The 273,695-nt window shown below is 38.4% G+C and overlaps 3 protein-coding genes across 4 annotated transcripts; 2 read left to right on the forward strand and 1 right to left on the reverse strand.

Moving 5' to 3' along the window:
- Positions 1 to 29,266: 29,266 nt before the first annotated feature.
- Positions 29,267 to 182,500, reverse strand: nbas (NBAS subunit of NRZ tethering complex). Of its 2 annotated transcripts, none has more exons than XM_039692017.2 (52): positions 182,237 to 182,500; positions 181,791 to 181,842; positions 181,058 to 181,094; positions 180,542 to 180,619; positions 178,815 to 178,862; positions 178,049 to 178,092; positions 174,917 to 175,050; positions 174,066 to 174,199; positions 170,343 to 170,441; positions 169,774 to 169,912; positions 166,034 to 166,099; positions 165,757 to 165,885; positions 164,932 to 164,995; positions 164,348 to 164,541; positions 162,628 to 162,888; positions 160,069 to 160,194; positions 159,754 to 159,905; positions 159,543 to 159,680; positions 154,423 to 154,501; positions 151,974 to 152,078; positions 151,511 to 151,647; positions 147,882 to 147,968; positions 147,662 to 147,815; positions 145,731 to 145,916; positions 144,955 to 145,128; positions 142,891 to 143,024; positions 139,672 to 139,734; positions 133,766 to 133,888; positions 133,577 to 133,679; positions 130,720 to 130,949; positions 126,645 to 126,757; positions 123,079 to 123,192; positions 119,574 to 119,687; positions 116,675 to 116,832; positions 115,983 to 116,054; positions 110,780 to 110,950; positions 110,172 to 110,285; positions 108,301 to 108,424; positions 104,340 to 104,416; positions 102,048 to 102,185; positions 93,120 to 93,349; positions 91,157 to 91,267; positions 86,014 to 86,267; positions 83,975 to 84,309; positions 81,755 to 81,964; positions 80,004 to 80,206; positions 75,320 to 75,409; positions 73,782 to 73,977; positions 48,666 to 48,805; positions 45,329 to 45,473; positions 45,069 to 45,197; positions 29,267 to 30,175 (listed from the first exon to the last, which is right to left on the reverse strand). In XM_039692017.2, the coding sequence occupies exons 1-52, from the start codon at positions 182,327 to 182,329 to the stop codon at positions 29,909 to 29,911; spliced, it is 7,068 nt and encodes a 2,355-aa protein (XP_039547951.2). In that variant the 5' UTR covers positions 182,330 to 182,500; the 3' UTR covers positions 29,267 to 29,908. The 2 variants fall into 2 exon arrangements, with proteins under 2 accessions (XP_039547951.2, XP_039547950.2); XM_039692016.2 differs by having other exon boundaries at positions 110,780 to 110,953; positions 182,237 to 182,492.
- Positions 182,501 to 182,525: 25 nt separating this feature from the next.
- ddx1 (DEAD-box helicase 1) lies at positions 182,526 to 189,847 on the forward strand. The gene is made up of 26 exons (XM_039692018.2): positions 182,526 to 182,665; positions 182,751 to 182,802; positions 182,934 to 182,997; positions 183,096 to 183,125; positions 183,275 to 183,371; positions 183,622 to 183,669; positions 183,767 to 183,850; positions 183,934 to 184,017; positions 184,111 to 184,187; positions 184,261 to 184,333; positions 184,989 to 185,065; positions 185,171 to 185,285; positions 185,377 to 185,515; positions 185,593 to 185,653; positions 186,335 to 186,433; positions 186,684 to 186,773; positions 186,859 to 187,047; positions 187,133 to 187,184; positions 187,312 to 187,458; positions 187,541 to 187,632; positions 187,725 to 187,797; positions 188,768 to 188,840; positions 188,925 to 188,967; positions 189,063 to 189,158; positions 189,237 to 189,357; positions 189,447 to 189,847. The coding sequence occupies exons 1-26, from the start codon at positions 182,650 to 182,652 to the stop codon at positions 189,575 to 189,577; spliced, it is 2,223 nt and encodes a 740-aa protein (XP_039547952.2). The 5' UTR covers positions 182,526 to 182,649; the 3' UTR covers positions 189,578 to 189,847.
- Positions 189,848 to 245,932: 56,085 nt separating this feature from the next.
- On the forward strand, positions 245,933 to 249,870 carry mycn (MYCN proto-oncogene, bHLH transcription factor). Its single transcript, XM_039693496.2, has 3 exons — positions 245,933 to 246,028; positions 246,687 to 247,346; positions 249,033 to 249,870. The coding sequence occupies exons 2-3, from the start codon at positions 246,692 to 246,694 to the stop codon at positions 249,749 to 249,751; spliced, it is 1,374 nt and encodes a 457-aa protein (XP_039549430.2). The 5' UTR covers positions 245,933 to 246,028; positions 246,687 to 246,691; the 3' UTR covers positions 249,752 to 249,870.
- The last annotated feature ends 23,825 nt before the right edge of the window (positions 249,871 to 273,695 follow it).

The raw sequence follows: 273,695 nt of genomic DNA on the forward strand, positions 1-273,695 counted from the left end.
AAACTCAAAAATTCGGCCCGAAAAAAAAAACGACAGTGGTACCCCTTACGGTTTTTTTTTTGGGCGAAAAATTAAGTTTCTCCAATCTTCCCAAAACTCTGGATTCTGATAGAGGGTCATGAGACTTAGACCTGAGTGCAAAAATGGAGGCTCTAGCCCCTTCCAGAGCTGAGATATCGAAACTCAAAAATTCGGCCCGAAAAAAAAACGACAGTGGTACCCCTTACGTTTTTTTTTTTTTGGGCGAAAAATTAAGTTTCTCCAATCTTCCCAAAACTCTGGATTCTGATAGAGGGCCATGAGACTTAGACCTGAGTGCAAAAATGGAGGCTCTAGCCCCTTCCAGAGCTGAGATATCGAAACTCAAAAATTCGGCACAAAAAAAAAACGACAGTGGTACCCCTTACGTTTTTTTTTTTCGGGTGAAAAATTAAGTTTCTCCAATCTTCCCAAAGCTCTGGATTCTGATAGAGGGCCATGAGACTTAGACCTGAGTGCAAAAATGGAGGCTCTAGCCCCTTCCAGAGCTGAGATATCGAAACTCAAAAATTCGGCCCGAAAAAAAAAACGACAGTGGTACCCCTTACGTTTTTTTTTTTGGGCGAAAAATTAAGTTTCTCCAATCTTCCCAAAACTCTGGATTCTGATAGAGGGCCATGAGACTTAGACCTGAGTGCAAAAATGGAGGCTCTAGCCCCTTCCAGAGCTGAGATATCGAAACTCAAAAATTCGGCCCGAAAAAAAAACGACAGTGGTACCCCTTACGTTTTTTTTTTTGGGGCGAAAAATTAAGTTTCTCCAATCTTCCCAAAACTCTGGATTCTGATAGAGGGTCATGAGACTTAGACCTGAGTGCAAAAATGGAGGCTCTAGCCCCTTCCAGAGCTGAGATATCGAAACTCAAAAATTCGGCCCGAAAAAAAAACGACAGTGGTACCCCTTACGTTTTTTTTTTTGGGCGAAAAATTAAGTTTCTCCAATCTTCCCAAAACTCTGGATTCTGATAGAGGGCCATGAGACTTAGATCTGAGCGCAAAAATGGAGGCTCTAGCCCCTTCCAGAGCTGAGATATCGAAACTCAAAAATTCGGCCCGAAAAAAAAAAACGACAGTGGTACCCCTTACGTTTTTTTTTTTGGGCGAAAAATTAAGTTTCTCCAATCTTCCCAAAACTCTGGATTCTGATAGAGGGCCATGAGACTTAGACCTGAGTGCAAAAATGGAGGCTCTAGCCCCTTCCAGAGCTGAGATATTGAAACTCAAAAATTCGGCCCGAAAAAAAAACGACAGTGGTACCCCTTACGTTTTTTTTTTTGGGCGAAAAATTAAGTTTCTCCAATCTTCCCAAAACTCTGGATTCTGATAGAGGGCCATGAGACTTAGACCTGAGTGCAAAAATGGAGGCTCTAGCCCCTTCCAGAGCTGAGATATCGAAACTCAAAAATTCGGCCCGAAAAAAAAAACGACAGTGGTACCCCTTACGGTTTTTTTTTTGGGCGAAAAATTAAGTTTCTCCAATCTTCCCAAAACTCTGGATTCTGATAGAGGGTCATGAGACTTAGACCTGAGTGCAAAAATGGAGGCTCTAGCCCCTTCCAGAGCTGAGATATCGAAACTCAAAAATTCGGCCCGAAAAAAAAACGACAGTGGTACCCCTTACGTTTTTTTTTTTTGGGCGAAAAATTAAGTTTCTCCAATCTTCCCAAAACTCTGGATTCTGATAGAGGGCCATGAGACTTAGACCTGAGTGCAAAAATGGAGGCTCTAGCCCCTTCCAGAGCTGAGATATCGAAACTCAAAAATTCGGCACAAAAAAAAAACGACAGTGGTACCCCTTACGTTTTTTTTTTTCGGGTGAAAAATTAAGTTTCTCCAATCTTCCCAAAGCTCTGGATTCTGATAGAGGGCCATGAGACTTAGACCTGAGTGCAAAAATGGAGGCTCTAGCCCCTTCCAGAGCTGAGATATCGAAACTCAAAAATTCGGCCCGAAAAAAAAAACGACAGTGGTACCCCTTACGTTTTTTTTTTTGGGCGAAAAATTAAGTTTCTCCAATCTTCCCAAAACTCTGGATTCTGATAGAGGGCCATGAGACTTAGACCTGAGTGCAAAAATGGAGGCTCTAGCCCCTTCCAGAGCTGAGATATCGAAACTCAAAAATTCGGCCCGAAAAAAAAACGACAGTGGTACCCCTTACGTTTTTTTTTTTTGGGCGAAAAATTAAGTTTCTCCAATCTTCCCAAAACTCTGGATTCTGATAGAGGGTCATGAGACTTAGACCTGAGTGCAAAAATGGAGGCTCTAGCCCCTTCCAGAGCTGAGATATCGAAACTCAAAAATTCGGCCCGAAAAAAAAACGACAGTGGTACCCCTTACGTTTTTTTTTTTGGGCGAAAAATTAAGTTTCTCCAATCTTCCCAAAACTCTGGATTCTGATAGAGGGCCATGAGACTTAGATCTGAGCGCAAAAATGGAGGCTCTAGCCCCTTCCAGAGCTGAGATATCGAAACTCAAAAATTCGGCCCGAAAAAAAAAACGACAGTGGTACCCCTTACGTTTTTTTTTTTTGGGGGGAAATAAAGTTTCTCCAATCTTCCCAAAACTCTGGATTCTGATAGAGGGCCATGAGACTTAGACCTGAGTGCAAAAATGGAGGCTCTAGCCCCTTCCAGAGCTGAGATATCGAAACTCAAAAATTCGGCACAAAAAAAAAACGACAGTGGTACCCCTTACGTTTTTTTTTTTCGGGTGAAAAATTAAGTTTCTCCAATCTTCCCAAAGCTCTGGATTCTGATAGAGGGCCATGAGACTTAGACCTGAGTGCAAAAATGGAGGCTCTAGCCCCTTCCAGAGCTGAGATATCGAAACTCAAAAATTCGGCCCGAAAAAAAAACGACAGTGGTACCCCTTACGTTTTTTTTTTTGGGCGAAAAATTAAGTTTCTCCAATCTTCCCAAAACTCTGGATTCTGATAGAGGGCCATGAGACTTAGACCTGAGTGCAAAAATGGAGGCTCTAGCCCCTTCCAGAGCTGAGATATCGAAACTCAAAAATTCGGCCCGAAAAAAAAACGACAGTGGTACCCCTTACGTTTTTTTTTTTGGGGCGAAAAATTAAGTTTCTCCAATCTTCCCAAAACTCTGGATTCTGATAGAGGGCCATGAGACTTAGACCTGAGTGCAAAAATGGAGGCTCTAGCCCCTTCCAGAGCTGAGATATCGAAACTCAAAAATTCGGCACAAAAAAAAAACCACAGTGGTACCCCTTACGTTTTTTTTTTTCGGGTGAAAAATTAAGTTTCTCCAATCTTCCCAAAGCTCTGGATTCTGATAGAGGGCCATGAGACTTAGACCTGAGTGCAAAAATGGAGGCTCTAGCCCCTTCCAGAGCTGAGATATCGAAACTCAAAAATTCGGCCCGAAAAAAAAAACGACAGTGGTACCCCTTACGTTTTTTTTTTTGGGCGAAAAATTAAGTTTCTCCAATCTTCCCAAAACTCTGGATTCTGATAGAGGGCCATGAGACTTAGACCTGAGTGCAAAAATGGAGGCTCTAGCCCCTTCCAGAGCTGAGATATCGAAACTCAAAAATTCGGCCCGAAAAAAAAACGACAGTGGTACCCCTTACGTTTTTTTTTTTGGGGCGAAAAATTAAGTTTCTCCAATCTTCCCAAAACTCTGGATTCTGATAGAGGGTCATGAGACTTAGACCTGAGTGCAAAAATGGAGGCTCTAGCCCCTTCCAGAGCTGAGATATCGAAACTCAAAAATTCGGCCCGAAAAAAAAACGACAGTGGTACCCCTTACGTTTTTTTTTTTTGGGCGAAAAATTAAGTTTCTCCAATCTTCCCAAAACTCTGGATTCTGATAGAGGGTCATGAGACTTAGACCTGAGTGCAAAAATGGAGGCTCTAGCCCCTTCCAGAGCTGAGATATCGAAACTCAAAAATTCGGCCCGAAAAAAAAAACGACAGTGGTACCCCTTACGTTTTTTTTTTTTGGGCGAAAAATTAAGTTTCTCCAATCTTCCCAAAACTCTGGATTCTGATAGAGGGTCATGAGACTTAGACCTGAGTGCAAAAATGGAGGCTCTAGCCCCTTCCAGAGCTGAGATATCGAAACTCAAAAATTCGGCCCGAAAAAAAAAACGACAGTGGTACCCCTTACGTTTTTTTTTTTTGGGCGAAAAATTAAGTTTCTCCAATCTTCCCAAAACTCTGGATTCTGATAGAGGGCCATGAGACTTAGACCTGAGTGCAAAAATGGAGGCTCTAGCCCCTTCCAGAGCTGAGATATCGAAACTCAAAAATTCGGCACAAAAAAAAAACGACAGTGGTACCCCTTACGTTTTTTTTTTTCGGGTGAAAAATTAAGTTTCTCCAATCTTCCCAAAGCTCTGGATTCTGATAGAGGGCCATGAGACTTAGACCTGAGTGCAAAAATGGAGGCTCTAGCCCCTTCCAGAGCTGAGATATCGAAACTCAAAAATTCGGCCCGAAAAAAAAACGACAGTGGTACCCCTTACGTTTTTTTTTTTGGGCGAAAAATTAAGTTTCTCCAATCTTCCCAAAACTCTGGATTCTGATAGAGGGCCATGAGACTTAGACCTGAGTGCAAAAATGGAGGCTCTAGCCCCTTCCAGAGCTGAGATATCGAAACTCAAAAATTCGGCCCGAAAAAAAAACGACAGTGGTACCCCTTACGTTTTTTTTTTGGGGGCGAAAAATTAAGTTTCTCCAATCTTCCCAAAACTCTGGATTCTGATAGAGGGCCATGAGACTTAGACCTGAGTGCAAAAATGGAGGCTCTAGCCCCTTCCAGAGCTGAGATATCGAAACTCAAAAATTCGGCACAAAAAAAAAACGACAGTGGTACCCCTTACGTTTTTTTTTTTCGGGTGAAAAATTAAGTTTCTCCAATCTTCCCAAAGCTCTGGATTCTGATAGAGGGCCATGAGACTTAGACCTGAGTGCAAAAATGGAGGCTCTAGCCCCTTCCAGAGCTGAGATATCGAAACTCAAAAATTCGGCCCGAAAAAAAAAACGACAGTGGTACCCCTTACGTTTTTTTTTTTGGGCGAAAAATTAAGTTTCTCCAATCTTCCCAAAACTCTGGATTCTGATAGAGGGCCATGAGACTTAGACCTGAGTGCAAAAATGGAGGCTCTAGCCCCTTCCAGAGCTGAGATATCGAAACTCAAAAATTCGGCCCGAAAAAAAAACGACAGTGGTACCCCTTACGTTTTTTTTTTTGGGGCGAAAAATTAAGTTTCTCCAATCTTCCCAAAACTCTGGATTCTGATAGAGGGTCATGAGACTTAGACCTGAGTGCAAAAATGGAGGCTCTAGCCCCTTCCAGAGCTGAGATATCGAAACTCAAAAATTCGGCCCGAAAAAAAAACGACAGTGGTACCCCTTACGTTTTTTTTTTTTGGGCGAAAAATTAAGTTTCTCCAATCTTCCCAAAACTCTGGATTCTGATAGAGGGCCATGAGACTTAGATCTGAGCGCAAAAATGGAGGCTCTAGCCCCTTCCAGAGCTGAGATATCGAAACTCAAAAATTCGGCCCGAAAAAAAAAAACGACAGTGGTACCCCTTACGTTTTTTTTTTTTGGGGGAAATAAAGTTTCTCCAATCTTCCCAAAACTCTGGATTCTGATAGAGGGCCATGAGACTTAGATCTGAGCGCAAAAATGGAGGCTCTAGCCCCTTCCAGAGCTGAGATATCGAAACTCAAAAATTCGGCCCGAAAAAAAAACGACAGTGGTACCCCTTACGTTTTTTTTTTGGGGCGAAAAATTAAGTTTCTCCAATCTACCCAAAACTCTGGATTCTGATAGAGGGCCATGAGACTTGGATCTGAGCGCAAAAATGGAGGCTCTAGCCCCTTCCAGAGCTGAGATATCGAAACTCAAAAATTCGGCCCGAAAAAAAAAAACGACAGTGGTACCCCTTACGTTTTTTTTGGGGGGGGAAAAATTAAGTTTCTCCAATCTTCCCAAAACTCTGGATTCTTTTAGAGGGCCATGAGACTTAGACCTGAGTGCAAAAATGGAGGCTCTAGCCCCTTCCAGAGCTGAGATATCGAAACTCAAAAATTCGGCCCGAAAAAAAAACGACAGTGGTACCCCTTACGTTTTTTTTTTTTGGGCGAAAAATTAAGTTTCCCCAATCTTCCCAAAACTCTGGATTCTGATAGAGGGCCATGAGACTTAGACCTGAGTGCAAAAATGGAGGCTCTAGCCCCTTCCAGAGCTGAGATATCGAAACTCAAAAATTCGTCCCGAAAAAAAAACGACAGTGGTACCCCTTACGTTTTTTTTTTTTGGGCGAAAAATTAAGTTTCTCCAATCTTCCCAAAACTCTGGATTCTGATAGAGGGCCATGAGACTTAGACCTGAGTGCAAAAATGGAGGCTCTAGCCCCTTCCAGAGCTGAGATATCGAAACTCAAAAATTCGGCCCGAAAAAAAAAACGACAGTGGTACCCCTTACGTTTTTTTTTTTGGGCGAAAAATTAAGTTTCTCCAATCTTCCCAAAACTCTGGATTCTGATAGAGGGCCATGAGACTTAGACCTGAGTGCAAAAATGGAGGCTCTAGCCCCTTCCAGAGCTGATATATCGAAACTCAAAAATTCGGCCCGAAAAAAAAACGACAGTGGTACCCCTTACGTTTTTTTTTTTTGGGCGAAAAATTAAGTTTCTCCAATCTTCCCAAAACTCTGGATTCTGAGAGAGGGCCATGAGACTTAGACCTGAGTGCAAAAATGGAGGCTCTAGCCCCTTCCAGAGCTGAGATATTGAAACTCAAAAATTCGGCCCGAAAAAAAAACGACAGTGGTACCCCTTACGTTTTTTTTTTTGGGCGAAAAATTAAGTTTCTCCAATCTTCCCAAAACTCTGGATTCTGATAGAGGGCCATGAGACTTAGACCTGAGTGCAAAAATGGAGGCTCTAGCCCCTTCCAGAGCTGAGATATCGAAACTCAAAAATTCGGCCCGAAAAAAAAACGACAGTGGTACCCCTTACGTTTTTTTTTTTTTGGGCGAAAAATTAAGTTTCTCCAATCTTCCCAAAACTCTGGATTCTGATAGAGGGTCATGAGACTTAGACCTGAGTGCAAAAATGGAGGCTCTAGCCCCTTCCAGAGCTGAGATATCGAAACTCAAAAATTCGGCCCGAAAAAAAAACGACAGTGGTACCCCTTACGTTTTTTTTTTTTGGGCGAAAAATTAAGTTTCTCCAATCTTCCCAAAACTCTGGATTCTGATAGAGGGCCATGAGACTTAGACCTGAGTGCAAAAATGGAGGCTCTAGCCCCTTCCAGAGCTGAGATATCGAAACTCAAAAATTCGGCACAAAAAAAAAACGACAGTGGTACCCCTTACGTTTTTTTTTTTCGGGTGAAAAATTAAGTTTCTCCAATCTTCCCAAAGCTCTGGATTCTGATAGAGGGCCATGAGACTTAGACCTGAGTGCAAAAATGGAGGCTCTAGCCCCTTCCAGAGCTGAGATATCGAAACTCAAAAATTCGGCCCGAAAAAAAAACGACAGTGGTACCCCTTACGTTTTTTTTTTTTGGGCGAAAAATTAAGTTTCTCCAATCTTCCCAAAACTCTGGATTCTGATAGAGGGCCATGAGACTTAGACCTGAGTGCAAAAATGGAGGCTCTAGCCCCTTCCAGAGCTGAGATATCGAAACTCAAAAATTCGGCCCGAAAAAAAAACGACAGTGGTACCCCTTACGTTTTTTTTTTTGGGGCGAAAAATTAAGTTTCTCCAATCTTCCCAAAACTCTGGATTCTGATAGAGGGCCATGAGACTTAGACCTGAGTGCAAAAATGGAGGCTCTAGCCCCTTCCAGAGCTGAGATATCGAAACTCAAAAATTCGGCCCGAAAAAAAAACGACAGTGGTACCCCTTACGTTTTTTTTTTGGGCGAAAAATTAAGTTTCTCCAATCTTCCCAAAACTCTGGATTCTGATAGAGGGCCATGAGACTTAGATCTGAGCGCAAAAATGGAGGCTCTAGCCCCTTCCAGAGCTGAGATATCGAAACTCAAAAATTCGGCCCGAAAAAAAAAAACGACAGTGGTACCCCTTACGTTTTTTTTTTTGGGGGGGAAATAAAGTTTCTCCAATCTTCCCAAAACTCTGGATTCTGATAGAGGGCCATGAGACTTAGATCTGAGCGCAAAAATGGAGGCTCTAGCCCCTTCCAGAGCTGAGATATCGAAACTCAAAAATTCGGCCCGAAAAAAAAACGACAGTGGTACCCCTTACGTTTTTTTTTTGGGGCGAAAAATTAAGTTTCTCCAATCTTCCCAAAACTCTGGATTCTGATAGAGGGTCATGAGACTTAGACCTGAGTGCAAAAATGGAGGCTCTAGAAAATTCGGCCCGAAAAAAAAACGACAGTGGTACCCCTTACGTTTTTTTTTTTGGGGGGGAAATTAAGTTTCTCCAATCTTCCCCAAACTCTGGATTCTGATAGAGGGCCATGAGACTTAGACCTGAGTGCAAAAATGGAGGCTCTAGCCCCTTCCAGAGCTGAGATATCGAAACTCAAAAATTCGGCCCGAAAAAAAAACGACAGTGGTACCCCTTACGTTTTTTTTTTGGGGCGAAAAATTAAGTTTCTCCAATCTACCCAAAACTCTGGATTCTGATAGAGGGCCATGAGACTTAGATCTGAGCGCAAAAATGGAGGCTCTAGCCCCTTCCAGAGCTGAAATAAACTCAAAAATTCGGCCCGAAAAAAAAAAACGACAGTGGTACCCCTTACGTTTTTTTTTGGGGGGAAAAATTAAGTTTCTCCAATCTTCCCAAAACTCTGGATTCTGATAGAGGGCCATGAGACTTAGACCTGAGTGCAAAAATGGAGGCTCTAGCCCCTTCCAGAGCTGAGATATCGAAACTCAAAAATTCGGCCCGAAAAAAAAAACGACAGTGGTAACCCTTACGTTTTTTTTTTTTGGGCGAAAAATTAAGTTTCCCCAATCTTCCCAAAACTCTGGATTCTGATAGAGGGCCATGAGACTTAGACCTGAGTGCAAAAATGGAGGCTCTAGCCCCTTCCAGAGCTGAGATATCGAAACTCAAAAATTCGGCCCGAAAAAAAAAACGACAGTGTTACCCCTTACGGTTTTTTTTTGGGGCGAAAAATTAAGTTTCTCCAATCTTCCCAAAACTCTGGATTCTGATAGAGGGCCATGAGACTTAGACCTGAGTGCAAAAATGGAGGCTGTAGCCCCTTCCAGAGCTGAGATATCGAAACTCAAAAATTGGGCCCGAAAAAAAAAACGACAGTGGTACCCCTTACGTTTTTTTTTTTTGGGCGAAAAATTACGTTTCTCCAATCTTCCCAAAACTCTGGATTCTGATAGAGGGCCATGAGACTTAGATCTGAGCGCAAAAATGGAGGCTCTAGCCCCTTCCAGAGCTGAGATATCGAAACTCAAAAATTCGGCCCGAAAAAAAAACGACAGTGGTACCCCTTACGTTTTTTTTTTTTGGGCGAAAAATTAAGTTTCTCCAATCTTCCCAAAACTCTGGATTCTGATAGAGGGCCATGAGACTTAGACCTGAGTGCAAAAATGGAAGCTCTAGCCCCTTCCAGAGCTGAGATATCGAAACTCAAAAATTCGGCCCGAAAAAAAAACGACAGTGGTACCCCTTACGTTTTTTTTTTTTGGGCGAAAAATTAAGTTTCTCCAATCTTCCCAAAACTCTGGATTCTGATAGAGGGTCATGAGACTTAGACCTGAGTGCAAAAATGGAGGCTCTAGCCCCTTCCAGAGCTGAGATATCGAAACTCAAAAATTCGGCCCGAAAAAAAAACGACAGTGGTACCCCTTACGTTTTTTTTTTTTGGGCGAAAAATTAAGTTTCTCCAATCTTCTCAAAACTCTGGATTCTGATAGAGGGCCATGAGACTTAGACCTGAGTGCAAAAATGGAGGCTCTAGCCCCTTCCAGAGCTGAGATATCGAAACTCAAAAATTCGGCACAAAAAAAAAACGACAGTGGTACCCCTTACGTTTTTTTTTTCGGGTGAAAAATTAAGTTTCTCCAATCTTCCCAAAGCTCTGGATTCTGATAGAGGGCCATGAGACTTAGACCTGAGTGCAAAAATGGAGGCTCTAGCCCCTTCCAGAGCTGAGATATCGAAACTCAAAAATTCGGCCCGAAAAAAAAAACGACAGTGGTACCCCTTACGTTTTTTTTTTTGGGCGAAAAATTAAGTTTCTCCAATCTTCCCAAAACTCTGGATTCTGATAGAGGGCCATGAGACTTAGACCTGAGTGCAAAAATGGAGGCTCTAACCCCTTCCAGAGCTGAGATATCGAAACTCAAAAATTCGGCCCGAAAAAAAAACGACAGTGGTACCCCTTACGTTTTTTTTTTGGGGCGAAAAATTAAGTTTCTCCAATCTTCCCAAAACTCTGGATTCTGATAGAGGGCCATGAGACTTAGACCTGAGTGCAAAAATGGAGGCTCTAGCCCCTTCCAGAGCTGAGCTATCGAAACTCAAAAATTCGGCCCGAAAAAAAAACGACAGTGGTACCCCTTACGTTTTTTTAAGGGGCGACAGTGGTACGTACCCCTTACGTTTTTTTTTTTCGGGGGAAAAATTAAGTTTCTCCAATCTTCCCAAAACTCTGGATTCTGATAGAGGGCCATGAGACTTAGACCTGAGCGCAAAAATGGAGGCTGTAGCCCCTTCCAGAGCTGAGATATCGAAACTCAAAAATTCGGCCCGAAAAAAAAACGACAGTGGTACCCCTTACGTTTTTTTTTTGGGGCGAAAAATTAAGTTTCTCCAATCTTCCCAAAACTCTGGATTCTGATAGAGGGCCATGAGACTTAGACCTGAGTGTAAAAAATGGAGGCTCTAGCCCCTTCCAGAGCTGATATATCGAAACTCAAAAATTCGGCCCGAAAAAAAAACGACAGTGGTACCCCTTACGTTTTTTTTTGGGGCGAAAAATTAAGTTTCTCCAATCTTCCCAAAGCTCTGGATTCTGATAGAGGGCCATGAGACTTAGACCTGAGTGCAAAAATGGAGGCTCTAGCCCCTTCCAGAGCTGAGATATCGAAACTCAAAAATTCGGCCCGAAAAAAAAACGACAGTGGTACGTACCCCTTACGTTTTTTTTTTCGGGGGAAAAATTAAGTTTCTCCAATCTTCCCAAAACTCTGGATTCTGATAGAGGGCCATGAGACTTAGACCTGAGTGCAAAAATGGAGGCTCTAGCCCCTTCCAGAGCTGAGATATCGAAACTCAAAAATTCGGCACAAAAAAAAACGACAGTGGTACCCCTTACGTTTTTTTTTTCGGGTGAAATATTAAGTTTCTCCAATCTTCCCAAAACTCTGGATTCTGATAGAGGGCCATGAGACTTAGACCTGAGTGCAAAAATGGAGGCTCTAGCCCCTTCCAGAGCTGAGATATCGAAACTCAAAAATTCGGCCCGAAAAAAAAACGACAGTGGTACCCCTTACGTTTTTTTTTTGGGGCGAAAAATTAAGTTTCTCCAATCTTCCCAAAACTCTGGATTCTGATAGAGGGCCATGAGACTTAGACCTGAGTGCAAAAATGGAGGCTCTAGCCCCTTCCAGAGCTGAGATATCGAAACTCAAAAATTCGGCCCGAAAAAAAAACGACAGTGGTACCCCTTACGTTTTTTTTTTTTGGGCGAAAAATTACGTTTCTCCAATCTTCCCAAAACTCTGGATTCTGATAGAGGGCCATGAGACTTAGACCTGAGTGCAAAAATGGAGGCTCTAGCCCCTTCCAGAGCTGAGATATCGAAACTCAAAAATTCGTCCCGAAAAAAAAATGACAGTGGTACCCCTTACGTTTTTTTTTTTCGGGTGAAAAATTAAGTTTCTCCAATCTTCCCAAAACTCTGGATTCTGATAGAGGGCCATGAGACTTAGACCTGAGTGCAAAAATGGAGGCTCTAGCCCCTTCCAGAGCTGAGATATCGAAACTCAAAAATTCGTCCCGAAAAAAAAACGACAGTGGTACCCCTTACGTTTTTTTTTTTGGGCGAAAAATTAAGTTTCTCCAATCTTCCCAAAACTCTGGATTCTGATAGAGGGCCATGAGACTTAGACCTGAGTGCAAAAATGGAGGCTGTAGCCCCTTCCAGAGCCGAGATATCGAAACTCAAAAATTCGGCCCGAAAAAAAAAACGACAGTGGTACCCTTACGTTTTTTTTTTCGGGGGAAAAATTAAGTTTCTCCAATCTTCCCAAAACCCTGGATTCTGATAGAGGGCCATGAGACTTAGACCTGAGTGCAAAAATGGAGGCTCTAGCCCCTTCCAGAGCTGAGATATCGAAACTCAAAAATTCGGCCCGAAAAAAAAACGACAGTGGTACCCCTTACGTTTTTTTTTTTTGGGCGAAAAATTAAGTTTCTCCAATCTTCCCAAAACTCTGGATTCTGATAGAGGGCCATGAGACTTAGACCTGAGTGCAAAAATGGAGGCTGTAGCCCCTTCCAGAGCTGAGATATCGAAACTCAAAAATTCGGCCCGAAAAAAAAACGACAGTGGTACCCCTTCCTTTTTTTTTTTTTCGGGGAAAAATTAAGTTTCTCCAATCTTCCCAAAACTCTGGATTCTGATAGAGGGCCATGAGACTTAGACCTGAGTGCAAAAATGGAGGCTCTAGCCCCTTCCAGAGCTGAGATATCGAAACTCAAAAATTCGGCACAAAAAAAAACGACAGTGGTACCCCTTACGTTTTTTTTTTCGGGTGAAAAATTAAGTTTCTCCAATCTTCCCAAAACTCTGGATTCTGATAGAGGGCCATGAGACTTAAGACCTGAGTGCAAAAATGGAGGCTCTAGCCCCTTCCAGAGCTGAGATATCGAAACTCAAAAATTCGTCCCGAAAAAAAAATGACAGTGGTACCCCTTACGTTTTTTTTTTTCGGGTGAAAAATTAAGTTTCTCCAATCTTCCCAAAACTCTGGATTCTGATAGAGGGCCATGAGACTTAGACCTGAGTGCAAAAATGGAGGCTCTAGCCCCTTCCAGAGCTGAGATATCGAAACTCAAAAATTCGTCCCGAAAAAAAAACGACAGTGGTACCCCTTACGTTTTTTTTTTTTGGGCGAAAAATTAAGTTTCTCCAATCTTCCCAAAACTCTGGATTCTGATAGAGGGCCATGAGACTTAGACCTGAGTGCAAAAATGGAGGCTCTAGCCCCTTCCAGAGCTGAGATATCGAAACTCAAAAATTCGGCCCGAAAAAAAAAACGACAGTGGTACCCCTTACGTTTTTTTTTATGGGCGAAAAATTAAGTTTCTCCAATCTTCCCAAAACTCTGGATTCTGATAGAGGGCCATGAGACTTAGACCTGAGTGCAAAAATGGAGGCTGTAGCCCCTTCCAGAGCCGAGATATCGAAACTCAAAAATTCGGCCCGAAAAAAAAAACGACAGTGGTACCCTTACGTTTTTTTTTTCGGGGGAAAAATTAAGTTTCTCCAATCTTCCCAAAACCCTGGATTCTGATAGAGGGCCATGAGACTTAGACCTGAGTGCAAAAATGGAGGCTCTAGCCCCTTCCAGAGCTGAGATATCGAAACTCAAAAATTCGTCCCGAAAAAAAAAACGACAGTGGTACCCCTTACGTTTTTTTTTTCGGGGGAAAAATTAAGTTTCTCCAATCTTCCCAAAACTCTGGATTCTGATAGAGGGCCATGAGACTTAGACCTGAGTGCAAAAATGGAGGCTCTAGCCCCTTCCAGAGCTGAGATATCGAAACTCAAAAATTCGTCCCGAAAAAAAAACGACAGTGGTACCCCTTACGTTTTTTTTTTCGGGTGAAAAATTAAGTTTCTCCAATCTTCCCAAAACTCTGGATTCTGATAGAGGGCCATGAGACTTAGACCTGAGTGCAAAAATGGAGGCTCTAGCCCCTTCCAGAGCTGAAATATCGAAACTCAAAAATTCGTCCCGAAAAAAAAACGACAGTGGTACCCCTTACGTTTTTTTTTTTTGGGCGAAAAATTAAGTTTCTCCAATCTTCCCAAAACTCTGGATTCTGATAGAGGGCCATGAGACTTAGACCTGAGTGCAAAAATGGAGGCTCTAGCCCCTTCCAGAGCTGAGATATCGAAACTCAAAAATTCGTCCCGAAAAAAAAATGACAGTGGTACCCCTTACGTTTTTTTTTTTCGGGTGAAAAATTAAGTTTCTCCAATCTTCCCAAAACTCTGGATTCTGATAGAGGGCCATGAGACTTAGACCTGAGTGCAAAAATGGAGGCTCTAGCCCCTTCCAGAGCTGAGATATCGAAACTCAAAAATTCGTCCCGAAAAAAAAACGACAGTGGTACCCCTTACGTTTTTTTTTTCGGGTGAAAAATTAAGTTTCTCCAATCTTCCCAAAACTCTGGATTCTGATAGAGGGCCATGAGACTTAGACCTGAGTGCAAAAATGGAGGCTCTAGCCCCTTCCAGAGCTGAAATATCGAAACTCAAAAATTCGTCCCGAAAAAAAAACGACAGTGGTACCCCTTACGTTTTTTTTTTTTGGGCGAAAAATTACGTTTCTCCAATCTTCCCAAAACTCTGGATTCTGATAGAGGGCCATGAGACTTAGACCTGAGTGCAAAAATGGAGGCTCTAGCCCCTTCCAGAGCTGAGATATCGAAACTCAAAAATTCGTCCCAAAAAAAAAATGACAGTGGTACCCCTTACGTTTTTTTTTTCGGGTGAAAAATTAAGTTTCTCCAATCTTCCCAAAACTCTGGATTCTGATAGAGGGCCATGAGACTTAGACCTGAGTGCAAAAATGGAGGCTCTAGCCCCTTCCAGAGCTGAGATATCGAAACTCAAAAATTCGTCCCGAAAAAAAAACGACAGTGGTACCCCTTACGTTTTTTTTTTTGGGCGAAAAATTAAGTTTCTCCAATCTTCCCAAAACTCTGGATTCTGATAGAGGGCCATGAGACTTAGACCTGAGTGCAAAAATGGAGGCTCTAGCCCCTTCCAGAGCTGAGATATCGAAACTCAAAAATTCGTCCCGAAAAAAAAACGACAGTGGTACCCCTTACGTTTTTTTTTTTCGGGTGAAAAATTAAGTTTCTCCAATCTTCCCAAAACTCTGGATTCTGATAGAGGGCCATGAGACTTAGACCTGAGTGCAAAAATGGAGGCTCTAGCCCCTTCCAGAGCTGAAATATCGAAACTCAAAAATTCGTCCCGAAAAAAAAACGACAGTGGTACCCCTTACGTTTTTTTTTTTTGGGCGAAAAATTAAGTTTCTCCAATCTTCCCAAAACTCTGGATTCTGATAGAGGGCCATGAGACTTAGACCTGAGTGCAAAAATGGAGGCTCTAGCCCCTTCCAGAGCTGAGATATCGAAACTCAAAAATTCGTCCCGAAAAAAAAATGACAGTGGTACCCCTTACGTTTTTTTTTTTCGGGTGAAAAATTAAGTTTCTCCAATCTTCCCAAAACTCTGGATTCTGATAGAGGGCCATGAGACTTAGACCTGAGTGCAAAAATGGAGGCTCTAGCCCCTTCCAGAGCTGAGATATCGAAACTCAAAAATTCGTCCCGAAAAAAAAACGACAGTGGTACCCCTTACGTTTTTTTTTTCGGGTGAAAAATTAAGTTTCTCCAATCTTCCCAAAACTCTGGATTCTGATAGAGGGCCATGAGACTTAGACCTGAGTGCAAAAATGGAGGCTCTAGCCCCTTCCAGAGCTGAAATATCGAAACTCAAAAATTCGTCCCGAAAAAAAAACGACAGTGGTACCCCTTACGTTTTTTTTTTTTGGGCGAAAAATTACGTTTCTCCAATCTTCCCAAAACTCTGGATTCTGATAGAGGGCCATGAGACTTAGACCTGAGTGCAAAAATGGAGGCTCTAGCCCCTTCCAGAGCTGAGATATCGAAACTCAAAAATTCGTCCCGAAAAAAAAATGACAGTGGTACCCCTTACGTTTTTTTTTTCGGGTGAAAAATTAAGTTTCTCCAATCTTCCCAAAACTCTGGATTCTGATAGAGGGCCATGAGACTTAGACCTGAGTGCAAAAATGGAGGCTCTAGCCCCTTCCAGAGCTGAGATATCGAAACTCAAAAATTCGTCCCGAAAAAAAAACGACAGTGGTACCCCTTACGTTTTTTTTTTTGGGCGAAAAATTAAGTTTCTCCAATCTTCCCAAAACTCTGGATTCTGATAGAGGGCCATGAGACTTAGACCTGAGTGCAAAAATGGAGGCTCTAGCCCCTTCCAGAGCTGAGATATCGAAACTCAAAAATTCGTCCCGAAAAAAAAACGACAGTGGTACCCCTTACGTTTTTTTTTTTGGGCGAAAAATTAAGTTTCTCCAATCTTCCCAAAACTCTGGATTCTGATAGAGGGCCATGAGACTTAGACCTGAGTGCAAAAATGGAGGCTGTAGCCCCTTCCAGAGCCGAGATATCGAAACTCAAAAATTCGGCCCGAAAAAAAAACGACAGTGGTACCCTTACGTTTTTTTTTTCGGGGGAAAAATTAAGTTTCTCCAATCTTCCCAAAACCCTGGATTCTGATAGAGGGCCATGAGACTTAGACCTGAGTGCAAAAATGGAGGCTCTAGCCCCTTCCAGAGCTGAGATATCGAAACTCAAAAATTCGGCCCGAAAAAAAAACGACAGTGGTACCCCTTACGTTTTTTTTTTTTGGGCGAAAAATTAAGTTTCTCCAATCTTCCCAAAACTCTGGATTCTGATAGAGGGCCATGAGACTTAGACCTGAGTGCAAAAATGGAGGCTGTAGCCCCTTCCAGAGCTGAGATATCGAAACTCAAAAATTCGGCCCGAAAAAAAAACGACAGTGGTACCCCTTCCTTTTTTTTTTTTCGGGGAAAAATTAAGTTTCTCCAATCTTCCCAAAACTCTGGATTCTGATAGAGGGCCATGAGACTTAGACCTGAGTGCAAAAATGGAGGCTCTAGCCCCTTCCAGAGCTGAGATATCGAAACTCAAAAATTCGGCACAAAAAAAAACGACAGTGGTACCCCTTACGTTTTTTTTTTCGGGTGAAAAATTACGTTTCTCCAATCTTCCCAAAACTCTGGATTCTGATAGAGGGCCATGAGACTTAAGACCTGAGTGCAAAAATGGAGGCTCTAGCCCCTTCCAGAGCTGAGATATCGAAACTCAAAAATTCGTCCCGAAAAAAAAATGACAGTGGTACCCCTTACGTTTTTTTTTTTCGGGTGAAAAATTAAGTTTCTCCAATCTTCCCAAAACTCTGGATTCTGATAGAGGGCCATGAGACTTAGACCTGAGTGCAAAAATGGAGGCTCTAGCCCCTTCCAGAGCTGAGATATCGAAACTCAAAAATTCGTCCCGAAAAAAAAACGACAGTGGTACCCCTTACGTTTTTTTTTTTTGGGCGAAAAATTAAGTTTCTCCAATCTTCCCAAAACTCTGGATTCTGATAGAGGGCCATGAGACTTAGACCTGAGTGCAAAAATGGAGGCTCTAGCCCCTTCCAGAGCTGAGATATCGAAACTCAAAAATTCGGCCCGAAAAAAAAAACGACAGTGGTACCCCTTACGTTTTTTTTTATGGGCGAAAAATTAAGTTTCTCCAATCTTCCCAAAACTCTGGATTCTGATAGAGGGCCATGAGACTTAGACCTGAGTGCAAAAATGGAGGCTGTAGCCCCTTCCAGAGCCGAGATATCGAAACTCAAAAATTCGGCCCGAAAAAAAAAACGACAGTGGTACCCTTACGTTTTTTTTTTCGGGGGAAAAATTAAGTTTCTCCAATCTTCCCAAAACCCTGGATTCTGATAGAGGGCCATGAGACTTAGACCTGAGTGCAAAAATGGAGGCTCTAGCCCCTTCCAGAGCTGAGATATCGAAACTCAAAAATTCGTCCCGAAAAAAAAAACGACAGTGGTACCCCTTACGTTTTTTTTTTCGGGGGAAAAATTAAGTTTCTCCAATCTTCCCAAAACTCTGGATTCTGATAGAGGGCCATGAGACTTAGACCTGAGTGCAAAAATGGAGGCTCTAGCCCCTTCCAGAGCTGAGATATCGAAACTCAAAAATTCGTCCCGAAAAAAAAACGACAGTGGTACCCCTTACGTTTTTTTTTTCGGGTGAAAAATTAAGTTTCTCCAATCTTCCCAAAACTCTGGATTCTGATAGAGGGCCATGAGACTTAGACCTGAGTGCAAAAATGGAGGCTCTAGCCCCTTCCAGAGCTGAAATATCGAAACTCAAAAATTCGTCCCGAAAAAAAAACGACAGTGGTACCCCTTACGTTTTTTTTTTTTGGGCGAAAAATTAAGTTTCTCCAATCTTCCCAAAACTCTGGATTCTGATAGAGGGCCATGAGACTTAGACCTGAGTGCAAAAATGGAGGCTCTAGCCCCTTCCAGAGCTGAGATATCGAAACTCAAAAATTCGTCCCGAAAAAAAAATGACAGTGGTACCCCTTACGTTTTTTTTTTTCGTGTGAAAAATTAAGTTTCTCCAATCTTCCCAAAACTCTGGATTCTGATAGAGGGCCATGAGACTTAGACCTGAGTGCAAAAATGGAGGCTCTAGCCCCTTCCAGAGCTGAGATATCGAAACTCAAAAATTCGTCCCGAAAAAAAAACGACAGTGGTACCCCTTACGTTTTTTTTTTCGGGTGAAAAATTAAGTTTCTCCAATCTTCCCAAAACTCTGGATTCTGATAGAGGGCCATGAGACTTAGACCTGAGTGCAAAAATGGAGGCTCTAGCCCCTTCCAGAGCTGAAATATCGAAACTCAAAAATTCGTCCCGAAAAAAAAACGACAGTGGTACCCCTTACGTTTTTTTTTTTTGGGCGAAAAATTACGTTTCTCCAATCTTCCCAAAACTCTGGATTCTGATAGAGGGCCATGAGACTTAGACCTGAGTGCAAAAATGGAGGCTCTAGCCCCTTCCAGAGCTGAGATATCGAAACTCAAAAATTCGTCCCGAAAAAAAAATGACAGTGGTACCCCTTACGTTTTTTTTTTCGGGTGAAAAATTAAGTTTCTCCAATCTTCCCAAAACTCTGGATTCTGATAGAGGGCCATGAGACTTAGACCTGAGTGCAAAAATGGAGGCTCTAGCCCCTTCCAGAGCTGAGATATCGAAACTCAAAAATTCGTCCCGAAAAAAAAACGACAGTGGTACCCCTTACGTTTTTTTTTTTGGGCGAAAAATTAAGTTTCTCCAATCTTCCCAAAACTCTGGATTCTGATAGAGGGCCATGAGACTTAGACCTGAGTGCAAAAATGGAGGCTCTAGCCCCTTCCAGAGCTGAGATATCGAAACTCAAAAATTCGTCCCGAAAAAAAAACGACAGTGGTACCCCTTACGTTTTTTTTTTTCGGGTGAAAAATTAAGTTTCTCCAATCTTCCCAAAACTCTGGATTCTGATAGAGGGCCATGAGACTTAGACCTGAGTGCAAAAATGGAGGCTCTAGCCCCTTCCAGAGCTGAAATATCGAAACTCAAAAATTCGTCCCGAAAAAAAAACGACAGTGGTACCCCTTACGTTTTTTTTTTTTGGGCGAAAAATTAAGTTTCTCCAATCTTCCCAAAACTCTGGATTCTGATAGAGGGCCATGAGACTTAGACCTGAGTGCAAAAATGGAGGCTCTAGCCCCTTCCAGAGCTGAGATATCGAAACTCAAAAATTCGTCCCGAAAAAAAAATGACAGTGGTACCCCTTACGTTTTTTTTTTTCGGGTGAAAAATTAAGTTTCTCCAATCTTCCCAAAACTCTGGATTCTGATAGAGGGCCATGAGACTTAGACCTGAGTGCAAAAATGGAGGCTCTAGCCCCTTCCAGAGCTGAGATATCGAAACTCAAAAATTCGTCCCGAAAAAAAAACGACAGTGGTACCCCTTACGTTTTTTTTTTCGGGTGAAAAATTAAGTTTCTCCAATCTTCCCAAAACTCTGGATTCTGATAGAGGGCCATGAGACTTAGACCTGAGTGCAAAAATGGAGGCTCTAGCCCCTTCCAGAGCTGAAATATCGAAACTCAAAAATTCGTCCCGAAAAAAAAACGACAGTGGTACCCCTTACGTTTTTTTTTTTTGGGCGAAAAATTACGTTTCTCCAATCTTCCCAAAACTCTGGATTCTGATAGAGGGCCATGAGACTTAGACCTGAGTGCAAAAATGGAGGCTCTAGCCCCTTCCAGAGCTGAGATATCGAAACTCAAAAATTCGTCCCGAAAAAAAAATGACAGTGGTACCCCTTACGTTTTTTTTTTCGGGTGAAAAATTAAGTTTCTCCAATCTTCCCAAAACTCTGGATTCTGATAGAGGGCCATGAGACTTAGACCTGAGTGCAAAAATGGAGGCTCTAGCCCCTTCCAGAGCTGAGATATCGAAACTCAAAAATTCGTCCCGAAAAAAAAACGACAGTGGTACCCCTTACGTTTTTTTTTTTGGGCGAAAAATTAAGTTTCTCCAATCTTCCCAAAACTCTGGATTCTGATAGAGGGCCATGAGACTTAGACCTGAGTGCAAAAATGGAGGCTCTAGCCCCTTCCAGAGCTGAGATATCGAAACTCAAAAATTCGGCCCGAAAAAAAAAACGACAGTGGTACCCCTTACGTTTTTTTTTTTGGGCGAAAAATTAAGTTTCTCCAATCTTCCCAAAACTCTGGATTCTGATAGAGGGCCATGAGACTTAGACCTGAGTGCAAAAATGGAGGCTGTAGCCCCTTCCAGAGCCGAGATATCGAAACTCAAAAATTCGGCCCGAAAAAAAAACGACAGTGGTACCCTTACGTTGTTTTTTTCGGGGGAAAAATTAAGTTTCTCCAATCTTCCCAAAACCCTGGATTCTGATAGAGGGCCATGAGACTTAGACCTGAGTGCAAAAATGGAGGCTCTAGCCCCTTCCAGAGCTGAGATATCGAAACTCAAAAATTCGGCCCGAAAAAAAAACGACAGTGGTACCCCTTACGTTTTTTTTTTTTGGGCGAAAAATTAAGTTTCTCCAATCTTCCCAAAACTCTGGATTCTGATAGAGGGCCATGAGACTTAGACCTGAGTGCAAAAATGGAGGCTGTAGCCCCTTCCAGAGCTGAGATATCGAAACTCAAAAATTCGGCCCGAAAAAAAAACGACAGTGGTACCCCTTCCTTTTTTTTTTTTCGGGGAAAAATTAAGTTTCTCCAATCTTCCCAAAACTCTGGATTCTGATAGAGGGCCATGAGACTTAGACCTGAGTGCAAAAATGGAGGCTCTAGCCCCTTCCAGAGCTGAGATATCGAAACTCAAAAATTCGGCACAAAAAAAAACGACAGTGGTACCCCTTACGTTTTTTTTTTCGGGTGAAAAATTAAGTTTCTCCAATCTTCCCAAAACTCTGGATTCTGATAGAGGGCCATGAGACTTAGACCTGAGTGCAAAAATGGAGGCTCTAGCCCCTTCCAGAGCTGAGATATCGAAACTCAAAAATTCGTCCCGAAAAAAAAATGACAGTGGTACCCCTTACGTTTTTTTTTTTCGGGTGAAAAATTAAGTTTCTCCAATCTTCCCAAAACTCTGGATTCTGATAGAGGGCCATGAGACTTAGACCTGAGTGCAAAAATGGAGGCTCTAGCCCCTTCCAGAGCTGAGATATCGAAACTCAAAAATTCGTCCCGAAAAAAAAACGACAGTGGTACCCCTTACGTTTTTTTTTTTTGGGCGAAAAATTAAGTTTCTCCAATCTTCCCAAAACTCTGGATTCTGATAGAGGGCCATGAGACTTAGACCTGAGTGCAAAAATGGAGGCTCTAGCCCCTTCCAGAGCTGAGATATCGAAACTCAAAAATTCGGCCCGAAAAAAAAAACGACAGTGGTACCCCTTACGTTTTTTTTTTTGGGCGAAAAATTAAGTTTCTCCAATCTTCCCAAAACTCTGGATTCTGATAGAGGGCCATGAGACTTAGACCTGAGTGCAAAAATGGAGGCTGTAGCCCCTTCCAGAGCCGAGATATCGAAACTCAAAAATTCGGCCCGAAAAAAAAACGACAGTGGTACCCCTTACGTTTTTTTTTTCGGGGGAAAAATTAAGTTTCTCCAATCTTCCCAAAACTCTGGATTCTGATAGAGGGCCATGAGACTTAGACCTGAGTGCAAAAATGGAGGCTCTAGCCCCTTCCAGAGCTGAGATATCGAAACTCAAAAATTCGTCCCGAAAAAAAAACGACAGTGGTACCCCTTACGTTTTTTTTTTTCGGGTGAAAAATTAAGTTTCTCCAATCTTCCCAAAACTCTGGATTCTGATAGAGGGCCATGAGACTTAGACCTGAGTGCAAAAATGGAGGCTCTAGCCCCTTCCAGAGCTGAAATATCGAAACTCAAAAATTCGTCCCGAAAAAAAAACGACAGTGGTACCCCTTACGTTTTTTTTTTTTGGGCGAAAAATTAAGTTTCTCCAATCTTCCCAAAACTCTGGATTCTGATAGAGGGCCATGAGACTTAGACCTGAGTGCAAAAATGGAGGCTCTAGCCCCTTCCAGAGCTGAGATATCGAAACTCAAAAATTCGTCCCGAAAAAAAAATGACAGTGGTACCCCTTACGTTTTTTTTTTTCGGGTGAAAAATTAAGTTTCTCCAATCTTCCCAAAACTCTGGATTCTGATAGAGGGCCATGAGACTTAGACCTGAGTGCAAAAATGGAGGCTCTAGCCCCTTCCAGAGCTGAGATATCGAAACTCAAAAATTCGTCCCGAAAAAAAAACGACAGTGGTACCCCTTACGTTTTTTTTTTCGGGTGAAAAATTAAGTTTCTCCAATCTTCCCAAAACTCTGGATTCTGATAGAGGGCCATGAGACTTAGACCTGAGTGCAAAAATGGAGGCTCTAGCCCCTTCCAGAGCTGAAATATCGAAACTCAAAAATTCGTCCCGAAAAAAAAACGACAGTGGTACCCCTTACGTTTTTTTTTTTTGGGCGAAAAATTACGTTTCTCCAATCTTCCCAAAACTCTGGATTCTGATAGAGGGCCATGAGACTTAGACCTGAGTGCAAAAATGGAGGCTCTAGCCCCTTCCAGAGCTGAGATATCGAAACTCAAAAATTCGTCCCGAAAAAAAAATGACAGTGGTACCCCTTACGTTTTTTTTTTCGGGTGAAAAATTAAGTTTCTCCAATCTTCCCAAAACTCTGGATTCTGATAGAGGGCCATGAGACTTAGACCTGAGTGCAAAAATGGAGGCTCTAGCCCCTTCCAGAGCTGAGATATCGAAACTCAAAAATTCGTCCCGAAAAAAAAACGACAGTGGTACCCCTTACGTTTTTTTTTTTGGGCGAAAAATTAAGTTTCTCCAATCTTCCCAAAACTCTGGATTCTGATAGAGGGCCATGAGACTTAGACCTGAGTGCAAAAATGGAGGCTCTAGCCCCTTCCAGAGCTGAGATATCGAAACTCAAAAATTCGTCCCGAAAAAAAAACGACAGTGGTACCCCTTACGTTTTTTTTTTTCGGGTGAAAAATTAAGTTTCTCCAATCTTCCCAAAACTCTGGATTCTGATAGAGGGCCATGAGACTTAGACCTGAGTGCAAAAATGGAGGCTCTAGCCCCTTCCAGAGCTGAAATATCGAAACTCAAAAATTCGTCCCGAAAAAAAAACGACAGTGGTACCCCTTACGTTTTTTTTTTTTGGGCGAAAAATTAAGTTTCTCCAATCTTCCCAAAACTCTGGATTCTGATAGAGGGCCATGAGACTTAGACCTGAGTGCAAAAATGGAGGCTCTAGCCCCTTCCAGAGCTGAGATATCGAAACTCAAAAATTCGTCCCGAAAAAAAAATGACAGTGGTACCCCTTACGTTTTTTTTTTTCGGGTGAAAAATTAAGTTTCTCCAATCTTCCCAAAACTCTGGATTCTGATAGAGGGCCATGAGACTTAGACCTGAGTGCAAAAATGGAGGCTCTAGCCCCTTCCAGAGCTGAGATATCGAAACTCAAAAATTCGTCCCGAAAAAAAAACGACAGTGGTACCCCTTACGTTTTTTTTTTCGGGTGAAAAATTAAGTTTCTCCAATCTTCCCAAAACTCTGGATTCTGATAGAGGGCCATGAGACTTAGACCTGAGTGCAAAAATGGAGGCTCTAGCCCCTTCCAGAGCTGAAATATCGAAACTCAAAAATTCGTCCCGAAAAAAAAACGACAGTGGTACCCCTTACGTTTTTTTTTTTTGGGCGAAAAATTACGTTTCTCCAATCTTCCCAAAACTCTGGATTCTGATAGAGGGCCATGAGACTTAGACCTGAGTGCAAAAATGGAGGCTCTAGCCCCTTCCAGAGCTGAGATATCGAAACTCAAAAATTCGTCCCGAAAAAAAAATGACAGTGGTACCCCTTACGTTTTTTTTTTCGGGTGAAAAATTAAGTTTCTCCAATCTTCCCAAAACTCTGGATTCTGATAGAGGGCCATGAGACTTAGACCTGAGTGCAAAAATGGAGGCTCTAGCCCCTTCCAGAGCTGAGATATCGAAACTCAAAAATTCGTCCCGAAAAAAAAACGACAGTGGTACCCCTTACGTTTTTTTTTTTGGGCGAAAAATTAAGTTTCTCCAATCTTCCCAAAACTCTGGATTCTGATAGAGGGCCATGAGACTTAGACCTGAGTGCAAAAATGGAGGCTCTAGCCCCTTCCAGAGCTGAGATATCGAAACTCAAAAATTCGGCCCGAAAAAAAAAACGACAGTGGTACCCCTTACGTTTTTTTTTTTGGGCGAAAAATTAAGTTTCTCCAATCTTCCCAAAACTCTGGATTCTGATAGAGGGCCATGAGACTTAGACCTGAGTGCAAAAATGGAGGCTGTAGCCCCTTCCAGAGCCGAGATATCGAAACTCAAAAATTCGGCCCGAAAAAAAAACGACAGTGGTACCCTTACGTTGTTTTTTTCGGGGGAAAAATTAAGTTTCTCCAATCTTCCCAAAACCCTGGATTCTGATAGAGGGCCATGAGACTTAGACCTGAGTGCAAAAATGGAGGCTCTAGCCCCTTCCAGAGCTGAGATATCGAAACTCAAAAATTCGGCCCGAAAAAAAAACGACAGTGGTACCCCTTACGTTTTTTTTTTTTGGGCGAAAAATTAAGTTTCTCCAATCTTCCCAAAACTCTGGATTCTGATAGAGGGCCATGAGACTTAGACCTGAGTGCAAAAATGGAGGCTGTAGCCCCTTCCAGAGCTGAGATATCGAAACTCAAAAATTCGGCCCGAAAAAAAAACGACAGTGGTACCCCTTCCTTTTTTTTTTTTCGGGGAAAAATTAAGTTTCTCCAATCTTCCCAAAACTCTGGATTCTGATAGAGGGCCATGAGACTTAGACCTGAGTGCAAAAATGGAGGCTCTAGCCCCTTCCAGAGCTGAGATATCGAAACTCAAAAATTCGGCACAAAAAAAAACGACAGTGGTACCCCTTACGTTTTTTTTTTCGGGTGAAAAATTAAGTTTCTCCAATCTTCCCAAAACTCTGGATTCTGATAGAGGGCCATGAGACTTAGACCTGAGTGCAAAAATGGAGGCTCTAGCCCCTTCCAGAGCTGAGATATCGAAACTCAAAAATTCGTCCCGAAAAAAAAATGACAGTGGTACCCCTTACGTTTTTTTTTTTCGGGTGAAAAATTAAGTTTCTCCAATCTTCCCAAAACTCTGGATTCTGATAGAGGGCCATGAGACTTAGACCTGAGTGCAAAAATGGAGGCTCTAGCCCCTTCCAGAGCTGAGATATCGAAACTCAAAAATTCGTCCCGAAAAAAAAACGACAGTGGTACCCCTTACGTTTTTTTTTTTTGGGCGAAAAATTAAGTTTCTCCAATCTTCCCAAAACTCTGGATTCTGATAGAGGGCCATGAGACTTAGACCTGAGTGCAAAAATGGAGGCTCTAGCCCCTTCCAGAGCTGAGATATCGAAACTCAAAAATTCGGCCCGAAAAAAAAAACGACAGTGGTACCCCTTACGTTTTTTTTTTTGGGCGAAAAATTAAGTTTCTCCAATCTTCCCAAAACTCTGGATTCTGATAGAGGGCCATGAGACTTAGACCTGAGTGCAAAAATGGAGGCTGTAGCCCCTTCCAGAGCCGAGATATCGAAACTCAAAAATTCGGCCCGAAAAAAAAACGACAGTGGTACCCTTACGTTTTTTTTTTCGGGGGAAAAATTAAGTTTCTCCAATCTTCCCAAAACCCTGGATTCTGATAGAGGGCCATGAGACTTAGACCTGAGTGCAAAAATGGAGGCTCTAGCCCCTTCCAGAGCTGAGATATCGAAACTCAAAAATTCGTCCCGAAAAAAAAAACGACAGTGGTACCCCTTACGTTTTTTTTTTCGGGGGAAAAATTAAGTTTCTCCAATCTTCCCAAAACTCTGGATTCTGATAGAGGGCCATGAGACTTAGACCTGAGTGCAAAAATGGAGGCTCTAGCCCCTTCCAGAGCTGAGATATCGAAACTCAAAAATTCGTCCCGAAAAAAAAACGACAGTGGTACCCCTTACGTTTTTTTTTTCGGGTGAAAAATTAAGTTTCTCCAATCTTCCCAAAACTCTGGATTCTGATAGAGGGCCATGAGACTTAGACCTGAGTGCAAAAATGGAGGCTCTAGCCCCTTCCAGAGCTGAAATATCGAAACTCAAAAATTCGTCCCGAAAAAAAAACGACAGTGGTACCCCTTACGTTTTTTTTTTTTGGGCGAAAAATTACGTTTCTCCAATCTTCCCAAAACTCTGGATTCTGATAGAGGGCCATGAGACTTAGACCTGAGTGCAAAAATGGAGGCTCTAGCCCCTTCCAGAGCTGAGATATCGAAACTCAAAAATTCGTCCCGAAAAAAAAATGACAGTGGTACCCCTTACGTTTTTTTTTTTCGGGTGAAAAATTAAGTTTCTCCAATCTTCCCAAAACTCTGGATTCTGATAGAGGGCCATGAGACTTAGACCTGAGTGCAAAAATGGAGGCTCTAGCCCCTTCCAGAGCTGAGATATCGAAACTCAAAAATTCGTCCCGAAAAAAAAACGACAGTGGTACCCCTTACGTTTTTTTTTTCGGGTGAAAAATTAAGTTTCTCCAATCTTCCCAAAACTCTGGATTCTGATAGAGGGCCATGAGACTTAGACCTGAGTGCAAAAATGGAGGCTCTAGCCCCTTCCAGAGCTGAAATATCGAAACTCAAAAATTCGTCCCGAAAAAAAAACGACAGTGGTACCCCTTACGTTTTTTTTTTTTGGGCGAAAAATTACGTTTCTCCAATCTTCCCAAAACTCTGGATTCTGATAGAGGGCCATGAGACTTAGACCTGAGTGCAAAAATGGAGGCTCTAGCCCCTTCCAGAGCTGAGATATCGAAACTCAAAAATTCGTCCCGAAAAAAAAACGACAGTGGTACCCCTTACGTTTTTTTTTTGGGCGAAAAATTAAGTTTCTCCAATCTTCCCAAAACTCTGGATTCTGATAGAGGGCCATGAGACTTAGACCTGAGTGCAAAAATGGAGGCTCTAGCCCCTTCCAGAGCTGAGATATCGAAACTCAAAAATTCGGCCCGAAAAAAAAAACGACAGTGGTACCCCTTACGTTTTTTTTTTTGGGCGAAAAATTAAGTTTCTCCAATCTTCCCAAAACTCTGGATTCTGATAGAGGGCCATGAGACTTAGACCTGAGTGCAAAAATGGAGGCTGTAGCCCCTTCCAGAGCCGAGATATCGAAACTCAAAAATTCGGCCCGAAAAAAAAACGACAGTGGTACCCCTTACGTTTTTTTTTTCAGGAAAATTAAGTTTCTCCAATCTTCCCAAAACCCTGGATTCTGATAGAGGGCCATGAGACTTAGACCTGAGTGCAAAAATGGAGGCTGTAGCCCCTTCCAGAGCCGAGATATCGAAACTCAAAAATTCGGCCCGAAAAAAAAACGACAGTGGTACCCTTACGTTTTTTTTTTCAGGAAAATTAAGTTTCTCCAATCTTCCCAAAACCCTGGATTCTGATAGAGGGCCATGAGACTTAGACCTGAGTGCAAAAATGGAGGCTCTAGCCCCTTCCAGAGCTGAGATATCGAAACTCAAAAAAAACGACAGTGGTACCCCTCACGTTTTTTTTTTCGGGGGAAAAATTAAGTTTCTCCAATCTTCCCAAAACTCTGGATTCTGATAGAGGGCCATGAGACTTAGACCTGAGTGCAAAAATGGAGGCTCTAGCCCCTTCCAGAGCTGAGATATCGAAACTCAAAAATTCGTCCCGAAAAAAAAACGACAGTGGTACCCCTTACGGTTTTTTTTTTCGGGGGAAAAATTAAGTTTCTCCAATCTTCCCAAAACTCTGGATTCTGATAGAGGGCCATGAGACTTAGACCTGAGTGCAAAAATGGAGGCTCTAGCCCCTTCCAGAGGGGTGTCTGTTTTATCCGTTTTTGTGACTAACGTTTCATTAGTATAACCAATGGAGTATAAAATTCAATATAAATTCTCGGTATTGCATTGGACTCTATGATCGGCTGAAGTTATCGAGCATCCTTAAACCTTCACCAGAAAAATACCGCCGTGCATAGAGCCCATTTCAAATTATGTGATTTAAATTCAGTTTTTCAATGCAATTATTCAAGTTTAGCCATTCAAATATAAATGGTTCAAATTCAGTTTCTGGTGGCACATATTTCAGCCCATAGTACACGCCGTCAAATGTCCGAGCGAAACGAAGCAAAATGTAGATCTACATCTGGGAAGCTATCTTTTTTTTTTCCCTAGGATGGTAAGGAAACAGTCATAAATGCCATTAACCCCAGTGACGGGTAGGTTTAGGTAAGTCATATATATATACAGTAATAACGTTAAGTCAACGGCGTTCATAAACACGCTGAAAAGTGATTATGCATGTTGATAGCACGCCAAAAATGGAAATAAGAATTGGCGTGTCATACACACGCTACTTCATGAGATCAGTCTGAATATTTTATGTTGTAGAATAAAATGTTACTCAACTCGTGATTTTTTTAACCGCAAAGCTGTTACGTGTCTTGAAAAAGGTGGTGGCTAACAATTGGCTTAATGGGATGCTTATATTTGCTTATTATGCCTCATTATGCTTATAATTGTGCTCTTATAAACGATTCTAGCTCAAACATTCAGGGAAAATGTTTTTAGATAAAAACTGAAAGAGTTGTCGGAAGCTTAGTGATGGTGACGTGGTCTAGTTCATTTATAGCCTACCATCAGCTTTTTCTACGGGCAATGCTTCAAAATGAATATAAGTTGTGTTCATCTGTGATACACCAAACTTGTTATATAAAAAAACAGGTTTTGTGAGATAAAGCAAAATGTTCTTTTATTGAGCACTGCTGATACATTTGCTTAAAATCCACATATTTTCCAACACATGTTGCAGTACGTTCGTGCGTGCGCGTTAAAACAATCACACGGAGAGAGTGTGCCTGAAGGCCTAATCAGTTTTCTTCAAAAATAATTAATAACCCTACAAAAGAAAAGAGCAAAAAGTTGTGTGAGAAAACTATCAACTGTGAAGCCGCACATACATCCTTGTTCAAAACACTCTGTCAGCACACATGCGACGTTTTCAATTCAGACTCCGGGCTGTAATGATTATTAGTGCAGGCTAGCGTGACCAAACAGCCAAAGTAATGTAATTACACCCGTGTCACCGAGCTTCACTCAGGAGAGAGAAACCGACAGCGAGAGTGAAATAGGGAAGGTGATTTGAGTCTTTAGCCAACGGGAAGGAATCCTAAACCAACAATGTCTGAATAGGCTAATTATAACTGATATTTGTGATCTGGATTTGGTGACAATGTTCCTTTAATATTCCATTTTATTCAGATTGACAACTTTAATTTGTTGACTGATTTGTCTCCAAAACACAGACGGACACACATGACCCCCTCCGTGTCAGTCCGTACCCACACATACTCCTCAAAGCCATTTTTTAATAACAGCGAGGGCGGTATTGAAGGTCAACTGTCCTGGGTGTGATCCTCGGTAGGACAGGAGCAAGGACCCGGCCTGAGCACTGTGGCCGGCCTGTTGGAGGTCACGGGCGGCCTTCTCCACATCCCAAACTCCCTGAGCCAGCATGTGAGAGACCAGTGAAGAATACAGAGCTGTGTCCACACAACTGATCAACATCCCAGCATTCAACAGCAAAGACAGGAGCTCAGAGTCACACACCTCCTCAGTCACCTACAGAGATAGAGAGACAGACAGAAATATAAGACAAAGAGATAGAAAGAGCAGAGAGAGAAACAAGCCAGAAGAGGGTGGGGGAAAAAAAAATCAATTTCAATAAACACTTTAGTGAGACAAACAATCTGTGTGCGAGCAAACCTCCCACTTCACACAAACACCACACAAAATATTGGATTTTCCACCATATATAAACAAGTAATTGTTATATTCTTTACTTTTTCCAAGTGGTAATATGGACATTTTCCCAACACAACAAAAGTCCTGTTACTTTATTACTGCTAATTTGTTTTCACCCGTTTTTAAAACGTTCTCTTGCTGAATTGGAAAATACATACATTTCAAATTATGCATTATATATATATATATATATATATATATATATATATAGGATCATGTGACACTGAAGATTGGAGTAATGATGCTGAAAATTCCGCTTTGCCTTTACAGTAATAAATTACAAATGAAAATATATGTTATTTTCAGCTATGATAATATTTCACAATATTTTTGATAAAATAAATAAATGCAGCGCATGTTTAACGCGACTGACTGAACAAAGGGCGCCAATGTAAGTGTGCACAGTGAACTCTTGCATAGGCAGTAACGTTAAGCACTGATACCATAAACCAGGTAATTGACTATGTCAGGGTATGTGAAAGGTGGTAGTGCAGTGCTTCAGGTCTTTCGTCCATTCTGTAGCAGGTCGTATGGGTCAATATGTTGTTGATGTCAAGTAGTTTCTCTAATCAACACTTTTTGGTGTTATTATTTAGTCTTTCCCAATTAGAGCCTCTTTCCGTTTACTTCCCCCTTCTTCATTTATTCCCAAGAAACTGTACCTTATCGCAAAAATGCAAACAAATATCAAGCTGCTCTCTTTCTCTGTTGCTATTGCTCTCAGTCTCACTGCCGAAGTAACCATGACAACTGATAGCATATCCTACCAAGATGGCGACGCCTTCCCACAATGCAACTTGCATGACGTCACATTCTCATTCTCAATTGTCAGGGAATGAATTTGCATGTTCACTCGCTCAGCGTCAGCAAAAATCACTTGGGTGTTGCAACACGTTGGAAAACACTGGCGAATAACGCACGCAGATATTCATCCCGGTGTGTGCCCCTTTAGCGAGCACAAAAATGCTTCTTTCAAAAATATCACACAATCTAATCGACTGCGTCAACCCTGTTACTAGATATTTTACTAATTTATGTCAAACTATTCTATGAAATCTTAAAATGTCAACCATGTAAGCACAATGTATTGATGATTCAAATGTGGATAATTGTAGAAATAGGAGCATTAATTTCTTTTTGTTATAAAATCGAATTTGAGCACGAAGCTTTGGATTTTCGATTAAACTGTAAAACTCTTTACAGTTTGAGTTCTAAAAGCATCATTATATTCCAATGTATATCACATTTCCATGATTAATTAATTAAACAAACCTACTCTATTATGTACACATCTGAGACAATATTACAAAAAAACACTGTAAAAAAAAAAAAAAAAATCACCATATCAAACCAATAACCCTGTAGTAAAGTTGTTCGACTAATAAACGGACTAAATCTTTCCACCTCAGATTAGAGCTCATAGACTCACGCCTTGCCTTCCGGCTGGGAACACCACTGTATATTCTCTTTATCTGTGTTATCTAGTGGCCATGTTGCACTTGCATGTCTGAAGGAGGTCGCATGCGATATAAATGAGCTCAGAGAGAGAGATGTCCCACCCCTTCTGCGACCCCCAGCCTGCTCAGAGAGTCCAGGAGCACCTCTCTCGTCTTTTCAGCATAAATTATTCAACTGCCGGCTTTAGAGGTGGAGAACACAGAGGAGCGGTACTGTAAGAGTCAGCACCCTGGAAAATCAATTATGTGCTAAATTTGATTAAAGGCAAGCGCCAGTCAAGAGATATGATGCCCTTTGACTGCGTGCGTGCATGCGTCCTCATATTAAAGGTGACGTGACGTTAATAGTGGATATAAAATGCAGTTTAAATGTACTGTTCTGACCTCACACAAAGATTTCTAATGCCTATGGAAAGAGTTAAGGTTGACACAGATGCACATACATACACAGGCGGATGTAACTACATTTATCACAAACGTGCTGGATACCTTCTATCTGTCGTTTAGGTCTATAAATGAAAGGGAAGAGTGGAGTAACCGAGAGAGAAAGAGAGAAGGTAGGTAATCAGAGCTGTTGAAGGGATATGGACACCACAATTACACACAATATATTTTAACCATTCACACCTTGTTATCATCTGTGTGCGTTTCTGTGAGAAACCATTCCACTTTCATTATTAACTATGGGATACATGAAGCACATTACACTGATCAGATATTTAAAAGCTGGTTTTAATCATTCATGTGTGTGTGATGGATGATTCATGAGGCATGGGTGATTGACCCTGTTCAAAATGATCTACAACTGTCCTCGTATCACTCCAGTGTGTTTGAGTCTAAGTGAAGACCCAGAGTAGTGACTCAGGCCCCGTCCACACTACTGCGTTTTCGTTTAAAAAACGGAGAATTAAAACGAATACGATCTTCGTCCACACCAGCGTTTTATCTGCGTATTAGAATTGATCTCCGTCCATTAGAACGACTGAAGACGCGGATCACGGCATGCGCGTGCCGGTGTAAACAGTGGCTGACGAATCAGGGAAGGACACGTCATGACTGATTACACCCAATCATAGAGCCGAGCGTGAGCCTCCGTGTCAGCGTTTCTAAAGTCCTCCGTTTTGTCCCGTCTTCACTAAAACGTCCTCCGGAAATTCAAAGCGCAAAACGGAGCTGCAGCGTTTCTCCGCTTTCGTCTGGACGGGAGGTGCAAACGTAGCGAAAGGTCTCCGTTTTTAAACGAAAACGCAGTAGTGTGGACGGGGCCTCAGAGTCAGGGTCCACATGCTCCCAATTCCAAGACAAGACCAACACCATGAAAGCACCATTTCCATGGTTATAGTCTTGACCCTCTTCTGGTCTCTCGTCAATTATAATAAAATAATTTCAAATCAAATCAATGTTTCAGGTCTCTATTTATTTACTGGCTTTGCTGTTGCTTTAATTTTTGACAATGACTGATTATTCATATCCCTTACCTATATTTTATAGCATTAGAAAGATGTGTGACTCCCTCATAAACACAATTTTCAGAAAAAAAAAACAAACTATTCAGAATGGATATAGTAATATTTTGAGGTTAATACAGATTTTACATCTGAAAGTAAAACCGCTTTTTTAGGGTGCCATACTTGAGCTATTATTACTGGTCCTTTTATTAGCACAAGTAAATAAGTTTGAAATGAGCATCCTCTGGAGAGAGTAAATTACACAGACATGGTTAACGTTGGTAATCAAGCTTCTCGGAACAGTCTGTAAGACCTCTGCCGTACAAAGGATCTGCACTGGTTTATCATCCATAACACACAAGCAATAGAGCTGCAAGAGAACTCGTATGGTTCACTCAATTCAGACTCAAAGGGGCATTTTACCAAGAGTGCAACATGTTGAGACCACAGCAATGAAAACAACCTTCTAATGCATAATCAGCTAGAGTTTGACAATTTATCCTTTTCTTTTTTTAAATATTTAGTCTTATTTTGACTCCTTTTTGTTGTGTGTGTGAGGGTGAATTTCTCCACCACCCCCTCAACGCCTCATGCAGTTTTTCACTTATTTCTTCTTTCCAGCCATGATGCCTGTGGAGAGCCGTCAGAGACAGCACAGACGGAGCTAAAAGGTCGAAGAACAGCAAGTGCAGTGAGTGTGAGAGAGGGAGAGAGAGAGTGCAAAACAGAGAGAGAGAGAGTGTGTTGGAGAAATTGAGAGAGGAAGAAAGGAGGAGGAGGGAGGGAGGAAAATAAGAGGATGAAGGGAAAAAAAGAAGAGCATGGAGAGAGTTGGAGCTAAAATGTCGAGCGCTGAACTGTGAAGAAAGATCGGCCAGCTGTAGAAACCACTTCATAAAGAGGGAGAGAAACAAAGAGAAAAAGAAAAACAGCATGACGGAGGAGAGAAAGAGAGAGAGAGAGAGCTGGCACAGGGTTCGCTATAATGTTTCAAATGCATGCTGATGATAAAAATGATGTGGCTTGTGAAAAATCATTACAATTTTTCATCATTCGAAAAGAATGAAGACGTGAATATGAAAGAGCAGTAATGTGCTGTTAAGATATTCTACTCATCACCTCCTTCCAACAGATAGACGAGAGCAATCCCTCGTTCTCCTTGATTGGAACTCCATTTCTGATCATTGCAAGGTGACAAATGAGAGAGAGAGAGTCTTTCTCTCCATATTTAAAGGCTCATAAACCGTATTTTCAAGATGTCAAAATTCCATTGAAAAAAAAACAAAACAAAAAAAAAAACGGTTAAGTTGTAAAATACCAGTAAATAAAACAAAACGTTTACAAATATTCTCAGTATACATGTATTTTAGTTGCCCTCACTACAAAAAAACAAAAAACAAAACAAACATTTAAATTTAATCATACACAGAACAAGAATGAAAACTGCAAATTGCATTCTTCATAAGCAACATTAATTATAAACAACAAGCCAAAATGAATTTTAACTACCCGGAGTGCTGTAAATGTGCACTACAAATAAAGTTGATATTTTGCAGAAAAAGTACTTAATGTTTTAAAATTGAATGTGAGGAGAGATAAAACCCGAAACAAACAAGATAAAACATTTATATATACGAACACACAGACCAGTCATGAGCAATTTTCCAATGTTGACAATATTTTCCATAGTTTACCAAATTCAAAAACAAAGATAATTAATGATCTCTGTTGTTTTGACAAGTAAAAATATATTTGATCTGCAGTTTTCTACTTTAGGAGGAAGGAATGAAGTGACAAAAGAATAAATTAATTAAAGGAGGATGTAAGGAAAGAATAAGGGATGGATGGATCAATGCATGTAGGATGAATGGATAGATGACAGAATACAGGCCAGTCAGGAGTTTTTGGTATAAGTGAGAATGAAGACAGCAGATCTGTGAAATTCCTCTCATCAGGACAGACAAATGAACAGAACGAGGAGACAACATACAGATTACATCACAGCGTATACTATATTCAGCTACAGGTGTCAGAGCAGACATGTATCTCCACCTTTTTTCGTGGCAATTCTTCAAATATTTGGTGTTGCATTATTAATATATACTTCATGAGCAGTGCTTATTGAACTACTACAGCTGGAAACAATACAGCATTATATGGAACAAACTATTTTTTTTTTTGCTGTAGCACTTTCTTCAGTCGCCCCCCTGCACTAAGAGCATGAGGTCCATCTGAACAAATGCTATCTTGTCACTGCCATACACTGCTACAGTGCAGATTTCCTCTGGAGACCCTTCTCTTTGTGCTATATTAATAAATAAAATATTAATTATTATTATATTAAATCTAATACAAATTCATTAAAGACTGAAGAATAACAGAATAACTATCATCATCTTCTTAATAATTATATAATTTATTTTAGCATATATTTTATCTTACATTTTTACTAAAGAATGACAAATATCCGAATAATATCCATACTTTTTTAATTATTATTAATAATGATAATAATAACGTGTATTTTATTTAAACGTACAGTATGTAATTTTTGGCCACCAGGGGTCGCTAATCTTCATCATGCGGAATTCTGGATCTTGTAGTCAAGCTGATGAATTTTTTTTTGGATGAGTGAATACAGTGATATTTTTAACATGACTGTGGTGTGAAGCAGGGCGCGATTGCTAATGAGACAGATCTAGCGCCACACGCAACGCGAAAAGCAGCCGTGTTTCACTTGTTCTAACAGTTACACTATCACATTAAACGGCATTTGAGTGTATTTAATGTTGTTAGGTTGTTAGTTGGCTATATGAGACTAACAGTAAGCTAGATCAACATTAGAATAACATACAGATCATATTTTAACATTTCATCATATTGAACTGAATAACATTGATTAGTTTTATGTACATTTGTTCACCTGTTTAATAAAGTACTTGCAACACTCGCGTCTCTGTCAAGTCGAAGTTAGTCGCGGACATGAAGCTCTCGGCATTTCGAAAGATTTTGATCTTCGTTCTAGTCCTCTTTTTGTCTCAAAGTCTGCTTGCCATGGTCCAGAATGTTTGAACCAAACAACAACAGCGTGAGCGTCCTGCATAAGCATAACCCAGTTGTCCACGTCTGTCGCCATGGTTACTATGGCAGTACGAGCGGAAACCGAGGGTAACGTGGATATGGCACCGTTGACTGGCGACTCCTCACCCCTGCTCACACGTCCCATTTCCTTGGTCAAAATAGCAATTTTTTCACAATTTACAAATAGTTGGAAACATTGGGGATATTGTAAGTAATCAACTAAACAAAAAATTATAAGATTGGCTTAGGGGTTTTTGGATATTTTACAGCAAAAATCCTACATATTGTACTTTAAATAGAAGAAGAAAAGTGTAATGATATAATCATCATCATTTTATTAATAAAAATATTTTTATTTTAGAATATATTTTTATCTAAAAATGGTATTAAAAAGAATAACAAAGAAAATGATAACACTATTTTAAAAATATTATTAATAATAATTTAGTGTAAATTGTAAATAATTAATACTAATTAATTAATACGCAATAGTGAAAATTATTTATATTATTTATTTATTCACCCTCAAGTCATTCCAAATCTGTAAGGCGTTTTCTCTTTATCAGAACACATATCAAGATAGAAGAGAAAAGAAAAAAAAATGTATTAAAGTCAATGGGATCCAATGCTGTTTGGACACTCTGTTTTTAAATTCTTCAAAATATCTCTTTCTATATATTTTCTGCAGAAGAAAGGAAGCCAAGAAAGCGCAAGTAAACTTAAAGTAAACTCTGCCTTTGAAAATGCCAAAAGTGAACTTGTCAAGCTGAACAAACAATATTTGATTGAGACTGAATATATTGCTGCACAACAATCAGTGGTCAAACATCAATTGCTGCCAACAAATGAAAATGAAATGTTTTGATATTTGTTATGGGGAAATGTCCTTTAAAGGTGCCAGCGGTGAGGTTAATGAAGCGACTTTGATCACACTGGAAGCCAGAAACACATGCGCGCACACACACAGCCATAAATATTTCAGACCATAATCGTATAAAATCCCAGATAAAGGTAAACCAATCGATCCAGAATAAAATGCCTGTGCTCTCTAGGGGTGTCTGTCGTTTACATCCGTGTGTATGTGCCAATCTGGTTGCATGTGTGTTTTTGAGACTGTATCTGAGCGAGATTAACATGTTTGTTTTTCAATCATGCTACTGTTTTTATATTGATCAAATGATATTTTCTATTAACTTTAATTAAGACATTATTTATTTAGTTGTTTAGTAAGTTAGTTACCCCAAAAATGAAAATTATGCCATTAATGACTCACCCTCATGTCGTTCCAAGCCCGTAAGACCTCAGTTCACCTTCAGAACACAGTTTAAGATATTTTAGATTGAGTCCGAGAGTTTTCTGTCCCTCCATTGAAAATATGTTCGGTATACTTTCCTTGTCCAGAAAGGAAATAAAAACATCATCAAAGTAGTCCATGTGATACCAGTGGGTTAGTTAGAATGTTTTGAAGCATTGAAAATACGTTTTGGTTAAAAAAAAAAAAACTATGACTTTATTCAGCATTGTATTCTCTTCCGGTTCTGTTGTCAATCCGTATTCAGTGATGCTGCTCACGTAAGATGAAGGTCTTACGGGCTCGGAACGACATGAGGGTGAGTCATTAACGACATAATTTTCATTTTGGGGTTAACTAACCCTTTAAGGCATTTGTTGTGGTGACTGTTGGTAAGTGATTTCAGACTTGTTTGGACATTTGGTTCACACACAAATAAAAAAAAGCACATTAGCACAGTCTATTTACAAATCTGCATAATGTTCACTAATATCTGCTAATGCACACATGGAATGGGGGAAGAGCTTGTTGAAAATGGATGTTTTTTTTCTTTTTGTGCTGGTTCTCAGTTGCAGTGCAGTTTTAATTTGAATAACGGAGGGTGTTTGCCATCTCATAAATGATGCATGCTTGGCTTTTCTTTTATCATTTAAATCATAAAGCTGGTTTGCATCAGGACAGAGTGGAACGAGGAGCAGGTCCAAAACACCGCTGCATCTCTGAAGTTTCCAGTCTCAGAGCGGCCCTCCTGAATACACCAAGTGGTTTTATTTTTTACAGAGGTGGTGGAGGAGAAATATATAACCACACACTATTACCCACATATTGGAGTTCAGCAACAATCTAATAAGATGTAAATCAGAAAACGTAAAACTGAGTGGAGGTAGAAAAGAGATTCACACTCAGAGACTGAAAGATCACCCTACTAGAATCAGTGTATTTATGGAGATGGTCCTTACTGCAGAACACGAAATCCAGGGGGAGGAGATGGATCTGAATCCAACTCCTCCCCCTGGATTTCATGTTTTAGACACATATACCTAAAACCCAACCATCTCCGCCCCCTGATCTCTAACCCTACCCCCAATCCTACCTATCTCCATCCCTGGTCCCTAAGCCCTCCCCCAATCCTACCCATTTCCACCCCTGATCTCTAACCCCGTCCCCAATCCTATCCATATTATACGTGCATCACATGATATTTTAATTGGACATTAATCTTACAGGAACATTATGTAGCAAAAGCTTTTTTTTAGTCCTGCCAAGCACTGAGTTGCAGTCTCTTGGACTTGCTCTCTGTGAATTACCAAGCATCAGTCATTTAACAGCAATTATTAAACTAGAATGTTTATTTCTATAAACTCTAATACAATGTATTAGCATCTGTTGATGTATTATGAACAAACATGGATTCACAATGAACTGTTTCATGAATATCATGAAAAAGGTATTGTTTATAGTTAATGATACCTAATGCATTAACTAAATTTAAACAAATTTCTATTTATTATTTCTTATTTACTTCTAATTCCTATTAAAATCTCGTTACAATGGTAATGTTGCTGAAGTAAATATACGTACTACCATTCAAAATGTTGGGGTCTGTAACATTTTATAATGTTTTTTAAAAGTCCCATATGCTTTCCAAGGCTGCATTTATTTGATCAAAAATACAGTAAAAACTGCAATATTCTGAAATATTATTACAATATTCTTTTTCATTACATTAGGAAAACCAGAATTTTCAGTATCATTTCTCAATACTTCCGTCACATGATCCTTCACAAATCATTCTGATATGCTGATTTAGTGCTCAATTTTTATTATCAAAGTCATGCTGCTTTGTATATTTGTGGAAACCTTGATACGTTTTTTTTTTATAATTCTTTGATGAAACCAACCATGATATATTTTTTGATGAATAGAATGTTGAAAAGAACAGCATTTATTTGAAATAAAACATCTTTCATAATAATATATGTCTTTACTGTTACTTTTTGTGCAGTAATTTATCACCTAGCAGAATAAAAAGAATAATTAATTTTCAAAAAATAATCTTACCTAACCTACCCCAAATTTTCGAATGGTTGTGTATATACCTTAAAAGGATAAATCTTCATTTTTAAATCTTTTAAATTTGTCAAATATGGTAAAATCCTATAAATGATAGAACAATGTATGGTCTATAGGCAACCTGAGAATAGATAGATACCACAAGATATCTAAATAATAGGCTACCCTTATACCTGTGCTGAGTCGACAGAATTTTCCTAAATCAATAATGACAAAAACACAGTTTTTTAGTCACAAATTGTTCTAAAGTAGGGGAAATGGACTGAAAACTAAAGAAATATAAAGGTGCAAGTGTTGAAGCGCCTACAATTTTCTAGCAAAATAGCTGCTGAGAGATTTTGCTGAATGTTGGCATGCCCGGAGATTGAAAGAAGAAAAGAATGACCACTTTAAAAATATCACCTATACCGAAGTCATTCGGCAGTACTGTCGACTACTTTCCCTTTCTTTCATGTCCTCTTACTTCACATTACAGCCCATTCATTCACATTTCCTGAACTGTGATTTCTTGAAAAGACCAGGTCTATCTACACAATGGAGCGAGCCAACTCCTGCAGAGAAGAAAATGAAGGAGTGATTGTCTTAATAGTGGACTCCTTACAGCTATAGGGTCAAACCTTCACAGTCTGACCAGTTCTGATATCCGCACTGTTGATGCTAGAGCCATGCCAATTCACAACTCGCTTTGAGGCCAGCACAGAAGGTGCATAGAAACAGATTATATATGTTAGTATTCTTCTGCCTTTTTTTCTTCTTCTCGCATTCAAGTCTATGGACATTGAGAACATTAACCATAGCAAATTTGGAGCCTCTTACATATGCTCTCTCTCTGACTATCCAAGGTAGCACTTAAGTTTATGCTAATAACTTTTAAACTAATTTTTCATCATGACATTTTTTCCAACTTTTTCGAACTCAAAGTCCTATTATCACCAATATTGGCTCAGATCATTTGCAGACCGTGCTGGAAAATAGTTTTTGAAAGCTTTTTGATAAAGCCAACCAAAGCCAAATGCCAGAACGGATTTGAAAAAGAGCATGTCAAGATGGATTCAAGGCTATATCTCGACAACGCTTTAGCATATTGAGACACATCTTGGTACATGTCATCACAAGCATGACCTAAAACTCAGGCACTCAGATATGAAAAATGTATTATCTGAGTTAAAACTTGCAGCATAACGAGTCAAATGAAATTAAATAATGAAAGAATTTTGTCATATAAAAATACGAACACATTAGCGCATCGTCACGAAACTCGGAATGTGTCAGCCCCACTTTGTGGTCAAAGATTATAATGAAATTTTTTAAAAAAGGCTAACAGCCTATCGTACCAATTATGCCATAATTGGTCGAAATTGCTGTCATACATTTTGAATTTCTTTGAAAACCAATTTTTTTTTTAAACTCATTCGAAACATCTGGTCCAAATATGATTATTTTTTCACAAAAAACGGCTCAGATCATTTTCCGCCTATGTTGGCAAAACCCAAAAATATATTAAAAGATTGTTGATCGTACAAACCGTTCTCGAGTAACGCATCAATGAAATTGATGGCATGATGCCAAGCTGTTTCTGAGGCTATATCTCTGCAACGCCTTGGCACATTGAGATCAAACTTTGAGTGTCATTGCCACCTCACACTGACCCCATGACATCAATCTGTCCACCTATTGGTCAAAGGTAATAAGCAATTAAATCACATTTCAAGTGATTCTATTTATGATTTTCACCCATTTTGGCTAAAACGTTCTAAAAATGTTCAATTATGTATTGTTGAAGTTGGTCTAATGCTCCCAGCTATTCTTGCCTAACTTATTTTTTGTGCTTTTTGTCCCTTAGTTATTACTTGCAGCTATATTTGAAGCTTTTGTTTTGTCCGTTAAACGGCGCTATCTGTGCGAATGCTTTACAAGATATTTCAATGACATGACTGACATTGTCACATAAACAAATAGATACATGCAGCACATGACTAGCAAAATTAATAACGGACCCCTCAATTATTGAAGAAAAATTATATAATAAAACAACACAATAACCTACATAATCACTTCATAATTTCCCTCTTATTTTTGACTGTTGTTCTTAATTAAACAAAATAATCTCCATAAAAAAACAACCTCATCACAGGGAATAATAAAAGCCATGCTTATTCAACATGATTTATATTCTGGAGCAATAAGTCCATTATAAAACACACGCTTATTACGAGCAGGAACAATGCACATCAGATCGTCCAATACAAACAAAGACAGAGCGGGCGGTATGTAATTGCTCTCGGTACAGAAAGCCAATTGAATGGCACTGATGAGTCTATTCAGAAATAATTGGTGAGGAAAAAGGAATAACCGGTGGTGAGGTGTGCCCAAAGACGCCTGCAGAAGACTGAGCTGGAGGAGTCAAAGATGAATGATACTTGATTACTTTTGTGAAGATGACACATGCTGCCACTTGTTCCTGTGTAATGACACCACTGGCTGGAGGTCCTTGCTCAAACACGCAAAGCAACACAATCGGAAAAAGGGTTGAGAAGAATTAAGATTTTGTCTGAATTAATTATTCAGTTAAGTTAATGTGGTTGAACATCGGCAGTGGTTTTAAGCTTGCCAGAACATAACGACAGCTGGAACTGATCTTCCGAGAATGCGGCAAAATGTCAAGCATTCATAAGCAACAGTTTGGAAGGGGAAACGAGGACACAGTGTGTGTCCGTGTCCGTGTGTGTGTGTACACAGTGTGTGGATGTTGGAGTATGGCAGAAGGGTTACTAAATAAATCAATGTCTTGAGCGTTCAGAGGGGACTGCCCATGTGAAGCAAACTCTCTCCGACTGAATCCGAAAAAAAGATTGAGTTGATGGATTACAACATGATATACTTACTGGTTAAAATACAGACACAAGAAATACAAATGAGATTTAGTTTGATTAATTAATTGTCATACAAATGTCATTAATGGTACATCTATCAAATATTACAAAAAAAAAATTGTATAATAAATAAGGATTTGCAAACTAATAATGCTCAAAATAGAATGATAAACAATATTTTATATAAAAAACAGTTTGGTCCTTATAATATCTTTAATTCTTTGCATACATATTTTTAATATTTCTTTTGGGGGACCCCTTTGGTCTTAGTAAAACTTTAAGTAATATTTTTTCCTATCTATAAACATTAAAAATATTTTTTTGGGAGTCTACTTTAGTATTATCAATATTTAAAACAAAAAAGGTAAAAGTAATATTTTAAATATTAACAAATGCTTCAAATATTTCTATAGGGCCCACTTTAATCTTAGTCTTTCCATTCATACTATTGTTTGTTGGGAGCCAGAAAACCTGAATATTATATTATAGTAAAACATCATTGTCGCAAAACATTATGTACTAGTAATATATATCTGTCCCAAATTCTTCACTTTGGTTTATTATATTAAGGCAGTCCATACTATAGCAGTCAAATAATACTAAATCGTATATACACATAAATAAATAAATAAATGGCAAAAAAGTGAAACCTTGAGTGCTATTGATTACTTCATAATGCACCACTGCACTGTAAAGAAACATAAAAAAAAATGCTAATTTCATTGCATTTGCAAAAAAAAAAAAAAAAATCCTAAGAATATAACTGCACAATAATTGCTAACAACCACAATAACAAACACACACCTTGTTGCCAAAAAAAAAAAAAAAAAAGCCGACAACATACCCAAATCCACATATTCCTTTCTTTCTGGCTTTTCACCATCTCTCTGCCAGGTTTGTAGATGAAAGAACATCACCCCTGCCCCAGCCCCCGAGAGAAGGAGATTACCCTCATTTTAAGTGAGCTTCTCTCAGTTTCATGGCTTTATCTGATCTAGAGTCAGTGAGAATGCAAGCTCTAATTGATCCTTCTGAGACCCAGCTTATCCAGTCAGTTCCCTAGTCAGTTTTTGGGTTCTGATGAATTTTTAGGTGAACCCTAACAGCATTGCGGTGAGCTGTGGTGGTAGCATAGCAGTTCAAGCTGTGCTCTATGATCAGGCTATGATAAGGGAGATTGTTAAAAACAAACTTCCATCACTCATTCTGATCAGTGAGATCCTTCCGAGAGATATGCAAGTGCACACAGCCAAGTTTTGGTAGAATTTCGCTTATTTTCTGTAAATTCCATTCATTGAAGTTATAATTTTTTAAACATTCAAAATGTATTTTTCGTCCAAAAGTTACCAAAGAGCATCAAAGGGTTAAATGCAATAGTAACTGAGCTGGCATGGTCCTCATCGTTACACGGTGACTTGGTGGGTCAATTTGCTGAATACATCATACTTCTAATAAAATGTCATTTTTGGTAATATTTGATTTCTAATAATATCACCCAGAATAAATGTAAAAAAAAAAGCATTATTTTTGGTTCGTTTGATAATGGTTTCAGTTAAAGAGTGTAGTACTCTCAGCACTTTTATCATGTTTAATTCAGCAGATTTTTTACATAAGCGAAGACTAAGAAAGGTATGCAGATTCAGTGTTGAGATTTCCCACCATTGTGCAGCTGAGCAAAGCATTTAACCCTTGGCTGATACCAGGGAATTGCTGAAATTAGTGTGGAGTAAGTTGCTTTAGATTAAAAGCGTGTACAAAATGCAAATTAATCAAATCGGGTTTTCGAAGGTCTTTGGAAAGAGTCTACGTGTTTGGTTTTAATGTGTAGCCATTGCTTATCTGTCCCTCTAGCAGACCTGAGAGGACAGATGAAGTAATAGTGCTGTGAGGGTTTGGCTTTTATCTGACCTGCAGTCAGTGAGAGATAGAGGTTATGGTCAGATGCAAGCTTGCTCTGATCGCTCCTATCTGATTCACAGTCACTTCTAGTGTCAACTCTCAGTTTAGGTTAATTGAACCCACATTACTAGTGACACCAGTGGCTGGCTGACAAGAATACACCCTTGACCGTTAGATTCGTCCTGCAACGGGTCCTGAATGATCTTCTTTTTTCATTATTGCTATTAACACAGGAATAGTTAAATCATTGTCACCTTTAGAAAATGCAGTGTGACCATGGACCAATGAATTAAAATGTCCTGGTCTGACTTTAAAAGACTCTCCAATCTGTGAACTTCTCAACTATGTTCACATCACTAAAACCTTTTATAATTAAATCTGATTAATGTATTGATTCATTCTATTTAAAATAGATTTACACCAAACTGCAAGTGAATCATGTGGCTACATCGCTCTCGTTATAATCGATACATCAGTGTTATTGTTAATTGAAACTAAAAAAAAAAAAAATTGTTATGGCGACAACCTGAACATCTACAACATTGTAGGGGCTACGAGAGAGAGAACACAGTTCAGAATGAGACTTACATCAGTGATGTTTTTGATCTGATCCTGGGTCAGTTTGCGCAGATGCTCATCCTCGCTCTCTGTCATCAACTTCAGAGCAGGCAGCTTTAGACCGGCATCCAACAGCAGAGCGCAAATGTTCCCAATGCACTAAAAGAGAATAAAAGTGAAGTGTGAATGTCACGCCTCAACATAGCAGAGCCAAACTCACTAACACTGACAGGAAAATCACATGCCGTCAATGTTTGGTGATGATGAGGACACCCACACCTGTGTCTTACCTGTGGGTTAAGTTTGTGTTTTGTCGGGTATAGAGAGCGGCACATAGTTAGAACCTCATTCCCGACGTTGATTTGGAAAAAGCTGGAGGAGTGTGTAAGCAGGGCGGACGTGAGACACACCCAGGGGTTCTGCTCTGTCTCAAGCCTGTGTAGAGAGAGACACATGTGTTCAGAAGACCACACACACACACACACACAAACAATGACATGAAAAGCGAATCATGAAAGTTCATGAAGTACCGTGAAACTTTTAATAGAAAAGGATCTGTATAATGAAAAAGAAATCCAATCATAATTATCATGGTATATTACATGCGTGCCGCTATAAAACAGCGCATATGCTTATCTCCTGACTTTTTATGAGAGATGAGAGGAGCTTTCTAACAAACTCCACTGCTGACTGAGATAAACACACATAATCATAATCAATCACACACACACTAATTCATCTTCTAATTGAAGTTGGCCTTCCATACACAGAATGCTTTTAATAACAAAATCCACAGTTACAGTGACAATGAAGAACCTGGAAACCTAAATTACATCCATTACAGTAGTTACCGGATACATGGATTGGTCATGAAATTACTTCCTTAAATGAACATTTCATTAAAAAAATGCAAAATTTCCATTTTGTTTTTAAACCCAAATACTGCCATTTTTCCCTGAGTAACACAAAAGGAGAATTTGGAAGAATCCTCACATAGATTTTCTCTATAAAACAATGATTTTAACCATAAAAGCACAATAAGGCCGGATTCACATATAGCGCCTAAAAACGCGTAGAAAACGCTGGGCGCGCCGCATTCTCCATTTTGCAAAGCGCCAGAGCGGTTGCGCTTCACTTGGTTCTTGTCACATGACCTATTGTGTGCGTATGGTGCGCTTGCGGTATTCTGAAAAGTTGAGATGTTTTTATCTCGACGCGGCGCGGACGCGCATGGAAAAAACGAGCGCGCCGCACCGCTTCCATTATGAGCGCGCATACCATGCGCCTACATTTGAAATAACGAACTTGAGCGCGCAAAAGACGCGATATGTGAACCGGCCCTAAAAGGTCTTATGCAGTGTATTCCAAGTCTTCTCAAGCCATAAACCGAAATGATCTGTCAAAGCTCTCAAATCTCACATGGCACTGGCGGATGTGGTTTTTGGTTACAAGAAATTCAAAAAGCCAATGTATGAAATTAGTGAAATCCAATCTGTTGACATAACCATATTTGATTTTGATGACTTAAAATCACACAAAATATTGTATGACTTTGATTTGAAGATTTGGATCATATCATATGAGTCATATGGACCACCTTTTTGTATTTTTTTTTTTAACTCAACAGCTTGTGGTCACTGTAAAAAAAGAAATTAGATTAAATGGGAACGATATTAGTGTGATTGAATAATGACATAACTTTCAGATTTTACTGTCTTCTACGGATAATACATGAATATAGATGCAATCAGAACTTCAATTTCAGTTCTTGTTAAGAGAATAATTAAATGAAAAAAAAAATATTAATGTATGAAGTTTTCTTTTAACAGAACATTTTCTTGCATTCTTAAAAGGATAGTTCAGCAAAAAATAAAAATTCTGTTATGTGCACTCATCCTTGTTTCTTTTTTTTAAACCTGTATGATCTTCTGCGGAACACAAAAAAATATATTTTGAAGATTTTTGATAACCAAACAGTTTTGGTGAGCACTGATTTCCATTGTATGAACTAAAAAAAGAATCTTCTTCCGTATTTCACAGAAAAAAAAATCATACAGGGTTGAAACAACATGAGAGTGAGTAAATGATGATATAATTTGTATTTTTTGGTGAACTATCCCTTTAAGACTTTGCAAGCAATGGTTCTGCTAAATGAAAACCTCAGAGGGAAAAAAAAAAACTCTAAAACATTAGAGGTGAGGGTATCATGTTCCCAGAGCCAGATTAAGGCCAGATTTAGATGAGAGACAAAACCATGGACGAAACAGTGGATGAGGACGCAGCAGGTCCATGCCGTGAATTTGCCAACTTTTCTGAAATTTTCTTAAATGTTAAATAAAGCAGCATGGTAAAAGATGAAAATGACTTGATTTTACTTTCAATTCCTTTTACATTCTCCAAGGTATTATTTTCATAACTCCATGTAGGACGTTTCAAGTACATAAATGTAAGCACTGTGGCAGTAGTAATGCAATATTTAGAAAATGTACTCTGTGCTGTGTACTCTGTCCGCCTCTGCATGTTACCATGTTATCATCAGGTATCATGTCTCCTCTAAGAAAGAGCTGCCACCCAGAGCTCAGTAGTGTGTCGATTTAAATTGATTTCCATTACGATGGCCTTTTCTGGGACTTACTAAATCAAGACAGAATAAGGAGCGACAACACAGGTGTTCAGGAGACAGAAAATGTGCGAATCTTAAGTGAAGATACACACCCGGTACACTGTGTGATCACAAACGGCACACGTGGTCACACGTGAATGTCTGTGAAGCGTGAACAAATGAATGCATAGTCAAACTCTCCTTTATCCATTCTACATTTGGCCTTTATACCACTCACATTTTGTTTAAATGCCAAAGAGCATAATGACAAACACGCACAGATAACACACAGACAAACTGTTTATTCTTCTGTGAGAATGTTAATTCAAAACTCTTCATGAAAACAAAAAGCCTCAAGCTATTTGAAAGTGTGGGACAATGCATAATCAGCCAGCTTATATTCTGTTTCTGTCTATTGATCCGGATCCGGAACGGCTCTCTGATCATCAGCACACATTCTGGCAGCCTCGACTAACCTCAAAAACTCATTCAGTTATATAATATACAACAATTTACCTCAATCAAACCTGCAATCACACTTAATGGTCTAAAAACAGACCAATTCAAAGACGTCTAATGAGAAAACAGCTTGCTTTAAATACCTGTATACATTTATATTGAAGGGGGAAAAAATGTGATGAAAGATTTAAAGGTTTAAAAAGCGTATAATTTAAATGGAAAAAAGTGTGGTAAACTGATTTTTGAGTACAGGTCTCTTTAAAACATGTATATCTGATTGGTCAAACATGGCATTCTGTGGTCAGATATTTAGTATAATGACCGCTAAACTGTATATCTGACAGCTGTCCCTGGCAACCAATCTCTTACATGTTTTTCTTATCACTCTGCAGTCTTTTTCTCAGATAATAAAACATTTCAACTCATCAATTAGTAGGATAATGCACACTGCTGCAGAATAATACAATTTCTAATCTTGTCCTGATCATCCTGTTAGGGTTTATTTTGCGAAAATGACCGGCTTATCCCTCAAGTGAAAATGTAAATTGAAAATTGAGAAGTCTCACCTGCTCTTGTCAGTCATTGGTGGCCATGCCTGTAGCAGGAGAATAAGGTGTTGAAACTCCTCCCATTTATTGCTGGACTCCAACAGCTCCAGAAACAAGGAGTTTCGCTTTTCTTCATTCTCGACATCTTTCATCTCACACTGAGAAAAGGGAGGGAAGGAGAGAGAGAGAGAGATATGTCTTTTGTAAGAGAGAGACAGAGAGCACTTCAGTTGAATGCTCTTGATTGCAGATTGTTCATTCCGCACAGCATACGTGTCATTTGGATTAAAACCAAATTGTATATGGAAGTAAAAAGAACTGTTGCATGATTATGTATAACGAATGGTTCCCAACATTATTATAGGACTTTTGCAGGTCAATAAGTTTCATTAACGCACCATTCGAAGTACGCACCTCCCGAACACCACATGTCAGACAGCGCGCAATAACAGAGTTCTCTTGCGTTAGAATGGACGAATCCACACAAACGCCTGTCTTGGCGAGTATCTAGTATATTCATATTGGATCTGTGCATTCGGTCTTAAAGGGACAGCAGCCTAATAAACCTGATGCTGTGATTTAAATGTTAATTAAACAATTGACAAAGGAATCAAACTCTGCTCTTGACTGAATAAGTTTTGTAACTTTATAAATATCCATCTATATTTAATGCAGTGTTATTTCACACGGATTATTCAAATTTCTGTACCTGAAAAAAAGAATCATATTTTGGTTTCTCTACCCAATATGCTTAAAAATTACAAATACAGTGAAAATACAGGTATAGTACCAAAGTACCAGCAAGTACCAAAAAGGAATGTATCGGTATTGGCCTTGAAAAAGTGGTATCGGTGCATCCCAAGTATATACTTCAGAGATATTTTACTTGAAAGCACTCATTCTCTCCTCGATTTTTAGGACTGCAAACAGCTATTTACCAAGTGCAACTTTGAAATGCATGATCATACAGTAAATATGCAAATATTTGAGACTGAAGGCAGAAGATAAAGTATTTGGCTTATCAGCTAATCGTAAGCGAAGACTAAATCTGTGTGAGAAGCAGAACATCTTTCAGGCTAGAGCACTAAAAGACATCATGTTTACAGATGGAGAGAGCTGGCAAAAGAATGCACGGATAGCAGAAGGACTAAACATGAAAAGACAAAGCAAGCGAGATGGGAGGGGAAAGAGAGAGGGCTTGAAATGGCTAGACTGGCACTCACACACATACTGTATAGAATGGAAAGACTTCAATGGCAAAAGGAGTGAATTGTCCCCTGTGGAGACTCTTATGTTCTCCTCCAAAAGAGGGAGGCGGGGAGAGAAAGTAATTAATTTCCCTTCAGTGCAAGGGGTGAACAATTTAACAGCTGAGAAAATGTCTGATTTCTGAGGGGAAAACAAAAAAAAAGTCAAAGATCCATTCCATGGCATGGTACCAGCATGCTCCAAGAAATGACAGAAAATAGCTAAAAACTCAAGGGGGCAAAACACACATCGAAATGACTGAGAAGGAAAAAAATATGGCTACGGATTTGGTTTGCCATTGTGATAGAAGGTCATAAAACACACAGTATGTGTCCATATAATCTCATACCTATATATATATATATATATATATATACACACACACACACACACACACACACACACACACCACGTGTATGGAATGAATGAACAGACTGCAACAATTTCATCATATTGGCATGAATCTCTCTAATTCCCACACTTCCTTTCACTCTTTCGTTGTCTCCTGTTTCACCGTTATCCACTGATGTGAAAATCAATTAAGCTGACACTTCGGCCTAAGTATTTTCAACACCATAATTCCATTCACCCACCATCCTACACATTCAGACGATTAATAACCTGCCTAATAAACTCATTACAGCCAATCATGTTTGACCTACATTTATTATGATCTGAGAATACCCATTGAGACAACACCTAAACGGAGCCTGTTTTCCTGAGACCCATCAGTCTCTCTTCTAATTGGATAAAATGAGTTGGCAAACCGAGGCCCTTCAGTTCATGAGCCTCCGAGGTTCCTCAGTTCCCTATTGAAAAGTTTTGGTTGGAAAACAAAAACGAACACATACTAACTAAAGCTGTATGATATTGGGAAAAAAACTGACATTGTGATATTTTGTTTTTCTGCGATATACATTGCGAAATGAAAACAGCTTCACTAGATTGAATTTGGAAAGAATGAATCCTTCTAGAATGATTGGGGTGATTTAGTAGGGACTCTAATTTAGTAGGGAAAATAAAAAAAATATATTAAAAGCATAGATAAATACAATAGAACAAAGATACAAATGAAATAGACAGTGCAGCCTATGCTTCTCAGGTAAGTAACAGTATTTATGTACATAAATTAAATTATAAAATTAATTAAATGATGTCTTCACTGTATAAGTTTAGAATAATTCATCTTTGTAAAAGCTACAAAAGTATTTTTTTAGAGCTAATGCATGGATGTAAAATAAAGATACACATCTGTTTTCTTTCTCAATTAGACTTTGAATGGACACATACACTAAAAATGATGTCAAACACAAATCGATGAGAAAGAGAACAGAATTTGGTGTCAGAAACGTTGGGGCGGGCTTTACACGATGACGACAGCACAGCGACGGTGAAGCAGATTTTGTACATTTACAAAGATGGATTCCACCGTGGAACTAGGGGTGTGATTGATATACAGTAGTTGAACACCATCATTAAAAGTCTATAACTGAAAACCATGTTATTACATTTTTTTTAATTTTTTAGAATGTTTAAATACTAAAATATGAGCTTACGAGGGAAACGGCGGAGTTAGTGGTGCTTCGGAGGCTGCTACTGCTGGAGATGATTCGGGAGAGGTCTGTGCACCCCCTCCCAAGAAGAGAAATCTTGGAGATCTTCTTATTAAATGGAGGTCTGAAATCTCCGCCCCTTTACTGATCAGAGCGCGCGCTGACACGGAGTAAAGCCTGCCTTGTTTATACTCGACGCGTCTACACGATCGCGAATGTGTGCGTGACAAAAATGACGTGTTCGGTGCACAAGACCGGCAAGACCCTATTTCGCTTGGCTGTGATGGCCTGTTTTGCAAAGGCGTGCGTGGCGCCGCGTCCGGGGATGACCGACTTCAACCCGAATCTGCCAGAGCACATACATCTCACCGCACCGGCACCCAGTTTGCGCGTCTAAATTGCTTAAGAACGTTAAAACGTTATGTTTACAGTATGATTTATTTAATGGAAAGCACATTAACTTCTAGTTGTCTTGCGGTCACTTTTAAATAAACGTAGAGCAGGTAGCTGATCAGTGTCTGCTCGTTTATTCAAACTAAGTTGATCTATAACAGATGAACGTCGCTCTGCATACGTCGTCTTCATCGTTCTGATTGGTTTTAGGTCTATCCAATTGCGCCCAGAGACATTTGAGCCTCATCCGTTGGAAATGATTTGTCTATGAAGCAGACCGTATCCCAGTTACAACTGAGAATGGTCTGGTTTTAACCAGGCAAGTAAATGCCTAATACTATGCCAAACTACGTTGATGTCCTTGACAAAGTTCTCAGTGTAAATGGTGGGTTAAAACCAGTCGCAACTTATATGTCTACAAAATTGATTTCAAGCATTTATGCATTAGCCCTTATTTCAATTAACTATATTTATTTACTGTAAGTTGGAAATAAATGAAAAGTATTTGGACCCTCTCTGGAGAGCATGATATTTCAGTGGAGAAAGCAGGATGGAGAATTTTGCAGTTCTCTGAGGTGTTACTTCAAATGCCCAATCCCCTGCCAAGCTTCATCGATGTCCTTAACAACGTTCTCAGGTGTGAATGGCGGGTCGAAAAACTCATAAGCTAATCAGTGACAAAGTGGAAGGATTCCTGTGGCCATTTTCACCTTCCAAATGCAAAATGCCCCTAGAGACATTAGTCAGTACACACTTAGTAGAATATATGCTTAAACCAGAAACAATGACAGCTTGTGCTAAAAGCAAAGCCAGACAGATCCACACTCTAATCACCCACACACACTTCTGAGAGAAAGAACGAGAGAGACAGGGAGGTTAGAAGAGGACAAAACGTGGACTAAAGCGGGTCTGTTTCACTGAAATACGTCCACGCACATCAGCGCCAGGGCAGGAGGGAAAGATGAGAATAAAATAAAATGACATCCTCCGCCCTCCTGTATCCCATCATCCTTTAAAACAGACCCCAGGGGAGAGGAAGAGATCCAGCACTGGTGCAACCATTCTCCCTGCTTCAGAGCATCTGCCCACGCTGCCAAAAGACAATCTGTGTGTGTGTGTGTGTGTGTGCGGAGGGGGAGCCTTAGACAAATTGAATGAGTTTGCGGCGATGCCATCAAACTACGCCACACTTCAAGGCGTCCTCCCACTCCAACTCTCCCCCACCTGCAGGAAATCTCCCTGCCACACACAGACACACAACAGCTGTACATTTAAGGGTGAGTTCAGCGTGTGCTTCTGTGCATCTACGCTCGTGTCTGTCAGTGTGTAAATTCTCGTACACAATGATTTGTGGTGCTGGTGCAAGTTACTCCTTTAAACTCGGCTGGGCTCCATCTCAGCCTGTGACCGTTAATTGTTGCCTACCCACACACGCAAACATACCACTCAAACTGTGGGGTGCTTTTAGTTAAATACAACCAAATAGTAAAAGACTGCCAGAGGAAAGAAAGAACAGATTGAAGGAAATATAAAGGGCTGCTTCAGCTGTTTTACCTCATGTGTCTAAATGCAAAAAAAAGCAGACAGTTAGCATGGACAGTTGCTGTAAACACCGGAGATGGTTGGCTGGTAATTACCCGCCTCAAACTGGACAGAACAAGAGTGGGTCCCTTTTGTCTAACGGCACGCTTGTACTTCAAAGGCTGCAAAGCTTCTAATGTGTCAAGCACTGGGAAGGAGACAGGATGTAGTTTTGCCAAGGAGCAGATGGATCTCTATTAATCAATGTAGTATTTAGACACAATGAGTACACAGTAACAAGCCAAATCTGCCATTTCTATATAGACATAGCTAGTCCAAGTGTGCATGTAGGCTCATGAATAGGTCTACACATCAACGCATAAACAGAGAATCGGACATGCTCGTGAACACACATTCACAAATTGTTTAAGCTACCATGTTGCTGAGAGGCAAATTGATCTGAGAGGCAACAGACAGCCACTCATCAGGGGGAGGAGAGAAAATAGAAGAAAAAAGGTGGGCGAAAAAAGAAAAAAAAAACTTCCCGGGCATTAACATCAACTCCTTTTTCTGAAAGGAAGAGTTCAGAGCAGATATCTCAGTCAAAGAGAAAACAGCTGAAGACGGGCAGCTGCACATAACTCCCACGTTAACCTTTGCCGGTTCACAGTTTACAGATCCTGGGTGCTGATTGGTCAATAGAGTATTCTAGTGATGCTAAAAAGACACAATAAAGACTGGTGAGTTGAACAACTATGAACAATTGAAATGATAGATGTAACAATGGATGAACAGAATGATAGACAGATAGATTGATTGATAAATAGAACAATAGATTGAGATATAGATTGACAAATGGACCAATAGACAGAAATGACAGACAGACAGACAGAACAACAGATAGATAGGCAGGACAGAATGATAAAGAGAGCAATAGACATACAGTCAGACAAAACGATAGACAGAATGACAAACAGAACTACAGATAGGTCGAACAATAGATAGAGAGAAAAACAGATGATATAATGACAGAGTAACAGACAGAGACAGTTAATACAATAAACAGAATGACAGACAGAACTACAGATAAATTGGAAGAACATTAGTAAACTGAACGATAGAGAGAATAAATAAAAGAATGAAATAGATAAACAGATTGATTGACAGAACAACAAATAGAGATACAGACTAACAAACAAAACAATAGATAGAATGACAGACCAACAGACACACAGAAAGACAAATACAACAATAGATAGAACGACATAGGACACAGAGAGACAGAAATATAGATAGGTAGATGGATAGATAGACAGATTCTTTCATCATTTACTCACCCTCATGTCATTACAAAAGAGAATAACTTACTTTCTTCTTTGGAACACAAACAATTTTTTTGACACTAACAACAGGACTAACAAGAACAACATTGGACCCAACCATTTTTGGGAGAACTATCCCATTAAGTTCTCTCTCATTCAGCTTCTGTTTCTTGCTGGTTCACTGCTGCAGTTCCACATGTCTGGACCATGTGCACTAACCACTTCAGTGTATTTTTGTTATACAGAATCTCAGAGAAACCCGCATATGCAAATCATCAGCATACCCATATTATGTTGTATTTAGGCAGCTTACATTGGTAAAATACAGGCCGACCCTGGGATTGGATCATAAGTCTTTTTGAGGCACAACTACAGATGTACAGCACCTCTGGCCTCCAACCTGGCCAAAGTCAATTACAACGCTCAGCAAATTTCTGAGAGTGATCTCCGGTATTTTTTTTCCCTGCGGGCAAAAACCAGCAGAGAAAGAAAGAGAGAAAAGATATAATAACGCAAAGAGCTTGACCAAACCAGCCAGACGTGGCTCAGATAAAAAAAAAAAAAAAAAAGACATTTCATCTCTCTCTGATTTCCTCTCCATAACACCGCTCTGAAGAGTATGTGCAGACAGAATACCAGAAAATGAATAATAAATAGCTTATGCATAATGAATAAATTAAGGCCATCCTGAGCTCAAAGCAGGGAGGAGATGCAGGAAAGGCAGAAGATGAGCCCTTAAAAGAGATTACTCCATAATTGAAATCTTGTTTTTCTATTTATCAAACGAAAGGGATTCATGGTGGAACTGTAAAACTCAAACACCGCCGGGTCATGGTCTGAGGGTGAAACATTCAGGACTCAGTTGGGCCTGAAAATCAGACTTCAAACTCATCATATAACTTCAGTTTGAGGTCTAGAACCATTTTCAGCCAAAAACAGAAATACTAATGCACATTTCAAGGGTTCTTCTAACTACTAAATGTGTTCTGCATCACAACTGTGAATAACCTGCATTACTGAATTACCTCTTAGACCAGCATGAATTTACACTGGTTTGTGCTGGTCAGGTGCAGATCTAACTTTTGGACCAGTATAGATATGGTTTACAAAAGCAAGGCTGGTTAAGATAGTCATGCATCCTGAAGGGAACATTATGACAAAAGAATCCTGGGGTCCAGCATTCAAAACTACAGAGGTACACTAAATATGATGCTACTTTAGTTAATATGTTTTTAAATTATTTAGGAATTATTTGTTAAAGCTAACCAATTGTTTTATTAATAATAATAATAATAATGAAAGGAATATTATTATATATTACAGTTTATTGAAAAAAATAAAAACATACATTCCTCTTAATAGTATATAAATATTTGATATTAAGGTCCTTGCACAGAGTTCAAAAATTTCTTATGCTTTTTTCGTATTTGTCATTCGGTGGCTCTGAATTGGCAAACACCTCTGAAAATTCTAGCTACTGTGGCCAAAATTGCAGAAAATCAGATTTTGGAGGCAGCATGTAAACGTGATTGAAACAATGTGAGGTCGTATTTATTTTTTTTAATTTCTGATGAGAATTTTTGACTGCAAGGACCTTTACTGTTTACTTAAAAATATATTGATTTCATTATTTATAAATTTTAATTCATATAAATAACTATTTATGATGTATGATTTTCACTTTTTCTAGCTATTTTCATGTAAAAAAACAAAACAAAATAATTTTATATTTATTCATTATATTATTAAATATTTTAAAGGTGGCTAAAATTGTATAATAATAATAATAATAATAAATACTTGGGTTGTCTGCTGATAAGAGTGTCAGAGCTTTTTCTGAGTGAAAAGCACTATTTTATGCATTGTGGCCTCAAGTGGCCTATAAGGTCAATGTTGAGTACAACTCATTCCTTTCATTCACTGAAGATGGAGTGATGTCACAGGAGGGATTGAAAGACAGTGTAGAAAAGGTGAACAGAAGGAGAGAGAGAAAGAAAGAGGACTGGGAGAGGGGGGATGAAGTGTCGTGCCTGGCCTTTAGAAGGAGTGTAAAATGTCTTATTAATATTCATTGACCTACTGCCTAACTTCCACCATTTCCCCTGCGCCCTGCACAGAAGTGATAGAGGTCGTTCAGTTTAAAAAGACAGGAGAGGAAGGAATGGGGAGGACAGAGGAAGGAAAGAATCAAAAGACATACGAGTAGGAGCCAATCACCAAAACCGGTGCATACAAGTGAACCTCTGTCTCCATAAGAGGGTGTTTTTCAGGTAAGGCTGACACACACCCACACAAACCAAATCCTTTTAGCTCTGTACAAAGACGACTGCTCCGGGCTGGAGGGCCCTTGAGTTTCCAAAGAATGATACTCCAGGGAGCAATCTCCGTACCTCTTCAGCGGCCTGTGATGTGTGCTCTAGCATGGCGCTGCATGCTCATGTCAGACAATGCATGATGTGTTTGTTGGTGCAGAAGTGTGTGTCAGCATGACTGCGCGTAAAAGCCGAAGGGATCTGATGTCTGTGAATCTGTTATGAGTTTTGGTATAAAGAAGGTCTGGCAGCTGTAATCTATGGGCTGGATCTGGTTATAGACCAAATACAGTGCTTTTACAAAAAAAAAAAAAAAAAAATATATATATATTTGAATGAAGACACTATGGAATGCAGATTGCAATTGCTATTTGTTTTGGATATTGATATTGCCATTTACCCGTTTCAAAGAAATGTTATTTTGCTTCCCACAAAGGTTAACAAGATAATACACAGAAGTGAAGAGAAGGTTTTAAAATCACACGCGGAGATAAGAATGAAAAAGACTACAGTAAGGAAGGAGAAGAGTGCAAGACAAACCACAAATAGCGTAGGAGAAGGCGTAAGGACATCTGACTATTGGACATGAGTCAAAGAGATTGATGTGGAAAAGGAATTCCCCAAAAAGAAGTATAAAAAGACTGAGGAGTAAAGCTCCCCTCAGATAGTGCTTGCATTAAGCATGAAGGACACCTTTTTGCATTAACAGCTTTGTATTGTAACCAATAAAATAAATGTTATTATTTTTATTATTATTACCTCCTGTAATTTACGGTTTAGGCTATATTTGACTATCCTTACCCTACCTGAATAATCATAGGTTTAAAAGTTGCAAAACGCAGCTTTTCGCCCCCTGTTGCAACAGGCGAAACTGCAACCAGAGGTGTGCGCGCTCATGGATCACAAACACACACACACACGTACGTTTGCACGACGAGCTATTCATAACCAAAGGGGCATCAGCCACACACATCTTTTGTTACAGTCATAATGAGGTAATAAAGTTATAAATCTGCAAGTCATTTAAAATATATGAAAGGAAAGGCATTTGAGTAAATTACACACTTGTGTGTGTGTGTGTGTGTGAGGGGGAAACGGGGGTGGTAGAAAACGTCGGTTTTTGCTTCCACCTGTCTCCATGTTGAACTGTTTTATGTGCTTACTGTATCCACTTATGATTGTATCATTATGAAAACACGTTCATGAACAATATAAGTTATTATTTTGTATAGGATCCGTTTGAGCCCTAGAGCAGACCGGAGATCTCTCCATTTGTTGGAAGTCATCGGAATCTTATTCCGATGACTGGCACTAGACAGAAGTTATTTTCTTTGTCTTACGTGGAGTTTGAGTTGGGGTTTGAAATGAACTACAAGCCGGTCTCTTTGAATCCATCTTCTACTTTTGTCGAAAGTTGTCTTCTCTAATAAGGAGAATGGTGGCGAATACACAAACCTGCCAGACATAGCTAGGCAAGCATGAACGCACATGACGTCATGCCCAGTCTCAAATTCAAGCCCGAACCCCTTATTTATTTTACTGAACAGCCCATCAGGCAATTGTTAAAGCATGTATGGGTTAGAAAAACTGCTATTTTTAACATGAAAAATGTTGCATAATGCACCTTTAAAGGTGTAAGATAAAAAGACACACCAAGTATTTTGATACAAATATACTTGGCTTGTATATTTATGCCCATATTTAAGACAAAAATTCTGTCAAAAAAGAAATATAGGGTAATATTACAATTTAAAACAACTCCATTTTTAAAATAAAAATGTTATTTACTTCTTTGAAGATAAAGCTACATTTTCAGCAGCCATTATGCCAGTCTTCAATGTAACAAGATCCTTCAAAAATTATTCTAATAAGTTGTATTTTGCGATAACTGTGTAAGTGCTACCAACACAGACAAAAAAACACCTCAAATATTGATCCTGTAACATACAAAACAATGGCAACACATCTACCTACAAGTGTTAACCCGAAAGTATTCTTGTAAAGGCTCAGGAGGGACTGTATCCAATAATACAAAATCTGTCTGTCTCTCACCTGAAGGAAAAGGGAAAATAAAACATCCATGTACACTGTAGCTATAATTTGAAACATGAATATCCATATCACACTGCGAGAATGCAAGAATTTGAAACTACACTTTTACCCTTGTAAGATATAGAGAAATGCTAGCTTCACTCCAGAGTATTCTTGACATGCTCCCACCTGGAAAACATGCATAATGGCATTTAACATTTCAATATTTGAATAATAAACGCCATTTGTGTTGAGATTTCCGTCTCTTCCACATATTTAATTACTTATGCATGCATATGGGAGGGGTTCATGAATATTCAGAGGAGAGGGGCTGAGAAGTCATAAAAGGTTGAGTGTTTCTGTAAAAAAACTATTTGGTTTTCAGCAAACCAACAGTCATTACGTCACCAATAAACAGAGCAGGGTGACAATCGACACGGCTGTGATGAGAGTTTTTTATTCCCAGAACAACCTGGATCTTTGGTTAAAAAAAAAATGAATAATTATAATTCAACAAGGATCCGGAAACATTCTCACACTGTGTTGTTTCTATTTTTGTGCCATCAAGCCAGCTGAAACTCTCCAAAATCCCTTTCCAGATAACTATTAAAAATGGTTTGATTGTTCCACGTCAAAAATTCACTTTCAGTATGGACAAACAAATGGCTTTCAGACATCATGCCTGATTAGGACAATGTAACAGATCCTGGTCCATACTGAGATGATGTCAGCATGCATTTCTAGACATGTATTTCTGAATATGTGCGCTAGTCTTGAAAGTAGACATTAGAAGATTGGGAATTAAATGATAAAATGCATAATGAACAACAATGAACTATTCCCAACACCATTACACCACCAACAATCACTGAAACAAGATAGGATGAATCCATGAATTCATGTTGCATACACTACACCAGGGTTCACCAATCTCGGTCCTGGAGGGCCACTGTCCCTGCAGAGTTTAGCTCCAACCCTGATCAAACACGCCTACCTGTGAGTTTCTACTGATCCTGAAGACCAGGTGTTTGATCAGGGTTGGAGCTAAACTCTGCAGGGACAGTGGTCCTCCAGGACCGAGATTGGTGAACCCTGTACTACACTCTGACTGCACCATCTTTATGTCAGAGCAGAAATTGAGATTTGTCAGAACAGGAAGTGTTTTTAGTGAGTGCCCAGTGTTGCCCGTGAAAGGAGCTGAACCTGCTGTGGTCTACCTCTGCTGCTGCGGAGCAGGCCGATGTATTCAGAGATGCTGCTATTGATGGCACTGTCGTAACGGCTGGCTGTTTTCCAGGTACCGCAGAGCTGCCAATGTTTTTGTTTTTCACACCATTGTCTGTAAACTCTAGAGACCGTAGTGAACGAAAATCCACAGAGATTAGCAGGTTCTGAGACACTCAACTACCCCAGGGAAAAGAGGCGGAAATGAAATCTGGAAAATGATGCGATTCAGACTAAAACACACATCGACTTGGAGCGTGTTTAAGGGGTGATGAACAAAGAAATCAAATTTTCCTTGAGCTTTTGACATCTAAGAGGTCATCATATTATAATAATATCCTGTAAGTTTCAGAACTGAAAACGTCCTGGTTAGTCCAATAAAAGCTTTTATTGACACCATCCTCAGCAAACGACCCGTTTTTCAAAGTGGGGAACTATGACGTCAAAGAGGATAAAACACCACCCCCGCAGAAGAAGATCAACGCCTACTTCAACACGGCCGATTTAGCCCCGCCCACCGATTGGCGCATTACACGCATAGCTAAATAACATACCTACCTCGTGATGACAAACCGGATCGAGCTACCGAGCAATACAAAATATTGGTCGTGGAAGCTGCATAAGCTTCCTATGGTTTCCAATAGGACTGCATGGATAAAATTTATTTTTAAAAATGACGTTCCAGCTGATGAGGTAACATTGTCCGTCTGTTCGCTTCATTTCACTGAGGATTGTTTTGTAAACAAGACTGGATTTGCAGACCGATTAAAAGTAAAGAACGGTGGTGCTGTACCGTCTATATTGGATCTGACAGGAATTGTGCTACACACGGACTCTGGGTCGAACATGTATGGGTGAATCATTCCGGGTGCCATTTTACAGCATTGGACGTTTTCAAAACAATTTCCCCTAAGTGCATCGACGGGTGAGTTGAAACTCATTATAATATGCAAAACTATTACTATTGGCGTTTACTTCCAAGTCTTCAGTGCGAGACGCCCATAAAAACCGAACATTTTTCAGCTAGGCTTAAAACTAGGGTACAAAATAGCCAAAAACTTATTCATTTTGATGTTTTTGAATGCAAAAACCAAGCGAACGTCATAAGTTGACCTCAGACAATAATATAATAAAATTTAAAAAGCCAGTTCATGACCCCTTTAAATAATCTCCAACAATCTTTAGAAATTTACATACACACATCTATCCAGCTGTCTACTGTTTGCTTGTCAATTGTCACCGTCACGCGGAAACCTAGTATCTCCATATTTCATTTTTTTTTTTTTTTTTTGGTTTGCCTATACATTTGATAGTGGCTTTGGTTGCTCATCTCCTGTTGGCAATTGGCAATATATAATATGTATTTGATGAATAGACAAGTGCCTGAGTCTCAGTATTTGTTGTTAAATAATATCCATAGCCAATACAGTTTTAAATAGCCTGCGGGAAGCACTTCGTCTTTCATAACTTGAGAATTTGGCCAAATGATCAAAATAGTACCTTACCTCGTAATTTTTACATTTATATTTAACATTAAAAAAAAAACTGATTAGCATGACTTGACAGAAGATGATCGTGAAAGAAAATGGAGAAACACCACTTGTTCTCTTTCTCAGCATCTCTTTAGAGCGCCTGCATTTCAGCTCAGTGAAGCAGATTATGGCAATTAAGCAGAGATTAAAATAATTCAAATGCTCTTCAGGGATGGTGAGGAATGTATCATTGCTTCATAGTTTCCTTTCAACAAATAATAAAAAAGACAGACAAGAGTGATTAGCAAAGCATTGATTTAAGACAGAATATTGAAAACATTGTCAGAGTTCTCACTTCAATTTATGTAGGTTTCAGCTTCCGTCCAATTTAGGACTAATGCACGGTACGGCTCAGTGGAGTGAAAAACTATTCTGCAATGTTGTTAAAAACCATCCTCAAATGTTATTAAGAGCAGTCAAACAGTCATTCACGCACTGCTGGAACATATTGACGGAAACTCATTGTGCTCACCCTCAAGGCAACAAAGGTCATTGAGACGGTGGCAGTGAGTTAGAGAGGTGAAAAGTGCCTTGATCACACACCAAGAACAATAGACTCAATATAGAACCATTGCAGTGCTTTGAAATCAACAAATACTGTACACACACATGCACAAATTCCTCACACACACACTTTCCCAATGGACTAGAGACAGATCAATGTTCTAAACCGCCTACTACGTTTTTCCATCAGAAAAAAATGCTGTGAAATTTTAAGTCTCAGAGTCAATGCTTGCGAGAAGACGAGAGCCAAATTAAAAGCAAACACCCGTTTCATCACATCCAGTGCATTGCCATCCTCTTTGTTTCTTGCTTTTTTCCCTTTTTCTTGTCGAGTAGACAGATTAGACTCTTGACCCTTATTTGCTATGCACCAGTTAGCTAGAAAATTATACATTGGAAAGCCCATAAGACTATATGAAAGGAAGAGAGAATAAGAGAGCTTGACCTAATCAGAAAACGAACGACCTCTTTTACATATGCTCTACATAAGAATGACTTACAGAAACATTCAACAGCTGTTCACTTCTTCACCTTCCCTAGGCACACCTGTTTGTTTTTACACTGCATTCTTTTTTCACCTTTTAATAGGATCAATTATGTACAACAATTATATGTAAGTTTAAAATCAGCAGATTATTTTGAGTCTCTTTTGCACTGATAAGAAAAAAAAAAGTGAGCTCATCATGCCGGCGTGATTGCCGACCCAAGAGGGTTAAGTGTCTTTTTTTTTTATTTAGTCAATATTTTGACTACAATGACATTGACATTCCAGACTTTTTGGTCCTGTTTATTGCTATGGTTATCACTATGACAATCAAACAATTTTGGATTTAATCCCACATTTAAATACGGTTGTCACTCCTGAAACCTGGACGGGTGTTAAAGCAGTAAAATAAAACTGTTTAAATTGTGAGTGGGTTATATACAGACAGCAAACAAAGAGTGCTCCCTTTATAATCACTGAACCTGTCAATCACTTCAGTTCAGAGCTCGCTCTATGAGTTCTGCACTCTTGTGAAAACTCCCATTATAATCAATTAAGCTGGCTACACTGCACAAAGAATCTCTTCTATATAGATCGTGTTGGCTATAATGAAAGGATTCGCGAGCGTGAAGAACTGAAAAATCTCTAGCGTTTTGAGTGCTATTGAGCAGATTCTGACTAACTCAAATGCCCCTCAATTCGCTACAATACTAAATGCTGAAAAAACACATCGTAAATGGAAACATTTCATGCTCTTCACAGAGAGTTCAGAGAGAATAAGACTGGTTATTGCAAAATGTATACATTTTCAGTAACGAATTGGCAATGAACTTGTTGTACAGACCCTGAGCTTACCGTATCCAAATAATTTGTTAGCAAGTTACTGAACTAATGCTAACAAGATTAGGCAGCTTCTTACCAGTTGACATTCACTGCAAACATTTGAGTAGTTAATCACAAGCCTTCTACTGAAAGGGGCAACACAAGACTAAATGTCATCATTAAAAAAGCTTCTGTCACATGTCAAAGCTCAATGCCCCTGAACATAGCACTTTCTACTAGTAACATTTATTGTTTTATGGAGTGAGAAACTCTTCATTCTCAGGTAGAGGGAAATACGAACATTTTTAAAAATAATTTTCCAGGACAACAAGATTTTCCTTGTTGTTTTCCAGGACTGGAAAATTGGTCATCAATTTACCAGGTGTAATGTATGGTGAACTCCAAAACAAGGGAGATGAGAATCCATTCGCAGTGAGTTTATTAACAAAATAAACTTAAAGGAGTAGTTCACTTTTCAAAAAAATTTTGCTGATAATTTACTCACCCCCATGTCATCCAAGATATCCATGTCATTCTTTCTTCAGTCGAACAATAATTTAAGGTTTTTGATGAAAACATTCCAGGATTTTTCCCCATATAATGCACTTCAGTGGGAATCAAACGGTTCAAGGTCAAAAAGACAGTTTCAGTGCAAACTGTTCAAAGGGCTTTAAACAATTCCAGACGATGAATAAGGGTCTTATCAAGCAAAACGATCACTCATTTAAAAAAAAAAGTTTTATAAGATCAAATGCCTGCCTTGCTCTGTTCTGTGACGCACGTTTGTGACTCTCCTGTTCGAACAAAATGAAAATGAACGATTTTTTTTCAAAGTCAATTCTTTCTTTTCGTTCGTTGAATGAACCAAATGACTCGTTCATTTTGATGAATGAGTTCGAACAGGAGAGTCACAAACGTGTGGACAAGACTCACCAACGAACACAAGAAACACTGGGGTATAAATATTAGAGAGGTACTAGGCAAAATAGACACACCTAGGAATTAAATAAAAACTAGAAAAACTACAAAAGACTACAAAAAGGCACAAAGGACAGGAAATAGGAACAGAAACAGGGTCAAATGCAAACTAAAAGTCCAAAAAACAAAACACATGAAACACAAAGCCAGGGAATACTTAACACCAGGTTTTCAGGACGCGCTGGAACCCTATCAACATGTACATTCAAATAAATGTGCACACAAAGAAGGTTCAGTTTACCGGTGTTTAGCTTTTTCAAATGTTCAATCTTCAACATACTATAATAGTGTCATTTTTTTCTTGTATAATATAATAGAATATAATATAATAATAATATATTTTTCATTGTCAAGCTTAAAGCATGAAAGAGGCACTGCACTTCTAAAGCATTGACATACATGATCCCATACTGTCATTTTTTTTTGTCACATACGAGTAGTTAAGAGCACATGTATCCTGTCATTGGACAAACCGCACCACCTACATCAGCACCACAGCTCCAACAAACCCAGTGCATATGCACCAACAGCTGCACCACAGCTCCAACAAGACTCCACACCTGTTCATATCCAGAGATGTTGAATTTTGTTCATTTCTTTTTTTAATGAAACACCACTTGACTCTGGTAAGCTGGGAGACCTCACTGCTGTTAGCATGATTGTATGTGATTAGCTGTTCAGGCAGTCCCTTACAAAAGGCAGAATGTGCTCCTCTTAGCTTCAGAGAAAAAGAGAGAGAAAGAGATGAAGAACACCGGCAGAAGTACCTGGAGCATAATTAAATATTAAGTCGGATCTTTGATTTATGCAGAGCCAGAAGTCAGAGATTACCCTGTGCTCTCAATCTACAGCTGATCCAAATCTCAGCACTGGGGGACTGCGGGATGGGCAACACAGAAGTTTGATATTCTAATCCTGTCTTAAAAGAACAGACGTTCAGATGAAGGAGGACTTTGCAGAGAGGAACGTACTCACAGTTACAGCATAGGAGAAAATGGAGATCTACCTTGATCAAAGGAGGTAGAAAACCAAATGATCTGTCTAGTCTTGTCTAGAGTCACTGAGTGAAGTTGTAAACTCAACTTAGACATAGTAGTAATTTTGCCTTGCTTTTTCACATGATTAGCTCTCCAAACTAAAATCTACTTAAAATGTAAAATACAGTGAGCAAAACATTAGCTTCAAGTGTACAAAAAAGTAACTATTCCTAGAAGATAAGACGATTTTGACATATTCTTTAAGCAGTGTTTATCAGGCACATAAATCAGGTTTTCCCAAAGTGTAATTGTAAAAGATCTGCAAGTGGTTCATGAGTTGATGGAAAGCTAATAATTAAATAAATCCTATATTTTTAAAATACAATTAAACTAAATTTTTCAATAAATAAGTGCAAGGACTCAGACTCATTTAAATGAATAGTCTAAACAAGATAATTGACTAAAATGATTCAGTATTCCAAATGAATCTTTTGGAACAAACTGATTCATAAGAGAGCTTGATTGAGAAAGCCGACAGAGTTTATTGATTACTAAGTCTCCAGATGTGTTCACATTCATCGCATTTCCGCTAAATTCGCAGTCCAAAATGGGCCATTTCAATTGGAATATGTGCGATCAGGATTTTTGCCGTGAAAGACTTCCCTATGCAGATGCTGCACCAGGTTCAAGTTTGTCATACAAATTTGACACGATGACCAACAGAAAGCTCTAATTTCTCTAATTTTTTTCTACCTTCAATGCATATTGATTTCGCAGCGTGTTTTCATAAATCTTGCACTGGGGGAGTTTTGAACAGTATGGCATAGGACATTGAATATTCTTTCAAAAGATTAATAAAAATTATGATTTTCCATGATATGCATACTACCACCTTGAAATCACTATTGTTTAAATAAAAAGAATCAACTGAACAGCAGGATTTCAGAAATGGAGTTATGAAATAATGAATCACCCCTATGAATGTTGGTGGAGTAACATTGTGACTCTTGCCTCTCTCTCTTGCCATCACATACAGTATGAGCACATGCTAATGGAGCTCCAGGCCAAGGACAGAAGTCTTTGATGGATCACGGCTGTCTGTATGTGATGAGGTGCACGTAAAACCCACTGTATCTTCTCAGCGCTGGCATAAATCTGCCGCAGGTAAAACCGTTTCCATATATAGCCCAGGTTCAGTGTGCTCTCTATTCCTGAGAACATTACGTCAAAGCTGAGTCACCTTTAAGACACTGAACACCTGAACTCAAACCTCTGGAAACCTGACCTCAGGCCTGCTTAATGTCATTTACAAAAGTAGGACGTGCTCCAGGATCAAAAGCCTTTGTTGGTCCTGGAACAACATTCTTATTAACCAACCAGTGCTCTATGATATTAAGAGAAAGGTAAGAGACTGCAACAACATTGTTCCCAGTCCAAGATGCCCTCAAACCTTGTGCACTTTTGGTGATGCAATGCTGCATAGACCGTTGGGAGAAAGACTGCACTAGTACAGACTTGGCAAAGGGTGGAATTGACAAATAGCATATCCCATGGTCTTGTGAACCAACTGGTTGACAGCAATGTTGTTGCAGGACCTACCTAATCTCGTTTTGCCTCTCAGGAAAGCTTCTTGTGTAACCCTTTTCCACTCCCTGAAATTGCTTCAATCACACTTTCTTCAACACCCTCCTCTGAACCCTAACCTATCCACATGATAGCACTTTCCTTTCTAGCAGTTTTGTTTCTAGCAATTCACTTTCACAATGCTATGGCTAAATTCAGAATTGAATACTAACATAATGCTCTTCGCCACAGCTTAATATGGCAGAAGTAGCACACAAATGTAAGCCGATGTTTTTATCTTAGAAATACATCTGGGGAATAATAAGGTACACAGGTAGGCTATATCTTCTTATATTTGGGGTCTAGAATTTTACGTCAATAATAATACACCAACAACAAGTGGCACCAAATATGTGTAAAATGAGTGTGCCAAGAAATACGCTGTGTCAGAGTGAAATGTTAGAAGATCTCGAGTGCAAAAAGAACGGTCTAAGAAAAGCTAACCCTCTAACAGCCGGGTGAATGTCATGTGTGTGTACCTACTGTAGCTAACGGGACCACATTTCCAACGTACGTGATTTTAAAATGTAAGACGGTACAATAATTTGGTAGGCTCCATGGTTTTCACTATGAGATGGATAGCCTAATTGTTATTGTTATACAAATCAGATGAGCTACAGGTTATTTTTAAGCTATGCCAAAAAAAAATATGAAAAATTATGAAAATTCTGAAAATTTGAAAAATTAAATAAATGTGAAAATTGTTAAAGTATTTTCTTAATAAATAAAAAAAAAAAAAGATTTAGTACACCTTGGAAAAGTAGGGGGCATCTTATAATCAGGATTCTTATATTTGGAACAATACAGGATGAAGGTTCACTCGTATTACTTTAAATGGGAGAAACTGCAGCATGCAATATATCAGAATAAATTCCGCCTTCTAAATAACAGCCAATCGCAAATTGGTGAAGTCATTGCATCACTGCTGACTCCAATAGAAACTCTGGTTCTCATAGAAACAGATAGTGTCTTGAGACACTCTTTGGACTACTCATACACATTGGCTGGACAAAAAATGTTCCGTTTTATTGCTGATTTGAAATATGTTTTTTTAAATGTGAATTTGACAAGCAGTTGTTGAGATTTCAGAATTAATTTACCTATTCAAGTAGACAGTAGTACTGTAGGTCTTTCATCCCCAAAATAGCTGCCCGGAGGCACTGCAAATATGGCTGATGAGTGAACTGACATTCATGAAAGTGACTTTGATACAATGTCATGAAAAAAAAAAAAAAAGATTAGTTGAAACTAGAGGAATGTCAAGGAATCAGAAGTGGAGAAACTCTCACTAAGACCTTGGGAAGTTAATGCAACAAAAGTACAGCAAGTGAAACTTACTGACACTTGAAGCCTGTGAAGCGGGAGATGATGTAAGCGTGGCCCCGGGCTGTGCCAGGGAGGCGGGGCTAATGACAGAAGAGAGTGACACGTGTGAAAGACAAGAGTGCTTGTGACAGACCGAAGCTGACACACTGCCAGTGGGTCTGATGTCACATCACGCTGACATTTTTAAGACACATAAATGTGTGTGTGTGATATTTCTGTAGAGTCAGAAAATCTCACCACACTAAAATGGTACAGGATACAAACACATTTACATGAATAAAAAAATCCAAACTGAAAATAAGCACATAAAAAAAGACATCTTTCACAAACATTATATAATATAGAATAAATAATAATAATATTATTATATAACAAAATCGGCAACCTCACTGACTAGTAATTGATAAGAAGGCTTCAATTTGGTGCATTTTGCTCTTCCTCTGTAATCAACAAGCACACACACACCCCTCTGGATAAAGAGATTCAAATGGCACTGCTAAGCATAGGCATATTAAAGCATGCACTCCAGGGAAAATGAAGACCTTGTTTTAATGACCACATTAACCCTAGTCATTAAGTAGATCTGCGGTTAAACACAAGCACACACACACACACCCTTCTGTTTAACCTAAACACTGACAGCTTCTAAACATGACAGATGAGTCCAGTTAATCAAGTCAAAGGACCATGGCAACGATAACACCTCATGCCTGATCCCAAAAACACACACGCACAACAACGTACTAATATTAATTTGCACTCATTACATCAATAACTACTTCAGAAACCAAGTAAACAAGGGAGTCTGGGATATGGAAAGCTGCCAAATAAAGATTCTCAATTCAGACAGACAAAGCTGCTGTCCTCAGGCAAACAAACAGTAAAGGCTCACAGGGACCGTGACATTTTGTGTTCGTTAGGCTAAAACGAATGGCTACAATTAAGACACAAATATCCACGGCCAAAAACCATCCGGATGAGGATCTGAACAAGTCATTGCGATGCAAAAGGGGTAGAGATTGTTTTCAAAACACAGGCAGAAATTGAGAGATAGTGAAGGTTATTTCAATCATATTTCTTTTGGAAAATATTTTGGTGAAAAACTATTTTGAAATTTTTTTCTTTTGAAATATCTCTTATTGATATACTTTGTCTATATCAATAACAGAATTTGCGACATCACGTTAGTTTGGACAAGTTCAAAACTATTCAAACTATGCATCATATAAATAGCAGATTATTAGACACAAATCACTAACATCACTTAAGCACTTGCCAATGTAATAAGTATCGATGAGTTTACATATTAAGCATCTTAAACTAACAACATTTTTTTTTAATTTTTTTTTTTTACATGATGTAATAATTTTGGTTAAATGTTAATGATAACATTGGTCACAAGGAATGGGCTAAAGGCCCGTTCACACCAAGCACAATAACTGTAAAGATAACTTAAAAGATATAATTCTAAAAATCGTTCTCCATATTAAAGAATAACAGTTCACACCACAACTATAACGATAAAGATACAAGGAACGATATCGTTGGGAACACTTTCAGAACAATTTTTTTCCAGCTGTCCAACGATAAAACACTGACAACCAATCAAAATCCATTCTAATTTAAATGTCTCATGTATTTAAAACGGCAGATGACATCACATTGCAGAGAAGTTAATCGTCGAGGTACCTAAAAAATCCTCCACTGTTTGACAAGTCAAGGTTACGTTAAAAAAGACGGATATGGAAAGCAATCGGTCGTATCCGGGAATAAACGGTGAGAAGTATTCACAATGAGATATTATGCAGATTAGGCTCCAGCGCTAGTTGACAACAATGCTGAAGTTGCAGTGAAAAAAAGCGTTGTATGCATCAAGGTGTTGACTAGGCAATGTTTTTATCCCATCACTGACTTTGTCAGCTAAATTCACTGTTAGATATTACACTAGACTTGCTAGATTCACTGTTTAGATGCGCTCTCAACTCCTCTCGTCTTTAAGGATATTGTGTACGTTTTGTCAAGAAAAATCACGTGATAAAACGAACCGAAAATGACGCGAAACAGTACGCACGCCAATACCCAGCGAAGAATACCGACCTCAACCCATGCCTTGCTTTGATTGGCTGTAGCTCATGACATCACGTGAGGTAGAGTCGTGCGACAGCTCTGGATATCTAGCATGCTAGATATTTTTATGGGCGGGGCGTCTGCAAGCGTCTTTGATGCGTTGTTGGCTCTTTCATACTAACAGATTGACGAACTTTCAACGCCCGCTAATCCCCCGCGATTTGCACGAGATAACACCCTGACACGGCGGCAAGCTTAAATCGGGCTTAAAATCATGTATTGTGAACTACACATACACAATTACACATTTTGCAGCAGGTCATTACAGCAAAAGGGTGTTCTACTAAGTACTAAAGACGCTTACCATGAAGGTGTTGAATAATATTGACACTGCAAAACTCATTAATAGTTGCATTTTTTAGTTTAATTGGGTGTAACCACTCAAAACATTTGTTGTGTTGAGGTATTTTAATTACTTTTTTATTGGTTCATTACAAACAGCTGAAAGTCTGCAAATTTTGTCAATAAACCTGACTTGAAATGGAGGTTTAATAATTTCGATTACAACTGTATATCAAAAAATATGCTTTAATTCGGCACAGTGTAAACAGTAGCAGCAGTTTTAAGGGCGCCAAGTTTACATTTCCATCTGGATCATGTTGCTTACTTGTTTTTTGGGCTTGCTAATATATAGGTCTAGCCTACACCTATAAAAATTTAGCTTGGAGGAAAAAAAAGTTATTCACATTTATAAATACAGAAAATCTATACCTGCATTTTTCCAAAGTTGAGTCTCGATCTAGCAGTTCACTGGAATATACTCCAAATGCCCTATATATAGGAGTGACCTGTTTTGAGTTTAGGTGGGGAGTTGACTGTCAAGACAATTTGTGAAAAAGGAAAAAGTGCAACCTCAACAAAGCAGCAACCAAACACACAGCTCTACAGAATTCCCTTACAGCTACGGTGATTTCTGTCATTTTAGAGGGAATCACATCAGCAATTAAACCCGTTGAAAGCAACTAAGAGAGTTATCAAATTGCACTGACAGTAAGTGAATGAGACAAAAAGTCCAACCACTCTCATTCTGTCTGTGATCAAAAGCATTTCCTTAATCAGACAACCATGTAATAACCGCTTTCCATTGCTCACACACGCTTCTCCCTCTGTCTATGAGCTTTGACGTTTCCTCTTTGTGAATTTGAAACGATGGCCCCAATTCGGCTTTGATAAAATTCAACAGTACTACCTCATACATCAGGGAGATAAACACCACTGCAACACAGCAAAAGTCAACAACAACAGAGAAACATACAGCTCAGCAAAACATGCAACAGAACAAACAGATGCGAGACCTGAAACGCAGCTCCTGTTTGGCAGCAGTGAAGTCATGGTTGCTATGGTGCTGGGCAAGATGGGCCGGTGCGCGAGTTAGGAGATGATTAGTTTGGGATACAGGGGGTAGAACTGTTATATTAACAGACACACGCACAATCCTCTGGGCATGACCGAGCACACTACAAAAATAGAGAAAAGCAAAAATACCCATGTTCCGGTATAAATACAGACACACGTACACCTGGGGCAACCAGTTGATAACCAGACTCTGTGGCTCATGATATAAAGCAGTATCCGCACCTCGGCAGGCAGACACACGTCGGCAGCGTTCCGTGGACTGATGCCCACCGCTCAGGGTGCACAGGCCCGGCTCAGCACTCCCAATCGGGAGAATGTGGCCTCCGTTCGAGGACTCCACGCCTCAGTGAAAAGGAGCCAATCCCCTTTCCATTACCGCAATCCGTTCATTTTAATTACTCCTCCTCCTTCAGGGCATGACTTCTTATTACAACTCCCCTCATTTCCCTTCCTTTTTCAGATCACAATAAAGACACAAATTATTCATTTTGTTGAGGAAAACAAAGCTATTGCCAACACTGGAGTTGTACAACATTGTAGGGATACGGCCAAGCAATGGTGGAAGGCACAATTGAGGTAATTTCAAAGTGAAGTGATAATCTATGAATTGAAGGTTAGACTCCATCCTAAATGTTCGACATCCTCTAAACTAGTCAAATCTGCCAGAAATGGCTCTTTTCAACCATAAGCTTGATACGCTGTTGTTTACCATTGAAGAAAAGCTAATCAAGGGCTGATTTGAAACTGGAACTATAACGCCAATCTTGAGGGGCTCTTTTACTTTAAACCCCTGAAGACTGAAAGTTGCATTTAATTATTCTATTAAACAATTGGCAGAGTAATCCTCTTAAAGTGAAACCAAACATCTGATAGCGTCTGCTTATATAAATATTCATTTGCATGATTAAAGTTTAGTGAAAGAATGGATTATGTGATTTGGTGGAAAATGGATTAACCGCATGTGTATTTTTGTGCTGCGGGTTGAGTGAGATGAGGTGACTTTGTATCTCAGAAAAAAACAAACTAAAAAATTATTAAGGAGGTACCGTCATTGATTCTTTCATTAATACACTTCTATAAACCACCAGTCATTTGTCTGTCTAATCATCCATCCAAAGATAGATTTTTTTACACAAATAAAGTCTCATTTCTTCTTTTAAACACTAAGGAAATCAGTTTTAATCATCTGTTAATCGTTTTTAATTTCGAATTTTGGAAAGTGTACAAACAAGCTCCCACAATTGTAGGCAGATTAAAAATTGCATTAAAAACTAGAATTCAATTATGTTCAGCTACACTTATCTGATGTCTTTGACTTCTGTAAGCCAAAAGTTTAGACAGAAAACCCAGAAGGTGATTCAACTGAGAAAACATTGACAGACTTGGACAGAAGATTTTCATAGTTCTTCTATCAACTCTTGAATTCACTCAGCTGCTCTGGTACATATTGCCTGACACAAAATACCACATACAGTACAATGGCAGAATGACATGCTCGCATCCCAAAAGCAACATGAGGTGAGGCCAAAGAGCATGGCTAAGCAGGCAATCAGTAATCCCTGGACCAAATACATCTCACTCCTTCCCACACACACTACTAAATGCATGAGAATAGTCAAGCAATTCCCATAAGCACATGCTAACTCGCAAAGGGCTGTGCTGTAAAATGAGATTACATTCACAGTGCCTCACAGAGGAAATAAGCTAATACTGAGTCACAGATGTGGGAATGTAATAATATTTATGTGTGAAGTGTAAATCACGTTTTGTGCCAGTGTGGGTATATGCATTTTTTTTTCACCTTTCTGTTTGGCCAGCAGACTTTCAGAACGGCTTGGCTCCTGAAGAACACCAGTAGGTGGATGTCTTGGTCGCTGAGGCTGAATGAATGTTCTAGGATCTGCAGGACCTCAATTCGGGGTCGGACGGGTTTAGCATCGTCCCCACAAAAAGGACGTAACCATGCCAGCATGTCCTCTGATGTCACCATATTTCCACTAAAATAAATGAATGTAAAATAGTCTTAACACTACATAAAATCAGAAAATCTGCATTTTGCTTTCTTTATGTACAGATGCAGTATAGTACAGCTCATGCATGCAATACAATTAAAACATCTAGGACAAGACTGAAAGAAATGAATATATTTCAGAAAGGATGCATTAAATGGATAGTAAATATAATATATAATAGTAAACGTTTACATTTCAAATAAATTATGTTGTTTGTACTTTCTAGTCAATGAAGAATCATTGAAAAATATGTATCATGGTTATCTTAAAAATATTTGCTGATAGCTGATTTTAATAAGAAACGTTTATTAAACACCATAATGAAATGATTTCTGATGGATCATGTGACCTTGATTTTATTATTTTTTCACAATATTACTGTATGTTATAAATGCAGCCCTGGTAAACATAAGAGACTTTGCTTTAAAAACATGGATAGTGTATATTCAAATGTAAATGTAAGAGTACATGTAAATATTACTAAATACTGTTTTTACGAGCCAAGCCAGAGTACAAATTGTACAAAAGTACATTTGATTATTGACCAAGAAATAGTTCCCAAATATTAAACATTTCATAATGTTACTTTGTTTTACATTTTTTTTTAAAAATGTACAAAATTGGCTAAAAATCTGACAGGAGGAACCATGTTTGAACAATAAAAAGGTGGTATCCACATGTGATCGTGCATCAATTTTATTATGTTAATTAGGCTAATGATTTTTCATTTGTCAAAATAATTATTTACTGGGATAAATATTAATAAGTGTAATTATTTTCCGAACATTGGTTTCTTGTATAATGTTATTACCGCTTCTGCTTCACGTCACACCAAATAATCCCGATGGGATGGATGGATGGATGGATGGATGGATGGATGGATGGATGCACGCACTTTTTAGGGCTTCAAAATCTATGGATCCCCATAATAAAGCTTGGAATAGCCAGGATATTTTTGAATATAACTCAAAAATTCAACAGTTTGGCTGAAAAAAGTAATTTACACCTAGGATGGCTTGAAGGTGAGTAAATTATGGGATAATTTTTGGGTGAACTTACCCTTAAATTGCAGAAACATCCCTGTAACCCACAGCAACTAAACAATATATATATATATATATATATATATATATATATATATATATGTGTGTGTGTGTGTGTGTGTTTATATATATATATATATATATATATATATACACACACACTAAAGAATGTCCTTATACAGCTTTGACTAACATCCTATCCCTTTCTCTGAGGTCAAATGGACAACATTGTGTTTCAATAATAGTAAATGGGATATGAACATTGCAACAAAGGATACACCTACCCGCTTTGTACATTAGTGTGCACTGCTGCAACAATTCCTTCCAGTACCTTCAAGGGGTCTGCATAATCTTTCAAGGCTTCCTTGTCACCACTGAAACACACACACACACACACACACACACACACACACAGACAGACACACAAACACACAGCTTGAGTTTTGATTCAATGTCTTGAGGCTTTTAAGTGTCTCTATGGCTGCAAATGGTATGTGTGTGTGTGTGTGCGAATCGAAGGAAGGAATTTTCACACTGAGCAATCTTAATGCTCTTCTGCTGATGTTCTAGCTGCAGGGCTCCTCCCTTCTCTTCTGGCCTTTTCCGTCTCCCTCCATTAAAGGTGTTTGTGTTATGCTTTCATGGATGAGGCTGCACCACCTAATTATGTTTCTATTAATAATTGCTTTGTATTTTTATGCCAACGTTCTCTTATTTCATTCCGACTGCTGCAGAAAACACTTTGTTAGTCTGGCGTTAAATAATCTTTGGCCTCCAGAGACCGTTCTTCAGAGCTGCTGACCTCTTCTCCATGATGTCAACAAAAGCTCAGTTTTGCGGTTCCCTTCAGTGCTGTCGTATGTCAGACCTTACCATATCTCTTTGGTTAAGAGATATCACAAGTCAATAAAACATGAGCGATGCTTCGGGAGGGATGACAATTTTCACCATGTTGTTTTCAACATCCTCTGTATAATATATATTATTTACTTCAGTTGTATTCCCTCAACTGTTTTAAATCTCACTCAGTGGATGTGCTTTATAAAACAATAAGTGATTTATTTTCTCCAGACTTTAACCAGCAGAACGCTAGTTGGGACACATTTTTCAGCTTTGGCCTTGCTGTAATCTGCACAGCAGCACGTTTTATTGCTACAGCATCATTAAAATGTTCATGTAATGTTAAATCCAAAGAAATGCTCTGACATCCCTCTGGTACTCTGGTTATGAGAAGTTTGAAGGATTTATTTTGAATTCCCACATGAATTAATTATCTTTTAATTGCTTTTAATTGTCTTTTAATTATCTTTTATATCCTAAAACATTACATTATGATTGTAATACTAATATAATAAATCATACAAAGATTACAAAGTTGTCAATGACTTTTCTATGACAATATTACTTATATTTTTGGTTTGGAGTCAGTAAGATTTTATTCTTAAAGAAATTAATAGCTTTTTTTTTTTTTCCCCCAATTTAAAGCAACCGTCCCTAGTTGATAATTAATCAATTTCAAATAAATGCAGATCTTTTGAACTTTCTTCTCTATACTATCCTGAAAACATGTATTATGGTTTTTATGTATTATGTATTACAGCTCTTATAAAAATGTATAGTAATAATAAACATTTTCTAAACACCAAATCATCATACTACAATGATTTCTGAAAGATCATGTGACACTGAAGACTGGACTAATGGCAACTGAAACTTCAGCTTAACCATCACAAATGACACTTTAAAATATGTTAAAATAGATAACGGCAATGTGACATTTTAATAATATTTCATGACATTACTTACATGCGTCTGCATTTTTGATCAAATAAATGCAGCCACAGTGAGCATAAAATACTTAGTTCAAAAATATTTTAAAAATCTTACCAGGCGCAAACTTTTGAACTGTTGTGTATACAAGCCACTCAATCTTGAAACAGATTTAAACATCAATAAATCAGATATCAACCGCAAGCCAGGATTTAGAAGAAGCATTTAAATATTTCAGGATCCCCTCAGTATTTAAGAATTTTAGCATCATCAATTTTACGATGCAAGGAGCAAAATCTTAAAACCTTGCTTTAAACTTCACTGCACCACTGAACGCAACTACACAGTAAATACACCGGTGTCCTTCAATGAAGCAACACTGTGATGCTAAAGGATTATTTATACATGAAACGCAACCGTTATCTTTTACTCCGCAGATATAAACATCAATCATGAGCAGCTTGGTAGACCACAGATTCACACGTCCTTTCAAAGAGACTTTCCATTTCGTTAAAACCAGGGCACAAGAAAGCTGAGTACATCAGAGAATACAGTTGGATGAAATAAACTTTACAAAATATTCTGACAATTCCCTGCCCCCAAATCATTTCATTGTTAACGATTCATTTGCCCACCTCTACAAACCAGTAATTAGCAGCAGAAGACAGGAACATGCTTTTGTTTTAAGCAATTACCTAGAATATGAATCACTCCAGGAGAGAGAAGAGGGGGAGGCTGCATCTGAAGAAAAGCAACTGTAATCAATCTTAATTTTCTGACCCTCATTTTCTCTGATTCAAGGGACCTTCACTAATCCTGCTTGATTACAGATTGAGCTGAAACGTCTGATCAACACAGACTCACAAAGCAGAATGACTAAAAAGGAGGTGCAGAATGACGATTCCCACACTTTGATGGTCTTGGAAAGAAAAAAAAAGAAAAAAAAAACTTTCAAAAGTATTTGGAATTGAAAAGGTCTATTCACAGCACATGCAAAATGAAAACAAGAAACAAATCACTAATAAAAAGCAGGGATGTGTTGATAAAATTCTGTTTGATTCTGATAACAATTTTTATGGCATATCTGACAATATTAAACTTTTAGACGATATCTAAATAAACAGTTTTGAATGCTACTGTTAATTTAGGCACCACAACAATTTACAATATATAAAAAAGGATATTCATATAAAAAAAATTGTTAAAAATTACATTTAACAGTGTTATTTTAAATATTAGTTTTACAGACTGATCTCATGAAGTAGCGTGTATGACATGCCAATTCGTATTTCCATTTTTGGCGTGCTATCAAGACGCATAATCGCCTTTCAGCGTGTTTATGAACGCCGTTGACTTACCGTTATATAAATATGACTTACCTCAACCCCGTCCCTAAACCTAACCGTCACTGGGGTTAATGGCATTTATGACTGTTCCCTTACCATCCTAGGGAAAAAAAAGATATGACTTACCTCAACCCCATCCCTAAACTTAACTGTCACTGGGGTTAATGGCATTTATGACTGGAGATTTGACTGCGTGTTCAGATACGCGGAATGACGCGGACGTTAATGGCGTAGACATATCCGCATACACGCGGACACACGCGGATAGCACAAAATGCGTGGAGATAACACGCCACCTGACTCGAAAGTGGCGTTTATGTTTACGCAAAAGTCATGATGTCATGTTGAGTTTTAAATGCCTAGACAATTTGTTTGTAAAGTTTCACTTTAAGTAACTACAGTGCAAAATGCTTGAAATAAGCATGATAAGTTGGGGTGATTGGCTATAAATTCACACACAGTTCTCATAACCATAGTGTGGGATGCAGGAGAAATGGGCAGGAATAAAGATCTGAGCGACTTTAACAAAGGCCAAATTGTTATCAAAATTGTTAACAAAAAAGGCTTGTGGGTTTTTCGGGATCAGCAGCATTGAGAATTCAGAAAAAAAACAATGGTCCGAGGAGGTACAAACCATTGACAAGGTGTTGGGCGGCCAAGGCTCATCGATGCACGAGGGGCAGCAAAAGCTATCCAGTCTGGTCTGAGCCAACAGTGTGGCACAAGTCACACAGCATTTTAATGACGGTTATGGGAGGAATGTGTAAACGCACAGTGCATCGGACCTGGACCTTGGAGAAGAGGAAGAAGGTCATCTGGTCCGATAAGTCCCGTTTTCTTTTACATCACGTGGACAGCCGTGTACGTGTGCGCCATTTACCTCGGGAGGTGATGGCACCAGTGGAGGGAGTGTGATGCTCTGGGAAATGTTCTGCTGGGAAACCCATGGCCATTCATGTGGATGTAAATTTGACACGTACCACCCACCTAAATATTGTTGCAGACCAGGTACACCCCTTCATGACAATGGTGTTTCCTGGTGGAAGTGGCCTATTTTAACAGGATAATGCGCCCTGCCATTGCACACATTGTTCAGAAATGGTTTGAGGAACATGATGAAGAGATCAAGGTGTTACCCTCGCTTCCAAATTCCCCAAACCAATTGAGCATCTGTGGGACGTACTGGACCAACAAGTTCCACGGCACTGATTCATCATCTATCCCTGATAAAAGTTTTTTCTTTTTCACAAATAAAAAGGAATCCTTTGAAAGGTTTTTGGCTGTATGTCTGCAAGATTCAGTACATGAAATCTGCTGAATGGGACATAATCTACCACCGAGGCAAATTATTAAAATCACAGTAACAGTCTTTCCAGACTTTTTGGAATCTTAAATGTTGGTTTGAAACCTTGGACAAATAGGTTCACAACATCCTGCCTTTTATATTTGAAAAATAAGAAATTGGTTCAGAAATCTACACTGGCTCTACCCTACTCTCTGAACTGATTACTAAGGATAGTGTTATTAAGAACCAGCCAGCATGGAAGGTGGTGACCTCCAAAAAGGAGGAGATGAAAGGTAAGAGAAAGAGCGAAAGTAAGCTGTAAAGGAGAGAGAGATGAGAGTCCAGGGCAGAGGCCAACATTGTGTTTAACTCAATCAAGCAAAAACACATTCAGCCTGACACAGGTTAATAGAGGGATAGGCCATAAAGACACAGAAAGAGAGAAGGAAAAAGAGAGAAAGAGAAGGCATTACGAGAAATGAGCGAGGGTATATAACAGACAGGGGGGAAATTAGGGTGATATTCAGAAAACAACATTGGTGGGGATAAATGGACAGATCACTGTACCTGAGAGCAGTTACGATCAGCTCCACTGCATCCTGGACGATGCTTTTCGGCGATAGGTTACTCGTTCCCACGGCGACTGCGAGCAGCTGCTCGATTCTTTCGAGGGGCTGTCCGTCCATGGCCATTGTGACAGCAAGTTGGCGAACCTTAGATCGCTCGGACCTAGACAGGTCATAAATGCTACTGTACTTTCGCAAGCTCTCCTAAAACAAGAGAGGAATACAAAGACATAAACACTCATGTTTAGACGACATTGGCCTTACTATGTTCATTTTGAGACGTCTAGTTGAAAAATATACCCGAAGAAAAGTATGAAACAGAACAATTTGTTTGTTCACTAAGAACTATGAGGAACAAGCTTGTCACACACACACACAGCTTCAAAACCAGGGAAGCCTTTTCAGGTGTCATAAGCAGTTCTGGCACAAAGGCTATAATTATGCTTCCCAGCATCCTATGCATACACTTCCATTTAAAATTTGGGATCAGTGCATTGTTAGTTTGTTTAAAAAGTGATTTCATTCATCAAGGATGCATTAAATAGATCAGAAGTTGCCATAAAGACTTTATAATGTTACAAAAACATTGCAAAACGCAAAAAAAAAAATCCTAAAAAAAAAGAAAGTATTATGGGGAACCAAATCAGCATATTGGAATGATTTTTGAAGAATTGGTGTCTTTGTTTCCACAGTATTTTCAATTTTGATATTTTTAGGTCAAACCATTTTTGTCTTTTAGTCATAATGGAGGTTTATGGGGTCCAGCTCAAAGAGCATGCACAGAGAAGTCCAAATTAAACATGATTTAATGACCGAAGCATCCACGCCCTCAGATCACTTAGACGTGGCTGTGGTTACATGAGGTAAAAACGATATAAATACTGTTCATTTTCTCACACAAACCACTTGTTTAGTGTCTTAGGCCATCAATGTGTACTTACATTTACGAGTCTTGGACTTGGTATTATGGTGGACCCCATATACCTCCATTATATGACTGACAGACAAAAACGGTTTGACCTAAAAATATCAAAATTGAAAATACTGTGGAAAAAAAAAAGACACCTACATCTTGGATGCCCTTGAGGTAAGCTGAAACATATCAGAAATGAATTTCAAAGTGAACTATCCCTTTAAGCAAAATGCCCACATCTCAATAATCAATGAATAAAACCAAGTTCTGCCCTGCAGTATTTCTTTTCTAATTTGTTACTCTTGTATGTACATTAAAATAAGAAAGAAAAAAAATCTGTCTATACTTATACTGATTTCACGTTGTGACTAAGTTAGTAACTCTCCTAACACAAGCAGGTTGCAGGCAGCAAGGCAACTCCAACAGAGAATTAAACTGCAGTCTCCAAGATCATGCAGATCCCTATGGGAGCATGTTGTGGGCCACGGTGAAGGGGTGCCGGTAATGAGATGCGGCAGTATCTGCCCAACAAGTGTGCTCTGTAAAAATGAATCCATATATTTCCATATACAAATGGCTCAATGTGTGCATTAAAGAAACTACAGGCTGACATGGACTGCCTGCTACTATCCTGCAGTCAGGACACCAGCTACAAACCTGCCAATCAATCACAGACACTGTTCACAGAAATTGTGGAGGAGGAGGAAATGAGCAAGTCGCTTGAATTCTTGCATAACATTTAAGACTCTGTTTACAGTACAGTTAGCATCTGTCTTGGATGATAAAGTGACAAGAGGACAGTACATTTTTGTGAATTTTATGTGTGTATTGAAGATTACCTCTTGACTTGTCTTCAGTGACACAGTGAAGGAGTGGCTCAGAGTCTCTAGATGAGCGAGAGACTGCTGCACATGAGTGAGGGCGGAGTCAAAGTTGGAGGCGGAGTTTTCACTTCTGTCATCATTACCCTTTTTCCTACTCTTGTCGCTAATGCCTTTCAGAGCCTTCTGTGCACGCTTGGTGATCTCCAGCCTGGCCTCTACAGAGAGCTGAACACATACAGAAATATGTTAAAAAAATGATGATTCCCTAGCGAAGAAGCCCTTCCTAAAATATAAATCCTTTTTATTTTCGTTTACATTAGGATATATGAAAATAATATTAGTATACATCAAATAATATATACACAATTCAAATGTTTGGGGTCAATATGTTTTTAAAAGAAGTCATAAAGATTGCATTCATTTGATAGAAAATACAATAAAATAGTAATACGGATTTTTTTTTTTACAATTTGAAATAACTGTTTTAAAAAAAGAATTTTAACAATTTATTCCTGTGATGGCAAGGCTGAATTTACAGCATCATTACAAGCAAACATAAGAATAGTGAACAAAATTAAATTCTATCAATAGTAGTCACCCACAGGTGACCCCATAGAGTGGAAGTTACCCAAAATTTGAAATGAAATGTTCTACTAACGCTCAGTCAGCAATGGGCCATTAATTATTCTGCAGCACATCTACTATTATAATCCACAGTAGTAATGATGTCGCATAATTCAGCCTCATTCCATTTCTCATCTAGTTTAATCTCAGTGAGAACACTCCACACGCCTGGGTTCATCTTATACCTCCAACACTTCCCTCCCACGCTCATCTGCTATCACTTACACAAACGTACATAAAATGTATTTACTCACAGTTCGCACATAATCTACAGCAGAGGCATGGCAGATGTCATTGGCTGCTTCTCCCTGTGGCATTCTTGAGTACCAAATCAATGCCACTCTTACCTTAATGGTGGGAGTGGGCGTTTGTTTATAGGAATGAGAGTTTGTAACTTGCTTTCAACAAACTCTTATTACATTATATCAACATAACAATCATTGCAATAACATCATTTGAACACCCCAGGGGCCAACGAGCATTAGCGATTAGCCTTTTGATTACAGAGGCTCATTTAGGATGTTTGCCACAGGGCTGAGTGCGTGCGTGACTTTTCTGTATACACGTGTGCATGCTCGACTTACAGGCAGAAAAAAATAGAAAACAAAGCCTTCTATAAAAGTATGGAAGAGATGAAAGGTGCAAAAAAAAAATCGCATAGTACTTAGTGTGCATGAAGATGTCCATAGAAGTCGGTGAACGCACCACAGAGTTATAGCATATACATGTGTATGTGTTGATTTTAATGATTCTTTTTAATTGCAACAGGCTTTAAACATGTCAGTATGACCACTGTGCTTCGCTAGGAATCTATGCGATCATTTGCACTGGACAAAGTATCTGATTTGATCTGCTCTGTGGGCAGCAGGGCTTTTCTTCATGTACCAGGCTTCTCTGTATTATCATGGAGGACTGGGAATCAACGTATTAAAAATCACATTTCCTCCTTAATTTATGGTTTTAAAATGCAGTTAAATGTACACACACAGAATGATTAATGTATTATTTCTAGGGCTATCAAACGATTAATCGCGATTAATTGCATCCAAAATAAAAGTTTGTGTTTACATAATATATGTGGGTGCACTGTGTATAATTATTTTATATATATATATATATATATATATATAAATACACACACATGCTTGTGTATATTTAAGAAATATTTTCATGTATATACTGTATAAAGATTTATATATAATTTATATTATGTACAAATATAAATATTTTATACAGAAATAATATTTTTTCTTAACTATACATGCATGTGTGTGTATTTATATATACATACAAAATAATTATACACAGTGCACCCACATATATTATGTAAACACAAACTTTTATTTTGGATGCAACTAATCGCGATTAATCGTTTGACGGCCCTAATTATTTAATATAGTTGTATTTAAGTAACATTTTAAACATGAATCAAATATTCATACACTTTCAATACCTTAAAAAAACATTTATTGATTTGTCAATCCTTGCACTCAACGGTATTTGCAAATATGGTAACAGTAAAGCTCTTAGATTAGCCAATTATTATTATTTTTTGTTAAATTTTATTGTTTTGTTGCAGTTTGACCCACCCCTTTTCTGCATTAGACTCACCTTATTGGCTGCTTCAGGCGAAAAGGTGATGGAATCCAAGAAGTTAACAAAATCTAAGGGCAGCAGTCGGTCAAAATATTTGGCACAGATGTCATAGGCATGAAGGAAGTCGTGATCGCTCTGGGTTTTTTTTTTCAGTAGATGCTGATCCCCTTCCCAGAGCAGTTTATGAAGCCAGGTGGCATGTACAGCGCTAGAGGTAAGCGGTTCTCCTCCCTTCTGGGGGATTCGTGGGGCCAGTTTGGAGATTGACAGGACATTCTGGCTAGTCAATATCGGCTCCAGAGCTTTCAAAGGATCTGAATCCTCGTCTGTCAGCTTCTTATAGTCCAGACCTACGGAGCAAAACATTATGATTTCAGCATCATACAGAACATACACAAGGAGTAGTTGTCACATTTTTTTAATGTAGTGAATATTTCTCAGGTTGAAAATCAATATCTGTATAGGCACTTCATTTAAGTCTTAGCCACAAAAACATATGTATTTATGTACTGTATATGAAGAGTTCAGATGCAAAAGCCTCTAAGTGCCATTTGAAATTTTCTTCTAGAATGATCATTTTTATCAAGCTTGTATATTTAAGTTCAGTGATTTCACTTAAATGGCAATGATAATTACCTATTAATTGTTATTTAAGTAAAATTACTGAACTTTAATGATGATTTTTACAAGTTTGATAAAAATCATCATTAAAGAAGAAAATTTCAAATGGCATTTAGAGGCTTTTGCATCTGAACTTCATATATATATATATATATATATTGTACATTTCTCCTGTTACACTAAAGGGACAAGGACAATGGAATCCACTATTAGAAGAGAATACAGAATTTGAAAATAATCAATCTCAATCTCATATTAATCTGAAATATGGGACATTTTTTGCAGTTTCACGCTTCGATATGGTTTCTATTTATGTCAATCAATGTGAATAGCTGTAGACTTGACATGCCTCCAGGATATATCAAGTCAGACAACATTACACTGACACACAAAGCCTCATCAGGGCATTAAATATTGAAACACCTGCCCCTGAGAATGGGCCCTTTTCACGACAGGGGCCAGGAGGGCATTCAACACACATAGACACTCAAACAGACAGAGATGTGGAAAAGAAGGTGCCTTCTCTGTCCCTTGGGTCATGGCAGAAACTAAGAACAGTCTTTACAGGAGTGTGTCAGGGAGCATGTATGTGACAGAGTGCGTTTTCAGTGCCTACTAAGTGTGAAGGGATCAGTTGAGACAGAAGAGAGTATGGTGCAAAAACTCCCTCCTGACCTTTCAATACACTCACTCCGAGACTACCAAGTTGAAAAATTATTCATTAATCATTAGTTCTAGCTCCTTTCAGCATGATATAAGCAGTGGCATAGTTTTCAGAACCACAATATTTGAGTACAAGTCAATGAATAATAGATTTGCTGTAATAAATAATAGATATGCTGTTCAAAGGTTTAGTGTTTGCAAGACATTTATTGGATCAAAAATACAATAAAAACCTTTCTATGGTTATGTTATTACTAACTGCAAGCAAGAAATGATGATATGAATGATATTTATTACGTTTGCATTACCACATGCACTGCCCTCAATGCTGGGAAGAGAGAGATATGTACGGAGCTAATGAACTCGTTTAAACCCCACTCCACGTTTTGTGTGCATTATAATAATCTCTCTTATCAGAAAAGAACAAAAATGTATTGTGTACAGGCTAATTAACATTCCTCTATTACTTTCATTGGCACCCTCTTTGCTCAGCGACCCATTTCCTGTCATCTCAGCTGGAGAGAGATGTGTTATTACACGGGAAATTTCTGGTTATGGTGTTGATTGACATGCTTGCAAGCAGGAGCTGATTTCCCGCTTCATTTGAGTTTCCAGGTCGGCTATTTATCGATTGAATCTTCCTTTCTTCAAAACGATTTTTACAGTCATTTCAATCCCTGCAGCAACCAGCGTTTTTGTTCACACTATACAAAACACTGATTTGGTTTTCAAACCTGGATACTATTTTGGACGTGATGGCTGTTACTCACCGACAGCGACCGCTTTGAGCTTCTTCAGCAGTTTGATGTGCGTGTCGGGCTTCATAGCAGATTGAGGGAAGTAGTTAGCGCAGCCGCAGTTCTCCAGAAGAGTGAAGTAGAAGAGTATTCGGAGCTGGTCGGTTCCGGCTATACTGGGATACACGTATTTAGTCATGTGTGTGTAGAATGACTCAGGGTCACTCTTTAGAGTCTCGAACAGGCCCAGAGCCTTCATCCGGTCCTCGATGTTGTTGGTGGAGAGGCTGAAGAAAGAAAGAAATGAGAGACGGATGGAGATGAAAGACTGGAAGGTGACCGAAACAAGACAATGAGTAGTTGTAACCAAGGTCTGTTAAAGCATTGATCACTCAACCTTTGCAAATTGCTTGTAGTGAATCAATTAAGGCAATGCACAGCCATTCCACCCCCCCACAAACCACAATTGTCCCCTCCAACCAAATGAAGTACATTAAGGTCGAGTTAATATGCTGCGACGGCCCACTTGTGCAAGAGAATTGATTTTGTTTAATCTAAAAGAACTTTTTCAAAGTCCATTAAACTTTATTCACTGCAGTTTGACCACTTCCAGGACCAAAATTATTATTATTTTTTTTAAGCAGTGAATTATAGCCCATGGTGAGCAGTTACTGACCCACCATAAATCTGATGTCAGATTCGGATTCTATGGGTGTCATGTTTTATGTGAGCGCTGCCCTGATTTCCATAATTTATCTCCACGGTGACTTCATAAGCAGGCGTGTGGACTGGCCCTCCACCTCGTTCTAATTGAATGGCTTTTCAGTAAAGATAAACAGCTTTACTGCACCAGAGAAATATCCCATAGCAATTCTGATGCATGGAAATGTTTTATAGAGTTGGGTTATCAATAAATTACTATGTGAACCTTCAATGACTGCCAAGTCCATTTATCCAGCAGGTCTGCTGATGCTGTACGTGAGGGTGGACGTGTGGCAAGGAAAGGGGTTGGAGAAAGAGTCGTACACAGTAATAAAAAGAAAATACATAAAAAGCATGCTGCCTCACAAACAGGACAGGGAATAAATGATGAAGTAAGATAAGCGGGTTGTGTGAACCTCCACAGGACCAGATGAAAAAGGCCAATTTAAAATTGCCTCGGAATTTCTGAGTTTGCACATTTTTTAAATATTGCTATTGTCAGTTTTTGATTGTTTTGGACAATAAAAGACAATGATCTGAAACAAGGCAGTCTATTACAAAACGGTTGAAAAACAAGAACATTCAAGTTTTCGAATGGCACAGTAGTGCTCGCATCAACTCAAATGTGAGAAATGTTTGGTTGCAGTAATTGCTGCTAATAACCACTTAAAGACTTTATAGATTTTTTTTTAAATAAATAGATGAAAAAAAAACCATCTTGTGTTTTTGTTGCATATGTTCTCAATGAAGATGTAAATGACATTCAGTATACAAATATGCAAAAAAAAAAATAATAAAATATATATATATATATATATATATATATATATATCAAGAGGCAATAGCTTATAAATACTTATTTTCTACATTTTGAGGACACCGTAATATATTTTCTCAGTATTCTTTGATGAATTTAAAGTTCAAAAGAACTTTAATGCATCCTTGCTGAATAAAACTAATTTCTTAAATGAAAATACTTGGTATATCACTTTATTTTGATGGTCACTTTTGAACATTCTGTTGACTGTAGGTAACTTGATGTCAGCTAACTCTCATTAGAGTATTAGTAGACTATCTGCTCACTCTTTATTGTAATGCTCCTCCAACAGACAATCTACTGACTATAAGTAACTTTGCAACTACATGTCAACTTATTCTAACCCTAACAGTCTACTAATACTCTACTTACACTCTAGTGAAAGTTAGTGGAGATGTAGGTGCAAAGTTACTTTATAGTCAACTGAATGTGACCATCCAAATAAAGCGAAACCAAATAATTACCCAAAACTTATGAACGACGATATTATTTAACAAAAAGTTGTCTTTCACAATGTTGGCTGATCGCAGTTTAGATCCTCTAGACTGGTCCAATGCTTATTCCAATAAAAATAACTGTTCTTTTGTTTTTATGACCACAAGAGCACTTTTAGATTTCAGAATTAACAAGTTTGAGCCCCTGCTGCATCCCTATTTGGACGCCATTGTGCAAGACACAACCTACAGTATATAGAACAACACGGGTCTCAACATTTATGTGCACTCAGCATGTGCACATTGTGTTACAGCTAATCATATTCAATGTTAATACAACAAAATGAGCAAGCTCCAGGCTGCATGTGGCCATTTGGACCGAGCCCAGCACCTATCCATTGTCCACAGAGTGTAACCCCTATGGACATGTTTAATGGAAATCACTATACTGGCTGGAGGCACGATGTCCCGGGGCCAAAAACAGACACCGAAAGAGCAATGCAGAGAGAAGAATGCAAGAAGAAGACAACAGAGACAAAACAAGACAGAAATTACAGGAAGGGAAGGCAGCAGGGAGAGATAAAGAGTGGGAAAGAGGAGCCTCTGACTGCAGTCTGCATATTAACACAGAATAACTGCTTTTAACAGGATCAATACTTCACTAAACACAGCAGCCATTAATCCCGTCTCCTACTGCAATTACAATGCCAAGAATGGATAAAGGGTGTGTATGTGTGAGACACAGGCTGAATTCTTCACTCAAGAGTAGACTGAAAAACCATCACTGAACCTCTTCGATATATTTGTTATTAGTTCCAGTCCTGTAATATGATTGGTCATACGGCATTCCAAGGGTGCTGACAGAGTCCAGCAGCACTGGGACATTCCAGACTAGAGTATGCGAGCAGTGCCGAGCAAAGTTGTGTGTGTGTTTTAAGAGTGAATGTGGACCTAGATTGGATAGATGACCCAATTCTTTTAATGAGAATGGGAAAATTGCCTTTTCTCCTCTTAGCAGACATACTTCCTAATGCATGCTGCCAAGTAATACTCAGATCAACTTGTCTGATGTAAAACAATGATGCTGTGGCTTCTTTTGGAACTATTTTTGATGGAGGAAAAAAGTAAACAAACTAACTGGTCAATGTTTGTCTGAAAAGTTGTCGTGTTTCATGTTTGTAGACGTACTGTAAAATAAATATCACACTGCAATCATGCTGTTGGTAGGAATATTACCACCGGGTTCATTATTTATCCCAGTTTCCCATTTGGTAAATCAAAATTAAACATGTCCAAAACTACATACAGCGTGCGACACTTCGGGTTTACTTGGGAATGCCTTTTACCCCATTGTACCCTATATTTGGTTGAATGTTTGTGAAAACATCAGCTTAATGAATAACCTGAAAAAGAAAGCAAAAAAAGGACATTTAATGCCAACAAAATGTCAGACCAATTTGAAATAGCACTTAAAATCTGTCTCGAAATACATTCAGCTATAGAAGCTAATGCATTATAATGGCAGTGCAGTGTGAGGTCTTATACTGAATCATGAATTTGAAAATTGGAATAAAAACCCATTTGAAGCCATTCATGAGTTTTGAAAGAGTATCCTCTGGGTATATAATACACCTAACAAAGCATGCTGCCAAAAAGCCAAAACCCTACAGCGTATTAATCTGAATTGAAAAAAGAACCAATGGAAACATCTAAAAATAAGAGACCTTACCTGCCATTTTCAGTCCCTTATAAACCATAAAATGAACTCTGAAAATAACCAATTCATTCAGCTGGTCAAAAGACATGACTAATGTGACTGATTTGACTAAAAGGAATCTAGCTAAGCCAAATGATCAATACAACAAAAAATACACGCATACAAACAGAACTACTGTATGGAGCTAAATAGAGATGAACTGAACTATTTATTTGAACTAACTGAAGTAAGAATGGAATGAAACTGAATTAAATGAAAAAAGCTTAATTTGAAGCAATGCCAATTTGAGTGATTTCAATCGAATGGAAAACCAAAGCAATCATGGCAAAATGAGCAATCATTTCTACGTAGCCCAATTAAACTGAGCTTCAAAGCTCACATTTTACATAAAAGTGTAACCATTTCAAATGACAAGAGAGTATGTATCAATAAATCTGCACTAAAAAGTGGGGTTGATGCTTACTATGCTTACTAAAACAACAAAAAAAACTCCCCAAAGAACTGGCCCCTTTCAAAGCCTTTGAAAACGGATTATATAACCACATCCTACGCAAATCACATAAACTGAATAAATAGCATAAACGATGCAAAATATGTTTACAAGTCCTCATCAGTCAGAAAAGCCCATTTGCTGACAAATTAGCAAACGGCAATACAATAAAACTTTTAAGTAATTGCCAAAGTTGTTCAAACTCCCTCTGGTGCCATTCTCCTTTGATAACTCCTTTGAATGGAGAGGGGATATTTTTTTTTTTTATATATATATATTTTAAGAGATTTCATTTTCTACACAGAGATAAAAAATAAATAAATAATAATAATAAAAAAACAACAACAACAGAAGCCTTGAGTATGGTAATGACTCTCACAAGTGAAAACATGGAGAGAAAAAAAAAAATCACATTCACAGTAAATCAGTTTTGCCCAAGCAATCTGTACTAAATAAGCAAAGTCAAATGAGTGCCTGTTTATGTAGAGAGAGAGAGAGAGAGAGAGAGAGAGAGAGAGAGAGAGAGAGATATTCGGGGTGATTAAATCCGGTGAGAGATGGAGGAGGAGTTGATTAGACCAGGCTTTGAACAATGATTCTGCAACAAATTTACCATGCAGGGAGCTCAGAAGGGAAGGCACATTGTTTGTATGTGGATTTTCACAGCCCAATAAAAACTGACTGCAAAGCCATTTCAAAAAACTAAGAGCTTCTTGCTTCCGCTACTAAACGAAGTCAGGCAAATCACACAGACCGATCGACTGGAAGCCATTCACTGCGATCGATCCATGAGATCTTCTGCTTGCATCTCCAGAGCACAGGGTTGCAGGGTTTTGACCCTCGTGTCGAGGAAATGAAAACTGTTAGTTGTGGAAGCTGCAGACATTGCTTCTAACTAAGGTTTTGCAGGCTCATTCCTCTGGAAAAAGTGTTGTGCGTGCAGTAAATCTGTTTTCAGTGTGAGGGCTGCTAATGTCTGCTGTGTGTGTGTGTGTGAGAGAGAGAGAGAGTCTTACCCGCTATCAGTGAACAGAAACTCAAGGTGCGTCATATGTACTTCCCAGAGAGGAATGCTGTACCGATGAGCCAAAGAACGAGAGATCCCATACACGCTCTCATCCAATGTCCTAGATAGAATGATAGATAGATAGGCCTTTTTAGTGTAGGCTGTGTTATGAATCCTGATTGACTTCATGATTAGTTATCGCCACAGAGTTAACAATTTCAGACTGTCTCGTTCACTTCATGTCTGTGGGCGTTACGCACAGCTTAGTGTGCCGCTCCGATTTACCTTAATTGACAGAATTACTAGAAAAATATTTAGCTACCTAAAAGTTAAAGATTTTTAATAAAACTCAATAGATGGTGGATGTGTGAAATTTTATGATTTATGAGTGACGTTAGTCTAGTAGAATTTTCTAAAAAAAAATATTTTGCTAACTAAAAGTTAAAGATTTTTTGTGTCACGGATGCATGTATATTTCCCATATATTAAATATAACATGCAGGTGGACTGATATTTTTCCAATGTATGGACTCCTTTATTAACGGAGTAGATAAACAGACGTTTCGATATGCTGGTATTAAATGCATTTTCTGAGAATTTATTTTTCAAGTTTTTACTGCAAATGTCGAAATGTGCACTCTCTGGTCCATCAGTGCATGTGTCAACATATATCGGAAAACATTTAGAATGGGTCAGACATAATTCTGACCACTTAAGTTTCGTGAATTTCGTTTTGTATAAATTGTATCTTTATTTTAATCAATGTTTTCATCAACAAATTGACTGGATCAATTAACGAGAAGCAAATATAATAGGCAATATAATTAGGAAACGGAGGCCCCCGCGTGTGAACTGGAGCGAGCGCTTCTCATAAATCAACCCGATCACACTAGATGTGTCTCTATAGCCAATTTATACACGAAAATGAGTTTTTACATGCATATGATACACATGGGTTGGTTGGGTAGGTTTGGTAGGGGTGTGGGGTGCGTGTGTATTATACGTTTGGGTAGAATTAGTGTTGTGGGGTGCGTGTGTTTTACATGCAAATGAACTGCGTATCAAATGCACGCGAAAACTGTGTATCACATACACGTAAAAAATCATTTTCGCATATAAATTGCACGATAATACACAATGCGTGCTAATGCATAATCCTTATGTTAATTTAGGGGGCTGCCGGGGGGGACGTGTTTCAACATCATTGGAGAGATGGTAAATAAAAGACAAAAAGTAAAAGGAACAAAAATGTATATATATATATGAATGTGTATATATATATATATATGAACAATATATATATGTGTGTGTGTGTATATATATTTCAGAAAATTTCAATTAAATCTTTAATGAAACATTTTTTAAAACATTCAAGCATAATTAGGTAAATTCAGTGTCTTGTTATTTCTAATCTTGACCAAAATGGCTGCCCATCAAAGTCCAGGTGTAACATATACGTAAAAATCCTGATCTTTCTTGTTCTAAAAGAATGATTTGATCCCTTTTCTGGCAGCTCTTGCAATTCAGATCTGCCCTGAGCTGCTGGAACTTCATTTTGCAACCCCTACAGTAATCATTGGACGTTTCACCAAATCTTGCTAGACCTTAGTCACCCCAGACCTGTGATTCCAGTCCTTATAAAACTGTCTCTCAGGCTCCATAAAGCCAGGGCTATGATATGGATCAAAAGATAAATCCTGAAAAATGAGCTTCTCTTCTGGAGAGTCATATTCAGAGGACAGACAGATTAAAAGATGTAGGAGATGTGTCATTCTTTTTCAACTCTGCACACATTCTTTGTGAATGTCAAGAGTGTGCTAAATTGTAATCTGGGCAAAAGGTCACTTCATAATTTCCATTCCTGTTATTGGAGTGTATGACTTTACCATTATTCAAAAATATGTAACATATATATATATATATATAGCATTCATATGTTTTTGAAGTAGTACACACGGGCACACAATACTTACTCAGCCAGGCCCAGAATAGTCTCTTTCTTGTACTGGTTGTCGCTGGTAAACCTCTGGACATCGACTCCACGGCCGAGTCCCTGTAGCACCTGAGCCTGAGTAAAGTCTGTCAATCTTTCACTGTATAGTTGCAACTGACCAATCAGGGCCTGCAGTTCTTCATCCCAATTGCATCCAGCATGGTCTGTTACATGCTTGGTCACAAGACGTATCAGCACTCTTGGATCAGCCTACATAGAAACAAGACACGTAAGACTACAACTACAAGGAACAGGAATAATAATACGAATAATCAAAGGAATTCAAGAATATTTCTATACGATTCTCCAGTCTGATTTGAGAATGATCCAAATAGCATATTGAGCTTCAACAGAAGAAAATATCTCTTAACAAATTTAGTAACCTACTAGTAGTAGGAAAAAAAATAGCAGTGGCTTAATTACATGTCAGCATTGAAGGCCATTCATTGCAAGAACAAGGTGGTATATGTCAATCTTAATCATAAAATAAATAAAAATACATAATCTTAAATTAAAATAAAACATTTTTCAAAGGTACTTTTGAAAATGGTTAAAACTGTGATGATGATAAACTCATTCTGCAAATAACTGTTGGAATAAAACTCCTGCTTGATGACATTAATAGCATAACAGTTCCATTGAATATAATAATCTTTCTTTTTTATTTCTAGTCTTAAACTAAATTCTGAATATCAGATTTATAATGTGGTCTCACACTTCTAAACCCGTATATTGTCTCCAGTCCTGTGGTCTACGGTACATCATTGCAATTGTTATGCTAAGTAAGAATTTGAATTCAGTGTAATTCAGTCTGCCACGAAGAGAAATGAACAGGTTAAGAGCCTTGACAGAAGAACAGAAAATAGAATGATTACACACTAATCTATATGGAAATTATTACAACGACATGTCCTGAGTGCGATAACAGAATCTGATAATGGGACGCTGTGTGGGATTGTGTATTATTGAACTCTGACCAAACGGCGCCTGTTCTGAGCTGACAATGCGGCAAGTAAAAAAAGACAGTAAAAAGAGAGCAAGAGGTGAAGAACAAGCCACAAGAAAATAAAAACGCTAAAACAATGCAGCACAACATGACAGACGTGTGTTAACGTAGATAAAGACCACAGCAGGATAGAGGGATGAGAGACAGATGGATTAAGAATTTTTAGTTTTAATGGACAATAACACCACTGGTTTATCCTCATAGCATGTCCTAGTCGGTCATCATTTCATTTACCCAATTGGCATCTTCAACTCTGCCAACTTCTACCAACCGACACATGAATCTAGGTCCACTTTTATGGTTAGCTGCATTTAAAATAGTTTTTCCACCACTGTCCGTGACCAGAACAGACCTTCAACTCATTTTTAGGTCACCGGTTGTGAACCACTGATCTGTGGGATACAGAAAAGAGACATGATGGATGGATATGGCGAGCATTTGAACCCCCTCTCAGAGACAAGCTCTTTCATGATGAAATATCTTTATCCAGCTATTCCCTTTCTCTCTCATACTGTGTCTTTAGAGAGTGACAATCCAACCACAAGCAAGATTCAGCCTGTGGCTTATCCGTCAATTCCTATCCATCTTTTTCTCTTCCTGTAGTTCACACCTGCCCTGTGTTTTGTGCGCAAGCAATCAGGCTTGTGAACTATAATAACCGACCCTGCGGCGCACGCGCCCGAGAATTCAGGCGGGTTTTAGACCGTAATTACCTATAATGGTGTTAAAAGACCTTTTCGGGTGGGTTAATGTGCGAGGTTCACTGCATATTTGCATGTTTGTAGTCTTCAGTGCAGTAAAATAACAGGCCATTTCGCATTTATGCTAAACGTCCACAGGTGTGTACGAGAGTGCAGAGGTAATCGGGTTGGTGCCTTCCTGAAAGGCCTAAAAAAAAAAAAAAAAAAAAAATCGAATGCTTGATCATTCACACTTTGAGATTAGAATTTTTTTCAATCGCAAATCAAAATAATGATAACTGCGGCATCTAAAAACACTCAAAAGGTTTGGGCTGAAAAAAATGATGTGCTTTGCTTACAAACACCTATTTAAATATAATGAGCGCATAGGTGGGCTGAATATATTTGCTGCAGGCTATGATGAACAGTTGTGTTCTCTGTGGTTTGGCTATCTTGCTCTCACTCTGACAATTATGCTAAACAGCGTTTTGATTCCCTTCTCAAAGACAGAACGACACACACCGAGCATCTCGACTGCAACCAACAAAGATATGGCTGGATGGGGCTTTATTATAAAAAGGAGTTTGTTTAAAAGGATTAATGCTTCGCCTACTGATGGCTAATGCACACACACACACACACACATGCACACACACGCACACACACACACACACACACACACACACACAAAAGCACATGGTGTGTTAAAAGGAACATCCATCAACATCAAATAAAAAGCTGATAACTAATCACTGCATCCTCGCTGGTACTCAGACTGCAATATTAAATTACAAGCTTGCGCTGTGCACGACAGACGCTGCACCGGCTGTAAATGCGTCAATCGTTAATAATGTGTTTATCAAGCAACAATGTCTCGGTAAGTAGATTTCAAAGACCAAAGGTAGTCTTTTAGCTGTCTTGCCACATTATAATCTTACTGGAGGTCTGTCTGTTATTCCACATCAGGGAATGGATGCGTTGTATATAGATCTGGGCTGGTAATCGATGGTTTGGCAATTCAAGCCCTACAGGGGACGATTCAGCTAATCAGCACCCTCAGAGCGAGGGATTTAACCCCAGAATCATTTAATAAACAACATCATCAAGGGAGATTAGAATAAGCAATAGCTACAGATGGGACGATAATTCAGAAATGCAAATAAGCGCTTTTAATTCACAACTTATTGATGAAGTACTGTAAAGCAACAATCCTATGTGACAAGATTAGGAAATTAAATGTTATATACTATATGTATTATGGTACTGTAATAATATCTGTAGTAAATACATTAAAACTGGATCTAGTTGGATTATTTTCTATTAAAAAAATATTTTAACTATAATAATTGATTATAATATCTAAATAATTGATAAGAACATATATTTTTCTTTTAATAAAGTAACAGCAATATTGCATTAGATTGATCAAAAGTGACAGAAAAGACATTTAAAATGTTACAAAAGATTTCCATTTTAAATAAATTCTGTTCTTTTAAACTTTGTATGAAAAATCCTGACATTTTTTTATCGGTTTCTGTTTTTGCTAAGAAGTTATTCTTGAGCACAAAAACGGCATATTAAAATAATTTATGAAGACACATGTGAAACTGAAGACTATACTGTATAAAAATAGATTAGAAGTTATTTCCCTGTTGTAAATTAAAAAAAAAAGCCAAATCACACACGGAGAACGTTGTTCTGAACAAAGTCAAACCAAGAGTTTTATCTTTACACTCTCTGACATTTATGTTGCAAGTGGGTAAAAAAATTACATTCAAAATAACATTTAATATGAAATGTCTATGTACAGTATAGCATAGGCTTTGTCAAAACTTCCAAATCTCAAAAACACAAAATGTATCTTGTTCATATTTATGTATTTTTGAAAGTTTAAATTTGGATTGATTTTAACGGGACGAAACCATGTAGAGTAGAATTTTTAACACTACGCTATACAAAAGACTAAAGACTTGGATCTTTGTGATTACACTAAACTGAAGTAATTCAAAAGATCACAGCTCTTTCCCTTAGGCAAATAAAAGTAGAAAGCATGCTTTTCCAGGGATGCACCTCTCCCATTTAAAGCACAGGCGGCTTTCCGTTTCGACAGAATCGGGAAGAGAAAACAACACCGGTTGCGGGAGAAAACACTTGCTCACTGTTAGTAGGGCGTCACAGTACAACAGGATCACGGTCTCATTCCTACACAGAGAACATAATTATGCACTTAGATTTGAAAGAAACATCTTGTTGGGCTTAATTTGCAATGCAAAGGCAGTGCGCCGTTTCAGATGTAGCCGAATTCATCCAGAGGCCCGACTGCACGCTCCTACAGACCTACTTGCTTTCAATAACAACACGTACATGTGCTGCCTGTGATAGTGATGATGTCTGAGGGGGATCTGCTTAGGGAAAAAAAACAGAGAGAAGGCAAAGGAAAGCGCGGGAATGATGTGTGACGGCCTAGAGAGATAAACTGTGTGTTGTGTGCGAGAGAATGAGGAGGTTTAAATTAAGAGAAAAGGAAGGATAAATGGATTACCATGAAAGAAATGAGTGGAGAGGCAGAGGGAGCGAGAAAAGGCAAATGAAGAGACAAATGGATTAGCAAACCCAACGCGAAATGTCACTTGTCACTTGAAAGAGAACAGGTGGAAATGAAACGCACAGAATATCATATTCTTTCTCTTTCCATCAGCGGTAATGGATTTTTCTCTAGCATTTAACCAACGCCACACAGAGGAACATTACAATCCATTAAGAAGAGTGTGTTCGTGCAGATGTGCCAATCGCTATACGGTGCACACTAAACGCTAGCCCCTTATTACCCCAGCTTTCCTTGGAAAACATAATCACTCTGAGTGCACCTGTGGGCAGTGTTTGGCCGTGAATCCAGCGAACTGTAACCTTGAAAAGAATCAACAAACAATCATTTCCATCCATGACCTTCTTTATTGCTCGTTAAAAGGGAAGGCCATTCAAAATTGCAGTTCCGACTTGAAAGAAACAGGCTTGGCTAAGTAACTTAAGGGTCTGTCATTAATTTTCCTGCCGAGGCGCAATCGGAACAATGCTAAAAGCACATAAAATGAAAACAAATGATAGACTTGTGGCATGCCTTACGTGAGTGTGCTTTTTCAGCGGATGTTCTATTTATTGTGCACTCCTGGCAGGAACCTGGAGCGGCCCTGGGATTAACTGGTGCGCTCAAGGGCGAAACGCCAAAACGAGATCTCACAGTTCACGGTTTCTTCAGTTACTTCAGTGTTTCAGTTATCTGTCCAGAAATGTTTAATGCTACAGAAGATTTCCATTTCATACAAACGTTGTTCTTTTGAACTTTCTGTTCATTAAAGAGAATTCAAAAAAAGGATTCAACATCGATAATAATAAATGTTTTTGAGCACTAAATCAGCATATTAGAATGATTTCCGAAAGATTGTGTGACACTGAAGACTGAAGTAGTAGAGTGCAACTCCATTCATTTAACCTTCAACAATAACTTTTTAGGATGCCATCGATTAAGGCTGTTAATCGATGGCATCTTCTATTCAAGTCGTCAGGCCGTTACTAAAGCCGTTAAAGGGATACTCCACTTTTTTTTTGGAAATAGGCTCATTTTACAACTCCCCCAGAGTTAAACAGTCGAGTTTTACCGTTTTCAAATGCATTCAGCCGATTTTCTGATAGAATATAGGTAGAATATCAGTAATCAGAGAGTTTCTGGTCCCATTGACTTCCATAGTATATTTTTTTCCTACTATGGAAGTCAATGAGACCAGAAACTGTCTGGTTACTGATATTCTTCTAAATATCAGAAAATTGGCTGTATGGATTTGAAAATGCTAAAACCCAAATGTTTAACCCTGAGGTAGTTGTAAAATGAGCCTATTTCCAAAAAAAGTGCAGTATCCCTTTAAGTACACAGTCGTGTACCTTTGCATTTTTTGTCCGATTTCAATACGTTTGAGCTTCAAATCAAAGTTTGTAAGTTTATGATTCATTTTGTTGCTGGTTGGCTTGGTTCATGGTTTATAAAGGTGTAACTGAGGCTTTAAAATCCCTACGAGAGAAATGAATGGAAAAAATACTTCCGGAACCAAAGTCGCTTAAAACGTTGGCAGGCTCTGTTGCACTTAGTGACTGCTGAAAATTCAGCTTTACCATCACAGGAATGCACTACATTTTAAAATAATAATTCTCTCAAAACATATTGATACTGAAATAACTGAGACGCATCCAATACTCATTTTCCGCTGAATAGATACAAGATACCAGCTGACCTTTTAGTGAATAATTTCACATAATTACTGTTTTACTGTATTTTAGATTAAATAATTGCAGCCTTGGTGAGCATAAGAAACTTACTGACCCCAAACTTTGAACATTACTGTAATTATGGACCAAATAATTATAATAATTATCGACCAAATGACATGTACTGTAAATCGAAAAATCACAGTTTGTTTTTGTTTTTATGCGTCATTTAGAGGAAGGGCTATCTGAAATGGACAATAGAAAAGAAAAAAAAAAGTAAAATAGCTTGACTTTAAAAGAACAGTTTTTTCAAAAACGCAAGTTCTAAAATCATTTGCACATCAAGTCAGTATGAATTTCTTTCTTCGGACACAAAAGAAGATATTTTGAAACACAATAATAAACATCAAAGAGGTCCAGTGTTGTTTGGAACACACTGTTCTTGGCAATAACCTTTTAATTTTTTATTTATTTTTTTGGTAAAAAAGAAAGTCATACAGGTTTGGAACAACATGACAGAATTTTCATTTTTAATTAAATAAATAAATAATAATAATAAAATGCCACTTTACAAGTACTTCTTCATCTTCCTGGAAACTGTGACTTTGTATCTGTGCTCTTTGTAAACGCATGAAAGAGCCACAGTGCTGGTTTATGTTTTTCACACTGCAATATAATTACAAGAACGTTTCCTTGTGTTGTTTTGTATTAAAACCTGTTCAGCCAGTAGCTAAGGAGAGAGCTGATAACTAAGTGACAGCTCTCAGAAATGAGCTGTGTAAAGACTCTTACACAAACACAGATGGTTTCAAGCTAACAAGAGCAAAAAGTTGGAGGACTTGAGTTCACAGAATTAGCTTCAGGTCTAGTTCATTAAAACTAAATGTCTTCAAACTGCCAATCATGTGTCAGCAGAAGACAAGTGCTCACAGAAACTTTGTGCAAATATTAAAATGTATGCTTCCAACTCATAATTTTCTTTCCTTGTTTGTCTCCTTTTCTAAGCCATATTTTAGAAAACATGAGAGCGTAAAATCTCTTCAATTTTGTGTACATATTGAAATGGATTCACCATTTATATATACGGTCTATTCCAATTATACACAATGTTAAAATGTAAATGAAAAAAAAGAGAAGCTGTGACAGTATTTGTATTTAAAGTTTGATTCAACATTCGCAGGCAACAATCACCATCCAATAAAACTTGTAAAAGGTGTGCACTTCTATGCTTTCCTTCTGAATTCAGTGCAGGCTCTACACTCACATCTTTCAGTAGTCAAAGTTTCAAAAATTTAGGGGTACAGTCAAAGTTCACTTTTATTATGACTATAACATTACAGTAGTTTTACAAGCAGACCAGAAGTTGCCCTTCGATTTCATGATCTTTTTAAGATGAATCCAAACTTTCAATCAGAGAAGAAGTTTTTACTCAGACATCGCACTTTCCACAAATACAATAAACTAGGTTGTCAGTTTAGTTTCTTTAAAGGATCAAAAGGCACAAGCACAAAGGTACTAAAAGGTACTTTTTTTAGGGTTAAATTCTTTTAACTTGCCTATACGCTTGCATATTACTAGGATACTGGCTGTTTATTAGTACTCATATCAATGCCTTATTCTGCATCTCTAATCCTATCCAATAGCTAAACTTAAACGCTACAAAAACTACCTTACTAACTATTATGCAGGACATGAGATCCACAGGGAGGAGTCAGATAAAGATCCAAGGGGTGGAGATGGGTAGGATTAGGGTTGGGTTTAGGGATCAGTTGGGTATGTAAGGTGGGAGGAGTTGGATCTGGATCCGACTCCTCCCCGTGGATTTCATGTTCTGAGAACCATCTCATTTTATCCCCAGAAATTGGCATCTGTGATACTGGCCTTCATTCACGGTACAAAAATGCCAATAAACAAATATTTAAAATATATGGTCTTTGTTGTTTCTACATTCATTTAGAGATGAAAAATCATAAAAAGAAAATTTATATTACAGATTTTGATGTTATGTGCGATTAATTACATAAAAAAATTTGACAGCACTAATTTAGATGTACCATGTTCCAAATTTTATATAAAATAACATATTTAGTTTGACATCCTGACAGTTGCCGATCAACATTTTCTGAAGGTTAAACGCTTCTTTGTTCAAAATATTTGTAGAAAATTACAAAAAGAAATACTTAATCAACAATCATTACTCGCATTACCATCATCACTTTGACCATTCCTGTGAGAAACCTTGAAGACTTGGCTCATGATCGTTTAAAGATTTTATGAAGTTTTAGCTGACTAGCACATAAACGCTGACCTTCATGATGAGGATTATTAGAGCTCATCGCAATGATGAGGTGTTTTGGTGATTCCTGTGGTCAGGAAAAACATGGTGTGAAGGGAGAAGACCTAGACAGAGTTCCTTCCTCGTTAACTAACGACTCTCAAAGTGAACTGAGAGGAGCATCATTATAACACACCCAGAGAGAGAGAGAGAGAGACAGAGATGTGACGAGACTTACGAGGAGAATAAGAGAGAGAGATGCTGAGGTGCAACTGAGGGTGAAAATGAAAGATGGAATTATGATAATGGAACGGAGGGAAAGAGTAACAGGAAAATGAGAAAAGAGGCGTGCAGAGAGAGGATGCAAAAATTTGCAGAGAAGCGGTAAAGCGCTGTCATGTGTAATGCAGATAAACCTGAAATATTACAAGAAAAGAGGAAAAGAACGACATTATACAAGACGTGCAAAACAGGCAGAGGTGGAATGTGCAGAGAAATGGGCAAAACAAAGAGAGCGAAAAAGCTGATACTGTTCTATCGGCCCGTTTCAAGGTGAGAACTTTTATTGTATCGCAAATGAATTCTGTTCTTGACTCGTGTAAGTGTTTGGAAACTTGCTATAGTGCCAGATAAAGAATAATGGCTGTGGAATGGAGGGTGACAGAGAGAAAAGTGTATGTGCACGCTTACCCGGTAAAGCGGGCTGCACTTGTCTTTAAAGCAGGGTGCGAGGCAGGAGTAGATCTGAAGAGAGTAGTAATATGCAGCTAACTGCAGTGACAGTGCCGATGGGGGCTGCTTCTCAAAACACGCATTAGCATCCAAAACCTGAAACCGAAAAAACACAGAGGCGTGTTCACACTGTACACTCATCTTACTTGGCTTTCAATAAGGGGTGCACCAATACCACACTTGTTCCAGAACGAGGTCGATATGATACGATACCTATTTTCACTGCATTTCACATTTTTAAATGCATTAGGTAGAAACCAAAAGATTGTGAATCTTATTAATGCCTGTAAACACCATTGTATTTTGTGAACCAAAGACAGTCTCAACAACTTTGGGTGTTTCTGACGTCACAAACTACTTTGTAACCAATCACGTCAACGAGTGGATCTCTGAGCTGGTGTGAGTGAGTGGAGGAGGTTAATTTGCATATTCATAGAACCGACACTAAATGAGGAAAGGGAGTAGAGTTACATTCAAGCTATTTTAAGACTCCTTTAAAAAAAAAAAAGAAAAAAAAAATTAAATATGTAATTTTGGTGATCAGAGATGAGTTTTAAGGGATACAATGATTGACTACAGGGGGACTTTAATAACACAGTGCATATTTAAACCTGCTTCAGCAGGGCTCAATGCGAAAGATATTTTCTATTGGCCTGGTTGGGTCAGTTCAAATGTTTAGATACCAGTAAAATATCACAATTATCTATTACAATTTTGATACTAGAGCAAAAACTGCAAGCCTAATTAATGTAAATTATTATTCAAGAGAAGTAAACAGTCAGTAATAAAATAAGAACAAATAATCCAATTACGAATAGGACAAATAATTGTAGAACAGCACTGCATAGTCTTCGCTGTATAAATTAAGTATAGATAAATCTTTATTAAAGTTGCAAAAGCCTTTCAGTCAAGGGCAGTGAGTTATATTCAGTTCAATGGCATATTGAGTTTCAATGGCAACACTTTCAATGCAGAAATAAATCTGCTGCAGTCAGGTGGTACAGGTCAGTGCTTTTTAAGTTGTTTATGTTCATTATTATTGTAACGTTATGTGCTTTGAGACATGAGGTACGCCTTCTCTCATCTCGTGACGTTCTGGAGAGCTGTGAAGGGAGGGTGGGATATTATGCTTTCAAAGCTAGCTAGCCGCAAATTGCCTACCCTTCCTTTAAGACTTTTTGCATATATACAGTACTGTGTCCAAAACCGCTGATTTGGCATTCATATGTATTTTATAGTGTGAATTTGCATTTATATGTGGAAAGAGTGAGCAAAAACAAGTGTGTTTAGACACATTGAGACAATCTGTGTACTGTGTTTGCCATGAAATTCTTATTAACAAAAAAGATAAATAAAATAAGGAAAAACTGACTTAATTTAAATTAAAAATGGCCTCAAATTAATTTTAGTTCTGAAAAGTATATTCTAAAGCTTTATACATGAACTTCATTAAACATGAAAATACTAAAATGAAAACTTTTTATCTATTCTAAATTGAAATGAAAAAATTCTAAAACAATAATAACACCGGCATGAAGTTACAAACATGATATGTCAAAAAAGAAATAAAATAAGAAACTTCTCATTCTAAATTGAACATGTTTGTTGTTTTCAGTTCAGACCACAAAAATGTAATCAGATTTTTGTTGTTGTTGATCCCTGTCTTAAGTAAAACCTTAGAGATAAAATGACAAAAAGGAGTGGGACAAAAAGGAGTGGGACAATGGGACGCTTGACACTTGCAGTAATGTCCATAATAAGCAGGATAAGTGACCGAATGTGTCACGAACTCGACCCATGAGGACCATCGAGGCTAAAGCAGTAGAGGACAATGGCCACACTAACACCACATCAATTTCAACCCAACTTCACCTGATAATGAACAGAGGAATCACTGGGGACATGCTATCAATTTTAAGCACATAAAGATGTTTTTGTTTTTTTACATGATTTTATTAGAGCATGAACCAATTAGCAATCTAGATCAGAAAAATGTAATAATACTTTCAAATGGAGGCCCCTGATGCAACAGGAGTCAGGACAGAGGCTAATACTGTAAGCATTAGACATGATATTAGATTTACAGAGAATCTTAAAATGCTTTATCTTTCAATACGACACAATTTTGACTACAGTGAAAGAAACAGTTATGAAAAACTATAATCTAAGGCACAAACACAGTCACTCAAAATAAGGGAGAGAGAGAGAGAGAGGGAGAGAGAGATCTGCAAATAGAGCAGTCAAACTCACCTGAGGTAGAGCCAGTAAATAGGCTAGAGCGAGTGTCATATCTTTGGGAAAAGCATCACTGGCCAGCTGAAGGAGCACTATGAAATGACACAGGGGATGGAGAGAAAAAAAAGAAGGAAGAATATTTCAGAGTTATTCCTTCAGAGCACCTCGCTGTACTGTAAAATGACGTGACAGAAGAAAGAGAGGGAGGGATGAAAATGAGATGAAAATCTCATTGGCAGTGCATAAAACTGAAATGTGACAGTAACAGTAATATTGAGACTATGACACTCAGATTCAGGTGCAGGACCAAAATATAATTTAAAAAAGCAGAACAATTAGTTGTTTGTTTGGTTTCTATTTGTGAGACAGACACATCCACAGCAAAAATTGTTTTGCAGCCAGTGTGGTCTAGCAACTCTCCGTTGGCTTTCGAAGTAGAGAAACCCAACTCTGGTCAATCTCATTGTGTATAGCCGTTGGTGGATGGGCTTAACACAATGACGGCAGAGTTGTGACTGTTCTGCCCCGTGATTTTATATAGGTGATTTCCCTGTTACTTGAACACAAACAAGATGCTGCTGGCGAACAGCGGTCTTTCGAATCAGCTTTGGCCGCAACTCTGGAAGACTTGGAGTTAAGAGAACGTCACTTAAGTCATTCTTAAAAAAGGAAGATATGTTCGGAGTTTCGATGACCGGATATGGAAAAAGTTTAATATATCAACTAGCTCCGCTGGTGCGAAAACACATGGGACTCACTTCGCCACAGCCATTCATTGCTCTGGTTGGTTGTAGCGCTAACCTACAGTATTGCATGCAGAGGGATATTGAAAGACAACCATTTATCCCGCCCCTCTGACTGAGGTATGCCAATTGTGAGTTCCCAGACCTAACATCTTGATGTAGGTCTGGCTTGCCAGGCTAGACATATGCAGCACCAGACTCTCAAATACGATCAGTGGGTGAGGCAAGTAATTTTTTCAGCAGCCCATCAGTTCCCATTTTTACAGAACTGCAGACAGTGTTAGGTTTTATTCTGCTATTGTCTGCACGACAATGTTATCAAAAACAGCGGGAGTTGAGAGAGTCTCGTGTGTGCTGAAATAAAGGTGTTAGCGTTCCTAACAGTAAATGTTTTAGTGTTTTCAGCTGTTCTGACAGATTCTTCTAACACATCTTTCCTCAAAGTCCCTTTAACATCGAAAACTGATCATAGAAAGAGGCTGTCATTATACTTAAAAACTTGTGCTCTGCTCTATTCTAGAGTGTGTATGTGTGTGAGTGTTTTCTAAAAGAACACGAGAGAGACCAAAAAGATAGACGCACTTTAAGGAAAAAGAACCTTCCAATCTTCACGTGCGACACTGACAGGATATATATATATAAATAAATTAATTAATAAATAAATAAATAAATATATATATATATATATATTTTTTTTTTTTTTTTTTTACAAAAAAACAACAACAGACTTTGTCTAATGCCACTGGGTATGTTAGATGAGGTCGATGTATTCATAGGACAGTTAGGGGGCAATGACAATGACAGCAGTCTGAGCTGTGCACTCTCTGGCCGCGCTGCTTGTATCATCTCACTCATGATCTGTACCGTGGCGAGTGAGCTTTTGAACTAAACAGGTCTTGTCTACTTGTGTTTGTATGTCATGTGCCCCATACATGGAATCAGAGTGCCTACTGTACTTCATGTAATAAATGGAAAATCTCTACAGCAAAGGCCAACTGCTACATGCATTCGGTTTGTTTCTACCATTTATTAGTGTTTATTAATATATATATCATTTATTAATGATTTACACAGTTACTACTTTACTACTTACTATATGCCTGACCATTCAGTATTGTGAAATATAGCTTACAGAAGGTGAGGGACATCTTGGGGGGGGGGGAGTGCTGCATTTTATCATTTAAACATGTGACATGTGACTCAAGATTCTCACCACCATATGACGTCATAATATACAAATTAGATGGGAAAATGTAATCCCTACATAAACTTTGGGTCATCCTTAATATTTCTCTAATTTACAGTAAGTCTCTATCTTTATCACTTTTAAGATATAGCCTTTTGAAATGAAGATGTCAAAATCGAACGTTTTAGGAAAAACCTCTGGCGCATAAAGGGTTAACAGATTTCCCTATATATGAAGAGTTCAGATGCAAAAGCCTCTAAATGCCATTTGAAATTTTCTTCTAAAATGATCATTTTTATCAAACTTGTATATTTAAGTTCAGTAATTTCACTTAAATGGCAATGATAATTACCTATTAATTGTTATTTAAGTGAAATTACTGAACTTAAATATACAAGTTTGATAAAAATCATCATTAAAGAAGAAAATTTCAAATGGCATTTAGAGGCTTTTGCATATGAACTTCATATATATATATATATATATATATATATACTTTTTTTTACGGCTAGGAAAATAAAGCACTTCTAATATGTCAGCAAAATTAAAAGCATTTATTAAGAGATGGTTATATTGTAACGTAAACGACACCTATTTTGTGTTAATTAAGCCAGAGTTGGTGTGCGGTCACACAAGCGGCAAAATTTGTTTAAAAGGTTCAGCAAAGCAAACAAGCATGTTGATCGTTATTTGTGCAGACTGACCACAAGTAGGGTATATAAGTTAACCTCATGAAATCTTTTAAATGTGAAAGTAAGAAATTGATAGATGGAAAGAACTTAACAATTATAGAGACATGTTTGCTAACTAAATAATACAATTAAAACATTTGTGTGGTGTGGCTTTTGTTTTCATGGTTGTCCAAGTCAAATTTGCATTCCTGCTGAAAAACAAGCATTCTAGCGAGAAAATGATGCCTATGAATAGTTTTGCGCACCTTCTTATCGAATTCACATTCCATTTTGCTTGGGAACTAAAGTAGTCAGAACCAAAGTTTACAGGACTGTGTTCCCTGGACTCCTCTCAAGCGGAGAACTTCTACCGATTGGTTGCCGCCAAACCACGTCATAGCTCATTACCATAAAGTTGACTTCACTTCAACTCTCCTCGCCGCTCTGTCCGCCAGCTCACATTGAAAATGAATGACTTCCGGTGACTTTGACGCTCTCGCCGGTGGCGGTGTGAATGCATGGAACGTGAAAATCATGCTCTAAGAATGCGTTGTCATACATGCATAAAAACAACTATAAATTGAATGAAAAAATAATACTGTTGCATAGTCAGAAGTGTGATGCCCAGATGAAAAAAAAAAATGCTGACCATATCAGAAGCGGAAAGCATCCCTAATTCATAACCGTTAAGCATTTCACACATAAGAACAGAGATTAGAGAGGACATGCGCGCAATATCTAAACAAGAGCAAAGAACCATGACTCTTTTATAGGAAGAGTATTCAGCATACGTTTTAGCGTGCGGGTCATTAATTTAGCATTATCAGCCTGACGCAAGCACTTTCCTTTCATCTCACGTTCTCCCTCACGAAGGTGACTTTATGCCTGTGGTGCGCAACTGAACGACAGTGACACAGGAGGAATTAAAAGAGAGGATAAGAAAGGAAGAGGTAAAGGGAGATTCGCTATTTGCATTCTTCCACCAAAGATCCTGCACCCGTCCCATCACTCTGCATTGATTTTTTTCATTCGCCTCATCCATCTTGAAGCAAAAGGCCTTGGTATTTTGACTAGCCGCTATCTCTCTTGTATCGGGAGGGTACGCATTATTTACTGCTGTCTGCTTGCGGTGAGTACACATTAATTAATCAATATGACGCTATTCTCCAAGACATGTAGCCGGCGAGTGGTGATACATCAGTGAGAGGCGAGGCCAGGCTGAGGAAGCTGCCCCGGGGGCCAAAGATTACAGCATTCCTTGCAAGGACACTGCGACTAACAAGAGGGTGATGACGACCGATGGCGGGTGAGGTCACTAGTCACCGTGATGAGAGTTCATTTTAGATGTAAATGTTTGTTTATATAAGGAGCAATACCTTCAGTTGCAGGAAAGAGATTTTGTCCTTCGCTGTTGGTTTCAGCCAGTTTGCCCGTCCGCAGTAAAACTTCTGCAAAGTCTTCTTGAGGAGTGTAGACGTACGAGGAATACACATCCTCAGACTGAAATAGAAATTGAGGAGAGGGGATATTACACTTTTGTTTTTGCTTACTTATTCTTAAATTGTTTTGTAAATCAGTCCCCCAAATAACACAAAATACACTCCAATTCAAAAGTCAAAGAGGTAGGTAACATATTTCAATGTTTCTAAAAATAAAAAAAGTATTCTACGCTCAGTAAAGCTGCATTTATTTTATCAAAAATTAATACATTTTAAAATGTAATTTTTAGTGGTGAGCATAAATATTTTTTTTTTTAAATCTAGATTAATCTCATTGTAATCTTGGAATTAATCTAGAGTAATCTAGATTGAATTGGCTCATTTGAATTCTGCCGAATTCTCGCAGGTAGTTTGTAAATGGGCAGGGGCGGAGCTAGACTCTCAGTACAGTGGGGGTGGAGCTTCATCATGGGGCTCTCTTCAACAAAGTCATTTTAAAATTAAAACCGTAAATTTGAGAATAGATTAAAGGCGACATATAGTATATGTACTATACCGAGTATAGCCGTATATCGTATATCGACGTTAACGTCGATAACGGCCCATCAACAGTAATTTTTTAAGCTGAATTTTCAGCATCATTACTTCAGTACATACGAGCCTAATGTGTGCATGTACATATAAACACCTAAATAAACAAGAAAAAGGAAGAAATAAAATCAAGTTTCTGTCTCCTTAAATTAATCTAAAAATGTTGCTCCAAGATGTTAAGAAAAGGTCGGGTTTCGTTCTAACTCCAAATTTAATCTTTTCAAGTTTGACTGCAAAAAGTGGAGGAGATGGCAGCTTCAAATTAATTAGTATAATTCGTCTAGCCAACATAGTGCAATATTATCCATCTCTAAATCTGTCAGTTTAACATTTTCCGCAAAAGCCCCAAATAAAGCAGTAAATGGGTTGGGGTCTATTACTCTGTTAAAAATGTCTGAAAAACAACTAAAAATTCCACCCCAAAACCTTAATAACTTAGGAGAACAGGACCAAAAAGAATGAAACAGAGAAGCTGGCAGAGAATGGGCAGGTGGGGTCTAATTCAGAAAATATCTGGCAGAGTCGCACCCTAGACCTTTGAATACCTTAAATTGAATAAGCCTATGCCTAGAGCTAACTGAAGAGCAATGTTTTTAAGATCATGTCCCAGGTTTCATCTTCTAACATAGTAGTTAGGCCATAAGTCCTCTTCCCAAAGAGATTTCAATGACCTGAGATAGGGTTTGTTTGTTTGTTATTATGCTATAAGATTGTGTTATTTTTGATGGAGATAAAAAATTTAAAATGATGTATTATTATTATCTTTTATTACTCTTGACATCCCTTTTATGTTTTTGAGAGAAGTAGAAAAGCTCACCAGCTCTTTAATTTTGGTATATTTGTCACATAAACCTATTAAAGTGTGCTTCCAGAAATAAAGCACACAAGTCATATGGACCTCTGATACATTATGAAATACCTTTCATTTTGGAAGTTTGAAAGGTTCACTGTAATTGCATGGAAAAGAGTGATCTGTACATTATTAAATTTCTGCTTTTGTGTCCCGGTGAGGAAGGTCAACATGAGTGTAATTAAATGACAAAATATCCTTAACCTCATTAAAACTCAGAACTAAACTTCATATTTACATTTTCCTTTATCACAGCAGTGACTTTGGCAAGACATGGAGATGATAGAGAGTGAGAGAGAAAATAAAGCTGTGGGAGAAAAACACAGACAGATGCAAACCAGAAGGAAGGAGATATAGTAAAATTTACCGCATTGATGTATGGATCATCGAAGAGCTCCTTGTAGAAAGGACTGCATCCCTGCCTCTCCAGATCTGTGTTCCGATTGGCCGCACCGGTGCGGCTTCTATCCGCGGCCTGTCCCTGAGAGGAGATAAATGCTCATTAAACATTCATAGGATATTCATAAAACATTCACAGACACGCATGCAGGAACCATTAATGTTTCAGCCATGCTCATAAACGTTTGTATGGGGCCAGATCCTTCTGCCGTTTGGGGGGGCGGGATTTGTGAGTCACTATGGAAGGCCATTAGGAATGCACAAGTTCTGCTTGTCATCAACCATTTCACAGGAAGGACTCTGGCTTGGGAAACCAGAAACAGGAACTCAAAAAAACAAACCACTTCACAAAGAGACGCGCAGACGTCGGCCGGGGAGAGGTTCATTCAATCATGCCAGGTTTTAATGGCAGAACAACATCTGCCAAAAAAATGTGCAGGCAAGTCTCACTGTTGAGCTTTGTCCAAACTGTTCCTGGCGGTTATGTTTTGAAGAGGAGTGATGCATAATGGAGCGAGGTTATACTTCTGAGAGTGGTGAACAAAACCTTTCAGCCTGAATTTAAATGCGACTTACATGCAATGGGCGAAGTAAGCTGAGGGACTCCCTCCACCAGTGGGAGTCACTGACAGTGGTCAGCACGGCTCTGGTAGTCATGGTGGTGTTGGTCAGGACCTCTATGGTGCGGGCTGTGGTTCTGTGCAGCAGGTCTGTGGGGTAAATGGATCCAGGAACAACAGCTCCAGCCTGCTGTGGGCAGCCAGGGAAGGTAAGACATGAGCCATAATGAGCAAATTACAGTGGTTATAGCTACAGAAAATAATAAACATATTAAAACAGATTTTTTTTTTTCCTGCTTTCTAGAGGCACCTTTAGCTTTCTCACTAGTGATATTTTCTCTAAAGCTGCTGTGGAAAACAAAAAGTTTAAATGCTTTACAAATAAAAGAGAATTAACTTGACAAATCAGGACCATGATGCTTTGATTTATTGCACAATATAGCCAAAAAAAAATATGTACCTGGACTATTTTAATACATGACAATATATGATAAAATGCTAAAACTGTAAAAGAACAAGTTCATACCGATGTCATATATTAGTAAATAAGCAAGGCCGATGGATGAGATGGGAAGGTGTGAAGAGGAGGAAGATCACTTGGAGCGAGCTGTGGAGTCCAATATGCTGAGCTTTTCCATATGATGTTCTGCCCTCTCCAACCAACCTACATCTCTGTTTTGGAGAGGATCCAGCCTGCCTTCATTGTCTTGCCCCAGAAACCCTGAAAAACATCCTGGCGGGCTGCAAGACCAGCCTTACGCAAGGCAGACACAACCAAGTGCTGAAGTGCCTGGACACTGCTACACTGGAGAATAAGAGGGTAACCGTCAATGCATGGGCCCTGGAAACCCAGACTACCTTGCGCCTACCAACATCCTTCGTCCGGAAAGGGGAGAAACGGTAGACCAAACGATCGCCTCCAGACTCATGCCCACTGAATGCAGTCCGGGACTGGGAAATGCGGGTAGACTTAAGTCAGAGGCTCATCTTCCCACTCGAAATAGCAGCGACCAACCTATATTGGGAGTGACAGTCCTGTGGGAAGCCATCGATGAGGCATTTGAAAGTAAAAGGATGCAAATTTGACTGTCAAAGCAGAGGACCAGGGCTGGAAGGTAAACGTGCATCCAGTCGAAGTGGGCTGCAGGGGCTTTGTAGCTAGTTCAACTACAAGGTTCCTAGAGGAGGTAGGAATCAGAGGACTGGCTCAGCGGAAGACCATCAAAGACCGAAAGAAAGCAGTCACTGGCTGTGGCTGGAGCAGAAGACGTCTATATGGGCTGCCAAGTGACCTCATTGAGCCAAGGTCTCATCAGCTTGTGGTGGGCCAGCCTTGGGTGAGGGTGTATTGTGATAAAAGGCCAAAATACCCATACCCAATGAGGCCGGGGTGCACAACTGATGAGGTGTCGTATTGGAGGCACCAGGCGGTCATCCCCCAATCCAAGGCCACCCAAGAGGCTGGCGGTAGATCCTTTTCCTATTTAGCACCAAAACTTAGGAACAATCTTCCTAACATAGTCCAGTAAGCAGACGCACTCTGTCAGTTTAAATCTAGACTAAAAACAAATCTCGTTGGCCTAGCATACACATCATAGACTTCTATAATTAAATTTAGGCTGCATAGTTTAGTTCAGCTGGAACCGGGAACACTCCCTACTAATCCTGATGTACTTGTTACATCATAAGAAGGATGGCATCTATGCTAATATTAGTCTCTCTGTTTATCCGAGGTCTACTGCAGTTCGCCGCATCCAGGCCATATCCAGATCTGATGCAGGATCTACGCCTGGACACGATGACAATGCAGTCCTGAAGTGTCAACCAGTCCCTTTCCTGTTTACTGAAGTCAGACGGATCCCAGCTGTATCCAGATCAGATGGTGGACCTGCACCTGGACCCATCCATGATGCAGCCCTGTGAAGGCCTCATCGACACGATAGCCATCGATACTGATCCTCAACAAACTCGTCTCAATACCGGCGTGATCTGCCTTACTTAAAGGAGCTGTATGCAAGAAATTTATTTCAATTAATCATAAATTTTCCCTTATAAGTCACTAGATATTAAGAAATCATGTTCATTTCAAATACTTATATCACTGACATCAGTAGTCCGGCCAGGATATTGTCATTTAAAAAGTCAAGTCGCAGCCTTTGACTGATGTTGATGTCGTCAAGTTGTGTTTTGTTCTGATGCGTCACCCTTCACCGATCTACCAATCACGGACTGAGTAGTGTTGCGGCATTCGGGTTGCCAGCTCTTCTCTAGTTACCACAGTTGCAGATACAAACGTGTCAGAATCGGATAAAAAAATTCTAACGTTGCAAAACCCCAAAAAACTCGGTATGAATCCAAAATACTTTGTTACAAAGTCCGAAATAAATAATTAACAGAAAAAGACTCGTCACTTGCCATTGGAAGCTTCTTGTAGCAGCCTACATTCCTGCGGGAACCTGCAGCATATCTGGCAACCTCGAGTCATGGGGGAAGGCACAGATACACCCTAATTTGAAAGTGATTGCAGTACCAGTTTTGGCCACAATCTTGCATACAGCTCCTTTAAGGTGGACGATGACGCAATTTTCTTCTAGAAACAAACTTTGTTGTACTATTTTCATGTTATCACTGTGAAGCTGCTTTGATACAATCTGTATTTTTAAAAGTGCTACTGTATATAAATAAAGGTGACTTGACACCTCCAAAAACAGTGCTTACTGAATATCACAGGATTCTAACATGTAGTCCTAGTAAGTACTATTGTGATTTATTTTAAATACATTTTTAAATCATTTTTTAGTTTAATTAAAATTTTATATTTTATAAGACTCAGTAAGACCTTTCTTAATTAAGACCATTAAGAAAGTACATGGTGCCAATTTTGATTTCATATTGACGTTGGATTGATTTTAGGGCTAGGACAGTCCCAAAGTGGATTTCTTGACATTTAATTTATTTTCTTTTTATATAACCAGTCAACAGATCTACTAATCAGGCTAAGAGATTTGACATACACTTAACTATAACGATTTGTGTCAGAAGTGGACGCCAAATAAACATGGACATTCAGGACTGTAAATGTTATCATGTTGTAAGTAGGTAGAAAATATGCTAAGGCAAGAATTACCCAGCAGGGAAAATACAGACACAAAGAAACTAGAGTAAATCCCAGCAGGAACAAAGATATCCCTTTAAGCCTAGAAAACAAACAAAAGCACTACTATAGTCATCTCATTGCACTAAAGTCAACATGCATTATAAATGAAGGTATAGGCACAGGGACGTAAATTGACTCCTGAGCAAGAACGCTCTCCACCATCAATGGAGCAAAGCACCGCCAGCTCTCTGTAGCAACATGACAAAACAAAGCGAATGCAGGTGTTTACATGTTACCGGGATGCAGGTGAACTTTTCAAAAATGCCAGAAACAAGGGAAATGAAAACTAGCTCACACTGCCCTTCTAGATTGTGTGTACAAAGCTGAACCACGCATTTGCCCTCATCAATACTTCATTCAGTTTTAAACGCACACTTACCCCATAAACAACACACACATTTACACAAATCTATTTTTGTGCACATGAAACTTTAAACATGCAGTTTCCTTTCTCATGATGAGGTGAAAACAGTGCTTGCTATGAGTCAAGTAGCTGGGCTCTGAAGCCATATTTACACCATATGAAAAATGCAGAGTCACTCTGTCACTGAGGCATTAAACTCATAGTTCAGTCAGAGGCTGTGCTTTAAAGCCCACTATAATGTAATAATCCAGGGGAAGATTTGCCATTTCATAGCCATGAATGAAGCATGGGTGCTCATGTTAAAATGTGTGATGATGAAAGCTTACAGTCAGCAAAGAAGTCCAAATTGAAACTTTTTATTTTCTTATTCAAGGTTCATGGACTTACTGGGAACAATGTATTGTTCATCATTTCAAAAGAGAAAAAAGGTAACTTCTTAATCTTCAAAATATAATAACGTGTGCTTTAATATAATAATCATTATAGTGTAAAGAGGTCATGACATTTTTGCTTAAAAAAAAACAAATATGCACGTGGAAAAACGTCATTCTGACCCTCTGTCTGAAATGCTCCGTTTTAAAGAACCTCCTTTGAGGGCATGTCAGTAAACAGCCACTGTTATAATTGGCTAACGTCATTGCACAGAAAACAGTATCAACGCCCACTCGCTATTGTACGCGAGAAAGTGTTTTGAAAAACATTACACCTGTAAAACCACAATTTACAGACGAAGCATCATCAAATCATTTACTTACGAGTTGTGATGCAGCTGCTGTCAGCTCAGATCCAATACAGTTGGATGCTTCATCTTTCAACAATGTTTTTTTTTTTGCCACTGTGTCACTTTTACAAAACAAAATGCTCTGAACCAACACATAATCATCCGATGTGATCTGGGACACTTTTAAAAGAAACCACCCACTTGTTTGACACCGTTTATAATGAGGAGGACATGTTAAGCTATGCAACTTGCAAGATATTTAAATGGTACATAGACCTCTTATAAATCAAAAGATCAAGGCAAATTTGAAATTTGATTTCTCATGCCATGAACCCTTTAATGTTTTATTATATATGCTTTAAAATAATTTTGCCACAAGATAGGACCAGTTACATTTACAACTAGTAAAGGGAAAAGGCATTTAAAATGGTAAAAATGCATTTGGCGCCATTCAAAAAAGAGCGCCTAAAAACGTGTACAAAACATTGGGCGCGCCGCATTCTCCTGGGTCTCACGTGGGTCTCACGTGACCTATGGTGTGCTTATGGTGCGCTTGCGGAATTCTGAAAGGTTAAGATGTTTTGATCTCGATGCGGCACGGACGCACTTGGAAAAAACGAGTGCGCTGCAATGCAACCGCGTCACTTCCATTATGAGCGCGCATACATTTGAAACAACGAACTTGAGCGCGCAAAAGACGCGATATGTGAGTAGGCCCTTAATGTGTTTTTTTCCAAATAAATTAACCGAAAATGTTCATGTTGATAAAGAAAAGTCTCTGGACACACCAAGGCACCAACTATTCACATACAGCCTTCTCAGAAAGAGTAGCACAAAATTGTTGTATAAAAGGTAAATGCACAATACTCAAGGAACACAATTAGCAAAGATTTATCACTCAACAAATATTTGCTCTTCAAAGTGTCACACTAAATAAAGACCTCTGACGTGATGTATACAGAAGCGTTGTTCTTTACCTCTGACAGCTCGCTGCCTGTTCTCCGGGCTTGAGAGGGATCAATCTTGTAATTTACAGCCTGGTACAGAACCTAAGACACGAGAGGAGAGCAAAACATTGACTTTTTCATTCATGCCCTTCAGCGTAATTCCTTTTTTTTTTCCCTCCATTTTTCTTTGCCCTTAAATGTTTAATCGTTCTGCCAGTATTTATATTTGACACCGCAGTCAAACTTATTTAAATTACAATTCCATTCCTCAGTACATTTTCTTTTGAGTGTTTCAGTGTGGAATCTATCTTGGTATACATAAATCTACTTTAGGTCTTTCCTGGAAGCAGCCTGACAGCAAAGCAGTCAACACAGAGAGAGATAGAGGCAGCATGAGCTGGAAAGAGCGCTCGGGGGTTAATAGTATGTGTGCCGGCGGCGATTTCTAAAACTTAAAAGCTCCATTTTAAGTCTAGTGTCTGCTTGTCTAGTGCGTCCAACACAACATATGCATATAGACAAAAACTCTGGAAGTAAAAAAGCAGGAAACTTGGCAAATGTTTGACTGCAGTGGAGGTCAGGAGTCTGGTTTCTACTTGAAGTATCAGAAATGAATTACTGGTTATTGACAACTGGAATTTTTTTGGTTATGCAAGGACACTAGCAAGCATCTCTTTCTCTCCATACATATATAAAAACAGTTTAAGTGGACAAAACTGCACCTGGGTCTGAAGGGAACTGGAAGCCGCTAACAGGTTCTGGATCCTGCTGGGAGGACAGTGTGTGAGGGAGAATGCCATCAGCTCCTGACGGGCAGAGAGCTGCGAGTACGTCTCACACTGCCCCAGCTCGGCACACACATCCCAACCATCACTATAGCCTAGAGTGACAGAGTAAAAAAAGAAAACAAGAAATTTATTTCATATAGTCATATACTGAACAGGGGATGTTAACTGCCATAGAGAGACTTTCAAAAGAAACGCACACAAAAAACAAAATAAATAAATAAATCACATTAAGAGAGCCTTAAAAACACTGTTTTCCAGGGTTGAACGCTATTCAAGACTGCCTTTTAAATTCTGATTCAATTATTACATATTTAATTGCCATTTAAATTTTAATTCAAAGTTAAAGGAGTAGTTCACTTTTCAAAAAACCTTTGCTGATAATTTACTCTCCCCCATTTCATCCAAGATGTCCATGTCTTTCTTTCTTCAGTCAAAAAGAAATTAAGGCTTTTGATAAAAACATTCCAGCATTTTTCTCCATATAATGCACTTCAGTGGAAACCAAACGGTTCAAGGTCCAAATGACACTTTCAGTACAAACTGCAAACTGTTCAAAAGGCTTTAAACGATTCCAGACGATGAATAAGGGTCTAATCAAGCGAAACGATCGCTCATTTAATAAATAAATAACAACGTTTTTTTATTTAGTTTTATAAGCTCAAATTGTCGCCTTGCTTTGTTCTGCGATTGACGGATGTTTGTGACTCTCCTGTTCGAACTCGTTTATCAAAATAAACAAATCTTTGTCAGAGTCATTTGGTTCATTCAACGAATGAAATGAACGAATTGACACGGAAAAAGATTCGTTCATTTTCTGAACAGACCAAGGTGACCATTTGAGCTTATAAAACTTAAACTTTTTTTTTTTTAAATGATCGATCGTTTTGCTTGATAAGACCCTTATTCATTGTCTGGAATCGTTTAAAGCCCTTTGAACAGTTTGCAGTTTGCACTGAAACTGTCTTTTGGACCTTGAACCGTTTGGTAAAGTGCATTATATGGAGAAAATCCTGGAATGTTTTCATCAAAAACCTTAATTTCTTTTCGACTGAAGAAAGAGTAACATGGATATCTTGGATGACATGGGGGTGAGTAAATTATCAGCAAAAGTTTTTTTTTTTTTTAAGTGAACTACTACTAGAAATACTTTTCAACTAGAAAATTAAAGTCGGCCAATACATGTCGGCTTGACAAAACCTTAATTGAAAGTTTAAAGAGAATAGAGAGATGATAGATGGATAGCTACAGTAGATGGATACATGTACAGTAGAAATAGACAAGACAGACATATACTTTCAGATACTTTCCTACAACATCTGCCCAGCAACAAAAAAACAACAAAACCCACAATCCCCTGCTTTAGCCTCAGCAATTGTGGCTCTGCGCTTCGAGTTAGCATAGTTTCAAGAATCTGTTGCAGTTATATTCTTGTTTTTCCATCCATGGCTCTTATTGCCTCATGTATTCAGCAAATCTTTTTAATCTTTAGCACTCTTCCTCATTCTCCATGTGACTGAATAATTACACCGTGAAGCTGGAGAGAAGCTAACCCATTTTCCACACTGATGTTAGCGAGACCGTGAGACTGCTGCCGATAGCAATCAGAGATTAGCACATCTTCTGTTCTCAAGCCTGCATTAATCTACCCCAGCCTGAAGCACACACACACATGCAACACCAGTCTCTTTCCAATATCTGATGGCACATTGACTGAACAGCCTCACGCACATACACATAAAACACCTTTGAGCTCTGACAAGAGATGAATCTGCCTAGAATGATAACGATGGTCCTGCTGATCTCACTTTTGCTACTCAAACCTCACTTATAAAACATCAAAACTCTGCAAGCAGATTCTGATGCAGTACCATACCCTTGGATGAAATATCTATGAAAAATGTCTTTTTCAAGGTTCGTGGATAATAATTTAAATTCCCCCTGTAGTCAATAACTGTATCCCTTTGGACCACCAAAACGTTTTTTTTTTTTCCCATCCGATTTTTTTCATGCCTTAAAATAGCTTGAACGTTGCCTCATTTAGTATACACTGTTCAATGAATTATCCCCGCCTCTACTCACTCACACCAGCTCAGAGATCCAATCGTTGACGATGGCTCGAGAAAATACTCAGCAATGGTGTTGACTTGTGAAATTGTACATTGTTTGTCTTCAAGCTTCCAAAATCAAGCTTTTAATGTTGTTTGTATGCCTTCCGGTGTTTTTAATATGCTTTAAGTCATTTTAAAGAGCAACTTCTAGCCAAACCAGCAAATATTTTCCAATTTTTTTTTCCATATTTTTTAAGCTTTCGTCAAATCCAGTGACTATTATAAATCTGCAGACTGTACTTTTAAACTTTTATTGCCAGATTCTTTAATAATTTCAATATTAACACTAAATACATTTCATTTTAATAATAAGCTATTTTGATGGAAATCCATATCTATAAGGGTAAACAACAATAAATATCATCTAAATATACAAATAGATCATTATATCACATGGATAATGACTTTTCATGGTAATAAAAATCTTTTTTTTTTATCTGACCAGAAAAGTATTACAGTTATTATGCAAGAACTATGGGAAACGGGAGCAGAAGTAGGTCGATTAGGCCTAAATGCCATGTAAAAAAAATGTAACAAAGAAATAATACTGTACAATTTCATCCACACATGATTTGAGAGGAATTTTCTTTTAAAACTCTTAAGCTTGAAGGTTTTAAAGAAGAAGAAAAAAGTCTGATCCCTGAAAATCTGCAGGGCATTTCTGATTTGGATTAAGACAAAGTAGAAAGTGAAGTGAGATTTGGAGTCAAGCTGTGCCAGCTTACCTGCAGCCATCAGATCCTGGCAGTGGATGTAGGAGGCCTTGAAATCCTGACAGTGCAGAGCCTGTTCTGCCAACAGCGTGAGCACCTGACCCTTCCTCCTGGCCTCATCATCACCTAAATAATCACACAACCATGAGATTCTGGAACATTACATCATCCGGCTGTTATTAGCATCATCAGCAGCACATTTTATTTCAGTTTAGATGTTTTAAAGAACTCGTCACTCATTTCAAAGTTTCAAGCTTTCCATAAAAGATACTACTCAAGTGTTGAGTATGAATTTCAGTAAAGAGGTTTTTCTTAGAAATTCCTGGATGTTGTACAAATATCGCAATCACATCTCAGAGAATGCCCTCTTTCACAGCCCTGCTCTCAGTCCAAAATAAGAAAATAAAGAAGACCAAGCAGCCTGATGAAAACAGTGATAGGGGTTGTCTTTTTCATTAAAGTGTGTGTCGAGCATCAAAGCCCAGACAGGCAATAATACGAGCGGAGACAGGAAAGTGAGTGCGTGCATGTGTGTGAGCGCCTGCGATTGCACGGATATGATTATTCGCCAGTAAAATCGAAAGGGTCGATACTACGGGAAGTGCCATATTTCAGTCATATCCAAACTGATTTGTGTGCGACACTGAAGTCTTGATATATCAGGAGCATTTATTGCTGCCTGTTTATCCTCATTGCACCTTTCTCCTATGCCAGCAAAGGTACAGGCGCAGGTGTGCTGACACTCGCGCACAAACAAAACAGCCCTACAGGCATTAGTCGAGGGTAAGCCAAGGTGAATACATCAAACGCCCAGTCACTTCATAGAGAGCTAATCAATTCCACTATGTATGGCAAGAGCTTCTGACGTCCTGCATACTGATCTGTCTGGCATCCTCTGAAGAGTCAGAGCTTTGGATTCACCTCAATTATCCCCTGCAACTAACGCAGGCACTGAACCTAGAAGACAACTGACACAAATAGGTTTGGGGTGAACGTTTAAAGGGGTGGTATAATGCCGTTTCACAAGATGTAAAATAAGTCTTTGATGTCCCCAGGGTGTGTATGTGAAGTTTTAGCTCAGAAAACCCCACAGATATTTATATATAGGATTATTTATTTATGTAGGATATGGGAAAATTGTCACTTTTTGAAGGTGAGCAAAAACGCAGCGTTTTGTGCCTGTCCCTTTAAATGCAAATGAGCTGCTGCTCCCATCACAGAAGGCGGAGCTTGTCCTTTTACCTCACTCAGACATGCATTGAAAATTTCAAAAACTTTCAGCCTTTTATGTTCAAAATGGAGTCAGACAATGATGGAGAAACTCAATAAGAAGTGACATGTAGAAGGAACAAGACATTTCTTAATGGTTAGTTGATGAATTTATGTAGCTTATGTGTCTTCTAGTCATTGATTAGCATATTCTGTCTTGTCAATCTATAAATGTTCCAGGGGCGGGGTTTATGTAAATTCTAGGGTTGGTGATGTCACTAAACCGTAGTCCCTACCAGCCGTTTGTGGTAGTCCTTAAAAACGATTTCCCTTTGCTTTGAACTTTGAGCATTGTAACTTTGCAGATGTTGTTTATGCTCAAACAGCAACATTACACACTAACTAAAGTTAGAAAAGTGAAATCATAATCAACCACCCCTTTAACTAACGACACTTCCCACAAATGGGGGCAACTCCCTTGACTTTTATCTTTAAAGGTGCCAATTCCATGGTTTGAGATAAAATTTTTGAAGGCTAGCATAAAATAAAGCTATTGTGCTATAATTAAAAGTAGCAAGGATTAACAGTAAAATACACTGCATGTATAACCTGCTGATTTTGGGCTATATCACCTCAGAGTATTCAACAATTAATTCATGCAACAATGTAGTAATATTGACATAATCTGTTAATTTGACCGTTAACCTATTGTATCCTATCATAATATGTGTATGTTACCTCAATCAATATATATATTAGGGCTGTGCAAAAATTAATTGCGATTAATCGCATCCAAAATAAAAGTCTGTGTTTACATAATATATTTGTGTGTGCTGTATATAATTATTTTGTATATATAAATACACACACATGCATGTATATATTTAAGAAAATGTGTTATTCATATATAAAATATTTATATTTATATTATATAGATTATGTATTTATAAATATATACAGAATTTAAGCGCAAATAATTCTTAAATATATACATGCATGCATAGGTATTTATATATACAAAATAATTAGATACAGCACACACAAATATATTATGTAAACACAGACTTTTATTTTGGATGCGATTAATCGCAATTAACTTTTGCACAGCCCTAATATATATATATATATATGTATATATATATATACACACACACACACACATATAGTATATATATATATATATATATATAAAATATACATTATATATATTATATCTACTGCCTGTTAACTTTTAGTTTCTAAAGAACTGTTCTAGTTGTGCACTGCTAGGATTTAATATATATATAATATATAAGTTGGAGGGGGGAAAAAAAGAACCTCATTAAATAAATATTATATTAGCCAGGGTTGACGATCAATATTTTTTAAGGTTAACCAGCTCCTTTCACTGAGGTAAAGGAGTGACTACTATCACTGACTATTTGTTGAAAAATAAATTAAATGACTGTTGAACTTTTTAAAAGCTCCATGAACCTATTTTGTACCCTATTTGTGAAAATGGCTGATTACTACCAGGGTTGCATTTTGCAGCCATTTATCCTGTCAGTGTGACTCAATTTTGCTAGGTCGTACGGCAAAATTGCCCCACTGTCTTTGATTTCGCACTGCCATTTCCTGTGTATGAAACAGAAAGCCAAACATCCCAGATGTGGGACAAAACACAGCGCACTGAAAAAATGGGGCCACAAAAATGCACAATGGATTTACTTCATAAAGAATAAAAGGATAAAGAGAGAAAGCTAACAAGACTAATCTTATACAAATCAATTCACTTGAATTCATGCTGATTCATGGAACTAACTGATTGTTGATTCATGTAGTCACATCTGATGTGCTTCTCTTTGGCCTGCCCATTGCAATATTCATCAAAGAAATACTTCAAAGAAATCCCTACTTATTCATTCAATCCCTCACTCATGCGTATTCATCTATTTATTCACCTGTAGTCAGGACACTGCTGATTCAGCAGATACAGATTAAATGCACTCTCTAAAGCTTACAGATTAATGCTGTTTAATCTATAAGAAATAGTCACTGAAGTGTAATACTGTCATGTCATGTTGGAAAGACATCAAAATATTTATAACTTTCAGGGAGTGCATTGACTAAGAACTAAGAAAGCCTTGGCTGAAGTGATGCCAAGAACTGATGTGGGTAATTTTTATCTTAACTGCTGTGGCAGGCTGTCTGTGACAGCGTTGATGAATCTTCGTAGCTGGAAATACTTCAGTTCAAGCGTTTTTCTGCAACGGACATACATAAATGGACCGTTAGCCTGATGCTGAGGGAAGTTTTCATTGGGTTTTACCTGCAACACACAGCAGTCTGGCCAGGCTGAGCAGGAGAGTGGACTGTCTGTACGCAGTAGGGCACTGAGAGATGCACTCCTTTATCAATGATAGACGATCTGTCCGCAGACGCACTGCAGAGAGAAAAGAGGAAATGAGAGAGCGGGACAAAACAAAGACCAAAGTTAAGACTTAGCAGAAATCCAGTAGCCTATATGTAGTACAGTATATAGCGGCTAGAACAGCCAAAATGTGCAGTAATCTCTGTTTCATACAAGCCCACTAATCTGGCATTGATAGCTGAAGATTCTTCACTTTAAATCATTAGATTTTAAAATTACACAAAAAACACATTGATGGTTCGAGATTCTTCGCTTTTAATCATCAGATTCAACTTTAGCATTGGTTTTACTAGATTAACTGCATTATTTGTCACATGAGCATATATTTAGACACTAGACAGGGCTCATTACATACAGCTGCCTGTGAAGGAACACGCATGAAAAAGTGATATGCAGTTTAATGTTAAAAAAATGTAAACCATGTACATATTAAATGAAACCATTTTTCCCAACAAAATGATTTGTGTGGTAAAGCGTGCCAGACACTTCATGCTAAATTGTGGCTCAAATAATAGTGAAAGTAAGCTTTGCCTACTGTACAAATGCAGGAAATATTATTATTTTATCATACCCGAAAAAATGTTGAAAGATTGACTGCAACTTAAAAATGTTCTTAAGATACTAACATGCATTTTAAAATATTCTCTTTAAATATTGAATAAAATATTTTATCTAACAGGTTTATAAAAAAGTGGACAACATACAACAAATTAAATCTTGTAAATGGCTATGATACAGTTGTATTTGTTATTCTAATTTATATTCATATTTTTACTTGAAATGTAAATCCTTAATGTGGAGCAAGTTGTATCTTTTTTATCTTTTTTTTAAAGATGCAAAAAAGAAAAAAAGTTTTTTTCTTTTTTTTTTGGAGAAATGGACAATTTTGCCTAATTTCAGTTTAATTTCAGACTAATTTCTCCTTGCTTAGAAGACAAAGCAGTTAAAAAAAATGGCACAGTTTACCCATCTCTTCCCATACCATAATCCATAATGCAACTCGCTTGAATTGATTTTCCATTTCCATGGTCTTTCATTCACACTGCTACACACACACACACTCTTAAAAACCAGAATACAGGTTGTACTGTGCAGTATACATCAGCAGTATTTCTCTAGAACGCAAAGATCTTAACTAAAAAAAAAGGTTTAGAAAAACAACAACAAAAACACATAATTCACTGCACGCACTTTTCACACGTCCTGTCATAACAAGCAAGTAGTTGTGATGTGTGGTAATTGGATGGACACAAAGCAGGTCTCTGCTGTCTGACAGAGCACAGTTTAAAATATCGAGCTGGAAGCGGACAGTGCTGGAGGTCACGCTGGTCTGCCGCAGACAGGGGGCCGAGCTGGGCCACGAGTTACAGGCCTGCGGGGGGCAGACAGCTCCATCTTTAGAGGAGACACCACTGGGGACCAGCCAGCCATCAGCAGCACCTGCCAAACCCATTAACCGGCTTCCGAAAACAGCCGCGCATCTGAGTGTGCAGCAAGGGTTTGCTTAAACGTGAGCCTAATTGATTACACTTCATCTTCTGCTACTTTATCTTCCACTCGTTTACTTGAAAAGCAAAAAATTCAATGAATGGAGAAGATGGGAAAAAGCAGATAAATTAAGCTGTAAGTCAAGCTTTGAGGCAGGCTACAGCTCCCTGTTGAATGTATAACTTCTCCTGCAAGGAAAAAAGACTGGCGCACGCAGACAGTCTCGGGGTCACTCGGATCAGGAAGGGCGAATGAGCTCAAGGAGAGTTTCCACTTTATGTATTCAGACTTCCTTTATAAGTTTGGGAAGGAGAGTTGAGCTTCTCCTTGCCTTGACTCGACTAGATAAAAGAGTTTTGCTTCTTCAAAAGGACACTGGGAGAAGCACACATGGGGCTAAGAGGCCTTCCCCTTTTTCGAAATACGAGAACTTTTACTTCACTTTTCACTTGTATTGTATTATCAATGATGTCTCTACCATCTCACGAATGTGCTTCTTCGCTGAACAACAGATTAACATTAGATGATTGTCTGCTTTAGATCTCCAGAACATTAACATTGGTTTTTACCAGATTTCTCTTTTGTAACCTATACAAGAAACTGAAAATGAATGAAGAAAAGCTCTTGATGACAGATGAGCATGTCAGTTATATCACAAGAACGCGGGTCTTGACGAATTAAGGGGCGTCCTTCCTGGACATGTTCTTGTGTAGAAAACAGCTAGACGGAGCACAAACGAATGGATAAGACGATGTTTTTCAAGGCTGCTACTAAAGGTCATGGTGCAATGGCCAAATGTGTTTATTTCGTGTATATATACCAACAATATTCCAACTGGGACAGATCTTTAATACACATCTTTTGAGTTTTTAAAGCATGAACGATACGGAAGAATGAAGGAAAAAAGGTATAATATATAATATAACAAACCTGTATGCTTCATCGCTCAAAAATGTTGACCCAAGTGGCATTCTTGACTGAATTTAGAACAAAACTGCTCTAAATGCACTGCAAACCATGGCTTAACGGGGCTTATTGCTTTGATAAGGCGGTTAGTCCATAGAAATATTTATTTTAAGTGCCACAGTAAAACTTATGTAATGCAATTGCAGGTTAGAATAAAAGAATAATTTGCAACAGCCCCGAACATGGCTCAACCAAATTAGAGACCCAGGACCAGTACTACCTTTATCTATTTTTATAAATTGCTATTGATTGTTATGAATTTCTGTATTAGTGCATAAACTACAATTATTAAATATCACTCTCCCTAATGCCAATCTAATGAAAAATAAAGATTTTGAATCGGCATGACAATAACGGCTGTTTGGTCAAAATGATTGGGAAAAAATACTTTTTTTACAGCCATTTTAGTGCAAAATACATAAATAATAAGACATACATACACTACTTCAAACCTTTGTGATCAGTAAACTAAAGAAAAGTTTTTTAGACTTTATATTACAATTTAAAAAGACTATTTTCCATTTCCATTTCCCATCTATTTATTCCTGTGATGGCAAAGCTGAATTTTCAACAGCCGTTACTTCAGTCTTTAGCGTCACATGATCCTTCAGATTCTAATATGCTGATTTGGAATAAATGTTTTTAACATTATATATGTGTTTACTGTCCCTTTTGATCAATGAATGCATCCTTCCTTGCAAAACAAAATTAATTTCTTTAAAAAAATCTTACTGACCAAAAAGCTTTAAACTTTAGCATTTCAAATATCACTAGTTTGAAAAAGACATTTTCTGCTATATTTTGACCATTTATTTTTGTCGGTTTTATGAGATTTTTTCCTCCCATCAAACAGAAAAAGCAAACAGAGCAATAAATACAAACAGGAACATCAGGGGTATTTTTTTCCAAAAGTCAATTTGATGATTTAGTCAGCTTGAGCACCAATCTCCACAAGGAAATGGAAGGAGAACATATTTTTAAACAGTAGTAATAGGCTAGTGCTGCATTACCTTGTAAGGGAAGAACTTTTACGCCAAACTGCTCCAGACGAGAGAGGGCGCTGATAAGATCCAATTCCTCTTGGATGAGAGGAGGACAATCCGTGATCAACAGCAGACACGACCTGTTGGATACACATCAATTACACAAGATATTAAAAAACATAATCCTTAAGGGATACTTCACCCAAAACTTCTTCACTTTTCTGAAAAAAACCCAAAACAAAAAAAAAAAAAACTCCTTTTGTTTCCCACAGAAGAAAAAATCTCATATTGGTCTGGAACAACATGATGGTGAGTAAATGGCAGTTAATTCTCCTTTTTTTATTGAACTGTTCCTTCAAATGAGTTTTGATTCTTCTTATTTCTTAATTACAGACAGAGACTCTGACATCAAGTCGCTTTCATTCTGTTATCAGAGGCTTGCAGTGGGCCGCGTCTGCTTCACATCTGTGCTGCTATAAATGTGCTTCATGGGACAACAGGGACAAACAAAAAAACAAATAAAAGCACAGATCCCAGGCCAGCTCTGCAGTCATTCTCAGAATATAGTTTGGCCGAGGCAGCTGGACCAAGGGAAGCGAGCAGTGCACTTCTGAGCCAAGCCAATAGACACAGAAAGCAGAGCAGAAATAATAATTCAATTTAAGAGCTTAAGGAAAAAAAAACAACCTCAACCTGAACAAATGCAGCAGTATTTTTCGAGTAGTTTCCACAACAATCTGTGAGTTTTACATGGTAGTTATTTTCAGTGACACCGCAATCGGACCCAGAAGACTATTTCCAGCTCCGCTTTGCATAAGATTTACTGTGGGTCGTACAACTACAGGCCAATAGAAAAAAAAAATACAACCCTTCAAATAATTTAAGGAGCTTGCGCAGCAGTTTCCTATGAATACAGTATACAGCATATTAATCATAGTGGTGTGGCTTGGTGATCTGGGGTAGGCAACCACAAAACTGTCACCAGCAAACTTGAGTGTACCGTGTCTGTAATAAGTATAAATGTAAGAAGCTTTGGTTAGGCTTTATTTTAAGGTGTCTTTGTTACACTGTAATTATAAGTACTGAGTAATATTAAGTAACCACTTGTACTTACTATTGGGTTAGGATTTGGTTTGGTTTAGGGTTGCATGTAATTATGCATAATTTATAGTAGCTATGTGAAATTGTCTTTATCTGAAAGTGTCTGCTAAATGACTACATACTTACTAATCAAACATAATTTCAATACAATTAATATATTTGTATTGCTGTATTGCAATACAAAATATATACCTAGCGGCATTGAATAATGATCTTTTAAGCTAAATATATATATATAAAAAATATATGTCTATATATATATATATATATATATATACAGTATATAATATTTTTTTTAACAAACTAGACTCTAATCTAATGAAATAGTAATCTATGCATTAGGCTTAGTGTAGCCATAACACTAAAAGTATGATGGTCCGGATCATTACAGCTGGAAGACCAGGAGTCAACCAATGAGGAACTAGGAAAATCATCATCAATTCACCACATTACAATCCCACCAGATTTCTGAAGAACGGAGAGATGAAAACCCTCATGTTCCTTTGCCACATCGCTCTACTTTCTTTCCACTGAACACTTTAAAAACACTCTTCCAAACGTGTCAGAGCAGCCCAAATGGTTTCAAGTGGTTTCCAAGACAACTGCTTTACTATTAAAATGTACCAACAGCACCAGCTATCTTCAAAATTCCTGTAAAACCCATTCAACATGAAACGACCGCTCTAAACACTCTCTGCACAACCCTCTGCTTCCTGAGGCTAAAAAAAGTCTTTGTAATGAAGGCCTCTGATTAGCCTCAGTAAGCTAAAAATTACAAGTGTTTTTCTTGGTGTTGTTTGCCAGGAAGTGTCTGTATGTGACGACGACTTAAGTACTAGCTCTCTCAGGATTACACACGGGAATCCTGTTTTCAAGGCCAAGACACGTCACTTAGCATTGCCATATGAAAGCATCTCTTTGGAATGGAAAGAGGAGATATTCAGCATGGCTAATAACCAAGAAAGGTGGAGATTTTATATTTCCATGAATGTATTTTAGGGTATCACTCATTTTTGTAAAAAAAACAACAACAAAAAACCACCTAATTTGAAAGAAGCATTAATGGTTTTGCAAAAATATAAGGAGGAAACAAAAACCTCCTTACCTTCTATTATTTCTCTCAACATCCAACAGAAATTAGTTTTTAACGAGGCAAAAATACTTTTGCTTGGAAAGTAATAATGAAAAATGCTTGCTTGATGCACAAGAACCAATGAGGTTTGTTCTTGTGCGTCAAGCAAGTACGGTTGACCTTATTTGATGTGCTCCATGTGTATGCATTGGATCAATGTTTATATCTAAATAAAAGTCTAAATTAAACCTGTTCATCACATTAAGCGACCATGTCTCTTCAGAAGACCTTTTTAAGTTTTAACTGCACAATTTGTATGGAATTCTTTTACGATGTCTTTATGAACTTTTTAAAGCATCACAGTTGTGGAATGGACTTTCAATGGAGGGGATGGAAATATCTCAGGTTTCATAAAAATATCCTAATTTGTGTTTCTAAGATGAAGACGACAAAGTCCTATTGGTTTAGAACGAAATCATGGGTGAGTAAATGACAACAGAATACTCCTTTTAGAGTGAACTTTCACTTTGAATAGTTTTAGCAAAGCACAGAAATTCTTTCTGAACTACTGACTCCAAAACAGGAAGACTACTGTTTCTTTCAATAAATAGGGAAATCAGTCATTCAATCAGTCACTTTCCATTCCTAGTTTCACCCAGAGTCCCTCACTGACACATTCACATTCTCCCTCCATTTTGTTTTCAATCTTTCATTCTCTCTCACTGGAAGCGAAAGTCCTAGAATTTAAATATTAAGCTCATAATTACTGTCCATCTAAGTTTCCCGTCTGTCAGTGGCATCTGAGCGTGAGAGAATGACAGCGATGTGAGACGCGTGTGAATGCATATGGAGTGGCGGCCCGTCCAGCCCATGAACAGACGACGGCCTAATTACTGACCCACTTTGCAACACGGCCCATCGCTCAGGGGCCGCAGTCTATCACCCTTAGCGCTCCAGCCCAAGACAACAAAAATAGACAGACAGACTGGAGACACATTAACCTAGAGCTGCAGGGCGGAAGTGAGCGACCGACTGTCTGCCTCTGATGGAGTCGATCTCTCATTATGGCAGCTAATTACACCAATAATAGCCGTTGTGAAGGGCTGGACTCATAAGAGAGGCAGGAGACCAGAATGATGTTAGAAGGTTTGATTCCTGTGGGGTTTCTTCCTCTTTCATCATAACCTCCTAACAAAACTGCAGCTGAGTTTGAAGAGACTGGTAGTTTCAGGCTATTTTCATGAATGGTTTGATGGCTTGGTCCAAACTAGAGTTTGATTTAACCCCCTCCATCTCTGTCAGCTCATATTTTGAGTATATATTACAGATTAAAAATAAATAAATAAATAAATAAAATAATTAAAAATAAATAAATAACAAGGCCTATATACTATTCTGCTATTTATAATATTGAGTAATTTGTCAACAAAATATTTAAATAATAATAATTTAAATAAAAAATAACTTTATTAATTTATTTTGCGAAATTGTAAGATCCATTTTTGTATAATTAAAATGAGTTATTTTTCTACAATACAAAAATACCTTTATTAATATTATATACAATTATTATTATTAATAATAATATATACACACACAAGGAGTTGCTCTGCTTTACATGAGAAATATTAAATTAATAGTTCAACAAAAAAAGAAATTAAATTTTTTAAATTTAAAATTAGACCAAACTTCATCATGAGTCATCATTCACACAAAAAACCCCACCATGTATCACAAACATTGAAGGTCTCAATGTGTAAAGTGAATGAGGCTTGAAAACTAGGAAAGTCTTCCACTCTCCCCTGACTTCATTCTCTGTGAACCACTAGAATATTAAAATCTCAGTTATAAAGATGCTGAGCTTTATTTTATAGACAGAAGTAGCACAAACTGTCTAAATAAATCAGATCAAATCATGGGACGTCATACCTTGCCAAGTTCATGCAGGGGTCACTAAGGGTTGCAGAAGAGTTGAAGTATTCACGGGCGGCAGCCAGAACCAGCTCCACGCTGCGGCTATAAGACACACGGGCGTGAGCTTTACCACGGAACGAGACACTGACCGGAGTGTCCTCTGACACGGCGCTGCAGTGCATCAGCTGACCCGCCAGACGGACATTTTCCTCTCGTCCCGAACATAACAAACTCTCCACAAACACCTGCATGTACAAGAGAGACAGAGTTAGACAGAGAAAGAGACCAGTGCCATGTAGCAGGTACCCAGAGGAAGTAGCAATTAATCACCTGTCTTTAGTCAACTGCCGGCGAGAGAGAATCACAACAGGAGAAATATCAGAAACTGCTCTTTCAATGACAACACAATCTCATGAGCATCTCAACACAACAGCTGTGGTGTTTGTGTCATTTCAATGCCTTCAGATACATGGAGGCAGAGTACGAAATCAGCAATTTGTGTGGTTAGGCCTATTTGTGTGTTCTTCAAACTAAAACACTGTTCCCCTCATTAAAACATCATTAAAAAAATAGCTAAGTAATAAATAATAGATATAACTAATTCTCTTATTACTCATTCTGTTCTTCCCATAAAATCCACTACACAGTATTTGTTGTGTGGTGATGTTAAGAGCATTTTTATTCTTGAATATTGTTTATTGAATGTCACCGTTATAGGGTGCAACTGGCGGATTCTTAAAGTCAAAATGTTTTGTTTATTTTCTAGGGGAACTGTTTTTTAATCATTTATATTGACCATCAATTCCCCAATGAAGAAAATGAATAGGATTTTTACTTCAGGAAGCAAACAGTTGCACTTTATATTGGCGAAAATCAATAAAACAGCATTTAAATCAACAATGAATATAATGTGAGCTACAAATCTGTTAAGAACTCTGATACACTTCTGGTATGTCATCCGTCCACATTATTTCAACTTTTATTAATATCGTGTTAAAAAAAAAACAGGTGTTCTTTTGACCTTCCTATTTCATCAAAAAGTTCCAGCAAAAATGTATCAGTTTCCACAAAAATATTAATCAGCAGAACTATTTTCAACACTGATAGTAATAATCCAAATCATCAATATTGGAATAATTTCTGAGAGATAATGTGACACTGGAGTAATGATGCTGAAAATCATTGCAATCACAGGAAAACATTACATTTTAGAATATATTAAAATTGAAAACAGTTATTTTAAGTTGTAATAACATTTCACAATATTACTGTTTTACCAAATTGTTTGATTAAATAAATATAGCCAGGGTGAGCATAAAATACTTCTTTTAACAACCACAACACACCGACCATATGAACTTTTGAATATGTAAATATCTAAATATTTTGTAATAAACGTAGAAAAATAATAACTGCATCCATAGTTTCATATCTTTCCATCATAATTAAGTAATTTGCAATGTTTCAAGGGATTGTAGTTCATTTAGAGAACAATCAAATTGAAATCAGCTAAATAAAGTAGCATCACTGGGGAAAAATATTAAGACAGTTTTCGAAAGACCTCAAAACGTGTGCGTGTGTGTGTGTGTGGCAAAACCAGAATGTCATTAACCGTGGCCCTTGGAGTTTCATATGGTCTTTAGAAATATAATCTGCAAGTGCTTTAATCTGTCTGCATTACAGAATCCAATATCTGCAGTGCACATTGCACCTATAAACATAACACGGTTAACTCCCAACACCGCACAAAATGAAATATCCGCCCCTGCTCGGTCTGCGAGCCAATGAGCCGTTCCTAATGCACACCCACAGAAGTGAGGCAGTTTAGAGCTGGTTGCTGAGGTTTGTGTAAGTTCATTAGCTGTTTAGCTATTGAGGATATTTCAAAGCAACTCTGCTGCACTCCGTCAAATGGACCCAGACGCAGAGGGGGAAATGGTGAGAATGCCAATTCTACAAAACTACATTCAAGTTCTTTCATTTTGCTCTCCGAACTTTCAATTTACTGCTCGTCTGGGACCGTCTTTCAGTAGCTTGGAGAAAAATACAGCGCAGGAGCCTGTACTGACAGGAACGGGGTAGGAGGAATTCAAAAAGAGAACAGGTCGAAGGATAATTCTCTTATGTTGTTGGTGGGGGTTTTTTTTAAAATCTTTTTTCTTTCTAGTCGAGGGGGTGAGCAGAAGAATTGAGGATGAGCTCCTGACGGCAGGTTCTGCTCTTGATTGTGATGAAGAAATCGATAGTGACTGAACGCAGCCACGTAAGAGAACGCCGCTAAATTACAGAGCAAATAGACGAAGCCCACCGTCAGCATCAGAATAATGCTTAGTGTGAGGCACTTTCACACACACATACGGATATACAGACATACACTTACAGATGAAAACCTGTGTGAGCAACAAAAGACGGGAATGAAGCTAATGAAGAATGAAGCTAATGTCACAAATTGGTTTCTTGAACATGAAAATGAGTTCACAGGACTAAAATGGCCCACACAGTCACCAGATCTCAACCCAATAGAGCATCTTTGGGATGTGGTGGACCAGGAGCTTTGTGCCCTGCATGTGCATCCCACAAATCTCCATCAACTGCAAAATGCTATCCTATGAATATGGGCCAACATTTCTAAAGAATGCTTTCAGCACCATGTTGAATCAATGCCACGTAGAATTAAGGCAGTTCTACAGGCGAAATGGGGTCAAACACAGTATAAGTATGGTGTTCCTAATAATCATTTTGGTGAGTGTATAGTGTGGAACGGTGAAACAAAATAGCTCAACAGTAAGATTAATAAATAAAATGCTATATATAAAAATGCACAATATAATTTAAGCAAACATATATTATATTATATGGATGGTAAGTTTACCTGATGGCAAGTTTCTGGCTCTAGACAGGTATAAACATTCTGCTGCATGTCCAGGAGATCCTGAAGTAAACTTCTCCACACTGCCTCACTCACAGGAGGGTTTCTAAGCAAACAACAGACAGTGAGAGAGGTGCACGAGTGCTCAGAGAAATGTTAAGGTGGTTGTGTGTGTGTGTGTGTCTGTCATACTTGCGTCCTGTGTGTCGAGTGAGTCGGACCATCAGCTGGTGAGCTTCCTCTTTGCTGCTTTGACTGTTCCTCACGAATGAGATGGGCTTTTGGAGACCTTGTTTCTCTAACACCTCAGCAACGCTGGAGAGAGTGACCGAAAAAAAAAGCATGACTAAATTAAAAGTGCTTAAATTCTAAAAACAGACTAGTGTGTGAACTTGTGAAGCCTCATAAACCAATGCTATACAAATATGGCTCCACTTTTAGTGCTATATTTTGCAACTTGACTCCTTTTTTTATTCATATCCACAACTGTACATTGGTTGATAATTTGTATATGTTTATTCTGACTTCACTTGTCCTTATAGTCTTTTATTTTTTTATTCTTTATTTCTATTATATCACGTCATCTTGTTATATTTATATGTGTGCACTGAAAAAGCTTCATTATCAAAAAAAAAAAAAAATCATCCTTGTGTGTGGAAGCCCTCACTTTTCTACTTTTCTACACTATCATTTATTGTGAGTTTAGGGTCAGTAAGATTTTTTCATGTTTTTAAGAAGTCTCCTGGTCACCAAGTCTGCTTTTCTTTGATAAAAAAATACAGTAATATTGTGTTTTTTTTATAATTACAAATAACTCTTATATTTTATTTTACATTTCAAAATCAGTGCTTGACATTAATACCAGCCAAATTCAGGTGGATTTCTGCAGTGGCGTGTAACACAGTCACTCCTACTAGCCACTTTGGCGGGTTAAATATTATATACATAATACATTTTTCAATTGTAGTTTTTTAAAAAGGCATAAAAATAATAAACTAAGTGGAATGTTGTGTCGCAAAAATATAGATTTTTCGATACATATCGATACTGAAATATCTGAAACGCTTCCAATGCTCATTTTCCACAGAATAGATACAAGATGCCATTTTTTTTCTCGTTTTTTTTAAATAATAATAGCATACATAACTGGACTGGATACTATCAAGTGACAGATGACAGATTTTGCAGCAAAATATCAGTTTAATTGGATGTATAACCCTTGACATGCATACAAAAGATTTTCTCTACCTTATGTATTAAAAGTTGAGACGGTTTTGATAACCAATATGCACCCTTTTTTTTATTTCAACCCACCAGTTGAGGACCATCATGGCAAACTACATCAGAAGCCATGCTTAACCACAGCTATGCTAAACAGCTGCTCAGAGAAGCCAAGAACAGAAAGAGGTGTCTGAATGAACCTCTGTGAGCTGAACTGGTGCGGTGCCTGGCTGAGATGCCCTCAATAAATGAGGATGTATTGTCCCTTGAGAGCATCTAGCACAGATGTTTTCTGTTTCCTTCCTTTCTTCCCGTCTCACACTTCGTCCCTCGTGTCCCTTTCTTTCTCTCTACAATCTGCTGGGGCCAGATTTTTTTTGTTTGTTCAATTTCTGCGCGTCCCTCTCTCTCCCTTTCTCCATCTGTCTTTAGCTCTTTAAGTCTTATCCAATGATCATGACCTGCTCCAAAAATAGCTGTTTGAACAACCATTTTCCTTTTCAATTTTATTTTATTTAATTAAACACATATTTCTGTAATTCAAAGCATATTCTGTTTCTGAACTCCCTGAAACACCTCGACTGTAGTCGTGAGGGTTCTTCAAGGAATGTACACATCGTATCCCTCATTTAAATAATTACTGGACAAGACATATGCAAAAAAAGGGGGCGAGGCCTGGTTGAGTTGCGTTAGTACTGCGCTGAAACCATAGACTGTAAAAAAAAGACGACACCCCTTCGCTCTCTTCCATTGGTTACAAGTAAAGCCGACAGTGTCCCGATATGGCGCTGACATCTTGGAACTTGAGTCTGCGCAGTAGCGATTTCAGGCCCCGCCCTCTCTCGCGCTGAATCAATCGTAAGCACACGCTCCTGCAGTTTTTTATTTATTTTTTTATTTTTATTAATTATAGAAATTTAAATATTACATTTAAAGCTCCAATCCCCTCAGTCATCCGAAGATCCCAAAAAGTGTCAGTTGGTGCTTCAGTGACTACTTCGCTCAGAGAATCTGTCAATCACAGCGTCACACCACCGCATCAAATAACTAAAAACAAACACTTGAAATTACATCAGCATGATCAAATCTACTGTAAGCGACAGAAACCATATTTGGAAAAATAATATTTGAATTGTTATTTAATTGTTTAGTTGGTCTCACGTGGGGAGGCAGGGTTTATGATCTATACTAGGACCGACCACCGGGGGGGCGATCGAGACGTTTTGGCTTCACTTTTCAGGGCTTATTCGACACATTTGGTTGAAACTTGCGTGACATTCCCGAAATGCGTTTGATACAGTTGACACATTCGGTGCAGTTGACTACACACTGGTCAAGCCGACCAATCGGAGCGCATTGTGCTTTTAATAAGGGGCTTCATCGAGTCAGGTATTAAAAGGAACGTTACTAACAGACTGGAAAGAGAGGTGGAGCAATAAATGTAAACTGTGAAAATTACATATTTTTAAACATTCAAGCATGAAAACCTATTCTAGTAACGCTCAAGTGCATGTCCAATGACATGTGAATAAAACAATCAATATCTTGCCTTCTAAAGCCAATTTTTTGTAATGTCTAGTCGTTGTAAACAGAAAATCCTCGCTCGATTTGCACTTTTAACATTAAGACAGGGAGCAGAGAGCAAGGAGATAAAAGAAAACATTGGCAAAGATACAATTCAGATGCAGAGAGGGGAAAGGGTAAATCTTGAGAGACTAAAAAAACAGGTAATAAAATAGAGAGCAAACAAGGGGAAAAGGGGAAAATTAAGGCTGTAGTGACTGCGCCCTCCCAGGCCAGTCATAAATATCTGTGAGAGAGACTTTCATCATCCTTTCCTCCAACAGAATTCTAATAGATCCAAAGGAATGTGTCTCTACGGAGCCATTACAGGCTGATCACGTCACCTGAGTTGAGATTGACACACACGCAAACAGGCACAAGGAGGAAAAAAAAGAAATACATGCAAACAATGTACAACAAACACACAGATGCTTTGTTCAGACGGGAAAAGTTCTTTTTTTTTTTGTAGTCTGCACAAAAAATACATAAAATTAAGTTAAATGTTTAAAAAAGTCTGTTTAATGTGTCTTTGTCTGAACACCCAGACTGAATTTCAATTGTCATTCAGGAAGTGTTACGTAACGTCACACAAAGCGTGCAATATGGTCTCAAGCTGTGTTCGGATAAACTAATTCATGCTCCATCTTTTCTAATATAGCAAACTAACTGACATTTTCTATGAAGTGAATGGTAAATGAGTAAGTGAGTGTACACATCAGCAGGTTTTTGGTATTTGCATGAATGAGTAAAATGCCTCTGTTCTCTCATGTGCTTCAAGAGGGAGATGTCATGAAGAACGTGAGCAGAGACAAAATTTCCAATTTCCCATCCTTCCTTCCTACGATGACAGCTATTCTCAGTTGAAGAGAGAGTCTCTTGACATTGTGCTGAAGCTAACACCATTACACACTGAATACCGAGTACATCAGCGTGTCTCAAACTTTTGTGGTCAAGTGTGACCTCTGATCAAATCAAAACAATCAAATACCAGCTAGACGCAAATATGTTCCTTTCGTTTCCATTAGCTTTAATGATTAACACCAATCATTTTAAACATTGACCGTCGAACATAAACAGACGCTCAACCGAACCTGCTTGAAGCGCCAGAACAAACCTCATTGGTTCTTGCGGAAGCTCAAACGTGCTGCGTAACACACGAGAATTAACCCCATTGGTTCTCGCACGTCAAACGAACATGCTTGAGCTTCTGTTTACCACAACTGTTGTGTGAGTTGATGAATGTTTCTATGTGGGGAAAAACGCCTAAATTTAATCTGTTCATCATATGAAGCGATCGTTTTTAGACAAAAACGCTCAATTCAAATGGAATTCATATTAGTTTTACGATCTCTTTATGAACGTTTTTAAGCGTCAAAGTGGTAGTTGCGTAACTGTCAATGGAGAGAGAGACAGCGGTCAGATTCCATTAATAAAATCTTCATTTGTGTCCCAAAGATGAATAAAAGTCTTTGAAATGACATGAGGTTGAGGAATTAATGACAAAATTTTCATTTTTGGGTAAACTATCCCTTTAAGCCCCTCATAAGTCCCTTGACTGGGCCTTTGCAGATGTGCAGAAAACACACATACATCACAATAATGCCATCTAAAAAGAATTACAATGCATTTCCGTGAGTTAATATGCAAATTTTGCAGTCTCATTCAAACACATAAATAATAAATATAGCCTACTCTGGAATACAAGGTAATGTAGCCAATCTGTCTCAATGTATTGGAACAGACTGGTTATGTTATTGATGAGCTACTGTGCTCACAATTGAGTGATGAATCCAATGCCAAAATGAAAATCATTAAATCAACTTAGGTCAAATGGAATGTCTCGCCTTTTTGTCTGCACACAACTTGAAATTCGCATACACCATTATTGAAATAATTAAGTAAGCTTTGCAATACAGTCTTTAGCCCGATTCGGACAGTGTTTGTCATTTGGACGTCTGTAAAAATAAATTTGCATGGCGCCTCAGTGGCGGTGAGGAGTGAGTTTTGTAACACCACGACTCGCTCAATTGGTCAGTCGCATGATTGTCTGCTGAAAATAAAATATCACATGCTTGGAATAATATGAAAAAATTCGTATTTAATTTAATAATAGGAAGATAATAAAAAAATGGTTTTTTTCCACTTTCTCCTTTTTGTTCGCTGAGGTTATTATGGTGCTTGGCAGTGATCAAAAAGGATTTAAACAGTGAATTTAAGAGATCTCTTCTTGTAAACTCAGAGATGTGGATTCGGACGGCAATTAAATCACCACACGACCTTGGTGTTTGTAGGTAATTCGGCTGAGGATTTTTACACGAGTGGTGGGAGAAAAACACTGACATTCTAGATTCGGATGGCAATAAAATCAACCCCTGTAAATGTTGAAAATACGACCCAATGAGAAATAATTACTGGCCGAAGAGGGCTTTATATTTTCAAAGCTATATTAAACTAGCAAAAATTTACAAACTAAAAACAAAATTCAGTTGCACAAACAGAAAAAATAAAAAGTCACAAAAAACAACCATTTAGTTACCGTCTAGAGCCCTGTAATAAAATAGAATACTTTATTTTTGTAATACTATTCCACACTATTACCATTTTATCTCTATTATTCATCAAATAAATGCAGCTTTGGTGAGCATTAAAGGGATAATACACTTTTTTTGGAAATAGGCTCATTTTACAGCTCCCTCAGAGTTAAACAGTTGGGTTTTACCATTTTCGAATCCATTCAGCCGATTTTCTGATATTTAGAAGAATATCAGTAACCAGACATTTGCTGGTCTCATTGTCTACCATAGTATATCTCATTGTCTACCTAGTATACAATGAGACCAGAAACTGTCTGGTTACTGATATTCTTCTAAATATCAGAAAATCGGCTGAATGGATTCGAAAACGGTAAAATTCAACTGTTTAACTCTGAGGGAGTTGTAAAATGAGCCTATTTCCAAAAAAGTAGAGTATCCCTTTAAAACATTTTTAAAAAAATCTGACTGACAAAAAAATTGTGCGTATATATAGCAGTATTTTTAAAGTATGTGTATAGTATAAAGTATATCATATATCATAATGTTTAATAATAATTTCATAACTTGATCTTCCAGTGAAAACTATAGATGCTAAATCCATTGCACTGAGACTAAGATTACATTGAATGTTCAGCCATGAGCCTGAGACACTGTGGTATAACACTTAATGCCATGTTAAGCATTAAGGCGTTCCAGACCTCTACAGGCGTTAAAGCTACTTTGAAACAATGTGTATTGTGAAAAGTTCTAGACCAATAAATTTGACTTGTCTCTTCTTACCTCAAGTGTTTCTCCAGAGTGTCCACCTGGTCATGCAAGGCTTTTGTAGTGTCTGTCTCAGGTCTGAGAAGAGAGAGAAGATAACAAGTTCAAAGATACTGGCTACACACACACACACACAAGGCTACATTAAACAAAAGTCACTTTCAAGAATTGAAACCTTCCATTATGCGATCATGTCACCATGTCAGTGCGTCGGTATGTCAGTAATGCTAGTTATTTGTAAATAAGCTCATTGGTTATAGATGCCTCAATGAATTCTCTATACTTTTTGTATTTGATCCCAAGACAAGGTCAACACACACACACACGACAATAGCATGGTCCATTTAGTGTCTGCTGGTAAATGTTGTACACCACCATCTGGACCCAAAAAGCATCTTTCATTACTGACAGCCATTCAAAAGTAGCAGTGTATCCTGACTAAATAAAAATGTTTGCAAACCCCATTTAAGCTTATTTAAGCATATTTCGTTAACTGATTGCAGATATTTTAGCAGCAAAGCGACTGCCATTTTTCAGGTTTGTGTTTACAAGTTGTGTTTTTTGAAGCTGTGCCCCTTATCTGAACCTGAACAGAAATCATGTGCAATTCTGCCCGACAGTCCGGTTGCCATGGAGATGATGTCTGAAGCTCAAAAAAAAACTTGTTGCTGACAAAACTGATTGCTCAATTTCGCTATTTCCCAAGGCACTTCCCAAGTTTCACTAAAAAGATTTTTGTATTTTAGTTTTATTCAAAGTCCAAAATCCAATTCACATCCCAATCCCACACCTGAAAAGCATTCACCTTCTTTTCTCCAGAAGCAGCGAAAGATAATAAAAAGAGCTCCGGAATAGCCCTAAAGTATTGATCCCTTGACAAAAATGGGAGTGTAAAAACACATTAGGATCTTTGCAAAGGTACAGTGAGATTTTCCAACAACAGATTGAGTGAAAGTGAGAATGAGAAAAAGATGGCATTTGTAGAAAGCATCAAAATTGTTTTTAGCATAACAATGCTGAACCCTCAGGATATAACATAACACATTATTTTTGGTGTAAATGTGTTTTTATGTTGCCCCACGAGAGAACCGAGTGCTAAAAAAACCCATCAACCCTTTGCACATAAGCCAACACTTCATCTGCATTCCAAAGAGCGCAGACATTTATATTTAATATCAATGTATGCGGTCGAGTGACAGGCCTCTCACTCTTCAAGAGTCTAAAGACAGCAGGAATATAATAAGGAACGCTGAGAGGTTTTAAGGGTTCACACTTTGAAGGCAGAAAGACACATGCTGTGCTAATAATGAGCTAATCAGGGGCTTACTGACAACTGTGCACACATACTAATTGTGTGTGTGTGGTTTTGACAGGTTTTGTGTGAATGGACTGCCAGAACAAGTTTTGAAGTTAAGCGCCAAGCCGCAAGTAGTTGATATCGATGGCCAGCTTTGGACCCACTTTATGTGACGCGTCCTTAACTACTTTAGTTTAAATAATCATTTGATACAATACACTAGGCTAGCTGCGATATTTGCTGTTACATGGTGTTCCGCCGCAACACTGGTTACATCACTTGCCCACCGTGGCATCGCCGTTTTGAACTTTAACTGAACTAAATGATTTTTATTACTATAGAGAACAGACACTCGAATTAAAAGCACAAATCAGCAGCAGGAGTTTCACCTCACTTCGCCTATTTCGCCTCACTCTTGACAAGATGATGGCGGAAGATTTGGTTTTAAGCGAATTTGTCATTGTCCTGTTTTGTTGCGTTTTACATTAAGAATAATAATGAACCCACCATTCAAGCAACTACCGCTTATATAATTACACTAGCCGCCTTTCCACTGTCGAGTCAGTTCTTGCCAGGGATAACAACATGCCAGGCGAGGCCAATAGCCTCAGACATTAAAGCCTAAACCAAGAGGTGTTTTATATATAATAATAATAATAATAAATGTAATTAAATAAACTAAAAATGAATAAGACAAAAAATACACAACCATTTAAAAGGTTTGAGTCATTAAGATTTTTTATGTTTTTGTAAGAAGATTGTTATGTTCACCAATATTTATGTATGCGATGTATTTTTTTCAGTTTAACGTGTTATATATATTTAACGCAATTAATGCAGAATTGGTTTTTTTTCCCCCCTCTTTGTCTAGAGTTATAATATATGATCACACTCTATTCAAGCAAATGCTTTTAAACAATTAACGGGTGATAAGACACAAAAGAGAAGGCAAGTGCGTTACCACTTGCGAACACATCTGTGAATCTCCTGTCTGTCTCACACACACACACACACACACACTTGTGCATACAGAAAGCGCTTCAGACAGTGCTTGAATGGACAAAAACACACAAAATTATGCACACAAAAAAAAAGCCGTTTGGTTGAATATCCTCACAAGCACAGTTAAATGAAGTCTTAAATGTACAAGGCCAAAAGAAAAAAATGGGCCCTGATATATTAAAGGGCACAAGTAAATGTGGCATTTATTATAATGGGTTTATGTGAAGATTGTTTTAAGTTCAGTTCAATCAATAGTTTTTATATTATTTAAAGCCTAATAAGTAATTAATTTATTTAAAAAAATGATAGCTTTCAATTATACTGCAATGCTAAATGCCTATAATTAAGGGCTAATATTGAGGGGGAAAATCTGAGACATCAGCATTTCCTTATTTCATAAAAAGATGACAGTAAATAAATATTTAAAACATAAGCTAATGTCTTTGTTTTTTCTACGTTCATGTGAAGATTAAAATGTGACATTTATTACAACATATGTAACATAAAAACATATTTAAAAACTTGAAATGTTAGGTTTTATTCATCAAAATTAATCGTGATTCATTGCAGAAAACATTTGCAATTAATTCGCTTTATTAATTTTTTTTGTTAATCGATTAACAATACATATTAAAACATAATTTATTGGCAAAGCTGAATTTTTAGCCACTATCATTATTCTCCTGATTTGGTGCTCAAGAAACATTTCTTCTTATTATTAAATGATAATGGTTGAGAGGAATAGAAAGTTAAAAAGAACAGCATTTATTTGAAAAGGAAATCTTTTGTACCAATGACAATACAGGCATTTATAATTTGATCAATTTAAGCCACACTTGCTGAATAAAAATATCAATTTCATGCAAATATAAATTTATGAACCCATACTTTTGACATTTAGTGTGTTCCAAGTGGTGTGATGGAGGTTTGCTCACCCAAATCCTCTCTGTGGTAGACATTCCAGTATATCGTAGCAGAGTGCAAGCTGGTCATCTCTCTCACAGTTGTAGATACACTCCAGTGCCACGGACATAAGCTGATCTGAATCTCCAATGATTTTGGGATGACACTGCAGGCAAATAAACACACACTGTCATCATAGTCATTGTTAAATGTAAATTATTTATTATTAAACCTAGTAAAGAACCTACAGAGACTAAGCAATTCAAAGCATCATTGAATGTCTTTATAACTCACAAATGATATATAGGGAGAGTTTTAGAGACAACAGAACCTTGTATAAATGACCTTCATATTGTATGTGTTAATATAGAGCCATTTCATCCCGTCTCCTTTCAAACAACAGGTACTCACGCACAGATGCACACTAAAAATCACGTTAGTGTGGATTGGATTGGATTTCATTTCACACAACATTGAAGGAGCAAGGCTGATTCATAGACGCACACAAACATAAAAAGAAACACGCATGTACAATCTCATACACCTGATTTCTCTCGAACCGCTTTTATTAATTTCCTGTGAGGGAAATTGATGCCTCAGATGTGTAAACAGGCCATCAATTTTTATCATGGCCGTGTGTGACCGCATGTACGTGTGTGTCTGGAGGTCTTTTGTTGCTTTGGACTCACAATTGGAATGGCTGTTCCTCTAATCCTTTCACTGCATCCCTCTTTTATGAGTGTATCTGTGTGTGTGACATTAAATTACTTACATTTATTCATTTATCAGCCACTTTAATCTAAAGAGACTTACAAATGAGGAAAAGCACAAGCAATTTATCATGGAGGAGCAGAGCCACACTACTGACTTTCAATAGTAAATCAGATAAGTACACCATAGTGTGACAATGTGTGTGTTTGTTTTTCTATATTTGTGTGGTTGCATATTTCTGATAATGTCTTCATAGCTCATAAAAGTGTCCAAAATGTTTTTAAGTCTACTAGGGATACGAAGCAGTTTTATTAATTATTGTATTTTTTTTTTTTTACGCTTTTCCATTGCATGGTATGGTACGGCTCGTCTCGGCACGGCTCACTTGTAGTGCATTTACACTGCTCGCTTCAGCTCGCTTTAAATGGTACCACCTCAGTATAGGTTCCAAGCGTACCGTACAGACACTAAAATGTGACGTAAACACAATGCAGATCACTGATTGGTCAGACAGAATCGTCACTACCAGCGTCATTGTATTTGCAAGACATCTTTTTTAGAGTCTATGAATCAAACCCACTAGATTCACCACCTGTTTTAAAACCACTTTGACTTGCTTTAGGAAAAAACAAAGAGAAAACTTCCAAAAAAAGAAATGAATCGTGGTCAGTGGATGAAGTGCAGACGTTACTCTCGTTGGTTGCAGAGGAGCGGATAAACTATAACGGTCAGACTATATCCCACCCACTTTGAAGCGGTACTAACTACAGTGGAAAAGCAAACCGAGCTAAAGCGAACCAAAACGTGCTGCACTGAGCCGAGACGTACAACGCAGTTGAAAAGCGAAGCGAAGCAAGCCGAACCATGCCGAACCAGCAGTGGAAAAGCGCCATAGGTCAACAGAAAATCCTCACAAGAATGTGTACATGCTTGTTTGGTGGTTTACTTGTTATTGCTAAATTTGTGAGTTAAATTTGACACAAAAAAAAGAGACAAATCTAAGTATGTCCACAATTGGTCTACATTATAATAAATAATAGAAATGATAAATAATAATAATAACATTTATACCTATAATATATATAATAAACATAAATGTTATTATTATTTATAATTTCTAAAACATTTCTATGCTTATAATATATTCTTCGAATTGAAACTGGGGTAATCCACTAATTTATAATAAATATAATACATATAAATTACATTCAATTCACAATTATTAAAGTATTTTTTACAATTGAAAAAAGGGGACGTTGAAGGGGATGTTGATTAGGGGTAATCATTAGTATTCTGTAATTAGCTTAATGGCTATAAAAAAAAACATTTTTTAAAGTGTATCATATGTCCTTGTTTGGATAGTCAAGTACATGTGTTTGGCTTACATCTGGCTTTGAGTGCTGGAAGATTTTAAGTGGGAGTGCGAGATTCTCTTTGGCGAGGGTGACCAGGAACTCTTTGAGCAGACTGGAAGCAGAGCCCACCCGCCGTCCCTCACAGCGGTGCAGAAACGGGACCATCCACTGGAATGAATTCCTCACGTATCGATCCTCGCTGGACTAAAACAGAATGATGTACAACAGTGTCTTGTTCACTCCCAATACACATTAAAGTAGATTTAAAGGAACAGTTTGTGTCATTCCAAACCTATATAATTTCCTTTAAACTAAACCAAAAGGAGTAATTCTGAAGAATGTACTGTTTTTCCCCATTACAATAACTAAAACAGGAGCCTTAAAAAAAAAGCTTCATTCTTCTGCATGAACAAATCTAGCTTTTATCTCATTTTATGATCCACAAAAGAAAAAAAAGTCAAAGGGTTCTGAGTAAAAGATGACAGAATGTCCATTTCTGATTGAATTGATTGTTCCCTCAGGAAACATTAAAAGTATCACTAATAAACAGATGCTAAGATGGCCATTCACCCACTCGCAGTGTATTCCCTAAAATGAGCAAACGAGTATTAAATCATTTTTAATGAAAGCATTAAATCCAAACAAGCCGCTGGATGTGCTTACTGCAGTTGTAAAGAGACCACCCTGAAAACACAAATCTGCACACACTCACAGATCTACCATGTACACTAGTGCTGCTTAATGTATAGAGCTGACCAAATAAACAGCAAGAATGAGACTATAGACAGCACAGCCTCACAACATACATTTTTCATGAGGAGGCGGAGCTTGTCAATGTCCCTCAGCTGCTGCAGCTCCTTAAGTGTGAGACTCAAGTCACATGATGTCTCGTACACCAGTGTCTCCATGGTAACCAGATCGTCGCACAGGACCTCCAGCCCAGGAATGTTCTGCTCTTTTCCCAGACGCACCAGAGACAGTGAACAATCAACCTGTGTGGACCAATCAAAAAGCATAAGCAAGCTATTAGATGCATAACAATCCAGCTATTGAGGAACAGAAAGACAGAAGTGCAGCCCAACACACATTCACAACTGAACAATGAGCATCATTGAATTTGTATGCATGCTTACTGTATACATATATTAAAACAACTGTTAAGAGTAAGTCATTTTTTTTTACCAATATCTATTAGTCTATTAAATCTGCCCGATCAAATCAAACAGAGGTGCAAAAAAAAAACAACTGATTTGTAAAAAGTAGGACCAGTTGATGAAAATCCCACCCGCCTCAGCAGCCCATCAATACAGTTCACATCATGAGCTGACGATTGGTATTCCTCTACCAGTTGACAGGCAGAGCATGGAGTCAATGAATAGTGGATGCCTGCATTGAGGAAATGATTGCTGCTGTTTTCCCACCTGGCAGGAACTGAAACCCTTGACATCGGAGTTAACAAGAGCCAAACACCTCGGGAGCAATGCTGCCTTCACCACAGCTCTCATTACAAGGAGTGCTGCTTAACACAAAACACTAAATTAGGTACAAAACTAGTATGTGTATTTGCCTTACAAAACAAATGATTGCAAACAGCACGCGCTTGTTTACGCACACCTGGCTTTGGTTAATCATAAGCGTTGACCTCCACATACACAAATATTTCTCAGTCGTTTTTGGCCGTTCTTCCAGGCAGCCCTCGGATGAACAATCTCACACTCTTTTATTACACTGGATGTACTTTCAGTTTTTTTTTTCCCCTCACTTCACATGTCAAGCTCTTTCAGAACAGCCCTCTCTCCTTGCTTTAACCTCTGTCCTGACAGAGTGATGCATCTCCTGCTCTGCAGCACTACTTGAAACTGGCTGTGGCTACAGTTGAGTGATAGTTGTCATACTGTGGGGACAAAAAGTTTGAGACTATTCTGGAGATGCAGGGCCGAAAGCAAAAAACAGAAATTTGGATGCAGACTTCTTGCGTGTATCCAAGATAAATCATAACCATAGTCATACCCTACATTTGTTTAGTTGAACTAATGACGTCGTCAGTGGGTAAAATGAATGTGCAGGTTACTCTACTTCCTGAACAAGTGCGCACACGAGTCAAGAATTGCTTTCACATTCACGTGAAATTTAGATAATAATATAAAATATTTAAAATATTTCTAAATAGATGACTTCTGTGCAATATGCACATTTTACTCTAGGAAGCGCTTATGAATAGACAACAAGGACAAGCCATCATTAAAGCAAAAGTGAAAAAAAACAACAACTTATATTTCAACAAATAATTAAATGTTTTAATCAATTCTTAAGCTGAATATATAATTATTAAACAAGAAAAAAAAAATATTTGAAATGAGAAGAATTTGGACCACCCCTATAGTTTAGTGAAAACTAAAAAGCTATTGTGGAAAAATCAGAGCATTTTAGGACAGACTGACAGAAATAAAGGTTCAGAAGCTGATAATGGTTCAGATGTCTCTCCATTAGGAGCCCACAGTAGACAGTGTTATCATTTGATCTCAGCACACCAACACCCCTCAGGGACAGCAGGAACTGTCACTCTAGAAAGAAGCAAATGTTCTCCGAGTCAGATGTGCATCTGTATGTGTATTTGAGAAAGTTGTTTGTTTTTTTTAGCCGGGTAAGTTGTCACTCAAGCGAAAGTGCAAAAGAAAACCATGTGCTTTGATACGCGTTTGAGTGTCAGCTTCTGTCAGTGTGTGCACTTGTGTACCTGGTGGGAATTGCTCTCTATATCCTGTGCCCTGGTCAGATACCACTCAGTCAGCAGCGTGATGGAAGGGTTGGAGCTACGAAACCTTTCCAGTTCTGGCTCTTCTTCATATAAGAAGTGACAGTCATCCACTGGGCTGGGCTCCACCACTCCTCTAAAGAAAAGAACACACATAGTAAAGATTTTAAAAACCACATCACAAGCACAAATGTGATCTTACCTGCACTCAGGAACTTCACACCAGTCCAGCTCTCTGTGCCGGCTCTCCTCCCAAGGAATCAAAGCCAAATTACCCTTCTTATCCACACTAGGAAGAAAGAGAAAATGAAAAAACAAAAGATTGAACCATCATTATCAGTAACTAAGCTAGATTTACACAATCAAAACAGCAAAGAATAAGAATGAAAAATTCGGTAACACTTTACTTGAAGGGGTGTGCATAAGACCTGCATGACACCTTCATAACCATGACATGACATGTGTCTTGAATATGAAATAGGGTTTATGCATGTTTATGACAATTGTCATTATAATGAATGCAAATATGACATTGTTTAAGATGTCTTTGTTATGACATCTTGACATAAACCATACATCACAACCTGTCAGTGTCTTTTTTATGACAACTTGACATTAAATTAAGTTAAACTGTCATGTCACAGCTTATGATGTATTGGTTTATGTCAAGGTGTCATAAACAAGACATTAAAAATGTCATAATTGAGTGAATGACAATTAATGACAGTTGTTATAAACATGCATAATACTTCTTTCATATTCATAAAATGTGTCATGTTAGTCTTAAGGGTCTTTTCCACTGCATAGTACGGTACGGTTCGGCTCAGTACGCTTCGACTCGGCGCGGAACAGTTCGGATCGCTTTGCGTTTCCACTGCAGTAGTACCCCTTCAAAGTGTGTGGGACTGATCGTTATTTGCGCGCGCCTCTACTGCCATGACATCATCTTAAAAGCGCCACATTTTCAAACCCACAACACAGGAACAATGGAGACTATCGAGGGGATGATGTTCCTGATTCTCGGTATGTGGTTGTTTTTAACTGCTAGACGGAAAAATGTGTTTAAAATGAGGCTGATGGCAGCAAAACAAAAATACTGCTAAAAAAGTGTCTCGTGTCGCAAATCCAATGACGCTAGTAGTGACGCTGGTAGTGATGATTCTGTCTGACCAATCGGTGATCTGCAGTGTTTCACGTCACATTTTAGTACCGGTACGGTACCCTTGGAACCTCAACAGACCAGGTACCATTTAAAGCGACCCGAAGCGAACCGTACTGTACCGTACCATGCAGTGGAAAAGCACCACAAGTGAGACGTACCGAACCGAACCGTACCGTACTATGCAGTGGAAAAGCGCCTCTATGCACACCCCTTCAAGTAAAGTGTTACAAAAAAGTCTTAGTCAAAATGGAAACTTCTTATTGGTGGCCTTTCGAAGACAAACGAAATAGCAAGCCACTATCAGACCAACCTACAAACTAACAAAGAACCTAACAAACAAAATAACCACAATTTTGGGTGTATTTTCAAGTACAACTGAAACTTCAACAGATCGAAACAAGCCACTAACTAAAACGGACTGAAATGGGCTGATAAAGCGTGCACAATATCAAATAGGTTTGAATTAGTATTTTAAAGAACAACTGCAAATTCTGCTGAATTAAAGAATCTGAATTAACATCAGAGGATAGCCAAATGTGTGAAAAAAATATATATATAGAAATATTGCTACATTTCCATTGCACATTTATCAACCTGGCTACTATATAATTCTATCGCATTTGCTACATCCATATGCATAACTTTAAACAGTCAGTAAAAAAAAAAAAAAAAATCTAAAAGAGAACTTGATTTGGCAGGGTTTTTTTCCAGCAGAGACAGCAGATGGCGAGAGACAACTGGTACAGCGAGGGTCCTGCAGCAGTGCTGTTAGTGTTCACAGGCCGGGGAGACTCGGAAACTGGCCTCCAGCTGCTAAACCGTGATGGATGTTCACTGCAGAGGCGACTGACCTCCATAAGAGAGAATGGGTGGAAGGAGCGACCGAATCCAATACACTAAATCTATTCAGTCACCCCCATTACTGGAACATTAATGGGGGGGTGCCCTTACTCAGTCTCTCTCTATCTCTCTCTCTCTCTCTAAACACACAAACCTGTCCACCAAATCAGCATACTCTCATAAAAACACATACACACCAAAGCATGTAACCACCTACCTAACAAAAACACAGTTTTCTACATATTGTAATCCAGCAGAGAAGCACAGGCTCTCACCGAGTCCTCAGATCAGTTTTTGCGTAGGTGTAAAGCTATTGCCTGTTTCCTCTGTTTTGATAGTTTACATGTATAAATTTAGACCGAGCAATTACATCAGTCTTTCATGCATGAGTTCTGAAGGCATCAGAAGAAACCGCGCACTTTCAGAGTGTCATCGGTGAAAAAGATTTGCACGAAATCCCAAAGGATGTTTTACCCGACACCACAAAAGCATTCACCATATTAGCACCTTCAAATCTGCAAAATCTCATTTCTTCCTCCTCAACTATGGGTTGAAATGGAAATTAGAAGAGTCTATTTTGAGACTGCCGTCAAGAGACAGTTGAAAGTAATTGATAAATGACAAATCATTCATGTAATACTACAGATGTCTACCACTCGTGATTAATTCCTCCTTAATTATACACATCAAGCTAAACCAAGTTCCTACACAAAAGCACTTTTCCCCATTTCAAGGAAAGGAGAATTGGCAGTGAAATCAGAGAAGCAGCAGCATTGGTGTAAGGATGAACTTGCTGGTCACTCGGGTTGTTGCTAGTAACAGAGGTCAGTGATTAAATCTCAGTGGCTGTCTTGAGACATTTGATGTTTGACATTTAAGACTTCTGAGCTCAAGATGTGTCTGCTCTTAAATATAATGGGTGTGTTATACGTTGTTCTAGACTCAAATATCCAAGATTTTTCGGAGTAAGCTCAGATATCTAGATCCTGCAGATGTAGTCCCTGACTTATCACCTCCTCTCTTCATGATTTCATGATATAGTCTGAGCTGTGCACTCTCTGGCCGCGCTGCTTGGATCATCTCACTCATGATCTGTGCCGCGGCGAGTGAGCTTTTGAACTAAACAGGTCTTGTCTACTTGTGTTTGTATGTCATGTGATGTCACCCATACATGGAATCAGAGTACCTACTGTATTTAATAAATGGAAAATCTCTACAGCAAAGGCCAACTGCTACATGCATTCAGTTTGTTTCTACCATTTATTTTAGTAACTATAGTTACTACTTTACTACTTACTATATGCCTGAGCAATCAGTATTGTGCAATATAGCATACAGAAGGTAAGGGACATGTTGGGGGGAAAGAAGTGCTGTTATCTGTGACTTTTCATGAAAATTCTATAATCCAAGAATGCCACTACTATATGACATCATATGCAAATTAGATGGGAAAATGTCACCCCTACATAAACTTTGGGCCATCCTTAATATTTCTCTAATTTAGTCTCTATCTTGTATCACTTTTAATATATAGCCTTTTGAAATTAAGATGTCAAAATCAAACATTTTAGGGGGGAAAAAACCGCCTAAGGTTTCGAAGAGTAAAGCACATATGGATAAAGTTCACTGCAAAATGTCTCATTTACATAACCAACCTGCTTTGAACTAGCATTCGGTCATACAGCAGACAGTACCTAATAACCTCTTTCAGTAGACCCGTCATCTAAAAATGACCTTTTCCCGTTTAAAAAAAAAAAAAAAAAAGATTTATGTGGGTTTTGTTTATCCTGTTCACGGAAGATCGGTATCCTCTAATAAGTAATTCTTACCCCGCCTTAGGCAGAAGGTCGGAGTACTCGTGAGGAGAGGTGGTTTCTGGGAAATTGCAGAGAATTGCGAGCCGGTGCTGGAGCATCTCTGAGCCGTGGAAAGTGAAGAGAATGTCCAATGCCTGCACGTTACTCTCCTGGGAGGGGATGAGAGGAACACGATTGATAGAGATAATTAATTAATAGACGATTTATGAGACGGAACTAACTACCGACAGCTTTATGCTCTGCAGCAATACATCCAACTTTACAAAGACCCAGAAGCCTTTGCATTGGGCAGGTTTCACACATTACACTTTAAAATACTCACAGAATATGAGGGGAATCCATATTTTACGCCACACGCTAGTAAGGGCGCACACACTTATCCACAAAACAGTGAAATGGTGACTATAACTCACTCTGTGGGACGCTCGTACTCACACTCATGTCGTGGACTGAGAACAAAGGAAGAGAGATTTACCCTAGCGTACGTTCTTGCTGACAGAACAATATTCTGATTGCGGAACTTCTTGAAAAACTCAGCATCAAAACGCTGCTCTGCCGCATGGGGTCCACCCAGGATCTCCTGCAGAAAAGAAAAGAGACAGAGTGAAAGAAAGCAAAACAAACAGGAGAGTTCAGGAGAGGGTCTCACGTGTGTATGTCTGAGGTAAATCCTCCCAGTCCACACCACTGACATTTATCACTTTGACATTTACAATTTCAGCCTTTAAGTTGACAGGGCCGCTGCGCGTATGCGTGTGCACGTGTGTTTAATGTCTCAGAGGTCTGGTTACATTCTGAACTATTCCCAAAGAAATCAATTACACATGAAGACCCTGACAAAGGCCATCCATCACAGTACAAGCGGGACATTAACTATGCGATAGGATGAAACCGTAGAAACACTCCTGCTGATGACTTTTAGATTGCAACAAAGCATTACAATATGAACACACTTAGGAGCACACACATTGATCATTTCATTCAGAAATCGATGAGCGCAAATTATTTAGATTACTGAAATGACTAAATCAAAGTCACCTCATTTGTTGTGGATTTATGGTTTCAGAATATTTCAGGTGGTTTGCATCATTTTATTATCAATTCATAATTGATCAAAATTTTCTGCAATAAAAACGTCAAAGTCAGCCGAGTTTGAAACGACACCCTTTGATCCTTAGAATTAAGCAGGCTGTTTTTGTTACTGTGCCTTTAAGACATCCATATGGAAATTACCTTGGTTATAATTGGCTAGCCTCCACATACCAGCATAAATCACATCAAGGGATTAGAATGACAGCTGCTGAATACTAAATAGATATGGAAAGGATAAAAATAACTACCTGCCAAATGTGTGTGAATTGGGAAAAATGTATTGAACGTAAATATGTATCATTTTTTGCCCCTTGTGGAAACATAGTGTCACATATAATATGTATGTATTATACTATTATACTAAAGTTGCCTAAAAAGAGGAATAAAAAAATCATCTTTTGGATATTGATCTTAATGCCTTAATTAGAAAAATGAGGGAAAACTCCAACCTTTAAGGACACAAATTTTCTTTGTGAATGAATAATGTATCATAAATAAATAAATGTTTTTCCTTAAAATACAGGGTGCATAAGTCAGGACACCCCTATGTTAAATTCCAATAGAGTCAGGCAGATTTTTATTTTTAAAAGCCAGTTATTTCATGGATCCAGGATAATATGCATCCTGATAAAGTTCCCTTGGCCTTTGGAATTAAAATAGACCCACATCATCACACACCTTCCACCACACCTAGAGATTGGCATGGGGTACTTTCCATAAGATCATCATTCAATGCAAATCAAACCAGCTATTAGGCTAACTGAAGTAAAACCATGCCAATTTCAAAGCATTTATGATACATTATAATGCATTTATGATACATTATTCATTCACAAAGAAAATGTTTGTCCTTAAAGGTTGGAGTTTTCCTGATTTTTCTAATTAAGGCATTAAGATCAATATCCAAAAGATGATTTTTTATTTCTCTTTTTAGGCAACTTTAGTATGGGTGTCCAAACTTATTCACATCACTGTATATGTACACATATTACTAAATTATTATAAGTATACCAATTACATAATGTCAAAATCTCTCATAAAAACATTGAAACGCTTGTATTGGTGGCTTGATGTGAGAAACTAGCCTGACTACGTCAGATTTCGTACTTCCGCTCAGTTTCAGTACGTTTCTGTACTCAGTCTGAGACATCGACATTTCTCTCAGTTTTCGAACAGACGGTGGGCTGAGAGCCGTGACATAGACGCAAAGCGCCAAGTTTAAGTTTGTATTTTATGTTAGGGAAATTACCGCGGATATGGAGATACGGGATGCAAGAGTTTGTTAAACATTCTGAATGGAGGTGATGTTTAAGTCGGAGAGAGAGGTGATAGCGTTATGTGACTGGAAAAAAAAGTAAAAACAAAAATTTGTGCAAAAATACAACTATATCCAGAATACAATCTCTGAAACCAAGTCTATTTTATGCAGTGCTTCTCAAGTCATTTTATCCTGATCTACAGATTTTTTAATTAGTCCAAAAAGACTAATTACAAACTCCTTGAAGTCTTTTTTGTAGTGCGTGTTGCCACAGAGTTTTGAAGGGGGGAAAAGTGTTCATTTTAGAGTATGGGTATTGATAAGCAAATTAGGGTAGTATAAAATGGTTAATATCTAAATTATGTAGGTTAAGGTGATGTAATTAAAATTATGATTTTTAATAAGCTGTTTTTTGCAGCTCAGTTTTGGTCTGTAAAAAGGTTTCTACACTGACTAAGGGAAATACTTTTTTCCATGGTATGTCCCTTTTAAACCCAAATTCATCCCTTTTAAAGCCAAATTATGGAAGTTTAAGCTTTATTTAATACAAAAGTCCAAGTTTGGAGAGAGTTACCTCATAAGTAGCCAAGCGGTCCAGATAGCAGAGAAGCTTCAGTCTACTTCTGCAGAGCTCCTTCTGCTCTAGAGTCAGTCTGAAAGAACATGACATCAACAGGATTAAACATGCAAACATAGTCTTATCTGAAGCTTATCAGCATACATTCACTTCAGAGCGCCCCCACTAATATCTATGAAAACGGTGGAATGAAATAAAAGCTTCACACACTCTGGGGGAGGGGTGGAGGCGGGTTTGACAGACATGTATGTAGAGGCTTACAGATATAATGAAAGGCATTACAAGGAAATACGGATGAATGGGACAATTTGAGATTGAAGGCAAAAAGCGGACGAAACAGTGCTGAAAGGGTAGTGAGCCATTATACACCCAGATTAGGTCATCAGAGACAGGCTAATGTGAGGCGACCGCTGCCTGATTGCCTGGACGCCCAAGCGAGCGCGCGCGTGCATCAGTCAGTGTGAAAATCCACAGAAGGCAATTACAATCTCATCTCATTCTCCCTGCATTACTGCGGAAACCTGAGCATCCCGTTGTATGCGAAGGAGAGCCGCACACACGCACAGATCATCGTACTGGGGGAGAATATCGAACTGGAGGATGTTATCGCAATGCAAACATGATAAAAGATGATTGAAAGAATAGCCTAGGCATAAACACACTCGCCTGTGAAAACTCGCAGCACTTCTTTTTCTAGCCTCCACAAGCTCGAGCAATTCTATTTCAGACATAAAGATTGTAATGAAACTAAAGCACAATTCAATGCCGTGTCAAGGATTTATGCATGGCTTGACTGTAAAAGAAGCATTTTAAAAGCACGCCGCATTGGTACGCTGCTGTCAGTTCACTTAACAACTAGTGTGTTGAAGGTCGCTCATCTTTACAGAAATAACCACTGTTGAAAATATCAAACTTGAAGAAAAATAAATGCTATTAAAACCATTAAAGGACTCGTGTCAATGTCATCACTGCATAGCAGGCTGTTTTAGAGAGGAGAAAAGGAATTGGCTATTGATTTGTCACATGATAAAATGTAGTTATGAAAAAAAGGTGCACTGATTGGAAATGACTAACATTACTTGCTAAATATATAGCAGTTTAATGCCGTTCAATTCAGATAAATTTTCCAACAAAATGATTCAAAAGTAATGAAATAGAGGAGCTTAATCACAGAAACGGTTTGAAACAGCACATCAATACAGCATTTAACAAGACGCATGCTAATTGACGTCGAAATTGTAAGGTGGCACTGATGCGATGCGTCATTTACTTTTAAGCAACACAGCATTTTTGCCTCAAAGCCTACTTAACGGGGTTTGAGGGTTGAGTCTTTCTAGCCGCAAATTTAAGACAAAATCTAAGACTCTAAATACTAAAAGATAATTAGGATGGAAGGATGGACGGACGGATATTTTAAAGGAGTAGTTCACTTTAAAAAAAAAATAGCTGATAATTTACTCACCCCCATGTCATCCAAGATGTCCACGTCTTTCTTTCTTCGGTCGAAAAGAAATGAAGGTTTTTGATGAAAACATTCCAGGATTTTCTCCATTTAATGGACTTCAATGGGAACCAAATGGTTCAAGGTCCAAAAGAGAGTTTCATTGCAGCTTTAAACGACACCAGACGATGAATAAGGGTGTTCTCTAGAACCCTTCGAATCATGACTCGAAAAAAGATTTGTTCATTTTGATAAACCAGTTTGAACAGGAGCGTTACGAACGCTCATCACAGAATAGAGCAAGGCGAGCATTTGTGCTTATAAAACTTAAACGTTTTTATTTATTTTTTAAATGACGGATCCTTTCACTAGATAAGACCCTTGTTCATCGTCTGGTGTCGTTTAAAGCCTGTTTAAAGCCTCTCATTTGGACCTTGAACCGTTTGGTCCCCATTGAAGTCCATTATATGGAAAAAAATCCTGGAATGTTTTCATCAAAAACCTTAATTTCTTTTCGACTGAAGAAAGAAAGACGTGGACATCTTGGATGACATGGGGGGTGAGTAAACTCCTTTAATGCTAATTTAACCAAGGTCAAATGATAGCTGTAAAATAAAGCTACCAAATAAAGTAGGAGAAATGGTGAGAGAGAGGCTAATCAACAATAAAGATGGATCAATCAAAAGACCAATCATAATTCAGCATGCAAATTATAAGAAAGAAACAACCAATCGTAGCTAAATGGTAAATATTACCATGAAAACTGAAGGATCAATTACATATTATGAGCAAACATGATTTACAAACAGGTCATGTTGCTGGCAAAAAGAAGAAAAATTTAATGATGTCTTGTTTCAGCTTTTAAAATAAGTTTATGCAGCATCTGGGTTAGAGACATATGAAATAGTTAAGGTTACAAATACAATCTGAACAATAAATCTAAATAACTACATCTGGATTAAAAATTCCGGAAAAAATGTTGTTCATTAGTGTCACTTAATTTAACGGTATTTAACCCCCCCAAAAATAATTTGACCATGGTTTCAGTAATTTAATGAACAGTGCTTTTTTGATATGCAGTTTAAAAAGATAACATTTTCTTCAGTAAGTCTCATTAAAAACTAACTCAAATTGTTATGCTGATAATATAATTTACAACGCGGGGAGGGGGGGCACAAAACAAAACCATTTTCACTAATGGTCATTCCCGTATTCTTTTTTTATTTTACATTTTATAAACAATATTTAACACATAAGGCTGAAACGATCTTGAAAACTATAGTAGATTTGAAAGCAGTCTGTGCTGCAGCTGAATTAACTGCAGGCAGTGTCATCTTCAACACAGAATATCGCTGCACGACTGAAGTCTGAGTGACAGGCAGACATTGTTAAGGGGAATCACTATCAAAATATGTAGCTGTGATGGTGAAAGAAAAGCATTGAACTTTCTAACAAACACACCCCTCTTCAACTAAACCCAGCGGTCTGATCGATACCACCCCATTGCTATAATGGTGGCGTAGTTAAAAAGATATTAACAGAATGATGATTGTCTTTCTTTTTTTTTTTTGCTGTTGCATTACACCAGCTGAATGTCAGGAGAAATTGAAGTACACCCTATTAGAGTCACTCTCTCTTTCTCAATGTTGATGTGCCTGTCTATGTTCTCTCTCTCTGTCACGCTTTATCTTCTTTCTTTATCGCTTTTATCTTCTCTTTAGCTCACTAAATGCCTTTGTTTCTCTTTTTCTATCCGTCTCGGCAACATTTCTCCTTTTTTTCATTGGTTTTCTCTTGGTCAATCGATCTTCCTCCCTCGATGGAGTGAAAAGGACATCATGCATCATCCAGACAGACAGAGAGACACTCAAAAACAGCCATATTAACACACACATTAAATATGCTGACTGCATAAAAACAAACAGCCTGAGGAATAAACACACACTCTGGTGTCAAACCGCTGGCGGAAGCGTACAGTAATTAAGTGCAAATTAGATACAGTTCTGTGTGATATGCATGAAGAGTGTGTGTGTGCGTGCGTTTAACTGAGTTACGCTATGAAAAATTAGGCAATTTTTTCTGTGTGTAAACAAGTGTGTTTTGATTAGTGCAGTGTTTACAGCAAATGTTAGCCAATCTATGATTTTTTTTGTTTACATCTTCCTCCCTCCACCCTATCGAGTGGGTGAGCGTTCATAATTTGTGATCAACCGAGGGCTCTTTCATTAGGGCCTCCTGGGCAAAGCACAACAGAGGCATAAATTACCTTATGCAGATTAGAAATAAATCTATAAACGGCTTTAATTTTATCCTACACCTCTTCCTCTCGCTTCTCTTTATCGGTCTCCCGGTCTTTCTCTCCCTTCCCACCTGTGTTGTCTCCTAGATCTCTTCCACTGAATTTAACTTCCTCATGAGCTTTATGAGACTACTAGGGGGTGGGTCGCATCAAACAACCAACTAGCGCATTAGTGAGGTCGACTAGTTTATCTGTAAGTTTTTTTTCCCCCTTTCTTTCTTTTTATCATTACATTTTAGTGGTGGTGCTTTAATTAGCGTGCTGAGAGCATGCTGTGCTTCAGCTCTTGGGCAGATTGCACGGTAAAACTATTCAGGATAATTCAGTTTTAAAAAAGTTATTAAGTCAAATTAAAAACAGTCCAACTTTTAAAGATGCCATGAAATCAAAATACGAGTTTTGTGGCTTTAATACCACCTCTATATGCTAGTGAGTGCTAGTTCTCAAACTAGGGTGCCACAAAGGTCTATGGAAAATTTGCGAGGACAAAAAAAAAAAAGATTCAACAAAATGTATTTTTAATACTGTGAATAGTAAAAAATAAATTAAAAAAATCTAAAATGTTTCCATTTTATTTTGTACAGTTAGATTATTCAAAACTGTATCTATAAATTGATTTGTTTACCGATTTATCCACAAATAAATACATCTACAAAACGTATACATCTAAAGTCACTCTAATAGTGGACAGAAAAAGATATATAGACCCTGCAATGCATCATTCAAAAATATTTCATTTAGATATTAACAATATTTCAAGAAAATATTTTCTTTTTTTTTTTTTTGCTTTAATAAAAAAAGCATCAGCTAAATGAATAAATGTAATACAGTGACAAATTAAAATTATTTTTTTTTTTTTGCTTGATTATTTAAATCTCCATAAAATATGTCCCTTAAATAGTATAAAATGATCTTTATTCATGAAAATGATTAGCTGCCTTAATATTTCATTCCCTCTCAAGGGGATTATAATGTTTGGGCTGAAAGGCATCAGAAAGCTCTGTACTCCTAAACGTTGGAAAAATAAATGTTATACATGTAGGCATTTAAACAGCTTATTTAAAAGGGCTTCCTCTAGACAACCGTTTAAGCAACTGACTAGATAATTCTAAAATTATGTAGTTAAGTATATGAATAACATCTAACCAACTTACAATGATTGTGTGTGTGTGCGTCTGGTTTAGATTACATTACAAGGATAGTAAAACCTGAAGTCACCTATGCTGTGAGGGAAATGGATTAATAAATATATATTTTTTGGAAAATATAAAAATTATGGTTTAGGGGTAGGGTTAGAGTAAGGGGATAGAATATACAGTACACCTATGGAGAATCCCCACAAAGATAGCGAAACAAAGTTTGTGTGTGTGTGCCTACTTGCTAAATTCCACTTTCTTGAGGAGCTCCTGTCTTTTCTTGGCTTCCCTCTCTTTTCTTTGCTCCATCTCTTCCTCCATGGACAGGAAGTCTTCATATGAAGCATCGTCCACGTCCAAATCACCTGGCAAGATGAATCTACGCAAGATACATCCTGGTTAACAAACAGCCAAAGAGGAGATATGCAAATCTGTGTAAGTGAATCACACACCTGCCCTGGTCTTCCCCATCCCCGATGGCGATCAATGCTTCAAGGTCAGTTCCTTTCAGGCCGTACTTCAGGAGCTCTTTGGCTGCATCCACATTCTCTGGAACCCTCTCCACACACTCATGCAGCACCCATGATCTTTTCTTTATCTTACTCTGTGTGTTTGGGGGGGGGGGGGGGGGTGACACCAATTTTAGTCAGAAATGTTCAGTTAAGTCAATTTAAGTGCTTTGTTTTAGGTGTCATTCCCATTGGAAGACAAGTGTTTCATAGGTTGTTTCAATGTTGCAAATGTTGTGGTAACAGAATGACTCCTACCAAGTAGTCCTGAATGGAAGCGATGCTGACGGTAGATTTTCTCCACTGTCTCTGATAGACGAGATCCGAATCCAGACCATATGCTTGAGCCAGAGAGAGAGCCTCTCCATACTCCTCATTATCAATCTGAGAACACAAACACACCCACCAGATAAACCTCTACATCTTATTAATGGTCCGCCTAAGACACACAAAACTGTTATTGCCTGTTAATATTACAGCAACAAAGTAAATCTATAAGGATCTGCGGTATCTCGCAAAATGCGGTTGTTACTTTCAGGTTAGCATATTTTATTTCACCTAATTCACATTCATCTTTCTCTCGCTTTTATTCCACAGTTCATTCTTCAGAGTGTAAGCAAGGACTGAGTTTTAAAGAGGAAGAGGCTGACGATGGGAGCCTTGTGATGTCACTATATGTAAAATGCTGTGCTCATAAATATTAATGAGCTTGTGATGATGTTGCTAGGTAATCTTCAAGGTCTACGTAATCGTCCTAGTCCACTCAATCATGTAACGTGAATTGTTATTCTTGTGAAAACCATTATATTTATTAACTTCAATAGCTATTTTAATGGCAAAAAAACATACTTGAGACTGAGATAGAAACTGAGCAAGATACTTAAGATGCATTAATATATACAGTACCCGTCAAAAGTTTGTACACAGTACACACCAATAGGAAAGTGTGTCCAAACTTTTGACTGGTACTATACTATATACACATACATAATATTGCTACTGTATTATAATATACACATAAATAATATTAGCCGATATTAGCACCCAAAAATCCACATCGGTCGGGCTCTATGTCTAAATATTCTAAAACTGAATTTTGATTCATTGATATTTCTCAGAGGAGTACAAATTAGATCTGTCCCCATCAAATTTCTTGTGCCCCCTATACGATCCGAGTCATTGAATATCAAGTATTTGCCGATATTAAGTATCGGTATCCACTGTGAGGTACAAGGTTATTAATCAATAATGTATGCTTTTGTTGAAGCTGTCAATCCACATTTTTTCAACTTCATTTTTAAATAATCATGTTTAACTGATCAACAGCTCCTGCTCCTTTATAGGTTTATATTCATGTGTTGTTTTTAATTTGATTATGTCATTCCCAATACTTCATGTGATTTCAGTTCTTTCCCTTATTAAAGCCAAGTGGAAACCATCCTGTCCCTCTCTTGAATCCAACATGGAAGTGACTTAAACTGCAAACCATAGACTGACCACTAGAGACAGGCTCCAAAAAGGAGTCAATCCCATATACAAAATAATATACAAAGTTAACAGACAAAAGTCTATATAGCTAATTTTGCCCTTTATGACAACTGTGTGAATATTTATTTAACTTTAAATAGTTCCATTTAAATTCTATTAAGCCTTAAAGTTCTGCATAATTAAAGGCGTGACCACTTGAGTGAGGATTGCCGCCGCTGTCACTACTTTGTCTTTTAGCCGTCACGTCACCTCAGCTAAACCTGCCTCTTTGCCCATTTTGGTTTATCCGGGAGTGACCCGCAGTGCCAAGATGGCGACAGCCGGCTCAGCTCACTTTGGGCTTCAAAAAAAAAAAGTACAGAGCCTTGAACCCAAAACAAGACCGCACTAATATTGTTACAGTGCTCATCTTGTTTCATACATTTTTGATTTTTTTCTTTTCTTAATGGAAGCTTTAAGATGACTAGGGCTGTCAGCGAACATTCTAAATTCGAATATATATTCGAATAGTTTTACAAATCTGAATCTCGAAGGTATTCGAATGTGGAAAAATACACGAGGGCACGGCTGTCTGCTGCGAGTGGGCGCGCTGCCTGAGGGAACATTACTAAAGTGTAGGCTCACTGTACTGACGAAATATATATTAGGTTAGATACAGCAGTTTCATGCACTGCAGGCTTCCACTGGTTTGATTATTTAACATTTCATGTCATGGAAAAGTTCCATGTTTACCACAGCACAGCTCGGTTTTATATACTGGAACACTTCAATTAATGTTAATAATATTAGTTTCAATCACTGAATGAAGCCTGCTATATTTGGGGCAAGAGTCACGACTGCCAATTGCTTGATCAGCTCTCTATATTTGTTTATTGTTGTTAATTTAAATCATTATGCGCAGAGATCATGAGGGTGAGGGCAAGAGAGAGAAAGAGTGCCTGTGAGTCCGAGTGAATGATCGACAGTGAGGTCTGCGGTCTTGGCCATTAGTTGATTTACTTGTTTTTGTGTACCGATAGGTAATACGTTGTCAAGTATATTTAAAATTAAACTACCTATACAAGTATTAATGTCTCTAAATGTCTTTTTATTGACGTGATGCGCTTCATTGACAAAATGCGCACTCAGATGTTCAAAAATATGCATTTTTTATTAGAGGGAATATTCAAATGTCATTTTTGAACAATTTTGACAGCCCTAGATGACACCATAGACTGGATGACAAATAAATAAAATAATATTAATTCACAAACCATAGTTAATGTCCAAATGTTTATTTATTTGGAGAGGTGGGCGGTTCCACTATGTAAAGTTGATATAGTAACCCACCTTCCTCTGGTAGAGCTCCTCTGGCGTGGTGGACCTCAGGCTGACCAGGCGGTAGTTCTTGATGACGGTGCGTGGCCGTTTTCTGGGAGGGGCGAAACGTTCCATCTCAGTCACGTAGTACAAGCCCTGCTTCACATATCCAAAATAACGTGCCTTCGCCGAGGTCTCTTCATCCGAGTCGGAGTCATCCTCTCCATCGTCCTCTTCACCCGTCATGCTGCTCTCCAGACGAGAACGCTTATGGGCCAGCTTTACCTCACACTGAGAGGACAAAGGGATCAAAAGAAAGAGATTAAAAAGATTTGGTTGGCTGACTCAAGGACAAACAAAACGTTAAAAAAAGTTCAATCCTTTGATTATTTTAGAAAAAAAAAACTAAATTAGATCATTTTGATTAGTGACTTCTGAAGTCTAACAAACCCTGTTTCTTCAGGACTCGAACGCATTTTCCTGGCACTACCTGTTTGTTTCTCTCTTTCTCACTCTGCAAAACCTATCAAACAAACTTCACACAGTCGACACCGCAGCTGGGTGCTGCATTTCCCTATGGAGTGAGGAAACCGTCAACCGAACATATAGCCAGAATAAAACCCGACATCTCTCTAATGTTCTCACTCTCCTTTTCCTATCCCTCTGTACTCGCCTCCAGGTTCACATCTCTCTAGCTGTGAGAGCTTTACATCAGTGGAAAGCGTCAAAAAACAATGAGGTGGAGACGGAAGAGATGAGTTTTTTTTTTCTTATCAGAGGATGAGGAGCGGTAAAGCACTTTTATGATGATGGCCCGAAGATAGAGAGAGAGTGTCTGAGTAACACGACTTCCTTTACAAAAGTAATTACTCTGCCATAACCGGCTACGAATGAAAGACTGCAGTCTGGATGGAGAAGCAAGTGTCACAAGGACTGATGAATGATATTATAGTATATCATGTGGTGTCAATTGATTAAAACATAAAATTAATCGCAAATTTCGCATAAAGTTTTTAATATGTTTGTATATTTTAAAAATACTGAAAGAAAGGATGCAACATTAACTGAATTGATTATTTTTTGAATTAATTAATTTTGACAGCCCTAATTATATTATATTTCAAAAGTTTGAGTCAGGAAGTGTTTTTAAAATGTTTATGAAAGTGGTTTCTTATGCACACAAAGACTGCATTTAATTGGTCAAAACAAAACAACTTAAAATAACAAAATAAGAGCATTTATTTGAAATGTAAGAAAAAAAATGTAACGATGAATGTAATGTTCTTTACTGTCACTTTTGGTCAAATGTAATGCATCCATGTTAAAATGATTAAATATTACAGAGAGGATTTAAGCAGGATGACAATCCAAAACTAGCTAAAATTAATAATGCATGTTTTTTCAGTCTAATGCATGTGTTTTCAGTTTTTTCAGAGCCTATTTCCCAAAAAAGTGGAGTATCCCTTTAATGATAGAGCCTTCATAGTTTTTTTTTTTTTTTTTGGTTATGTGTTTGTTTATTTATATAGCACAGTTTAATACAGCTCAAAGTGCTTCACAATCACGAACTAAAAAAAAAAAAAAAAAAGTATAAAAAAAAAACTAACAAAAAAATGTGTGTTCTGTGAAAAAGCAAAAACAAAAAAATTAATGTTTCTCAATTTTATACCACCACCAAAATCATCACAAATATATCCGGAATATTCAATATTTGACACTGGTTAAAACTAATCCATGTAGAAACACACACCTCCAAACTGAGGAATCCCCCATCATGGGCTGAGGTGACTCGCGGTGAGGGTTCAAACCACTCGCAGGACTTCCCGAGTAGGTTTTTGAGTGTCCGCACAGAAGACACAGTGAGGGCTCCAGAACAGCGGGCTAAAATCAAAGCAGTCTCACTCCACCAGCTCACATCTAACAGAGACTGATATTGCTCTTTATCTGAGGAGAGAGACAGGTGTTGAGCACACCACCAAAGGAAAACAAATCTAAATATCATAAATAAAACATTTCACAGACATTCCTTCTTTCAAAGTCACCATTCCACAGCTAAACGTGATAGATGACTTAGAAGCATAATTTCCAAAGAGGAAACAGAAAAGAAAGCACAAACCGGAGACAAGCTTTATGAAAACGTGTGATCTAAACCCACAATCAAAATGTCACTGTCTGAATTTAACACCCCTCCACAAAGACACAAGATGCAGGGTTTTATTAAAGCATTCTTCTCCCTCCCTCCCACCCACCCCCTCTGTCTGAACTCACTACATAATTAATAGTGCTAGGTAAGTGTAGGAGTAGATACACATCCATAGTTGAGAGTCCAGCTACCTTTTATCTTCTTTCTCTTCTCCAGCGAAGTCTTCCATTCTGGGTTGATCTCATCAAATCCCGGCTAAAGGAAAAAAAAGAGCAAGTGAGAGAGGGTAAAAAGGGATAGCTGGGATAGGTTTTGTTTCTAAAGTGACAGAATGCATTCTGAACACAAAGTGGTGGGTAAATCAGAGGAATGTAGCAGCATGACATCAGAAGGTTTGAACAAAAGAGGAAAAAAGATGAACAAGCATGCATAGACAAGAACAAACAAATCATTTTATGACATATTGTTAAAAGGTGTGTTCATTTCTAGCTGTGCCCTGGAAAGCAATATTGAAGCTGAAATGTATAATTCCTCCATAATTTCTACTCTCCATTCATTTTGCCCAAGTTTTACACAATGAAATGTTAAAAAACAGAAATCATTTTTAAAAAGATGTACACACTCATGAAATGAAGACTGAAATGAAGAGGTGAGGGTTACCTCATGGGGGCGACCATCTTGGAATCAAATAACTAGCTAAAAACTACATTTATCTCCAAGTGTGTCCCAGTTTGCATACTTATGCATTTACGTTTTGTAATTTAAATAGTGCGAGTAGTGTTCTAGGTGTCTGCGTAACAAATTGCTAAAGGAGTACACATTTAGTCAGCATGAAATGAAAATTGCAGACAGTGGTGTGAATTTAGGGGTGTGACTATTTTATTGCCTAACCAATGGCAGGCAAGTGAGAAACCTGTTTAAAACCCCCCGTGATTTTGGTAAATCCCATTGATTAGAATAGTGGCAGAGAATTGTTTACACTTCAGCTTTAAGTCTCTAAAAAGTGATTTTATTACTTGTTCCTCTTGTTTCCAGCTGCCTCTCAGCTTGAATGATGGAATATTCCAGAGACTGAGACTGCCAGAGAAGTGGATCACAGCCAGCATTGTGCTATCAGGAGAGAGACTCATTCTGAACACGCCATCCTGAGTAAACATACACATTCAATTAGGCATTGCACTGTTTATTCAGAGAGTTTTTGTAGCAGAATGAAATTGAGCTTTGGCATTCTGTTTTATTTTCTGTCATAGTGGCCCAGAGAGACAGGGCAACACAAAAACCAACGCGAGTCACCTGTTCATGGTCACGCCTGGAGAAAAGTCGAAAGCTGGGCACCCTGAAGAATCCTCGCCTCTGGGACTAAATAAGAAAAGGAAATTATGATTAATAACGTTCTTCATGAATATTATGGATGCATCTACATACTAATATTTGTTTGTTACATTAGTAAAATTTCCAGAAATATCCAGGTTAAACTGGTAACTGGTTTATACTGTACTGATCCAAGATGGTAGACCAACTTGGACCAGTAATTGACGGATGATGTGCCCTGGGCCCCCCTTCACCACATTTTGCGTCAATATATTTTTGCCCAATTCGTATGAATTCATTCTGGGTACAGTAACCTCCTCTTTCATATCCATCTCCTTCTCTCTTTCTTCTCTTAGTGTATTTCTCTTGTATGTCTTCCCAAAAATGAGCTTTGATTGGCATAGTCTTTGCAAACTGATTAGTTCTCTCTGTCGTTTAAAAATTCTATCTAAAAATCTAAAGTGTTGCTTTACTGATGTTTTTTGGTCTTTCACAGACCTTTCAGCAGCAAGTTTAAGGTGTGTAAGAGATCATGGAGAGTCATGGTGATCAAACTGAATACCCCACCATGATGATCTTTCGCACGTTCAATAACACTATATCAAGCGAAGAGCCAAAGACCTAAATAAATAATTTAATATAAAATAAATATGAAGATTATCAATACAGGTTCCACCAATTCAATCAGGACATTCAAGAAGTTTCTCATCATAACTATGTGCATGAAGTCATACCAATGGACACGTACAGTAAGAAGCCTCAGCATTAAAGCTCTTCTAAATGTAGCTTCCAGAGCTCACTACATAAAACCTTTACAACCTTATAGAAAAACAGAAATGAGCCTGTGGTTTCAGGTTTGTAAAACACAGAGATGTGAGATTATGTATTGCATATAATACAAATGTATATATAAACAAAGGACTACTAAAGAGTTAGTAACCTTCTTATAAAATGCAATATAAAAGCAACCATTGAAAATACTTTGAGTTTGGGAAATTGCTGAGGAAAGATGTGCTAATAGCTTTAAAAATGATCAGCAATACATTAATAGCAAGTATCAACCATCCAGAACACCACAACAACACCCTAGAAACAACCCTTAAAACCTAATTAATACCCAAGCAACCACACTGCTACTGTACACGCTAGACCACAAACACCTAAGCAACGACTCAAACCACCATAGCAAGACCCTAGGAAGTTAGGAACCATAGTGGACCATAGGAACCAACATCCTAAGCAAAACTTTAGCAACAATCCCAAAAAAATCTACTCCTCAAGTAGTAACCTAAGAAAACCCAATAAATGACCAAATGCGTGTCATGTAATTTATAATGTAGCCTATACATAAACAAAAAATGGACACTTTACCGTTTTTGAATGATGTACTCTTGTCTTAAACGCATGACCATTCCTTTGTTTCCACTGCTGAGGAAAAAATCCCAAGTAATCGCGCTGGCGTCTCGCGTGCGTGCATAATGTGTCAGTTCGAGCACTGCTAGATTTGACATTAGAAGTCTGATCATTATCAAAATATAAGTGCATAGGGATAGGGCTATACCCACAATTGAGGTCCCCAAGGTCTGGACCGCTGTAATATTTCTAAGTATATAATGAAAGTTGTGAAATAATTGCCTAATATTAACTTAATTTGGTGCTGCAAGGATATTGTACATCACCTTCTCGTCTGAGCTGCTTCAGCAGACTTACAGCTTGTAAAAGTCAAAATTGATCCTAAGTGATCCCTAGCAAGATTACTTTAAGGACCTCAGTAGGCTATTTAGAAATTCCTGCATATATTGTAGGACCCTGGGTGCACTGGCGACCATTTGTGCAAAAATATTTCATTATCTGCTCACACATCAACTTTGTGCTCAATCACAGTTATAAATATGAGGGGGTCCTTGGATTTTTTTTTTTGTCACCGGCTCCAAATGTTTGAGAACCCCTGCTTTAGGGTGTCCTGGAGAGGTGTAGCATCTAAGACCCAACATCTAGCTACTGGGGTGCCTCAGGAGTCAGGGCTCAGTGCTTGGATCACTCCTCTTCTCCATCTACAAGACATCTCTAGGATCTGTGATTCAGAAACATGGCTTTTCCTATCATTGCAACGCTGAAGTGACACAGCTCTACCAGACACAACTCTACTCTCTCTATCCAGACTGGACTATTGTAACGTTCTCCTGGCTGGTCTTCCAGCTTGCTCGGTCAAACCTCTACAACTGATCCAGAATGCTGCAGCCAGAGTGGTCTTTAATGAGCCGAAGAGAGCACACGTCACTTCTCTCCTCACAAAATTGCATTGGTTGCCAGTTGCCGCTCACATTCAAGTCACTGATGTTTGCCAACAGAACATCCACTGGCACTGTTCCCTCTTACCTAAACTCACAACTTCAGATTATGTGCCACACAGAAACTTGCGCTCTGCTAGCGATTGTCATCTTGTGATACCATCTCAAAGAGGCACAAAATCTCTTTCTCTGACCTTTACCATGACTGTTCCCTGTTGGTGGAATGATCTGCCAAACTCAACCAGAGCTACTGAGTCAGTAGTCACTTTTAAGAAACTGCTGAAGAGGTATCTTTTTTCGACAGCACTTGATCCAGTAATACTAACACTTTCTCTTTTCTCTTCTTAAAAAAAAAACTGTGTTAAATTAAACTGAGAGGGGTCATAGCACTTACGTATTGTTGTCCTACTGTTAGTTTAACTGCTTCCATTGTTCTCATTTGTAAGTCGCTTTGGAGAAAAGCGTCTGCTAAATGAATAAATGTAAATGTAGAGCCAATTGAAAAACAACAGCTGTTGGCCAAAGTGCTGTACAAAGTGTAAACAAGTATCCATAAAACAATCGTAGATCAAATTGTCTGGCAATGAATAGAGTTTCAGCATCACTGTATCATGATACCATCGATTTGATGGACAAAATAGTATTGTAGTTGCGACACCAGAGTCCTATGCAATTATTCTTGCCTCACTAAATGCCGCAAAGTGTCCTCTTTTCTTTGTGTTATGGAAATGGCCACCCTAAGAAATAGACAAGTACTAATTAAGTTTTGCAGCAATATATTCAAAGTCATTTGAAGCCATTACATAGCTTAACGTGAGGGACAAAAGTCTATGTACATCACTAAATTTAAGTTTACAGAAACTCATATTCCCTCCTCTGAGGCTGTCAATCATTCTCCATTCAGTATTCAATCAGTGCAGTGTTATTATTTAATTGTATATTAATTGTGTGTAATGAAGTGGAGTTAAATATATACACTTCTGAATTCTTTACATTCACAGAAATATAAAATTGGTAAATGTATGAATACCTGAATTAATTTTTACTAATTGAATACTAATACTTTTATTAACATGTTTAGATTTTATAAAATTACAGTGCAGATTTTTTCAAGAAATACTTTTAGCTGCTGATTGATACTCTCACTAAGTATAATAAAAAATTGTCATAGCTCTTGAATACATTTACGAAATATTTAAAGGTGTTAACTGTAATATTACACTGCAAAATGATAACTTACAAAGGATTAAATTCATCACAATTATTTAATGAATGAAGCACACAATTATTTTTTTTAAAAAGTATGACCAAGCTCTAAAACAGACATTTAATCGGCATATTCGTCAAAACCCAATTAATCAGCATAACTGCAATTAATTTTTAGACAAGTAGTTGTCAGCCAAATTTCATAATTGTGACAGGCCTACTCACTGCAGTAATGTCATCCTCATAACTGGTGACCTGTTTATAGTGAGGCGACCCTGACAACACCCTCCATGCTGTGATCCCGCAACGGCTCGCTCTGGACACACCAATGTCTCCAGACTCACATCCTCCCACCAACAGCAACCTGACAAACAGAAAAACACATCAGCAGCATTAGTCAGAGGAAAACACACACATTACGCACAGAGCACCTCAACCCTCTTATGAGGCCAAAGTGGTCCATGAGGGTCTGATGAAACAGGAACGGGATCTAATCTGAGTAGCACATACAAATAAATGCACACACACACACCTCACAAAACAATATATAAAGACTGCCCCCATGTGGCAGCTAATGTCCTCACTATTTTTTTCTTTGAAAAAAAAAACAATAAGCACTACCTAAAACACAAGCCAAAGTGAATTTCATTTCAAACATGTATAGTGACAATAATACTATTCAAGTGTGATCCAAAGGTTGAGTTATGCCAGCTGATTTTGGGTTCACTCTTAGAGAAAAACACCCCTGTGACAGTCACACGCAACAAAAAACAGCTTTGAGATGGGGGTCTCACCTGTGGCCAGGATGATAGATTGCAGTGGTAATGCCATTGGAATAGTGGCCAGAAAAACTGAAGGTGTGATTTTCTTGAAATCCCTGATTGGTTCCAACACTGAGAGTAAAACAGGAACAAGAAATCAATGCATCAACATTATAATAGTCTTTACCAAACCATATTAATAAAACCCTGTGGTTCAAGAGAATAATCAATTAGATGCAAGTCTAATGTATAAGTAAGAGCTGTGTGAGTAAAACATCACTCCCCTGGCCTCAAGAGGTGCTAGGGCCGGGTATCCGATACTGGGTCCAGAACGATGCTTTTTCTGATACCAATTTTATTGAAAACAAGATTATATTACATATTACCTAATATAAAATATGGTTTTATTTTTTCAGTTTGTTGGCTTTTTTTACAGACTCAATGACTGGGGGGCCACTATAGGCCACTGGGGGGGCAGAACAGAGAGCCCAAGCCCCTCACCTTCCGATGGACCACCATGGGACCACCATTGGGCTCTCTATATATGCCTCACGCTCAGCCCTACTAGTTATAGAGATGTCCTTTTCTTTAGAGTCCTTGTTAGCGTGCCCGTCTCACATGTCTGAAACACTCGTACGAATCCCGCTTGTAGTGGTGAAAGTAGAACTGGAGGGGTTACATTGGTGCAGTGACCCGGTTGAGAATGAGGTTTAGGGGGATGTGTGTAATGTAGGCCAGCTTGTAAGAACTCTGAGTAAAACCTCACAGCCCTGGCCTCCAGAGACACATCAGTGACAGACGCTAGAGGCTGGGGTCTTCAGTGTCCTTGTCAACATGCCCGCCTCCCATTCCGGAAACGCTAGTTTGAAACCCGCTCGGAGTGGTGCGAGAAGAACCGGAGGGTTAGTTCACCCAAAAATGAAAATTAAGTCATTAATTACTCACCCCCATGCTGTACCAACCCTGTGAGACCAGCAAGATCGTTCATTTTAGGAACACAAATGAAGATATTTTTTGAAATTTAATCAAAAATATCTTCATTTGTGTTCGGAAGATGAACGAAGGTCTTATGGGGTTGGTACAGCAAGGGGTGAGTAATTAATGACTTAATTTTCATTTTTGGGTGAACTAACCCTTTAATTGTTCTGATTCTTCCTTGTTCTGCCAACATTTTCATTGGTCAAAAAAAAAAAACAAGGAATATTTTACATGCTTTTACCATTTCATGTTTCAACCTTCAACAAAACTAAATAGTCACTTGCCAAATTTATTGGAATGAAGGGCAGAGAGTGAAGGGCAAATACAATTTAAGCAATTGACTTTATGCACAGCTGCACTACTTCCTGAACTTAAGCCAGCTCCTTGTTTGCTGTATGCCATTATTGGCCAAACTTGATTAATTCAGGTGTGACTGACCTCAGTAGTCACGGCAACAATAATCAGTCACACCTGAATTAATCAAGTTTGGCCAATAATGGCATACAGGAAACAAGGAGCTGGCTTAACTTCAGGAAGTAGTGCAGCTGTGCATAAAGTCAATTTGAGTGATTTTTTTTTTGTGTGTGATTTCATAGAGCGAATTTAGTTTCTCAAGAAGCTTTGTGACAAAAATGCTCTTAAAAGAACCATTTAGTCCAACTTTAGTCCAGCATTTCTAAATTACTTTGCAATTGCTTTACTTTGAGGAAGTTTTCAAACACTTCCATTTAACAACATGAGGGAGGGAATGGGAAAGAGCTTTCTTCAGAGCTTCAAAGCATACAGACAAGTTTTTAGGGGGAATAAAGCAGATTTTCCATCGATGGAAACTTTAAAAAACTTGCGCTGACTGATTAAACAAAGAATTACAAACTGGAAACTGCAGGCAATTTTTTAATACTCAAAGCTAAGCCTCCCCCTCAGTACAGATTTAAACAAGGCACAGACTTTGGGGTTTAGTTGCAGAATATCTGGCCCTGGAAGAGTCAAAGAGAATTAGGTTGGAGAGAATCTCCAAGCATCTGAATCATCAGAATCTTCTCTGGTGGTCTTGTTCCAAAATCTTTAAATGTTTGATCCATGTATTACAACACAAATATTCTTACTATATAACATCCCCTAACACTCTTTAAACACATTGAGGATTAGTGCTTGCTTATCCTCCATTATCCTCCAAAACTCTTGATAAGAATTTGGCAACTTTACAATTTAAAAACCAGGATAAACAAAACTGCATAAACCCAGCAAATCAGATTCTAGCCTTGGCAAATTTTTTTGTCTGCATGAGACTTGTCTAAGGGCTAGGCTTGTGCTTTTTCAGCAAAAAAACATTAAAAACAATGGATCTTTAATCCACTTTTCTGACTCTCTTGGCTATTTTATGTGTGATATAATTTTCTATGTTATGGGCTCTATATTTGCATGAACAGTTTACTCTCCACCAATATTAATATAGACATTGATTTTCATATTTCCCTTTATCTAATAGGGATGTAATGGTACTTAAGGAACTGTACTGCACTAATTACTATTATGATGCCAACCGTTTAAGAGGGTCGATTACCACATTTTGATGTCCAATTACTACGAAAGTAATGAAGAGCAAGCAGTTGTACTCTTAATATTGTTGAATAACAATAATCAAATGCACATAAAATATAATGTAGCAGCCATACATCAATCTAAACAGTGAATAAGTGACACAATAATAATAATGATAATATAATGAATTTAATACCATTTAATTTAAAGTTTAATACCATCAGTTGCCAATCAAGAGCACAAATATTCTATTCTGCAGTTCACAAAGTGAAGACGCTGCAGAAAGAGATTTTAATCTATTTTATTTTACTGCTTTACAGGTAAGACTGCAAGACTTTAACATTCCCTCAGGATCCGAACGGAAAAATATGATCCGCTTTCGTGCGAACTCAGATTAAACCACACCTCCTCACATTCAAATCAATGATCAACATAATAGCTGCACAGCCTTTATAATAAATGAACAAAAACTGAACATGGACTTTTTTGCAGTACTCTCATGCCATGATTCGATTCCTATCACATACTGAACTCCAAGACATATGGTAAAAAGTTAACAAAACAAAATGGGCTGTTGATAAAAATGCTAAATTTGGTATTACATTGTGGGTGTAAATGTATAGGCTTGGACTTGGTGCTGGTAACTCAACACACAGGACAAAGGTTACACCAAAATAAAAATATTTGATTCCGAGGCTTAAAATACAGAATTATTTTAGACGAATATGCTTGCAATCTCTCACTACTAGTGCGAATATACCTACTAGTGCCTAGATATATTTAAAACAATGTAGGCCACTTTTTACTGGCAACATAAGACAAAAATTACCCCATTGTATTATTATATATTCAATATTATATATAGTAGTTTAAGTTTACAGAGTTTTAGTCACTGAACTACATTAATGTTTTTTTCTCACACAGAAATTTTAATTTTGGGTGAACCATGAACCATACCGTCACTATCCACGATGCATATTCTTACAAATTTGCATTGTAATATATAGTGACACAAAGTATTGTGACAGCCCTATATTTAACTACTATTATTATTTTCATATATAATTTACATTAAATTATAATTTATTTACATAATTTTGTGTTTAATATATAAACTAAGATTTATTTAGGGCTATTTTTTTAGTTTTTGTTTGCTTTGCATTTTTCACTCTACAAAATATTTTTCAATCAATAGTTTTGTCGTAGTATAAAATGGCAACCTTGCTTTCTGCATACCTGACCAGATAACTCTTGAGCTGACCGCTGTAGGTGATGACCAACAGCTCCGCTGACCACTGGGCGCTGGCGGTGTATTCCAAGAACATCAGACCGGCTGCCGCATAGCTAAAATCTCCCGGGAAGCTCATGGCCTAGGGAGACAGACGAAAAGAAAAACATCAAAAAGATAGAGATGGAAGCAGAGTTTGAAAGTGACAAAAAATATATGGAGTCATACAGTTCATTACACTCAGAGACTCTTTGATAGAGAGAGGGCATCTTGTGAGACTAAACTAATAGTTTCTGACAGAGAGATGGAAGAGTGTAGAGTATTGCGGGGGAGGATGAGAGCCAGACAGAGAGAGAAAGGGCCAGCAATATACTAACTGAGACCTCTCTAGCAGTGCAATCAAAAGAAACACAGAGGGGGGATTGAAAATTGGTAAAGGGGCACGAGAGCTCTCTTTCTGATAGAGAAACTCCTCAAATGTCCTCCAAGGGCATCAGTGGGCTTAGAGCTGAAGGGAACCAGAAAATGTGTTCCTTGCTTGGGCAGCAGAGAGGGAAAAGCCCCCTCCCGAGAGGGTCAGGCCTGCCTGGTCTACGGATGGAGAGAGAAAAAGAGCGAGAGAATGAGAGAAGAGCCCAGCACTGCAGAGAGCCAGAGGGCAAAGCACACAAGCCTGAAATTCAGTCATTAGGAGCCAGTCATTACAGCTATCACTTATACTGAAAAAAGAGTGGTCTTACTGTGCACAAAAAGTGGAATCAATGACAAGTGATGGCGTGTGAAAGAGAGAATGACTGACTGAGGAAAGGACAGACAGAGAGTATGACATAAGGTGATAAATACAGAACGTGTGACATACCGGTGGTATAACGAAGAGTTCGCTACCCATCAGGTCAAATACTCGGACCGTACCGGTGCTGTCAGCGTATGCCAGCAGAGCACAATCATGACTCCACGCTACCCTGCGCCAATGAGCGTTTGGATCCTTGGGAACTGAAGCAGGAAGGAGAACACAAATATACTGTAGTACTAAATGTATTGGGAGAAAGACTTTAAATATGTCAGTAAGCATCAATTTGATAAAAAAAAAACCCCTGTAAAAACACATTGAAAATAATACATTATTAAATAACTGTTTTTAATATATTTTAAAATACAATTTATTCCTGTGATGGCAAAGCTGCATCATTACTCTAGTCTTTAGTTTCACATGATCCTTCAGAAATTATTCTAATATGCTAATTCGCTATTATCATTGTTTGACGACAATTTAATTCTCACTAGAAAATTCAAAAGTTCAGCATTTTTTATAGAAATCTTTTAAACCAAATTTAAAATGTCTTTACGATCACTTTTGATCAATTCAATGCATCTTAGCTGAATAAAAGTTTTTTTTTTTAAATATACAGTATATTTCAGCCCTCAGAAAATAACTTCATTCTTTTAATATGGATTTTCTTATGGTAATTTTAAATACAGTTAAAAACATGTTCAAGAAGAGGTATATTTATATTGACTGCATTTTTTATGTATTTTTATTAAAATTACAATTATAAGTAAATTAAGATTTAGGGGGGGGGGGGAGAAAGTTTAATATTTAAAGTGTTTAAAGTTATTAATCTATTATGCAAAGTTTCAGAATAATCTCTTTGCAGATGGGTTCATTTTTAAAGAAAAGTAAATTTAACATCAGTCTGTGAGGCCAAAACATTTTTTTAGAAACCTCCAAGGTCAATAGTGGCGAAATCAAACCATTCACTGCAGTCAAACAGCACCGATTCAGTGCAGGATGAGCCCAAGGCTTTTCGATTAAAGTTCAAAAGCCCAGCGTGATAAAATCTGTATACTTAAACACTAAAGTAACACTTGAACACCAGCCGCATGATACAACAGCTTCAGGGCCTAGCAATCGTTTCATCCTAACAGCCTACATACAGAGAGCTTCAAAATGCACGCTCGATACCATCCAGACACCGTTCATCAGACAAGAGGGGGTTAATGAAGCAGACTTTTGATTAAAAGCATTTCGGCTTTGGTCCGAGCCGCACCGCTGAGATCAGATGCACACGACTCCTCAGTGTACATCAAAGCCAGTGGTCGCCATAGCAACCGTATCATCAATCCGATTCAGACCCCTGAGGTAAACGGGAAACGCAAGCATTCAGGTAGAAATGGACAGAAATATCGGTATAGAGAGAGATTCAATAATTCACAATGAACGATGGCACTTAGCAAGATAAATATCGGTGGGGGAAATGCTTAAGCAGGGTCCATAAATCTCAGCTGTTAAAAGCTAATTAATCTAAGATGAACAACGGGCCCAAAATTGCCTGAATTTGTGGGATGAGTGTACTGTATGCTATATGGCCAGATTCACACACTGTAAATCTCATTTAAATTAAAAAAGGGAAAGGGGGGGGGGGGATGCTTTTTAGAAGAAAATAATGCAAAGTTAGCAAAGCCACCCCGCTGGGAGCATACTCACTATAAAAAACTATATCCCTTAGATTGAAGCGCTGAGTCACTTTGTGCTCTCACAACAAGAAACCAACCTGAGGGAAATTGCGTTTGGATGAAAAACAGAGCAGCCATGCATAGTAATCAACACATGACTATCTGTATTGGTCTGTGCTGGCTGTTCACTTATCAATTACAGAAAGCATCACAGAATTACCATTTGGTAGTCATTTAAATAGATATGTATACATAGATAACACTTTTGACCACTCCAGACACGACGGCGTACCCGCCATCTTGCAGCGGTCAGCGTGTCATCACTCACGGTAAAAATCAATGATGCCACAACACTGCATTCATTAACTCTAAAAATTACCATAGTAAAAAAAAAATACAGTAATATAGTGTCATGTTAGCCTGACTGCATCATGTTGTTGTATTGTGTTAGTTATGCCAAATCATCAGCTGAAGTCTATTTCATATATAGATATGTATACATGTGTCTAACTACAGTTGCAGACAGTCAACTTGCTCTCGAATATTCACGGACCGGCTTTGACTGTTCCAAAATGGCAGACGGCTTACATATAGTGGCCCAAAAACAGATGCTAATGAGGCATCTATGTCTCAAGAATGTACATTTCTAGAAGAACTACTGAACTAAAACTACTGATGACTCATCCTGCACAACAAAGATTTTTGTTAGGGATGCACTGGTACGATAACATTTGCAGATAACTGATATTTCACATCGGCCAATGCTGGATATTTAATGCATGCTAATTTGTACATTCAAATTACCATTGCATTCCCATCAGGATTACAGCACAGAACACACATTTATCTATAAAACATCACATTCTCCCCCAACAGACGAGACAGGAAGAATGAAAGAAAGCAGCATGAATATAGAACACAAAAGATTATGCCAATTTTTCAAACATCCATTGCATATACTTCACTACTGGAAATTCTACCTTTATAGAAAGTACTGGCTGAATGCAAATCTCCCATGAAACGAACTGAAATGAACTAGGACAGTACAAATGAAAGTGAATTGAAAGCAGACTTGCATGTCTGCAGGCCTAAGTATTCTCTGAATGATATTGCTCATAAAATATTCAATATAAATGTAAAGCCATAAGAAATATAGAGAAGAAGATAGAATAACAAGTAAAACAGTCCATTTAACCAAAGACTGGAAACTCAAAGTGGCAGATTTCATTCTCCGAAACAGCAATCAAAAATATCAAGAATACATTAAAAAAATATATATTTGATTTAACAAACAAATAATATTGCAAAATACCGCAACACCGACATCATGAATGAATACTACACATTATTCATCACCTAATTAATATTCATGAGCCCGGCTGATAAGGTTTATAACAGTTAAGTTAATGTTGTGAAGTATTTTTTTTTACTAAAATGCTATCAAAATTCATAGAAACATGTTATATGCTATTTATTTTGTTAAAAATTTGACAAAATACCCTGGCATAACTAAACAAAAACAAAACATCTACTGTACCTTGGCATTTTCCTATGATGGATCCAAAGTCATCTCTAGCTGACCTGAAAGAGAGCATGAAGCATGTCGATGAATAAGGCCCAAGGATTTTAACTATGATGATAACAATAATTGTTCTAAATAACGTTCTAAATATAAACTACCAGCAGAATCCACAACAGAAATACAATGATAATGGCACAGAAAAACAATTTCATTGGAATCACCTTCAGAATTATTTTTTTCCAGAATGATCAGAATCCACTCTGCTTTAAAGAAGTCAAGCATTTAAAGCAACAAAACTGTAGCGCATGCTTAGGAAAAAAACAGAACAACATCACCCGCTAGTGTGGACGCTAATATAGTTATCATTTTAGTTATCGTCTTGGTGTGAACTGGCCTCAACACATGAGTGTTTTGAGTTCACATCAGCCTCTGTAAGTAAATGCAGTAGATTGGGAAGAAACTAAAGATTTTTGAGATTAAGAAATTTGATATTTAGGGGTTGTTTTTAGGACATCAGGCTTCGAATTTCTTAAACCATGAAGCGTGACACTTTCAATTCTGTGTGAGCTGATTAGCTGGTGCTGGCGTAATAAATCAAACACCTACTGAAACTGCATTGTACATGAAAACACACATTCATATATTTAAAAAATACATCATCTGTGCCAAATCATCAATCTCAGAAATAGCTTTGCTCAGTTGAACAGCACCCCAGACAAGAGGGTGAAAAATTAACCAATTATAGAAAGGGCAAACATTTCCAATCGATGTGCAGAATTACCTAATTTCCACGCATTGGTCCTGAACCACAGCCAGGAGCTTCCCATTACTGCAGAGAAGAAAAATAAATAAGTATATAAACAAAATGGGGAGAAAAGAAGACAGAATGATTGTGTAAGCAAAAACGGGGCCAAAAATAAACATTTCTAACACAGAGAACATTCTCTTCCATCTGGAAATCAATAGCTAATTAAAGCTTGCCATCACTGCTTATGTTGCACTGTTTTGCATAACCAGATAACTGGCAGGAACAAGAAAAGTGTGGAAAAAAAACGAGTTTGATTGAGATTACATGGCTTGCATCCACAAACAGATGTTTAATTCAAATTGGATCTCTCACAAGAATCAAAGCACACAAAATAATGATTTCCTGAAATGTTTCAGGTTGCGCATGTAACCATGGTTCCCTGAGAAGGAGAACGAGACACTGCATCCTCTAGAGGTCATGCCGGAGGCGTTTCCCAAAATGTCTAGAGGACGAAGTGAGAGCTTCCCTTCTCAGGGTACCAACCGTACCATTGTTACATGAGTAACCTAAGACGTTCCTCTAATGAGACCTCTAGAGGACATTTTGGGGAATGCCTCCAGCATGACCTCTAGAGGACATGGTGGCTACGGTTACATGCAACCAAATAATCCGTTAATCGTATTGACAGCACAACCGGACTGATAAGCCTTCACATAAACGCCTTTTAAGCATGATCCGAATGAAATTTCGATCGGATTGAAAAGACTGGAGAGAACATGTAAACACTTGATTGGACTGAAAACCCAAAACTGAAAGGACTGTGGATGTGCAACGATGTTGAAATAGCATAATAACGTATGACGTGCGGTACAAGCTGCTGTTCCTGTTGAATAAAGTGTCAGATAAATGAGTGTCCCGTCATCCTAAAATTCTCCTTTCACTCAGAATCTGTGAAGCGGAGCAGAACAACGTCCCAACAGTCCTGGTTTCGGATTCTCATCCACAGACGACTGGTTTTGGGTGAGGGAAGGGGCATTTTTACTGCATGATAAATAGGCTCTAAACAGCACAGCACAATGGTTCATAATGCTCATTTACACCAAATTATGACCAGAAATTGACAAATATTAAGTCTGCTGTTTAAAACAATGTAAGAGAATAGTTAGTATGTGAAAATAGAATGGAAACTCTATTCGTGTAGTGTGTGAATGGCAAAAAAATGTATTCCGATTTGAAACTTGTGACATATAAATGTGCATATCATCAACCCGAACACGTTTTGTATAAATGTAAACACTACATTCAGATTCATTGATCGGAATAAATTCAGTCTGATTTAAACAAAAGTTGTGCATGTAAAAATTAGCCAGAGTCTCATTCCCATTCGAAAATGAACGTCATAGGTTACTCATGTAACCATGGTTCCCTGAGAGAGGGGACGAGACACTACATCCCAGAGGTCATGCTGGAGGCGTTCTCCAAAATGTCCACTAGAGGAGGCAGTGCGAGTTCCCATTCTAAAGGAAAACACTGTTTTTGCAGGTATAATGGACTGAAATAACTCTAAACCCAAAAAAGTCTAAATTAGGAACATAATATCTTCACTTCAGTAAGGCTGAGTCAATTAGGTGAGGATGATCAATATGCAGCATATGCTGAAGCATCAAGTGCAAAAGAGCTTTTCATAGTGTAGATGAACCTGCCGAAACATGCCAGGAATAGACTGACCCAAACTCTCTGTAAAGCTTTTATGGTATTACCTTGCCAGCACCAATTGCCAGTTCACTTGTTTGGTTGCGAGGCGAACCAGCCCAGGTGGCAAAGTTGAACTGGAGGGGCTGAAATACAGAGAACAGTACCGACACTTTACTGACTTGTTCAACAAGGCACATTAAATTGATCAAAAGTGACAGCAAGTACATTTAACCATTTACAAATAAATGCTCTTTCTAGTTAAGGAATTCAGAAAACAAATGCATCATGTCTACCACAAAAATATTAAGCACCACAACTGTTTTCAACATTGATAATAATGAGAAATGCTTACTGAGCCCAAAATCTGCCTATTATAATATGATTTATAAGTAATGATGTTGAAAATCAAGTTTACCATAATAGGAAAAAAAAATACATTTAAAAATGTATATTAAAACAGAGAACAGTTATTTTAAATATTGTAATAATACTGTATTTCTGATGAGCTTGATATATTATCAACACTAAATACATTTTACTTCACTGTTGTGTTAACACAACAAGAGGAGAGGATATCTCACCTGTACCAAAGGTAGTGTAGAATGAACCTAAAGGGTCCTGGAAGACAATATTTAGATTAGAACCATCATTCACATAATATGACAGCCATGTTATATAATATTTGGAGTAATGCAAACCAGCTTATACAGACTTTAAAAAGATAAACAGTGTTGTTATTGTTACCTAAATTAACATAAATTAATTAAAGTACTAAAAAAATGCAAATGCTATATAGAAATATATAATAGAATATGGAGAAAAAAAACTAAAAACATATACATAAGCTAATTCGAAATTAGTTAATAGTATAAATAATACAAAAATAACAATAAAAAATAAGAGGGATTTTTTTTATAAAATAATAATAACTTTTTTATATTTCTCATGATTAAACTGGAAATAATCTGACTTAACAAATAGATTTTTAAGCAACTTTTTTTTTTTTGGACTACAAAGTGTATGTGATTAGGATCAGGTATTGTCTTATTCCAATGATGTTTATTTGATATTATCGATTAAAGATGTCTGGCAAATAAACACATTCACATTGCAACACTGTTCTCTGTAAAGCTACTGGAATGACGGCTGTCTCAAGCATGTGAGCTGCCTTCCTACTAGACAACATTGGCATTGATTGCAGTCTTTAGCGAACTAACCTAAGACATTTTCAATATTAGTGACTATAATTATGCAACCCCTCTGGATTTATACATCTTGCAAACATGTTCTGCATCCTATCATTTCTGTTCATACCTGTTACTGCCTTTGCAACGAGTGAAGAGTTGTGTTCCTTCAATCCACGTAGCTGGGGGACATAAATCCAACACAAACAGCATGATTTCACACTCACGTTATCATGTATCTACAGGACTGTTTGTATCAGCTAGCATAGCCTGTTAAATGGACAATTTAAGCATATCAACTTACACCTAGCTAACTTACTCCCAAAACAAGCAGGTGGAGATTATACGTGACAATAAACAAATAAATGTATATATGAAGAAGAGCTTTAAATCATCATAAAGATATGTATAACACAATAATAATATAATACAGAATAAACCCTGGATGATGGAACTTGGTTACGTGGCTCCAAACAACTTGCGCAGAACTGATCTGATTAAATTAAAACATGCACATATTTAATTATCGGGTAAGAGCGTCATTTATTCAAAAAAAGTTGGAATATTCCGACAAACCTGCGTGTCTGTTTCGGGTGGCCATTCTGTGTTAACAAGTAAATCATATAATATATTCTCCTCTTCGTCTTCCAGAATATTATCACCTGCCATGTTTTCAATGAACTGGATCGCACCCACGTCACACTACGGCGGCCTGCGAGGTACATATAAAAAGGGCCGATGATCTTTTCAATTTTGCGTCTAAATATCTATAAGTTGTTTTCTCAACGTATATGTAATTAAAATATTAATTTTATTAATTTTATATTTACTTTATACATTTTCTGTCATTAAAAACAAGATCAGAACTGAAGCGAGAAAGCGCAGTCCGCACGGACCGTTTTTTCCTGCAGCACTCTGTCTGAGGAAAACAAAACCAGCAGCACACGTTACATCCGGTGAGAGACTCGCAGTCACAGTAGTTTGACACCATGGCAGCTTATGGCGGTGAGATTTACCTGTCAACATTTATTAATAAATTGAGAGTGGTTAAACTGTTTGTGAAATATTATCTGCGTGGTTTGACTTACAGAAATGGGAGTAATGCCTGAAATTGCACAGGCGGTGGAAGAAATGGACTGGCTGTGAGTTTTCTAGTTTAAGGGTTATCAATATTTTTGACCACACTTCGAAAACTGTCATAGTTTTTACAGGCCTCATGGGTTAGTTATTCATGCATAATTAAAGTAGGTATTGATTTGATTTTCTCTTTCAGGTTGCCAACAGACATTCAGGCCGAATCCATCCCGTTGATTCTGGGTGGAGGAGACGTGCTTATGGTAAGATCAACACCATAACCAGTGCAGTGTGTGTGTGAAAGAGAAAGAGGCAGAGAGAGAGACCACCTGTGTACTCACCTGTGTGTTTATGTTCACAGGCTGCTGAGACTGGTAGTGGAAAAACTGGAGTAAGTGTGAAACCTTTCTCAAAAATCAAACCTTTCTCTTTGTTATAAAAAGTATACTGTATATTATATTTTATTAAATATATTATATATACACGATGTTATGTATAGGATCTGTGAAATGTAAACACAAAATGAATGTGGTCTTTTAGGCATTCAGTATTCCAGTCATCCAAATAGTCTATGAGACCCTTAAAGACCAGCTGGAGGGGAAGAAGGGACGCAGTGCTGTGAAGGCAGGAGGAGCAGGTATTAAACTATAATATCATGCTTCAACTAATGTATACATATAGCCGCTCTTATTTTACATTGACATACCATCAATATATTTTTTTTGAAACAGAAGATAATAAAACACGATCGACTTTACCTTAAATGTCTTTAGTATTTTGAGACGGCTAGCTAATTTCATTCCAGAAACTACTTTTCTGACATTTGCTCTCATATATATTATTTTCAATACATTGATTGTTATTCCTGGATTTGTTGTCCACCCCAGTGTTCAATAAATGGCAGATGAACCCTTATGACAGAAGTTCAGCATTTGGTAAGTGTTTAACACTTATGTAAAAAGCATTGTGATTCTGCAATCTTATTTTAATTTCTTTGTTGCAACAAAATTATTATATTACTTTTTTTTTCAGCTATTGGTCCTGATGGCCTGTGCTGTCAGAGCAGAGAGTTCAAAGAATGGCATGGCTGTCGTTCAACCAAAGGAGTCACAAAAGGTAAGAGATCATCCTTTTTGAGATTTCTGTCTAAAAACTAAAGAGAATCCTGTAAGATTCATTCTTCACTCCTTTTTCTCCAGGGAAGTATTATTATGAAGTGACCTGTCACGATCAAGGGCTGTGTAGGGTGGGCTGGTCTTCTGCCCAGGCATCACTGGACTTGGGTATGTTTCAGTATGACCTCATTACATTGATCTGGTTATAACACAACCTCAGTTATAATATTGTTTGTTATTCTGTTTTTACCCCTCTCATAGGAACGGATAAATATGGATTTGGCTTCGGGGGAACTGGAAAGAAATCTCACAATAAGCAGTTTGACAGTTATGGAGAGGTAATGCATAATGAGGGGCCTTTAATTTGATACTCCAGTTTTAGAGGTTTGACATGATTTGTGTCTTTTTCAGGAATTCACTATGCACGACACCATCGGATGCTACATAGATGTGGATAAAGGCCAATTGTCATTCTCTAAAAATGGTTAGGTTTTTTTATGCCTTTAAAATATTTGTTTTACATAAATGAATAACATTTCATATAATTGAGCATGTTGTTATATATAGCATGCTGAATGTCATTCAGGTCACACTTCAGATTTTTTTTACCTGAACTTGTCCTTTATTGCTTTTATTTAGCAAAGATGGAATAAATTGATTAAAAGTGACATAAGATATTTATAAAGATTTCTATCTCTAATAAATGCTGTTCTTTTGAATTTCTATTAATCAAAGAATCCTGAAAATAAAATGGTTTCCACAAAAAATATTAAGCAGCACAACTGTTTTCAACATTGATGATAATAATGAGAAATGTTTCTTGAACACCAAATCGGCATATTAGAATGATTGCTGAAGTGTCATGTGACACTGAAGACTAGAATAATGATAAAATGATGAAAATTCAGCTTTGCCTTTACAGGAAAATGATTTTTTCCCCTCTTTTTTATTGTAACAAGCCTTGGTGGTGAGCATATGAGACTTCCTTCAAAAACTTTAAAATCTTACTGACCCCAAATTTTGAAACTAGTGTACATCTATAAATGTTTTGTATCACTATTTCTTTAGTACCAGACCAGTGTACTATGTAGCCTTTAATGCAAATGCCACTGTAATTGATTCGTGATTGGCTTTCCCAGGTAATGATCTGGGATTGGCTTTTGAGATTCCTCAGCACCTGAAAAACCAGCCCTTCTTTGCGTCCTGTGTGCTGAAGGTAACTGGCATATACACAACTAGCTTTACATATAATAAAAACCTTGTTGTTGCTACTCTTACACACCAGCTCTTCTTAAAATGTGTATTTGTCAATCAAACACAGAATGCTGAACTGAAATTCAACTTTGGTGACGAACCTTTAAAAAACAAACCCAAAGATGGATATGTTGCCCTAAACCAGGCTTCAGATGGTCATGTGATCAAATCGAGCCAGACAGGTGAGCTTCAAATCACAGTCATTTCTTACTGCCTGCAGGGCTTCTATTAATGTTTTCTTGCTTTCTACCGGTCATGTGTTTTTGTCCTCAGGCAGTGCTAAAGTGAGTCAGGTCAAATCCAGTTCGAACGCCCCCAAAGCTCTCATCATTGAGCCGTCTAAAGAGCTGGCTGAACAAACCCTCAATAATGTCAATCAGTTCAAGAAACATGTTGACAATCCCAAACTAAGGTGAGCTGCAGTGACTTTGGTTATTGTAGTGTCTGGTGATGGTTTGGCGTTAACTGAACATCATGATGTTATTGCAGGGAACTTCTGATAATCGGAGGAGTGGCTGCTAAAGAACAGCTCTCCGTTTTAGAAAGCGGGGTAAGTGTCCAAAGTATAGAGTACTGTTCAAAAGCTGGGGGATGGTAAGAATTTAGGATGCATTACATGGATCAAAAGTTACAGTAAAGACATGTATAATGTTAAAAAATATTTCTATTTCAAATAAACGCTGTACTTTTGAACTTTCTATTCATCAATGAATCCTGTAAAAATCACAGTTTTCACACACAAAAAAAAGAAAGTTAAAAGTAGCACAACTGTTTTCAACATTCATAATGAGAAATGTTTCTTGAACACCAAATCAGCATATTAGAATGATTTCTGAAGGATCATGTGACACTAAAGACTGGATTCATGGTGGTTTTGGACTGAAAAAGGTTGAAGACCCCTGTCTTAGACTATAATATAGAATTCAAAACATTAGACTATAATGGTGATGGCGCAGTTGATAAGACACATGCCTTTGGTCTGAGTTAGTTGGGTTCAAATTTACTGTGAGACACCAATGTGTCCCTGAGCAAGACACTTAACCCCTAGTTGCTTCAGAGGTGTTCGACCTCTGACATATACAGCAATTGTAAGTCGCTTTTGGATAAAAGTGTCAGCTAAATGAATAAATGTAAATGCAATAGACTTTAGAACCATTTACAACATTGAACAAAGTTTACATTACTATGTATTTTTCTGTATGAATACTTTATCACTTGATTGTCCTTTTAGGTTGACATAGTGGTTGGGACCCCAGGAAGACTGGATGATCTCATATCCACAGGAAAGCTGGATCTATCCCAAGTCCGCTTCCTGGTGCTGGATGAGTGTGTATGTTCTAACTCTTAAGCTAATGCAATTCTGTTCAGTTTAGCATGAAAGGAATAGGAGTTCTGTTGACAGCATTCATGGCAAGCTGTTAATTTCACTGTAAATAATTTTGACTTAACTAGGTTTATTTTAATGTTTTAATAAGAGACCGTATAAATGTTTACCATCATCAAGATTATAGGTAAAATGTATCTTAACATATGAGAAAGTGTTTAAAAGAAATGTGTTCTGGTTTAATTAATGTGTTCAGGATGGACTTCTCTCAGCTGGCTACACAGACTTTATCATGAGGGTCTACAACCAGATCCCTCAGGTGACCTCAGACGGCAAGAGACTACAGGTGATCAAAGCTCTGATGTCTGTTTCCCATTAATATGCATTAGAGTGGTACAGTTTTTCATAAATGAACCACGTGTGTTTTGTAGGTGATAGTTTGCTCTGCCACGCTGCACTCATTCGATGTAAAGAAGCTCTCAGAGAAGATCATGCATTTCCCTACATGGGTGGATCTGAAGGGAGAAGATTCGGTACCAGAAACGGTCCATCACGTGGTGGTGCCAGTCAACCCTAAAAATGACAGGCTTTGGGAGAAACTGGGAAAGAGCCACATCAGGGTACGTATGTAGCAAACATCACGCTTCATTATGCCTTTGCCTAAATGTACGAAAAGTCTAAATCAGTGAGGTGGTGTCTTCCCAGACGGATGAAGTTCATGCCAAGGATGACACACGACCTGGAGCCAACACCGCAGGTACGAATCATCCAGAAATATAAGAATGGTTCCATGCTTGTATTATCAATTGTGAACATTTCAAAAGGACCTTGACGTGGTCTGATGTAAAGGTCTTGCAGTGAATCATTTGATATGGCTTTATCAGAGATGTGGTCAGAGGCCATTAAGATTCTGAAGGGAGAGTACACGATCAGAGCCATTAAGGAGCATAAGATGGATCAGGCCATCATCTTCTGCAGGACAAAGATCGACTGCGACAATATGGAGGAGCACTTCATCAAGCAGGGAGGAGGTAAGACAGGCTTTTAGCATCATTATTGAACAGCCATTATATGCCATCACATCTGGATGCAAACATTTGGCTTTTACTAAAGGTCCAGACAAGAAAGGGCACCAGTTATCTTGCGTCTGTCTTCATGGTGACCGGAAACCAAATGAGCGCAAATATAACTTGGAGCGATTCAAGGTAAAGAAAAAATGAATAAATTGTGCCATTAAATAACTTAATTAATTTTAGTCACTTCTTATAATTATTTTCTTTTATCATCCTCACTTTAGAAACAGGAAGTGAAGTTTCTGATTTGCACAGATGTGGCTGCTAGAGGAATCGATATCCGTGGTGTTCCTTATGGTAAAAAGGAGGGCCAAAATTTCTCTATTTTCAGACTTTAAAGGAGTAGTTCACTTTTTAAAAAACTTTTGCTGATAATTTACTCACCCCCATGTCATCCAAGATGTCCATGTCTTTCTTTCTTCAGTCGAAAAGAAATGAAGGTTTTTAATGAAAACATTCCAGGATTTTTCTCCATATAATGCACTTTAATGGGAACCAAACGGTTCAAGGTCCAAAAGACAGACATTCGTGACTCTCCAGAATCAACAAACGAAATGAACGAACTGACTCGGAAAAAGATTTGTCCTGGAATGTAAAAATCCTGTAATGTTTTCATCAAAAACCTTCATTTCTTTTCGACTGAAGAAAGAAAGACATGGACATCTTTTTTTTTTTTTTTTAAGTGAACTACTCCTTTAACCACGACTGGTACTAATCATGTTCTCTTTTTACGTTTCCTATAACTGGTATACAGAATAATTTTTAATTATCATTGTTTTTACCACAATAATAACTATTAGTAATATATATATATATATATATATATATATATATATATATATATATATATTAATATTAATAATTTAATGTTTATTTACTGTATTTAATAAAATAAATAATTATTTCTTATTTTTTTAGGTTTTATTATTAAATAAATCATAATTAATTTATAATACTTTATAAATAGATGAATATACTATTAATATTCATGCCAATTTTATTTGCAAAATGATTGCAATTGTTTAACAGTCGAGGTTAAAATGGTGATTGACTTACTTCATTTTTGCAAATAATACATTTATAACCCATGAACAGTTGTTTTCTGTTAAATGCACAGAGGTGCAAAATGGTGTTGTTGGGTGCTGTATAACAAATCCAGCATTATGCTATTTATTAATAGACCCTTTGTTTAAGTAAAAAATTCAATCAAGCCTATCTGAAATGAATTAAAAAACAGATATTTGCAATATTGTGTTCTGTTCTGCAGTGATAAACGTGACTCTGCCAGACGAGAAGCAGAACTATGTTCATCGCATTGGAAGAGTTGGCAGAGCGGACAGGTGACGGCCAGCGTTTGTCTTGTATCATTACGTGTAGATTGCAATCTGTCAGTGTTTGTGTGAATATTTGTGATGTCCCTACAGGATGGGTTTGGCTATATCCCTGGTTGCAATGGAGAAAGAGAAAGTAAGTGGGAAGTACAGGAGAACTGGTGTATAAATGTCTTTTGTTTATGTTGTTAATGTTAATGTATGTGTGTGGGGGGGGGGGTTTGCACACAGGTGTGGTACCACGTTTGTGCCAGCAGAGGGAAAGGCTGCTACAACACCAGACTCAAAGAGAACGGAGGATGCACTATTTGGTACAACGAGAAAGAGGTGAGAACTGCATTTACATGATATTAACATAATATTCTAGCTTATTTTATCCTTATTCAAATTGTGCTGCTGTTTTAGTTGTTGTCAGAAATCGAGGAGCATCTGAAATGCACCATTACTCAGTGTGAACCTGACATCAAAGTACCTGTTGATGAATTTGATGGCAAAGTGACGTACGGGCAGCGCAGGGCTACGGGCGGTGAGTGTTTTCAGATGTCCTGTTTGTAGGCCATTCACGTTGTATCTCTATCACTTATCTCCATATCTATTCCCACCCCCACCCCCCAGGTGGTCTCTATAAGGGCCATGTGGATATATTGGCCCCGACCGTACAGGAACTGGCCAACCTGGAGAGAGAGGCGCAAACTTCCTTCCTTCAACTCAGCTATCTACCCAACCAGCTCTTTAAAGCATTCTAGAACACGATCGCATGCGACGCACTCAAAAAAATCACAAATGAAGACGCTAAAAGACAAGAATGTTTGTCACTAACTTTACATAATAAATGTATTTAATTTCTGGTTCATGTGGTTTGAATGCAAATTTGATTTTTTTTTTTTTCTTAATATTGAATATTGATTTTCTTGAATATTTGAAATATTGAAGAAATGTAAAAATTGGTTTTGTTTGTCCAAAGCATTGTTAATTACGCAAGTGGTCAACCTGAAATAAATGAAAAGAGCATAATGCTTCTGTTTTCTTCAGTTATTGTGTTTAGAACATATACGCAGAGCTCATCTTTTCAGTATTTGAGAACTCAGGTGAAATTTAAATTTAATTAAACACAAATATACTAAAAATATCCAAAAATGTCATTTTTAATAGTATTATTGTCATATAAGAGCTAAGTAATCTTTTATTATATTATAACATATTTTATTATTTATACTATAGGCTACTAATCACAATAAGCGTATGTTACGCCAAATAACACATTTTTCAAATATTGTTTTTAAATATTAAATTTAATTTCAGTCAACCATACTCATTATGCTCCAGTACCTAATACTAACACTAGATGGCAGGCTTGTTCTAATGGAGATATGTCCACTCTTGTACGGTTCATGTCACTACTTTTATTTATAGTAGAGCAAAGTCCAAAAGAGGGCAATGAAGTTAAATGTCATTAATAATCTAAAATTGCATCACTGTACTCGCAGCAACCCAGCCAGCACGCATGTGTTATTGCAGTCTCCTGTTTAAACTCAAAATCACACACACAGGAGGACATCTCTGTAATTATACCCAAACTAACAGCAGTGCACGTAAACAACCCTGCATTTTAAACTAATCCACACCAGACCACACACACACACCTCAACTTACATTCCTACCCTAAATTCTATTACATAATACGGTTACTTAATAGGACATCACAGAGCCTGTCAGTACATAAACACTCTGATCAAGTTCCTGGCCATAATATAGGCTATTCAACATCTGTCCTAAACCAGAACCAACATATCAAAAGTAAGATGTTTAAAAGTTTTTAAAAACTTTTAAATCTTTTTCTTTTTTGTCTGTACTTCTCGTTTCATGTTATGTAACTGCAGTAGCTCTGTATGTATAAATATATATATATATGAGTGTGTGTGTGCGTGTGTATATGTTTCCACTCCCAAGCATCTTTGGGAGCAAATGGTTTCCAGCTGCCAGAGCCAGTCTTATTTCCAATGGTGAAACGGTGACACTATACGTTTGTCTGCCTTTTGCTCACTTCCTAAACCCTGCAGTCTCACACTTAACCCATTCAACATGCTTCTCGACAGACTAATGACGCATTTCAGACAGATAATATTGCATTTTCCTCATGTCTGAAGGCCATTTTCTTCACATAAATGGTGAAAAGGTGCAGAAAGAACAAAGATTAGACAACGTAAAAATGTAACCCGGGGCCCACAGCAAGATTAAAAGCAGGTCCATATGAAATCTTGTCTTTTTTGTGCTAAATATCTGTGGAATTGATATAAATGTGTTAAACGGAGCTGGCCTGCATTCTAATGTTCAAATTAGCAGAAAGCTGCATCCAGCTATGCCTACTTCCATGGGCGATAAACAGTATGTGAGCCGAATTCATAATATTCATGAACAGTACTCATAAAAGAGTGGGCTAAAAGTACCCGAGTGACCTTTTACTTCCGGTGAGATTGTAAAGTGTGACACTTTTCTGTCCCATGAGGCCAAAAAAGAAGATTTGTGAATGGCAGTGAGGAGACGCAATCGACGTCATAGTGGATGTAGTACGTCCGAATTTCATTCATAGTTCACACATTCATTCTATATAGATTGTACTTTTTCAACAGTCACAAATTTTAAAACTAAATTTACCTATAAAGTATGCCATTTTGGACGCAGTGCAAACATTTCAGGAGCGCACAAGGGGCGGGGCTTGTGGAAATTAGTGATTGACAGCAGCTGTTCAGTTTCAGGCCCAGTTGAAAATGTTGAGTCAAACAGCTACATAAGTTCAGTCACATTCCAGGAAGCTGTTAACGGTAAAGTCTCCACCTTTCTTTACCCAGTTTTGACTGTTGTGAGGGATTTATGTTGCAGCGACGGATTACAGTTAAAAAAACAAGACAGGAAGTCCCGCCCCCACACAGCCCATAGGGCATTTCCTCAGCACCTGGTAATGAGAAATGCCCCTGTGGCAGGTAACCGACATCAGAGATGTTCAGAGTAAGAGCTAGTGTCTTGACTGAGTTTATTTTAGAGCGTATCTGATGTAAAAAAGAAAAAAATTATAGTGCCAGAACGTTGTCCGACAAGTAAAAGGTTCTCCCACAGTTCACCTCCTCCCTCAAACTTGCTGTATCAAACACACTGTGGTACATGTGTGAGTGATGTTTTGGTTATGCTGAACCAAAGACCTGAGGAAAAATTATCTACTTGAGTTACAACATGCCTTGAAGATGCAAATGTTTCTCCGATTTTTACACGGTATAGAGACGGGAGCAGATGAAGGACACCGGAAGTGCTATAATCTAACGGGAATTGTTATGATTTAGCTACTGTAATCATGATTGACTATGAGCGTTAACAGTTGTAATGTGTTACACTCCAGTATTTGTGTATGAACTCTCAGACTCACCCCTGAGGCTAAAGGAAAGGTGCACTGAATCAATCTGACAGCATGAGTCACTGCTAAATACACTTTTCATACTAAGAGCACAATCTAAAAGTTTTGGGTCAGTTTCTTTTCATTATTATTACTATAAATACATAACAAAAGTGACAGTAAAGACATTTATAATGTTACAAAATAAATACAGTTCTTTTGAACTTTCTATTCATCAAAGAATCCTGAAAAAAATGTATTACGATTTCCAAAAAAAAAAACAAATAGTACAATTGTAAAATCAGCATATTAGAATGATTTCTGAAGGATCATGTGACTGAACACTGGAGCAATGATGCTGGAAATTCAGCGTTGCATCACAACAACTAATTACATATTAATTATAAGATAAAGCATGTAATCACTTGATGACAGAGAGAGGAGGAAGGAGGAGAAAGGGGTGTGAACGCTCATAAATGGCGAAGTCTTGAACTGTGCCCACATTAAACGGGACAGTCAGAGTTTAGTTTGTCACTAATGAATGGTTTATCTCATTTCTCTCGATCTCTCCCTCTCTCTTTCACCCTTTTTCATGCCCATGGGTGACATTCACAAATGTGCTTTGATCTGCTGCCAGACAGCACAAAGCGTACACCAGGGAGATGAGAGAAAGGAGGGAAGGGAAAGGAGGAGAGAGTGAGGAGGAGTAAATGGATTTCAGTTACTGTAAGTCTTCAAAAACTCCAGATCCCTCAGGGATCTCTGGAAAAACTGCAACCCAAAGCCTGAACCCACCTTACATAGTTAGTTAGTCAGTTAGTTAGTTAGTTAGTTAGTTAGTTAGTCAGTCAGTCAGTCAGTCAGTCAGTCAGTCAGTCAGTCAGTCAGTCAGTCAGTCAGTCAGTCAGTCAGTCAGTCAGTCAGTCAGTCAGTCAGTCAGTCAGTCAGTCAGTCAGTCAGTCAGTCAGTCAGTCAGTCAGTCAGTCAGTCAGTCAGTCAGTCAGTCAGTCAGTCAGTCAGTCAGTCAGTCAGTCAGTCAGTCAGTCAGTCAGTCAGTCAGTCAGTCAGTCAGTCAGTCAGTCAGTCAGTCAGTCAGTCAGTCAGTCAGTCAGTCAGTCAGTCAGTCAGTCAGTCAGTCAGTCAGTCAGTCAGTCAGTCAGTCAGTCAGTCAGTCAGTCAGTCAGTCAGTCAGTCAGTCAGTCAGTCAGTCAGTCAGTCAGTCAGTCAGTCAGTCAGTCAGTTAGTTATAGATAGATAGATAGATAGATAGATAGATAGATAGATAGATAGATAGATAGATAGATAGATAGATAGATAGATAGATAGATAGATAGATAGATAGATAGATAGATAGATAGATAGATAGATAGATAGATAGATAGTTTAGACGGACGGACGGACGGACGGACGGACAGACAGATAGATAGATAATGAATGGATGAGGTCAGGTCTGGTTAGTCCTGTTACTCACACTAGTTCAACAGCCCACACAACTAACTGCTCCACTACTCAGCTACCCATTCATATTACCTGTCTAGGCTGGCAAAGTTTTTTGAGAGAGCTTGTGAAAAAGTTGATTTAGTGCTTTAAGAACATTCCTTTGACTCATCACTCTGTGTCGCTGCTGAGGATGACCCTAAACCCGGCGTGAACTTTGACTCCTCTCCCGAACCCCTCCTGGACGACCCGCTCAGAGCAGTGTGACCGTCCGGCAGAGAGGACTCACACTCATCCGTCTAACCATCTGTCTGTTTCTGCACTGTTGAGTCTCTGCTGCTCTGTCTCTTCTCAAAGGCTGACTCTCATCCATCAGCCTGAGGATTCCTTCTCTTTCTGACCCTCTGTCAATACTGAACTCACTCTTTCTCTGACCTCTCATTCAATCCCTCATTCACTTCTTTTTGTGTCCTCTTGTCTCCATTGAAGCAACGCCGCGGCCTCTTGTTTCACTCGACTTGATCAGTTAGTTAGGTTGCTTACTGCCTTGTGATTGCAAAAAGTTTCCTGATCGAGCTTTTATGGCCTGTTCAAACCCAGTGCAATAAAACACATTTTTAGATGCGTGTTCATTTGTGTGCCTTGCTTTGTAAAGAAAATGTAACATTTGCTGAAAAATGAAAAAAAAAAAAAAACTTAAAATCAAATAATATTACAATTTTAATTGTAATAATATTTGTAATTTAATTAAAAATAAATTCACAATAAATAAATAAATAAGTTTAAACTTTAAAATTATTAGATTAATTCATTTTAGTTATAATATTTAAAAATATCTAAAACTACTTTTAAACTAAAAAAAAAAAAAAAAAAAAAACATTTTTATAGCTAACTGATACTGAGCCTGATGTGAAATTTGAAATGCTGAAAGGCAGAATTAGTGAAACGGGCCCTTTAATCACTACATGTTTTGTTGTTTTTTTCATGGGAAAAAATGGTCCATTCCTTTTTTTAAGCCTTGCTTTGTAAAGAGAATTTACCATTTGGTGAAAATGCTTAAAAAATGTGTCTAATAATAAATTAATGTTTTTAAAATAATTTAAAATAAATAAACAAAAATAAAAAGATAAATAAATTAAAACTTTAATTCACTATATTGAATGGAAAATAGCAACATGAACATCCAACCTAAAATACTGTGTGATGTACAAAAGAAAAACAATCAAAAGAGTTTGAATGACATGAAAGTGGACAAAATAACAGAACTGAACTATCTAAACACTGCTATAGGATCCTTGCATTCACATATATAATGCGATGCACAGCAAGTGAAACGAAAAGTGTTAAGGCAGGTTGCACAACCCACCCACCCACACACACACACCTAGACAACTTAATACCTTGTCTCTGATTTCACCCAGAACATATTGCTCCACTGCCTCATCTGTCAGTAGTGGGATGGAGAGATGACTGGCGCCTAAATCATAGCAGCTGTGTCTGCAGTGAAGGCCCCCCCCCCCCCCCCCATCCCGTGCTCATTAACGGCAGGAGCCCCTATATCTCACTCACTGCAGCGAGCCGTTAGCCTCACCATAACATCCCCTGACGCCCACTGGGGTTAGATGATACTTGCGTGCACTACGGTTTACTAGTGGTAACTGGATGAGGAGCGAGAGAAAGAGAGAATGAATTCAAGTGAAAGAAGAACTGCAGAGTCTAGACTGAAAAATGAGCACAAATTGAGCATGTTATAAAATTAGGGTTGAAACCATTCAACGGGACACATCCCGGCAGGGATCACATAAGTGGACTGCCTGAGCAACCACAGCTGGTTCTGTGACAGCATTAGACTGAATAATACATTATTTATAATGTATTAGTCTATATAACTAAATAACTTAATATAGTCTAAATATACATGTCTAAATACATTTAGAAAATCTAGATTGGTGTGTTTTTGTAATAATAATAAAAAGCGTACACAAATACATTTGAAATATCAATATTAATTAAATAAATAGCCTATAAAAATATAACAGATGAAATGTACAAAAATATTAGCATAAATTAATGAAAAGGCTGAGCTAATGAGGCTAGTATGTAGTTTTGCTTTAGTTATTGATAAATTTGTATTAGCCATAATTAAATTAAGTAGCAAAAATAACAAAAAAACAAAACAAAACTTTTCTTAAATAAATAGAAATATCAAACATTAAATATAATTAAAAAATATAATTAAACAAAAACTTGATTAACTAAATTGATTAATAGAAATAGCGTAATTTAATTTAATAACAATTTAAATGTAAATATCAAAAGATTCAACAAATTTAAATATTTATATATATATATATATTATGAAAAATTATGAAGAATTAATACACTAGCCAAAATGGACCTTAGTTTTGCTTTATAGTTATTTAATGATTAAATTCAATATATAAAATACTCAATTATTTGAGTTATTAAAATGACTCTTCTCAAAAATAAATAAAAAATCATCCATTACACTTTTTTTTTTTTACAATTTCTTTTCTCTAAACTCTACACAGAATGCTTTACTTTTTGGCAGTTCATTTGCACGAAGACAGCGTTTTGGGGGCCTGAAAATGCAAGTTTTTGAAAACAGGTTTCAAAGTGCAAGTTTATGAAAACATTACAGTTATCGTGTCCATACAAACAACAAAAACGCCCATTTATGAAAATGGTGACAATGTGTAGTTGCATTTATGTGTACAGTCTATAAGTGAATAATGTTTCCCTGTATTGACAAACATTAACAGGAACATGAACTCTCTCTCTCACTCTCTCTGTCAGATCTACAGAGCTATTACTGCCCCATCTGCCCCTAGAGTGTTTCAGCAAATGATCACACACATGATTTCCTATACAAGCAAGCACACACAGACACACAATGAAACACTTCCACACCCTTAAATTTCCACCAAGTCCATTGATTTATGTCTCCGGTAGATAGCCGTGTGCGGTAGATAGCCTAAATTGACAGAAGTCGCTCCACTTCAGAGATGTGTCGTTTATATGATCCTTGATGGTCATCCGACACGAGGCTTGTGTGTGTGCGTGTGTGGGACTTAATTGATGTCAAAGCAGATCTCCAAACCCCCTGATGTGACAATGGTGGATTTTATTACTTTTTTTGTCTCTGTCCTTGACTCTGCTTTAGGGTGACATTGGTCAGAACAGTAATTTGCTTTTTCCCTATGAGAATTCCGACACAAAGACTCATACGTCCAACAAAAAAAAAAACCCTTGCTTGTCAGTTATAGTAATTCACACACATTATCTGGTTTGTCCTGATTGAAAAAAAAACAAAACAAAACAAAACAAAAAACTGCATCTGGAGACAAGTACAGACACGCAGATTTACAAGAGCTAAACCTTTATGCAATCTGCAAACCGTCAGAGTGAAAGAATCCTGATAAAACAAGTCTCACATCCACGCAGCTTTCAAGAGGAGAAAGCACGAAACAAACCACCCAGGAGTTGAGACAGACTCGAGCCAACAGTACAACGGTAGATGATAGTGCACCACTGTGATAGTGTGAAGACATGCTAGTTTTTAGTGGTCCTGAAAAGTTTGTTTGATATTGCATCTACGTATAATGTGTTCAGTTATATATATATATATATATATATATATATATATATATATATACACACTGAACAAAATTATAAACACAACGCCCATTTTTTATGAGCTGAACTCAAAGATCTTAGGGTGCTTTCACACCTGGATCGATTTGTTTTGTACCGGAACAGATCTGAAACAGAACACTTTGTTCCGAATCAATTTAATACGTCACTCTGTTCACACCACACTGTTGTAAAGCGGTAAAAATTGCGCACCCTTCCAGGGCTTTCCTTACGCCATTACGTCACTACGTCACTGGGAAAAAAAAATGGAATCGAGCCGAGACCACCTCTTCTAGGCAGTCTCGGATCGGTTGTTTTGTTCCGATTCAGAGTACGATTGTTGTGTTCACATTTGACCAAACGAACGTGGCCAAAACGGAAACGCCCCTTTATTTCAGAACAACGTCTCCAATCGATCCAGGTGTGAAAGCACCCTAAGACTTTTTCTATGTACAAAAAAAAGGCCTATTTATCTCAAATATTGTTCACAAATCTGTCTAAATCTGTGTTAGTGAGCACTTCTCCTTTGCCGAGATAATCCATCCACCTCACAGGTGAGGTACATCAAGATGCTGATTAGACAGCATGATTATTGCACAGGTGTGCCTTAGGCTGGCCACAATAAAAGGCCACTCTAAAACTGTTCTTACTGTCATTAAACCTTTGATATATATGAGATTAATAATGTAACCATGTTCACATACTAAAACTGTGTGCTACTTCATTCAGAGCGAAATGATTCCTATGGACAATGCCATGGACAGCCAAAACCACCAATACACAAGTTCTGCAGGACTTGGGCACTGACAGGCAACCGCTGAAGACCATCATTAGCAGGAAGTGTCACTACTTAGACCTCATTGGCCGAAACGACCTCAAATACCAGCTATTAAAGCAAATCCTGCAAGGAAAAATCAAAGGGAAAAAAAAAACGACCAGGACGGCCAAAAACAACATGGCATAGTAAAATCAAAACATGGCTACAATTAGCATCAGCACAAACTCCACACGCCCCGCTAGACCGAGACCAATATCATTGTGAAGTCGCATACGCCGTTAGGCAGCACTAAAGAAGAAGAAGAAATGATTATCAATGATAAAATGAATATGACAACGACTAACTGTAAAAATGAACTCAAACGCCACTACATCAAATTTCTGCGTACATGTTGGTCAAGATAGGAAGGACCATTAGATAATTCCTGATATGCTACCCACATAATCCCTCTTTCTCAATCTCTCTCTCAATCCCTGACTCATCTTTCACATTCCTTGTGCATTCCAGCAGGATTAGCTGATCCCGCCAGTACAGACCTCATTCATGCAGAGAGAAACAAAGAGAACGTGTCTGTGTGGGAGAAAGAGCAAAAATTTTTTTTTTTGAAGGAAGGAAAGGGGTTTTCTGCCCCAAACCGACCAAACAGTACACTGTGCAGTCTAGCACATGTTCTCAGGAGAGCAACCTGTCAATGACTGAAGAAACCTAACACTTGAAGGATGATGTTGGACTTCTGGCATCCCATGTTTCATGATTTCTACAGCATTGCACAGCAAAATAACTCCTCCAACACAGCATTATCAAACAGCATATACACCATCACAGAAGATCCTGCCCCTACACACACACACACACACACACAATCACACAACAAACAAACCTGTGGCTCAGTGTTCAAAGGCATTCCATGTATTGATCCAGTCTATCAGCGCTTGAATAATGGAGCAGAAAGAGAAAGAGATAAAGCCTGTTTATACTGCTTTCTCTCATTTGTCTCTGTCCACGGTACAACAGACTGTGTGTTGAGTAACAATTCAGACACCCTTTGGCTTCTGATGCAAACCTCAGAAATCACAAATCTTGAATATTTGGTTGCATTGTCATTAGTGAGAGACAACTTGTGGTGACTCTTTTCTGGTACTGTCTAACAAGAGAGTGAAAGAGAGAAAGAGAATGTGGGTAGAGACCGGATGACAGAAAGACGATCATTGTGTTGAGGGTCAATCTAAGGGCAGTGTTCTAAATGCTGATTGGTTCATTCTCAGCTGTAATGACAGAAAGAGAAATTACTTAATTGCTCTGGAATACGTTTAGGTTCATTTGGGCATCCTACAATAAGACTGCACTTCTGAGGCACGGACATAACTTATTTGTTTGAAATAGAAGTAGAAAAATAAACTTCAGAGTTATACAATTTACAAAACTATTTAAATTAATTGTAAACATATATTCAATTTAATGCATCCTATATAAAATTTTGAGTATGAGTACAAGTTGATGCATCCTAAGTTTTGCCATGGTATGTGTAAGCAATAAGGTACGAGAGGCTGTGCTGTATCGTGAATAAGTAACGGCTGAAGGGCGTTGTTAAGCACCACGCGAAGCGGAGTAACCCCTTCAGCCATTACTTATTCATGATACAGCACTTGCCTCGAGTGCCTTATTGCTTGTATAAAACGGTTACCACATAATAAAAATATTAAAGTAAAAAAATATGTATTAGTGTAACTTTCATGAAGTAAAATCACTAAGCCTTCCTACCTGTAAGGACTCACGGGACACGGAAGAATCCATTTGCAGCTTTATTATAAACAGAGTCGTACAGGCAGGGTCAAGACGAGGCAGACAGAGCAATACAGGCAGAGCAAAGGGATAATCCAGATAACAGGCAGAGTTCGGGGCAGGCAGCAAGAATCACAATCCAAAGACAGTCCAAGATCAGGCCAGGCAGATAACACTCGTAGAATAATCCAACAGTCCAAAGTCAAAACCAGAAAACCAGAAACAGGGAATAACGCTCAGAAATGATCACCGGGGCAAATCAAGACTTCGCAACAGTGTGTGTATGAAGGTGGCTTTTATGTGTGTGTGCTAATGCGGTGCAGGTGTGTGACGCAATCAGTCCCAGGTAAGAGGTATGATGGGAATTTGAGTTTATGTCCAATGATCAATACTCCGGTGAAGGCTCCCTCTGGTGGCGGAGAGGAGGCGGAGCGGGAGCCTCCACTGTAACAGAGCCCCCCCCCTGCGAGCGGCTCCTGACGCGAGGAGGCAATTGTCGTCGGGGTCTACCACGGGGTCGAGGGGCCGGTTTCTCCGGGTAAGTCCTATGGAACTCTTCCGTGAGAGTGGGGTCCAGGATATCTCTTGAACTGACCCAGGACTGCTCCTCCGGACCGTACCCCTCCCAGTCGACCAGATACTGAAGATTGTTACCCCGACGCCTGGAGTCCAGTAACTTATGTACCCGGTACGCCTCCTCGCCATCGACCAGAATGGGTGGAGGGCTCTGAGAAGCGGTCCCTCCCTCCGCTTCTCCCCTCGGACCACCAGCAGGTTTCAGCAGAGAAACATGAAAAGTAGGGGAAATACGGTAGTTAGCGGGCAGGTCTAATCGGAATGAAACTGGTGAAATCTGTCTAATAATTTGGAAGGGACCAACATACCTGGGACTGAGTTTGCGACATGGAAGTCTGAGTCTTAGGTCTCTGGTGGACAGCCAAACCCATTGGCCGATCTGGTATTCTGGGGCGGGGCGACGGTGACGATTGGCCTGATGTTCTTGACGTCTGACGGCGTGCCTTAGGTGAGTATGTGCCTGATCCCAGACCTCTTCGCTCTTGTGTAGCCATTCGGTGACAGATGGTAGTTCTGTGGGTTCGCCGGACCAGGGGAAGAGAGGAGGTTGGAAACCGAGGATACATTTGAAGGGTGTGATGCCAGTTGCAGGTTTTACCAGAGAATTTTGAGCATATTCAGCCCAGAACAGGTATCTGCTCCAATCCTGTTGATGCTGTTGACAGTAGGTTCGTAGAAAGCGGATTACATCTTGATTTAAACGTTCAGTTTGTCCGTTGGACTGTGGATGGTACCCGGAGGTGAGGCTAATGTTCACGTTAAGATTCTTGAAGAACGCGGTCCAAACTCGGGACGTGAACTGCGGTCCCCTATCGGACACGATGTCTTCAGGTAACCCATAGAATCTGAAGACTTGATTACATAGGAGTTCGGCAGTTTCGAAGGCTGTGGGGAGCTTGGTGAGAGGAACTAGTCGACAAGCTTTTGAAAATCGATCCACTATGGTGAGAATGGTGGTGTAACCTTGTGAGTTGGGAAGATCGGTGATGAAATCTACTGCGATGTGGGACCATGGTCGTTGTGGGGTTGGAAGAGGACATAGTAGACCAGCAGGGAGTTTTCGTGGTGATTTTGAGGTCTGACAGAGAGAACAGTTGTGAATGTGGTTAATGGTATCTGGGGTAAGTGTGGGCCACCAGAAACGATTTTGTAGAAGCTGAACCGTGGCAGTGATACCTGGGTGACCCGAGCTGGGACTTGAATGAACTTGATCTAGGAGACGGGCTCGAAAGGTTTCTGGTACATAGAGGAGGTTGGCTGGACATTCTGCAGGAATGGGAGTTTGACGATTGGTCTGCTGGATCTCGGTCATAATATCCCATTGGACAGGAGCAACTAACAATTTCTCATCCAGTATATTCTCGGGATTGTGGTTCTGGGCAGCTTCTTCAGATTGTCGAGAGAGAGCGTCGGCTTTGGTGTTTTTGGTTCCTGGGCGGTAGGTAACCGTGAAATTGAATCTGGTGAAGAACAGTGCCCATCTGGCCTGACGTGGGTTGAGACGTTTAGCCGATCTGAGGTATTCCAGATTTTTGTGGTCTGTAAGAATGACAAACGGTTCTGCTGCTCCCTCCAACCAATGACGCCACTCTTCCAAGGCCAACTTCATGGCCAACAATTCCCGGTTTCCCACATCGTAATTACGTTCAGCTGGAGAGAGTTTGCGAGAGAAGAACGCACATGGGTACATCTTGGCTGGGTCTCCCTGGCGTTGTGATAGTATAGCCCCCACCCCTGTATTTGAAGCATCGACTTCAACAATGAATTGTCGTTCAGGATCCGGATGATGCAGGATAGGTGCGGTAGTGAAACGACTCTTCAAGTCGTGAAAAGCTTGTTGGGCTTCGGGGTTCCAGGATATGCGATGGTTGTGACGTTTGGTTAAGGCTGTTAAAGGGGCGGCTATGAGGCTGAAGTTTCTGATAAATCTCCGGTAGAAATTTGCAAATCCCAGGAATCTTTGTAGTTCTTTTATGGTTTGTGGTAATGGCCAGTCTACTACACCCCTCACCTTCTTTTCATCCATGGCGACCCCTTCTTGACTGATGACGTATCCGAGGAAAGAGATGCTGGTTTGGTGGAATTCACATTTTTCCATTTTAGCATAGAGGTGAAACTGAATCAGACGTTGAAGTACAGACCGGACATGTTGAATATGCTCTTCTAGTGAATTGGAGTAGATCAGAATGTCGTCAATGTATACAATCACCCACTTGTCCAGCATATCACGGAACACATCATTCATGAAGGCCTGGAAGACAGAAGGACTGTTGGACAATCCGAAAGGCATGACGAGATATTCATAGTGCCCACTAGTGGTGGAAAAGGCAGTTTTCCACTCATCACCCTCTCGTATGCGAATCAAGTTGTAGGCATTGCGTAGATCGAGTTTGGTGTAATATTTGGCCTGACGGAGTTGTTCTAAGGCGGCAGGGACCAGCGGTAGTGGATATCGATATTTGACAGTGATTTCATTCAAGCCTCTGTAATCAATGCAGGGTCTGAGTCCCCCATCTTTTTTCTTTACAAAGAAAAACCCAGCGGCTGCTGGTGAGGTGGAGGGTCGAATGAAGCCCTTTCCGAGTTCCTCTTCTATATACTGTTTCATAGACTCAGATTCTGGTTTTGACAAAGGGAAAATTCTTCCTCTGGGAGGTGTGGCACCGGGAATTAACTCTATGGCACAATCCGTTGATCTGTGTTCGGGGAGTTGTGCGGCTTTTTCCTTGCTGAAGGCTTCCTTCAAATCCACATAAACAGAAGGCAAATCTTTCGGCTCGGGTGTTGAAGTGTCAGATTCTGATTCGGGATTGCAGACACGAATGACTTTGGATAGACAGCGGTTATTACATGCTTCACCCCAGCGAATGATTTGACCTTCCTTCCAAGAAATGTGAGGGTTGTGAGTTTGTAGCCAAGGATGACCCAGAATGATGGAGTGATGTGGAGCGTGAATGACATAGAACTGGATATTTTCAGAGTGAAGAGATCCAATGTGCAATTGAACATTCTCCGTGACGCGCTGAATTTTCCCCTCTCCGATGGGATGTCCATCTAGCGCCTCCACTGTCAATGAAGAAGGACACGGTTTTAGTTGGATGTTGTGTTGTTCAGCAAATGTTTGTGATATGAAATTTCCCGCAGCTCCAGAGTCAATGAAAGCAGAAGTGTCAATGGATTGATCATAAATGGTTAAACGGACTGGCAGTGTGAAACTGGTAACAGGATTGTGGGATTTATCTCGGGCACTCACCGACTGGTTATGATTGGAGGGTCGAACAGGACAGGAGAGCTTCATGTGTCCAGATTGACCGCAGTACATACAAAGCCGATGTTGAATTCGACGTTCGCGTTCCTCTGGCGAGATGTGAGTGAGTCCCAGTTGCATGGGTTCGGGATGGTTAGTGGCTACGAGTGAGGATTGAACTGGTAACCGGGGCTTACGTCTGGATCGCATCAGATTATCGACTTGAATGGCCAGAGTGATATATTCATTCAAAGTTCTCCCCTCATCTCGACAGGCTAATTCAGATTGCAGTTCATTGGTAAGTCCTCTCCTGAAAAGGGTCTTCAAAGTATCCTCCACCCAGTTCGTTTGAGCAGCTAGCGTGCGAAAAGTGAGGGCGTAATCCGCAGCAGTTTCTTTTCCCTGAGTGAGGTTTAAAAGTTGATCGCCTGCATCACCCTTCTCCGTGGTATGTTCAAATACTTGACGAAACTGATTGATAAACTCTTGGAATGAAGAAAACGTGTTGCCCTCTGGTTTCCAGACAGCCGTGGCCCATTCTAGTGCTCTGCCGGTAAGGAGAGAGCAAACAAATGCGATGCGACTCCCATGACTGGAGTATAATGCGGGTTGTTGCTCCACAAAGAGTGTACACTGTAACAGGAACCCTTTGCATTTGGTTGGAGAACCATCAAATTTGTCAGGGAAAGCGAGTCGTGGATTGACTGTAGTACTCACAGTAGTGGGAAGCGCACTCGGTGGTGGTGGTGGTGTAGTTGGCGTTTGAGGCGCGGTACCCACAGCGATACGAAGCTCCTGCATTCCCTGTACGAGCTGCTCGGTGAGAGTAGTCAGATGGCTGAGCTGTTGATGGTGTAGATCTAGGCGTGAAGCTTGAGAGGTGAGTTCGGAGGTCAGTTGCATGACGGCTGCTGGATTAGTTGGTGGCGAAGTCTTCTGTAAGGACTCACGGGACACGGAAGAATCCATTTGCAGCTTTATTATAAACAGAGTCGTACAGGCAGGGTCAAGACGAGGCAGACAGAGCAATACAGGCAGAGCAAAGGGATAATCCAGATAACAGGCAGAGTTCGGGGCAGGCAGCAAGAATCACAATCCAAAGACAGTCCAAGATCAGGCCAGGCAGATAACACTCGTAGAATAATCCAACAGTCCAAAGTCAAAACCAGAAAACCAGAAACAGGGAATAACGCTCAGAAATGATCACCGGGGCAAATCAAGACTTCGCAACAGTGTGTGTATGAAGGTGGCTTTTATGTGTGTGTGCTAATGCGGTGCAGGTGTGTGACGCAATCAGTCCCAGGTAAGAGGTATGATGGGAATTTGAGTTTATGTCCAATGATCAATACTCCGGTGAAGGCTCCCTCTGGTGGCGGAGAGGAGGCGGAGCGGGAGCCTCCACTGTAACACTACCGCTAGAAAAAATAGTCCCTGACCGTGAACAGTAACAATGTTCCAATGTGTAATATGCTTGAAAGCTCAAATAAAAACGACATTGGAATTGCAGTGTTGCGCAGTGATAAATAGAAGAGTTGGGTGAAGCGGTCATAGCCGTTTTTTATTGTGAATAAAGCAACGCTATCGACCAATCAGAATCAAGGATTGGAACTAACCATTTTATAAATGGGAATCCTTGATTCCGATTGGTCAATAGCTGTGCTTTATTCATGATAAAACACAGCTATTGGCGCTTTTCCAATGCTGGTACGGCTCTGTACAGCTCAGTACGGTTCGGCTCGCCGCAGCACTGCTCGGTTTGCTTTAGCTCGTTTGCTTTTCCACTGCAGTTAGTACCGCTTTAAAGTGGGTGGGATTATATACTGATCGATAACAGCGGTGGCTGTTACTGGCTATTTAAATCTAGCGGGTTTGGTTTCTCGTGTTGATGTCTATTGATCGCAAATACAATGATGCTGGTACTGACGATTTTGTCTGACCAATCAGTGATCTGTAGTGTTTCACATTTAGTACCGGTATGGTACGCTTGGAACCTCAACAGACCAGGTACCATTTAAAGCGTGCCGAAGCGAGCCATACCGTACCGTACCATGCAGTGGAAAAGCGCCACAAGTGAGCCGTACCGAACCGAACCGTACCGTACCATGCAGTGGAAAAGCGACCATAAGACCGCGTCGCCCAACGGTTCTATTTATCACTGTGAAACATGCAGTCCCAACTAAGTAAACATGTATGTGTGTCTGCTCCTGAGTCTCCCTCAAGGTAATCTTTCCAACTCCATCAGATCAAAATGATTGCCTTTCCTTTACAGACACTGTCTTTTTACACAATGAACGTTTTTAGCACACTTTGAGACCAGTTTTAGACTGTGTACTGACAGATTGATTCTATTTGCTGGCTTTGTCAGTTCTACAGTGCAGATCCAAATGGTTTGAATGATTTGCCATTAATAATCTAGAAATATGGCTCCAGAAGTTAGAATATGTTACATCAAATAGTGAATGTCTTTTGTAAGACTGTAGAGTTTTATCAGAATGTGTGTTTGGTAAAGAAACAACGCTCTCTTTTTTTGAGCGGGAGAGAGCAGGTCAAACTGGTAGCACATGTGGAAATGTTTTCATCATCGCATTTAACAAGGCTGTTGGCGGACTGGAAAGACAGAACGAAAGGAAGACAGGGGGAGAGAGGGAGAGAAAGAGACCAAAGCTAAGTGGCCAAGCTGTGCCAAAAAACACTTGCATCTAAAAAACCTCTCAGCTGTTTCCCTCCCTCTAGCCAGCAAATATAGGCATGTGTTGCTGTCACAACCCTCTCGTTCTCTAATTCTCTCTCTTTCATCTCTTACTGACTGCTCTGTCTCTGTGTGTCTGTGTGTGTATGTGTCCGACTCCTCACATCTGTGCCTTAGATCATATGGTGGTTCATGTCTCATGCTGCTATAGCTGTAGGTCTTTATGATCCATGGAAATTACTGGAATGTCATTTTAACATCCGTGAAAATGTCGCTGTTCCTCAAAGCCACCCCAGATTATGTATCACCAGGGGTGCGAGGCAGACAGCTGTTTGTGTGTGTGTGTCTTTGAGAATGCCACTTTGTGACTGTCTTTTTGTGTATCTCAGAGCGTGTTCTCGTGAAACTACATGACTAAGACTTGTTTCATATATCCTGCATCTGTGAGCGGTGCATATTCATTTTGACATCCATATCTGATTAAGAAATTTTAAGCACAAAAAAACCTTAAAATGCTTGAAAAAACACAATATTTAGCAATATAGGCTGATCTACTCACCCATTGTTTTATAAAAGCATGCACCCAAATAATCCATTTACACTCACCTAAAGGATTATTAGTACACCATACTAATACTGTGTTTGACCCCCATTTCGCCTTCAGAACTGCCTTAATTCTACGTGGCATTGATTCAACAAGGTGCTGAAAGCATTCTTTAGAAATGTTGGCCCATTTTGATAGGATAGCATCTTGCAGTTGATGGAGATTTGTGGGATGCACATCCACGGCACGAAGTTCCCGTTCCACCACATCCCAAAGATGCTCTATTGGGTTGAGATCTGGTGACTGTGGGGATATTTTAGTACAGTGAACTCATTGTCATGTTCAAGAAACCAATTTGAAATGATTCAAGCTTTGTGACATGGTGCATTATCCTGCTGGAAGTAGTCATCAGAGGATGGGTACATGGTGGCCATAAAGGGATGGACATGGTCAGAAACAATACTTAGGTAGGCCGTGGCATTTAAACAATGCCCAGTTGGCACTATGGGGCCTAAAGTGTGCCAAGAAAACATCACCTACACCATTACACCACCATCACCAGCCTGCACAGTGCTAACAAGGCATGATGGATCCATCTTCTCATTCTGTTTACTCAAAATTCTGACTCTACCATCTGAATGTCTCAACAGAAATCAAGATTCATCAGACCAGGCAACATTTTTCCAGTCTTCAACTGTCCAATTTTGGTGAGCTCTTGCAAATTGTAGCTCCTTTTTCCTATTTGTAGTGGAGATGAGTGGTACCCGGTGGGGTCTTCTGCTGTTGTAGCCCATCCGCCTCAAGGTTGTGCGTGTTGTGGCTTCACAAATGCTTTGCTGCATACCTCGGTTGCAACGAGTGGTTATTTCAGTCAAAGTTGCTCTTCTATCAGCTTGAATCAGCCCATTCTCCTCTGACCTCTAACGTCAACAAGGCATTTTCACCCACAGGACTGCCGCATACTGGATGTTTTTCCCTTTTCACACCATTCTATGTAAACCCTAGAAATGGTTTTGCGTGAAAATCCCAGTAACTGAGAAGATTGTGAAATACTCAGACCAGCCCATCTGGTACCAAGAACCATTCCATGCTAAAATTGCTTAAATCACCTTTCTCTCCCATTCTGACATTCAGTTTGGAGTTCAGGAGATTGTCTTGACCAGGACCACACCCCTAAATGCATTGAAGCAACTGCCATGTGATTGGTTGATTTGATAATTGCATTAATGAGAAATTGAACAGGTGTTCCTAATCCTTTAGGTGAGTGTAATTAGCATTTGGATTTAACTGTGGTCTATGTCGTTAAATGTATGTAAATTAGATTTCATGATGATAAAATATGTAATAATTCTCAATGGCATAGTCCCAATGACTGGTACTTATAAAAAAGTATAACCCAGAAATCATTTCATTGTCTGCATGGAGTTGTAGATCTGTAAAAACGACAGAAACAGAACAGAAATGAACATATTCTTGACTAAAATTACTTTTTTTTCTTTCATGCTGAATGTGTGAAAACGGCCTAAGAGGTTCAGACTCATAAGTTCTGTGAGAACGTGTTGATTTAGAGAAGAGTGGAAACACAAACTCTCTGAACCATGAAGACAATCAGATGAACATATTCAGTCTGCTCTCACTGATAAATAGATGTGAGATTATCTGTGTAGACAACATCCTTATCACACACACACACACACGCACACACGACATGTAATGAAAGCACAGCAGGCATACACACAAATCACAAGTGAGACTCTTTAACATCTCATTTGAGTCTCTAGACAGCAATGGGATTTAAAGGAAAGTAAATACATTGCAAATAAATAGCAAAATAACTCAATATTGTTTCAAATGGGGCTCAGGTTTGCCAAGATACCAATTCTGCAATCAAAAGTCAGAATAATCTTAAACAATTAACCAAAATCTAATAAATTAGACCAAAGTTCCTGTGCAACGCAGGGCTAAAGGAACTTTAGCAATCAAACATCAAGCAATACAATTTTCCTCTGGGCAGACAACACCCTGATCATCTACCTCCAAAATCAATGACATAGTGATGAATCAGAGGTCATGTGTTTAGGGCTAATGATGTTTGCTTTGAGAGGACAGAGACAGCATTCCAGCACACACATACACTCACATAAAAGAAGTGTTTCCCTTGGGACTATGATATCAATTTATCTCTTAAACTGAAAAGTGTTTGTACGAATGGCAGTTTTCCCCACATGTGTGCTAATATAATTCTAGATGGATGATGGTGTACTCTACTCATGTGTCGCTTGGAGCCAGACCTTTAGTTCCGCCTGAGCATGTATGTATGTATGATTGCAAGAGCAGGCCGTGATGGAAAAAACACACACACACACACACACACAGGTTCAGTCTTGAAGGGATTTTCCATACTGTTACACAGGTAACATTCACACAGGCTTTCTACTACTATAATGTCCAAACATTTGACAAGGATCTGCCGTTTTCAAAATGTCAGTCCTCCATCCAAAGAAATGCTTGAGTTAGTCCTAATCCTTATATATTCTAAGGATTCGAATATGTAAGGATTAGGTCTAATAAAGTTGCATAATGTTGGGGTGAAAATAAGGCCAAAGAGGATACTTCTGAATTTATGTTTGAAACTTTTGAATTGTAGTGATAGATACAGAAGCAATAAGATCAAATTAAATCAAATACATAATGACAGGAGAAAAAGGTTTATATTGAATAAGACCATTATCATAAACATTGAGTGAATAATGTCACAATCCCAAGAAATTAAGCTGCAAAAAAATGTTATAAACTCCTGTGAATACATTTACATTTCAAAGAAATGCTGTACTACTGTATGTATTCTATTCATCAAATAATCTTTATGTATCATGGTTTCCACAAGAATATTAAGCAGCACGAATGTTACATAATATTAAGAAGTCCCCCTGTGGTGAAAATCAAGCTTTCAATGTTGTTTATGTGTTTTTAATGTGCATTAAGACAAACCATGTACAACTTCACAAGTCAACACCATTGTTGAGTCTTTTCTTTTTAGAACTAGTAAACCAAAGACTGTCTCAAAAACTTAAAATCGCTGGTGTTTCTGACGTCACAAACTACCTTGTAACCGATCACGTCAACGAGTGGATCTCTGAGTTGAGTTAGTGGAGGTGGGAATAATTTGCATATTCACAGCACCACGTATACTAAATGAGGCAAGAGTGTGGAGTTAAATTCAAGCTATTATAACACATGAAGACTTTTTTCAAGGAAAAAACGTCAAAGATTAATTTTAAGGGATACAATTATTGGCTATTGGAGGAAATCAACGCATTCTCATCCTAGGGCGTCTACTAACATGGCAACCTTTAGCGTCAGTTAAATGAAGCGGTTTAGGTTTGGGGTAGAGATAGAGTTAGACCACTAGGAGGTGCGTCTCATATTGACGCTATGTGCGTCGGATGTTGACGCATGGTCAAAAGCGTCAGTTAGATGACGCCTTGGGATGAGAACGAGCTGAGGAAATTCACTTTTAAGCAAAGACACTGAAGACTTTTAAGCAAAGACTGGAGTAATTGCTGTTGAAAATTCAGCTTTGCCATGGCAGAAATAAATTACACTTTAAAACATTCAATATTCAAATAGAAAATTTGTATTTGTATATTGTATAATATCAATATTTAACTGTACTGTAGAGTACTGTACTTTTATCCAATAAAAGCAGCATTGGTGCAGTTACTTTTTCATTTTTGAATTTACTATTTGTGTTGCTTAATTAGTGTGTGTGTGTGTGTGTGTGTCCAAAATTAGCTCTAAGAGAGTATCCGCTTTTTTTTTTTTTTTTTTTTTTTTTTGCAGAGACGTGGATGTTGTCTTTCAGCACGTGGCTCTCTGTTCTAGTTGGTTCCTGTCGCACTACGTGCGTGTGTATGTGTTGTGTATGTTTTCATGCTCAATAAAAGCTCAAAGGAAACACCAGAAACTCCTCTCATTGTTATTAAGGTAAAGGAATCTCAGTGGGAATATCAGCTTAAACTAACATCCTCTCTCTCTCATACACACACACACACACAGACACACAAACACAACCACAGTCTCGCTTTATCACCTCGTTTTCATGTCCTGTGCGTCTTTCAGTTAACTCACTTCTACCGATGATGTAAAAAGGAAAAAACAGGTAGCAAAGCTGTAAAATTATATAATAAAAACGAAACACACACACACACACCATACGGAGGTAGGATGCTGGTTTTCCTGCTTTCACACACCTTGTGGGAGTCTGGCCATTTTACTGATTTTTTAATGAGTGGAAGTGGAAAATTGTCAGTGACTCTTTTGTTTCTTACACATACATGCATTTTTGTTCTGCAGAGCGATTCTCAAACCAGAACCGGATGTAGGTTTTGGACAGGAAAGTATTCTGATTAGTTCAGCATAAGATCATTCTTTGTACAAGCCTCTAATTGTAACTTTAAGTTTAAAGCTTTGTTCAGACTGCACACTGATCCCTTTCTGTCAACACAGTAATTTTCTAATAGACATCTGATTAGTTATAAATCTGATTCATTTGTTCAGGAAGATTAGTGATTCATAGGGTTTTTAGACCAACAAGCCTGATTTAGTATGATATTGTTAGGTTAGACGCCATATTGAATTGAACATGGATTAAAACGAGGCTGTGAGGGATAGACAAACAGTCTTTACAATGGAACGCATTGTATAAAGGTTCTAGATTATGTACATTTTGAAAATCACAACTTAAAGTTGTCTACTAAAAACAAAGTTTTGGAAGATGTTTTTTATCCGCTGATCAATGTAGGTTGTTGAATATGAATTAACCAATGAGTTTAACGCACATCTATAACCTACTGTATATATTATTCTATCCCTCACAGCCTCATTTTTATTCCAGTCAAAACTTAAATATTCTGCTACCCTGATTAAGGTCCATAAGAAGCTTTTTTTTTCACAGTAAAAAAATTCAATTGTAAGGCAAGTTTAAAATATCAGAAGTCGCACTAATAATGTATTTAAGAAATAAAGTTTTAATTGTGAGACATAAAGTATCTCACAATACCTTGTTTTATAAATGTTTTACCTTTTTTAACTCTCAGGTGGGGGAAAAAGTTCATTCTTTCTCTTTTTGATATAATTAAATATTAATACATTGTGAGATATCTAAAATGGTTTTAAATTGTTGTCATTTAAAGTGAAATCATATGGAAATAAAAGAAACCAAAGGAAAATGCATTAAATGTGGACTTTTGAGGCCTTTTCTTGTCAGAGCAAGCCTTACAACTCTAAACTAAACAGATACACAAGCCCACAAGCCCACAGATACACAAGCGCTCATAAATTCTCAGTGTTTAGAATACACTGTCTAGATAAATAAACAGCGCAGAGGACCGTGAGCGATGTGAAAACGGTTTACCCTCCAGGTATCAACTCCTGCTGTACAAACACAGCACCCCACAATTTAACGTCCATCGCAACCATAAACTACACACCACATTCTCAACTTCTTGATTCTATATGATCAGATGGTTTGATCTTTTGATAAACGGCCGCTGATCGCCCTGACAAAGTTCACCTCTCATTGTTTGCGCTTGAAAAGAAGCAAGGTCACATCCCACACTGACCCCTTTCACCACAGATTACCCCGTTCTAACAGTCGGGACATGTCGAGGTAGACGTTGCCCTCCGGTGTAAGTCTTCGTGTCAGAGCGCTCAAGTCTGTTTACACTCTAAAACATTCCATCTGCTTTATTCCCTCCAGCTGGAGCTAAACCAGGATCAGTTATAAAATAAATAAATGCCCACAGTATCCAAACAGCTCGCCACATCAAAACCCAGGAGGTGAGAGGTGGCGCTGCGCCTCATTTCCTCTGTGTATTCCGAGGCTTTTCTGAGAGGCAGGATTTGGGGGAAAATAGGGTCGGTGGTCGCTCATCTCTTGTCTCCTTGATCCCATTCCTGTCCTCAATCCCACATCCCAAAGGAATTCTACTAATCAAAATTCCAAAAGAGGGGGCTGTCTTTGTGCAAGTGTGTGTGCTTGGGAAGTAAAGGTAAAGGATACGATTCTTATGTTACACTGCGTGAAGTGATTAGAGGTGTCTGTTGGTCTGCCAGACGGACAGTTTCCATCTATTGTGATCCTGTTAACATATATCCTGCCTGATCCACCATTAAATGGTTCTTCTGAGACAGATCTTTTAGAATGAATCCGGACTGAACCAATTGAATCAGAGAGTGAGTGGTTCCAGCTGACTCACTGAACAGAAAACAATCATTTTTGGACATGTTCGACTCAAAATCGGCAGAGTTAACAAATCACTAATGGGAACCATCTTTTTTGGAGAACCGATGAGCTAACCGATAAAAAATGAGTTACTTTAATTATTTAGCCAAATAGCACATACTGGTTTTAATATATGGCTGGCTTTTTATGTAAATGGACAAAACTTTCCAGTCATTTTTCAGCAGAATAGCGGAAATGTTATAAGTCATAATTCAGCCAAAGAGCAGAAAAAAATAGTCTTCAACAAACAGTTTTTAACGCCCAATATTTAAATATACGTAAATATTTTTCAGTAAAATTTTCTGATGTAAACATAAATGTGTATTATAGGTTTTAATTAAAACGATGATATTTTTAAAGCTTTTTTGTTTAACGTTTTGACATAGGCATAATGTGCCACGGACCACGTGATATAAAGAGCTGCTGAGTCAGTTTATTAAAGGGTCATTCCACCTCTGGAAAGATGAATGTGTATTTAAAATGGGTAATTTATGTAGAAGAAATGTGAAAATGTTTTTGAATTAGGAGCTTTCTAGACTGAGAAAAGCCAGAAATGTATTTTTTACCTTTGTCCATATTTTCAAAACGTTTCTGCCGGTAAAATCAAACACACTGGCACTGATCTGTGATTGGTCTGTTAGCGCATTAGGTCCAACCCCCTATGGGTGGGTTTGAAAGGGTGGGAGTGCTTGTAGTCTTTACAGAAATCCCCCTATCTTACACTTCTTCCTACAATGATGTGAAATGACGATTTTTGCATCATTGTAGGAGGAAGTGAAAAAGGTAAATAGCGGATTTCTCTCGTCTCAGGGGAAAATGAGAGAGCTGTGTCCGAAATCTCCCACTACTCACTATATAGTGGACTATATAGTGAGCTCGCCATTTTGTAGTGCTGTCCGAATGTATAGTGATGATTATTATACCCTATATAGTCCACTCAATGTATCCCAAAATGCATTTTGAAAAGTAGTGTACAACCGATGGTCACTAACCCAAGCTCTACATGCCATCATGCAGTGTCCCTTTAAATCAATTCATTAAAATAAACTGTTCAAAACAACCGATTCACATCTGAGTCAAATTAGCAAGCCTGATAAGCGCCTCCGAAATGGGCTGTATTGTGCCATACGCACACACACACACACACACACATCAGATCATGTTGTACGCCGTTTAATTTCCCTGTAGTATTTCTGTTCCCAGATGGACATGAGCTTGAACGTAAATCACATTACATAATGATATGCTGTGAAAAGCCTTTTACCAAAGGAGTTTGTCTCATTTGTTCAATAGGATGGCCCCATTACTGCACACGATTAGCTAAAACGGGTTAGGTTAGACCAAGGCGGAATGCCAATAATTGTGCGAACCTCTCCATAGTTTTGCCCACACTAATGAGGTCTTTTATCTGAAATTAGCGATTTGAATCATTTTAGCTGTGGGTGCATTGAAACACTGAGGTAAAAGGCCTGTGTGCATGCGTCCATGAATTAATCAACTCCAGAGGGTAAACTTATCCAGGAGACCAAATAGATCCCTGCATACACAACTGTTTTTCCAGTTGCAGACTAATTGACTTGATTTCTTGAAGTCTATTTGTGATGAATTGGTAAATCGTAACAAAGACCAGATTGTCAGTGGAGGAAATGCTCAAACATCAAACAATGAATAACTGCACATTTCCTTTATGCCAAATCGTTCTTCCATTATGCTAAAGCAAATGCACTTTTTTTCCCCCTAAAATGTTGAAGTGTGTGTGTCCTGGTCTAAATTGTTTGCTTTTTGTTTGTGGTTCACATTAATTGCTGCGAGTTCCCTCCAGGGAGAATTGTGTTCGGTGCGACTCAAACACAGAGGAAACATTGGTAGCCCTCAAAAAAGAGTTAAATAAACAAGTTGGAGTAAAATTATTTGCAGGTGTAAGCTGGGTAACAGTGGTAGAGCCGCGAGAGTGGTTTCCTCTGCTTTACAACAGATCGGCGTACTGTGCTATGAATGGACAGTTATGTAATTGCTTCAGCTGTTGCTGAGACTCATTTCAAGACGGTTTAGCGAGAATACAGATTTCACTGCAGGAAAACTGGGACCTTTTGTCATCTAATTCTTTTTGTTTACCCGGTTCACAATTTCTTTCTAGGAATAGTTTGACCAAAAATCTAAATTGTGTCATCATTTATTTACAATAGTTAAAAACCTGTATGTTTCCTTCTTCTGTAGAACACAGAATTTGAAGTTTTTTTCTTCTGCCCACTCTTTTTAATTTAATTTTAATTTAATTTTTTTTTAATTTTCCTGTAATATATATATATATATTAGGGCTGGGCAACATGCAAAATAAAAGTTTGTGTTTACGTAATATATGTGCACACACATGCATGTATATATTTAAGAAACATTTGCATGTATATACTTTTTATATATTTATACATAATTAATATTATGTAGAAATCTAAATATTTGATATATTAAGAACACATTTTCCTAAATATATACATGCATGTGTGTGTATTTATATATACACAAAATAATTATACACACTACTCACACATATATTATGTAAACACAAACTTTTATTTTGGATGCAATTGGACCGTTGCCCAGCCCTAATATATATATACAGTATATATATATATATATATATATACACACAGTATATGAAGAGTTCAGATGCAAAAGCCTCTAAATGCCATTTGAAATTTTCTTCTAAAATGACCATTTTTTATCAAGCTTGTATATTTAAGTTCAGTAATTTCACTTAAATGACAATTAATAGGTAATCTTCATTGCCATTTAAGGGAAATTACTGAACTTAAATATACAAGCTTGATAAAAATGATCATTTTAGAAGAAAATTTCAAATGGCACTTAGAGGCTTTTGCATCTGAACTCTTCATATATATATAAATCATTGTAATAATCATTTACATTAATTATTTATTTATTTCACAACAGCCTTTGCATGTAAGATATACCTTGTGATAGAGCAAATGTTTTGCACTACTCCACCGTGCTAAAATACACATGTTAAGTGCAACTGCAAGGCGTCATGGACACAAGCCAGATTTAGTCATCATTAGAGCGTTAATAACCCGCCATCAACCTTCTATCAGCGTTGCCTGACCCCAACTGACCTCCTGTGACCCGCTAGCCATTTCCTGTGCCTGTGGGCACTTCATCCTTTCGGAAGATGTGATGAGTCACAGGTTACTGGGCGGAAGAAAGAAAACAGACGAGGAACTCCGATTGGAAACAATAATATAGACAAACCAGCATTTGCGGATTGTTTGTTTGTGTGAGCATCTGTAACAAGCGTTCTGATCGGCGTCGGCCAAGCGTTCCAACCACATACGAGACTGCAATAGCTACGCAGATTGTGAGTGATAGCGCATCTGAATGCTGAAAGCTCTTGTGTTCAGAATTGAATTGTCGTATTATATTGTGCCAATGCGTTCCCCAAGAGCTTCACTCTGTGTGGGAAACCAAAATACAAGTCTGCATGTGTTTGAGAGAGAGAGTTCAAGATCGGAATGGCCAACAAATGCCTTTCATGTCACTGCAGTGAAGGTCGCGGTTAGAGAAGTGCAGTGTTGAGATGTGGCTGTGCTTTGCACAAATGGTTGGATATTTATTATACGGTTTAGGGTCCAGATGTCCCAGACCACACTGGAAAACTTTACTAGTTTTTGGATTCTAAAACTTTAAAAAACAATGACACAAAATCATTTTTAAAAATGATAAAAGGTTTGAGGTCAGTAAGTTTTTTTTTTTAAATGCATTATTCAGCAAGGACTTGTTCATTGTTACAAACTAATTTAAAATAAATGCTGTCCTTTAGAATTTTCTATTCATTTGAATGTTACTGGGTTGTTTTAACCCAATTTTGGGTAAAATATGGACAAACCTAAACTTTGGGTTAAAATTTTCATTTAATATGTTAACCCAGTTACTGGATTTGTCAATATTTGATCCAAATTTGGGTTGAAAAAACTCAGCATTTTTACAGTGTATAGTTTCCAAAACAAATACTAAACAGCAGAACAATTTTTCAACATTGATAATATTAAGAAATGTTTCTTAAGCACCAAATCAGCATATTAAAATGATTTCTGAAGGATCATGTGACACTGAAGACCGGAGTATTGATTTCCTTCACAGGAATAAATTACATTTTAAAACTATATTTAAAATATTCAAATAGGAAATAGCTATTATAAATTGTAATAATTGTGTGTGTGTGTGTGTGTATGTTAGACACATGCATATCAATACTGGCATGGTGTCTGATTTTAAACGCACCAGCAGCTGCTTTTGCAGTCAGATGCGAAGATCAATAAATGGGCAGATGTGCTCACTAACATTCGATTAGTGAATTGATCAGGAGTTTGTGTGTGCCATAGATCTTCTGTTAGTAATCAATCACTAGTTTAACATGGCATCCCATCATCAATATCACTACAGAAGCTCTTCAATAAGTGTAGCAGTGCGAATCCAGTCCTCTGAATGTTGCCATAATATTTACATATGAAATTTCTCAACATTACAGCTGCTGTGGATATCCTTCATCAGGCTAATATACTTTAGGGATGGGACGGTATGAAAATTTCATATCACGATTATAGTGACCAAAATTATCGTCATTATCAATATTATCACGGTTTTGTTAAAACGAGATGAAAGTGTTCAAAAACAACTTTTGCTGATAATTTACTCACCCCCATGTCATCCAAGATATCCATGTTATTCTTTCTTCAGTCGAAAAGAAACTAAGAGATTTTTGGAGATTTTTCTCCATATAATGGACTTTACTGGTAACCAAACGGTTCAAGGTCCAAAAGACCGTTTCAGTGCAAACTGCAAACTGTTTAAAGGGCTTTAAACAATTCCAGATGATGAAACAGGGTTTTATAAAGCGAAACGATTGTTCATTTAAAAAAAAAGAAGATGCAAAGTTTAAGTTTTATAAGCTCAAATGGTCACCTTGCTCTGTTTTGTGATGCGCGTTCGTGACTCTCCTGTTCAAACTCAAAATAAACAAATCTTTTTTTATGTCATTTGGTTCATTCAATGAACGAAATGAATGAATTGACTCGGGAAAAGATTCGCTCATTTTGCGTACCGCAATAACTAGTGTACACTCAATGACCATCCAAATTCGCTCCCTTGTTTACTCATTCACATGAACTGTATTATTGGACTAATAGGGAATAGCGATAGGATAATCGCTAATAGCGATTTCGGATTCAGCCCTTGTGTGTACTCTATATACATACTCCCTGTTCTGTTCAGCCCATTGTCAGTTCACGTCTTTGAGTTAAGTGGGGTTAGTAAATATTCTCTGTATTTATTAAAATGATCTCGATTGATTATCTGTATAATGTATCTTCTGAATACCAGCATAGCATATACGTGACAAACAGATGATAAAATCCTAATTTTACAGAGACAAGGCGAGAATTATCACGTTTTGCTGGTGTAGGATAAAAGTTGCGATAGTGACAGTGAAAAACCGCAGTTTACATCAAAAATACACAGATACACACATCCTGTACACAGGAATACATGTTACTCAACAGGAGTGCGTCATCATGACACCGCTGGCCCTGCTTGAAAAGACCTTCTCAAACTCAACTCTCGCCTCTGTGCGGTTTGGTGCGACAGGATAATTAGAAGCTTGAGAAAATGAGCTCTTTTCTAATTTACCTCTTACAGACAGACAGGACTGTTATCAGCCTTGTACATATATTCACCATTACATGATCCAGTCTGCATGCTGACAGAATGGAACAGAAGTCAGTGGGAAGAGACAAACAGAGAGGCTGCAGCTGTCTAAAGAGTAAGTACAGCCATGGGATACAGATTGTCCCGTCTAAGACAAATGAGTGTGTTTGCTGTGAAAATGTACTCTGTATATGTACACAGTGACATTTACAACATATAAAGTTTGCTTTTAGTGCACATCTATTTGATACAATCACCACCACAAGTTCAAGTAAAAAGGATCTGCTTGGCTCGTGTAATGAAAGCTTGCATCAGTCCTTAACTACAAGGAACACCATCAACTCTCCATAAACCACCAACTCTTTGACTCTGAGCCTCTTTCTAATAAAATCAATTCAGTGCTTTACACAGTGTCTGAAAACTTGACAAGAAGATGCGGCTGGTTGTCGGAAAATGTAAAAAATCACGTATAGTGCTTCGTAAACAAGAGCCAGCAACCGCACAGCATGTACAGAGGATGACTTCAGCTGGAAATTTCACGGGGATAAACATCTCAAAAACACTATTACCTCATTCACGCGACATGGAAGATTGGTTTTGGACTGTTTAGAAGTTTAGTTTGTGCCCTTTAAAAAGGCATTGAGTAAATACAACCAGTCGGATCAGATCAAATTAATTCAATGAATGCGATTTTGACAGCAAACTAAATATGCTTTATTAAAAAGAAAACAGCCTTTTGTTTTTAAATGAATCCAGCCATTCCAGCAATTCGAGGGTCTAAATTTGTGTCTATGCCCAGCCCAATTAACCTCCCTTTCCTCTGGAAACAGCATCAGCTCTCTTAGTGATGTATGTCTCGGTGGAGACATACTGACTGCAAACTGGCATTTCGAATTCGATCTGCCTCTATTTCGTTAGCGTCGCCCAACTTCTTACGATCTAATCTATTCCCATAGACAAAATCAAGTCCCACCCCAATTTTTTTGTCATTCCAAAAGCCGTTTCACTGTAATATACGTCACAATAGGGGAAAAAAGACTATTGGAACTTCCCTTTTCATGACGACTTTCCAGCTCAAGGGAATTCAATGTTCATTTTTTTTCAATAATGCATGATTAAAGGGTAACTAAACCCCTGGTCAGAGCCTGACTCCACCCACTGGCAATATTTGAAAAATGCTGGAAAAGTGGGCAGAGCCCAGCGGAGGGGGGCGTGCACCTGAGAAGCATCTCTTTGTTTGGAACTTGCCTACGTCACCAACAACCGCTGTGTCACGTACTACCGCAAACATCCAATAGGAAAATTCAACTGCAGTAGCCACCGTTCAACCTGAAGAGGGCAGCGCTAAGACGTTTTTACACCATATATTGTAGAAATAGAACACTTTATAAACAAATGTCAAAAAAGTTACTCGAATCAATGACTGGTATTAATAAAGATCCATTCTTACAGATCATTCACTAAAAAAAGTTGGTTAAGTGTTTAGTTACTCTTTAATGTTGATAATTGTGATGTCAAAATAAACCAAAATAAAGTTAAAAGTTAAAAGCAGTCGCGTGTCCAGACAATCGTCCTCCATCACAAGCTTCATGTTCTCTTATCGGTGACCAGATGTTATGGGAATTGATGTATAAGCTGTTAACACTTTATCTTTCTAATATATTCCAAACTGCAGACACCACATTCACACACGCGCACACAAACACACTTATACATGCATGAATGGGCACATATATATTCACGCACACACACATGGACAGGCTGAGGCATTTGGGCCAAAATGAGTCAATAGGTGAATGCATAATTGAATAAATGAATAAATGTGTGCTAATGAAGGGAGCGTTGTATTGATGTGAGACTCATGGGAAATCAGATTGCTTGTTAAGGACGCTTTAATTGTTGTCAGATTTCAAACAACATTCACGCAACACTGTCAGCAGTTTTCCCCGGTCACTCTTGCATCGGCTTGACATGACAACACTGGAAGGTTCTCGGGGGTCCCGACCCACGACCCTTTACCCTACGGCTCCTGGGTGTTGTTGACATTGCCTGCTGAACCACTGAGGGAGAGCAAGCGAGAAAGAGAGAGAAGTGTCCTCAGAGGGAAACACTGTGAATGAATAAGGAGCAGATCAAAGCTGAAGATAAGCGCAGAGGTCACGACCCCAGCTAGGTCGGCTGTCAGGAGGTGTAAAGGATACAGGATATGCTGTGTAAACCAGGTAATGTTCAGCCACACACACACTTCTATTAACAACTCATCTGTCTCTGAAATATGTGCGCACCGGAAGATCCCGCCATGAACACACAGTCACGCATTGATTTATTATCGTGACGCTGACGCGCTCAGGGAACGGCAGCCACGGTGAGCGTTTAATTCTGATGGATGGAAAAACGCTGGGAGCAAAGTGCTTGAAAAATGGATGTCCGTAAACAAAAGGAAAGCATCTCCTGCTTCACGGACAGGAGAGAGGTCAGCCGTCCTTCCCGACAGATGTTGTGATTTCCCCTGATAATGCGCAGCAAGTTCAGTTCAATGGACAAGGGATTCAACTTTTGAAGTTAATGTTAAGGACAAAAGAAATTTTCTATCAATCTATATTTAAGCAAGCTTTGTCTTCTGGGGGGAAAATAATGATATTTATGACTCATGTTGCACTACACAGTTTTTTGTCCAACCAGATTCTGGAATGAGAATGTCCCTCCCACTAACAGCAACTGCAACTGACAAGCAAGTAGCAAATCATGTGCCAAGTTCTTTTGTGTGTGTGTGGGGGGGGGATAAGGTGGCGAATAATGCTTTTGCGTTCATCATAAAACTTAGGAAGGAAATAATATGAGGATGGAAGGGAAATATATTTCAAGTGAATGCAAATTTCTAGGGGTGAATGCAAAATAACTTCTCCTTCCATCTCATATTTTTCCATCACCGTGTCCTCTTAGGGGCTCCTTACTTTTTTTATTCACCAGCAAAGTCAGAAAAGGGTTTTAATGTTACAAAAAGTGCAAAAGAGGAACATCAGGGATGAAATGATGGGAAATGTGGTCAAAATGAAGTCTCCTCATTGACCAGATAAAGTAGTGTTTTCTGCCAAGCTTTATTGCTATTCTTCATCAAAGGTACATAAAATGCATAAATTAAATTGAACCATCAAAATTCATAATTACAACTTAATTTGCTTCCACTATGATGTTAAAAAAATGAAAAATGCCCAATTCAGAAAGTCAAAGCTTGAAGAAAATTCAGAGATTCATACAAGAAATTAGAGATTGTACTTTCAAGTACATTGAATTTGTAAATACAATCATTCTGACATGATTTGAACCAAACTTATGGTGCGTCAACTGTAAACGGCACTCTTCAAGCCATTTCATAAGGTCTCAATATTTAAAATACCGTCTATTACAACAGGAAATAGTTTTGATTCATCCCTCAGGAAATGTTTTACAAAATCGAATTTAGGCTCCATTAATGCACTTGGAATGGAAGTCTACAGGGCAAGGCATTGTAGAGTGGTAAAAGCACTAATGTGAAAATTGTTTGCAAAATAACAAAAATGTACAAATAATTATCATGATCAATGTACAAATGTATAATAATATTAGTGGTGGGACTTTTTCTACAGACATAATGACGTGGATCTAATTTGCTCCTTGAAAATAGAGGACATTACTGTCCCTTTTTAGTATACTTGGAAGATTTCGATGAGTTTATCAGTTTTTACATGTTCACATTGGATATAACTATGTGACAAGGTGAATACGCAATCGATAATGTACTTTTTAGTGGCTATACTTTTGAAACCATGTGCATTTTAACGTTTATTCTGCTGCAATCATGCCTTTCCCCTTAGACCTGCACAGTAAATTATTTTTTTAATTTTATTTTTTTTGCTTGTACGAGGGTCAAAGCAAAATATATTTCTGTGAAAATCAATAAAGCTTAGCTGAAAAAAAAGGAAAAAATCTGTCTGGTTTTTCAATGGCGATTCAATGTGTGTGTTCACCTCTCAACATGTGTGAGTGCATATGTGATCCCAGAGAACAGGCCGGGAGTCTGGTCTTTCTCAACTAAAAGAATTAGCCCATCACACACACATCTGCTGGTAATGAAGAGCTTGACTACACATAAATTGTACAAAGCTTGAAAGAAATTCCATGTCTTATGCAGAACACCTCTTTCGGCTGAAGACACATCTAGTCTTAACAAGAATTTTACAGGTCGTCTGCAAAAAAAAAAAAACATGAATGGCACCTTCAGAAATCCTCAGGATCGGCCAGAAATTTCCCAGCCATGGGACCAAAACACCAGCACACATAAACAAGGGAAGTGCATCATTAGTCTGCCTAAATGAGTCTCAATGATGATGAACTAGACTTCTCAGATCCTTTGAGGAACTGCTTTCTGAGGAGCCCTGGGACAAGAACATGAGTTAGTGCAAAAGTGGACAATGAAACCAGAAAATGAAAGACATTATTCAAACCTTAAAGGGACAGCTCATCCAAAAATCTAAATGGTTGTTTCAAACCCAGCTGACTACCTTTATTCTTCGAAAGACAATACATTTTGTAAATTGCAATCGGCTGAATTTTCTCATACTTTCCAGTTTAAAAAAAGGACACAAAATTCAATGTAAAAGACTCGGACTTCAGAGTGGCTACAGAAAAAAGAGACTGCAACCGGACCCATGCGAAAAACAAGGATACATATCGGAAGGACATTACATGTAGTCACGCAATGCTGATGTTGTTAACATGAACATTTTGAGAACAAAGTATAATTTGCATGGTTGCAGATTACATTTTCCGGTGTAAATTCTTATGTTGGTCATACTTCCAAAAAGAATAATCTGTGATTCTGAATGCCAGTATCCACACCGGCACTGTGATTGACAGCCTCAGTCTCCTCAAACATTGTGTTCATCCACGCTGTGCCGTGTCGAGGGTGTTGAAGTACACCCTCGAACAGAGATGGCGACAAAGAGGAAAAATGTCGGACTGCAGCTTTAATGTTTTTAAAGATTTACTTATGTTATTAAGAAAGCATAAGATGATGGCAAAGGTCAAATCTAAATGTAAAAATAAGGGAAATTAACAATTAAATATCCCATCGACTGATATCGATAAATGAAAAAAAAAAATCCAACATCCGTTGATAATCCATATAAACCTGAAAAGATCCGTCTCAAATTTTAATTAAATAAAATACGATTCTTTCACAAATCAGATATTGTTATTTCTCTCACTGACTCGCATGAATGTGTGAAAGAGAACTTTGGAAGCCATCATTTTTGTTAAATAATGACTTAAATCTCATTTTTTTTCTCACCCAAAGCTATTATATAACTTCAGATTATTTGAAATATATTACACAGAGAATTTTTGTGTCCTTTTCGAAGTTTTGAACAATTGTAAACTGAAGGGAAATGGAAATGGGCATACTCTTGGGTGAAGTCTCCCTTTAGATATGCCATTCAGTCTTGTTAACCAGTACATGCACAGAGGACGAGACCATCAGCGACGGGCCGAGAAAGCGAGAAAAAGGAGGACAGAAAGCAGGACGTATCCCAGACCAACAGGACGGAAATCAAAGCTGTGCTGCCCCCTCCCCCTCATGAGACACACCAGTTCAAACTCATCAATCAACCCTGGAGAAGGAGGGGCCAAAGCTCTCAACACCACATACACACACAAACACTTGAGATAACAGCAATAAACAAAGATAGCCCATATAAACAACTGTGAAATGATTAGAATAGCTGAGAAGGACACATTCCACACAATGACTGCATTGTGTATCTACACAATTATCCATTTAAAACACCATCTTCCTCAACCAACGTTTAGGACAGATTCAACAGGTTTCCGGAATTCACAAACTGGACTGACTGAAAACGAATCACAAGGCAGCGTCAAGTTGTAAGTAACACATCAAAACCACGTCCACACCTCAATTACCCGCGATCATCTCGATGTGCTCATATCAACAATCCAAAGCATTGTTCAGAGGGTCAACCCCTGACCTTTGACCCCTGCATTAACCCAGGAGATCTGGAGAAGGTTGAGGAGAGGGTGCTACTATATTGCTCTGTGTTCGGAGCGGTTCTGTTTCCCATGAGAAAGCTCTGATTGGTTTAAGGCACTCTTCTCACACTAACACGGACCATCTGTATGTTTCCGCCTTATGCTTGCCGGTCGGAACAATCCGGGTGGCACAACCAGAGAGCCTTCACTGACTGGTTGTTCAGGTCTCTGACCTCTAACCCCCCACAACACCAACATCACGAGACAGATCCTCTGTGCCACTGCCAAAACTACTCACAAAAGAAATACAACCAGGCTCGACATTACAAATACACAGTCTCACACTGACATATACCAGAGTATGTGAGCAGTACAGAGGGAAAACAGATTGATTTTGCCTGAGCAGTATTCTTTTTGTTATTTTAATGTCAATAAAGTTTATTGAAAGGATTTCTGGTACAGGATTACACAATCCTCTATTCCAGACTCTAAAAGATACAAAATAGATATATATACAAATTCACATTTTGATTTTTTTTTTTTTTTAAAAACACATTAATTTCATAAATTGAGTTTTCCTAACATCCTAAATAAATTACATAAAATTAATTTCTTAGTTACAGACAAACTTTATAATTATACATAACATCTTTTGACAGGCAAAATGCATCCAGCATATTCTTAAAGGAATTAATAGAAGGGGAACACACAACTTCTTCTGGGAGCTCATTCCATGATTTTACCACACGGAGTGTAAAAAAGTCCTTTCTCTTTTCGGACATACATGATCTAGGGTAATAAAGCATGAAAGTATTATTTATTTATTTATTACTATTGTGCCCAACCATCTGTAATATTTATTAAAAAACAATATATTGAAATAACTTGCCAGTGAAGTGGTGATAGCAAATAGAGGTGATTATAATTCCTCTAAACATGCATGTTCTGTGTTAGTTTCATTTTCTGTCTGGCCGCGTCGAAAACTTAGGCAGCTGACTTGCTGCCCTATCAGGCAATGACGTCAGTGACTTCAATCGAAACTCAGTGGACGCTTCTGAGGCAGCGTAACGGTTTCATGATCTACCGCAAAGAGCGAGCTTTGGTGAAAACTATGTGAACTTTTAATTACTACAATAGTAATTTCTCACTAGAAATTACCAAAAGTATAAAACGTTGGTCAAAAACTTACATTTACTCAAAACATTGTGTCCTTCGAAGGGAGCATTTATCAGTTTTCGGATGTAGCCTCTGTTTCCTCTGTTCCCATTTGCCTGTCTTGGTTAGTAATTCACGCTCTAGTTTTCTCTAATTACTGATTATTATATTCTGTTCACCTGTGTTTATTTAGTTCCCTTTGTTTGTTTCTTGTGTTTAAGCCCTGAGTTTCATTCTGTTCCCTGGTCCGGTACACTGGAAAAATAAAAAAAAACATTTGCATATGTATACCTGTTATCCTCTGTGATCTATTGTGAATTTTGGATTTATTAAAGACAGTGTTTTGTTCCTACTACTTCATCGTGTTTATGACATTCACATCTCTACATCCAAAGTGACAATACTCTGACATAAAATGCATATCACGCAAAAAATATCATGACAAAAAACTAAAAGTACAAAAATAACTAAACAAATAATTATATAAACATATTCAACATATATACAAAACAATCCCCACTCATATCTAGTGTCGCATGATGTTAATTTGAGATGAAGTGGAATGTGTGTGCGGAGATTAGAATGCTTGTTTGTGTGTGTGTGTGCTTCACATTTCCATCCTCTCCTTTGTCATCAGCTACAGAAACTCACAACTTCTCTTATTCAATTAAACTGATTGCCAAAGGAAATGACAACATTTTTCACTATTAGGAAGGAGAAAATTCCTGCTTAAATTAAATTATGCAAAAAATGTTGTATGTGGGTTAATATACTTAAGCAAAAAAGCAAACTAAAATAAACAGGACAAAACTTGATTCTGATTAACAAGCTCTTGATTTAAAACAGATTACAATTCAATTGGGCATGCAAGATGATGTTAATTCAGAAAATGCTGTGATGGATTTAATAAGTTCATTCCATGAAGGATTCATGAGACCGATTCAAACATTCATCTTTCTAAGTGTTCATCTGAATGATTCTGAATGAAGAACCAGCTCATCATTTTATTCTTGAACAGGACTGCACTGGTTGCACTATGTTTTTTATTCACTAAATATAACCTGCATGTTTAAAAGAGTTATTAGCTATGTTTCCATTCAAAGATGCGAATTTAACTTTTATAAGATATCCCAAAATGCACATAAAAGTACTTTGGATAGAAACATAGCTAGTAGTCAGTGAATCAAAATATACACTCCATGTATTGATTCACTAACAATAACCTGTTTAGACTCATGGTCACAGAGTGTAACATTTTTATCTTATGAGATTCAGAGATTCAAATATGGCTTATTTTGCTGTGTGACTGTACTTTCAGGAGAAAGTGGGGCAGGAAAAGATCAATCTTGCGATATTAAAAATAGATTTTTACATAAAAGAGCGCTCGAGAGTTTTATCGTTTGTCTTCAAAACAGAATATTATAAAATCTAAATAATAGTAAATAAGAATGTTAAGAGTCAGTGGATGAAAATACGGAGAAACGTACACACATCCTCCTTTGTCAAATCCAAGGAATTTTGAGTGCTATCATTATTGTATCTTTTCTGTTCATTGTGAAGAAAGATGGAGGGGGAAAACAGAGTGACTGAAAGAAAGACACTCGTTAGATACGGTTATACGCAGACACCAGTCAAAGTCACATGAGTCTCATATGAATCCATATTCGCCCCGAAGGCTGCAAGAACCTTTGCGCACATGACAGGAACATCAGCACACTGCATCCTGCTTATCAGAGATCAAATTAGGGATGCATATTTCAGAAGTGAGCTACACAGTTTTTTTTAAAGATCCAGGAAATACACAAGTGTGCGTACTGCACGTGGCCTCATTTTTGCCCTTTTTTTCCGGTGTCTTTCTACATTGAGCTATATGGAGTGTCTCCGAACCACGTTCAGATCCGGTCGGAACAGTTCCATGGCCAAACTGATTGAAACGGTGGAAAACACCTAGCACAGGAAGCAGCAGTTGAATGGAACAAACACACACACACACACACTTCCTGTCCTGGGGAGACACACATCCACTCACAATCACAAACATTAATCAATGTGCCGGCACAAAGCGAAATGACAATTTACAAGGTTTTGAATGAACGGTCCTGTTTGTGTGTGCATATTTTTGTGTCTAAGTGATTACATACCCATCAAGGGGTTTCATTGTGTGTGCACATTAATTGTAGAGTGTGTATGGGTGTGTTTGTGTATGATAGCTGTATAACTCGCAAGCACAGTCTCTCATCCTGCCGGCGAGACCCCTGCAATGCTGCTTTTTCTGTGCTCACTAATTAAAACACTTTGCAGCTCTATTAGTCCTCGGTTTCCTTCAGCCCTCATGCCGACAGACAGAAAACCCTAATTTACCCCAATAGCACTGCGATCCAGGCCTCTTTCAACATATACATACTGTTACAGTGAGGAATGAGCCACACATACAGCACTGTACATGACTGGGACATTTATTGCTGTGGAGTTAGACTATATGCTACCGCTCAAAAGATTGAGGTCAGTACGTTTTCAACAAGGCAGCTATAAATTGATCAAACGGGACAGGAAATACATTTATAATGCTAAAATAAAACAATCCATGAGAGGCCATATATTACAAATATTTATAATTTTACCATGGTTTATGAGTGACCTGGGGTGCAACATGAAGAAGACGATGTTAAAATCACTTAACCACATGGGCCTCACATGGCGTCCTGATTGTATGAAATGCTGAATAAATACATGGTCAAATTAATAAAAATAAAAAATGAAAATAAACAGAAATCTACTATTATTACTCTAAGACTATCAATTAAACATATTAAAGGGTTAGTTCACCCAAAAAATGTATTTATCCCATAATTGACTTCAAGCGTATATGACTTATTTCTTTGAGCCAAACAGTTTTAAAAATATCAATATATATTAAAAAGATATCATGCTCTTTCAAGCTTTATAATGGCCATGAATGGGGCCCTAGATTTTGAAGCCCAAAAAAGCACATCCAGCCATAATCTGTAATCTACATGGCTCATGCCACACCTTAACCATTCTATTGCGTGATCAGATATTTCTATTGTATTATTAAAGGGGCACTTGGCAACTATTGCAACTTAATAAAACCATTTAGAAATCATTTGAATGGTTCAGTAACCTGTTCTGGAGAGAATCGTCCAGACGGAAAACCATCCTTGCAAGATGAGGACTAACGTCCCGGTAAGTTGGAAATAAAAGTCTCGTGAGAAGCGAGAACGAGCGAGAACAAGCGAGAAACACGAACTGCTTTATGGCAATTCGACATAATTCTATGATACTGTGTATGATGTATTACCCACTCGGTAGACACAGCTCCACACGATAGAGTTGGCCGGCTCCGATAATAACACATGCACATGAGCAGCGGTAGAAACGCACCACAGGTGAGTTTCTTTATGACAGTGTTGTGAAATATAGCAACGCCACACAGCTGTAGGGGGCGCTGATGAGAACACATGCCACAATAAAAGTGGAAATCAGCGAAGATAAAACTAGAGTTGCCAGGTGCCTCTTTAACTTGTGTTAACTTCATTCAAATAGAAACTGGCAGCCAGGCAACAGACTGGTGACCAATCCTGAGCGGCGACATCACTACATGCATTCTACCAGCATGGTTAGCCAATGATGCTGAGAAATTTGGGCCTAAAACTGTTTGTAATCGTGCCGTGCCAAACCAAACCAAGTAGAAATATAACTGGAGCCAATCCTTACCATTCTAAGTACCATTCGGCCTGACGGTGGAAAAACAGCTATAGTGTTCGTGCAGACAATGACAAACTAACTGCCACGGGAACTTTTAACCGTGAACTTTGAACTGTCTATCTACTTGGCAATATGTAATAAAAGTGTGTTGCTTATGGCACAATATCCTGAAAAACAGCTATTAGACACAACGGCCAGAGATCTCCGTCTGATACGTGAACATAAAGGTAGACCAACAATTATTCAATTTTCAAAATGTGTTCTTGCCTTGCCCTGATTCAATATGGCAGCTTGCAATTTGTGTTTCACCCAGGCTAAAATTCCCTATAGTATAGATTTATTTGTGTTTAAATATATTTGTGCATGATGAAATACACAATAATGAACGTGAACCTGCAAAAAATGTTTCAGAGGACTTTCCCCTGGTAATCCCTGCAGATTCAGCATCACTCCAGTGGAGCTGCTGAGGCTAAACATTCGCTCCAAATATCTAAATAACTCCAAATAACTGTTATGGTATGGCTTCAAAGGAAACCTCTCTTAATTCTGTCTCTTGTGAACTTTCCTTCTGTTTCTCTTTTTCTCCCTCTCTCTGGGTGGTTTAATCATGCTGATTGCCGTGATTATGACCATCTCCCATGGGTCTACTCTCTGGCCCTGGCCTACACAGGAAGTCACACTGCCCACTGGCGATCCGTCTTCCTGTTCCTGCTCTTCTGCACACACACAGCCGACTGCCCCTCCATTGAGTAATACAGCACACGTCCTCAAGCTTCCTATACTTACACACACTTCATCATCTCACTGTATGCTGATATTCAGTACAACATCGTTATAGTGAGGCGCTTCCTTAAAATTCCACAATCGAGCTTACTGAACCCAGGATATTCCCTTAATTCAATAATAGCACCAAAAGAAGCCAAAACATCAAGCTTTGCATTAATGTAATAAAGTTCAGACACACTCATTATGTGAGTCAACCAGAGCTCACTGTCAGACGGAAGCGGTCTCTCTCTCTCTCTCTCTCTCTGTCTGAAACCAGCTTATGCGAGGGTGGAAAGTTGGCTGGGTAAAGCTGGCAGAGAGAGAGGAATGGACAGAATGAGCTGTGAATCCAACAGGAGGCTGTTTGAAGCTCACAAACATTCCACACTCACTCCGTGTGACCAGACGAAAGAAAGCCAATACTTGTCATCTGAGAGAGAGAGTCAGACTCGTTGAATGGCTACACAGTGAAAGATGAATAGTAGTAATAAGGAAATGACTTCAGACCAGAGGAATGTCAGATTTAATTGATTTTAGGATCACATGGTTATGTGGTTGGGGGGGGGGGGGGGGGTTCAGAATCAAGATGAAGGCTGTGCGGAGGGCGATCGATGACCCCAGGGAGGTCAAAGCTCACCAGCTCAGAGCTACCGCTGTCCCCCTGCACACAAAGCTCAGAGTTAAGAAGAGAGCCGAGGCTGACACATGAGTCAGGCTAATATTTGTGTCCAGTATGTGTACATTGGCCAGTCTGTTTGGACTGTGCTTTTGATTGGACGAGTCTTTGTGTGTTTAATGTAAAACGGGTCGATTTGGGGTTTTTTTCTCTTTCAGTTATTTGCTTGGTAAAGTCTTGTTTTTACTTGTAAAGTTTGGGTCACATTAGTGAAATTTCAGTAAAATTCTGCTAGCAAAAACTGTAGCAATGCATGAAGCTCAGCTCGCAGATAAGCCGCTTTCAGACCAAGCAACTTTCTGTTGGTCAACACTGTGAATTCACTGTGAAATGTGTTTTCTCCCATGTGAGACTCGCGATTGCACAGATTCTAGCATTAAAGGAGAACTCCGGTCAATTTTAACATTGAGCTCATTTTTTTGTACATTTTGAGTGCTGTCAGTACAGACAAAAATTGGTGTTGCCTACACCGTGTTAACCTCTTTTTAAAATTCGCACCCTGTTGACTTCAATAGGGCAAGTTCTAAACCTTTACACTACAATCACTTTAATTATTTTTTTACTTTTCGCTGTCTAAGACAAAAGTGGTCTTAGGCTTTATACTGATACCTAAGTGAGGATGTAAGTTGCAGATGACGCAAAAGAAAACGCTTTTGGAAACTGATTGTGCGAAAAGACTTTTGAAGATGAAGCAATTCGACTGGTCATGTGACTGGTTGCACCCATGCCCCTCATGATATTGTATAAAATATAATACAAAATACATAAAATCTATTTTTTAAAGCCACTGATTTAACTGAAGTCTTCACCTGATGTTAAAAATGGTTAAAGTTATGTGTGTTGGTGTTGGTGTGTGCGTGTGCGCGTGTGGGAGGGTCAGTTTAAGCTGTTGACACAGGTCATCGGCAGTTCCTCATATCTGTCATCATCTATCTCCCCTGAGTCTGGGAGCTCAGCCTGTCCAGACAGATGGAGCAGCTTTTCATGTCTGGCAGGTTTCCACACAACAGGTGAACCCAGTGGACTAAGCACTGGAGAGTGTGCTTTTTTTTCACACCAACACACATAAACATTTTTTTTTTCTTAGAGATAGAAAAACATTCAAATCTTCAGAAAACCAGCTTGCAGCTCTTAATAATCAAGCGCTGACCTCGTTTTATATTGTGTGATACAATTGCCTAATTACTTGGTTGCATTTAAACAATATGGATATTTTAATTCAGTACAATCCAGAACTTAACCAAGGCCATGCGCCATCCAGTGAGGTCAGGAGAACAAAGGGCTTCCTTTGCCATGTAGAGGACACGGTCTGATCTTCATCTACGCTCTAATGGCCAGTCAGTTCGTGTGGGTGCTTAGAGGAAAACGTCTTGGACACATTCCTGTCAATACCCTCATTTCACCCAATACATCAGAGACCTTGTCGTGACAACAGTGGGTTGTCGTTTTGGAAGAGAAGAACATGATGACAACAACTGCACTTCATTGAGACACAAACACACACACACACACACACGCACACACACACACACACACGTAAGTCATGACTATGCATGTTTTATGTGATTTGTTTTTATGACTGTGTTAAGGCAATTATTTTCTTCATTACACAATAAAGTGAATCTGATTCACTGAAAATTCATATTCAGGTAATGATATATATATATAATTATCTTTGATCAAATGTCAAATAAAATTTGGGGGGGCAGAAAATAATTTCCAGTAAGAAAGAAAAAAACACAAAAACTAAATAAGACTGCAGTAATAGTTGCCAAAGATTTAGCTTTGCCATCACAGGAATAAATTACACTTTAAAATAGAATAAAGGGTTTTTTTTTTTTTTTTTTCAAAAAACATTTTTTGTTATGCTGACTAAAAGTCTCTTCACATCATAAAAGCAATCACTAAGTTAAGTGATCTTAATCTGTGGAAGTCTCAGGACCATAAAAGGTTCCATACAACCGCACATTAGGGTTGGGTATCGAACTGAATTACATTACTACCAAGTATGGAGTAACCATTCACATAAAATGAATTGGTGCCAAATTTCGGTACCTGAGAAGGGAAAACGCATCTGCGCGCAAGAGAAAGGCTGTTTAAACACGAATCCTGCAAGTTCTGCATGTCTCTGTGTGAATAAGTGGTGCGTTTTGTTTACCACACACACACACACACACTGAACCAGCGTGACGCTCGCTGTGTTTCAGCCTCTGCAGTCTCACTATACACTCACCTAAAGGATTATTAGGAACATCATACTAATACTGTGTTTGACCCCCTTTCGCCTTCAGAACTGCCTTAAATGTTGGCCCATATTGATAGGATATATTGATTGGACCTTTTACAGTCCATCCTGAACCAAAACACGAGCTTATGCTGCCTTCACGCCATAACCACTGTACTTTGGAAGAGATACTCAGAGCTGTTCGGGATTAGAATTTATGAGTTTCAATGGCAACACTATCAATGCCAAAATGAATCTGCATAAGTCAGGTGGTACGGGTCAGAGCTCTTCAAGTTGTTTATGCTCTTTATTACTGTAAAGTTGTGAGTTTTGAGGCTCCGTCAACACTACTGCGTTTTCATTTAAGACATGAGGTATTTTAACGCTATATATTGTCTTGCCTTGCAAACTCTTCTGTGTGTGTTCATGTGTTTTGAAGTTGATATTGCTAGCCCCTCCAAAAAATTCCTACCCTACCTTAAAAATAAAAAATGGTGAGCATTAAAGACTTCTTTCAAAAACATGTAAACATATAATTGACTCCAGACTTTTGAACATTAGTGTGTCAACAATTATCACATTTGCTAAAACTGAATGTTTTCCCAAGGAGAAACATCTGAGAGAAAACTGATACTTAAACCTTGCATACTCCATGAGCTAAGATAGAGAACAATCTCAGAGCAAAAATATTTTCCCCTGGGGCTCCTACAGCTGGGAAAAGAAAGTTTTTTTAAATGAAGTAATAAACATCAGACTTCAAGCCAAGAAATGACATGACTACACCAATTCAGTATTTGGCATGGTGCAATGTTCACCATTCAGCCTGAGTCACAACTGATAATCAGTCAAACATCAGCATGCCCAGCGCATCTAGTCAGTCTTGTTCTTTCACATCTTATGTGCTCGAATGAATGAGAGACAAACAAGCAAGTGTTTAATCTTTAACTTACACAAAAAACGGCTCATTTCACCAGCCTCTATTGTGCTTGTGTTCAGCGAATCTTTGAAGAGCAAATGGAGACTTTACTTAAATCTTGTAACCTTAAACCTACTTAGTCCCTTGTATTCTCACATCTACTTCAGAGGAGATCTCAACAACGTCTGCAATCTAAAGTCACAGCTCTCGATATGAACTTTATACATTTTCATTCATCTCAAAATACGTCAGACTGCAATTTATAACACACCACATGTCAACATACTTCAAACGAAATCGAAGAACAAACTGGTGTGACTTCGTTTTGAACAAGATCAGACCAAAACAAAGTTTGCAGAAATTTGAAATCTTCTCCGGTTCATTTCTTTTGTTCAGTCGCGAGTGAAAACATAAATACACTGGAGCTGCTTTATATTAGAAATTTTAATTATAATTGAAAGCGACACTGACATAAAAAAAAAACACGGTAAAGCCACTGGTTTTATCTTTTATATAAAGTGCTACATAAATAAACGTAAAGAGCGCATGCAAAAGCATAAAGCATATATTTACATATTCATCTAAATGCCGCTCTATGCAGCGTTTGGATGTTCAGAAATATACTGCGGCTCACTTATTTCTAACTTCTTTTTACCCCTAAGCAAAAAACAAAAAATAACTTTGCCGTGAGTATATCGAGGGCTTCAGAATGCTTCGCATTTTTGTTATCACAAGGGGTACTATAGCAACATATTAGCAATAAACTGATGAAACGTATATCTTGAATTCAATCAAGACAAACAGCAGTTTGAAGAGAATCTTGCTTAGCAAGTTAGTCTGTCAAGGATAATAACACGTTTAATAGCACAGACAGTTGATGGTAACTCTATCGACCCATTGAATACTGAGGGGTTTTTTTTCGGCCACATCAATACAAGCGTGCAACACGTTGTTTCAGGCTTTAGTATAATTGTTTCAAATTGATTAACAAGAAAAAACAGGCGCCCAGCCCTCATGCGCTTGGTTTCTCTTTCATGTCTTGTCTCTGCATGCTAGTTCTCATTACAAATTGGATACTGATTTGGAGGTCTTTGAAAAGATTGGATAATTTAAAGATAATTTCTGAAGATTATTATGCATTATGATTATGTCTAATAAGGTAATTTTCCCTTTTAACTCTGTTTTTTGTTTGTGTGTGTTTGGGCTGTTAATTATTATTATTATTTTTTAAAGACTTTATAAACTGCTCCAAGTTATTCTCTCTCTATTTCTCACAGGCACACTCACTCTCACAGACAAACACACAAAAGTCCTATAACAGCTAAAATGATGGCCGGATATGTAAGCTTTTAGGAGGAGATCAGAGGTGGCAGGAAGGTGGCAGTCAGTCCAGACAGGAGTGGAGTTCCTAAAACCAGATAACCCACCACACACACACAATCTTCCTGTTTATGCCTGCCCTTACATCCCATTCACACTCTACCCAGCGCAAACCCGTAACACTTTCCTCTATGTGGACAATCTGCTCAGCTCTCACTGTGTCTTATCTCTCGCCCCCTTAAAGTTTTTTTCCCCCTCCTCTCTCTCTCTCTCTCTCTCTCTCTCTCTCTTTTTTCCGCTCCCACTTCCCATAAGCGAATAAGATCTGATGCAGGCAAGATTGGGCACGTTGGCAGGAAGTGTTGCAGTTCTGGTTTGGCCTCTTTGTCCTCTTCTCTCTTCATTTCTCAGTTTAAGGTGCTGAGATGTATGTCGGCGTGAGATGTACGAGAAGAGGGACCCTCTGTGTGCACAATGACACACACTAATGGAGGCGTTGAAACATATTAACCATCCCTGCCTTTGTGATTGGGCAAATGTTTAGTTTCCTAATGACCCCCACTGATCAAAACAAACAAACTCAAATATGGACAGAAAGAGAAAGAGAGAGGGGGCTGCTCCTCCATGACCTCTAGGAACAAGCCATTGGGTTCAAGTGTGTCGCAGCAGGAGATAGCCTGTTTGACTCAATGAAAACAGAAAAACTGGATTATTGCATCCTTAAATGGCGCACGTAAACACAGTGACTATTTCCAAAGGTCTTATCTTATCCGTAGGACATGAAGCCATGTCTTTTAAACCATATCATCAAAGCAAAGTACTTACTCATAAGTGGGGGGCTCCTCTCATATCTAGACACGTCTTATCTATTGGAAAACAAACATTTGTAACTGTTAGCGCTGTCTGTCCGACTATTAGTTAATAAAGGAAAAAGTAAAGGAACAAATCAGTCATCATTTACCCACCCTCATGTCCTTCCAATCCCCTATGACTTTCCTTTATTTCACTGAACACAAAATAAGAATAGTTGAATAAAGTACTGGACACTATTTTTTTCATGCAATGTAATGGAGCCTGGAGCCTTTTTAAGGTAAAAAAGATCCAAAAATGTTTCCTCTTTGTGAGCTAAAAAAGAGTGGGCAGGATAGGTTTTAAAAATTCACATTTTGTGAAGAAAGTCGGTCATGCGGGTATGGAACAACATGAAAGTGAGTAAATAATTATAGTTTTCCTTTTTGGGAACTCTTTCTGTGCAGAATTACTGTATGGTTATAGTTTTAATGGTATTGGTTAATGGTATTTAATTCCAAGATAAAAATACAGCAAAAACGGTTATACCTAAATCTTAAGTATTTCGCTTTTTTAAATGTGGTTTGAAAAAAGTAAAGACTCAAATATAAGTTAAGCAGCATTGACAGGAGATTCATGGCGAGTCAGTGGATTGTGCCTCATGGTTTTTTGACTGCAACAATAGGGTCATTAACCTGCCTGTCCAAGGCCAAATTTACACACACACCGTTTACACGCCGCCTTTAAAGCTTTCCGCTGTGGTCTATCAGGGCCTCTTAAAATGAACATATTTCGCCAGACCTATAACTCAAACTGTCAGAGCGGTTGGACAAACAAGTTTCTAAAATGACTGACAGGTTTACTCAAGGGCCTTGGTTTTGTGGATCCACTCTCACAATGTGAAAGAAATGGATAAGATTGTTCAAAAGACAGACAAAGATAAACACTACAGAGGGTTTCGACATCGACCTCCAAGCATCCACAAAACATTTCAGTGTAAGAATGGGTAAACAAATGATTTACATCGGAGCATTTCCCATTAGTTCTTGAAAAGTACTCAAATGGCAAGTGAGAGCTTGAATTCAAACCCAGCAAATCACCAGAAACAGCATTGATGTGACAAAAAAAAAAAAAATGCTGGATTATTTGTGTTTCTTTTACGTGGCTGATTTATGGGGATGTTCAATTGAACAAAACTGGCTATGTGTACTTCTTGTGTCCGTCTGATGTTTTCTTTGAAGCACTGATAAAATATCATAGAAAACAGTGAAATAAAATTATATATAGTGTATATATACATTTCTTGATTCATTTTTTTTTTTGAAAAATCCAAATAAGCTTTACAGATATTTATATGAAAGGGTTCTTAAGAGACCTATCTACTGACTCTGTAAAACAACAGAGTAGGGTTGCACCAGCCGTTTGTAAGTTCTTTCTTAAAATAGAACATAAAGCCCACACTAGAGGCTTAGTAACTAGTTTGTAACTAACTCTGTACATTATTCGGTAGCACCATTTGTTCTTAAGGCAGATCGTAACTAGTAAGTCTTAAGATCTCCGTAAAGTAATGCGTAGTCGCATAATATGACAGATTCAATATGGCAGAAGCTGCTGAAATGCCGTGAATTTCAGTTTATCCTTCGTTCTAACTTCTTTTGCCTCACATTACTAAAGGTAAAAACAAGTCTATATAACATAATACGAGTTTTATGTAAATAACATTCAGAAACTGTATTTGAAACAAAATTAATAAATATCAATACTGATATTTTCAGACTTAAAGTCTGGCTTCAGTAAATATTTAGTTTATACGTAGAGTTACGCTTCAACTAAGTTTAATGGTGGAACGCAAAAATATTTAGTAGTGCGAAAGTTGTAAATTAGATCCTCTTTATCTCAAAACTATGAGACTATAACTACTTGTAACTTAGGCAGCGCTGGTCCCAATGGGGCCAAGGAGAAAGATGCCCATGCGTACCTGATCACATGACCATACTGTAGCCCTGCTGCAGGGAGGCATGAGGATTGCAGATGTGGCCAGAGCAATAAACTGCAATGTGTGTAATGTAAGACGCCTACACTTCTACAGGGAGACAGGATGGTTATCATCCTTTCAAAACCATGTCCCCCCAGATGTGTCCGAGAACATGCAGGTGGAGGAAGCATCTCACAGCAAGGACTGACAAATCTTCGTTAATGGTTTACTGTAGTGTAAAGTTTCTATAGCCCCTTTCACACAGCGCGTTGATCCCGGGAAACTGCCAGAACGCCTTCTGTGTGAACGCAAACACGACCAGGGATTGATACCGGCATTGATACCGGGTTGGGGACCTAGTAACATTGCTGGAATCAGTCCCGCAACGCGTGCTGTGTGAACAAAAGCCAGGACCAATGCCGTAAGGGGTGTTTCATAATGATGACACTCGTGCATTGCACGACTCTGTTGCTCTTAGAAGAAAGTTTGTGTTCGTCATCAACAAAGAAAGGACAAACAAATGTCTGCAAATTGGAACGAAGCAGAGACCAGGAGCGCCTCGCTATCCACGCTGAAGCTGAGCTCGTTCACCAGCTTTGTGGAACGGTATGCGCGTGTACGTTTTCGACGCGTACGTTACACATCTCATCCTGACGTCATGTGTCTTTTCAGGATCTTTATGGGTTGTGTGTGAACGCGCTCACAGATCCCAGCAAATCACTGGCAGTGTGAATGAACAGAAATCAAACAATCCCGGAACAAATGCCGGGTCACATTATCCGTGTATTTTCCGGAATCTCTGTGTGAAAGGGGCTTTTTTAGAATGAATGCAATTCAAAAATATCCTTAATAGTTTTATATGTTATATTACAGATTGAACACTCCATCAATGTTGAGTGTTAAATTCAATGCTGAATGCCATTGAATTTATAGTTAGACTGGAATATTCCCATCTCTAAAGAGACGTAAACTGAGGGTATCTCTTTTTTTTTTTTTTAAACATTTGTTTATTGGTTTTTTCAGCGACATATCAAAATAAAGTGATAACAATTCGAGAATCAAAACAGTGTCAAGTACAACTTACAAGAAGGGAAAAACAGACACACACAAAAAAAAAAAAAAAAAACACAAAATGATCACCCACTGCTAAATAAGAGCTTAATATACTCGCTTACAGAGAGAGAGAAAAAAAAACATCCCAGCATGCTACTAAATCACATTGAAAAATAATAATAATAATAATAATAATAATAAATAAAAAAACTACATAAAACCTCACAATTAAAAGACAGTCAGGGTGGCTACTCTGGAATAGCCGAAAAAGTCAATCCCTCAACATGTGTAAAAAAAGGACCCCAAGTTTTATTAAACTTTGCATGAGAACCCTGTATCACGCACCTAACTTTCTCCAACTTCACGAACTGAAGAATGTCCCTGATCCAGAACGAGTGAGAAGGCGGCAAGGGAGACTTCCACCTCAATAAGATTAAACGTCTAGCCAGTAACGAAATAAAGGCTACAAAATCCGTTTTATATTTTGGCAGCTGCAAAGTAGGAGGTAAAACCCCAAAAAGAGCGGTGCATGCTGTTGGATTAAATTGAACCCCTGTACAAACAGAAATAGTGTTAAATATCTGTGTCCAAAAATTATGAAGTGAAGGGCAAGACCAGAACATATGGGCATGGGTAGCTGAAGCCTGACGACATCTAACGCACATGGGATCGACATCATCATAGATTTTGGAAAGCCTAACTCGAGTGAGATGTGTACGATGTAGAATTTTGCACTGGGTCAGACCATGTCTAGCGCAAATTGAAGAGGAATGAACCCGACGCAAAATGGCATCCCATAGCTCCTCCGAGAACACCTCCCCTAACTGAGGGTATCTCGAACTCAAACGGAATGAAAGTGGAAGTGGTGGTCTCGCACCTCCTCCACAAATATTTCTGCTCCGCTCAAATAAACTAGCAGGGGGTTCATCAAAGTCTCATCTGGGATGAAAATGTCTGTTCAAACAGGCCTTTGCGGTAATAAATCATTCTCAGACTGTGTGATACAGTGTGAAAAACCAAGCACAGTGCAAACAAACCAATGAGCTTTTACACGGCCAATCACACACTCGTCAGCTCTACCTGCAGTCTCAAATGTAAGGCAGCGTGACCAGTGGAAATACCAACGAGAGCATGAGAGCCCGGTGCCACTGGGTCATTTAGGTTACATGCTTGTTGAAAGCCTGTCTTCAATTGTTGTTTGGACAATGGCTTGAAGAATCTGAGCAGTGGTGAGAGAGAAAGAAAGAAAGAAAGAAAGAAAGAAAGAAAGAAAGAAAGAAAGAAAGAAAGAAAGAAAGAAAGAAAGAAAGAAAGAAAGAAAGAAAGAAAGAAAGAAAGAAAGAAAGAAAGAAAGAAAGAAAGAAAGAAAGAAAGAAAGAAAGAAAGAAAGTAAGTTTGACCTTTAAGGGCAGCAAAAGATGGAGTTCTCCAGCTGATGTTGTGGTAAAGACAAGAAAGTGCAGCTGAGATGTAAAGTGAAGATTCTGGTTACTATTTCAGTCAACTATGCGGAATTTCCCTAAATTAAGAAGGGCTGATGTATTCTTTAGCTCTATCTTTTATCTCTGTCCACTTCAACCAGCGAGGAAATCAAACAAAAGCACACACCATATGTAGTAACATAAACAATCTAAAAAGACACACATCAGACATCAAGGGAGATACAGTCAGATTTGTGATTTGAAATGCCATTATGAATCATTCATAGTATTTGAGAGGGAAAGTTTGAAGAAAGTTTGTCTTAACAAACTCTAAGTTGGGTTTACAAAGCGCTGTTTGACAGTTTAAAGGGATACTCCACTTTTTTGGAAATAGGCTCATTTTAACACTCCCCCAGAGTTAAACAGTTGAGTTTTACCGTTTTCAAATCCATTCAGCCGATTTTTTGATATTTAGAAGAATATCAGTAACCAGACAGTTTCTGGTCTCATTGACTTCAATAGTAGGAAAAATATACTATGGAAGTCAATGAGACCAAACTGTCTGGTTACTGATATTCTTCTACTGTAAATATTAAAAAAAAAATCGTCTGAATACATTCTGTGGTAAAATGAGCCTATTTCCAAAAAAAAAAAAAGTGGAGTATCCCTTTAAAATAGCTTTAAAAGCTTGAAGGTTAAACAGATACTTGATTCGATTATCAATAAATAGAATGGACAGACAGATAATAGAATGAAAGATTCAATGATAGAACGATAGACAGACAGATCGTCTAGTCAAATAATTATAACGTTCATGATACAGGAAACATTTCAAGTATCTTGGACGCTATCTGATCGACTAAATTCCTTTAGCATTTGCTCAAACTTGCACTTGCATCCAACTGACTCATAAGCACACCTCTGCCAAACAGCTAATGGTAAAGAATGAAAAGATATATGATGACAGAGGGAGGGAAGCATGCCCTGATATCTCCCACTTTTATCCCCTTTACCTAAACCTTCATTACAGGTTTATCAAAGTAGCTCTGAAAAAAACCCTTTTTGACCTCACCACACCAGTACCCAATAGTCATCCTTGCAAGTATGAGGCTTTCGTTCAATAATGAAAATGGTCAATTTCCTCAAATCTGAAAGACTGTCTTACTTCACCTGAACACAAGAGGACAATCTCTTTAGAGTCATCAAGCTATTGTACAGCTTCAAAGAGAAAACAATGTCCAAGAATAAAAATTAACCTTTTGTGCGCCACAGCAGAATGTCATATTTAGAACAACAAGAAGGTGAGTAAATGATGACAGAATTTCCAATTCAGGCTAAACCATCACTCTAACGGGTTTAGCGAAGGCACTTTCACTGTGTTGGAGGTTACTAATTGAATTCCACCAAACAGAAACAAAGTTGAATTTGTCTGTCATTTGTTAAGGAATTATGCCACTGTGGAATCTGCTGGGATTGACAAGTCTGCTGATTAAAGGATGGGCTCTAGAGCAAAGTCTACAGAAGTTCTGGGTGAAAAATAATTAAAAGAAAATCACTTCAGTTTGCAATATAGAGAAAAGGTATAGCCTTTAGTGTGAGTATCTAAAGAGAATTAACTTGTCCAAAGCACACAGAACTAGGTCAAAATGTACTTCTGGACACCTTTGAGGCCATAAACTAGCACATTTTGTGCAAACTGCATACCAGAGCTGAGGAGCAGGCGCCCGGGCCTGACTTCCGATCGTGCGCACGATTGATGTCCTGGCCTGCATGCGCTCATTGTCTCCCGCCGTGTTGTCATTGAGGCTTTACGCTTTGCTTTTGTATTTTCTCTAAATATGAATGTTTTATCCAAACTGGCCCAATTGCTTAACCATCCATACTCTACTCCACCCACCGCTTCAGACAGGACAACATGAGACTGAGCTGGATGAATGCACACACAGACATCTTGGCAAGTATCTAACATTGGCAATTTTACATGTTTTAATGGGCAGATATTAAACTGCTAATTTGGAATGGAATAATATATATAGAGCCAAATATGAAGCAATTATCACAAACGACTTATGCTGAAATCCATTGTTTGGAAACGAATCCGTGAATCACCTTCATGTTTTTACTTGCAAATTTATAATATGAAACTGACCGTACCAAACATTCACTTTGTGACAAAATTACAGTTTCTCACTCCCCCTCACTTTCACACAGGAAGCTCTTCCTGAGCTGAGGTCATTGAGATTGGGCTCTGGAGGAGCGCTTCAAATCCCAAACCCTTTCTTATGGTCTCTTGTCTTTCTCTCGCTGAGTTCCCACAGCAAACTGATTTCACAAGAGAAGCAAACGGTGCACATGTCTTCCAGTATAGTAAAGGAAGCCGTGGCTATGTCATAAAGAGAAGTGATCACAAAGGTCTCTCAAAAACTAAGACTTTGAGTCAAGCTTAATTTCACAAATGCATTTGTTGTGCAGTTTTTAAAGAAGTCTGGGATCAATTTTGTGGATTCTGTCCTCCAATTCCAACATTATTATATTTGAATAGCTTTGAGAACATTTTTATTGAACTATATATGGATGATTTTAACCAATATTCTTAGGACTATCTGTTTTTACAAATGACAAGTTGATGAAAATGAGTTACAACGTCTTCAAGGTAAAGCTCCGAAATAAACCCATTAGGAGAAACATTCACTTGATTTTTAACGAGTCTTCTTGAGATAATGAATGGTATCACAATAAACAATGTAGAGAGGACACTTTAAAGACAAAGACATATACGACTCAGTGTCTTTAAGAGTCTACAACATAGCAATATATTACAACAAATTTATATATATGTATATATATATATACACTTTGTGTATATATATATATATATATATATATATATATATATATATATATATATGTACATTTATTACAACAAATGTATATATATATATATATATATATATATATATATATTAGGGCTGGGCAATATGGCCTTAAATATGGATTTAATTTTTTTTCCCTTAAAATCAATCTGCAAATGACAAAGAAATTGTTAACTTTATTTTGTTTTGATTTTCCCTTCTGGGATTTGATCTGGATTTCAATTAAAAGTGCAATCAGAAACAACAAGCCAATAAGACAAGATGGTAGACCCTGCCTTTATAAACAGTGAAAATGTAACAACATAAAATGGGTGGATTGGGATTGATTGGGGGGATGTAAAAAAAAAAAAAAAAAAAAAAACTTGCATCACAATAAGACTGGAATGACTGGAATGCTACTGATTTTATTATAGCTTGACAAAAATTTCACAATTTCAATTCAATTCAATTCTTGTTGATCTTGTCATTTGATTTGATTCAATATTGATCCCTTAGGATAAATATTAGGTACAGTCAGTATTCATTTCATTCTTCCTTTCATTTATTTATAAAGCACAAATAAACACAACAAAAGTTGACCACTGTGCTGTTCAAAGAAAAAAACACAGAAATACAATGTGTTATATGTTAAATTTTCTCCAAAAATAGATGTCTCAACTAATGCCGCACATACATAGCCCTATCAGCTGGTATTATTAAAGGTTGAAAATAACATCTCAAATTAAATATAATGCGTTTTTTATAACAATGGTATAATATTTGAATGATAGGCTATAAGTAAAAATATAATACATATGTAATATAGTTATCATATTTAGCAAAATACTCCTTTCTATAGCAATTTTTTAGAGTCCAACTAAAATGGCTTTCCTTGGGTAACTTAGCCTAAATATAACATCACGTGACAATTTTGTTCTCCGGCTGTTTTACGGACCTCTTTCTGCGGTTGAAAAATACTGATTGATATAGTTTGATAGCCTATGATAAAAAGTCAATAAAATATGTTTTTTTTATATATATATATATATATATATATTTTTAAAATAAACCCTATATATTAGACAAAGACTCAATTGATTCAAAAAGAGTGACAACTAGCTCTATCTCCCCAGTTTTCTTCTCAACTCCCCCTTTAAAGAGTGTGATAGATAACGCCATGGGTTCACAAGAACAAACAAGTAGGCTCCATAGGCTAATAGAATATCCTCCTTCAGTCCCCATCATGCCCAGCCAAGTGTACACCCGACCCGACCCAACGCTATAAAATTCAATTATCACAATCTCTACTACAAAGCTTTCATGTTGAGGGCTGATAAAAATTTTCGTGGGTGAGCAGCCAGCAACACAAAACATACCTCGTCCGTCCCACATGGCGGCAGACGTGAGTCGACAGTCACACTGATGATGTTATGCGGCTCGGCCGTTACCTCACTGACCTGAACAATGAGAAGAGATGCTGCTGACTCGCTCCGATTCATTCACAGCACACTTCATCATCATGTTTGAATGCTTATAGTGCACAAATTATTTTCTGAATAAAGACAGATTACACGGTAGAGCAAAAATCAAACCCATTCAATCACATTTCTTATTAGTCAAATAAATATAGGCTACATTAAAATTGAAATCTGCTCCAAGCCTGACAATTCATCCGAATAAAAAGATTCTGACACCATGTTGCACCATGTCGTTCTTGACGTGTACGGAAACAACATGTTTGGAAGAATATAGACTGACAGTCTCTGTCGCCGATTAGGCTTCTTTCATTGCCTTTTTCCCACACAATGAAAGTGGACGGTGACTGAGATCTGCATTATACATCTGCAAATGCGTTGCATTAAAGAAGTCAAAGCAGGCTACCTATTTTGAACATGATGATGACTTTTATTTCTGAGAGCGCTATTCACTGATTAATATATAATTAAACACCTTAGGCAGACCAAAACAATGCCCCTTCGAAAGAAAATCATACAGCAAATGTCCCACAAACGCGAATACCTCGCCCAGAGCTCCGCCCACTGGGGGAGGAACCGATACATCTCCTAAACGCCAGCAGCGAGAATACTAAGTTCACAGTCCGAAATACAGAAGCGACAGAACAGTCTTCAGTGGCCGCGGTAGATGTGCGACTCCAAACGGGAGGCACAGTGACTGCGATAAAGAAGGGACAAGATACACTCAGAGGTAAGGCGCCCAGGTCTTTTAGTGTCAACTAGCTGGTTTCATTTACGCGAATTTAGATTTCTGAGCTATTCACCTTTCTGCACGACTTGTTGTTGAAGGAGTTTGTGTCTCGTGCTACAATAACAGTCCAAAGTTGAGCGAGTTAGTGAAAGCCATCACAATAAACAATGCAGATAGGACACCTAAAAGTCATATTTGACTTAGCGTCTACTGTAAAAGCTATTACAGTAATTTTTTGCACGTTACCCCCAAATATCTTTGTTAGGACAAAGGCTGTTTTAGAATTCTAACATTGTTATTATTATTATTATTATTTATTATTGTTTTCATTATTTAATAATGATGATGCTGATGATAGCCTAATCATAACAATAATAACAATAATAATAATAATATCACAATTTTTCATGTGCTCTTCTATTAAGAGTTTGTGCTTTATGTAGCAATTACAGTTCAAACTTTAAATGAGCTAATGAAAATGTCCACACAGCCAAGATGGTGAGATAACACCAATAAGACAGCAGAATGGGAGTCTTTAATAAAAAGATGTTGTGTTTGCCATTTTCCCCTTTTACCTTACCAGTGCCTAAGTTGGGACAAAGGCACATTATTTTAAAAGCTGTGGTGATTCTAACACATCGGTTTGTGTCTTTCACAGGGAGAATGCCAGCTAAAACAATGAACTCTGATTTGGAGTTTGACTCCTTGCAGCCGTGTTTCTACCCAGACGAGGATGATTTCTACTTCTGCAGACCAGACGCTGCACCGCCTGGAGAGGACATCTGGAAGAAATTCGAGCTGCTGCCCACTCCTCCTCTGTCCCCAAGCCGGGCAGTGCTTCCAGGGGACATGGGGGAGCTGGGCGCGGTGGCTGAGGATTGCTCGCTGATGGGCTTTGGATTAACAGACCCGTTGGATTGGGCTTCCGAGCTTCTGCTCTTACCAGAAGACGACATTTGGGGGGCGCCTGACGGAGACCTCTTCGGCTCAGTTTTGGATACTACAGACAATTCCATCATCATTCAGGACTGCATGTGGAGCGGCTTCTCCGCACGTGAGAAATTGGAGCGGGTGGTAAATGAGAAACTCGGGAAAACCGTCTCTGCTACTACCGGTACTGAAGCCGGTAAAGACACGACAGTCAAGCCGCCTGAAATGAGCCACTCTATACCAGAGTGTGTGGACCCTACCGTAGTTTTCCCTTATCCAGTCAACAAAAGAAACGGGAGCAGCAGCAGTAGCAGCAGCCAAAGTGTGACACAGCTGAGGACCCAACAACTGCCTCCAGTCAGTGCAGAGGAGACTCCAAGCGACTCTGGTAAGCATCTCCTTACATGCTGTTCATGTAGTATTAAAAACCGTTATTAATAATTATGATGGTGGTGATACTTTTTAGATTAGTTTGTCAGTCTATAGTTTGAAAGTGGTGATTGAGGTAATTGTTGAAGATCATATGACAGACCCTGCATCGGATTAGTGTGTGACATTCCAGAGTGTCTTTCACACTCACAAGCGTGCGCGCGCACACACACACACACATACTCAAGAGTAGTAGTAGTAGTGGGCGGTGATGGGGAGTTTATGTAATAGGCTACTCGAGCTGCATACCCAGTAGATGGCGGTAATATTTGATTTTGTCCATGATGTTGAGCCATCTGGCTGAATAGCTCTTGGTTAAAGATTTAATGTAGAGAATAGCATCTCTGAGCCATATTAAAAAGGAAAACATGTCCTTATCTGCCCTCCATTAATCCATGGGAATTTATTAGGTCATTGGATTTGGTTTCTAATGACATGCAAAACTGTTTTGAAACATAAACGTTATTTTAACGAGCATTATTGTTATTTTTAGATCGAGAGCTCTTAATGATATAAAACCACATGTTAGGAGTGTTTGAGCGAGGGCAGATTTCATATAAAGCCAAGCCCCTAAATTCAGTGCCCCCCAATAAGTCGCTTCCCCTCTAAATGAGGACTTGTTTCAAATGCAAATCCCAAACGACAATCACACGTGGGTGAGAGAATGAGAGCTGGCACTGGGCACCAGCATGTTATAAAGGAGGCATGCGTGTGCATCTATGAGAAAGACAAACCCCCCTTCCTACCCATTGGGCTAAGCTTGGCAGGCAGAGAATCTTCCAGGGAGGTGCAGTGAATGATAATCACAAGAAAAAAAAGGCGAGGAAGGGAAAAAAAGAGATGATGGGTCATCTCTCTTTACAGGGTGACGGCTTTGAACAAGCAGAGTCTTTCCTCCAGCTGTCTGCTTGGCTCTTCTCCAGGGCAGCGGCTTAAGACACCATCAGATCAATGTTACTCGGCAAAGCCCGCGAATAATTGGACCACACGATTACAATGCTAGGTTTTCCCGCCTGTTCTGTTATCCCTTTTCGCGGCAAAGCAGTGGAAAAAGGGAACACACTGACTGTCTGCGTTCTGTTGGAGACTAAATTGCCTGGTTTGGTCTCTCCTTAACGCTGGCAGACGCTTCCTGTAGGGAGCTTTTGAAGTGAGAGGCTGTGGGCTCCAGTAAATGCCAAACAGTCTTCATGTGCGGCTTAGCTGATAATCACGTCCATTATCTCATAAACATAGCTTTCGGGCATCACACTGAGGACGTTTTGGCATCTAAGCTTACAGTAACTTGAAATGTGTCACCAAAAGGCACCAACTTGATAGCAAATCAGCTTTTTGAAAGAAAACATGACGAAATGCCCATGTACTTGCAAACCCCCTTATTAGACGCCGTAAATAGAGGGTAGAAAGTCAAATCCAAGGTGGTCCAGTCTGGGGAGAAACCAGCTCCTCTGTGTTTGACAGAGCGTGTTCAGATGATTGCATTGAGCAATTGTCTCATCTGCCCACACAAAGACATTAACTTGTGCACACACCCAGAGAAAACACAGGCATGTTTCCGTTAAGGACGCTTGTTCATACCTGTGTACCTCCAGAGGAATGGTTGCACAACAACCCTGCTAACCTAAATCTCCTTCTTTTCCTCTAGATGACGATGAAGATGACGACGATGATGACGATGATGATGAAGACGATGAAGATGACGAAGAAGAGGAGGAGATCGACGTCGTCACGGTCGAGAAAAGGCGTTCCATCACCAGCAAGATAAACGGCACTGGCCTGTCTGCCGTCTCAAACTCTCAGGCGTCCACAGGAGGGCGGCTGGGCTCAGGGGTGAGCAAAGCTCCACAGGAACTCATTCTGAAGAGGACGGCAACAGCCTCTATCCACCAGCAACAGCATAACTACGCAGCCCCATCCCCTTACTCCGACCAGCAAGATGTACCCAGCGCTCCCCCGAGCAAGAAACTCCGATCCGACAACAGCACTATAACTCTACGCACTGGCAAGAACCAGAGCTATTCCCCAAACTCCCCTACTAACAGTGTACCAGGCCAGCGCATGAGGAAGAGCGATTCCAGCAGCCCGCGATGTTCCGACTCGGAGGACAGCGAACGGCGGCGCAACCACAACATCTTGGAGCGCCAGCGGCGCAACGACCTGCGCTCTAGCTTCCTCACTCTGCGCGACCATGTACCTGAGCTGGCACGCAACGACAAGGCGGCGAAGGTGGTCATCCTGAAGAAGGCCACAGAGTACGTCAGTTCCCTTGAGGCGCAGCAGCTCCGACTCCAGCAGGAGAAAGACAGATTGCAGGCCCGACGACAACAGCTCCTCCGCAGGCTGGAGCAAGCCAGGACTCGCTAAGCCTTAAGGCTCATTGGCTGAATGCCTTACGGCTAAGGGTCGGCGTCAAATGACGAACGACAAAGCACTAAGGCTTCCGGCCCAAAATGAATTCTAGGGACACTCACTGCTGACACTTTTTTGCACATTTTTTGACGTCAAGAATGTTTCAGGTTTACTTTGTCACCCCAATCACGCTACAACGATGCGGGAAGGTGCTTACCGGTAAACCCAACTTCCCCTCAATGAAAAGACCCTTATGAACACAGTCCTCAATACGCGATTGGGTCGATGAACTTTGCATTCTTCCTGCAAAATGGACACAAGCAAATGACACGAGACACTTCGAATGGCTATAATCTCTCCCACCTCACTGGTGCTAGATCTCATGGATGTACCTCTGCGCACCTTGATGTCAGACACTTTTGTAAATAGATTAGATTTTAAAAGAACATACACTCAGTCTGCCTTGTTTTTGTATACGATTATTGTCTTTTGTTTTTTTTTATAAAGATGTCAAAAGCTGCCAATAACTAGACTGGAAGTTTATATACCTTTAACAAGTACTGTAAGACCTCCATTTTTGAGGATTTTTGTAATATAAGGACACATTGTTTTGTTTTTTGGATTCTTTTGTCGTATAATCTCTCTGTTATGATATGTTTTACTAATTCCTACATTTATGCTTTAGTGTGCTTCTGATACATACTAAATTTGATACTTATATTTTCGTATGAAAATGAGTTCTGAGTAGATATCACTTTATCCTGTTTTTATCCTTTTTTCTACCTTAATTTCTTTTGTACAGAAAATTCTTTCTATCGCCATTTATAAGGCTTCTATACTTCACTGTCTTTCTCTTTCTTTGTTTATATATTTGTAAGTATTGGGTTCATAGAACTGGGTCATTGGGAAAAAAGTGTTTTTTCTCCTTTTCTATAATGTACATTGAGTGCTGCGACTCACGGCACTTTGAAATACCTCATTTTGACAAATAAATAGACATTTTGAAAACAAAAGAGCATGTTGTCAAAGGATGAGTGCTTCTGTACTGTCGCTAGTGGGGTTTGAGTCCTGTCAGGTATTGAGAAACTATACGCTAAACTGCATTTCAGACATGCTTGAAGCCCCTCTGTGGGCGGCAACATCCATATTTCAAACAGCCCTGAAAACACTTGCTAAGTTATGACTTTCAAGGGGATTATGATTTTGAAAGCAATAACCCACCGTTAAATCATATTGTCAAATAAAAATACCCATGTCACTCATTTGGAGCATAACAAAGTAGTTTTTCTCTAGGATCACACTTTCCCAGAGAGGACTTCAACCTGAATACACAGACTCATGGGGACTTGTGTCACTTGTGTCATGGGGACCTAAATTGAGGTTTCCATGAGGAAACATTCTTATAATTCATACAGAATTCGTTTTTTTTTAATATAAAAATGCAGAAAGTTTTCTGTGAGGGGTAAGTTTAGGGGTTGGGTTTGTGTAATGGGGAATATACAGAATATACAGTAAAAAAAAAAAAAATTACATCAGAGAGTTCCCACAGTAAACCAGACGTGTGGACTGGTAGCCTGTAAAAATTGAAGAAATTTGAATCAAATCTAATATATATAATTGATTTTCCGAACAAACCTCGTTTTTTCTGCATGTTTTGGGCCCCTTTCCCCTATTTTCTATTCAACATTTCCTGTTTTTCATTCAACAAGCCTTTCTCCCTCCATCTGCCTCGCTATGAAGAGAGATCTGGTTGACCAGGCCCTCTCTCACAAAGGAGAACGAGTATCTCCCTTGTAATTCTCCCTCTCTCTCTCTCTCGATTTTGAAATCGCCAGGGCACATCCACATGCACTCATACACAAAAACAAACGCGGGCACACACTCTCGACGCGAGTGGATATGAAAGCGTGCGCTGCGCACACTCAGACTGGCCCCCGCAGCTTCTTACCTCATTGTTCTGCACGTTACCATGGAAACTGGAGCAGCTGCAGCGTGGCAGACTTCAAGTGCGAGTGTGTTTTATTCTATTTGTGCATGTGTGTACGTGCGAAGGGTGCGTTGGGGTGTCTTTTGTGAGGAGGGCATCGTGACTTGTGCGTCTAATATCCTGCTGGACTGAAAAACTGGATTGTGTGTTTACTAACTTCAGTCACATGGCTTGGAAGCTGACAAAAGCCCCGCCCACCAATGCGTCACAATCAACGTTTTTCTCTGGTCCAGCATAAACAGATTGATTCTTCCCCTGTAGTAGGCTACAGGCTACAGGAGAAAGAACGTTTGGCGGGATACACAGAGAATAAGAGACCATCGATTATAAACTACACCGTCTAGACTGTTTGGTTACATAACATGTGCGTGTATGTGCGTGTCTGCCATGTTTGGTCCCTTGGATGAGGTAACCATGGGACCCCACCACTATGCCATCTGGCCCATGGCTTATCCTGCCTGGTTATGGAAAAAAACAAAAACAAAGCCTCGAGCTAAGACAATAACACACCGCCATGTGTAAACTGACAGACTTGGTCACTGTACAAAGCACTGGTTGTATCTTATTTAGATTTTCAAACCTGATATTTTGCACTAGTGAATCTGGGTAAAAATCTGTTGATTTGAAATTTATGTTTTATTGTAAATTATTTTTATTATTAGTCTATTGTAATTAGATATGCAAGTTAATAGGAATTTTCTGTAACCAAAATTGGTTTCTTTTCAAAATTGGTGTTCAGCAGAACAAAGAAATGTATACAGGTTTGGACCAAATTGACGGTGAGTATATGATGACCGAATTTTAATTCTTTGGTGAACTATCCCTTTAAAATAATAAAAAGGGTCCTTACACAATAAATATTTTAAAGATTTTAATATCTCCACATGTATAACTAATAAAAACCTACATTTAATAATATATTTTTTTAACATTACATTCAGTACATTTTGAGATAAATAATATATACATTTGATTTAAATAAATTATTAAAATATAAACTCTGATCTAAAATCAATCTGACGTATACATTAAAAACAAATTAAATACAAATTAAATTGATTAAAAAATAATACATTTAATAAATGAATCGATTAAAATCAATAAGCAAAATTTAAAATTTAAATAAATAAATAATACATCTAACAGTAAAGTACTGTGGTATTTAAAAAAATTGAAAATGAATACTTTCTGAATAATATTTTACACATGTTTATAATGTGAAGTTTGCACATATGATACAAAACATATATGGTAGCTGCCTTTAGGATGGAGGTCGCATGAGGATGATTATCTTTGTGGGTCCGTGGCATCTAAAAGTTTGAAAACCACTGCACTACACTATAAAGAAGAAAATGAAGAAATGTTGAATGCTTAATTGAAAACATACCGGTATTCACCCTTTATGTCACGTGTATGTTCTATTTTTTTCTTCTTCAATCATAAGTTACTCCTCTCTGATTGATACGTACTGGCCTCAGACACCATGTTGAACTATAATAAACTTTGAGATGACGGCTTCATATTATATGACTGTATGATTGTTTATGGTATGGTTAAATATGTGTGTTGAAGTTTGAATCAGTCTCAGAAGGGGTTATGAAGTTCAGTCAGTGGAAGGGTTTGTTTGAGTTCAAACAAAGCATACATTTTGAAACACCATCAAAACCCATCAGCCATAAAATCCTCATAAAATAGGAAAATGAAAATACTATAAAACGCAAGTGTAGCATGTAATCTGACATTTCTTATATTAATGTTCATGATTTTACTTTTTCCTTCCCTTTCAGACAGAATGTCACATATCAGACACACAAGCTTTTTTTGGTTCACAGTTTATTTGTATTTTCTCAGAACAACATTAGAGAGCATTGCATCACACTCTTGTGTCTGTATATTCATTCATTTGAATGTGCTTTCTCTCTTCTTTTTTTCCTGCAGATTAAAATCTGGATACCTTACTATATCTTCCATAATTTGCCAAATAAACACAACAAATTAAAGCAAATACAAAATATAACAAAATGTCAAAAGCTGGATTTCCAGCAGCCATTACTCCAATATTTAGTGTCACATGATCCATAAGAAAATATTCTAATATGTTCAATAAATACGTTTTTTTTATTATTATCACAGTTGAAAATGATTACGCTCATTCGATTAGTTTTGTGGATACTATGATAAAAATAAAAATCAGAATTTTTTGATGAATAGGAAGTTCAAATGACACATGTATACACACAGACACACACTTAACTTGAGGATAAATAGATCCTCTGGTAGAAGAGTGTCCTCTGGAATGTTCACACGGCCACTGTATTCAACAGATTACTGTGCCGTGGCATATTTCAGTGTCAGCCTGTCAATCAACTATACGTGCAGGGACCAGCGCTTGTTGTGGAGTAACAGGATGGACAACATATGGAAAACTGGAGACAGACTAAAGACAGGGCTTAAAACAAAAGCCAAAGTCACAACAACATGCTCTGATTGTTATCAGCCAGCACCGTCAGAAATGTACTAATCCTTATAACATGCAGAGTTCCCACCCAAACAAAAGGATGCCAGCTTTAAAAATGCCCCTCACTGGATTGGCACTGTCTCCAGGGGGGCAAGAGGAGAGGGAGGGGGTGCCATCTGTTCTGGGTCAGGTGCAGAATGTGGTCATATGTGTAGTGCAGTAGTGAGAGAGAAAGGAAATGCATGTGTGATCAAACTTTACCAGTGTGTAGCAATTACCATACAGATGGCAGTGCCCTGTAAATGTCACACACACTCTCTTCCCCATCACTCCCTCAAAAAATCATCCATTGTGTTTTCTTTGTTGCTTTTAACTCGTTTTCGTTTTAACCTCCAGCAGCACGTGTGCAAACATGACCTTTCAATCATGACACAATGAGTCTGACCTTAGCATCACACCACAAACCCACAGGAACACACACGTCTGATTTACTATGTGACTCTCCATAGATGTAATGGTTTTATACTGTAACTTTATATTGTGGATATTCCCCTTACACTAACCCTACCCCTAAACCCACCCGTCACAGAAAACTGTATGCATTTTTTTACATTTTCAAAACAAAATTGTGTGATTTATAAGCTTGTTTACTCATGGGGACTTCAATTGTTTACTCACCTCCACGGTGACACGAGTCCCCATGAGTCTGTGTGTGCATAAGGTTAAAGTCCCACTGGGATAGATACACACACACAGCACACCCTCCAAATGTGGTTGATTTCAATTAAAACAATGTTTTATGCTGTTCCTGTCAGAGCTGCACCATGATGAATATTAATGTTGATTCCTTTGCGATTTGGTGCTCAGTTATTACCAATTATAACGTGCTCAATTATTAATAATGGTTCTAATAATGATCAATGTTAAGTGCGTAACCCTCAATGGGGTCATGGGGTCTATACGACCCCAATCGACTTAAAAAAGTTTCCCTTCATCTCAGTGGAATAAGATTTTGTGACTTTTCATACATTATCTATCTATACACATACAAAAAAACTGGGCTTGATTCGGTTGTTCTGAAGGTATGTAAAAAAAAAAAAAATGTTTACACTTCTGGTCTTCGGGGTTAATATGACCCCACATTGAAATGGGAAATGTGAAAAAAATCTGAAAATTTTTACACAGAAATGAAGGCCTAGTACTAGAGCATAAATGCAATGTATCATAAATTTCATATGAAAGCTAATAGTGTAGTTGAGGAATTGTGTGGTATATGGATACAAAAGTACTTTATATCTCCAAAAACACAGCATTAATAAATAGATGAAAAGTAAACAAAAAAATAAATAGTATTTGTTTATTTAATTAAAAATGTATATTTTTTTTACACATACTCAATCAATTAATGCAAAAAAATCCCAGAAGTGTAAACAGAATTTATTGTATATTATGTAATCGCAGAGGCCATAATTGCAATAGCGATTATTATTCCATTAATTGCGCAGCCGTAGTATATTGTAAATATAACTGTAGATATTGATCTATTTGTTTTCGTAACATTTTGACAGACTAATTTAGCAGTTCTGTTGAAATGATGACCTCATTACACCATCTAAACTGTGATTGTGTCCGGTACTGGTTGGTCCATAATATGTACTCCAGATGTTGCCAGGGGATTTTAGGGTCATAACTCAAACTACCCTGTAAAAAAAACTCTTACCTTTTGCCCTGAGAGTAATGAGCACTACACTACATGTGTGTGCTTTGTGTGTCAAAACCATCATTCTTACACAAAAGTTTGTGAACAAATATGCTGGCCTGATTTATTATTTTTTTGTCACTGTATAAACTAAGCTTACCATTTCGGAGAACATCACGGGTCCTTGACTAGCTTAAATAAACCACCAGGACAAATGAGTTAATTCAGCAGCACATGCTAAATGAGACCGATTATGAGCCACAAAATGAAAAGAACAAAAACTAATTTTTGTTTACATAAAAACCCCATTTTGAAGCAAACATCTTTACATTTTAAAAAAGGGGGGCAAGAGACTCCTGAGAGGTCTGACGTGTTAGAACTAAAGATGAAATGCCCATTTCATGCTAATTAAAGTCCCATCAACTAGGCTTGATCTCCGTGACCTAACAGAATAGCACCTTTAACCTAGTGTGTGACACACTTATGAACACTCTGAAGCAGGATGATATAGCGGACTAGAGATGGCACAGGCCTTTCAGCATTACACAAGCCTGAAGAGAAGGGCAGAGGTTAGGAAAGCAAGCGTAACAATTCAGGGCTGGTAGGGGGCGGGCGCTATTGTTCAAATGTCCTGATCTCTCCGGCTCTGACAGTTATCTGTCTGTTTGATCACACAGAAGAAGTTGGAGCTTCTCAGACAAATGTAGGACAGCCCTCAAAGGAAATCAGCTTAATGAACCTCAGTGAGGCGACTGAGTGCCATTAGTTTAGTGTGTGTATGTGTGTGTGTGTTGTGGAACACACTCAAGGGCAGTGATTTAGTGCTTCATAGGTTACTTCACTGTATTGCTTAGTACCTGTCAGTGTTGTGCCTGCATTTTGGGCGAACGTGAACTGAACTGTATTACTGCCTGATGAACATTACTGTGAACGCACGCTTTCTCAGTTTAAATTCGTACAATAGGGTGCCAGATTTCTATAGAGCCTTCCAGGCGAAAACCCGGCTAAAACACACGTAAACAGGCCTTAATATGTAGCGAAAAACACCCAATCTGGCAACACAAGACACCAGTGTTGCGCCGTGGACGCAATCGACAAAGCAGCGAGCGAGGAGGCGTCGTATGATCATTATTTTAAACTGACTTTATGATGAGGTCGGTGAGGTTGGGAAAAATCGTACATTTCTGTGCAAGCTTTGCCCGTCGATAAAATAATTGTTGTCTGTGGTTGTATATGGGCTCGTAAGCTCGTAACATATGGGAAAAAAGAACTATGAATGAACTAGTCCATATGAACTATGAACTGAACTAGTTCATTTTAAAATGTGTGAACTGTACTTTGAATTAGTTCATGTAGAAAGTGAACTTTCCCAACACTGGTACCTGTACATAGTTGTAAACAGATTTTCTGAAAACCTTCCGTTTTCGCAATTGTTTTGTCAGTCAATTATTCTGTTCTGATTGACTAGATTTTATTTATGTTTAGGGTTGCTCAGACCCCAGTGCTATATGTGTAAATAATAATAAAATTACTAATAATTTAATAATGTTCTTCTGAACTAATGAAAAACCAGCGGACTGAATAGATAAAAACATACATTATACAAATCAAATCAATTAAATAAAGCTGCAGTCTGTAGTTTTTCCTCTTTGTCGCCATCTCTGTTTGAAATCTGCAACTGCAGTCATGTACAGAATTATCAACTTTATGTGAGTTGTACCTCTTGTATGTTTTGAGGAGCTGTCAGTCACCGCGCCGGTGTGGATCCTGTCATTAAGAATCACAGATTATTATTTTTGGAAGTATGTCCAACATAATCATTTTCACCAGAAAATGTCGTCTGAACTAACATTTTGTTCTGAACAACTAACTAAAAAAAATCATTGCAGTAAATCGCACTGACTAAATCTAACGATTGATTATCATATCAGATCAAACTGTGCAAATTATACTTTGTTCTAAAATTGTTAAATGTTGATAACGTCAGAATTGCGTGACTACACGTAACGTCTTTCCGATATGTATCCTTGTTTTCGCATGGGTCGGGTGCAGTCTCTTTTTTCTGTAGCCACTCCGAAGTCCGAACGAAGTCTTTTGTATTTTACAGAGGGTGAATCTCTAGTTGTCTCTGGTGATTGTCGTTTGAACCTTTCTGGATCCGCCATCAAATTGATGTTTAATTACATTAAGTGCTGTGAGAAAAGGCTTTAAATCTCCACCTCAGCATCCTCACACGCAATATAGACTATACTAGCCGAGACTCCTTCTTTATGTGTACAGATGTGACGTAATGATGCAAAGACATGCTTGAAGTACCACTGGAGTTAAAAACATTATTACAAGCTTACCGTTTTGAATTGAGCTAATGCAATCAGCGAGTTTTGAACGCTGGCTGGTTATGTACTGGTTATGTATTGCGTTATGGCAAACGACGGCAAGCTGCTGTAACTGTTTTGGTGTCAGAGCGCTGCATGCAGGGCTTGAGAGGAGAATATAGGCCATTACCATCCTGTCAGTCCTTCTGATGGATCGCAGCACAATCTAATCACAGACGCCTGGTACCCTCAGCGCACACATGACACGAACACATTCGCCCAATTAAGAGAACCTCAAACAAATCCAGATTAGTTCAAGTGCCTTATTTTAAGGGATCTGTTTCTCTTCCTGACCCCGTTCACACAGCATCATAGATGAACTCTATTCTTTTACGGTGGACTCCAGGCCAGGTTGGTAATCATTCATTTGAGACTGAAGTCCGGGCCAAGGAGGGCAATATAAGACCCAGCTGATAACACATACTAATTCGACTAATTAACCTTTCTTTCCTTTCTTATGATTTTTGTTAAATCAGATTAATGAATTAGCATACTTAATTTGAAGCGTACATCCCATTTCCCCAGCTTAACAGCTGTTGAATGTTAAAACAGCATTGTTGGAAATATAAATCAGGAGTTACAATCAAATCACAGCGACCTTTTTGTATTAAATTAGCATATTTCCCAGCAGTCAGCAACTGCTCTTATGTGACGCTCAAGGTTAATTGTGTTGGAATCGCAGTCATGCAAATGATTACTGTGAGTTTATGCAGAATGAACACATTCAGGCAGTGCTGCTTGGTTGCTTTGAGTGAGATTTGGTATGTGTACTTGAGTGAAATGAGCCATATCTCAAACCTATGTAGCTGCTGATTATATCTTAATAGATGATGAATGATTCTTACTTTTATGAGTCATTCTGGGGGGAAAATCATCTGCTTAATGCCTTAATTATTCTTTCTAATTTTTTTTCTTAACATGAATGTTACAATCAAATATTCACATATTCTCCTTTCATCTCCCTTCCCCCAAATGAGTGTTGATTAGGTGTGTAACAGCACATTCACAGCTAATTGCAAAACCTATAAATGTAGGCTTGTGAGGTTGTAAGGTAACACATGGTGCCATTAAAACTGTTGAGTGTGCACTTGGATGAGCACTCTGAAAGGCAGAAGGCAAAAAATGTCATTTCATTGGAAAGTGTTTTTTGCCCATGTTAAAACTAATTCAGACTAGGGTATTGCTACTGAATTTAAAAAAATATTGAAAAATCATCTTTTGTAAATGAAATAAAGCTAAAATAAACCAAAAAATAGAAGTTCTAAAATTCAAAAAGTTTAAGTTGACCTACTAATAAACCTTGAACTGTAATTAAGGATAAAAAAAATATGAAAAACGACCAAAAATGACCAAATCACATGACAAAACTACTGAAAACTCAAAATAACAAAAAATAGGACAGTATGTGAGCCCTTTAAAATGCTAAAAGGAAAAGGGATATAAATATGGCCTATATGGCCTATACTGAACAACTTACATGTTCTGTTAAACTAAATAGAGAAAAAGACAAGATTGATAAGAAACTAGTTACAATTTGAATGTTAAAATGCATAAACATTTCAGAGCTTCAGAAAACCTATAATAAGGTTTTAACCGTTAGAATTAAGGGAATTAAGAACCCTAAACTCTACACAAAGAACCACTTTAGCATAAAACAGTTCTTCCGGACGATATGGTTATAAATAGATCCATTAATATGTGTAAATACTTTTTTTTGAGTTGATACTTAAACTCTGCATTCATTCATCTATATTTTACAGGAGAAAAAGTAAAGTATTGTTTGTAAAAAATGACACCTACTACCTCCTCAAAACTATTCTTCCCTCAAAGAGTCATTTGCAGAAGAATATTGCCTTTCAGGTAATTTTGGCCTCTTTTCCTGGCGTCAACATGCCATGACCTCAAAGTTTACTTTCAGCTTCATACAGTTTGTTGGCACATTAAGATAAAAAAGTATTTTTAGCAACAGTGTGTAGTTTTTACTGTTTTTTTTTTTTTATCAATATACTGTAACATACTGACAGTAATGTAGTAATGAAATCAGAGACTCTCCCCTGGTGATCACAACTGGTGAGACTCATTTCACTTTCGGGTCTAAATGGCGATCTGTCTGGGTTGACTAATTAAACTGTTTAAATGACCTGATATGGATCTTAAAACCAAGTGTAAACAGGGCCATATATTGTATGTATGTGCCATAAAGGTCTATAGCAACACAATTGGGTATTTAGACTGAAATTGATGAGTTGCTGAATAAAGCAGGTTTTAAATCGACTATAACTGCACTAGGCCCCAGTTCATGCAAGAAGACTTCGGAGCAGATGTCACTGAACTTACAAGGACTTCAGAGCAGGTGAAAGCAAAAAGAAACCCAATCCCCTTTAAAAACACCTTTACAAAAACTCCCCTCAGAAACGGGACACCTCACCTCAAGTCTGTCATATCGAAGTCCAACACTCTCCCTGACTCACCATTTAAAACTTAAAACATCAAAGTCCCTCCTTAACAATGAGGCACAACAGCTTACCCTTCAAAAGAACAGCAGAAAGTTTTTTTTCCTTGCCTCCGTCCCAAACAATGGCTTGTAAACGACAAAAGGGAAGGAAAAATAAAGGAAGGTTATGAGGAGATTCGCCCTTCACCTGCTGGGAGTAATACAATAACTTAACGACCACGACAGGCATTATAGGCCACGCTTTGGAGAAAGAGGACCACATGCTTTATGTCCGACAAAGACCTTAGATCCCATCTAGAGTTGCACGGCCTTAAATGTACTCCCCCCACTCCACCCATCAGTAATAAGTGCCCTCGGTGCTCTCAAAAGACAACAACAGCAAGCATTGCTAACACACTTAAAGGGACCATTCAAATTGAATTAATTAGCACTCATTACTAGTCATCATTTCCTCATCTTTGTGTTGTTCCAAACCTCAGACTTTCTTTAGTCTATAGAAAACACATACGTGGATATCCAGATCACTCTTTTCACTGTAAGTGTATGTCAAGATCCAAAATGACTAAAAGAGCATGACATACACCTTAACTTTTCTTGGCACATTCACATGAATGAAGTGATTCAAACATTCATGAATGAATAATCATTTTGAAAATTGAGTGGAGATAAAAGAGAGGGAAGATTTATGTACCTATTTGTATATATATAGGTACATAAACACAATTCTAATCTTTTTGACTCCATACACCACCACAATGATATTGAAATGAAACAAACAAGATGTGCTTTAACTGCAGACTTTCAGATTTAATTTGAGGGTATTTACATCCAACTGTTCATGTTACATGAACTGTGTAGGAATTACAACAGTTTGTATATGTGCCTCCCACTTTTTAAGGGACCAAAAGTAATAGAACAATTGGCTGCACAGCTTTTCCATGGCCAGGTGTGTGTTATTCCCTTATTATCCCATTTACAAGGTTCAGAGTTCATTTCAAGTGTGCTATTTGCATTTGGAATCTGTTGCCGTCAAATCTCAATATGAGATCCAAAGAGCTGTCACTATCACTAAAGCAAGCCATCATTGGTTGGATGACCGAAAAAATTCTTTCCCTGGTGAATAAAATACCCTTCACAAGTCAACAATCAAGAGAAGACTTCATCAGAGTGAATACAGAGTGTTCGCCACAAAATGTAAACCATTGGTGAGCCTCGAAAACAAGATGGCCAGATTAGAGTTTGCCAAACAACATCTAAAATAGCCTTCACAGTTCTGGAAAACCATCCTATGGACAGATGAGACAAGATCAACTTGTACCAGAGTGATGGGAAGAGTATGGAGGATGATCCAAAGCATACCACCTCATCAGTGAAGCATGGTGTCATGGCGTGGGCATGTATGGCTGCCAATGGAACTGATTCTCTTGTATTTATTAAGTGTTTCGGGCAATATTATCTGCTCATATTCAGCCAAATGCTTCAGAACTCATTGGACAGTGCTTCACGACCCGAAGCATCCAGCGAAAGCAACCAAAGAGTTTTTTTAAGGCAAAGAAGTGGAATGTTATGCAATGGCCAAGTCAATCACCTGACCTGAATCCGATTGAGCATGCATTTCACTTTCTGAAGACAAAACTGAAGGGAAAATGCCCCAAGAACAAGCAGGAACTGAAGACAGTTGTACAGTAGTAGAGGCCTGGCAGAGCATCTCCAGGGATGAAACCCAGCGTCTGGTGATGTCTATGCATTCCAAACTTCAGGCTGTAATTGACTGCAAAGGATTTGCAACTAAGTATTAAAAAGTGAAAGTTTGATTTATGATTGTTAATCTGTCCCTTTACTTTTGGTCCTTTAAAAAGTGAGAGGCACATATACAAACTGTTGTAATTCCTACACAGTTCACCTGATTTGGACGTCAATACCATCAAATTAAAGCTAAAAGTCTGCAGTTAAAGCACATCTTGTATCTTTCATTTCAAATCCATTGTGGTGGTGTATAAAACCAAAAAAATTAGAATTGTGTCAATGTCCCAATATTTATGACAGTATACATATATACTGTATATAACTCATTGCTACTCTACCCCAAATTTCTGATCCGTCATCTACCTTAACCTCTGACCCACGCTTGACGGGAAAATTACCTTTAGCCATGGCTAACACAAGCCAGCGCTACCGCCGGCCCTGAGAGGAGCCCCCAGCAGCCTAGCGTGGTGGAATAGCAGCATTAACTCTACTCTTTGTCTGCAGAATAGCTCCATTGTGAGAGCCCCCTATGAGCATGCTGACTAAGGCTACAGAATGAGTCCTCTTCTAAGCCTGACCAGGGGGGCAGGAGAGGGACGGGGGTCCAGCTTAACTCTCCACGCCCCCTTCCCCTCCCTCCTGGAGAGTTCTAGGAATTTCCTGATTCAATATAACTTTCTAAATACCTCCTCTTCATCTCTCCCTCCCTCCCTCCCTCCCTCCCTCTATATGTCCAACCCTTTCATTCATGCAGTCACTCATTCATCCACCTTTCCATTCACTCATTCATCACATTCCCTATGGATTTTTTTTTTTTGTGATGTTGGTACAATGACATATAAGAGCAAACATGGAAAAGAAAACGAGTAATCGTTTAAAGTCTGGTGTAGAACGTGTGAGGTTCACTTTTAAATTGAAATGCTAATGTAGCGTAAGCAGAAAGTAATCACACATTTCCTAGTTTAGATGTGAATGTACATGTAAATCAAAATCACTATTTTCAATACATTTTTAAATATACTTTTGGTCAAAATCAAATATTATAAACATGATACATTTTAACTTAATAATTAATATAATATACATAAATTTTTTTGTGGAGTCTAAGCACATTTTATCCCTGGCTCATGGCATGGCAATAACGTATAGGCTACCATGAGGTAGAATGGACATGCAAAGAATATGCAGATTTATATATTTATGTAAATAGTGTTTTATGTGCAAAGCAATGTATTCCTATATTTTACTATATTTTTTCTTCCTTCATTCTGTTTTTTGATAAACATGCAGGAGGTGCATTCAATTGTTACTCTAGTGTATTTTAATGTATTTTTTAGTAGGACAAAAAAAAATGTGTAGGACCTAACCTATAAGAGTCTTCTATGCATTTGTTTGTGTTGATCAGAAAGCAACATCTGCTCACATTATTCTAGAGTGAACTGAGGAGTGTTTCTGTGGGTCTTTAGAGGGGTTCAATAGCCATAGGTACTCTTTGATGCCAAAGATCGTCTCTATGAATACAAAGCTATTCATTTGCCTAACGTGCATTTAATTGGCCAAAGTTACTGTTCAACTTCTTCCCAAAATGCCCCGTTAATTCATCTCAATCACACAACAGTCACAGGTCACATAGTGCTTATTGTAGGCCGCTCACTTTAGCAACGACTCGGCTACATTTGCATCCCAACTCAAAAGGCCAGCAGTTCAATCCCATAATGGTCAAAGAAATGAGAGTTACAATGTAGCCAAAACGGCTGTTGTGTAAATCTAAATCACCCCCTTCACTCTCTTTGTCTCTTTGATTAGAGTATGGAGATTAATTCATCCTCTTATGGTGGTCAGTTTCTATAAATACCCAAATGAAACAGTGCATTCACAGAGACATCAGATTCCAAACGTACATGCATGTTGTTCCTCTCTTTGCTGTGGATAAAAGCCACTGCTAAATGAATAAATGTAAATGTGCACACGGCCTTTTATTTGGAAACCCATTCAAAGGGTTCTCGCGCTGGAGCTCTGGATACATGATTCACTTTGGTTTAACTCTAATTACATGCCTCTGAAAGGCCGTCTTCTCTGATCTTGAATACCACCGTGCACTGAATCTCCAAAACACCCAACCGAAACACTTGCTTCAATTTCACAGCCTTATTGTTCGAGTCGGCGCACATTTGTGACAACATTAAGGCTGTCTAAAGGGAAAAATGATTTGTGGCTCATGATTAAAACCACTTGAGATCAATGACATGGTTTATTACGTTGATCTGTAGCAGCACCTCTGAACGGCTTGAGCGTGGATCGTACACTGTAACTAATCCCAGACTCACACACAGTCATCGCGGTTCACACAGAGTCGAGCCATAAAACCACACTTCCGCTCGCTTACCCTGAATCACTCCCTCGCTTTGTTGACACGTACCTGTTGATGACCCTGCGATGCGGTTCAGGCACAAAACGCCTTTGGAAAAGAGCTTGGATGAAGCTTGTGTCTACAACTTGAGATTTACAGAAACAAAGTGCTCTTGTTTAAATCGGCGGCTTTTTTGAAACGCTTGCGGCCGGGGCGCAGCGGCGGAATTGGAGGCATGTGTTGGTGCAGCGACGGGGCGGGTTTATGGTCTCTGCTAGTGTTTGATGTGCTATAATGAGGAAGTGAGTGACTTCCTGTGGTTAACGGGAGCGAGGGAGATGGATGACGGGGGAGGCCGTAAATGAAAAGCAGCAGTAGCCCAGTTAACAGAGGCCGGGGTGTGCGGGTTAAACGTTTTTCAAATGTTTTAACTGCGTTCTCTTCGACACGACGGGGGGCGAGGATATGTCAGGGTCAAGAGGTGACAGGCGAGATGTGTGCAGTCCTACATGTCATTATTTCCTGGAAGATAGGGTGCACTTGGTGTAATTATGTGGCCCAGATCCAGATGGATCTGGTTGGAAACTTTTGGAGTCCATTTAACTTTTACTGTCATCGTAAGCTTTGTGTTGAGTTCACGGTCTTCTGCTCTTTTCGGCGAGACGTCAAAGACGGCGGCTTTCACACATTAGAGATAAAGTTTGAGCTTATAACTTAAGTCTAAGTTCAAAGACAGATATGAAGATTAAATGCGTGTACATAAATGGTCCTAAAAGATCAAGTACTCACTAACTTCCTGTCCCTGACATTTTCAAAAAAAAAGAAAAATCCCCTTTGTCTTTTTACATTTCATTGGTCGTCGTCAAGACAACCCAAATGCCCTGTTCCTTTCCAGAACACCATTTGCTATTGTATGTGTCATTTCACCTTTGACCTCTGTGGTGGGAGCTGTGACCTTTCAACAGGCCCACACAGAATCCACATCCACAAAACTCCTGCAGAATTTCACAGATCTTTTCCCAAAATCATTCAACAAAAATCCAATCTGGGCATGTCTTTCACCAATTCAATAAGAATGAATTCTCTGAGCACTTAAACTGGGTATCATTGCACATTTTTTCCAGAGATCTATTTTCCGATTCATAAGCTCTCATTTCAGTTTACTTGCAATTTGATTTCATTCAGATTCATTTGGGTGCATTTCAGTTACAATGTCCAATTTGTATCTCAAATTCAAACAGGAATTTAAAGAAGGATTCATCAGACTGATTCAACATTAACTCCAGAAGTCCTTTTGAATCATTCATATAAAGGGCTGACCCAAAATAGTAATTTGTTCATGAATCAGAATACACTGGTTGTATTGTATATTTTTGATTCACTAAAAAAATGGTTCATAAGAGTCAAACAACCAGGTTTAAAAATAAGCAAAATCACATTTTTCTTATCTAATGAAATTAGAGTAAGTGAAAATTTGAAATCACATAGAACCCTTGCTGATTCTCATTACCAAGCCACACCATGAGATAACCTCATTCATACTCTTCAATCAGTCCCATTGTTCCCAATGGGTTTTACCTTCTACAACAGTGAAGTGAAGTGGAATGCAGCAGTGAGACGTCATAAATCTCTTCAGGATGATAACAATGTGTTTTAAGAGTCATAAAGTGGCCTTAAGCATCTCCAGCACCACTGAGGATTAGCCTGTAAGCATCAGATCTCGTGAGGCCCAACTCATTCATATGCAATGAACGAAGACCCCTTACTGAACACACACACACACACACACAGTGCTGAAGGGCCCAGCAAGAGGCTATGAACCCTTGAGAATTCTTGGGCTGGTCAACCGTGCAGCCAACCAATCAATCAACCAATTACTAATCAATCAATAAATCATACGTGTTTTTATGCAGTGTGTCGAGGAAATGGCCATGAATTAAACGTGTCATGGTGCTAGTGCGACATGATGCGATAAATAGTGACAAAAAATGCACACACACACACACACACACACACACTGCTGTGGGAACTAACGGGAAAGAGAAAGTGCTATTTACACTGAGCACAAAAGTAAGATTAACTCTTGCCATAGATTTACTCTTTGCTTATGTTTGTGTGCACTCTCTTTGTTTGCACATTGATTTGATTAGTGACCCTACAGATTCAACACGACTTATCCCTCCTCTGGGATTTCTGCATACTCAGAGTCAGTAATGATGTCATTGGAATGTGCTGAGCATTGACCAAACATTACGAAATAACAGCAGATAACATTCTTCAAAAGCATATCATATCATTTCATTCAACATGGGAATTGGCTGAGAATAATGTAGAAGCCAACAGACTGTTTTGCTTTGAGTAAGAGAGGGCCGTATCTTGTTATGCTTGCCACTGATTCAGCTGACGCTGAAATTCCAGACACCCTCCCACTGGGTCACAGAACTTAGGTTTTCCGTGCTTTAATACCGCACACATGGACACGTTGATATTTACAGAGAGAGATTCAGTAAGGAAGAAGAGCAGAATACAGTATGATAATCAGTGTTGAAGCTACTCTTTAACTCTAGTTCACCAGCTCATTTTAGGTAGTTAAAAGTCCCTCTGTGGTAAAAGTCCCCCTTTCTCCTTGCAGTGAATGTCTCAAAAACGCGGTTTGAAATCGTAGGTGTTTCTGACGTCTAACCAATCACGTAAAATGATCGTCAACGAGAGGATCTCTGAGCTGGTGTGAGTTAGTGGAGGCGGGGTTAATTTGCATATTGATAGAAGCGTGTTTCTGTCAGGACCACTATCGTCAAATACGATTGACAACTAGCATACAGTTTGGATTAGCGGTATGGTTCTGTTTTGGGCAAGAACTAGCCTAGCGTGGATAAAAGCAGGGAAACCAGCAATAACCCTCCTTATGGTAAACAGAACAGAACCAACATCCACAGATATCAGATATCATTACTTCAAAATTTTAATGTACATCATAACTCGAGAATTTAGTCTGATTCAAAAGGGAATCAGAATGCCAAATGTGAAAAGAGTGAAAGAGCTGGGGATGGAGGAGGATATTTAACTCTTAATATAATTAACGCGGTAATATAATTGTGGATAAAAATATAGACTTAAGAAGGACTTTGAATAACAATCAAGCTTTTGTATGTTAGCTATACTACAAACTACACTAAGAACAAAAAAAATATTTAAAAGGCAACATTTTCAAATGTAAATATACAAATTGTATACTTTGTTTATAATTTTCTAGTCCAGTTAAGTCAAGTAAGTAGATACATAGCCTAAATAAATGATAAAGAATTAAGCAATGAATAAAATAAAAGAAGAAAACGTTCAAAAGACAGATCCAAAATTAGGGGTTTGGAATGAATGTTATATCTTAAGGTACATTTACACTAAATACAACAACAACAAAACAGTAAACCATAATTTAACCATAAGTTACTCTGTTGGGCAATAAACAGCAGCATTTAACTAAATTAATCATTTTAAATTGCGAATCACGAATGGTTTTATGATTCACTAAAATGAATCACTTTTTTTGCTAAACGAAGGGGAGAAATCAATTAAATCTGTCCTCATTTACTCAACCCTGTTTGACTTGTTTTGTTCTGCGTTGAACACAAAAAGGATATATTTTGAAATTTCGTGAAAAATCGTTTTTACCTCTTTAACCACAGCAACAACCAAGTGATCTGAGGGCGCGGGTGCTTCGGTCTGCGCAAGCGCTGGAAAGCGCCAGAAGTGATCTCTCGCGAGTGTACGTCAAAATCTAAACATATATAGATATACAGGAAATTGCAATGGAAGACGATTTCGATATATCAACAGACACCGTTGATTTTTTTTTTTCGCGAGCGACTTGGACGTGGCTGTGGTTACGAGAGGTAAAAACTATATATAAATACTGTTCGTTTTCCCACACAAACCGCTCGTTTCGTGTCTCAGGCCATCAATGTGTACTTACATTTACGAGTCATTGAATTTGGACTTAATTTGGACTTCTCTGTGCATGCTCTTTGAGGTGGACCCCATAGACCTCCATTATGTGACTGACAGACAAGAACGGTTTGACCTAAAAATATCAAAATTGTAACTACTCCAGAAACAAAGACACCAACATCTTGGATGCCCTTGAGGTAAGCTAAAATTAATTTCAAAGTGAACTATCCCTTTAACAGCAATGTAGCATTCTGATACACCTCTACTGGTCAACCTATGCCAAAGGCTACTTTTTTGATAAATACATGTTCAAGTGTTGTGTTTAGAGTTTAATATATTCAACTCAGTTTGGTGCCACAAAGTTAAGTGAACTTCTTTCACGACTCCCCACGTGATCAGACATTGACACTTGACACTGTGAATGCCGGCCACTCCAAGTCTTTGAAAAAGAGCATCAAAAAACACCCCATCACATCCCTTTCTTTCTTCTGTCCTTTCATTCTCCCACATAGCAACTTTTTTCCCCCTGTATCTCTCTCTCCCCGTCTGATAGCTTGTTCTCTCCCCCTCTCTGGACTCTGTGCTGTGGGTCCTCCTGACAAAAGGAATTGTAAGGATGAGCCTAACCGGTATTGGCCCACACAATGGACCCGAAGAATGCGGAGAGGGACAAAGGGTAGCCATTGGCTGTGTTAGCCCTGGGGTGACAGATCCGAATGGACGGATGAACACGGGGGCTACGCTCAGGTCTGCGAGGGACCGGCCAACCCCCCGCCAGGCCTGCCCGAAAAGCACCGCGGTCAGGCCCCGCAAACAATCGACCAGCGCTAACTAGCCGCCCCGCTTGGCTCTCCCCCACTCGTGGTGATTGATATGGGAAACGCAGAGTGCACTGTCCCGTTATTGTGCTTTCAGCCTGCAATTATCACCCTCGCCTCATGCAAATATTAGAGATTAGGTTGCTAGCATTTAACACTGATTTCGTATACATAACAGGTTTAGATGGGCCTTCAAATACCCCGGTTATGCCCAGTGCCCAGCGAGAACATCTGAAACGAATGCAAGAGACTAATGAAAGCGCTCCACTGACATAACTATAGAGGCATGGAAATGAATTCATATGTGTTGCTGTAAGAGTGTATGGCTTCACTCATGGGATGATAAATTAAAAGAGAGGTGTGGATTTGCATGGTGGTCAGACGTGATGTGTGTGAACATTTTTTGGGCAGCACATATGCTGATCTTTAGGTTTTCAGAGTACAAAGCCAAAACACCATTAAATCAGATTTCATCCATCAAATGCATCAGTATAGCGTATATAAACATTACTCTACAGCAGCGGTTGTGGTTGTCAACCAGGGGCCCACAAGATGACTTTGAATGATTTAAAATAAGACAAAACAAGCATTAATATGCCAAAACAACTAAACATTTCTTATTTTAATTCTCGGGCAAAACAACTGTGATTGTCCATACCTGGACAAGACAAGACATCTTGTTATGCCAAACTAGAGAGTATTTTAATGGGTAGGAATGGAGCATTAAATATTTTTGAAACTCCCAGTCCTTATCCTTAATACTTGCGCAGTAAATCACAAGCAACTGGAAAAGTCAACTTTGTAACACTGACACGGTTATTGCACTGAACTGAAACAACACTGAATTCAATTTATGACACAATTTAATAATGACACTATTGTCTTCTGTGGAGCATCTTTACTGCTGAAATTGAATTAGTTTCATATTGATTTCTTTTACAACATTATCTGTTATTTTCCTGTTTATTAAAGTGAAGCTGCTTTGGAACGATCTGTTTTGTACTGTAAAAAGTGAAATAAAATGTGAAAATAAAATAACTTTAAATAAATGTGGTCAAAAAAGTTGAGAACCACTGCTATAGTCATATAAATATATTTAGAAATCAATTTCTATTTAAGCTTCATCACACCTTCACAGACTGCTGATCTGCAAATACCACACATAGAAAAAAAAAAGTGTCAACAGGTTCACGCTCATACGGACCCATCTGCTTCCTACCAGGGGGCGGCAGTGGCTCAGTGGTTCATGTGGGTTGTCTGCAAACCGAAAGATTGGTGGTTCAATCCTCGGTTCCACCTGACCAAGTGTCGACCTAACCCCAGCTGCTCCCGATGTCGGTGTATGTATGAATGAATGTATGAATGGGTGAATGTGAGGCAAATGTAAAGCGCTTTAATGGCCATTAGGTCTATGAAAGCGCTATCTAAACGCAGTCCATTTACCAGAAAATGTAAAAATACTCTACATGCACATGGATGAACATCTTGTACAGTAGCAAAGCTGGTGAGAAATCCAACTGGCATCATAGCTTATCCAGAGAGCAAATCCAGAAACATCCTCCAGTTACATCATTTAAGAGGAAGCATCTGCAGATGGACTTTTGTTCCAGAGTCTCTGTTGTTTCCTTTAGCTGTGCTTAAACAGGGCACAGGTCCAAATACTATCCCAAACAGCACCTGGAAATGGCATTCACTACACTACAGTCTTGCATTTCAGTGAAAAAAAGGTATTTGAATGCTTATACAAAAGAACAATTGGTGAGGCTGATTACATTAAACGCACAGTCCGTTTGTTTGATATACCTGTAATTTGATCCCAACATCTTACGAACCGCATCACTAAAAGGATGTGCACGGTTTAATGCACACTGGGACCACATAACGTGCTTTATTGTACACTTAAGGCATTGTCCACATGGATGGATGACCGACTTTTGAAAAGAGGAGGTAAAGTTCTTGTATAGACCACCACTTGCCTTATACTATCAAAAAGCAACCAATACCACTATATTTGTATGTTTGTGTAAACATATTATCCATTAATGCAGTGTCATATTAAAATCTGTATTTCATGGTTATTGTGTCAAAATAAATAAATAAATAAAAAGGCCTCACTGCAATATACTGTTGCAATTAGGCCTATTATATATTATATCACATACCAATATGTCATACCAATTTTAGATTTATATTGACTATGATCAGGTTTTGTAAACATGAAAACAATTATTATTATTATTATTATGTAAGTCTAAATTCCTCCCACTGGAATCTAAGTAGTCTCTCATTCTTACCAAGGCTGCATTTATGTGATCAAATAGAGTAACAATTATATTCATAAATAATAATAATAATAATAATAATATATATTAATAACATACTGTAAAATATGCAAATGCAACCCCATTTCCAGAAAATTGGGACATTTTGTAAAATGCAATAAAATCAAGAATCTGTGATTTGTTAATTCTCTTAAACCTTTATTTAACAGATAAAATCTGTTTTCACTGAGCTTTTTGTAAATATAATTTTTTTTTGAATTTAATGGCTGCAACACAATCCAAAAACAGTTGGGACAGAAAAATATCACATCACCTTTTCTTTTAATTACTCTTTTTAATCATTTGGGAATTGAGGATACTAATTGTTGAAGTTTTGCAAGTGGAATTTTTGCCAAATCTTGTCTGATACAAGACAGCCACTCAACAGCAGTGCCGCCGTTGGATGATTCTCCTTTTCATGATGGGTCATAGATTTTCAATAAGAGACCTTGACTGGACTGCAGTTAACTGGCAGGCACATCCACTCTATGGTGTAGAGTGTCTAGAAACCACTCTGTTGTACAGGTAGCACATGCAGAATGAGGCCTGGCATTGTCTTAGAAAGATGTAATTTTGATGGCAGTTTATGTCTCTTTACAATCCCATAGACGCCTCCACGTTAATGGTACCTTCACACATATGCAAGACATTCATGCCGTTTGTACTGATGCACCCACATTTGATAGAGGTTTGCTTTAGCACTTGTCGCTGATGAAAGTCTTAACTATCACTTTCATCTTCGGGACTGAGAATTTTAGGACCAGTTTGTCCAAAAACAAGCTGAAACATGGACTTATCTGAACACAGCACACATTTCCACTGTCTTCTAGACCATCTGAGATGAGCTCGGGCCTGAGAACTCAGCAGCATCTCTGCATTGAACAGATGTAAAGATTTCTCCTTGCGAAACAGAGGTTCGAGTTGCATTTCTTGATTCAGCGTCAGACCGTGTTAAGTGAAAATGGTTTTCCAAAGTGCTGTTGAGCACATGTGGCTGCATTTAACACAGTAGCATGATGGTTTCTCATGCAGTGCCGTCTATGAGCTCACAGGTCAAGTACAAACAGAGACTTCTCTAGATTCCCTGAATCTTTACACAATATTATAGCAGATGAAAGACAAATTCTTTGCAATCTTTCTTGCATTGAGAAATGTGTTTTTTTTTTGGTTTTTTTTATTGTTTAACAAATCTCTCATGAAATGTGGCACAAAGTGGCGAGCCTGCTAAAGACACTGGGCCGTACTTCAGACCGATGGTCTGGACTCTATCGCAACTTTCATCAAAGACCGCCCAAGAGGACGTTCGACTGACATAGCGTAACTAATCACAGTTTGTTTTGTTCTACAACATGTTTATGTGCATGAAAATGTAAAGTAGCTGTCCTTTCAATAACAAAAAGGCGTGCATCTATAAATTATTCATTCTAGAAAGTTTACGTCAACAATGGAGCTGCGAATTTCACACTTTAAAACAAACAGCATTTAGTTGATCCTGGTAAGCGCTCATTGTCAAAGTTGTAAACACAACGGCGTTCTTCTTCCACGTGTTTGGCTTCACGGCATTTGTTTCCAGGCAGACTGTTAAAGAACGCAACACACATGTATCCCGGACATCCTGTAGAATTCAACCAATCAGATGACAACTTCGAAAACATATGCATCAGATGTTCAGCCAACGGTCCATGGGCGTCATGACGTCTGATGCTGAGACTACCTCTGTCACAACATTTTTGTAGTGTATTGCAGCCATCAAAATAAAGGTTTTTTTTTTACAAATTTTATTTTATTTTACAAAATGTCCCAAC

The sequence above is a fragment of the Pimephales promelas genome, chromosome 13 (genome assembly GCF_988280905.1).
Source record: "Pimephales promelas chromosome 13, fPimPro1.hap1.1, whole genome shotgun sequence".
Lineage (NCBI taxonomy): Eukaryota > Metazoa > Chordata > Actinopteri > Cypriniformes > Leuciscidae > Pimephales > Pimephales promelas.

Bases quoted from the DNA above. Each gene is read 5' to 3' on its own strand.
- nbas (XM_039692016.2), bottom strand. From the start codon at position 182,329: ATGGCAGGTGATAATATTCTGGAAGACGAAGAGGAGAATATATTATAT. The intron at 143,025-144,954 runs GTAAGCCAAACA...ATTTGCCTGCAG, and splicing joins TCCAGCACTCAAAGCCAGAT to TGTCATCCCAAAATCATTGG. The intron at 116,055-116,674 runs GTGCAGTTTTGT...CTCGTGTCTTAG, and splicing joins CCAGTTCCCTTCAGACCCAG to GTTCTGTACCAGGCTGTAAA.
- ddx1 (XM_039692018.2), top strand. The intron at 183,670-183,766 runs GTAAGTGTTTAA...TTTTTTTTTCAG, and splicing joins TGACAGAAGTTCAGCATTTG to CTATTGGTCCTGATGGCCTG. The intron at 185,066-185,170 runs GTAACTGGCATA...AATCAAACACAG, and splicing joins TTGCGTCCTGTGTGCTGAAG to AATGCTGAACTGAAATTCAA.
- mycn (XM_039693496.2), top strand. From the start codon at position 246,692: ATGCCAGCTAAAACAATGAACTCTGATTTGGAGTTTGACTCCTTGCAG. The intron at 247,347-249,032 runs GTAAGCATCTCC...CTTTTCCTCTAG, and splicing joins GGAGACTCCAAGCGACTCTG to ATGACGATGAAGATGACGAC.